A 283,842-nucleotide genomic window follows, 5' to 3' on the forward strand; every position below is an offset into this window, starting at 1 on the left:
GGTTTATGATTTACTTATAGATTGACAGACCTTTGTCATAAAACCTCATTCTCCAAATGCAATACTTCTTGACCATTGTATGAGCTTTTACAAGTAGAAAATGAGCCAAAATAAATAATTGTTCAGACAGCCACTGTGCGCAATATAGCTTCTTTGCAACAACTTTTCGTATGAACGAATGTTTGATGCCCAGATGGATCATAACATTAACCGCTCTTTAGTCATTACATTAGTTTGGGTCTACATTATATGTGACATCAGACATCTGGTGGAAACGTTAGCAAGTCAGATCATTGTGAGGGCGGTCGTGTTTGTCAGTGGTCCATTCAGTCCCTTACACACAGCAGCTGGGCGATATCATTCAACAGAGATATGTTGACAGCTTGTCTTGCAAGTTTATGAAAGGGCAGCTAAATGAGAAATAGGGACAAAGCACATACGCAAACAAACAAGCCTGCCACCTGCCAGTGTCCCACCCACCCAATCATCTTATCTTATTAATTACTGCTTGTGGTCAATGTGTGTGTTTGATGTACTGTCTGATTGTACTCAAAACACTCTTTTCCAGCTGCTATTTATTTATTTTTACAATTACGTTTGAGTTATCTAAGTTAAAGGTGCTTATATCATATCATATAATGGTACTGAGCAAAGTCACTGATGGTGTAGTGGTACACTCGCCTGACTTTGGTGCCGGCAGCGTGGGTTCAGTTCCCACCCAGTGACGGTGCGAATGTGAGTGCAAATGGTTGTCCATGTCTATATGTGCCCTGCGACTGACTGGCGACCAGTTCAGAGTGTAGTCCGCTTTTCGCCCGAAGTCAGCTGGGATAGGCTCCAGCGCCCTGTGACCCTAACCAGGATAAGCGGTGTTGAAAATGGATGGATGGATGGTACTGAGCAAGGCATTGCTGCCCTTTGTGCTGCTTGTAAACATAGTGGCACAAAGAAATAATTGGGTTTTGCAACTCTTCACAATGTGGTTGTACACTCCAGCTGCTTTTTGTTTATTTTAAAATTACATGTGAATATTATGAATACATATATATATGTTTGTAGTCATCTAGGTTAAAGGTGCTGATTATGCTGCAGAGTACATTGGGTACTGAGCAAGAAGGTATTGCTGGCCTCCCTTTTTTTATGCACTGCTTGTAAAAGTAGTACAAAAAAGATAATTGGGTTTTGCAACTCTTGGAGGCTCCCAATTGTTGGAAGTGTAATTTTTATTACCCAGAGAAAGTCCACACAAGCATGGGAAGAACATGCAAACGCCACACAGGCAGGCCTCTGAACTGTGAGGCAGATGTGCTAACCAGCTGACCACCGTGCTGCCCACGAACTGAATTTAATATGTAATGCATATGAGAACAAATCACACCTCTCTCTGTATTTGTTTGGCCATCGTTATTTTCAAAATCTTTTGGCCTTTGCATTTCTACCAAAAGGAAAATATTACATTAAAGTTGTCCTCTTTGCATGTCTGGTGGGGTTGTCCAACAAAATTGCAATTTTTAAAAAGCTAAACGTAAACTGACCATCTTACTATCTCTGGCTGTCTCTGGTGACAGTGTTTTACTCACCTGACTGCCATGCTGGCAATCTGCTGTCAGTGACATGTACACATAGACCCAAAGTGGTGCTCAAGCACTGGCCCTTTTGCCCTGAACAAAATAAGTGCCTTTTTTAAAGAAACCATTTTTAATTCATTCATCAACAAAAAAAAAAGAATAATAATAATAATCATAAAAATTACCCTCTCTGCTATCAATTCCACCCAAAGTGTTTTGATATTTGAGCTGCCATTTATTTGAGTCGTTGGGAGAATTGCAAATATGCTTCCACCTTAATTTATTTGGGGTTAATCAGAGGCACTTTAAATGATGGCAGGAGAGTCCTGACCCCAATTTAATATGAGTTTGAATGTAATTGCTTAATTATGAGAAAAATTGCAAGAGGGTGTGTTCACTTGTGCAACCATGTTATCTCAATTATTTTTACTTCCCCTCTCTATTTTTTTCATTTAGTTGTACAAATAGCAGTGGATTATTTATTTTATTTATTTCTTGGGATGATTTATTTTGGCCTCATTTTTGTACATCACAAGCACCTGCCATTTGAACAAGGGTGCATAGATCGTTTTACACTTAAGACTCCGTGAGTCTCGGGGTGCACATGTCATGGAAACAATGAGTCCCAGCCCTATCACGATTCTTGCTTCACGGTCCTGCTATATTGCAGATTTTTATTACAGTTGTTATTACCTTTTATACTGTTTGTACATTGTTGTGTTATCCATTTCTTTCTCTCTCTCGATACGTTGTGTTTAGGCCTTCCACGACAGCAAATATTTTAGAATATATATATTCCCCAAAACTTTCAAGATAAACCCACAGAGCCCCTAAAGGGACATGGGAGGGGGAAAAAAAAGAAACTTGTTTCTCATTCGAACGAGAAACTTTATCATTACAACGAGAAACTTTCTCGTTAGAATGAGAAACTTTTTTTTTCCTCCCATGTCCCTTTAGGGGCTCCGTTTACTTCCAACCAGAGAGGGGGGGGGGGGGGGGGGGGGGGGGAATAAAAAAAATTCTCGGTGTGCTTGCCACCTAGGCAACCAACATCTTGGTCAAACGGGAAAATCCTCACTTAGGGCGACTGGTTCTCCCTCATTTACCAGAGCTGCTCAATTAAAGATGAAATACAATTTAAATCAATCAAGGTAACAGGCCAATTTCATTCATTCCTCTCATGCGTTACTGCAAGCTACTCTGCCTCCTCAAGGCAAAAACACGTGATTAGCAATTACTCGACATCACGCCTTAAACGTCCCTGTGGAGGAGCCAAGTTAAATTAGGTTTAATTGCGTATGCCACAATTGGCTCTAGTAGTAGAAATTTTTTTTACTATAAGTTGACAATTTGAAAAGACTAGTCAATTGACTAGTCTGTACAACCCCTAATACACACACATGCACACAGAGGATGAGTTGAAATCAATAATGGACTTTAAAACTGAGGAAAACATAAGATTTATTCTAATTCCATATAACATGCACCAGAGAATACAAATACTTTCTGCTGAATGTTGTGAGCTTATTTCTTCCACCTGCATGTAATCAGACGATGTAATGTTATTATTTTACAATGTTTTACGTTATTTGGTCCCTCACTGTATCAGACATCTTGCTTTTGTTTTGCTGGCCTTGTGTGCGTCTTGTGGCCCAATGACTTGTCGTAGATCGGCGCTGAAACTTGGCCTGCGGGCCAGCGGGAACAGCACCCCGCAGGCATCATCATGTCCCATCAATTGGACTGGAAGGTGACCGGTGCGCATGGCCTGATATGAATGGAGGGACACTTTGCGGTGCTGTGACGGTCCAGTCTCGGTCGGAAGCCCACCGCACTTCGCCAAAGTCTCAAATACTTTCTCCAGATTGGTGCTGTCCTTTGCAGAGGTTTCGAAGTAGGCGCAATTATCACCGAGAGCGTGGAGCACCTCTGCCCGGGAGACTTCCCTCTCAGATTCCTGGAGATCAACTTTATTAGCACAGACCACCAAGGCGAGCTGCTGCTTTGCCAAACGGTGTGGCAATTTAGTCAGTTTGGATTTGGCTACCAAGATCTCCTGTCTGAGAGCGCACACCTCTTCGAAAGAGCTCCTGTCATCCAGACTGAAGACAAGCAAGAAAATGTCTCCTGCAGAAGCAAAAATATCCTTTTAAATTATCGCCCTCAATGAATTGTTTATTATTAATGTCAAAGGTGTCATGCAATCTTATGATTATTACACCTAAAAAAAAAAAAAGGCATTTGAGTTTACCTAATTCCGAACGTGTACATTGGTTGCACATGATTAAAATGTGTTAAACAAACACACAGGATATTATTTTATTATTTTTGAGGAAAAGAGGGGGAAATCCACACCAGTTTAGCACATTTTAATCATGTGCAACTGAAAATTAAGTACTTTTTTTGGTGCCCACACAGAACTTATGAGGTAAGGGACAAGAAGTGTAACGGCCTTTGTGCTCTCACCACACACCACGCGCATCAAAAGACAAAATGATTGATGTTGCAGTTCCCTAAAAGATTTAAGCTGCTGCATTTTAAATGTCATTAAAGCTTTGCGTGTTTACACAAATGCCAAGGAGTTAGTTTGGCATTTTCTTCCCTTGCTGTACAGAATCATTAAGGCAAAACCCAGGTACATACCCAACTGTGATTTTTGGCATACATTACATGTGGTTTCACCACCTATTTTGTCTGAAAATGAGTATTTTTAAGTACAAATGTATTTTGTTCATCTATCCCAGCAACGTATGGTGACAAGCGGAACATTTCTATGCTCTTCCACCTTTAAATCTACCTGTTGCCATTCATACAATAAGTCGTGGCTTCCTAACAGTACACAGTAGCTACAGTAGCGTTGTGTTCAATTAAATAGACCAAGATTTCACAAGTTTCTTTCTTTCTAAGTTCATTTGTGAGTAAATATTCAATAAACTTGGGTGAAATGCTTGTGCCTGAGACTTTGAATGTGAAATGATTGCCCTTGGCTGAATAAAGGTTGGGAAACACTGCCCTGTACGACATACAATAATAATAATAATAATAATAATAATAATACTAATAATAATGGGCACCTGTAAGGATAGACAATCGCCGCTTGGCTGGGAAGTCCCTCTCCCCAGATGCATCTAAAAGGTCAATTTGGTACGTTTCCCCGCGTATGCGGAAGAGCTTTCGGACAAAATCCTCGGACGTGGGCTGGTACTCCTCCACGAATTCATCTCTTAGGTACCGCCGCAGGATGGAGGTCTTGCCAACCCGCGGCGCGCCGAGAACGACGATGCGCTTACAGTTCTGTGGCTTGGTAGGGAAGTGCTCCTTTCGGGCTTCTTGACCTATTTGCAGTCGCCGCGTTTGGCTATGGAGAACCAGGACCGCCAGCTGGTCCAGCGGAGAACGCTTGCACACGTGATCACAGTTCGTCGGCTGCCTCGTGCCGGCTGCACCCGGTTGCGTCTTCTTGCCCTGCCGCCACTGAGACGCGGCCACTTTCAGTATCCCCAAACCTACTTTGATCCCCGACGAGTTAAGGCTCTGCGATGCGTTTTGGACGTTGGAGGACCCAGCTCTCTGTCGGCTGCCAAGGGGCTGGGGAACCTCCGAGGAGGAGCAGCAGGTAAGTTGATGTGGAATGGAGGACGCCTGCGCACCCGCGGATATGCGCCTAACTTCCATGGTTTCGTGCGGTTTTCTGTCCGCGTGTGACGACTGTTTGGTGCCGTGACGACTCCAACTGCGCATATATAGGCGACCCTCAATCACGTGATCCATCTCGCTGCGTCATGCTTTGTTCGAATCAGGCTATCGTCAAGACCTTCTCATTGATGTTCTGAATAATAAATAATAAACCGGTAACAAAAAATGCTTGCAATATCTCTGTTATTAAGTGAAGACAAATTGCAATTGTGTTCATTTAGCAAGAAACATGAAGTTGATGCGCATGATTTGCTTTCGTGGGCCACATAAAATGATGCTGCGGGTTGGATCTGGCCCCCGGGCCACGAGTTTCACAACTTGCTCCAGAGGATTACGTAGCACAGTTGTGTGCCGTTAAAATGTGTTTTGGTCTAGTATGTATGGTTTGTGTAATTGTAACGCGATAGTAGTGGTATTGAGTTGGGTTAAGTCAAGTAAGTCTCCATTGAAGGCTCAGTTACCAAATGCTTGGCCACCATGATAAAAACAAAACTTGAAAACATTTTTGTATTCGTGCAGGTATGGATACATTTGTGCACACCTTTCCATCAGAAAATTAGCTAAATAAACAGCGTGCACAATGACATATGTGTAATTAAAAACGATAACTTTACTTTAAAGTAAAAATAATAATAATACAAATTACTGTTTTTATTCGTTTCTCCTCTGACATTGGCTCCTAACAAACTGTTATTAATAAAATTGAGTAAATGTTAAACGAAAAATCTCGTCACACTCACTCTTGACGACGTGTGTGTTGTCAAATGCAGCTGCGCTGCAGCACTAAGCATTACGGTAAATACGTGTGCGCCGTTGCCATGTGATGACAACGGGACGTGCGTCCAACTGACGACGGCAAGTTTTGGGGTGAAGAGACCCAAGGAGTGTAACTTGTTCGTGAATTATGTTTTTATGAGTGACATCTTTTGCCGTCATTACATTCAATTGATGGCTTATTGGTTTTGTTAACCTTACCTTCCGGAGAAATGGTGGCATAACGTATCGGAAGAGATGTAAGGTGAGTGCGTGTTTGAGTTCGTTAAAACTTACTTTTCTTAAATAACCTTTGCGGCGGAAAAGCTACAACGTCCACACAGTACCCCCATAAATAGCCAAACAGTCTCAATTGCACAAAGACGTCATAGAAATGAGACCGTGGCAGTAAAGAAACCGAGCGCTTTGGAGCTTTGCTGAGAAACGTCAGCGCGCCCACCATATTGGCAGTGGCAGATCTTCCCTGCTTCAACAAATGCATGAAGGCCTGAACTTTTTAAAGCGCCTTCCCACAAAATGCACAAACAAAAACGTACTAAATTAGGCTTTTCCTGTATGTGTTTTTTTGTTTTGTTTGTTTTTTTGGATAAGAGAATTTTCCAACGCCAACGCCAGAAGCTCGTGGTTTGCAGGCTGGCACAAGACACAACACATTTGCCACAAATCGTTTATGGGTGCAACAACATCAAACAGTAACTGCTTTCAAATATAAGTAAAAAGTCATAAAAAAGACTAATACTTAAGTACAGATACCTGAAAACGTAATCTCAGCGCAGTAACAATGTATTTTGACTTCGTTACTGCCCCACACAGGCACCGAATACAACGCATGTCACTTTTAAACTGATGATTTTAAATGTTTATGTGTGAGATCTAGGTAAGCACCAAACCAACATATGTATTTCAAATGTTTCCCTGACTGTTTGCAGCTAACAATGAATGCAACACTTACTGTGATGATAAATATGTATATTAAATATCTAAACATTGATTTTTGTGTGTATAATAACCAGATCCTGAAATGTAGCTATGACACGTAGGTTTTCTGAATAAAGAGCACCAATGTTTACTATAACTGATTTTGATGAATCTTTTTTTATATCCAATGATTTATTGTAAAGTATATCAATTTAACTACAAACAGACTAGCTGAAATCCCTTCCCTTGTGATAGCTGTTTCCCCACTGCTTTTTTGGCCCTTTATCTTTGCATATGGTGAGAAAAGTTAGCTAAGCAACTAACAGCAATTAGAGTAGCGATATCTAATCAGGGTAGACTGAGTGAGCTCCAAGCGTTCCTCTGTGGAAAGAGCAGAACATTTTTGAAGGACAAACATCTCTGCAGCAATTCACCAATTAGGCCTGTATGGTAGAGTGGCCGACGGAAGCCAATCTGTGGCAGCCTGTCTGCAGTTTGCCCAAAGGCACCTGAAGGAATTTCATACCACGAGTGGCCAAATTATCTGGTATATTGAGACAAAGATGAAACAAATTCTGAATGCCAGACGTCATGTTTGCAGGAAAATAGTTACTGCTCATCACTTGGCCAATATGATCATTTCAGTAAAGCATGGTGGTGGCAGCATCGTACTGTGGGGATGTTTTTCACTGTATGAACTAGGGGAGTAGTCAAATTTGAAGGAAAGAAGAATGCAACAATGTACAGAGACATCCTGGATGATAACATGCTCCACAGCACTCTTGACTTCAGAATGGGGCCATGGTCCATCTTTCAGCAGGACAACAACTCTTCGCACCTAGTCATGATAATGAAGGAGTTACTTCGGATCTACTCTATGAAATGTCCTTGAGTGGTCTGGAACCGAACATCTCTGGAGTGATCTGAAAATGGCTGTGCACCGACAACTCAACCAACTGGTGCTGCAGAGAGGAATGGGCGAAACTGACAAAGATAGGTGTGCCAAACTTGTGGCGTCATACACAATGTGTCAGAAAACTTCCAGGACTGGTGTAAGGAAAGATATATTTCAAGATCAAACCACAAAGTTTTCCCCTTTTTAGTATATATTTGTTTTCATTTATTATACTTAGTATAATCCCCCAAAGGGAAATTCGACTAACACTCTCGCACTGTTTTGTTTTGCATATCGCCTGGGGAACCAGATCACACACATGCAGGCATGCAAGGGCAGATGTCAGTGCAAGAGGCATGCAAACGGTGCTGCACACCCTTAGCTGATGGGTGGGGCCCGTGCCTTGCTGAAGGGCACCTTGACAGTGGCCCGCAAGCAGACTAGTATCTCTCCAACAACGGTTGCCATGTTCACATTTTTGTCGGCAGCAGGACTTAAACCACTGACCCTTCGGGTCCGCAGCTGAAAAATCCACAAGTTGTCCTTCTAAAACTCTCGCCGCACAGGTTTTGATTGTCAAACGTGTGTCTGTGAGGAAATGAATGTTCCACTAACCAATGGCACTTGTCTAGCTCACTACTGTTTATGATTTCCATTGCAGATTCATATGACAGCCAGTTAAAAAGAACAGACAACAGTGGCTCATGGCTCATCCACTAAGAGCTCAGTCAGCTGATGTGAGCAAAAATGCTCATCCAGCAACTCGGCGCCTGGGATCTCAATCTCTGGTTCATTTGGGTGTGTTTTGTTGACAATGACCCAATTCTCAATGTGGCTATTGTATTTATCGAGAAATTGTGTCCATTCTGCTTAAGGCCTGTCTTTAGGATCTGAAGGGTTTCAATTTGACGACAGTGGGATGCTTCTTCCACACAGCATCCTGGGTAGCTTGGATGGCTTTAGAAAGTACCTGGAGACTAGAGGAGAGACAGAGGTGAATTCTTAAAAAGGATTTTCATGCTTGAATTTGTACATTTATGAAAACAATTCTTGACATGAACAATTCTAAAACTATCAATTAAATGTTTAAACCTTTGAAAAATCTTTTTATCCATCTTAAAGCGCCCTTTTCTTGCTTCCAGTTGGTTAGGCAAATACCCAATTTCAGACGAGACTGTCCATCCCAGGTCCTCGGGAAGCATCTTCATGAGGGAGTACAGAATCAGCGAGATGTTCCTTTTGGCCAAAGAAACATACAAGCAAATGCCCTGCAGCATTGGGATGAATATATAAAGCAACGCAGACGACAGCAGAACATCTTATCTGGTGAGATGATTACCAAGACGCGGTCTATTGTGAAATATTTTAAAAGCATAATAATATACAGCCACAGAAATGTCATTCAGATTGTTTATTTTGTCAATATTAAATGTGCATGCACAACAACAACTTGTTATTCAAGAACACTCAAATTAACACCTAAACACTAAATCTATTGGCGCCATAGCCTTCGGTGAATTCTGTTAGAAGTCGACTTTTGTGTTTCTCTGCATTTTGCTGGTTCCACCTGTATCAAGAACGGCTCCACAGACCAGTCGAGAACTTACTGATGAACCAAGATTACAGTTTTAAAGAACTACAGCAGCAGAGAGAACTTCTACGTCGAGTCTTGCCTCTCATCCAGTCAGGATATGTATGATCCGATTTCATGTTTTTTCATCTAAGTGTGTTGGATGTCACCTCTCTGTTATTACAATCTCAAGCTTTATTTCCGCTGTCTTGGTATGATCTTCAACCTCCTGTGTTTTTCCTTCAATGCCCTATAGGGGCACCGTGTGGGAAGTGAATTTTGGAGTCTCCCCCAGCACTATGGAAATGAATTAAGTGGTATCAGAGCCACTCTGACACAGACGGAACAAGGCAAACGGAAACCTGTCACAATTATCGGACAACCACACAGCATACTCCAGGAATCTGGTAGACTCTCACTCACTAACTAGCCCCCTGCACCTTTTGGTTTTGTTTGAACTTAAAACAAAGATAAGTAAAAGATTAACATTTCAGTTATGTTGAAAATTTGGAACCTTTAATCACTGCAGGAAAGTTAAGGGAGCTATTTAAGTTTTCATTTAACTTTACAAGACATGTTGCAGGGCCTGGGAGCTCCTTTCACTGTTTGTTAGAATTTTATAATAAAGGTTTAAAAAAAAGCACATCTGAAAATCTTTTTAGCATTTAAACGAAGTGTTAGAGTTTGTGTTATTCTAACTTTTGACACCGATATTTTCCCTTTCACTACCAATGAATATTGGCTCCAATTTTCGGTTATCGGCCTCCTTGACTAACAATCGGTGCTGAAAAAAAACAGGCTCCAGCACGCCCGCGACCCTAGTGAGGAGAAGCGGCTCAGAAAATGGATGGATGGATGGAGCTCCTTAACTACATGCGGGTGTATTTACTATTTCAGAAACATAATAATTCTGATAGTTGCTGTTAATTTTGGGCCACTGTGGCAGACCTGCCACATTCCAGTTCCAATGCTATACGTACTGCAGAGGGTTAGCATTAATAACACCAGCCAAAGGCTTATTTTATTTTATTTTATATTATTATTTTTCTGGGCAATGCTTAGGAATCACTTGTGCTGAGATGCTGCGTCCAGCGTCTCAGATTTTGGACCCAAATATGGGCATGCAGCAACGTGCACTTCAAGATGTCCAGCAGGGCTTGGAAATCAACAAGAAGGTAATGCAAATTAATTTTCACAATTTATCTCTGAATATGTTTACTTTATGTTTGATTTATCATAATTTACCAACGGTGATGCCAGTAATGCGTTACTCCAAAAATCCGCCATTTTGAGTAACGAGTAAACTAACGCGTTACTTTTCCCGAGAAAGCAATTAGACTTCAGTTACTTTTTCAATCCAACAATAGTTACTTTATGCATCATCAATGTCTCTCACCAAACAATCATTTGTAGCTGGTGATTGAAACAAATACCAGTGCAAGTGTGCAGTAGCATTTAACCAATACCGTTAAACTGTGATCACTCACCGGACACTTCATCAGGTACACCACACGAGATGAATTAGATGTAATATAAGAACTTAATCAAAGGGGCAATAATACAGTCACATCTCAGCTGTGATGTTCCACACCACTGCAAACTACAATCACATAATAAACATATTGTTAAGTCAATACCTCTGGCAATGTCAATCACAACTGAGCAGTAATATTTTTGATAGACTGGCTCTTCTTACATTTTGCATGTCTACCGATAATTGCACAACAATGAGTCTAAATCAACCTAAATATGTTTCACTTTATTTAATTTTTTTTGTAACCTGGAGCAGCTTCCTTATTGTGATGGGGCCATAATATCCATTGTAATTCTATGATTTTTATTATTAAACATTCACAACAGTGTTTCTGTTGTCTGTTCTCTAACAGTGCACAGGAACTTGCTCCAATATTTTGTTTATGCAGCCTTTATTTCAGCGCAAATGTAGTACTACTCCTCCAAGACTGCCCACCCTCTGAGTAGACAAGTAACACAAGTGCATGTACATAGATAATGCCACAAATGACATATATATATATATATATATATATATATATATATAAAATTGTCAGTATTATGTATGGTGTAATGAAGTGATACATAATGTCTATTACTCCTTTGAAGTGGACAGAGTGAAGACATTGATGTGATGCACAAAACCACACAAGCCTTCGTCTCTACACTATGGCCAAAAATATTGAGCCACACCTCACGATGTATTACAAGTATCTGAGTATCTCTGTCCTCAACCTGCCATGCATTTTTTTCCAAGAAAATGTTTGCATTGCATAAAGGTACACTCCCAACCGCAGTTTTATCCCTGGACTATTAGACTGAACAGTAGCGCCTAGGTGTTGTAACTGTTGTATTAGCAAGTTTTATTATTTGTTTTATTATTTTGTGATGTTTCATTATTTTTATTCTGAGTGAATGCGTGTGGTAAAAGGCATATCCTTGCAATGAATAAAGAGTGTACTTTCAAATGTACAGGGTGTTCCAAAAAAATTCAATCTTTTGAAGCATCAATACCTTACCTGTCCTAGGAAAACAAAATTAAATAGTTTTCATGTTGACAAATAAAACATATGTATATTGTCACTGTCGGGCGGAAACCTCCTGTGTCCAAAATTGGTAAATGTAAAATATTTTCACAAAATGATACTATATTTCAGTCCCCACAGCGGTCTGTTATTTTTACAAATTATTCACCGATCTAAAGTGTTCAAAATGTCTTACTCTCTTTGACAATGCAATGCTAATGGCTCAACAAATACACCGTTTTTTGTTTTCCTAAAAAGTTATGGTTCTGGCTACAAAAAGGGGGAACCAACTAGATGTTCTTCCATTTTTACTTCCTATGTGAGTTATGCCCAGGCATCCCAGTAATGTTGTCCTCATAGAGTAACTTAATCATTAGCTTGGTTAAGACCAAAGGGAATGTCCAAAATGTCAAAAGGTTTATATGTTGATTGGCCACATTAGACGGTCCACAGCTGAGATTCATGAGGTATCAGAACATTAAATGTTCTGCATTTTAATTAATATTTCAGAACGGGCAACCAGTTCCCAATTACTCAAAAGTGCCAGGTGCCGATTATGGGATAATTTATTCATATTCCACCCTTGTTGACATAAGTGGACAATTATACCAAGGTTTTTCTGTTGCGCTGTATGCGACTCATGTGTTTGGAGAACCTGTGGGGGAAAAAACAGACATTATCAGAACATGAAGAGAACACCGCTTCATCTGTGGTGAAAGATGAAAAATTATTGCACCTCAAGTGTGACCTGAGGCTAAAAACTGGGAGATTTCTGAACCGCATGAGGTGAAAAGAAAAGATTGGATTTGTAGCTATAGTAAGATTGTGTTTTCCCCACTATGAAGTCACCGTTGGTCCAGAGGCATTCAGGTAGACTGTTATTAAAACATACAATTACTTTACAGTGCATAAAACTACAGAGGAAATCAGAACGTTTCACTTGACTTCAAAGCAACATAAGTACAGTGAAGGTGAATCTGGATGAACACGTACTGTGACTACTGTTTCAGAAAACCTATTTGATCTCCTGTGCCAGTGCTGCAGGAAAATGACTAGGACACACACACTTTACGAAGGACGTGTGTGACTTATTAAAGATGTGGTGAAATAACTTTCAATAACCAGAATGTCTCACTGTAATTTTAGGATCTCAACAAACTGGTGGTGATTGGCTCGAGCAAACCTGTTGTTAAAGAGTGCCACAGTATTTTGTTGGAAGAGGGAGAGAGTATGAACAAGCAGTGTTCGGAGATAAAAAAGGAAAATGCGTGAGTAACGTGTTTCTTCTTGATTATGTAACTCCTAGACAATTCTGATGTACAGATAACACTTGAACGGAATAAGTTGGCATTTGTCCATTAGTGCTGACATACACTTAGGCAAAACTGTTGGTACCCTTGTATTAAAGAAAGAGAAGTCGCAATGGTCTCTGAAGTAACTGTTCAGCTTCTGTTCTGTGGTCCGAGCACCCCGAGAGGTCAGGAACCAGAGCCGGAACAAGAGCTTCCCTAGAGGTGGGCCGAGAGCTTCTCCTTTTAAACTTCTTGGGAAACAAACAAGAAGAACAGAGCTGAACCCACCCAATTTTAGGATGGGTGTAAAGGTTTCTTGGTTTGCTAATTTTCCTGACTAAACTTTCTCTTGTATTTCACGCTTCGCTGATCATTTTTATCTAGTCTTGAGGTACGGAAAATAACTGTCGTGCATTGTCGTTCATTTGAGTCTAAACATGAGTTATTGTGTCATTTTCAACTTATCATCTTCATCACCACCATAATCCCATTCTTCCGTATCTTTGTTCATAAAAATATATCAGGAATGCCCGGGAACAAAGAGCACATCTTAACAGACATCAGTAATAAAATCACATTTCGTCATCTGCAGTGTAAGAAAATACTCTAAAACACAAACTTAAGCTTTACATCAACAGTTTATCAGTCCCGAGATTCCCCTCTCGAGGGTGCTGTTGCTGTACTGTTCAGTAAAGGCCTCTTTATACTCCCGCGGTCGCGCGGCCGACAACGCCCGCATTGCATCACGTGACCGACGAATTGCCCCGCGTAGCATCTCTGCGTAGCTTGCCGCACACCCGACAAAAATAGTTGTTGCACGTCGAACACTTTTTATTTTTACTATGTTGTGAGTTGTACAACAGCCTATTTAAGCAGCAACTAGATGACTAATGGCACGGAGATTATCATATATATATATATATATATATATATATATATATATATATATATATATATATATATATATATAAATCAGGAGTTGGCTGTATTTCATTTTCTTCTCAGTGATCCACTGGCAAATAATAATGGTGGTGAGTCTAATACTCTCCTCATACCTACGCTGAGGTTTGCTGGTCAGCTTGCTTGCTGGACTGGAAACTCTTCTTGTCAGCAGGTACAGAATGCTTTTGTCATAATATGATAAGTACTGTAATTTCTCGTGTATAATGTGCATTTCTTCCCCCCCAAAAATTGTCAAAAGTCAATAGTGCGCTTGGGCATAGGGGAAAATAAAATTTAAAAAAATCACCTTTTATAAATGTATGCTGCCATCTAGAGGTTATGAAAAAGCTGTACACTTTCACTCCAATATGCCACCACCACCTAGAGGTTATGAGATAGGTGTACACTTTCAATCTATTATGCCACCGCCACCTAGAGGTTATGAAAAAGTTCCAATATTACAGGGGTATGTATGTCTGCATATATGTACAGTTGTACTCATGAGTTTACATACCCTGGCAGAATATGTGAAATATTGTTTTTTTTTTTAAATATGATGACTGAAGAACAACCATCATCAATTTCTTTATGGTTACGTTTTGTTTAATGAAAATGTTTTTTCTGAAAATTAAAATGTTTTTTTCTGAAATGCTTGACAGTTTAATTTGAATCCCATTAAAATAAGATGAAATGTGTTTCACCTGCCCCTTCATATTTTCTTTAAAGAATTGTACCCATCTTACAAATTCTGCCTGGGTAATCAAACATGAGCACAACTGTGTTTTCTCATTCACTAAATAAAAGTAGGGCTGTGAATTTCAAAATAACAGCAAGTAAATAAAAAGAAAGTATTACGTGTTCAAATAAAGTGCTAAAGTTCAGAATAATTATTTGAAAGAACTAACAAAATACAGAAAACACTTCACGTTTTGATCATATGGGTCGAAGCAAAATCATGCATTGTAAAAATGCATTATACATAGGTAGAAAGGTTTTCCACAATTTTGAGGCCAACTTTTGGCTGTGCATTATACATGGGCGTGTATTATACACGAGAAATTACGGTATATGGTATTTCTGTCAAATGTTTCCTGCTATTTTTCAAATACTGTATGTTTTGACCAGGGAAAGGTAGGAATTATCACTACAGTAATATTTGAGGCTCTTGTCGGAGAGCGGGTCTCGTCTCAGCTGGAAATAAGCAATGTGGGCAGCACAGCTCTCCTCTTCAGCTGGCAGCTGCTTCCCCTGCCACAAAACTTCTCAAACCTTCAGTCACAATCAAGCAGCCCACACTTCTACTTCAACACCTCCTCTGGTACGGACACCTACACACAGTTGCCACCAACCGCACATTTTTTTGATAAATATAAACTTTTATTTGCCTGACACCAGAGGCTGACATTAATTTACAGTACCTTTGATAGGGCTGTCTGTCTCTGTGTCCTGACTTCCACGTAAGACTTAAAAGACTTTACATTCCATCATTCTCTTCCTCCATTCAGGGGTCATCTATCCAGGTGAGACACAGCAAGTGGAGTTTATATTTAAGTCAGCAAGGCCAGGCATCCTAACTGAGCGGTGGCAGCTCAACACCCACCCTTTGCTGCTGCAAGGAGCCTCCATTCAGGTCACACTGAAGGGGGTGTCCCAGTTGCAGGACAAAACCGCAACACAGAGGCAATTCATAGAGGTATGATCCACTGTCAGGGGAAAAAAACTACATTGTACCTTTATGCATATCCAGTGGTGCTTTGAGTACAAGTTGAATTTGTTCCATGACCACACCCATAATTCGAAACATTTGTATCTCAAATCATCTTTCCCACTGAAATGAATGAAAATGGAATTAATCTGTTCAACCCTCCCAAAAAAACCAATAGAAATTTTAGTAGTGTTTTTTTTTCATAAGAAAAATAGCACTTGGTAATATTGTACCTTTAAAAAAAACTTACAGTAATGACGATTAAATAGAACGTAAAGAATAAAACCGTTTTGCCACATTTTTGCTTCATTTCAATGGACGTTGTGCTGGTCTGCACGCTTTCGCCACCTGGGGGCGGTACAATACAGGTAAACATGAAGATGGTCAGAACTCCTCAGTAACCAGCAGTAATGTTAGTGGTTCTTCACAGCAGATACAATATATATCCTGTGAGTATTGTTATATTATATGTCTACATGTGTTGCGCCACCGTTTGTGTTCAACTAGCCGTTGCTTAGAGCAGTCGTCCCCAACCACCGGTCCGTAGATAGGCCCTTTTCTGTCCGTAGATAGGCCCTTTTCACGTTATGAAATGACCTCCTTCTGCACATCAGAAAATCCCCCACACTGTCCATTTTTAAAACCAGTCTTAAACCCTATTTTTATTCTCTGGCTTTCAACCCGGCTTAAGACTCAGCCTCTTTTGATGTTTTTTAAATTGTTTTCCTGTTTTGTTTTGTTTTTTACTTACCTGTAATTGTATTTCTTAAAGTTAGATTTTTATCTGTGTACAGCACTTTGTTGTCAGCTGTGGTTGCATTTAAAGTGCACTATAGATATTTGAGTTGAGAGTTGTTTTATGATTAGGTTGATGGTAAACTTCAACTGGGAGTGTCAATAAACAGCTTGAAGCATCTTTTTTTGAACTATTGTTCACTAACAGCCAAACTGCTGCTGGTTGTGAAGTGAGTTCACTGCCACCATATAGCGTTCATTCCTCAAAATTTTGCTCGTAAGTCATAGCAAAATATCAGCATAGCAACGGCTCGTATCATGGAAAACTTGTGAGTCAGGTCACACGTATCTCAAGGCACGACTGTAATAGCTTGTTACCGGGGAGATGTACGGATTTTGTACCTCTGACACTTTTACAGCTTGGGATCATGCCTGTTCCAATCTGGCTTAGGTAAAAGGTGCCAACATTGGTGTCCAATAACCTTGATGACCAATTTCATTAATGTAGAGAGGAATTGACACGATTTACTGTATGTTTCAATGTGTTGAGAGTGTACAGATTTGTTTTGTTTTACACTTTGACCAACGACTGGTGTCGGAGTAGGAACAGAAAAAAAAAAAAAACCTGATTATTTTTTTGTTTGTGTGTCCACAGACGAAGCTGGAAGAGACAGCAAGACTGGAAATATGCCGAAAGATTGTGTATGAGGTGCTGCGAGGAATTCAGACTCCAGAGAGATGCAACTCTCCTGCAGAGCCATACACGGTATACAATCTGAACCTTCACTACAGTCATTCCATCTTATTATCTAATTTATGAGTGCATATCTGATCTTCTTGAACCAGTCACGATTGCCTCTTTAAGATATAAGGAGTTGTTGTTGCCATGTTACCTAACTGGGTCGATTAAGAGGTTGATTAAATTGTTCCAAGGAATATAGGACACAGTGTCACGTATGGGGAGTAGCTGGATCCAAGAGCAGGCGGAGCCAGATGTAAAATGAACAGTTTATTGAGGAAAGGAAATGGCGGTGGTTCTAGGTGGGTTGGCAGGCGGTGCCGTGCACAGGTGGCAGGCAGTGGTGAGGACAGGCGGCTGGCTTGGCGGCAGCAATGACGTGGCTCAGGAACATGGGGGAAAACACTGAGAACAAGGAGACACAGGAGTCAAAAAAGGGAACGATGAATAGCGTGACTTACGTGAGGTAAATGGGCCGTGGTACCGCTGGAAGTAACTGCAATACTTGGCCAGGATTTCCTGGAACAGGCAGGCTTATATACCGGTGGTGATGAGGCTGATTGGCGACAGGTGCTGAAAACAGAGATGGAGGACGCAAAGCGCCCTCACGGCTCCAATAATGGAACTGCAGGGCAGTATCTGACAGTACCCCCCTCTCAACGGACGCCTACCGGCGTCCTGCCAGGCTTCCCCGGGTGAGCCGCGTAGAAGTCCTCCAAAACAGTATGATCGACTATATATTTCCGGGAAATCCAAGACCGCTCCTCCGGCCCATAACCTTCCCAGTCAACCAGGTACTGGAACCCCCTCCCCCTAGGCCTCACGTCGAGGATGCGCGACACCGAGAAGGCCGGATGGTCATCAATAATCCGGGGGGGTTGAGGGGTTTAGAGCGCAGGTGGAGACAGGCTTGAGAAACAAGACGTGGAAGGTTGGGTGAATCTTTAAGGACTGTGGAAGCTTCAACTGGACGGAAGTGGGATTGATGATTTTGGTAATTGGAAAAGGGCCAATGAAATGGGGAGTGAGTTTACGAGATTCAGTATGAAGCGGGAGGTCGTGAGAAGAAAGCCAGACAGAAGGGCCCACCTTGTATTCGGGCGTCGGGGAGCGATGACGGTCCGCGAGCTGTTTATTGCGTGGGGCGGACGTCTTTCCACACTGCCTGGATTCCCCGGAGATGATCCCTGACTGCGGGGACTGCCATTGCCTGCTCCTGTTCTTTGAATAATGGCGGTTGGTAACCATAGCAAGCCATGAATGGGCACATACCGGTAGCGGAACTGGTGAGGGAGTTGTGGGCGTACTCAATCCACTGGAGGAATGAGCTCCAGGAGGAGCGGTTGCGTGTGGCAACACAACGGAGGGCTGATTCTAGGGATTGGTTTGCCCGCTCCGTCTGGCCGTTGGTCTGTGGATGATATCCTGACGACAAGGGGGTAGAGACATGGCCAGGTCTTTACGAAACACCTCAGAGATATCATGATATTCTTCAAGGACTCTGGAGAGGTCAACGGGCGTGGAAGAGGGTGGCGGTTTACCAGAGGGAGGGATAGCTGAGAGCAGGCAGTATGAGTGGCAGTGAGGGCTCCATTCGGTGATGGCTAAGTGTGTCCAGTCGATGGTGGGGTTGTGTTTTTGAGCCAGGGAATTCCAAGGACTAATGGGGTATCAGGGGAAGGGATAACAAAAAGAGAGATGTTCTCACGGTGATTTCCTGAAATATGCAAGGTGAATGGCACACTTTGGTGGGTAACGGGAGATGATTCGGCCATCCAGGGCTGTGACCTTCTTCGGGGACGGAAGTGGTTGGAGAAGGATTTGGAACTGGTGAATTATGGCTTCATGAATCAAATTGTCATCGGCACCGGAATCGAAAGCTAAAAGGTTGTTGAACATGCTTAATGAGCCACGGTACAAAATTCCATCATGGACATACTGTTGCTACTTCAGCAAAACATTAACACCAACACTTAACTAAGAGACAAAGACCAAAGTAGTGAAAGAGAGCATCGAGCAGGCATACTGTTGAGCAGTGGTTCTCAAATTCTTTACACCATGTACCATAAAAAAAACATAAAAATAAATAAATGCAAGTGTATTGTGCTTAAACGTTAAATACAACTGGACTTTAAAAATCTTCTTACAACGTTTAAGACACTATAACCTGATGCACAGTTTGAACCTTTAATTCAGTGATTCTTGCACGCCACTACAGTGAGCCCACGTACCACTACTGGTACTTGTACCACACTTTGAGAACCACTGCTGTAGAGTGTTTCACTCATGACAGATGATTGGATGTCACGACCTTCTCAGAGCTACGTAACCACTATGTCACACATCGTGACTAGTGAGTGGGTAGTAATAAATATAATTTGAACATTTGCGGAATATGTGTTTTGTGTTCAATTACAATACGATTTTTACGTCAGAAGTAGCAGGTAAACCTACTGTTAATCCAGCCTGAAGAGATGTTAGTTGCACTTTATTCAAATAAAGTGTGAATGCATTTGTCTTTATTATTATTTTCCATAATGGTGGGTTATCCATTTCCATTTTCTACACTGCTTATCGTCACTAGGCTCGCGGAAGTGAGAGGAAGACCAAAGAGAAGGTTGTTAGATGTAGTGAGGAAAGACATCAGAGCAGTTGGTGTTAGAGAGGAGGATACAGGAGATGTGCTGTGGCGACCCCTAACGGGACAAGCCCAAAATAAATGTAGACATATATACAGTATAACTATTAGACTTTACACTGATCTGATCGGCTTGATCTGTATCGGCCTATAATTAGCATTTTATGCTGATCGGCTGATCGATTTTAATGTCATAATTTGCCGATCTGATCAATGACGTCATTGATCAGCTCCGCAAAAGACATTTACTCCGTGTCGCCATTGTGTACAGTATATTTGAATCCAAAAGCTAGCCTTGTCGCGTGTCTTTTGACATAGTACTGTAAATATCTGAAAAAAAACAACATGTCAACGATGTGGGACAGACAACACGTAATGCCTGGCTGTCAGACTACTGCAATAAAATCTTGTATTCCGATACCACCGCATCCCGTCTTTTACGATCACTGGGCTTTATCCTGCGGCACGGTGGACGACTGGTTAGAGCGTCTGCCTCACAGTTCTGAGGAACAGGGTTCAATCCCCGGCCCCGCCTGTGTGGAGTTTGCATGTTCTCCCCGTGCCTGCGTGGGTTTTCTCCGGGCACGGCGGTTTCCTCCCACATCCCAAAAACATGCATGATAGGTTGATTGACAACTCTAAATTGCCCGTAGGTGTGAATGTGAGTACGAATGGTTGTTTGTTTGTCTGTGCCCTGCGATTGGCTGGCAACCAGTTCAGGGTGGACCCCGCCTCCTGCCCGATGACAGCTGGGATAGGCTCCAGCACGCCTGCGACCCGAGTGAGGATAAGCGGCTGAGAAAACGGATGGATGGATGTAATTTCCAAAATTTACACCCATGCGAGTGTGATTTTAAAAAAGAATTTGACACATCTCACTGGTGCACTCAGGCGCCAAGTTGGTGACCCATGCACCACATACTCAGGCTCCCTCCTCTTTACCTCGCTACCCGCCTCCTTGGCCTTCTCATCGAAGCACAAGTCAGGACTCAGCCAATACACAATAATTGCCTCACAGACAATCCGAAATTATAGTTCTCTTAACAAAACACATAACTGCAGAGTGGCTACAGTATTTTTTTCACTTTCAAATTCATCCAACAGGCTGGATTGAACACCTTATGTGCCATATGCTGATGTACTGTATTACTTTAATCCAGTGGTTGCCAACCAGGGTTCCGTGGCACACTGTTGTGTCGTGAGAGACCGGTAGGCGTGCTGGGCGAAATTATCCAATTTCATGTAATTTGTTTGAAAAGCATTATTTCATCATCATTACAAATATATCTTTGTTCATCTTTCTATGCAAGAGACGTATAATGACAGGGCGAACGTTTAAATGCTCTTCCATTAGACGGCAGAAGGCACAATATGCCAGTTTTTCCACCTGTAGCCATTCATCCAACAGAATAAATCATGGCTTCCTTTAAGTCTATCAGCTTTGTGTTCAGCTAAACTGGCCCAGATTTCTCTCTGAGTAAGTCAATTTGTGAGTAACATGAGACGAGAGAATCATTTTCTGAGTATCCATTCTTTTTCTGGCATTTTTGTTTGGTGGCGTGTCGTGAGATTTTTCAAATGTAAAATGAGTGCCTTGACTCAATAAAAGTTGGGAAACACTGGTATAGTCAATGTTTTATCCTTCTTTGTGTTTAGTTGCAGTACCTTGATCAGTCAGAGGAGGACCTAAATAAGCTTCTACAAGAAATGAATCCAGAACACATCTGGGACCTTTCTGACACATCTAGACAGGTAGAAACATTATGTGATGATGTGCTGCAATAACACATGTATACTTTTTTTATGGTTGCTGTGCTTTCTTTGCCTGTGAAAGCACTTGAGAAAATAATTTCTGAAGCATTATGAAGATGAGATCTTTCATTGTGGTGGCTTCTTACATAGTCACGTCATGAGCGGCTGTGTGAGTGTGTGTCATGGGTTTAATGGAACTATAAATGTCTGTCATGTGTACAGTGAGAAACATAGTCATGCTTGTGTGATACATATTCTGCTCAAGTGTTTTTCTCCTCTTTGTAACAGCTGAGTCACAGGTAAGCTATAACCTACTACTCGCAGGGGTAACAGAAGACTGTAAAGATGTGCATCTCTGCTGGTCAAAAGCATCTGAAATACACACAGCTTTACTATTGCCTCAAACAGCGCAGTTCCCAACATAAAATGCATCTAAGTGGACGTAATATAGTCACAATACTGGAATTCCCAGCAGTGATCAAATACATTTGAAATACAAACATAATACACAACACTGCACTACTTATAGATTTTAGGTTGAAAAGATGCATCATGTCAAGAAAATCCTAAATATTAGTATCAACACTTCACATTCAATATTTATGAAGTTATTAACCAGGAAAACTGCCAAATATGACATGTAATATCATTTCAAGTGTATTATTGTTGTGTTTCAATTGCTCTTTTTACTTTACCAGAGATCATTTCAGACTAGATAAATGGTTCTAAGACATAGCAGCCTCTGTGAACACTGATTTAATTTAGATGACTTGTTTTCAAAGTCCATTCACTTTAAAACTTCTCTAATTAGTGGACAGCATTTTTCATTCTTAAAGTAATACAGGGGTGTCCAAACTATAGCTAGGGGGCTATTCACGGTCCACCATTGTTATTTAGCAGCCAACGGCACATACTAAAATTAATAGTTGACACGTTGTACTACTTAATTTCTACACTTTGTTGAAAGGCATAAGTGAAGATGAAGAAATTTGTTCTCGTCTCACTTGTTTTCTATCATTCAGTAAGACTGAATACTGTGACTGTTCAGCGTACGTATTTTTGCGGTTCATATTGTCCTTTACGCCTTTGCGACATTAATACAAAAAATAAATAAATAAAAAGGGTGGATGCGGGAAGCTTAACTAGTATTAGTGTCGAAACCTTTCATCGAGTGCGATGCCCTTGACTACTGCTATTACTGCTGTGATACACCTACTAATACTACTACTACTAATAATAATAATAATAATAGTAATCCATGATTTTATAGTATAGTGCTTTTCTAGAGCTGCACGAACAACAACTAAAGAATAACAATATTCCTATTCATAACACCCCGATGAATAAAGATAATTCAGTTACCGATAAAGATAATGTCAGTGATTGTTTGCTCCACTTTCTGCTGTGTCAAGGTCACCTTGGCACAGATTGCTCTTCTTTTGGTTCTAAATGTCGAGATGGGATTCTGCAGCTGCTCAGTACATGGGCGGATTGATTCTCGTCCACCCAAAAAGCCTTGAATTGTTAAAAATCATTAATAGGCTGTTTTGTTTTGTTTTTTAGAAAATAAATATCTATAAAATCCATCATTGCTTTACCAACACTGATGGCTTGGTTTTAGTGTTTTACTGTAAATACATTAAAGGTAAATAATCCTCTGATTTTTCTCTATGTGGCCCTTGGAAGAAAAAGTTTGGACATCCCTCATTAGTAAATCATTATTTATATCAGCACAGACTCCAATAAAGCAAATGAAAGGATCAAGCCCAGGATTTATCAGGTCAACAGGAATTGTTTTTCCCTCAAAATATTGTTAGAAACTGGATTTTGTTTAACCCAAATTGTGTCCTGCTTTTGTCTATGGTTAAGGAACAATGAATATTTATTGATACTTTTGAAATAGTAAGCATAGTAAGAGGTATAATAAGTAGAGTTTACAACAGTTCTATAATGCAAGATTGATTCTTTAATTTTAAATGTTCTTGTGTAACTTAAGATCTCTACAATAAGAAGCAGTTCTGTATGCAGTCAATCTTTATGAATTTAAATATTTTTTAACAGGATCCTCTGGATGATGAAATGGACAGTCGGCGTACTTCAATGGATAAGTTCAATGATGATGAGCAAGATGCAAACTGTGATGACACACCAGACAATACAGATGAATGACTATATTCTCACTAGACACAAAATTATGTATATCAGAAAACTGTAAAAAGAAAGAAAAAAAGAGATATTTGATTAGACATAAGTACAGTGGATATAAAAGGTCTACACACCCCTGTTCAAATGTCATGTTTTTGTGATGTAAAAATATAAATTCAGAATAAACTTTTTTCAACATAGTGACATATGACCTGTACAACTCAATTGAAACAAAAAAAGATTGTTTTAAGGGGAAGTCAAAATAAAGAACTGAGATAATCTGGTTGCACAAGTATGTACACCCACACACCCGGGGATGTGGCTGTGTTCAGAATAACACCATTCAAAATCATGTTAAGTGGGAGTCAGCACGCACATACCACCATTTAAAATTCCTCTGATTAAACTAAAGTGTAGCTGTTCTAGTAGGCTTTGAGTGACTTTCTTTTTCTTTCTTTTTTTGCTTTCTAGCAGAAGCCATTTTTGTGCCAACTCTGACTGCTATTTGGAACTGTTCATAACTGCCTCCCCCTTGACTAAGGTCCCAGTTCCAGCTGAAGAAAAACTGTGTGAACGCATGATGATGCCACCACATGCTTCATTGTCGGTGTGGTTTTCTTTTGGTGATTAGCAGTATAGGATTTTCAAACTCCACACAGGCGGGGCCGGGATTTGACCCTGGTCCTCAGAACTGTGAGGCAGACGCTCTAACCAGTCGGCCACCGTGCCACCTATGTTATATTTTATACTTGGAAAACTCTTCTCCTGATACCTTTAAATGATGAGATCCGTTTGATGCCGTGTCATCTTTCTGTGGACCATGGCTTGTGCTGTAAGATGTAATGACAAAAATGTCAGGGAAAGCCTACTAGAACATCTGAACATTATTTGGGCTTAATCAAACAATTTAAAGGTGGCAGCTGTGTGCTGACTCCCATTTCTAATAGTTTGAACATGATTTGTTAATTCAGAACACAGCCAAAGTTGTAAGAGGCTGTGCACACTTGTGCAACCACATTACAGGTATTATAGGTCACAAGGAGGGATTTTTTTTTCATGATTTATCTGGCTCTTATTTTCTTACATCACAAAAAAATGGCATTTATACAGGGGTGTGTAAACGTTTTTATATTAACTGTATATTGTAATAACATTATTATTTGTAAAGCAACAAAAGCCTGAATGAAGAACTGAATGTGCACATCTATTCAATCTAATCACTATTGGTTGCAAAAAAAATTGTAATGTCTTATTAAGCATACACTGTGATTTTCATCACTATACTGAATTGCATCGTATCTAGGTTATAGGTTGTGAGATATTAACGTCTTTGGAACAATCATCCATATTACAGAAGTGCAATTTTTCGTTCAATTGTAAAGGTCTACCATATTCTGCATGATCACGTGTCACTTCAGCGAATCATAATCGCGTTGTGCACGAATAAAACTTTCAGTTCTTCCGGTGTTGATTCTGGTGAATCCTGACTCCTCCATTCCACGTAACAGTCACGACTCTGGGTGCACCGCTGACGCTGCAAAAATAAATAAACGCCCCCTGCGCGCTCCCCTTACTCCACGCGTGTGGGTGAGTGAGGTTGGGGGTGAGAAGCCGCGGTTGAGCTCCAGCACGTCCTCTGCGGATTTCATCATCGACTGCTCGCCCGGCTTCCTCGCACCACTGCCGTCCTTTTCGGATCTTCAACTGGGTCTGCGTGATATCATCGCTGCGTGGTGCACTGTGGTCACGCGGCAGGGAGGACATCATCTTGGAGCCACAAGGGGGGAGGCAGTGCGGCGAGGGATGAGCAATGGGAAAGGTAAATGGAATGACATTATAATTGAGCTGTGTTACGATGGTAATCTATTATTTTTTTTAAAAATAATAATCATCAACACATCTATTTTAAAACAAAATCCATCAACACATCATTCTATGTACATAACGCATAGTCACGCACATTTACGTTGCATGAGGGGGCGTGGGTGGGCGTCATGAACATGCTCACGCATGATGAAGACCCACTGGACGCCCTGCCCCATGCAGAAACATGCAGTGAAGATCTTTGCCACACTGCCGTGCAACGTGGTGACGTGTGAGCATGTGACCGGACCGCACCACATCAGTTCTGGACTACACTACATCTTACTGGCTCGTGGCAAGGAGGTTTGTATAGTCACACAAAGGTCATAGGATGAGGAAAAAAGTAGGAGTTAAGAAAAGCGGATGTTACCCCAGAAGACCAGATGACTTGCTTTGTTTAATGGCTTTGCTTGTGTTATTGCTGCAACTGTTTCTTGTAGATCAGCCTGTCCCCAACTTGTAGGCGTTTTCAGGATGAAGACAAGTTGTAGGGAAAGGACAAATATGTGAATGTTTCTTTTTCTGTAATATAATGTCTGCTCCGTTACCTGCCAGGCATGCTCTTCACTCGCTCTGACTCCCCCATCACCTGTCAACGTGACAACCTCAGCCCTGTGTAGGCAGTTGAAAAATGTGTGTGTGCATGGTTTGTCTATCTGAACCCTATGCAATTGGCTGGCAACCTGTCCAGGGTGTACCCCACCTCTTGCCCAAAGTCAGCTGGGATAGGCTCCGGTTACCTGTGACCCTATTGAGGACAAACCGCATAGAACATGTCATGGATGGATTGATTGTTTTGCTGTTTGCTGTGATGTAAAACTACACTGCATCATACTGAGAGCTTTTTCGAACAATTTGCTTACCTTATGAGAAGGCCAAATTATAAACATTGTTATCATAACATCATAGCGCTATGATGCCATGCAGTTTCTATCCAACACGGTACTGTAAGCATTACAGCTATCGGTGTCACTGGTGGGGTAGGGATTCCCTTGCCTGACTTCTGCACAGGCAGCGTGAGTTCAATTGAGTTCAATTGCCACTGAGTGAATGTGACAGAACGGTTGTCTGCCTGATGTCATGTGTCCTGTGATTGGTGATCAGTCCACGATGTAGTGTGCTTTTTGCTGGGATAGGCTCCAGCTCCCCGCAACACCAAACAGGATAAGTGCAGATTGATGGATGTCTGCTGTGTTCTATATCAGCAGTTTTTGTTGATGTTAATGGAATCCAAGATGTTTTCATGTAAGCCTGTGTGTTCCCAAGAGGAATCCAATTTCACATCCGGAAACCCAGTGGTGAACCAGTGGATGAGAATGTGGCCTCTGAAAAGAACAGCCCCCGGGTTTGATTCCCTCAACTGGCATATGATTCACATTTACGGTGGCCTCGAGCAAGGCATCTAATCTATCCCAGTTGCTATCCTGAGTGTTGCAAACCAAAACACTTTTCTACCTTGTCACTAATTGTCTGAGCACTGTTGACTACTGTCATGGGTTACTTGGTTTCAGTTTGTGTAAATTTAGCATGTAAATTATATAAGCAAGACCGATAGATTTTTTATTTTTTTTTAATATCGTTGTTGTGTGCATAGCAACTACACTGTTTGAACTGCATTCCCATTAATGACTGTCATTGGTGCCAAAGATGATTTTGCAGAAAGTTGATCTTTGCAGGCACCTAGGTAATCGTGCCCTTCGGTAGTTTCGGTTCATTCATAAGTAATAGTAAGACCACTAAGACTGTTCTCCAGAAGGGGACTGACTGAGTTAGGTTTAGGAGGTTAAATAGGCTCACATCTTTTTCACCGGAGCCCCTCATGATCTGGTCCCTTGTGTCCGCTTTGAACCATTTTAGTAGAAAAAAATTATGTTGTGCACTGACCTTAATAAGCTAAGCAATGAAGAAGCTTCATCAGACACCTGATTGCCAGTGCTTCTGACCTACTTCTTCCTGAGTGTGCACCAAATGTGAGCCACTCATTCAGTTGCTACCATCAACCATTGTTTCCATTGCGGGAATAACTTGTCCAATACTGTGTCCTGTAGTTTGAATGTTGTGTACAAACAAATTACGTATCTGCCTTTAAACATGTACTTAAATATATTGAATTAAATGTAATTCGAAGAATATAAAGCCTTTGTTCCCAACACACCAAGCATCACAGTTGATACATTTTCAACTTTGTTCCCATTATCAAAACTCAAATGTCTTTTTCAGTTGTGGTTCCCAACAAGCTACATTTTGAAAAAAAAAATAATTATTATTTTGTAAGATCATCTCATATGAGTTCCTGCAAGTAGCTTTTTTGTGCCAATGGCTTTGTGTGCAGCAGTATAAACTTACATTTGTGCCTGGAATCACAAACCTTGTTTACAACAGTTTTTCATTTGTTTAAAAAGTATTTATATAGTACTCCAATTATGCACACATCATCAAAAGGTTGATCTAAATATTGTATCTCTCGGCTGTTATTTGGTTGACATTTGGCTATCATTCCTTCCAAACAGGAGTGTGTAGCATCTTCTGACAGAAGAGGAGCATTCATTGCCCGAGTTGCTCCTTCTTCAGTCCATGTTCTTCTTTTCAGCTTCACCTGTTGAAGGCCTGCTCTTCACTCACTATCACTCTGACTCCTCCATCCCCTGTCAACATGACAACCTCAGCCCTGCGTAGGCAGGTGAAGAACATAGTGCACAACTATTCCGAAGCAGAGATTAAGGTACTCTGTCTTTGTGTGTCAGTGATGGGTGATAGAGGATGAACAAAAAAAGTGAATGTTAAAGAGGAAAGTGTGCGAAGCCATTGTTTTTCTGTTGCCGGTGGTCTGAAGGTCCGCGAGGCCACCTCAAATGATCCATGGGGCCCGTCATCGTCTCTCATGTCAGAAATCGCTGATTTGACGTTCAACGTGGTGGCTTTTGCTGAAGTCATGGGCATGGTGTGGAAGCGCCTCAATGACAGCGGCAAGAACTGGAGGCATGTCTACAAGGTAAAATAAACACACAGCTCATTTTCATGTCTAGTGTAGAACTGCATTACAGTTTACTCAGAGGTGTTGCTAATATTTTGGTTACCCAGCTAGCCACACGAGGACAGTGAAACACTGTACAACCCTCAAAACTGAGTATCAGTAACTTTGGAAAAGCTGAATTTTGGATTTAGTTCGCAAAGTGGATCCAGTTAGATTATGTAGGTGAAAAGCGTGATCATAGTTTTCCCACAAATTTTCTAGTTAGCGTCTATATCAATGTATCAAAGGCGTAATGATATTGAACAGTGCATTTCAATTTCAGTCCCTAACTCTATTGGACTACCTGCTGAAGACGGGATCAGAAAGAGTGGCTCAACAGTGTCGAGAGAATGCCTTCACTATTCAGGTACTTCACAGTAACTACAGAAATAGTTCAGCAATATGAGGATACACATTGTTGTTTTATTATCACTCACTTTCTACCCTGCTAAATGGCCTGACAAAAATCTTTCAAACAACATGTGCAAAAAGGTAAAAACAACACAACTTATTTTACTTTTGTAAAGTTTTCTATATGATTTGAGTCAAAAATAGATTATATTTTGGTGCCGAATGAAGGGGTTTCATTCCGTAAAGTAGCAGTAACCGCATGATATATGTATGAACATATCAATAACACAACTAACAATACACCTGGGCTACACATAGTTTGAAATCATGTACAGTATTGTGCAGAAATGTCTTTTTCTTGGTTCAGACGCTGCGTGATTTTCAATATGTTGACCGCGATGGCAGAGACCAAGGAGCCAATGTCAGAGAAAAAGCACGCCAACTGGTGTGTCTTCTCCGGGATGAAGACCGTCTTCGCCAAGAGAGGAGTCAAGCTCTGAAGACCAAGGAGCGAATGGCTGGGGGAGGTAGCGGAGGTGGAGGTGGAGGTGGAGGAGGAGGAGGAGGTGGAGGGGGCGTGTATGGAGGAATACCCCCATCCTATCACCCAGGCAGACGGACAAGCCAGCCCAGCATGGCTGTACTCTATGGCGAGGAGTTAAGCCGCTCCAGAGGTTCTCCATCGTCCTTTAACTGTGAGTGTTGAGTCGAGTCTTAATACTGCACTGGCTTCGCTGTCCCCAAGCTTCTGATATTGCACACCTACTATACATCAACCTGACACACGCACACGTAACTATGCACACATGCATGCATACATACTGTATCACCATTCCACCCTCCTCATTGTCCCTCAGCAGCCTCGTCTTCATCTCCTCGAGATGCCTCAGACCTGGAACAGGCTCGACCTCAAACCAGCGGGGAAGAGGAGCTGCAGATCCAGCTGGCTTTAGCCATGAGCAGGGAGGAGAATCAGAAGGTAAAACAGCAGTACACCTACTGGACTCTGAACATCGGTATGAGATCCATTCTTTGTTTTCTTTATTTCTCCACCAAATAAGTTTGCTAGTACAGTATTTTACTTTGTTGGAGGGAGTTGGAAAGAATCCATAACATTTTTTTTGTTGTTCAAGGGAGATGTCTTTCTCTTTGTTCAGCCTTGGTCGAGGTCTATGCTCCACACAGCGGTTGTGGTTTGCAGTTGTGGTTTGCGGTGGAGAGCTGCATTGCATCACACTGGAAGGTGTTTCAGATTGTAACTAAGTAACTAAATTTTGATGCACCAGTGCAGTGGCAATAAAAAGTGAGCAATGTTATAAAGACCGAATTTTTTTGATACAGCCCCTGTATTGATCTCATTTGATTGTTCAGCTGTACTGTACCTAATGGATCACAGTGACTTTATCTTTACCAACAAATATAAGTGTTTACCTAAAAAATGAATTGTACTGTATTGAATTGTGTTCCATTTCCAATAGAATCTCATCAACATACATTTACAAAACACAACAAATCATTTCATGTCTACAATTTTGATTCTATCGTAAATCAGCATAATGTCAAGAAGAATAATTGCTGTCAGTTGACTGAGTTAATAAGTTCAAGCGTCTTTTACAAAGACGTTGTGTTGTGTTCACTGATGATGTCAACCTTTGCAGGAACAGCGCTGTCGCCATGGAGATGAGTCTCTCGTACAAAAGGTCCTGGATGAGAGCAGGAGAACAAGCCAGACTGGGACAGAGGTGAGTGTGAAAACAGTGCATGCTGTCCATGTGGGTGTACGTATTCTCTATGAGTGTGCGTTAGCATGTTTGTTCACTTGTGTGGCGCTCACTGTGGACTTGTGTGCAGAGGTGGGTAGTAACGTGCTACATTTACTCGAGTAGTATTTTTGATAAATTGTACTGCGACCCTAGTGAGGAGAAGCGGTACGGAAAATGGATGGATGGATGGTGGGTGTACTTGTCAAAACAGTTTTAACACATTATACTTTTTACTTTTACTCGAGTATTTATGTTAAGAAGAAACGTTACTTTTACTCTATTACAATAATCTACATGCCGCTCGCTACTTTCATTTATCAATAATTGCGTGCACGATCTATTTTTAGACTTTTGTTTTGGACTTCTGTATGCATGGCGGACAACTGGTTATCACATCTGCCTCACAGTTCTGAGGAACCGGGTTCAAATCCCAGCCTCGACTCTGTGGAGTTTGCATGTTCTCCACGTGCCTGCGTGGGTTTTCTCTGGGTACTCCGGTTTCCTCCCACATCCCAAAAACATGCATGGTAGGTTAACTGAGGACTCTAAATTGCCCGTAGGTGTGAATGTTGCCCTGCAATTGGCTGGCAACCAGTTCAGGGTGTACCCCGCCTCTCGCCCGAAGATAGCCGGGATAGGCTCCAGCATTCCCGCGACCCTCGTGAGGATAAACGGAAGATGAATGAATGAATGACATTCATACTCTGATTTAAAAATAAAGCAGAAGTTACTAGTTACTCAGTACTTGAGTAGTTTTTTTTCACTGAGTACTTTCTTACTCAAGTAATTATTTGGAGGCCTACTTTTTACTTTTACTAGAGTCATAGTATTCAAAAGTAACAGTACTCTTACTTGAGTAGAAGATTTGGCTACTCTACCCACCTCTACTTGTGTGGTAGAGAGAGTGATATGAGGCAAAAAGACAGATCAGCATAATGAGAGCGAAAGGTGGGAGAGGAGAAAGAGGTGCCTGCTGAATGATAACACGTTTGTCTTGTCTAACCTTGAGCTCAAGTGACATTTCTCTCAACACGATCTCCTTATCTGGTTGCACAGAAGCCCCTATTCTCATTGGCCAGTTGACAAGCCAATCAAGAGTAACCTGATGTACATATTGGTTTAGGTGCATCCTTCTGTCAAACATAAAATAATATAGTAAGTAATATAACGTTTTAATAGCGCAGTAAGTGCAAAATGATGATCATTTGTTTTGAAATTGCAGAAATACAACATGTATGTTTGTATTTTCGTAAACTCCACTTCACTCTATCATAATTGATGCCCAACAGAGAGAGATTTATTTTGCTTGAAAGTGGCAGCAAGAATATGGTGAATAAATGACGATATACTGGAATCACTGCGTGAGGCAACACCCACACAGAGGTTTGAAGCTTGGATACTGTTGCCACATGCCTTAAATTACAATATCCTGTTGGGCAGAAATGTGGGGTTGCAATAGAGGTGTTTGTTGTAACGCAGCACTTTCTAAGTCTGTTAATGAACTGAGTGAGGAATGTGCCACTCCTTTGTCCTTCGGTCTGTAGCTGCTGCAAGCAAACATCTTTACACTGCAGAGCCTCTTCTTCAGGGAGAGCCCAATTTTCTGTATTAAAAATCAATTGTTTTGGGCTCCAAGCGGCAAAGTCACCTTTCTGTGCTCAGCTGCTTCCTCCCTGCAGATGCATCTGTTTCCATTTGGCTGCTCCACTACAGAAATTATGGTTTTAATAACAGGGCTGAAGCCAGTTGGTACCAGATGGTACAGATGATTCAAACTCAGTTTCTCATAATGTATAAGACTGCCCACACGTCTGGATGACATCTATGACCAATTTGTGATGAATTTAGACAACAGAATGATATTGATTTCAAGCCAAGCTATGTATTTTAACAACACGCTTAGACAAACGCCAATTTCAATGAAGTTGGGAGGTTGTATAAAACATAAATACAAACTGAATACAATGATTTGCAAGTCCTTTTCAACCTACAATATATTCAAGTGAATACACTGCAACAACAAGAATGATAAAACACAGGACTTGATGTTAACTCTCCGTTGTGGCAATGGATGGTAGTCACATAAGGTTAACCTCACGTTGAGAGTGGCATGGGAGCTGTAGTTCAGACAAGGGAGGATGTAAATTTCGGGACACATCATCAGTAGTGTACCTTTCAATCATAGGGTGTTTCGGCCGTTCATCACTAGACACCCTCATCAACGGCGGCCAGCTACATGGTTGGGGAATGACTGCTGACAGTCTGGGCTCTGGAGTCCTTCAGAGTCATTTAGAGTCTCACTGTGGAGCGCTTGTACTCTTCGGTGAGGATCGTGAAAGTTACAGTAGCTCCAGGACACCTTTGCCATAGAGGCTGATGCTGATCAGACAGCATGGGACACCAAGTTATTTCTTCACGTATGTTTATCAGTTTATTTTTGAAAGGGGACAATGCAATTTCATAAAACACATGAAGTACACATGGTTAAAAAAGCCAGAATTAGCCAGAAGGCTAGTTTTCATCTGTAGTCCCCTGGCCATGATGTAAAAAAGCAGTAAAATACATTACAAGACAATATAATACAGGATACATAATCAAACTATACTATTAAGAGAGAATAAAACCATATATTTTTTGATCATAACAAAAAAACAACACAACATACTTGTCTTTTAGTGTTGGCAGCTATAGGTGTTAACTAGCCACTAGCTATGAAGTCAAGATTTGCTCCATCTTCTCTACAGTTGTTATTGGGACCTCTTAGATGATTAGTGGCCAAATTACCCAGCGAAGAAGTCATGTTCATGTTTTTAAGCTCTCCCTTGACCATTGAGATGCTGCGTGACTTGTTCGGCTTGATTTTGATGTTCTCCAGAGGTTTTCCAAGTAGCCCGCCTGCATGCTGCAGTAGTGGTCAGAGCGGTCATGTCACCCATGTACGCTCGAATAGGATGAAAGCGGATCCCGTTCTTTATCCGCTCACCTTCCACCACCCATTCCGAGGCCCTGATGATGACCGCTATTGCGATTGTGAAGGCCAGGGGTGAGCTCATACAGCCTGCCATGATGCCTACATCAACACGCTGCGAAGATGTCATGATGTCGGCTGTTGTGAAGCACTGTTGAAGGTCTTTGAAGTAGGCTTTTACCAGATGGATGGATAATGGAACGTGGAAGAATTTGAAGGATACCCCAGAGGAAGTTGTGGGTTAGGGTTAGAATTGTGTTCTTGTGTGTTCCTGGCATTTGATGTCCCCCTGCAGTAGCATGAGCCTTTGTCTCTCTTCATCATAGGCCTTTCCTCCACTGTTTTGTCAGCTGTCTTGTCTGTTTAACCAGTCTTTCAATTTCTTTGTGATTCCTGGATTTGACTAGTGTAGGTGTTGCTTTGTTGCTTCTCCTTATGTTCACTCCAAAGCGCTCTTCTCCATAGTTGTTCACAAGCAAGGATGAGATGAGGTTCACCACATTGTGAACAACTGCTTGAGCAAATAGTTTAAGAACAACATTCCTCAATGTAAAATTTCAAGTAATTCAGGTACTTCATCATCTATGGTCTATATTATCAACAAAAGATTTTGAGAATCTGGAGAAATCTCTGCACGTAAGTAACAAGGCCGAAAAACAACATACCTCTGGCGGCCGTGCATTAAAAATCGGCATCATTGTGTAAAGGATAGTGCCACGGGGACTCAGGAACACACAACCAACAATCATTGTCAGTTTGCACAGTTCGTTGTCCATCCATCCATCCATCCATCCATTTTCTGAGCCGCTTCTCCTCACTCGGATCGCGGGCGTGCTGGAGTCTATCCCAACTATCATCGGGCAAGAGGCGGGGTACACCCTGAACTGGTTGCCAGCCAATCGCAGGGCACATACAAACAAACAACCATTCACACTCACATTCACACCTACGGGCAATTTAGAGTTGTCAATTAACCTACCATGCATGTTTTTGGGATGTGGGAGGAAACCGGAGTGCCCGGAGAAAACCCACACAGGCATGGGGAGAACATGCAAACTCCACACAGGCGGGGCCGGGGATTGAACCCCGGTCCTCAGAACTGTGAGGCAGACGCTCTAACCAGTCGTTCACCGTGCCGCCAGTTCGTTGTTACATCTACAAATACAAGTTAAAACGCTACCATGCAAAGCGAAAGCCGTATATCGACACCCAGAAACGTCGCCGACTTCTTTAGGCCCGAGCTCATCTGAGATGGACTGATGCAAAGTGGCTGTGGTCTGAGTCCACATTTCAAAATTCAAATTTTGTCCTCCAGGCCAGAGACGAAAAGGGCCATCCGGATTGTTATGAGCGCAAGTTCAAAAGCCAGCATCTGTGATGGTATGGAGGTTTGTTAGTAGCATTAATGGTGAAAGGTACATACAGGTTTTGGAGCAACATATGCTGCCATCCAAGCAACGTCTTTTCCAGGGACGTCCCTGCTTATTTCAGCAAGACAATGCCACATTCTGCACGTGTTACAACAGCATGACTTCGTAGTAAAAGAATGTTACTACTAGACTGGCTTGCCAGCAGTCCAGACCTGTCTAACATTGAAAATGTGTGACGCATTATGAAGCTCAAAATACTACCACGGAGACCCCGGACCGCTGTTGAGCTGAAGTTATACATCAAGCAAGAATGGGAACGCATTCTACCTACAAAACTTCAAAACAATTAGTGTCCTCTGTACCCAAATGCTTATCGAGTGTTGTTAAAAGGAAAGATGATGGAACAGTGATAAACTTGCCCCTCTCCCAGCTTTTTGGGAGTGTGTTGCAGAAATTCAAATTCAAAATGAGTGAATATTTGCACAAAAAAAAAGTTTATGTTTGAACAATAAATATCTTGTTTTTGTCATGCATTCAATTAAATATAGTTTGAAAACAATTTGCAAATCATTGTATTCTGTTTTTAATTTACATTTTACATAATGTCCTAACTGTGTTCCATGGTCTATGCCTTTTTCCTATTGATGCCTCCAGTGCTGTGGAAGCTCTCTGTGGTCCATGGCTTTTGCTTTAAGACGTGACGACAAGAATGTCAGGAAAAGGCCTACTAGAAAAATTGACTTTTATTTGGGGTTAATCAGAGACACTTTAAATTGTGGCAGGTCTGCGATGACCTCTATGTATCATGAGCTTGAATCCACATTTGTGCATCCACATTATCTCAGTTCTTTATTTTTACTTCCCCTCACTCAGTGATTGTGTAAATGTGAGTGTGAGTGGTTGCCTATCTTTATATGTGCCCTGTGATTGGTCGGTGTAGTCCGCCTTTTGCTTAGTCGGCTAAGATGGGATCCAGGTTCCCTGAACTGGATAAATGGTAAAATGGATGGATGGATGGATATATTGTTTACTGTTCATTAATTAATCCTTCTAATAGTTTGAGTTTAGTTAAAGCTCTGCTGTCTGAGTTCAGCAGATGTTTTTACTTTCTTTTTCTTGTCGTTGATACACTGACTATTTCTTAAATTTCTAAAATTTGAATTTTCTTTAATTTGACAGTGACTATTTCTTAAATTTGAATTTTCTTGAATTAGATTTTTTATTTTTTCATTTGAAATTCTTAAATTTCTTAATAATTCTGTCACGGATGGTGATCGTATGATGTTTGACTGGACCCAAAAGCAGACGGAGGCGGAGGAAGTAGATGAGTGGTTTATTTGACAGTAGTTCAGGGTAAGTATCTCCAAGGCGTGGTGGTGGACCGTCAGGACAAGGAACATGCAGGAAGTGGTGGTGAGAGCAGGTGGACGAGCTCGGCGGCATGGGTGGAGCGGACAGCAAGGTGGGGTGCATGGAAGGAGCACACAAATGAACGTTAATACTCTGGCGCCGACTTCCTGGATCTGGTAGACTTAAATTCAGGCAGTGTAGAGTGCTGATTGGGAACAGATGCGCAGGCAGTGATGAGTGCTGATTGCAGGGGAGAGAGAGAGGAAGGGAAAGGCGAGGCACAAAGCGCCACCCAAGTTCCATAAAAGGAACTGCAGGGACAGACCATGACAATTTCTCAGTGTGAGAAATTGAAGTGGAATTAGGTTGAGTTGTGAAGCTTGGGAAGAGGTACATAATGGACATAATTTGAGAACCCATCAATGATAGTAAGAATGATGGTGTTACCTTCAGAGGGGGGTAGGCCGGTAACAAAGTCCAGGGAAATGTGGGACCAAGGGCGACTAAGAATGGGTAATGGGTGCAGCAGACCAGCTGAGGGCTGATGTGAAGCTTTACCTCAGGCACAGATGGAGCAGGCTAGGATGAACTCTCGGGTGTCTTTAGCTAGGCTTGGCCACCAGAAGTGCAGCTGGATGAAGTGGATGGTGCGGGTGATTCCAGGATGACAGATGAGCTCGAAGTCGTAATTCCTTTCAGATGGGGAAAGGCGATTGGAAAAGAAGGCACAAGGATTCAACTTATGGGATTTCTGGTCATGCTGGGAGAGGACGGCTCACGTCCCAGTGTCGGAGGTGTCAACTTCCACAACAAACTGCCGGGAAGGGTCGGGGTGTCTAAAGGCTGAGAGTCACTGCGGCTGTCCCACGTGTAGTTTGCCTTTATACTTGAGCGCAACCCACGCGCGCTGTTTTGAAAGTGTACTGCAGTTTACCTCCAAGTCGGAGGTGTCGCTACGGCTGGTATTGGATAGGACACCACAGGGTGGAGTTTCCTCTGCATTTTTTTTTGGGCCATTTTAACTTTCCTTTCAATAACAAGGAACAAAGCAACAACAATGGCGACCGCGACAGAACAAATGGACCTAGATGACCAGATGATACGTTTAATTAAGCTGCAAAATCGATCGAGAAGGCGGCGACGTAGATTGTATGTAGAACCAATGGGCACGCTGGTATGTCATCACAGCATGTGACTAAAATGGACCAATCACGAGAGGTGATCTCTGCGGCATTCGACGCGCAGCAACGTCTAGGAAACGTTGTAGCTATTTGCAGGTGGAGGGAATTGGCCAGTTGACGACTGCTAGGATCTATGCTGGGTCTGGTTGTAACTGTCCTTTGGGGATGATGTATCCCAGGAAGTGTACAGAGGAGAGATAGAATTCACATTTTTCCAGTTTCACAAAGACTCGGAGGACTTGGAGGACTCGGCTGACATGTTGTTTGTGTTCCTCGGGAGAGGGGGAGAAGACTAGTATATCGTCTAAGTAGATGGAGACAAACCGGTTGAGCATGTCAAGGAGGACGTCATTAATGAAGGTTTGGAAAACGGCGGGAGCATTGGTTAATCCAAACGGCATAACCAGGTATTCAAAATGTCCGAGAGGGGTATTGAAAGCAGTTTTCCATTTGTCCCCTTCTCTAATGCAGATGAGATGGTATGCATTGTGTAGATCCAATTTGGTGAATATCTGTGCGTCGCAGAGGGGTTCAAAAGAGGGGTCAATAAGGGGCAGTGGGGATTTATTTTTTATGGTGATGTCATTGAGTCCATGGAAATCGATGCAGGGGCAGAGAGTGGTATGTTGCTTCTCAACAAAGAAGAAGCCAGGCCCCACGGTAAGATGAGGGTCAGATAAGTCCAGAATCCAGGGAGTCATGGATAAAGTGCTCTATAGCCTTTTTCTCATGGTGGGAAAGGTTGAAGAGACGGCTGGAGGGAAGAGGGGTTCCCGGCAGCAGCTCGATAGCGCAGTCATAAGGGCGGTGAGGGGGTCGTGAGATGGCAAGATCTTTACTGAAGACAAGAGAGAGGTTGTGGTATTCGTGCGGCACACGGGAGAGGTCGACAGGTGTGGCGGGTGGCTGAGTTTTGCTGGAGGGCAGAAAGCCAGAAAGAAGACAATGTGAATGGCAGAAAGGACTCCACCCTGTGATCAATAGGTGAGTCCAGTCGATGGCGGTGTTGTGCTTCACGAGCCAGTGGATTCCGAGGACTAATGGAGTCACAGGGGAGGGAATGACAAAAAGCTGGATGGTTTCACTGAGATGAGGAGACTAAACGGAAATGTGTGGTGGGTAACAGGGGAGATGATTTGCCCATCCAGGGCTGTAACCTTTTTTGGAGAAGGGAGGGGTTCGAGAGGAAGCTGGAGTTAACGTGTAAACCCTCATGAATAGTTCGGTTCGGGCATGCATATAAACTAAAACGCATCAAACTTTGCACAAATATTTACTAAATGTTTGGTTATTGCTTCTATAGTCGACCATGTTGGACCTAGTAGACATCTTTGGCGCATCCTCTGAGAGGCCACCTCCACCTGGTGACCCCTGGGACTCTGTCCAGCCTTCCTGTAACGTCACTTCTGACCCCTGGCATTCTGTAGGTGAGTGTCCTGTCATGGCCACACACAAAAGTGAAAGGGTAACGTGTTCATGTTTCAAAGATCCCTGATAGAATGTGCTGCATAACAAAACTTGTTTTATCTGTCTTCCCAGACCCACCCCCATCCTTGAATACTGCTAATCCTTGGGCTTCATGTACCAAACCACACAAAGCGCTATGGGAGGCGGCATCCACCTACAGCCCTGCAGTCGATCACACGTGGGACAGAACGTCCGAGCGCGGTATCTTCCAGAATCACTGGCTCCTTTACTTAACCACCCTTTTATTTGTTCTAAAATAAAAGTACACCGGCTGTATTACTTCATCAATGAAATGTGATTCTGCAGAGAGTGATGGGACATATCCAGTCAGTGCACATGAAGAGGAGAAGTTTCAGCAAGAGGTTCCTCAACTGCCTTCTCCCTCAGCTAGTCCCACAGGTAAAACAAGTGACAAGCAAAATCTTGGGCTGTGGGATTTTGGTTTTATACAAGTTATACAAGTACTGTTGTAAGTTTTAAACTACATATTGCATTAGCCGCTCACATATTGCATGATTACAAAGTCGTATGCTCGCCTATCCATTTACAGGTAAATCTCAAGAAATTAGAATACAGTGAACCCCCGCATATCTGTGGTTTGGCATTTGTGAATGCACCTATTCTGCTATTTTGTGGGGTAACCTATCCCCCGTTCGTCATGAAAACACCCGCTTATTTGCATTTTTTATTCACCCGATCCCCTACATATTCATAGTTGTTTTTACCTGATCCCACTTGCTTTTTTTCAGATTTAAAATATATATATATTTTTTTTTTGACATGGTGAATTTTGGGTTTTCCTTAGCTACAAGCTATCATCAAAATTATTTGTAAAAAAAATCATGGAATATTTTACTATGTTTCGTGAATCAATATCCATCCATTCATTTTCTGAGCCGCTTCTCCTCACTCGGGTCGCGGGTGTGAATCAATATGAGTTTCATATTTTGAACTACTGAAATAAACAGAGTTTTCCGTGGTATTGTAATTTTGAATAGACACACGAGTACCTTCTTACTTTCTATTGTTCTTCCACAATGACTATCCTCTTTGCAGTTTCTGAGCTACGTGGGTCAGCAGACATGTTCTCTGGAGCAGATTCCAGCACTGATCCATTCAGGAATGAAGCTCTGCTGAAGCTCCAGGTAAATGGACAGGACTCAGGCAGTCCAGAGATGTTTGCTCTGTCTCGCCTTGTGCCCCCTGTAAGCACTACGACGCGTGTGTGTCGGACCCCTGAGGCCTTCCTCGGACCAACGGGGGCCTCATTGGTCAATTTGGACGCACTGATACCACCTACCCCACCAAGCAAAACGCACAACAACCCATTCCTCTCAGGTAAAAGCTATTACAGTACTTGTGACAACAGCATACACAATGTAAGTTTTAGGTTTCTAACCAGCAACCTGCCCCCACCCATAGGTCTGAGCGCTCCATCTCCCACCAACCCTTTCCACTGTGACCAGTCTCGCCTTACCCTCAACCAAATGCGTCCATCCTCGACATCTCCACTGCCCCCGCACATGCTCTCCTACAGTCCGTCACTTCCACTCCCTCTCCCTCACAGGGGGGCAGTCCTTCCCTCCTCGCACACCCAGCCTCCCACCAGACTTATGGATCTTCCCTCCAACCTCCCCCAACCCCTGCTCCCCCTCTCTCCTCAGCCAGTGGCTCGCATTCAATCCCAAGCACTAATACACAGCCACAACCCGTTCCTCTGAGACTGGAATTGCTTTTCCTATTTGCACACTCGAGACTACCAGGAGCCTGAACCAGAGTGAAGATCTTGTTTATTGTCTGTGCACACACGAAATGGATCAAACATGAACTGGATGTACTTGTGTCTGTCAAAAGACACATCAGCTGCTGCAGTATATGTAACCCAACCTGAATTCTTGAAGGAATGCATTCACACTGATCCATCACAACATTAATACCGCTGACAAGTTTGATATTAAGTGCACAGCCCTGCAATAAATTCCCTCATGAGAATCATTTCATCATCTGATCTGTTTTTTAATGAAAGGTGTTTCTAATGTATTGTCACTCAAATGGATATGAGTGGCTGGACTAGGATGTGACATTCAAGAGCACTGAAAATTAAAGATTAATCAGAATCCTGATGAAGGGAGGATTTATTGCCAGAGTGCTGTGTTAAACAATGTCAAATGAACTAAAGTGTGGTGAAGTTAACCGTGCGGATTATACATTATTATATTGTAAAAGTGTGCACATTCTCAGCAAGCACATTTCCACACATTATCTACAGCTGACAACCTGAGCATCGTTTGTCAATTTTCCAGTTTAATAACTGGAACAGTTACACTTTTATCTATTGTTGCTTCTTCACCGACAAAAGAATGCATCCCTACCCCCATAGAGACACCACCACCTGCAACACCTTTTTCACGTCGCTCATATCATGAGTTTAATTGAAGTTGATGGTTTCTTGGCCCAGATACAAAATTCCTCCCAACACTGTCAAAGAACCTTCACAAATATGTACTGAATGATGTATTTTTTAGGCCCCTGACTTGGTCATCTATCAATAGCGCAATTACTTTCCTTCAAAAAGTCTTGAGTTGCTTTTGCAGAATGCTTGGGTCACTATCAGTCTGCGCTGCGTTATGACTGTGAAACCATATAAATGTTTCATTGCCTCATCATAGTATTACAGATAGAAACCAAATTAATTAATATCTAGTTTGGAATCAGAAGTCAAGGATAATTAAGCCATTCTTCACATTACTGTAAATAGGAGTTTGGTAACAGTATCTCAACATCAAATGACAATTTGAAATTTCACTATAGATTCTAGCAAAAATGCAAGTTGAGGCAAATGATTTGCTTTCATGGACCACATAAAATGATGTGGCAAACGGGATGTGGTCACCAAGCCTTGAGTTTGACACCTGTGCCATAGTGTCATAAAACTTAGAATTAAAGATAAAAGAGTGAAATCTTTTGTGTTATGCAAAGAATATAGGGGAAAAAATGTACAATTGCATCTCAATAAATTTGAATATTGTAGAAAAGTTTTTTTTTTTCAAAAAGTGAAACTCCTCACACACCTGACTTTGATGCAGGCAGCGTGGGGTCAGTTCCCACTCAGTGACGTGTGAATGTGAGTGTGAATGGTCGTCTGTCTCTATATGTGCCCTGAGATTTACTGGCAGCCAATCCAAGGTGTGAGCCGCCTTTCGCCTGAAGTCAGCTGGGATAGGCTGCAGCTCACCTGTGACCCTGAACAGGATATGCGGTATAGAAAAAGGATGGATGGAGAGACTCATTACACTATTGTATATTGAGTCACTAAGAGAAAAATGCTTTTCAGAGAGCCAATTCCTACCTCAATGTTATATTACAAAAATATGTTCATTGTTTCCTATGTAATGTAATGAAAGGTACCATCTACAGATTATGTGTCAGCTTCTTTCACATATGTCCAATAGTATTTATACCACAACTCTTCAGCATAGTCTGATGTTTTGTTCTCAGTCATGCTTTTGATAGCAGTGTGTTTGTGCCTTTGTCCTGTTGGAAGACCCACGACCTCCCACTGCAACCAACAGTGGCACTGTGACACTGCAGCACATTTCGCTCCAAAATGCCTTAACGGACTTGAGATTTCTATGCACCTATCACAAGTTCAAGACACCCTGTGCCGGATAAAGCAAAGCAGCCCAAGAACATAACTGAGCCGGATGTTTGTTTCACAGTAGGTGCAGTGTTCTTTTCTTTGTACACATGCACAGGAAAATTTGTTGGTACCCTTTTGTTAAAGAATGAAATAGCCACTATCATCACTGAAATGACTTGAAACTGCTGAGACTGGAATTTGCTTTAAAATGCATATTGACAACTGACAAGCCACATTGCTTCTTGGACAATGTTCTTGTGACAATTGTGTTTTTGTGTTATCTGTTATATTGATACTTCCTCGGTGGCCTTCACGATCACAGTAGCATTAGTGTGTACAGGACTACAATATTTGTAGAGCTACAGATACAGCGGCAGCTTGCGAGCCTTAGGTTGCCATGCACGAGGTGACCACTAGATGGCAGAACTGACCCTGTTAATTGTTTCCGAGCTGTGCTGCGGCTGGGGACCAGTTCAAGGAGTACCCCACCTCGCACCAGCTTGTCAGCTGGGATAGTTCCGACCAGCTCATCCGCGACACCAGTGAGGACAAGTGGTACAGAAAATGGATGGATAAACTGTAAATCTAACACAAACTATCCTACTTTAATTACTTTATCATAATTTCTAACTCATATTACAACATACTGTAACCCTTAAAAGTAAATGGCCAACAGATTATTTGATTTCCGATAAAAGCACCCGAAGTGCGAGCTAGTGTCCGTCCTGTACATCCACATGAAGTAAAGACTCTTTAACTTCCCTTAACAACCCAGGCTTAACACCCCAGTGACCCATGGTACAAAGTGTGTCTCTCTATCATGATGTATCACTTCGACATACAAACAGTACTTCACCGTAGACGCCAACTCCTAATTAGACAGGGTTTTGGTGCCATCTTAGGGCGATTCAGAAAGTACACGCACACACACGTACACACACACACAAAAGACAACTTGGTGATATGTTCCAAAGGGGGGGGGGGGGGGGGGGGGGGGTGACCTAAAAGGGGAATTTGTGAATAGTGAACTGGAAATATGAAGGGGATTATTCTATTGCACAGGATAGTTCCAAAAGCTGTGAGTTTAATCACTTCACTGTTTTGAAGCTCAGTCCAGTTGTTTGGTTTTAAATGAAATTCACAGTAAATTGTGTTGCAATTTTATTTAGCTGAATGATACATCTCTGCACAGCAACAGGCCCAAGAAACAGAGTTCCAGGAAACACTGGAAGCAGCCTGATGTCCTCCTTCTTTCACATTTGTAGTTTTTGTTTTGTTTTGTTTTTTAAAGGTCTATAGTAGACCAAGTTGCTTTTTATCTCCTTTTTCCACATACAGTACATTCAACCACCAATTTCAACTTGCTAAGTGCTGTCTGAACCCAGACCTGAACAGCTGCAGTCTCGACCTTCAGATAGTCCGAGTTAAATTGCATGCAGCAGTACTATATCAATATCAATGTTGGTTTTATGTAAAGAGTGAAGTGAACAAACAGCAAGGAATGACTGTGAGAACACTTGCAAGAGTTGACGTCGAATATTGTGAAATTTTATAAAGTTACTATACACGCCTCATAGATCAGTGAGCAGTATAAGTGTCACAATCATAATTAGATTCAGAACATCAAACGGAGCTCATGAGACTAAGATATGAATTGCATTATATTGAATGCAACAGTATTGTAGCTCTTATTCCATATTTGCCTTCTACAGTCCATCTCCATTAGTCCAAATTAGTTTGGTTCTCTTGTCGAGGGCTAAATTCTAATGGTTTGTCTGGATTTCTTGCTGCGTTTCGAAGGCTAAGCTGTAGTCCAACTGAGCCAAAAGTTCTCATGATTACACTTATCATGCACTGAAGCATGACAGTATATTTCCTAAGATTGGCTTTAGTCCTTTGTCCCCTGGAGCTGTTGTTCCTGGCCTGCAATAAGATGTCCCATCAAGTTTAAAGAAGCAATCTGATAAAGGTCAGTGTGATCGATGTGGAAAAAATGTGTCTGCGCACAGACTAATGCAATACAGTAAATGTACATATACAGCTTCTTTAGTCAAGTCCACTTTAAAACTGTATCCTGTTTTAAGTAGTGCCCGGATTAGAGTGGATTCACTATCTGTGCACATGTGAAGTAAAATGTGAATGCATCACAGTAGAGAGGCAGGAAGCAGTAGAGAGGGGTATACTGCATGTTTCTAAAATGCAGTCAGCCTGCTGTGTTCCATGGGGCCTTTAAATTGCACTCAATGCGTTCTGATTTTTCTTGGGACAGCACTGTGTCCTAGTGTCCGCCTCACAGTTCTGAGGTTCAGCCTTCCTGTGTAGAGTTTGCATGTTCTCCCCATGTTCAAGTGGGTTTCCTCCCGGAATGCTGACCTACTTCCGCATCGCCTTTTACGTGAATTAAAGACTCTAAATTGCCTATTGGAGTGAAAGTGAGTGTGGATGATTCTTAGTTTACATAGGCCCTGGGATTATCTGGCAACCAGTCCTGGATGTACCCCACCTCTCACCGAAAATCAGATGGGATATGCTATCGCTCAGATAGAAGATGGATGGATGGCTGGATGTTTAATTTCATTTTGCAGCTGTTGGCAAACATTTTATTTCAGAGTGCAGAGACCAGTTAAATGATGAATAAAGCTTTCACATTGTGATATAATACACTGGAATTTGAAAGACCCAATCAGTCCAGATAAACCCTTTTTTGGTCATTTACAGAGCCCTCAATGGTCAGGCCGCTACATACTTGGTGGAGTTGGTGTCACTGATATTACATTGTCTTGTTAGGTCACTCTAGTCTGCTTCCTACCTTTTACCTAATGTCAATCACTTGAAATCATGTAATCGAGTCCCCTAATTGTAGAATGCACTTCATTTTCAGCTACATATTCAGTGGCCATTTTTTAAAAAGCAGTTAAAAACACCATTTGTTCAGACCGGCATTCCATAAAGACTAGATGATTTTGGATGATTTTATTTATTTTTATTTGTTTAAGTTGCGTTTTTCAAAGTGTAAAACGTAAAATGTTATTATTCTGCTATCTTAATAGCGTATTTGCTTGAGTCATATTTAAACGTTTTTTTTTTGTTTTTTTTTATTACAGTATCATGATAAGGATAAGACTATATGTGACGCACTATGTAAAGTCTTCTTGGTGAAAAGTGCTACATTAAAAAAAATATATTTTTATTTCATTATATTTATTTCTTGACGTACACTTGGGTAATTACTGTGACGTTTACCAAACGCTATGATTGACAATAGTAATAACGAATCCGGTGTCGCCCTTTGTCTACGATTAGCCAATCAGAGAATGAGGTTGATTGTTTACGGAAATCATTGCAGTTTGCTTACAGTGAACATGTGAACGCGCTGCTCTTGTAAAAAATGCCACATTGGCTGTAACTATTCAAAATAAACATAAATAATAATAAACATAAAATAGTTCGGTGAATGATAGTTTTAAAGTTTAAGCCAGTGACGCTTCTAACCTGTTCGTAGTAGCCCGTTTACTCGTCGAGATAAAGCATGGACTGTCCAGACGAGGAGTTCGAGGTGAACATGAAGCCGTCGAAGCGACTTCGCATCGTACAAAATGGAGCAGAAAAAAGCCTTACTGCACCTAAAAGACAGGAGCAGCGGCAGTGTGCAGTGGACGTGGTGGGTGTGAACGTTCGTTATGACTGTTGCTCTGTCTAAACTTATACTGTGCCATAAATGATGTCAACCTGTGTTTTAACAACCAGGGTTAGTTGTTATTAACTATAAAAAGAATTTGTACTTCAGATCAGAAACAGCTTTTGCATAGTGTGACTGCTGAACAGGGGCGTGCAGAGATGGGGTGGGGGCTAGATGCCCAAGGTGCCCCTTTTGTCAACCTTTGTTTTTTATTTTATTTTTTTAACGTGTGGATGAATGTGTGTAAGTCTGTTTCGGGCCTATAAAATCGAATGTATCCATGTTGGAAAAAAAATAGGTATCAAGTTATAATTTATTAAGGAATTAATAAAGTAATGTGCTTGACTAGAGTGAGTATGTAAGAGGGGAGGGAAGTCTCTCCGCATGCCCACGTGAGTGAGCAGTCTCGACCTTCAGATAGTCCGAGTTAAATTGCATGCAGCAGTACTATATCAATATCAATGTTGGTTTTATGCAAAGAGTGAAGTGAACAAACAGCAAGGAATGACTGTGAGAACACTTGCAAGAGTTGACGTTGAATATTGTGAAATTTTATAAAGTTACTATACACGCCTCATAGATCAGTGAGCAGTATAAGTGCCACAATCATAACTAGATTCAGAACCTAAAACGGAGTTCATGAGACTAAGATATGAATTGGTGGCCGACTGGTTAGAGCGTCAGCTTCACAGTTCTGAGGACCCGGGTTCAATCCCCGGCCCCGCCTGTGTGGAGTTTGCATGTTCTCCCCGTGCCTGCGTGGGTTTTCTCCGGGCACTCCGGTTTCCTCCCACATCCCAAAAACATGCATTAATTGGAGACTCTAAATTGCCCGTAGGCATGACTGTGAGTGCGAATGGTTGTTTGTTTCTATGTGCCCTGCGATTGGCTGGCAACCAGTTCAGGGTGAACCCCGCCTCCTGCCCGATGACAGCTGGGATAGGCTCCAGCACGCCCGCGACCCTAGTGAGGAGAAATGGCTCAGAAAATGGATGGATGGATGGATGAATGCAACAGTACAGTAGCTCTTATTCCATATTTGCCTTCTTCTGTCCATCTCCATTAGTCCAAATTAGTTTGGTTCTCTTGTCGAGGGCCAAATTCTAATGGTTTGTCTGGATTTCTTGTTGCGTTTCGAAGGCTAAGCTGTAGTCCAACTGAGCCAAAAGTTCTCATGATTACACTTATCATGCACTGAAGCATGACAGTATATTTCCTAAGATTGGCTTTAGTCCTTTGTCCCCTGGAGCTGTTGTTCCTGGCCTGCAATAAGATGTCCCATCGAGTTTAAAGAAGCAATCTGATAGAGGTCAGTGTGATCAATGTGGAAAAAATGTGTCTGCGCACAGCCTCTCACCAAAAATCAGATGGGATATGCTATACCTCAGATGGAAGATGGATGGATGGATGTTTAATAAAATTTTCCAGCTGTTAGCAAACATTTTATTTCAGAGTGCAGAGATCAGTTAAATGATGAACTTCATTGTATTTTAACTCGATTGAAGTTTTGCAATTTTCATTAATGCCTTTTCCTTTTATGATAATAGTTTGATAAATTCAGTCGCAATCGGAAGTGTTATGAATGTATTGTTGAGATTTTATTTACTGTCCTGCAGAAGGTACTTAATTAATGTGTCTAATGTTACACTGTGCGGCACGGTGGACGACTGGTTAGAGCGTCTGCCTCACAGTTCTGAGGACTGGGGTTCAATCCCCGGCCCCGCCTGTGTGGAGTTTGCATGTTCTCCCCGTGCCTCTGTGGGTTTTCTCCGGGCACTCCGGTTTCCTCCCACATCCCACATCCCAAAAACATGGTAGGTTAATTGAATCATTAGCTGAATGAGGAAGCACTTGAATGATTTTGTGAAAAAGAACTGAACAATTCGGTGAACAATTTTTTTTTTTTAATGAACTGATTCGAATGGCGGCACGGTGGCCGACTGGTTAGAGCGTCAGCCTCACAGTTCTGAGGACCCGGGTTCAATCCCCGGCCCCGCCTGTGTGGAGTTTGCATGTTCTCCCCGTGCCTGCGTGGGTTTTCTCCGGGCACTCCGGTTTCCTCCCACATCCCAAAAACATGCATTAATTGGAGACTCTAAATTGCCCGTCGGCATGACTGTGAGTGCGAATGGTTGTTTGTTTGTATGTGCCCTGCGATTGGCTGGCAACCAGTTCAGGGTGTACCCCGCCTCCTGCCCGATGACAGCTGGGATAGGCTCCAGCACGCCCGCGACCCTAGTGAGGAGAAGCGGCTCGGAAAATGGATTGATGGATGATTCGAATGATTCAGTACAGTCAAAAGAACTGCCGTGCCCATCACTAGCTCCCACACTGTCGCGCACACACACAGAACCCTCATCCCTCACGCCACACTGAAAGGTATTTTCGAACTTTTCGGGAGTCATTGGCTGATTGTCGGCTTTTTGTGTATTATCCTTTAAGACACCCGATGAGCGCTGTTGTGTATGTTTTTTTTTTGTTTTTTTTTAAGTGTAAGTGTTTTAACTGGTACCGTGCTATTTTTTACTTAAAAATACTACTACTAAGTGCAACACTATGGTACACACACAATCTTCGCTCCTCCAGCCACTGTGACGTTTCCCACTCACCATGGATACAAAATTAATACATGTTTAATGCGCTTAAGTTATCAAAAGGAACATGTTTCCTGAAAGAATAAATGACTTTGTGGCCATTTCTACGAACAGTCTCACTTCAGACAACCAGCACACAACACGAAGCAGATACAGATTTGATTTGAGAGGGCACAGCATTTGTTTGAGGGAGTCGTGCTCCCTCTTGCCCCAGCATGCAGCCCGGTCCTGTTGGGAACTATGTTCCATATTCATATACAATAATTCCCACGTTCCCAAAATTCCACGTTTTCCAATAAAATTCACCTATTAAGATATTTTAAATATTTAACTCCTTCCACATTTTGTAACTAATTTAAACCATTTCAAATTCAAAATATTCAACTCATTCAGGACTTTTTGGGAACTATTTATGAAATTCCCAAATTTTTGCCATAACGTTCCCAAATTAAGAGCTATTTTACATATTTGCTTCCTCCTTCTACAATTCTTGACCAGTTCAAACAATTCAAACTTCAAAATATTCAGCTCATTCAGGATATGTTGGAATCTTCACTCCCCAAATTTCAACATTTTCCCGATAAAATTCCCAAATTAAGAGATACTTTACATTCATTATTTACCTCCCTTTATATTTCTTGACTGAATCAAACCATTACTACTTGAAATTGCACAGCTCATTCAAGACATATGAAGCTCTACGATCCAAAAATTCCCAAATTTTCACAATTGAATTCCCAAATTCAGAGGTGTTTTACACATTTATCTTCTCCTTCTGAATTGAAACGATTCCAACTTGAAAATATTCAGCTCATTCAGAACATTTTGGGAAGTATTTTGTCACATTGCCAGACCACATTTTAGAATATACATTCCCAAATTAAGAATGTAAGATTTTACATACCAACCTCCTTCACAATTTGTGGCTTTTCTTATGGAGTTGATGTAAGAAGTCAATAAATCTATTTTTTTTTAAATGAAAAATGTTGACAAAAATAAGTAGTAGACCGTAATTAGACAATTGAATGGATTCTATCGCAACTTATTGATGCATAAATGAGAGAATATCTTTTGTGTCTCAGAGTATCATCATGCCCGTGTACAACGCCTCCTGTTGGCTAGATGAGTGTCTGCAAGCAATATTTGCCCAAGACTTCACTGGAATTATGGAACTATCCGTTTTTGATGACGCCAGCACTGTATGTTTGATTTGTTTACATTTGCACATATGTGCTTTGTCTTGAAATATTTATAGAATCCCAGCATGCATCCGTCTTCTTTTTAAAAAAAATAAAAATAAATAAAATTTTCCTCACTGGATTACAGTGCATCTTTCTATCTATCTGTACAGTATCTATCTAGTTATCTATCTAGCTATCTCTGTATCTCTTTGTTTGGCCTTTAGGATGATTCCAGAAAAGTAGTGGACGCTTGGAGGGAGAAGTTCGAGGGAAGGGGGATCTCGGTGGTGATCAGTGGCCACAACTCGGACCAACCAAGAGGAGGTCTGTTGTGTTGTGAAGAGTGATAAGTCATCATCGTAGATACAATTGTTTTGCACAAAGATGTGTGGCATAATAAAATTTGTTTTTCTATTTAAGCAATTTTTGTCCCCCCCCCCCACAGCTTTTGTACACAGCTTGTATAAACTTCCACATTGATGTAGCAACACACCATCTAATTTGGAAGCTGTTGAGCATTTGCACACATGCAAATACAATTTGGAGTCCCAGCTTCCTTAAGGATGGCAGCAATTAGCAAATTATGCATAGATGGTTCCCTAAGATGTACTGTAGATGTGGCTGATAAAAAAATTATAATTGAAGGCTGCATTTTGTACTGCACAGGCATGCATTTTTGAGTAATGGACATTGTCTATTAGAAAAATGCATATAAATTCTTTACATTTACTGTTATACCATTTGTTCTAATCAGTGTCGCACATGCAGGTTAAATGAAAAAGAAGACATGTAAATCTAAAAAAAACCTTGACTGATTGATTTTTCTTTCAGTGGGATATGCAAAGAATAAGGCAGTAGCACAGAGCTGTGGAAAATACTTGTGCTTTCAGGATGCGGTAAGTGTGTGTGCAGACTTGCGTTAGCTCTATTAAAATGTCAGTTGTCTTCTGAGATCCGACTTGAAAAACTTGTAATGGAAAGGCCATCTGGAGCCTTCTGTCACTAATCAAATTAAGTTGACCTCATCGCTCCTTAGTTTTGCTTTTTAACTGCACGTAAAGCCTTTTCTTACTTCCAGAGGAGAGTGTCCATCAAAAAGAGAGTGCCTGATTCTCATAGAAGACCTTTCTCGATTAGCTTGCTTGTACATGTCTGCTCGACACAGTTCAAGTCCTTCTGCAAAGTCCGGAAGTAGATGAAGTAGAAGTATTTCTTGTAGACTTTGTCTGGCACATGTTAAATGTTGTCACAAGTATGATCTTTTCTCCCATATGCATGATTACATACATTCAGAGAAAATCAGTTCCAGATGAGGTCTGCCCAGATTCCTTCATGTTGGGTTGTTGTCCTTAAGTTCAATATGATTTATAATAATCATTCTCTGGGGGGGCAGCCTTAAAAAAGCCTCCATAGTCATAAACAGAAGTCTATGTACATTTGCATCCTGACTCAAATTTGACAAGTATTGTGAATTACTCTTACTGTGTGTGCTGCAGGATGACATCATGTTACCCCAAAGAGTTCGGCTGCAGTTTGAGGCGTCTGTACTCCACTCAAGCTCTGTAAGTTTTTCTACAAGTGTTTTGTCTCTAACGTCTTTCCCTTTTCCTCGCCCCATCCCTTTTTTTTCCACTGTCTTGTCACTTTGTGTCATCTGTCCTTAACACCGCTCCCCTAGCCATACGGCGCCATCATTTGTTTGCATTCTGCTTTAATGTGTTTTGCAGACTCGTGTGCTATAAGTGAATCAAATCCAATCCTTGATATAATATATTAGCACAATGTGAGCGACTGTGTTGGCATGCAGAACAGTGTGAGTATCCTGTGTTGATGCTTTCTGTGGCCCTCTGGGTCAGGGGTTGGGGGTCATGTGTGTGAGGGAAGTGAGGCAGACTGCACAGAGACAGCAGGCCTGCTGCCCTGCACAAACAGCCTGTCCCTTTCTGTTACGCCTGTCATTTTTTCCCCTTGACACCTCTGAATCGAAATGCAAAACATATTTCCGTTTTTATTTTGACAAGAGCCTCAGCCGAATGCCGTATTTTCAAAACGACTTGGACTGCTAAATATTTATTTACTGAATTCCAAGGTAAAGCCGTGTGCTAAGTTTGTGGCGCACGTAGATGTGTTCAACGACTGTAATCTGAATTGCTACTACGTCACTAACACGAGTAAAAATACGAGGATTAGATTGATGGAGAGCAGGCAACGGAGTCAAAGGCTTTGGTACCCATTTTGCAAACAAGGCAGGGACTTCAAAAAACTTTGCACATCCCGAGAAGTAGCTATCAAGACAAGTTACTGGTACGTTACATATCACAAAATCGCCAAAACAAGTAAATTGTTTTGTCGACGGAGAGTTTATTGCTCTGTAACAAGGAGGCTCGAAGACATCGCAGGAAGTATTGAGCCTAGATGTTCAGCCAGATTTTAAGGCACATTGTCTCTTGTGGTAATGCAGAATTCCAGTGTTGGGGGTAACAGAAGGTACATACTGTAGCTTAAATACTTTTATCACTGTAAACATCCATCCATCCATCAATTTTCTGAGCCGCTTCTTCTCACTAGGGTCGCGGGCGTGCTGGAGCCTATCCCAGCTATCATCGGGCAGGAGGCGGGGTACACCCTGAACTGGTTGCACTGTAAACAATATTTCTTAATGTTAAAAAAAATAGGGTGCAAAATCATCGTCACTGTATTTAAATCTTTTTAGAGTAAGTATTGTCCTTTTTTTCATTACATCACTACACCAACATGCGGAGGTCCTGGTTTGTGTTCAATGTACCAATGAATGTAATTCTGTTTCAGTAATTTTTTCAAAGGTTATTTGAAAATAAATCATGTTGACCTTCTCATAAATGTGTGTTTTCATTATAGTTGATAGGCTGTAGAGTTCGGAGGCTTCCAGAGGGATCCACGGAACGCTACACCCGCTGGATCAACACAATCACTCAAGATCAACTCCTTACACAAGTAAACACTGAGCTCGCTACAGTATGTTTGTGTTTGCCTTTCTAAGGGGTCGTGTGGCAGGCTGCGAGCAGGTCTGTCTAAAACAGGATACATACCTGCCCCTTGTCGTTTCCAAGCAAATGTGTCGGTGGACTGGACGTAAGCTACAGGATCACTGGTGACCTTTCTGTTACTCACAGTCCCACCGGAGGAAGTGGGTCACGCTGCCAACTGTCAAAGTTGGAAAGTGTTGGTGGTGGAATTGTTAGTTTTGCAAACAAAACTGCACTGTGAGTTTAGTGAACAGACAGATTGTCTTCCATCTGCAGCGGACATCTGGGTATGCTTATAGTGCGGCAATAGCACGTGACCCTCACATTCAGAGTGCCAAAATATTAAAGTTTAATCCAGATGGGGTGTATTTCTCTTTGACGAGCCAATTACACCAAAACTGTAGAAGCCAACCTATCCCTTCACTGATTACAAGTGAGGTATTTCAGTAAGAAAACCGCTTCTTAGGTTTGGATGTCATCCAGCATCATCCAAAAATAAATAGGTGTTCCAAGATAATATGGGTCATTAATAGTTTTAGTGGTTCAAAGGGTTGGCTTTTGTTTGTGGGCGGGGCGTATATTTTCAAGCACGAGTTCCCTCCCCCACTATATAAGTACAAATTGGCGTAATTTCGTTTGGTTATGCTGCTCAGTTGTGAGTTAGCTGTGCTTTGCTTCCATAACAAGGCCCATTTACCACTCCTGCTTGCAATTATCAAGCTAACGATGGCTACAACCCGAAAATGCATCTTTGCTGGATGCCTCAATTTACAGAACCGCTCAGTGACGATTTTTAAGCTCCCTAAAAACGAGGTAATAAAAAAAGCGATGGATTGACTTTTTAAAGACACAGGCACATGGTGAGCTGAACATCAACAACACCACCCGACTGCAGTGCGCATTTTACGAGTTTAGTTTTGTAAACTTCCACCAGAGACAACATGGCTTCGTGGGTAACTTGATACTAATGAATGGGGCAGTGCCGACTGTCGAACTACCTGGGCTTCCTCCTACCGCCCCGCTGTCATCAGGTGCCGTGTTCGGCTGTGACATTATGTCACCGACAATGAGGGTAAATTGACTTGTGTGCTTAATTTATGATTATAGTCCACAATAACCATTCAGTTTTATAGTTGAGCCTCCTAACGTGATTTTACATCATATAAGCTATCACCCCCTCAGTATGTTTGATTCCTTTTGTCGCATCCATTCGACACGCCGTCAGCGTCTGAGAGCTGAGAGGTGGTCCTTATTATTCAAGTTTTAAAACCTGATTTTATATACTTGGCGATTTTTATTTATTTTTTAATTCGTTCAAATTTGGCAGGCTTGGTAACATTACTCTTCTCTGTGGCGCGTCAAATTTACATGTGATTCTTGGGACCTGCTTAGTGCCACTTTAATAATCGCTGTAGCGGCTGCCTCGACTTCAACTTTTCGGCTGGCCTGACCGCAGTAATAAAACGCCGGTAAGTAAATCGAGAGGGAAATCACAACCGTCGAGTTCTTTGCCGTTTCTGACCGTGCACGACGGACCCACGGCCCAACAGAGACGTATACCCGTCCTTTACAATTCACTATATTGATGGGGATTTTCAAATGAAAAGTCGGTGCTTCCAGCCTAATGTTATTGTGTTTTATGCATTAACTGTATTTGCTTCCGTTAAGTTGCAATTTGTCATTGTACTTTGTAATAGCATATTTATTCAATTAGCCCTTGATAAAGTCGAGTTTTTTAAATTTTTTATTATTATCTCTCCTTTATTGTTATTTAAAGCTTCATTTTGCACTGAAAACTGTTCCATATTTTTTGCTGAAAAGTAGTGCAATAAAAATAAAGATTTTTCCCTACAAGAGAAATAATAATCGTGATTACAATATTGAGCAAAATAACTCTAATTGTTAGTTTGCCCATAATCGTGCAGCCCTACCCGCTATGTTTTTTTTTTTTTTTTAAATAGTTTCTGGGTATACACTATATATGTGGGTTTTTACAACTCCCACCATTCAGAAAATTTGTATGGACTGTAGCTCTGTATAGTTATCAAATATTTACAAAGCAGAAAACCTAACAACTGACAAATACATTTAGCTGGGATAAACATTGAGTATACTGTATTTCAATTTATGTAGTAGTGGAATGTAGTATTGGAACTATTGTTGCTGTCTGAACAAAACACCCCGTCACCAAGGCGACGGGTGTCTCTTGGTCTCACACACACACATACACGCACACACACGCGGTCTACATAATGCCTTGCCAGGCATTCAAGGAAATTTATACGATGGTACATTTCATGAGAATGTTATCATTCCTCCATTCTGTTGCTTTAAAACAGCTTATTTCCATGCACTTCTCTTTCTCTACATTCTGTATCGTTACCCACACTTGCTGGGTCCAGAAGCAGAGCCTTGGTAGACGTAAACCAGAGATTTACTCAGGGTGGTGCTTGGTTGACTTGATCCAGAGCAGGACTCTTGAGTGCTCATCTGCAGGACATTAGGTATGGTTATCAATAACCTTCCCAACCCTGCTTACTAGTCACATCCACGGACTTTCTCATGCTTTCCCACATTCTTATTGATTCGATTCATGCATTTGGCCTTAGCGTACATCTGCAAATTGTTGAAATATTGCAACAGAGGAGCCACATGTACGTAGGTGGATGCACATAAACACACACATGCTCATATTTAGCAGATTCCGTCCTGCTGACTCTGTGAGGTTTATGCAATGTTTTTCATCTGTGATCATTTGAGCTGTGCAATTGTGTGCACATAAAGGTTAAGTGCACACATTCACACATCACTTGAAATATGGTGAGGCAACTGAGGAAAGACGAGATTAACCTGAAATGACACCCACACGCTAAAGACGACAACTGTTACAGGACACCCACAAAATGGAAAGATGGAAAGAAGAATAAGGAGAGGTTGTAGAGCACTGAGGTGGGGGCCTGCGAAGATATAAATATGAAACTCATAATGGGGTCCTGGTGTGTGTAGAAGATGCAGCCAAAGACAAGAAGAGGCCAAAACAAAGGCATTAGTCTGTTTTCCTTGTGCATGACAGGAAGCGCACACCTCTCTGCATTTTGCTTGGGAGCACACTTTTAGCAAAGTTGAAAATCAAATGACATTACTGATTGGACTTTTTGAAGGCACCTCCTGCTCAATTTATCGCTTGTTTTGTTTATATGTTTATTGCTTTAACCGTGACTTACATTTAACAAACTTATGTAATAAATGCACCCTATATTACCTGCTTTAGCCCTAAAATTTTGGTAACCCATCCTTGTTATGTCTCATGTTGTAGTATTGCTTGTGTTGCTGAAATTACCTTTCTGGTTGAGCACAGCACTGCACTCTAATTTGATCTGCTTATTTTAAACCATTATCTGTTTAGTATTCTGTGTCCACTATCAAGCAAACTTCACCACAGTCAGTTGATGGTGAACGTTTTAGCGGTCACTTGAATGTAAACTACGCACCATAACTATACAGTAGAGAATGGATTTTCATTTACAATTCGGAGGGGTCCAGTTGCAAAGATTTTCCCAGGGCAAAGTTCTGACCATCAAAGTATTTCGTTTTGTGTAGCTGACCTGTCAAAAAAAAATGAAAATGGCACATTACCTTTTCCTTTTCACACCATTTGGGGTGGCAGTAGCTTTGTCTGTTAGGACTTGGACTTTGGAGTCGACGAATATAGGTTCAAGTTCCACTACGGACAAAAACGTAAAAATTGCAACTAGTTGTTGGAGAGACACTAGTCTGCCTGCTGGGTATTGTTGTTGCAAATCCACGCTTTGCTCTTTGTTGGGCTATCAGTCATGTAGCTCTACTGTACTGGACTCTCGGTTTGCTTATGTTGCGTGTTCTGCCTCTGACTTAAGTGAACGTATGGTCGAAGGATCTGTGCCGCTGAACCTTCACGCTTTTTATAAAAGCCACGGTCTCATAACATATGGGACAACAATTTTGCACTTGCTCCCGGAAGAATAAAAATGTACTGATTCTTCCATTCATTTTTAAAATGTTTTGTGAGTCATCTTTCCGAGAACGTCAACTGTGTCATCAATCCGGCAAATCACTTCCGATAAACAAACTGTTTGATTGGCTCATTATGATCACGTGATCAAAACAAGGTCTAACGTAATACTGAATATAGGTGCGTACACAGTCTGTGACCTTGACTCAGTCCAGACCCGGACCGCAGTCTGCCATCTGAAGATATCCGCTATAGAGGGAGGCGTAGATCCAAACAAGTACAGAATTCCTTCCTCCTGAATGATCTTCAATTAGTTGACTTTAGTCACTCATGTAGTGTTTTATTCTCCAGACTGTCAGCAGGTGGAGTAGGTTCAGTTCCCACTCATTTCTAAAGTTAGATCTCTGAAAAACTGACATTTCCTTTTATGTCCTGTCCAGTATGTAGTATGAAAACCTCTGAATGAAAATCGTATACTCTATGTCTCTGTGTTTGATGTTACTTATAGGTCTATACATCACATGGACCAACAGTCATCATGCCGACATGGTTCTGCTCAAGAGACTGGTTCTCAACTGTTGGATGGTTCAGCGAGGAGAGCAAGGTAATGCACCCCTTCTTCTTCACTCCAGATTGTCGGCAAACACGAGTGTCACAGGTACTGTTTGAATTGCCTGCGTTGGGTTCTTTTGTCAGTTACATTGGTTTCCTTCAAACCCTGAATACACAAAATCATTCTCCACAAACCAGAAAGTAGCCTGCTGGTTAATACAGGAAAACAAAAGAAAATATTTGTTGCTGCATGACTCACTATGGACACCTTCCCCCCACCCTAGAATCCAAAGTGGGACAGTCCCATCACCTTAAATCGTCTTTTCTGTACCACGAGTCATGATTTGTTGTTGTTGTTGTGTTATCTTTGTGCCGTCTTCTGTACTGTTTTAATGACAAGATCTGTAGCACCAGGAATTAACTGGTTGTTATTTTGTACTTGACTTTCACCTGTCTCTGTCTCCAGGGAGTCCCCGAGGACTTGATCTTCTTTTACCAGAGTCTTCGTCAAGGAGGTCTTGTGACCAGAGTTGACCACTGCTTGGTGGTGTACCGTTATCACGAGAAGGCCACCACACACTCCGTGAAAGAGTCAGTTTCACCGTGCACCCCTCCTCCACTGAGCTACTCGTGCTCAAGCACATGCACTTGGACACGGTGTTGATCCTCCACCTACTCACAGCTGCCGACTGGCATCCCAGATTCCCTCAGCTCAACACACACATGCAATCTATCACTTTCCCAGGATGTATTCAGGAATGTCAAACTTCTCTGCATCTCTTTTTTTCACTTTTGTCCTTTTCTTCCCGTGCTGCTCTCGATATCAGTATATGTATACAGTGCTTCAGCAGTCATCCTCCTCCTGTCATCATCTATTATCCGTCTTATTTCTGGAAGCCTATTTCAAGCTCGCCTTGCCTACTTTCCACCCCACCCCAACTCCTTGACACCCCCTCCCCGTCCACTACTTCCTTTGACAAATGAAACCATCATCTACCACAGTCTCGCACACATAAAGTAATTATAGACCATGTTTGTGAGGTGAGAAGTGCTTTCTAAAAAAATTAAGGTGGTGCCAAAGACGTTTGAGATGATTGTCTAACACATGAAGACGTGTGAATTTATGAACGTGATTGTGTTTGTTATGTGAACTATGTGTGTGTGTTGATGAGCCAGATTTAAAGGACACAGATGTAGATTCTTAGATTGACACTGTCCCTCTTTTTGCCTCCTCCCTTGTCAGGGAAACCATTTGGAACCTGCGAGTTGGATTCCTTCAGGAGAGAGTCATTTGCCAATGGGAGAGCTTCACCATATGGAATGCTGGGAAACAGGGCCGCAAGCTGTACCGATGCCTTAACGCCACTAATCAGAAGAAAGTATGCAATCATTTTGTGCCGTATTATAAGAATAGTTACGAACTATTGGGGGTTGTAGATGAATTCATGGACACCACCAATACTGTATTAATGGCTGTGATGTCTTTTTTTTTTAAGGTCAAAGCTTTCTGTGATGTGGACAAGAACAAGATTAATAAGGGCTTTTACACATATGAGGACTCCAAGGTGAGGTTAACTCAACACTTACTATCTGTCCGTCTGTGGCAACTAACAATCTTTCTTTCTTTTGATGCCCTCCTTTTAGGAACGACCAAAGCCAAAAATCCCTGTCCTGCACTACAAAGATGTGTCGCCTCCTTTTATCATCTGTGTCAAACTGGTGAGCTGAAAGTGTTTTCATGTTTGCTGTTTCTGACCCTCAGATCTGCAATCTGAGTTAACGACATAATGAGCGAGGGCGTGTGCCCGGCACAGGACATAACACACAGGAGGCCTGCAGGAAATGGGTAGAGACAGCAGCCTGATCTTTGATCAAATGCTGCTTGTATAAACATCAACAGTTGTGGCAAAATCTACTTTGTCAAATCTTGAAACCATGTCTTCAAATTTTTGTTTTAAATGTCTTCAGCAATGACAAATTGTGTCCTTATCGCACAGATTCAGACATCAAATCTACACTGACCCCATCAGCACACCAAACTAATTGCTCAATTATGGAAATTAGATGTGGGGTCAGTGTAATTTTCCCTGAGAAACACCTGGACTCAATCTCACATTTGTCAGCCAAATGCCACATTGCTCAAAGCAACAATAGGATGTCTTTGAACTGCACTCACAGGCCAAGGTTGAACCTGATTTTTAGAATTCCAAAGATTTTTGTTGTCTGTGTAAATTTGTGTGGAAATTTTTTACTGTCTTTCTCTCATGCACTCTGTTTTTCCACTCTTACGCAATGTTTTTGATATGTTTAGGACATGACAGGTGGCGTTCTAGAGGAAAACCTCAACTCGTTACAGATGAAAGAAGGAATAGACTTCTTCCATTTCAACTGACTGCTCGGAGGAACGTCATAGACAGAAGCTAGTATGTTACTGTTTGACAAAATTCATCGCAGGATCATATTTTAAACACACGTACATCCTTCCATCCATTTTTTTGTGGCCAAATCGTATTCAGAGGTCAGAGAAGCTGAAGTCTATCTGAGCTGAATTAGCCTAAGAAGTGGTATACACAAGGCTGCACAAACAGACAGCCATTCACACTCACATTCAAACCTGTGGCCAATTTAGAGTCTTCAATGACCCTAAAATACTTGTTGCTTTTTACTAGAATGTTATTATTGATAATTTGTAAGACTGGCCGATTAATTGATTGATTCATTTGAGTTTATTTGTCAGGACAATTTTCTTGTAATCAATATTTTCTTAGCACAAGTGTAGTTCAAAGAAAGTTCGCTGCTTGCACAAACAACATGGATGCGGGGAACAGTGAGGAGCTAGTATACAAAGCACAGTCAGTGCCAACTTAGCGATTTGGTCACAATATTTAGTGACTTCGGACCACTCTCGTGACCATAAAAAAAAAAAAAAAAACTAGCGAGTTTATTCACTCTAAGAAACAGACAAAATGAGGGGAACCATTTTCACATTGTTTTCCAAAGGTCAAGAAAGAAGCCTGGTGGAAAGGAACCGTGGAGTCAATTGCTCTGAACATCGCCCATTTATATGTTGCAAAAGCAGTGACTTGGAAAATTGCAAATATTTTGCTTTACCTGAGAAAAGGAGTGTGAAAGAGTTGGTGTGATGTTACTCTTACATACCATATGCACCAGCCGAGCCATGCGGTATGATGACTCATTCATTGTATGTTTAAGTGTTGAACATTAGAAATGTTAGTTTATTAAGGATTCTGTTTATGTGCAGCACATGTTAACAAAAAGGATATTTTCCAAGAAAAAAAATTATGTATTTCGATTGTTTCTGCATGGCACGGTGATCGACTGATTTGCACGTCTGGCTCGCAGTTCTGAGGACACGGGTTCAAATCCGGCCTTCCTGTGTGGAGTATGCATGCATATGCGTGGGTTTTCTCTGGATACTCCGGTTTCCTCACACATCCCAAAACCATGCAGGTTAGGTTAATGGCCAGCACGCCAGCGACCCTAGCGAGGATAAGCGGTACGGACAATGGATTGATGGATGGATCTGTTGTTTCTGTGGCGGTCAATGCAAGTTAGTGCTTGAGGAGGGGATAAAGGCCATATATTGCCCCGCCCCTTAGGAACATCTATCTATCTGTCAGCCTAGGTAATGATATGCTTATGTTAGCACTAAGACTGAAAATGTCTTTGTACGAACCGACTGGAAACAGTGCAATGCAATTTCATGATCCATCCATCCATCCATTTTGCTCCGCTTAACCGAGGTCGGGTCGCGGGGGCATTAGTCTCAGCAGGGAAGCCCAGACTTTTCTTTCCCCAGTTGGAGATCACCGCTTGATAAAGCCAACAGAACCACATCATCTGCAAAAAGCAGAGATGCAATACTGAGGCCACCTCCTCTATGCCTCGGCTGCGTCTAGAAATTCTGACCATAAAAGTTATGAACAGAATCGGTGACAAAGGGCAGCCTTGGCGGAGTCCAACCCTCACCGGAAACGAGTCCGACTTACTGCCGGCAATGCAGACCAAACTCTGACACCGGTCGTACAGGGACCGAACAGCCCGTATCAGGGGGTTCGGTACCACATACTCCCGAACCTTTACATGGTTTATGTGAATAATGATATCTTTCTGGAGTATCCGTTTCTTGCAAATTTGCAGTGATGAGACCAGTTTTGTGCAAATGTGCATGCAAATTGGTTTACTTTTGGACAGAAGCCTGTCACCTTTTTGCAGTCTTTGCATTAAACGACTCACTCCTGCTGCCTGACTATCTATGGTGGTTTTCTTAATGGCAAACAGACAGAAATTACTCTTTTTCAAGGGTGACCCTCCAAAGTCATTCCTTCATATTTAGCTTATTGGAGTACAACCATTTTCTTAAAAGATGACATGATGATTACAGCTGTTGTTAATATTGAAGGAATCAAAGGTCTGACCTGTACACTTGAACTTATTAATTTTGAAAGATGTGAGGCAATGAGTGTACTATCAGAACATTGAACTTACAATGGGTGTGGCCTCCATTTCTGATGCAACCAAAAGGACACATCTGCTCTAAACATGGACACAGCCTGTGCTTGTTTAGCATTCTGCAAGACTCCTATAAAACAATATTCTCTCCAAGAGAGCACAGCTCTGATGCGTAAACATCACAAAAGTTTATTTTACCTCACGGAGCGTGAAGATTTTCTGCCTGGAGCCAAACAGACCTTTCACCACAAATCTCCTTCAGTGTTCCTGTCTTTCTTTAAATCTGCACTCTGCAACTTGGAGGGAGGCAGCATCGCCAAACTACAGTACAGCATTGTATTCGATGAAAGGGCACAACTGTTTGGACCCGATAGTGCTATTAGTTTACTGCAAGATAGTCACGTTTGCTGAACACCCACAGCAACTAAGCATTTACAGTTAGGTAAATAAAACAATATGTGATTATGGGTGCGTGAAGGCCCGGTTTAGCATCACCGGGGAGGTAACTCACAATATGGTGATGTTCAGGCAGTCATCAACTGCAATGGATTGTCATCCAAGTGTTAAAAATGGTGCTTATCTACAATGGTGTCACTTTGTCCGAATACTGTACATTTGAGCGCATGAAAATGAATTATAATGTGCACAAAAGGGCAAATGCATCAAGATTGTCCAAATACTTCTGGACCTAACTGTATGTGTTTTCTACACATACTGTACCATCATGCCTTTGTAATATGCCTGCAACTAAAGATTAGCATCACCATAGTTTATCTTACCCTTATTTTTTCAGGTAATTGATTCATTGTTTGGTCTCATCAAAATAGTAAAACGATGACTTTAGAATAAAGAAAATCAAAAGATGTTTACAACCAATAGTTTGGAACAAATGTTGCGTCCTTTGATTCGCAGTCACTCACCCCGTTCACATATTTGATCGAGTATGATGCATTTTGGCGGCACGGTGACCGACAGGTTAGAGCGTCAGCCTCACAGTTCTGAGGACCCGGGTTCAATCCCCGGCCCCGCCTGTGTGGAGTTTGCATGTTCTCCCCGTTCCTGCGTGGGTTTTCTCCGGGCACTCCGGTTTCCTCCCACATCCCAAAAACATGCATTAATTGGAGACTCTAAATCGCCCGTAGGTGTGACTGTGACTGTGAGTGCGAATGGTTGTTTGTTTGAATGTGCCCTGCGATTGGCTGGGAACCAGTTCAGGGTGTACCCCGCCTCCTGCCCGATGACAGCTGGGATAGGCTCCAGCACGCCCGCGACCCTAGTGAGGAGAAGCGGCTCAGAAAATGGATGGATGGACAACGTCCTAACGTCATTGGAATTCGGGTTGTACTTCACCCACACCGAAATTTTCGAGCACAGGTGTCAAACTCAAGGCCCCAGGGCCAAATCTGACCCGCCAAGTCATTTTATGTGGCCTGCGAAAGCAAATCATCTGCGTCAACTTCCATGATTATTGCTCAAATTCTCATAAAATAATAATAAATAGTAGTGTTGAGACATTGCAAGCATGTTCTGTTTATGGTAACTTGAACAATAGTTGAACAAACTATTATCCTTGACTTCTGATTTCAAAACTAGGTATCCATCAATTTGTAGAAATAATTAAGTGACTAAACATTTATATGGTTTCACAGTCAACGGCCCTCTGAGGGAAACCGTGACTACAATGTATTCCGCGACAAAAATGAGTTTGACACACCTGCTTTAGAGCATGATTCGACAGAACGGCAGCATGTTTACACACAACCTTAGGCCACATAACGTTTTGTTGTCTGCTTGCGAGCCGTATCGTGTTAAATGTACGTGAACATACCTCAAGCAAACCTTAAACGAACGTTCTCTCCTGAGAACGTTCTTATAATACAGTCGCCGCGATCCACTCTTGTTGTCGTCCCCACGGTAGTGTATCCAGTCACATTTAAGTTGACAAAACAAAGCCCAATGATCGTAAAAAACGGGATGTGGTGGAATCGGAATACAAGATTTTATTGGAGTAGTCTGACATAGTGCAATCGTGAAAGAGCAAACGTGTCTTGTAGTCATTACGTGTTGTCTGTCCCACACCGCCGACATATTTTTTTATTTTTTTTAATACCTTAATTGGCTGTCAGATATTTACAGTACTATGTCAAAAGGCTAAAGGCTAGAAATAAACTAGCTTTTGGATTCAAATATACTGTGCACGATAGCGACGCGGAGTAAATGTCTTTTGTGGAGCCGATCGGATCGGCAAATTATGACATTAAAGCCGATCAGCATAAAATGCTAAATATCGGCCAATACCGATCAGGCCGATCAGATCGGTGTAAAGTCTAATCGCTACAGAATGTTTGTAGAGGCTCCATGTTTTTGGCTGAGCTCACTTGTCTTAGCTAGCACCAGTATCAGAGACCTGTCTATCGTTCTAAACATCCAGGTCCACTCTTTAGTTGCAGTCGAATGGCATGCCTATTTGCTTGGCCACACTATGTTCAATGGTGGGAATACTATTAAAGTCAAACATTCTGCCGCAAATAATGCAAAATGTTTTAAGAGCACCTGATAGCCGCACCCTTTCTCAACTGATTGAAGTCAATCAAAGAACGTAATTTGGTGTCCACTTGGAGCACGTGTGTTTTTCCCAGCCTAAACGTTTATTGGTCCCATAATTAACAACTATTTGCACAATAAACTCATGGAAAGAAAAGCAAGGGTGTGGCAAGAATAAGACACACTAACAAATAACAATGGAGGAGAAAGAGGGTCTGGTATGTTTACTTCTCGACATGGGGCTGTTTGCTATGGTGAGAAGACGAATTTTCATAGAGGAGACTGATGGGCAGCAAGAAAAAGAAAAAAAAAACGAGGCTGGGGTACAGTAATACTGAAGCAAACGGCTAAGGCACAGAGACTGGAAGATAATGTTTCTGTGTTTATTTGTTTTCATTTTTGTGACATGTATCCTCAAATGTTACAGCGTTGGGGCGATGAGAGGCTTATGTCACGCATGCGGGATCAGCCTGGCAGACCTGCAACCCTGGTTAACCAAGTACTAGAACTCGTACCTGCTCCTGCTATGGTTTTGTCAGTGGAATGTCACGTTTCCCTGTGAGACATGTCGGTATCTGTAGCTGCACTACAAACGTATAACATAAAATTGACTTGGTCTCATCTATTCAGTACATAAATCTGCCAGTGACACTATATATTTTAGAGTAACAAAGCAATGCCACTTGTTTGAGTAAGACCTTGCTCTGTCTAAGTCCCCTCTACCCTCCGTCATGATAAAGCACTTGGTTGATGATCACAATGAACCCTAATGGAGAATCTATGAAAAAGAGCCAAGTCGAGAGAAAACATAGCTTTACTCTGTGTTTACACTCCATCTCTCTGCAGACATTAGTCCTGATAACACACACACACACAGACACAATAATTGACACTGACCCCAGAGGCCTCTGGCCAAATAAACCTGCACCAAGCAGGGCAACAGATAAGAGTTGGGTGTGTTTGGGTGAAGAGCGCTTGTAGAGGTCAGACACTGAAGGCCTTTTAACACATTCCTTTGTTTCCCAGTCTGTTCTTTTCCTCACGCTATGCTAACCTGCAAGGCCAAAGCACACAAGCACATGGTCTGATGACATCTGCCTTTCTGATGTTTCAACATGAATCTTCGTATTGGGCCGACAATAACTACAAAAAGAAAAGAATCGTGATCTATTGTTGAAATTCTTCTGTGACACGTTAGAAACTCCCTACAGAGGACACAAGGTTTTGTGTTGCACATTAGTGGTTCGGTCATTAATAATTAGCTTAGTAGTGATTGTGTTGATTATCCAAGCGACAAAGTCAGAAGGTGAAGACGAAAAATCAATGAAAGTAAATGTCGAACACTGAGAAAAGTTGTCTGTGACAAATTAGTGAACAGAACACAAAAGTATTGCCACGTAGTGGAAAAATATGTGTAACACTTTTACTAATATGTAAAAGGAATATCCCTGAACTGTTTTGAATGCAAGTCTGCTATTTTTGTTGAGTTTCTTACTATTTTGGTATCCATTTATGTCCATCTTCCGCATAAGTGTATTAAGTTACTACAACTACAATAAAGGTGCCCTTGAGCCGGGTACTCAAGCTACATGTGGACCACTAAAACTCAGATGCCCCCTCTGGGAATTGTTTCTTTTTCTTTTTTAATCAGGAAAGGGGAGTGTGGTGTGTGTGTGTGAGCATTGAGGAAGTTGGAGCCATGAAGGTTGAAATCAGAGACTGTGGAATGTGTGTGTGTGTGTGTGTGTGTGTATACAGACAGAGCGTTTTCCCCTCATCGGGCTGCTTGAGATGGGCCAGGTGGAACATGGGAGTGGGTCAGAGAATCTGCTCTTGAAATGCTTGCTATACTACGGTGAAGGCGCAAATGAGGTCAAAGCACACGTCAGTGGCTTCCTCAGGCAGGATGACACTCCCTCTCTCCGCCTCCACATCTCAGCATCAGTGATCAAAGTCTATCACTCTGCATCATTTATTTATTTATTTCAAATGTTTATCCCTCTGAGGGAAATTATATCACTGTGTGTACACATATACAATTCTGTATATAATGAAATATAATAAAATAAATAATAAAATGAAAACAAACAATTTAAAAGAAAAAAAATGTAAGAATATTGTGTTTTTAACAAACCTTCCAAAGATAATCATATATTTTTATTATTATTATTTTTAAGAATAACAATTTAAATGAACTGTTCCAAATTATCACCCACAACAGATTCAAGGCATTTTATAGGTTTTAAAGAACTGAAACTAGTCATTTTGAATTTGCAGCATAAGGAGGTCATATTTACTGAAATCAAAAGCTATTTCAATCAAAAACATAAGTCACAGTAACCTCTTATTTGATAGCAGCTTCAAAATTATTACATCAATTAAAGTGTGACTTTTTGGAGAGTTTGTGCTTGAGTTTCTTTGACATGGTGCATTGTCATGCTTGAAGATGATTTTGTTGATGAAATCACAGTGTGGAAGAAAGTGGTCTCTCGGAAAGTCCAGAGATCATTTTCACTCCTTTAGGGACCCTAAAGCGACCGACAAGCTCTTTCCCCGGCATCTTTCTGGCTAAATACAGTTTGTATAGACCCTTTCCAAAAAAATTAATATGGAAAAGTTTATTTATTTCCATAATTGCATTCAGAAAGTTAAACTTTCATAGATCATAGAATCAGGGCCCACAATTTAAATTATTTTAAGTATTTATGTGTTTATTTTTACATAATTTGGGCTTCCAGATCATAAAACCCATGAAATCAGGAATTCAAAAAATTAGAATACCGTAAAGAACTCATTTACTTCTCAGTTTTTGTTGGAAAAAAAAAAATATTTGGGGTCACATTAAATCAATCAAAATATGGTACTTTCAAAACGATATGCTAATCTTCAATACTTGCTTGGGAATCCCTTTGCTTGAATTACTGCCTCGATGCGCCGTGGCATTGCCCGGGAGATATGGAAGCCCAGATTTCCTTGATGCTTGCTGTCAGTTCTTTGTTTTTGGGTCTGGTGCCCCCCATTTTCCTCTTGATAATACCCCATAGATTCTCAATAGGGTTTAGATCCTGAGAATCAGCACCTCCAAATCTGAGACCATGGTCCTCAGTCGGAAAAGGGTGGCGTGCCCTCTCCAGGTCGGGGATGAGATCCTGCCCCAAGTGGAGGAGTTCAAGTATCTTGGGGTCTTGTTCACGAGTGAGGGAAGAATGGAACGGGAGATCGACAGGCGGATCGGTGCAGCGTCTGCAGTGATGCAGACTTTGTATCGATCCGTTGTGGTAAAGAAGGACCTAAGCCAAAAGGCGAAGCTCTCGATTTACCGGTCGATCTACGTTCCTACCCTCACCTATGGTCACGAGCTGTGGGTCGTGACCGAAAGAACGAGATACCGGATACAAGCGGCCGAAATGAGTTTCCTCCGCAGGGTGTCCGGGCTCTCCCTTAGAGATAGGGTGAGAAGCTCGGTTATCCGGGAGGATCTCAGAGTAGAGCCGTTGCTCCTTTACATCGAGAGGAGCCAGATGAGGTGGCTGGGGCATCTGATTCGGATGCCTCCCGGACGCCTCCCCGGTGAGGTGTTCCGGGCACGTCCCACCGGGAGGAGACCCCGGGGACGACGCAGGACACGCTGGAGAGACTACGTCTCTCGGCTGGCCTGGGAACGCCTCGGGATCCCCCCGGAAGAGATGGATGAAGTGGCTGGGGAAAGGAAAGTCTGGGCGTCCCTGCTAAAGCTACTGCCCCCGCGACCCGACCTCGGATAAGCGGTAGAAGATGGATGGATGGTTTAGATCCGGCGATTCGGCTGGCCAGTCAAGCACCGTGATGGCATGGGCATCAAAACAGATTTTGGTGCTTCTGGTGGTATGGGCAGGTGCCAGGTCCTGCTGGAAGATGAAATCTGCATCTCCATACAGATCCTCAGCAGAAGGAATCATGAAGTCCTCTAAAACATTCTGGTACACTGTTAAACTCTGCTTTCTTGGATTTAAGAAAGCAGAGTTTACCAACACCTGCACTGGACATTGCACCCCAAATCATGACTGACTGTGGATATTTCACACTGGACCTCAAGCTGCTTGAGTTCTGTTCTTCACCAGTCTTCCTCCAAACTGTTGGACCTTGATTCCGATTTTCATCGGAAAAGAGGACCTTGGACCACTCGGCAATAGTTGAGACGCTTCCTACGTTGGCTCAGGCTCAGAAGCGGCTTGACCCGAGGAACCCGACAGTTGTAGCCCATCTCCCGGATGTGTCTGAATGTGGTGGTTTTTGAAGCTGTGACTCCTGCCTCATTCCACTCTTTCTGGATCTCTGCTAGATTCTTGAATCTTCTTTGTTTGATAAACCGCTGAAGCCCACGGTCATCTCTTTTGCTGGTGCATCTTCTCCTGCCACATTTTGTCCTTCCACTAGACTTTCCATTGATATGGTAGGGGCACAGCACACTGTGAACAGCCAGCCTCCTTAGCTATGAACTTTTGTGGCTTACCCATCCTAGGGTATCAATGATGGTCTTCTGGCCAGTTGTCAAGTCTGCAGTGTTCCCCATATTGAACCCAAGTGAGAGAATTCAACCAAACTGAAGCAATTTAATGACACCTGGGGAAACCTGTGCAGGTGTTTGAGTTTAGTCGATGATTAGTGTGTGTTTGTGTGTGTGTGTGTGTGTGTGTGTGTGTTTGACACTCTGTTTAAAACATTTATGGCCTGCAAAATTTTGGCTGAATTCTTCACAGTATTCTCCATCCATCCATCCATCCATTTTCTGAGCCGCTTCTCCTCAGTAGGGTCGCGGGCGTGCTGGAGCCTATCCCAGCTGTCATCGGGCAGGAGGCGGGGTACACCCTGAACTGGCTGCCAGCCAATTGCAGGGCACATAGAAACAAACAACCATCCGTACTCACATTCACACCTACGGGCAATTTAGAGTCTCCAATTAATGCATGTTTTTGGGATGTGTTGTTTTCTTTTTAAAATGTTTATACTTGATACAGAGCAGTGGAGTCACTGACTTGACTCTGACGCTGACTTCAGGGTAGGCAGCATGGGCTCAGGTCCAACTCAAAGGCAGTGTGAGTGTGAATGGTCGTCTCTCTGTATGTGCCCTGAGATTGACTGCCGACCATCTAAGGTGTATTCCGATTTTTGCCCGAAGTTAGCTGGGATGGGTTCTGACTGACCCTCAACCCTGAATAAGCGGCATAGAAAATGGAAACAGTTGGCTGGACAGAGCAGCGATTTCATTATGAAAGGAATGTCTATACTCATCTCCTAATCTGAGCCACTATTGCACAATCAGTATAGCGTCCAAACAACCGGGAGGGTGTGACTGCCATGTGCCAATTTTCTCATTGATCTATGGGGCAGTTACTATCGAGCCCTATGAATCCTGCCTGGTGTCTTGTCTGAAGGGAATAATAGTAAGTAATGCTGTTGATCTACGTGTATGCTAGATAGTTAAAACTTATTTTGGTTTTACTTTTATATCCACCCATTCATTTCCTATACTGATTGTCCTCATTAGAGTCGCTGGTGAGCTGGCTCCTGTCCCAGCTGACTTTGCGCAACAGGCAGAGTACACTCTGGAATGGTCGCCAGTAGTTTTAGAATGAATTTGTTATTTGTGGATTATTGCAGTTGTAAAACCATTTTGAATTTAAAAGCATAGATATGGTTTTCCTGTTTGATCTAAGTGCTTGATGACCATTTTATTTGTCTTCAAACATTTAGCCCATAATGAATTCAACACGCAACAAAAACATTACAGTTTTGGAAGGACGATTTCCATTTTCACTGTTAGAACTCCAAGAAGGGTTGCAAAAAAAGAGGCTGTGTTGGGATCTCATACAAGTTTTGGCAATACAAAAAAAAATGTGTATCTTTGCAGAGTGAAAAGCTCTTTATGGAGAGTTCTCCATGTCCTTTGACTACTGCAGTACTTGGAAGTAACAAATTACAAATGCTTCGTTACAGTACTTAAGGAGCTTGATCAGGTATCCGTACTCTGTCATAGGTAGAGGTGTATGTGCGTGCGTGTGTCGAGGGGAGTGCAGTGGTCTTTAGGTATTTCTCGAAATACACTTCATTGCTGTGGCACTCAGTGGGAATGTGACAAGGGGGAAACATGCTTGCCGTTCCGACTGTTTTCTCACGGGAAAGCCCAAGAGGCGTTTAGAGCACACGTGTGACTTTTCCTTGTGTGTGTGTGTGTGTGTGTGTGTGTGTGTGTGTGTGTGTGTGTGCCCCACCACCACACACACACACACACACACACTTTATCGTGTTGATGGTATCTGTAATTCCTTTACTGCTGTATACAGTTTGGGAGCACCAATACTTTTATTAACAATCATTAATTTATGTTCCCATCCTGCTGCATGTTACTTTGTCACTTTGACATAGTCAGCGGGATTACGTAGTAATGCAAAACCACATGATCTTGTTGCAGTTTACTCCCAATTTTACTTAGTAAGAAATCTGGGCCTGTTTCGTTGGACACAAAGCTGATACACACGCAGGAAGCCATGACTTCTTCTGTTGTACTATGAATGGCAACAGGTGGACACACAGGTTAATTGTACCTTCTCCCATTTAATGCAAGAGTGTTTACAGTATTTTTTTTCTGCCTGTCACGAGATGTCGCTGGCATAGATAGATGAACAAAGATGCATTTAAAATTCTCTACTGTGAAATTGGACAATTCCACACAGCACACCTGATGATGATCTCTGATGATGCACAGGGTTTAGGAATCACATTGTTGTCGTTAATAATGACATTAGAACAAACACATTTCTGGTATCTCATCAGTGAAAGTAAAACATTTAATCTTGGGTTGAAACCAGAGGTGGCAAAAATACTCACACTCTATACCTAAGCAGGAGAACAGATATAATTGAAGTACAAAAGTAATTTTTAAATTTTTTATTTTTTGCTGGCAATTAAATACCCATTTTGATAACTTGGCCCAATGAAAAAGAAACAAAAAAAACTTCTGCACACAAAATATTTTCCTTCTTTTATTCCAATTCATTGTGCTAAAGGTGGATGCCCGTGGCCAACGCAGAACAACACTACAACCCCCCCCCCCCCCCACACACACACACACACACACCACCAACCCTTTTCACACCCCTCCCAGAGACAGATGATTTTCCAAAAGATCATTTTAATAATATTCTACTGTCAGATCCTACAGTTTTAACATGTGTGACAAGAATTGTTGTTGCTTTTGAAGCTGCACACCCCACCTTTTAACCACGTATTTGTACTTTGTTACCTCCCAACCACTGGTTGAAACAAAAACCCTGCGTTAACTCTTCATTTATGTTCAAACTAAATAGAGTACAGTATTTTGGGTCAACAGGGGGCTGGTGCTGAGTCGTTTAGACCAGTGATTTCCAACCAGTGGGCCGGGGCACATTAGTGTGCCGTGAGCGTTCTTCAGGTGTGCCGTGGGAAATGATCAAATGTTACTTAATTGCTCAGAAATTGTTTTACATCCAAGAAATAATGTATCTTTATTCATCTGTTTATGCCAGTGAGGCATAGTTAGAGACAGAACAAATAAGTGCTCTTCTATTAGATGGCAGGAAGTACATAAAGTAATGAATGTATCCACTTTATGTGACATTTTTGTTTGTTGGTGTGCCTTGAGATGTTTCACTTGTAAAATATGTGCCTTGGCTCCATAAAGGCTGGAAATCACTGGTTTAGACTTTGCTCACTTTCAAACTGCACGCACGCACACGTTGGCGCGGTGCACGCGCACCGCTGTCACGGGCGGCTGCGGGGCGTGGCTCGGAGCGAGTGCTCGCGTGTCCAGCCAACTTCTGGCACGCGCCCGCCGTGCACGTGCAGGAAAACTTATTTAAACACATGCAGGCACACTCTGCACGGTAGACAACAGTTGTCCACAGATTTCTGCATCACCCCGCAAACGTTTGGAACCTATAAACCGGTATGTAGTTGACGCGGGTCGTTACAGCGTCCGTGGACAGTCCGGTTCTTGCGCTTCGGGGCGGAGAGGCCAGCAGGATGACCCGGCTGTGGGCTGTACTGCACTGGGTCACGGTGGTGCTTGGATACCGGGCCGTGGCGCAGTACTCCAGCGACCAGTGTAGCTGGCGAGGAAGGTTAGGATGGAGCCGAGCAAACACACCGAACAGTAGATAAGAGCGCAAATTCTACTTTTGCCTTCTCACAGCATTATTTATTTATGTCTTTTTAAAAAAATGTGTTTTCTTTTTTGGGAGGCGGGCTAAGGGTATCGCATGGTTTTGTTCGGCTGGGCTTTTCATTTAAACGCGTAGGCTACTTTGAATCGTTCTTGGCGGGGAGTGGTTCACGACTATTATTGAGTCGAGCCACGTTTTATATGGGAAGAAGAAAAAAAAGTCAAACCACTTGGTTATTATGTAGCATCAGTCAAGTGAAAGATTGAATTGTTCTGCTCATATTTGTTTCCATGGCACACTGATTGTGAATCCCTGGGCTGGAGCAACATTGTGGAATATATATATATATATATATATATATATATATGTGTAGATATAACGTGGCTCAAATTAGTTTTGGGTTTGTTTTTTTTCTTCCACTCTGTGTTTGTATATTGTTTACAACAAAATGTCCTTATAGGCATTATGTACCTCAGAGTTATGACTTTGCATATCATGCTTGTTTAGATCTGACTAATAGATCACATAAATCATTTTGGAGGACCTGCATCTTAATAAACCCTGCCTTATCTTCTCCTAACTGTTTGTTGTTGGGGTTTTTTTTGTGTGTGTGTTTACCTAACATGTCAATTTAAAATGTGGAAATGTAATCCGCAGTGCCCAGCATAGGAATGTCGAACCTCCAGTTCCTATCTGAAGTAAATACAACCACATGGAGCCTTTGATCATGCACTTCCTAAAGTTTTCAAGAATGAGAGGCATGACTTCACATGTGGCGCAGTAAACTTTACCTGACTTCTTGCGATTGAAGCGACCCGCTGTCATTTGGGGGTGTTGAGGATGCTCGTGCACACTGGCCGCATCAGTAGAAGAGACAAATTGCATCGTTATCTTCATGCCCCATGAACTTACCGGTGAATCGTTTTTTTTTTGTTTGTTTGTTTTTCCTCTTAGTGGTCTGAGCCACGAGTGGCATCGCAGAGATGTGGAGCAGGTCTACTTACGCTGCTCCCAGGGCTCGCTGGAGTGGCTCTACCCGACCGGCGCCATCATCGTCAACCTGCGCCCAAACACGGAGCCCACATCGGCAAACTTGGCAGACCTCCACGTGTGCATCAAACCGCGGCTCCACTCGCAGGTACTGTCTTCGTTTTAGAAGACAGTGGTGCCTTGACCTGCGAGTTTAATTCGTGCAAAGACCATGCGTGGAACTCAAAGCACTTTCCCCTTTAGTATAGTACATATTCTCGATCAAGAGCTCGTCTTGCTTTGCCAAGTCAACTACACGCACACCTTGCGTATGCTTTTCTGTGATTGGAAGCATTAATTCAACAAACATCCGCTTCTTCTCATCATTTATTTTCAAATGACTCTTGGTTAAAAAAAAAAAAAAAAGACATTTTGCAGAATACTTGCAAGCAAATTGCAAGCACAAAACACAACTGATACCGTTCAGTGGTATGGTGGTGGTGGCCGAATGTTGTGATGTGTCTGCCGCCATCTAGTGGCATAGTGTGTGACGCTCACTCATCAGTCACCTTTTTTTTCCCCCCCCCCTCAAAACGTAGTGCAAAAAAGCGACCAAGTGACGGCTCGTAAGTTGGGGCAGTCGTGAGTCAAGGCACCAGTGTGCAAAGCGTGTCCATTTGGGTGCAGGTGCACTACTAACGTTGGCGTGTCGTCCTAAAGGGTTCGCACTTGTATTTGGAGCATACTGGTGATCTGAGGCTGCTGATGCCCGAGAGCGAACATCATCAGGGAAAAATACGTTGTTTCAGCCTCACCGATGGAGCTCTGTTTGTCGAGGCCGTCCCCCAGGCAGACATCAGCCGGAGGATAACCGCTTTCCAGTACGAGCTGGTGTCCAGCCGAGGTCCCGGAGCGCACTTGTACCCGCACCTTCACCCTGGTTTGGGTAAGAGAATTCCACCTTGTTGTGTACAGTTTATCACAGGCGATACGTTCAAGACCCACCCACACACAATAGGTGAAAATCTGCAATATAAAGAGACCATATAAAGGACTTTTTAAAAAACAAAAACCTCCTACATGCTTTAAACACATTTAAACTTATGAAACCACTCTTCGACTGATTGAAATGCATTTTTTTAAATCATCCTAAACTGAAGCTAAGAAAGTTGTCACTTTGTTGCGCACACAGTTCTCCACATGAAAAAAAAACGAGCTTGCTTCAAGCTTAAGGAGCTGTTTTAAATTGTGAGGAAAATGCATATATTTAATACTGCCTTTAAAATAACTAAGACGATTATGATCATAGTGATGATGCAACAGATTTGAAGTGTTGCGGTGACTTTTTCCTGCATTTTCCATCCGTCCATTTATTTTCTTTAGCGATATAGTCCTCATGTTGGTCATGAGGTGAGCTGGAGGCTCTCCCAGCTGACCTCGGGCAAGAGGCGGTGTACACTCATAAACAAGCATCCATTCACACCTATGTATAATTTAGAGTCTTCAATGAACCTAATATGCATGTTTTGGAAATGTGTGTGTATTTAGAATAGCCAGACCCTTTCTAAGTTCTGGTTCTGTTATTATCATTACACTTTTCCTCTTTGCCGTCACTGATACGGTTTTGTGGTGGGACGAATAAAAAATACAAAAAAGATTTTCCACAAAATTGTGGTTGACTTTGAAGGTTGCACTAAATTTCAAAACCAGTACATGTCTGAGTTAAATAAGAGTATGATTTAAAAAAAAAAAAAATGATACTGAAACAGATATATAAATATAAAAACTAAAATACTTTGTACTCAGTTTCACCTCAGTGCTTCCCGGCATGTTCCACTTTTCTTTAGTTGCATCCATCCATCCATTTTCTTAACCGTTTATCCTCACTAGAGGACTGCTGGACCCAATCCCAGTTTTCACTGTTAAATAAAAAAAAAAATACTGAAAATGCATTGTAAACACTAAAAAGCAGCTGTCACAAGTCAAATCATGTTAGTTTTCACATAATACCTTATTCTTTAATTGTCCTCAATTTGTAGGTGACGGTTGCTAATGTGATGTTAATCTGCTCAGCACAGGCCTGTCTAGTCAGTGATGTGAGTGAAGGTGACAGGATCAAATTGTACGGGTTTGTGTGCAAAAGGCCACATTGCCCGTTGCAGCCATCTCACTAAGCATCAATGACTCCCCTCCCCCTGCCGTCTTGTCTCAGCCAGACTTATGAAAACAAACAGGCCAATCAAAAGGTCACGTCGGGGTGAAACAAGAGTCAGCCAATCGTCCCTCAGCTGTCAATCAAGAACAGATGCCCCTCAGGTGGAGGCATTCTAAGTAGGCCACCCATATGAGTGAAGCAGCAAGTGTGCTGTTGGTCTTCCATATATCCATCCATTTAGCATCAGTTCAAAGAACTTATGTTGACGTTGGACATACTGTGATGCTAATATAAGTTTCTTTTTTTGTTTTTTTTCCATTTTCTACTACAGTCAAATGTGAACCATGTTCAGATGAAGAAGTCCTCATGGCTGTCTGCACCAGTGACTTTGGTAAATAGAAACACCAAATGCACACAAACCATAAGGCTGTGGACATGTCCAAGGGTATTTTTAATATTACACGTTTGGGGCTGGGGGTGGGGTCTGAAATGATACAATGAAAAAGGCACAGTTTTCCCAATCCATACACACAGTCCTAATTTTGTCCGGCGTTTAAAAAAAAAAAAGAAAGGTGTTTCCAACATACACTGCATGTGGGTTTGTGTGCACATGGACTGTTTGTATACGGTGGTACATTGACTTACGAGTGCCCCTCTAAAACAAATTGGCGCAATTAAGGAATATAATGCTCCCGCATGTGGACAAGGAGGGCCACATTCGCTGAAGCACTTTGAAGGGACAAACAGTCAAACAAAAAATTACAAAATGAGAACAATCGTAAGGAGCAGACGCTCACACCAAATTAATGGGCCAACCCAATTGACTCCAGCTCCCGACATCACTCACTCGGCCACGCCCCTTGAAAGCATACATCTAACACACAAATACAACAGTACATATAGTAATAACACTATGAACAGGGTTTAGTTCTTGATATTCTCCTTTATTTTTTGTTTTGTTTTTAACCAATACAGTGCTATTTGTTTGTCAAAAACATAATGTTGGTGGATTTGCGGAGCAGGAAAGAATTATTGCCATTTCTTGTGTTGTGAGCTTGGTCACAGAATGAATTAAACTCATAAGCCAAAGTACCACTGTATATGAAAGACACCGCACACACCAGTCAACATTCAAATCTGTGTGTGTTGCCTCTGTAGCGGGCGGCGGCATCTTTCAAGGCGTGCTGTCGATCACTGACGAGCACTCCCAGGCTGCGCTGACTCTGAGTCGGCTCTTCCACCAGAAGAACGGGCTGTTTGCTGGTGGCGGGGCCAGAGTGCGCCGCTGGACGGGGCGTGTCAACGTTCCTACAAAGTGTGACGTTCCCCACGGAGGAGATGAGTACCTTTTGACCGGCTCGGTCCATTTTGGAGAGGCGTGGCTTGGATGCGCACCTCGTTACAAGGACTTCCTGAGGCTTTACGGCACAGCACACAGAGCAGGAACCAACCCTTGTCACATTGACACTAACTGAGGGAATGGAAAGTGTAACAGCCTGAAAGAGAATGGAGGTCATTTTCAGTTTATGACAGAGATGAGCCAAAGAGCACCAGTGCGGGATCTTCAACTTTGTATTGTTGCTGTGCAGCAAAACTGTAAACAATGGACCTCTGCCAATGCTTTGTCACCTGCAAAATGAGTGACAAGGTGGCAAAGTGAAGTTTCGATCTTAAATGATGCCCAATTTGGCAAGATTGCTAACAAGATAGCATTGGTGTGTCTTGTCACGAACTGTCCCTTGGTACGTGCAGTAAATTGAGTTATAGTGTGAGGACTCATTTTGCCCTTCAAATAGTAACGGCAGGCTACAGCTCACAGTAAGGTCCTCCTCGTTGGCTGATCTATGCTGACTGCTCCTTGATTTACTGAAGCATTGAAGAGACGCCTGCTGTTATCACCGCTACCAATCTAATAGATTTATATGCACTCTGTGTAATATAGTGCTGTCTGTCATCCAGTGATTGTACCAAGATGAGTGTTGGTAAATCTTAAAATGTCAGAACGTGAGATATGAAGAACTAACTTGTTTGGAACACCTACAAACCTTTTATGGATTTTCCTCAAGGTGATACATTGTTTTTGATCATTCTTGAAATGAATGTTTGCTTTGTAAAAAGCTCTGTTAAAAAAAAAAAAAAAAAAAAAAAAAGTATCTTCTTTCAGAAGTGTACAAAATGCAGCTCTGTGAGTCTCTATATAGCGTATGTGTTGTGCTAATTTGCAATTGTGTTTCGCAAAGTGTCTATATTTACAGAAAATAAAGTTTCTTAATTGATCTGTTGATTTTTTGGACCATTTTAAAATGAATTTATACGCCTCTTATAAATGTGCAAAATGTGATATTTGCAAACAAAGGGATATCATTTGTCAAAGTACTACAATGCACAAAAATACATTTTAGGGGGGCTGAAGCAAGCAATTATTTGGTAGGATGGGTATATGCCAAAGTTATATCGTCTTAGCCCCCTTAGCCCTTGTTCAGCCCCCCTGAAATAAATTTCAGTTTCCCAAAAATGAAAAAATTAAGCCTTAAGTAAAGTAAAATGAAGTAAAGGATTATTATTCAGGAATTTGAGGTGGCTCATGGCCCCCATGTATCATTTGAATAGAGCCACCCCTGCACAGTGGACAAATCACGCCTCCACATTCAGAGCTAAAACAAGAGTCATCTGTAGGCAACTGACAATCTTTAAAGCAGTTCCTTAAGGATCTTGAATGTGATATGTTCACAAATCAGTTCTTGACATGCAGCAGAAAGTGGAGCAAACCATTTTTGCTTCTGAAACTAATCTTGATTCACTGGGGTTTTATGAAGTTAGCATTTTAGTTGTGAATTGACTCTTTGTGTCTACATATCTAGAAAAGTTCTTGATAAAACCAAGTCAGAGATGTCTCACCAATGGGGGATGTGGGTTAGGCACCCTGACCCCAAAATTCGACACCCACACTTTTCACAGCTCCCCTCCACTGCCATTTTTTAAAATAGCGTTGAGGGATGTGTCAAATCTAATGTTTAGTACATATGCCACAGGCTGCTAAAAAAAATGGACAGCATGTGACACTGAAGAGGATCAAAACTATTTAAAAAAAATTGTGTTGGTCAACTGTACAGCAAAATAGAACAGTATGCGCAATAGTTGACTGGTCTCAACATACAGTAGATGCATGCGTATAAACACATTTAATATTGAATTTGTTACAGTGAAATTATTCCAATTACCAATACTTCTTAGACGGTTGGTAAACATTCTAAGGTAGTATGTTTTTCCAGTCATCAAGTAAATGTAACAAGATGTGGAGACAAGTGAAAGGAAGCGACCAAGAATAGACGCAACACAAGTCTGAAGGTTGCAGGAAGGCCCTGAAGACTTGAGGGTCATATATCATTATAAATATCACTCCTCCTTCCACGCACTACTCGTTCAGCTTCATGTTTGGGTGTGGGTGTATGTTAGTGTTGGCTTGTTCTTTAAGAAGACTTTGGGGCACACGTGTCTTGTTTGTTGCTCACATGTCAGCAGCAGAAAGCCAAGCACCACCTGGCCTGCACCCACCCTTGGAAACTTCCCCTCTGGCAACAAGCCCAATTCCCCTTGGCATCCTCACTAATTCGGGACACACACGTCTCTGCTCAGGGTTCCTACGGCTAACCATTGCATGTGTGAGGTATGGAAACAGTTTGACTTGCAGTATGCAAGAGGCACAGCTGTGTGGTTAGCTGGAGTCCAGGGAATGGTTGAGCTTAGGTAAAATATCAGGGCACGCTCAGTGTATCGCCACCAAGTTAGTTCATGTAGACAGCCCATTATATTGTTAAAGGCTATTGCAAGTGTGTCGAAGGTGGGATGGGCCAGTGTAATCATTTTTGCTAGAGGTCAGATCACTTACGATAAAAGACTTTATAAAGTGGATTTTTTTTTCTTTTAAGTCTACACACCCTTGTTCAAATGCGCATAACAAAATCCCCCACACACATGTTGGAAAATGCGTTACGGTCCAATGAAACCAAAGTTGAACTTTTTGGCCACTTACTGCTCATCACCAAAAGAACGCCACACCTACGGTGACGCATGGTGGTGGCAGCATCATGCGTTGGGGCTGTTTTTCTTCTGCTTCAACTTGGGCCTTAAGAGAATTATGAACAGTCGCAAATACAGTATACCAACATACGATAGTTCGAAGTTACGAATGGTGGGCAATGAATGAATTCATCGGCACAAGAAGTCATGCACACTTACCACTGTACTGCTCTACATTTGATTGTTTTAGATTTATGGCATAAAGGTCATTTTCATACAACTATTTAAAGTAATTGTGACTTCACAACTAGGTTAATGATAGACTTTGGCACCTATGTAGGCATTTGTTTACGTCCCCGTCGTAGGAACGGAACTCGTCGTAAATGAAGGACCCCCTGTACTGTATTATGCATTGTGCAAAGAACAGTGTTAGATTTGGGGATGTCGTCAATCATTGTCAACTGTGGGCCTGTGAAGACTCTTTGTGATTAAGGTCTATACAAATAAACTTGACTTGGCGAGTAGTAGTCGTAGGCCGAGTGTTGAGGAAGAACAGAGTAACATAAAAAAGTTACATTTGGATTAATGTAGTTTTTTTATTATTATTATTTTCTTTTTAACGCTTTTGCACATTTTTAATTAAGGACTAATTTTTCAACTTTTTTTTTTTAAACCATTTGTGTGACTGTTTCAAACACCTCTTTTCTGTTACATCAGTGAATATTAGCATGACATTTTCTTTAGTACCGTTAGGTACATTTTGAGTTATTTTTATATCTCTAAGTGATTGTATTTGTTATTGCACTTTATTGTTGTTCTTGCTTTTTTTCTGTTTTTGAAACCAAAATTAATAAACGAGATAGCTTACCAGTAAATGCATAGCTACTTGTTTATTTTTGTTACTTTTAGTAGGTTGACATGATCATCCTAAGCTTTATTACTAGGAATGTCGAGTGAGTGAATTCCAGTGATTGAGGTCCACTTTTTCAACATTGAGGCTAAATCCTCTCTTGTAGTGTAACACCGCTGCATATAATCTTGTAGTAGGTTGACGATTTATGAATCATATTACTGGCAGAAATAAACGCCCAAGGCCCCCAAATTCCTGTTAAAATGACCAACATGTCCAGCACAGTGTACTGTGCGTGTATGTAGCTCAACGGCGCCCTCTAGCGGCAACACACTATCATTTACCACAAAATGTGGAAACAGTACTGCACATTGAACGTTTCCTCGGTGACGAGTCAAAATGGTGGCGCGATGTGCTTCGAGGAAGTCTGCCTGGATGACGGGATGAGCTAAGATGGTGGCCCACGCCTAAATAAACGACTTTCCATAAGGGCTCTGTTACAAAGCGTCGTAGCCCGCGAGGAGGTGGAAACGGTCGTCAGATAGTGAATACCACTGAGAGAACTGACGGGGTTTATTTGTTTGTTTTGTTGAGGGTTTTTTTTGCGCCACACGTTTTGACCATATTTCTAGCCTACATTGTGTCAAGTGCAAGTGAGCCGACTTCATGACTGAACCACTCGCTATGGCTTCCTCCACACCAAACGAAATCATGTGCAGGTCAGAAAATGGCGTCTTTTTGCGATATAAGGGACATCTTAAAAACACGTGAAGAGTTTAGAAAGCTACACGCATACTGTGAATTGGTTTCATGAACTACTCAAGTTACCGGGGTTGCTTGTTGTATCCGGGCAACCCGTCAACAAACACTCCATATTCTGTGCGAATGTCACCACATTATCTCGCTGCTCACTTCTGCTCTTACTGTATTTGAATTGTTTTAGTCGATGTAAGAAAATGAGATCGGAGGTGTTAGTGTCGAAGCCGCACTATGATGGCGGAGCGGTGGCTCGGGGGCTCCAGCAGGAGCAAGGGGCCCCTTTCGAGCCGTCCGCGGGCTTAGCTACCGCGGGCTTCCGCTCCGCTAAATACACCCCGGCCGAGTGGTTCTCCGGCTACGGCAGCCTCCTCCAGCAGGCCGGCGCCGACCAGCTCGCGGCCCACACCGTCCAGGAAGAGTCCAGGCTCCTGCGCAAGGACACCGAGGCCACCGCTGAGCAAACCCAGACCGACGGGACCCGCCTGCTGGGAGAGAGGCTGCAGGACATCCACCGCTGGAAGTCGGAGCTGCAGGAGCACATCGGCCGGCTGCTGTCCGACACGACAGCCCTGCAGGCGCTCAAGATGAGGCTGGAGAGGGCGCTGGACGCCACGGAGACTCCCTTCGCCATCGCCGTCGATAACCTGACCTGCAGGAGCCGACGACTGGGGCCAGACCTGGTCCGGGACTGTGTGGAGGAGGAGCTGCTCAAGGTCATCGCGATGCGCTTAGCTACAACAATCCATTCGTCCATCCGTTTTTCATACAGCTTATCCTCAATAGGGTCGCGGCGAGAGGCGGGGTACAACCTGAACTGGTCGCCGGCCAATCGCAGGGCACATAAATAACACATCAAAAAATAAAATAAATAAATGACAGCCCCACCAAACGATGCAGGGGCGTCACTAGGGTTTATGAACGGGGAAGGGGGGCTCAGCCACCACCAAATGCACAGGATGTGATCGAGGGAACATAGAACGTGACCACAGTTTAAAAAAAAAAAAAAGCTAAATAATAGACTGAGAAACAACGTGTTTTTTTTTCAGATTTAACAAAGATACAATACTGTGTAAAAATTTACTTTTATAGTGTTATTTCAGTCTGGTTTTAATACAGTACACAAACACAGGAAGTATGTTATCGTTAATGGTTCATGTTCCTCCATGTCGCTGCTGTCCCCGTTTTTACCACCTCAAAGATGCGAACAAACTAAGCCAACGTGGCCGACTGCCGCGTCAGCTGAAAAGTTTGCTTGTCGGGCAGGTTACAGTGACGCAGACACCCAACGACTACGTACCTTTTGCATGCATGAGAAGTAATACCTCTTAAGAAACAGTCCCATTGCTCATATAGTTTCCTTAACATCGGCCGATACTACTGATTCCGATTGCCCCGGTCAGATTAGAATGACATGGCCGCACAAGGTTTATGTGTCATTCACAGTTGTGTGTTCAAATAGGAAGTGGACTTGATCAGGAGTGTACAGGGCCTTCTGAAGAGAACCATTGCCCAGGTTGCTACTCAGATCAAGTGAGTAATAGCACTAACTTGCAAAATTTTTAGCAGCAATAGCGTAAAACTGTGTGGGTGTGTGATGGGAATTTGGACAGGAGGTTGGAAAAATGAGAAAGCAGATGTACCTGAAAAGTATCACTTAAGGTTATGGTATTAAAAAATATTAGTGCTGGTTGTTTTCTCTAAAAAAACAAATTGTTGTAGTCTGTTTAAATCATTATTTTGCTGTTTGATAACTTGAAAAAGCAACATTTAATAGAGGAGAATGATGACCACAAAAAATCTGAAGTGACTTTCATCCTTTGGGTTTTGTGTGTCAGGTTGAACAGCGATGCCAAGCAGTCGTTGGAGTTTGACTGGTCAGATAAGTACGAGGCCTATGCCTTGGACCTCCAATGTGGTAGATTCACTAACAAGAGTACAGATACACAGCACCACGCCATTTCAGCCGCCATGGTGGAGCAGTGAGTAATGCAGCACATAGAATTAACCAGAATTGACCATCGCCATTAATGTTCCTTTGGCCTTATAGGATGTCGAATGTCCCTTCATGGATAAAGTTCACACAAGACAACCTCTACAGGGCCTTCCGGGAGGAACAGGCCACTAAGGATCTCAGGCTAGAGCATTGTTTGGATCAGACTATTTGGGGCCACAACAAACAGCATCCCGGGGTTACTAACTGTTGTGTGTGTGTGTGTGTGTGTGTTTGTGCGTCAGTGAGTTGGGGCAGCAGGTGCTACTGGACACCACTAAGGACCTGAGAGTCCAATGCTCCAATGTGGACCAAGCCTTCCTACAACGCTGTGCAGAACAGATGGATGCCAAGATCCAGCTAGAGATGCAGTTCAAGCAGGTCAACGTGCACACACACACACACACACTGACAGAGAAGAGCCCACAGAGACGTTTTGGCAGTATATGGGCAGTCTGGGCCAGCATGGACTTCTCTGCCAGCTTAAACACTTGTCAGGACTGATTTACATTTAAATTCCAATATTTGTTTCATTAAATTGTTTTGTTTTGGTATTGTTTTAGTGCGGGTTGATATAATTTAAATTAGCAATGGGACTGTTTCTTTAACCAATCAGATTTCCAACTCGCTTCAGAAGTGTCAGCTGGCTGGCTGTCGATGACGTCAGCATTTCCCCTCTAATTGGTCGGTCAGAGCAAAACCTGTTACAGCCAGCTTCGACTAGCAAAACACATCTGTGGCAGTCTGTACACTTTCATACATTTAATAATCAACATCTTTGGTGAGCAGTGTTGCCACAGTTACCTTGAAAAAGTAACTTTGTTACTTGACTGATTACTTGAGCTTAAATGAACCAATACTGTCCTTGAGTCAAATTGGCAACCACGAATCGTGATACGAATCGAATTGTTGCTAAAACGAATTGTGATACCACGTAGGGGGGTACAGTTCATGCTGTTGTATTTTGTTTTTCCGTAGTATTGATGGTTTCTATAATTGCGACATGATGTGGTGATATTAAGGGGTGGATTTAAGTCCCTACCCTACTGAAGGCCCAGCTACTAAATGCACGGCTCAACACTGCGTTTCGGATTTTTATTGTGTGTGTTGCGTCCGTGTGCAGACCTTGGCGCAGATTGGAGCTCAGGAGAGAAACATTGTGGCTCTGCAGAAGGCCATCGACGATAAAGATGCCCCGCAGAGAGTGGCTGAGTCCAGGCTATACCGCCACTATCTGAGACCCAACATGGAGCTCTGCAGGGATGAACCCCAGATGAGGTACTCGCACATACACAAATTTACACAAACACACACAACCTTTATATGCTGTCCCACATATCCGGTTTCCTGCCTGAGTACAGCTTGGAAGGGGAGGTGAGGGAGATTGATGCCACCCTGGCATCTCTGCAGCAACAACTGAGCGATGCCCGCAGCTCACTGTCCCACCTGGAGGAGACCCGCATGGCGCTCGAGAAGGACATTATGTGTAAATCCCACTCACTATTCATCGAAAGAGAGAAATGCATGAATCAACGCAAATTGTATCCAACAATCTCTACACTCTCTGGGTACTGAACAAATCATGTTTGCTTTGATGTGGCTCTTTTAAAAGAGTCGTGGATTGTATGTAGTGGGTTTATTTTCCATTTGCAGTGTTAGGAACCGCAACCACATACTCATTACCGAAGATGGGCCGATGTACACTGCACTGCCTTTAAAAAGTCACTAATATTTATTTGTTGGACCGCCTTAAGCCTAATGATAGAATTCATTAATCCTGAGATCATTTCAACAAGCATATGAAGGTCCGAACTTTTATTTCCAAACAGAACTACATTTCAGCACATAGGGCTTAAGGTGTGAACTCTGGGTGGTCACTCATGTGTTTCGAAATGAAAGTATGTTTCATGCTCCCACTCTCTGAACCCGGAACCCCTCTTCACTCTTTGAGTATGAATATGTCTCTGGGGTCAGGAAAGAAAGAGTTCAGTTTTCATCATTGTTAAACCCCAATAGCAAGCCCTACACTACACCCTACACCATCAGTGACTATATATATATTTAAATATGCCCCACAGATGCTCTAGACATAGCCAGTCCACATTCATTGCTCGCTCAATTAACTGTAGCTGCTGGCAGTATTTGTGCAGCCCCACACCATTACGCTTCAAACAACATGCATGACAAAAGGCCCCTGGTTGCTGCCACACACGCTTGACACATCTCAACCAAATGAATTTATCAAACCCCAGGACAAGGTACCAGTGATCTTCATCCCATAGTCTGCTTGTTTTCAGCAAACTGTTTGCAGACCTTCCTGTGCTTCATCTTTTGAAAAGGACAACCCAAAGACAACCTTTGGCTCGGACCTTCCCTGGTCGACCATGGCGAGGCTTGTTCTGAGTAAAACCTGTCCTGTCAAACCTCTGTATGTTGTTGACCACTGTGCTACACCAGAGTCTTATAGCCTAGGCCACCCTTTTGAAGAGCTATAATTTGTAATAATATATAATCTTTTTTAAGGTCCTTTGACAGTTTTTTGCCATGAGGCACCATATTAAAATACCAGTGACGAGTGTAAGAGTGTGAGAGTTTAATACACTTGCTCCTCATTCACAACTGAGAACTTGCAACACTATCGAACCACATGATATCAGGGAGGAAAAATGGAAAATTGGGCCTGATTTTGATGTTTTCACTTTGGGGGTGTAACTTTATTTTATTTTTATTTTTTTGCCAGCGGTTTAGAGAATGGCTGTATGACTTATTTTGAGGGCAAAGTACATTTTCACTGACATACAAGTTGTATCCTGACTTCATCATAGCAAAGGATCAATTACTCCAGTGTTGTCCAGTCAAAAGCTATCATAACATATTTACAAAAATATGAGGGGTGCACTCAGTTTTGTGAGGTACTATAACAATATTAGTAGTGTTTATTGTTGCAGGCTTTTAATTGGACACTTGTGAAGTTATGCCATGTCTCTTAAGGAATGAGAAGGATGAGTGCAGTTATTGCATAAATTTGTGTTATCTGTATCGGTTTTAGTAATCTGTTACAAAGGATTATTTGTTACTCAAATGGTACCCTGTGGACAATAAGCAGCAACCTGTTTTTTATAGATGAAGATGTCATATATTTTTACAATACGCTACAGCAGTATTTTGGTCTTCATAAATATCAATCTTTTCGATTATCATGTGCAGGAAGAACTAAGTGGGTAAGAGTCAGAGCTTTCCATGAAATGTGAATTATGTGTTATCAAAAACAATTAAGTCCTGTAGGCGAAACAAGAGTAGTGCTTATCTGTGTGTTTTTTCTCTGCTAGTGTTGTTTTTTTGTTTTGTTTTCTGGTTGATATTAATGTCATTTGAATTCTTTCAATAATTACCACATAATCAAGTCTTGTCTTTTTTTTTGCGGTGGTTAAATGGAGCAGCCTTTAACAAAATAAAGCCAATTTGCCATCGAATGAAAGCAGTTTTGAGGCTGATTTATAGTGGGGCTTATTTACTACACTAGAGGGAGCGCTTGAGTCTCATTTCCCTGGGATTCATGACAGGGATTCATCCCAATTGCATGTTCATTGACTAGCGAAGTGTCAAATATGCATTGAAATAGCAAAATGTTGTACGTATTATTTGCACAATTTACTAAGACATTTAAAAAATCATTAAAAAATTGACATTAAGTACATCTGAAATTCTATACAGGAAAGTATCAACCATTCTGCCTTTCCAGAGATAATAAGTTAATGCTGTTTTAGTTGACACTACCAGTGAGATTCATATCTGTTATGCCACCGTCCGTGTTTGCTGCAGTGGTGACGAACTGCAACTGTTTTAAGCTGAATAATTTCCAACTTTGCCTATTATTCAAATACAGCGCAACTCAAGGCCCCGGGGAACAGGTCCGGCTTGCTGCATTATTTTATGTGGCCTGCGAAAGCATATCGTGTAAAATTGTCTTGGAATGAATATTTACATTCTATTTTGCAAGCATTTTTTTGTTACCAAACCCCGTTTTTACAGTCAAGTAAACAACAGTTGAACATATTATCAGAACTACTATACATATGATTTCTGATTTCAAAACTAGTTGATCAGGAATTAGTTGTGTATATGTAATATTATGAGGCGGTGATTAAACATTTACCGGTATCTGGTTCCACAGTCATAACGGCCATCTGAGGGAAGACGTAACTACAATGTGACCTGTGACACCCCTAGCCTACAGTATTACAAACACAGTGGTACACTGCATGTCTTATAAAGTTTAATGTGTACAAATACTTGTTTGACTTGAAGAGTCACTGTATTTTACACAAGATTTGGTGAAATTTTTCCCCATCACGGCTTTCAATAGGAGACCGTCCAGCTGTATTTTTAGGGTTTACATCATGACTAAGGAGCTTATGAAACTGAATTTCATTCAAAGAAAAAAAACAAAATCAGTTACTGGCGAGCACATCAGACTCGGCTCTTGATGACAACTCTCTCCTCCGCTAGTGTCATTGTAGTGTGCCAAGACCCCTGGGGTGATAGTGTGTCTGTTAACATTGTGTATCGTGGCGTGTACCTTGTGTGTTTTTTTTTATCATTGTGTGAGGTAAACACATACCCGGGAAGTTAAGTAGCATTTACATTTTCACCTGTGTGATTTAGAGACTATGATTGAAGACTGCAGGACATGATAGGGGCACATATGGGAGTACATGGAAATTGTCAAAAATATGGACTTGTATAAGTTAACACACTCACGTGTCCTCCAGGCCATGTGACCATTCTGAAAGGAGGGGAGGGACCTTGAACTTCCTGCAGTCAAATGCATTAATATGCACATAAAATTTTAAGAGGTACCGATAGCCACACAACTGAAAAAAAAATACAAATACATAATATTTTAATGTTTCACTGTGGCAGACTTTTTGCAAGTAAAACAAGTTGAACACGTGCGAATAAATTTAATGAGGATAATGGGAGGGATGGATAAAATGGTCCATCTGAGGGAGTGACAAAAGAGGAAAGAGGGAGGGAAATGTGGAGACGAGAGGGACAGAAGGAGCAAAAGTCATTGCTTTTTTCATGCAGTGCTCCCTCACTCCTTTCGTCCCAGCGACTCCAAGTGAGAACAACAGATAAGGTGAGTTCCTCTTCATCAATTTCTGCTCTTGAAAAGATTTTATCAGGTGAGTTCCTCTTAATCCTATCTGTTCTTGAATAGATTTTTCCTGATAGTTCTTTTGCAGCAGCACTTGTTTCAGCTCTTAGCGAACTTGAGACAAACGTTTGTTGAATGATGCTTTTTCTACAGCAAACGAAATGATGGTGCAGGACAGCATACATGCAGGTTATCCCCAAGTGTAATAGAAGTATATTATAGAATCTGAACCCACCTCAGTATCACCCTTCCTATCTATAAGAGGAAACAACTTTCAGGGTGATTTATAATTGCTTATAGACCCGATTTCTTCTAGAGATACATACCTGATGTTGACAACATTTAGACGATGGTGTTTGTTTGCTTTTGTGTCTGCTGGCTGAATCCATGCGGCCAAACTTGAGGGTTTGCGGAAAACCAAACATTTTCTTTGGCTGGATGGACGGGCTACTTTTAGCTCTGTTAACCCTCTTACGCCGATTGGTTCAGACTATGAACCATTTCTCAACATTCTCACTGTCGTTCAGATCACTTTAAGTATCAATTAAAAAAGCTAAATAAAACCACCCATAAACTCTGAATGCCACATTAGGGAAAGAAGAGCAATTTCTAATTATATGCTTTGTCAAAGGAAGGAATGTCAATAGGGCTTTGCATGATTTAAAGGAATTTTGTGGTGTGTTTTTTATTCTGGAGTTGCTCCTTCACATTCCATAACTCTTCACCTAATATGACCCTTCTTCTCTTTTCATAACCATCCTTTTCCCTCCTCTAGGATGCTGTTCTTCAGCTCCCTATCCACCATCTTCCTGCTGCTGCTTCTCTACCCCTCTGAGGTGCCTGCACAGGAGGTGAAACTGCGGCTTGCAGGTACAGGCCGCCGCGACGCCAACGAAGGGCGTCTGGAGGTGTTCTACAATGGCGTTTGGGGCACAGTGTGTGACGACCAGGTGGATCTGAACCTGGCTAATGTGGTGTGCAGACAGCTAGGCTTTCAACACAGTTTAACCTGGGCGCACAGTACCAAGTTTGGTCAGGGACAAGGTATGTCCTACCCAGTACTGAGATATTTTTCCAATACAGTTCGTGTGTAACTGTCTCCCCACGCTGTCTGTTGTCTAGGTCAGATCTGGTTGGACAATGTCAACTGCAGAGGCACTGAGCGCTCTATTGCAGAATGCGCCTCCAATGGCTGGGGAGTCCATGACTGTACCCATGCTGAGGACCTGGGGATCATTTGTAGCCCCTTAAGGAGCAATGGTGCTTCAGCAGGGGAGGCCCCTTCCTCCTCCAGACATGAGCAGGGACAACCAAGACAGAGAACCCCGCAACGAGCAGCTCCGCCACCAGTCTCATCTTACACCCCCTCTTCTCTCAGTCGAGGCCACGAGATCGCCCTCAACCGCAACACGCCATCTTCGCGCCGCAACAGGATCTCGCCGCAGGAGAACGGCCATGAGATACAGATCCCACGAAGGTATAGAGGGCAAACACATCCACATGGGCAGCAGGTATCGTCACAGCCGGCAAGCAGTACCAGCCAAAGGCGGGAGGAGGAGACGCCGAGAAGAGGACCACCTGCATCGAGGCGCCAGACTGAGAGACAGTCGAACAGGCAGACATATTCCCCGACCCAGTCTGAGAGGTATCAGCCAGATAGCGGGAACCATATTGAACCAGACCCTGTTTATCCAGATATGGGACTGGAGATGGATACACAGTACATCCAGGTAAAACATACATACTAACATATACTCTCAGAAAAATGGCACATTTAGAGTACAGCAGCCTGCCATTAGGGTCAAGATACTGTTTCGGGGCCCTTGACATTTGTACACCTTTTGGCCGAATTGTCCACTAATTCAACCCATGGGATCCATTAGTGTAGATTGTACTTGAGGGACAGAAATGGATTACTACTGTATGCCGATTTCGGACAATCTAGAATCAAAAAGCACTGAACATATCAAAGTATTCCACTTAAAGCTCATGTATGATCTGATACATGCATGCATACGTCTTTGAGGCCAATTAGCATCTAATTAGAGACAATTATGAAATCATTTAGACTTGAGAGACAATACGTTCATCATTTGTGTTTAGCTTCTTTCAAATCCATCGTCCTGTTTTAGGTTGACATAAAAGCCTTTGTTGAGGATTAAAAACAAAAAAACTATAGATCCTCAGTCAATCTTTACAAATGTTTCCAGAGTTCTGACAGTGTTCAGCTGGCTGAGGCCCGACTACGGGCTGTGCTATCCGGCAGCCGCGGCGGTCTGGTGACCGAGGGAGTGCTGGAAGTGAAGCATGCTGGGAAATGGCGTCATGTGTGCAGTCACGGCTGGGACCTCAGCAGCAGCCGCGTCGCCTGTGGCATGTTGGGATTCCCTTCTGCCGAGGCGTTTGATCAAAACGCCTACAGGTGAGTGACTCAGTGTGTGCGTGTATGTGTGTCTGTCTGTGCGTGTGTCTCTATGTGTGTGAGAGCATGCACGTGCGCAGACACACACACACACACAGAGACAGGCTATGAAAGGGATGGAAAAGTGTGGTCGTAGACACTTCCTTTTGCGGACTCGTAGCTCCCGTGCCTGAATCGCTGTTCCATCCTTCTCTGGGATGGTAACCACAACTGCTACCGTTAGTACGACCACACTTGGCATGACTCGTCCACTGCGGCATTAGCCAAAGCCAACTGTCCACCAGGACTGTCTGGCCCATTGGCTGACTGGGCCTCAATGCAGGCCTTAATAATCATCTAAGGGAGTGTGCTATCAATGTCTGACCCAGAATAATAAAAAAAAAAAAAAAAACATTCTCACGATGTGTAGCTTACTATATGTTTGTTAACTCATTTAATTAAGACATTTTCAACTTTGGAGCAAATGTAACACGATAAGCTGTTAAGCTCCGGAACCCCTACTACGCCTACAAAGAAGTTTTAGCCTCTTATTGGGAAAACACCTGCATTTGGTAACTTATATTTAAGTCAGAATGTCCACCATAACTTGAAACAGCGCTGCCCTAATGTGACATTATTATTATCATAAATGTGAATGTACAGAATGATGTTTATTATTTGAAAGTAAAAGTAACTTTTGTAATGCCCTACAAGGAAAATTCTGCTGTTAAAATTGATGAGCCGCCTATAAAAGGATAACACCGTGCAGTTGGAACCCTTTGATTTGTTGTGTTTTACAAATTGCATTTGTAATTTACAGAAAAGCTGTAGTGGTTTACAAAACTAAATGACAAAATTCAGACACATTTAGCTTCAAGTATTGACAGAATGAAAACCAAAAGGTCTTATTTGCAAACACGGTCTCATCCATAAGTGAATTTGATCCCCATGAATGCAACTCTTCTATCTAACTTCAAACTCACTTTAGACTTCCTAACCCAAACCCCAACACACAAATGCTAATAGCCCCCCCCCCCCCACCACAGAAAAGCATCTTACAAGGCTTTACGTAAACCAAATGCACACAAATACATGTGCCAACGTGAACATGCAAACAGTCCCCTGTGTGGCTGCCCACAGAGGTCTTTTTCTAGCCTGGCTAGCAGCACAACCAGACTGACCGCTGGTCTGCACTGTGCCATGTGTCTCCAATAATTACCCCTTGTCCTTGTCCTGCTCAGCGACTTGCCAGCAGGACACGTCTAGCACCAATAGCCACACATACCAATGACCGACTTCCGTCAAAAGCAGTATAGAAAATGGATGGACGGAAGAACGTCTTCACAGCTGATCTAGCACGATGACGAGGTTTTACAAACTGTTCTACGCTCTTTTACGAAAGGTCTGCTCAATTTCCTTTTCTGTAATACAGATCAATATGTCATCAATTTAATGTTTAAAGCATGGAAATAAATGTGGAAAAATACACTGAAAAATGTCAGCCGGAAGGACTGATGGTTCTCCACTGCGTGCTGTGCGTCCGATACCTGGGCCTTCAACGGGGGGACTTACCCAGCTCGCCTCTTAAAAGCACCACTATCACCTCGCAATTATAGAAATCTACAATCAGGAATCCCAGACCTCCGCTATTTAGAAGAATTCGACTACTTATAATTTGTTTTTATTTTTTCAAATCTGCCTGAACAAAAGTAGCGGATCAGTGAGACGGGGCCTGAGAAACTCCGTGCCCTCAAAGTCACATGCAGGGCCTCCGCATCTAGTCGAATAGTTTTGGATCGGGAAACTTTGGTCGCAATCGCCCCACAGTCCGCCACGCCGAGCCCCGTCGGGAAAATGCCCCCCACACCCTTACTCCCGTCTACAAATAGTTTCCTCTATTTTTTTTCTTCCGTGCTCGGATCTCTGTACAATACTATACAAAAATGGGATGTAACAACACACGACTGAATCATCGGAAGCAGTTCAGAATCAATATTGATCTGAACATAACAAAACCAGAAAACATTTCAATAAAATGCATCATACTCACCAGAGATGCTGATTATCAAATGTATTAAAGTGTGCTGATTGCTACAGATGTGTTTTGTTGTCTTGTTGGCTGTAACGCATTTTGCACTGACCAACCAATCAGGGGGGAAATGCTGACGTCACTGACAGCCAGCCCTAGGATGAATTTGAAATCGGATTCGTGAACGAAGCGGTCCCATTGCTAATATAATTTAAGTTACATCAGTCAGCACGACTGATTCTGAAGGCCCTGGACAGATCAGACTGACATGGCAGCACAGACAGGCTGAAATCTGACTGGGCAAAATAATCTAACATCCATATACTTGTACTGGAAGCAGCCCAGCCAAGAGAAACTCTACGAAATGAAGAAAATAGTCTGTTGGGAATACATGATTGCAATTTCATGAAACTAATTTCAGCATTTAGGGTGTTAATGTAGCTCAGTGCTTCTGATAGTGTTTAGACCAGCCGAGTTTTTGCAAGCTGTCAGGTCAACCGGTTGTAAACAGATGAAGTAAGACTTTCTTGTTGCGCTAACTTTGTTTTGGGCCAAAAAGCACAAAATGAGTCTTCTGGTGGCATCTGGTTAACTTGTTGGTCAAGTTATTTGAGATCAATATTTTTTTGAGGTTTTAAACTTTGATGTGATTTACCGTCACACTGACACTCCCAATTTTGAGGGCTTGCGACTTACTGTATTTGACTTTGAGTTCTTCGAAGTATTCAAATGGCTTATTCCACAGTTGTGACACCTTAGGGCTGACTGACCGAATGGGTTGTTGTGAAATTTGAGGGAATTAAAACAAACACCCATGATTGTCACCTTGTCAGGATGAACAGCGATCCTGTAAGTTTTCCTTTAATGCTACCTTCAAACAAGAGTGTGTGATTGTACATCACTACCTTCTCTTATGTGGGATTTATATTATATTGTCCATTTGAGGAGCTATAATTAAAGACTAAGAGTTCCTTAGTCAATCCAGACAATTCTAAATGAACAACCTGGCTGTTGGCTCAGTGTTAGGTGGTTGTTGTTTTTCTCTCTTTTTTGGGGTGTATTTACTCTTATTTGCTAACAACCCCCCCCCCACCCAGTCTTGCAATGCTTACAAAAAGTGGAATGCCAGACAATTGAGTTCACACTTTCTTTTATCACATCCATAATCTTTTTTTAGTTCCCCTCTCATCTTGCTTTCTCCTTTTACGTGAATCATGCTAAATTTAACATTCTGTAAAAAGGACCTAATTAAGACCTTTGTGAGTTTGCTGTCTCTGGTGCGTGCGTGCGTGCGTGCATGGAGTCAATCAGACCTGCCACCACTTGACACAGCCAATTGTTCCTTTCAGGCAGCTTCATGCTAGCACAACATAATAACAGGTTAGTGCTTCTCTTTTGACAGCTTCTCTTTCCAATCTTGCTTTTGGGATTGTGTGGTCAGGGTTGCACATAAGAATACTGCATCCAGCCTTCTTCCAGTTCAAAAATAAGAAACACTTCATTGCTGATGCTGTCATTCTCGTCCTTTTCTCCAAATCTCCTACAGGACAACGACCTCCACACGGAATATATTGAGACTTGAGCCCAAAATAGCGCGCTTTTTCTGAGGTTGGGCAAATCCTATTAAAAGTTTAGAGAGAGACTTACATCACCAGCCTCTTGTTTCCAGGCATGCAGTCATGACGCTGGGTAATCATGTCACTTTGAGCTTTTAAGGCTTTTTAAAAGAGGCGGCGACAGAGGGAAAGTTGATATGTATGTGCATATTTCCACGTCTGCTGTGTGAACCAACATGCTACTGCTCGAGTCAACCGCACAGCAGACACTGCCAAGCACAGCAGGCAATTATACGGGTGACTCTCACCTCCTCCTCCCCACTAACCTCACCCATCAGAACCCCGTGAACTAACTCCCCCTTACTGTCTTGTTGCTTCACTGAGTTGTGAAACGTCTTCAACAGCCAGCGCTCATAGGCTGACGCCACAAAAAGTACTTTCTGTAATTAGTATGTAACAAAAGTAAAGTCATTACAGTATGCTGTACTTTGCAAAAGCTTTGGGCCACTGCTAACCTTGTTGTTTTAATTAACCTTTCAGAAGAGTCATATAGTTAGCACCAAAAATACAAAACCAATTTCCATGCAAATTTCGAGAGGGTTGGTACAGTATGGACACATGGACCAAGGGGGGACCCATTTGGTGAAGATCTGGCTACAGGAGTTTATCATCACTATTTAAGTCACAATGATATCAATGGAATCGCCCACCCCGCAAAACATCATGGCATTACAGTTCATCATCCTCCAATCAGTAATACAAACACATCCATCAATCCATTTTTGATATTGATTTGCTTGTCCTTATTAGGGTTAGGATGACCTGGAGCCTATCCCAGCAGACTTTAGGCGACAGGTGGGGTAAAACCTGGACTGGTTGCCAGCCAATCGCAGGACACGTATAGAGAAACAATCATTTACACTCACATTCACACCTATGGACAATTTCAAGTCTTCAATTAACTAACATGCATGTTTTTTTTGCAATGGGGGTCCAGAGGGCCCAAAGAAAATCCATACAAGCACAGGGAGAACCTCACACACTCATACACAAGGCCAGAGCCGAGATTCAAACAAATACAATCCCCTGCAATGATTTTAGTTTTTTCTATTTTTGCTGGGACTGTCTAGTTATATCTGCTCATTGCTAAAACAACAAATCTTTTGCACAGTACTTTACAGAACAGGTCTCAAGGTGTCAGCGCCATCATAGCATCAAAAGAGTTTGTCAGCATCGGAATTCCGGATTTAGTAACAGGCACGATCCATCTCCCGCTTTAGTTTGCCCAATATTTACATTTGCATCACTGGTCTGGTGGTGCAGGTAAGCAACTCTCCGTCTGAAGTATACACTTGTGTCTGTACTCGGTGTTCTGACTCACTGAATTCACAAAGGATGTCCGTGAGGCTGCACCTGCTTGTGGTCACACTGGTTGGGGCAAGTGGTCAGCTTTGGTGTGAGTGTGCGTGACAAAATGACACCTTCCAGGCTCTCTCTGGCTTGTGAAACTTTATGTATCTCGATCGTTCCCTTTTTCAACCCTTGTCAGTTTTAGCTCAGCGTGCATGTTCGAGGACACAAACGTTGGACCTAATTTTCCCAAATATGCATTTAAATAGATGAATATATTGGCTAGTGTGTGTACACTTTTGTCCTCTACTGTATAACTCATGTTCACACATCTTTTTACATTTTAAAATCCCACATGGATGTCCCAAACAATCCTCCATGTACATTAATAAATGCATGACAGGAAACATTTGGAAAATAAATATTGTAGTTCATCCACAAATGCAGACAATTGCAAAAGTGTCTCGTAAGGATGATTGAGAATTGTAGTGCGGGCTCCAGGGAGGAGCTCAGACAGTGTTTTGTTCTGTCTACTGGATATCAAACTAAATAGTTCAAGAGCATCCAGTTGCTTACTTCTTTGTAGTATCATTCTAAAGTTTCATTAGAATACATTAACTAGATGCTGTTTTCTTTCAGGAAACTGTGGGACTCCAAACTAGCAGATCCATCATCCAGGTAAACTCAGTTCTTATACAAGCGCAACATTCACACATGCCTGCACTTTACAACCAACCTTCCTTCTCAGACTGGGAACACAGATCACCAAGAAGGCCTACTGGGTGGAGAGGGTGCAGTGTCAGGGAGTGGAGGTCTCCTTGTCACAGTGCCAGGCTCAGCTGTCCCTCCGCAGGAGAGACGGTCCGTGCGCGGGCGGCATGCACGCTGTCGTCCGCTGTGTCCCTGGAGCACAGTTTGCACGCAATGGCCGACGATATGCATCCCCCATGTCGGTCAGTTCGGGATCTTAATCTCTTTATTAGAAGCAGTGAAATAATTGTAATTGATGGAAATACTGTATATACGAAGTTACAAATTACACTACACACCTCATGAGTTGCAATGCAATACAACACTTTGACATTTTTACTTTTGAATGATGCTGTCAGAGAAATAATATTTAACAGTGTTTATTATTGTAGTTTTTTGCATTTCATCATTCCAAAATAAAAAAATATATATTTGTATTTATTTCATTCGCAAGTGGCAGAGTGTCCAAGTATTACAAAGCTCTCAATGTGACGCAGTGCCGTTCCTTGCCACTGTAAACTGGTACAGTACTACTGAGTGCCTTTAATGTGTGTATAGTGCATTTGTTTGGCGCTTGCATTTGAAAAGTACAACATCCTTGCTGAAGGGCCCCTCTATTGAGTAAAATGTTTTTTTTTGTCTTCAGTTTAGCTTTGGGTTAAACCACAAAGAGGGTTTGCACATGCAAACAAACATAAAAAAATAAGTGAACTAAAGAATGACCATAGAAATGGAAAACTCAACATTCTAAAATAAAAAAAGGATCCAAACATGCTTCAAAACAGCAAATGTTTACTCACTCTGCCCTTCCTACCAGAGTAATGTGCGTCTAAAGGCGGGGGCCCGCCTTGGCGAGGGTCGCGTGGAGGTTCTGAAAGAGGGCAAATGGGGCACTGTGGCAGACCACCTGTGGGATATCACCGATGCAAGCGTTGTCTGCAGAGAGCTGGGCTTCGGAACGGCCAAGGAGGCCCTGACCAGGGCCCAGCTGGGAGAGGGTGAGACAACACATACAACATGTACAGAGCGTAACACTCACAGTATGTGTATAAGCATCTTTATTACAAAGGTTTGTACCATATAGTCTTCTGCTTTGTAAGAGGGGCAGCCAAAAAGTAATGAGCCCAGTTGAATTCAATCGATTAACAATCGAATTTCTGGGGAAGATTTTCACGGCTTTTAGTTTAAATACTTCCATCCATCCATATTATTTTTTTTAAGTTTAATTTAAACCTGTCCTCTTCCTGTTAGCTATTTTGGAAATGACGTCATTGTTGGACGCCCGTCAGAAGTAGAAAGCAGTGATTTAATTTCTTGCTTTGGAAGGGGAACCACCATTTAACATTTTCAAAAAGTTGCAAAATACATTTAGGGAAGATGCAAAAAGTTACAGCACCATCAAAAAGTGGCTGTCCAGGATCAAAGGTGAAGACCAACTAAACTTGTGAAGTCATCCCTTCCTTTGGCTGGTCAGCCATAACCCACCCTGCATACTCACCTGATCTGACACCATCAGATTATCACCTTTTTGAACCTTTAAAAGAAGAAGTTAGGGGTCGGCACTTCTGTGATGATGAACAATTTAAGCAAGCTGTAAAAAACTGGTTAAAAGTGGAGACCTTAATAATTTTACAAGGCCAGCGTACATGTCCTTGTTCATCGATAGACAGTCGGTGTTGAGAAAAATGGAGATTATATTGAAAAGTCGTGATGAAATCCCCAGTTATTGGGCTTTATTGCCTTTCTATTGCAATAAATAAAGTTCGAGGAAAATTGGGCTCATTATATTTTGGCTGGCCCTGGTTCATAGCCTTCATCGATTTTCTAGGTTGCTCATTCGACAGGATTAGAAGGAAGCAGGAGTCAATCCCAGCTGATTCAGACAACCATTCTCACTCACGTTCACACCTATAAGAAAATTAAAGGCTACAATAAACCCAGCATGCATGTTTTTGGACTGTGGGTGGAAAGAACTGAGCAAAACCAAGATTCAACAATATTCCTTCTTTGATGCTGGAGTGCTAATTTGTGTGCTGTGCGACTTTCTTTCTAAAACCATGAAACCAGGCTTTCCGAAGTTATTTGCAATTATATTTTTGACAAGCAACATACAGTACAGTATATATTTAAAAAAAATCATTTCTGTGTAAAGCACTATATTAAGGTAATACTAACAATTATAGCATGGTGAACGTCACTGTGTCTGCATGGCACACATGCTCTGCTGTTGACACTACATTTGCCCATAATTTTAGAGTGGTTATGGTTAGGGCGTTAGGGTTAGGGCATATTATTATCATTCATTAATTTCAAGAAAAAGATTTAAGCAATCCCAAAATATTTAGTTTTTCGAAGAATTACAGTTCATTACTTCTGTCTGAATTCCCATGAGAACGGGGTCAGAATAAAAAGCAATGAGTCTAAATGTGAGCTTCTAAATAGTCTGATGCCAAATTCCAAGTACTCTGGACCCAAGTAGACAAATAAACTCTGACAAAATGTTTACAGCTAGACTGCCGCTTGTATCTGACAAGCTGATGGTTGACTACATCTACCCATGACCAGTTGTTTGACCAGCGGAACACCTGGAGCTCACAATGGCGTACAGTACATACACATTATCTTGGTATTGCTTCTGTTGTGGCCCTGCAATTGTCGAACAAAAACAATTTCAAACATTTTCCAAGCAAATGGGCCTCACTTCCACAAGCTGAGATACTGTCCATTTTTCTCACCCTACTTCTGCTGCGATTAAGTTAATTTCCTGCCATTATCTTTCTGCCCCAATGAGAACATAGCATGACCTGTAAGGGTGGCTGCATTTGCCTCTCTCCACTTGCATTAATGAAGTAATTCATGGAAACCTTTTAGGGTTCTTAAAGTAGGTGCTGTGCTTGTGTTATGTCTAAATAATGACTATGGTAAATGTCACAGCAGAGCGTTGCCGGTTTAAATGTTTCTAGACAAGGCTCAGGCCAATTCAGCCATGTTGCACAAACACAGGAGAGTGGTCTGGGCTGGAGTTCTGGGAGGGCTCGTGGGTGGTGCAGTTTGAGAAGAGTGACCTGACTCAAGGCTTGGTGACATCAGTGGCTATTTGAGTGAAAAAATAAAGAGCTTAATAAAACTTTGCTCTCACACACCTTCACAGACTTCAGCAAGTTCAAAGATGTTTGGCTGTGGTGAGCAGGATGGAGTGCGCAGTAATTTGGACAAAAGCCGCTCTCTCATACAGGCCACATCAGAGGTCTAAGCATGCTGTCGGGACTTTTAATCGCATTACATAGCCGTACAGCTGTGATACAGTTGACATTTGACAGTGTATTAAGTTATGTGTTATAAACTAACCAGCAGTTTTGCACATTCTCATGAAAAAGTTCCAACGTTGACAATTCCCGGACTTTTGCCATCCTAGGTTCCGGTCCCATCCACATGAACAGTGTACAGTGCACAGGCATGGAGAGGTCCCTAACAGAATGCACATCCAAACCGGTGCCGCTCTACACCATCAAGCACAGCCAGGATGTGGCGGTGCGCTGCAATGTCCCCTACACTGGCACACAGACCACGGTGAGACACACGTCCGCAAGTTACACGGGCCAATCTACGGCAGTGTTCAGTCATGCAAAGCGTATTCTTTGCCTTCAGGTGAGACTGGCAGGAGGCAGAGACAAATCCGAGGGCCGCGTGGAGGTGTGGATGGAGGTCGGAGGAGTGAAGCGCTGGGGCTCTGTCTGCAGCGAGAACTGGGGCATCAACGAGGCCATGGTGGTGTGCCGACAGCTTGGCTTGGGTTTCGCCTCCAGAGCTCACCAGGTGATCAGCTCTATCAATATACATAATATCTTCTATCACCCTTTGCGTCACTCCCTTTTTTGGCCTTTATCCTGCTTACTCCCACATTTCCCTTTCCTCTGGGCTGCTGTTTGTGTGTCTGTGCTGTGTTATTACCGAGGCCTGAGGTAATTATAGGCTTCTCGAAGGTCCACTTCCAGCACTCTGAAAATAAAAGGGGGAAAGTTAGGCAAAGAGAAATCGACAGAAATTCTCAGAGAAAACAAGCTGAAAATAGGGCTGCGCATGGAAAGGGCAGAGTGGTTGTGTTGTGTTGGGGCATTAAATGGCAGATTTAAACTATGAAAAAGAGTGTAAAATGTGATAATATGTACTGATAGATTCTATTAAAAAGAGGGCTTGAAGTCTTAAAGCAAAACACAACCTCGATGAGAGACACCATTCTTGGGTTTTGAAGCATGCAAAAACGTTCTCCTCCCCGTGTGTGTCCAGGAGACTTGGTACTGGGCGGGCTCCAGTGATGCCCGTGATGTGGTTCTGAGTGGAAGTCACTGTGGGGGCTCTGAGCTGTCCATCCAGCAATGTCGTAAAAACACAAATGTCTACTGTCCCAGAGGTGGCGACGGCAGAGCCGCTGGAGTCACCTGCGTGGACAGTGAGCGAAAAACACACTTCATATGAATATACGTATATACAGTGTGAATATATATATATATATAGAGAGAGAGAGAGAGAGAGAGATTTGTTGTGCAATGACCTTGAACTCCCCCTTGTATACCCTGTCAGCGGCTCCTGACCTGATCGTAGATGCCCAGCTGCTCCAGGAGTCATCTTACCTGGAGGACAGACCCCTTCACCTGCTCTCCTGTGCCAACGAAGAGAACTGCCTCTCCTCTTCTGCTGCCAGGATGAACTGGCCTTACGGACATCGCCGACTGCTGAGATTTTCCTCCCGTATCATGAATACTGGCCGTGCTGATTTCCAACCTCGGGCCTCCAGAGAGAACTGGATTTGGCATCAGTGTCACAGGTACGCTGTCAGTAATAGGGCTCAAATAAGAGTCCGTTTCTGTCCTTCGAGCTACACGCCATAACAATGTAACCCAATGGCCACTGGGCTGCAACTGTAAAAGACACACATCAACGGTACAAAAACAGAACCTTTGAGGATACCACCCCTGAGAAGAGACATTGTACCCCCAAAGGTGCAATGATGAACTTCAGTATAAGACTTGAAGGAAAATATTAACCTCCCTTAATATCTTTAAATATCACAAGCTGGGAATCATCACAAGATGGTACTGCAAGATTGGGAAAAAGAAAAATCTCCTGAAGAGAAACTGTTGACAAACATTTGATGAGAGAGGTGGTGTCACATGCTTTAATACAATGCAGTGCTATTTGTTGTTAGATTTGTACTATAAATAACATACAAATAAGTTGATTTACACGAAAAACACAATGTAAGATCTGCCAAATTGATGAGCCAGCCTCCTCATTGATTGTTAAGACTGACCTCAGAGCAGCCGGACTTCTTTACTCAGCTGCTGAGGTTTTGTGTGCTAAAACAAAAGAGGCAGATCTCAGAGTTTCTTCCAGCCTCAATCACTACCTCCCCAACCAGCCAGCACATTGGTTTGGTTTCCCACTTTTGCCGGTGCCTCTTGCGGGAATGGTTCTATAACGAGAGACACAGGGACACCAAACAGATAAATGTCCCATTGTGTGACGCCTTTGTAACTGCACAACAGGATTTATTCTCACTTATTTAGAATTAGAAATTCCACTGCCCCTCCCCCCCAAAAAAACATTTATGTACATGTTCAGAAATTAATGTGTTGCTCCATACAAAAGAAAAGCACATCATAAATTGTGTAATAAAAGACTAGTTATGAAAGCGCAGAGTAGAAACACACACCATGTAAATATGCAGTATGCCATCAGAGCTGAACAAGCACAAAAAGGCAATTACTTTTTTTGTCCATAGTCTTATTTTGTATCTTTTGGGAAAAAAAAAAAAATCAAACAATTCAGAACAAGTGCATTTTCTTGCCGAAAATCGTCAGCAGCTCGCCCATCCCGAGCTATGTGTTATCGGATTGAGCTCTTCAAAGAAAATTGGATTGAATTTCGGAATTCTTTCAGCATTCAAACTATTCTAGCTCTCTTCATGAATGAAATACCAGCCTCTCCTATTTCTTAGGCACTACCACAGCATTGAGGTGTTTACCCACTACGATCTGCTGACCCTCAATGGAACCAGGGTGGCTGAGGGTCACAAAGCCAGCTTCTGTCTGGAGGACACCTTCTGCCCCGATGGTCAGACAATCAATTTCAAATTTCGAACCAAAATACATTTGATTAATAATCACATCAAAACGATCCAACCATGTTGGCCGTAGAGGGCCTCCACTATAATCTTCATAATCCCCTTTTGACTCCCAGGCCTCCAGAAGCGGTATTCCTGCTACAACATGGGTCAGCAAGGCATCTCAGTCGGCTGCTGGGATACTTACCGCCACGACATTGACTGCCAGTGGATCGATATCACAGACGTGCGACCTGGCGAATATGTCTTCCAGGTGAGGACGCTTTTTTGTTCTTATAGAAAAATACCTTCCAGGAAAGTGCCACTTCGTCTGTAGGTTTCCATGTAAGCAAGCGCTATTCACTTGGGCTTCGGTGCGTGCATGTTCTCCCTCTGCTTTGTGTGGGTTCCCTGCAGATCCTCCTACATCCTCCCACATTCTAAAACATTCTTCACCACTGTATTAGTTATTAGTAGTTCATGGTTTGCGTTGTTTTTTTTTTTTTAAACAATCGGTTGTCACAGAATACTTAATTACTGTAATGCCATTGCATGTGGGAAAGGAGAGCCACTGTCGCCGATGCGCTTTTCATCCATTTATTGAAACACAATGCGCACACGCATGCAGGAGCTGCTGTTGGCTACAGCTCACGACCAGACACTCACACTCGCTGATGTCACACGACACTGGACCAGGCCCCGCCTCTTAAAGGCACATATTGTATCTAAAAGAAAGACACTACAATACATACAGCATTTTCTATTTTTATTATTGAATTTGTTTTCTTTTGGAGTTGAAATATGTTTACAATGTACAACATTTAACGCATGTGTTTAAAGTGTGCGCGAGGACTTTTTTGTCTCTACATCACGTATTCTCACCCATTGCACGCGGGTCTGGAACATGAAACCAGCGATAAATGGGGGCTCACTGTATTAGGTTAGCTGAACACTCTAGTTGTGATTGTGAATATTGTCTGTCTACTGTATATGTGGTTGTCCTGTGATTAAGTAATCACCATGAGTCCAGTTGGTTATAAACTCCAGCTTCCCTGTGAACTTAAACAATACAAACGGTATAGAAAACACATGGGTAAAAGTTCAGCCATCTGGCAAATACGCCGAAAATGAATGCCAAGTTGCATGCAAATGTGTTGAAAAAGGGAAAATGCAGAAGTTTAAAATCTGCAAGCCCATGTGGGATAAAAGCGATAACCGACTATAATTGTAGCGAAGTGGCTCTTGGCTAAGCATTCAGCCATTCAGGTATGCTGTATGCATGTTGTTTCAGGGTGTGTGTGTATTTAAGGACAGTACATTTAATGTGGCTTTATATAGAAAGTAGACCTGCTATTAGTGAGAGACTGGAGCTTATTGGCCAGCTGACAAACTCTCAGCACTTCACATTATTTATTTTTATGTTGAGGTTGGTTGGTCTTGTCTGTTCTTAAACGTCCAATCCACTGTGCTGACCTACTCATCTGTTCTCCCGCTCTGTCATTTGTTCTATTTTGACTCGAAACTAAGTGGCACCACATAGATGATGCTTCTGGTTTCTAATTAGTTTGTAAGTTTTTACATTATCAGTGATGCTTTCCTCAGCCGTGCATGCGTCCTTCTGCATGGCACATATGTGGCAACAAGGCCTTGATTAGACATCAAACCATGCACGGACATTAAAAGTGTAGATTGTGACTACATGAACGGGCAGCTCTCCATAAATTTCATAAGTGAGAGATGGAGATCACAAATGCTCGCTCAGCTTTCCTCCACCAGCTGGGTGTGGCCTGAACAAAAATGGCGGCCATTTTTAGGACCATATGTTTGAAGCGATGGGTCACGTGGACCCCAGCTTGATGGCTCCTTATCACAGCTAATGTCCAATCTATATAGTCTATACCTATATTGACAAGCTCTACTGATATCCAAAATAAGCCCGTTTTACATTAGAATGAAAAATACTTCATAGAACTATAAAGTGTGCCAAAATCCCTGGGCGCCTTCAATATGACTAATTTTGTCTGTAAACTAAATCAAAAGAATAATACTTATGGCCAGTTTAATTAGGTTATGTATGTAGGTTATGTAACCATAAACTTCAGAACAGTAGTAAAAGTAGATTTCGACATACCCCAATTCCAATGCAGTTGGGGCATTGTGTAAAACATAAATAAAAACAGAATACAATGATTTGCAAATCCTTTTCAATCCATCCATCCATTTTCAATACCGCTTATCCTGGTTAGGGTGGCGGGGCCTATCCCAGCTGACTGCGGGGCGAAAGGGGGACTACACCCTGAACTGGTCGCCAGTCAGTCGCAGGGCACAAAATCCTTTTCAATCTATATTCAATTGAACACATTACAAAGACAAGATGGCAGCATATGTTGGTCCAAAACCTGTATGTACCTTTCAGCACTAATGGTGCCTTTTCCTTCTTGGCCCGGAGGACACGACATCCATGATTTCCCAAAACAATTTGAAATGTGGACCTGTCAGACCGCAGCATACTTTTCCACTTTTCCCCAGTTCATCTCAGATGAGCTCAGGCCCAGAAAAGTCGGCGGCGTTTCTCTGTGTTATCGATATACGGCTTTCGCTTTGCATGGTAGAGTTTTAACTTGTTTTTGTAGATACAGCGACGAAATGTGTTAAGGCTTCTTTATACTCGCGCGAGCAGCGACCACGCTGACTTAACTGCGGCTACGTTTGCCTTTATACTCGAGCGCAACCCACGCGCGCTGTTTTGAAAATGTGCTGCAGTTCTCCTCCAAGTCGGGGGTGTTGCTACGGCTGGTATTGGCTCGGACGCCACAGGGTGGAGTTTCCTCTGCATTTTATGACCATTTTCGGTAGCCGTTTTTACTTTCCTTTCCGGAACAAGGAACAAAGCAACAACAATGGAACAGTGTCTGCGAGAACAAATGGACCTATATGACCATATGATAGGTTTAATTATGCTGCAAAATCGATCAAGAAGGCGGCGGCGGTGGTATGTGGACCCAAGGGGAAAGCTAAGTATGTCATCACAGCATGTGACTAAAACAGACCAATCACGATAGATGATCTCCGCGGCATTCTTTGCACTCGACAATTTGTGCTGTGTGCGCGTCATTTGCCGCATAGGGGTTGCACAGCCCAATGCGTCGGTCACGTGATGCAATGCGATCGTTGTCGGCCGCGCGAGCGCGGGAGTATAAAGAAGCCTATTGCCCATGCTTTTCTGAACTGTTCTTGAACCTACGTGACAATATCCTTTACACAATGATGCCGGTTTTTAATGCAGTGCCACCTAAGGGATTGAAGGTAATGGGTATTCAAGGTTGGTTTTCGGCCTTGCTGCTTATCTGCATAGATTTCCCCAGATTCTCTGAAACTGTTGACGATATTATGGACCATAAATGATGAAATCCCTAAATTCCTTGCAACTGTACGTTGAGAAATAATATTCTTAAACTGTTGGACTATTTGCTCACGCAGTTGTTTACAATGTGGTGCACCTCCCCCATCCTTGCCTGAGTCTTTCGGGAATGCTCCTTTTATCCCCAGTCATGACACTCACCTGTTTCCAATTAAGCTGTTCACCTGTGGAGTGTTTCAAACAGGTGTTTATTGAACATTCTTCAACTTTCCCAGTCATTTGTTGCCCCAGTCCCAGCTTTTTTGGAATGTGTTGCTGGCGTAAACTACAAAATGAGAGAATATTTGCAAAAAAACTATAATGTTAATCAGTTTTAACATTAAATATCTTGTCTTTGTAGTGTATAGATTGAAAAGGATTTGCAAATCATAGTATTGTGTCTTTATTTACATTTTACACAACGTCCCAAATTCATTGGAATTGGGGATTCTATAATATGGTCACATGATTTGTTTGATGTGGAAAATGGGAAAATTAATTTACAGTATACGCTTTGCTCATATTGCAGCAGGCAGCACAGACAGGGTGGAAACCAAGTCGTGGCAACCAAGCATCGCTACAGTCTAATGACAGGCTGCAACTTGAATCTAAACCAAAACTGTCATCTGCATCCCTCGGCTGTTTTTGTATACGGCACAGAGATAACAGTGGAAAGTGATGTCATTCTTCTCTTTAACCCACAATTTGAGCTATTGAGAAAAAGAGAGAACAATAATCCTGCGGCTCCTCAGTCGCCCCCATGGAAGGTCGCCTGTTTCCCAACCGTCAAAAGTTCTCATTTCTACTGTTACGTTATTAAAAAGATCCTTCGGCTTTGTCTAGACCCAACGGCACTTTAGGGTGCCAATGCTGCAGGGGGAAACAAAATCAGCATCAGCTTAATAGGGCTGGACTAGGAAAATAATTATTGTAAATAAAGCGGAATCAAAGGAGATTAAAAGACACACCCAATGTATGTCCACAAATATTCTTGGATGTATTCTCATGGGAATTCAGTTACACTCACCAGAGGATTCGTTGGGGTTATACAGTAAGTTAGTCCTGTACATGAAATACTTAAAACTGTGTGATAGAACATGTGTACCTCCTTTTACAGGTGGAGGTCAACCCATCTTTGGATATGGCTGAGTCCGATTTCAAGAACAATGTGATCCGCTGCAGGTGTAAATATGATGGAGTGCGCGTTTACATGTTCGGATGCCATGCAGGTAGAGTTTAAAGACAAGAGGTGAAATGTTAATGAGATGCCCGCGGTGGGACGAAATTTAATGGGATGGGGTGATGGGGTAGGATGAGATGGATATGCCCGATGAAATGAACTGGATAAGGATGAGATGAGATGAGGACTAAAGTGGGGGGAGATGAGTAAATCTGAGGAAATAAAATGAGATGGAAGGGCATGTGAGATGAGATGGGATGAGCAAGAATAAGGTGGCAACATGGGAGGGGATGAGATGATGAGCTAGATAAGATGTCCCGAACTGGGGGAAAATGGTGGATGAGAAGCGATTGAAGGTAATGAGAGGGGGTAATGACATGAGATGGGGTAAGATCATCTGGAGTGGCAAGGATGGGAGATGATGAGATGAGATTTGATTGAGATTGCGATGGGATGAGATGATAAATTAGGATGGGAGGACATGAGATGAAAAGACATGCCATAACATAAATTTCTCTCCATTTGCTGCTGTGTAATCCATTTCTTGTGTTTGATCAGGTGACGCTTACAGCGCTGATATCGAGGACTTGTTTGACCACCAGCGTCAGATCACCAACAATTTCCTGTGAATGGATGATCACACAGATACAGGGACAGAAGAACCATTTAACTCCTCAGCACACCTCAACATCACAAGACAGAAGAGGTCGAGAGACAGAATAAATGACAGGGCGAGTGGGATTTTGGAGGGAAAGGAAGAATTTTGGTACCCGGTGACTGTCTATCAGTGGCAGTTCAAGTCAAATGATTGAAGGAGAAATGTTGAGAAATAGAAAAAAAGGAAAGCACGCATCAAACAAAACATTGACTAATTTACATTTTATAACCATTTGAAATGATTTGGATTTCTTTTTTTCAATATATAAAAATTAAAACATGACCACAGTACATAAAGACATGAAGGCACCACATTGACACAGGTAACAACTGTCTGCTTGCATTCACTTTCCAATTGCAAATGCATTTTTTTACTGTTACACCTGTGTGCTTTTTGGTTTTGAATGAGAATCCACATTTATTTTTTTTAACTCCATGGTGCTATTTTGCCTTCTTTTAATAAATATTGTAAAGTATTGCACATGTATTGTCATGTACAGTTTTATATTACCTCTCTGGAATAATGTTAGGTCTCTAATTTATGCAGATTTTATTGTACTTTTGAGTTGGCATTGTCCGTGCGTGGCTGTGTTTTGTATTGTTAATTTTATTATGAGAGATCATTTACTTGTTTGTTCTTCACCTGTTCAACAATGGTAACATCAGATGAGACCTGGATGCGCCACAGTAGTGCGCCTTAAACATTACTTAAATTGTAGAGCAAGAATAAACATCAGAATGACAAACATGTTTATTTAAGGAATGGTTATTTTTCCTGCAGATTTTGTACAATAAAGATAAAGATTAATGTTAGGATTAAGCTGAATCTGCTCAGTCAACTCTATCCTTTAAAATGGACACAAATAGTGTATTAAATTGCGTTTGTTTACAATGCATTGTGCAGTCAGATTGCCACAGTGCTCAGACTCCATTGATGCCTTTGGCAGTTAAAAAAACATCGGAAAAAGAGCGACTGCCGTTGCCAACCTCTCCCAGGGATCCTCAGCTAACCTGTGTTTTCTGGATCTTTCCAACCACCTCTACTTACACACATGCATTACACCCTGTGAAATCTCCCATGACTGTGAGTTTAAGACACATGGGTCCTTTTCAACTATAAGACAACAATCACCTAACACATGCTGTTCGGTTTTTTTTTTTTTTTTTTTTTAAATACACCTTTGAAGGTTTTCTTATAGTAAACACCCTCATTATTAGTTATCTGTTTACTAAAAAGTTGTTGTGTGGCTCTGTTTTTCCTTAATTGGCTCAATTTTCGGTATTAACGCTGATCTTAAACAAGGACTTTAACAAGCCCATAGAGTGAAATAAGAGTGGAAGTTTACACTACTGTTTGCTTACACGTCACAAAGATTCGTTTATGGGAGGAAACTTCTTTGTTTCCTTTATACTGTGTCCCATGTTTTATTTGCTACATAATGTAAAAATTCATGTGCAACACTGAGGACCAAGCCAGTCCTCTGGAACATCCATCATTTCCTGAGTGATGTTTGTGACTGCTTTTGAAGCATCCAGCTGGCTGCTCTGTGGTGTATGTAAAGAACCAGATTACGACTAAGGGTTTGGATTGCACACGATGATGATTCAGCTGCAGGAGAAACCTCTATTTGGCCAATTTATGAAATTTGGTCGATATATGCTTTAATTCCACAGAGCAAGTACAGTATATATTCACAGAGGCCTGGTCGCAACATGTTAAGAATAAAGTTAACCACCTGAAACAAAAACATGTTGGTGAATGGTATATGGGCAAGAACGTTTCATATATTTTATGATTAAGTTTAGAATAATGACAGACCTTAATATTATAGGAAGCCACCTTATTTCAGACTAGGTTTTACCTAAATTTACATAGTTAAAATACATGCCAGGAAACACCATCATTTTCACAACTGGTCGTTTTCAACATTGAAGTTATACTATGACCTATTGCATAAGATTTGTGCATGCTTGTGCCCAAACCAGTGGAACAATGCACTCCAGAAAATTGAGTCATGTCACAAATCCATCGTGGACATGCAGGACTGAAATCATTTCATGTAGGTTGGAGCTGGACATGTTATTTTCATGAAAGTCTTTTTTGGGAAAATGGCATCACCATTATTAAAGAGCAGGTGGCCGGAGAATGTCTATTATTACTTTATCAATATCCCTACTGCTGTTCCAGTTCATCAGTTAAAAGTTTGCTCGTCTTCCTCGACTTTTTGCTATTTGTGCTTTGATTTCTTACAAGCAGTATACAGTAGACATGTATGTATAACTTCTACATTAATTTCCCTTGCTAATGGATTAAAAAAAATTCTATTCAAAACTCTTATTTTTCCTCCATTCAGTCCATAACAGATCAACTGAAAAAAAGGCAACATGCCATGTGTCAAGTCTTAATATATAGCTATTGTGCAGTCTCATCCAGCAGACTATACTTAGGTTAAATAAAATGTTTTTCTCCTTCGCTTTGGGAAAAACAGAGTGCTAAGAAGACAAAAAGTAAATGTGCGTTCAGTTGATGTACGATGAGCAATGTGGTGTACATACAGTGTCATATTCACTCTGCGGGACAGCATAAAATGCATTCAATTGTAAGCGTGTGAAGCACCATAAACTCCAGATTCTTTACTTTTAATGAACAAACACCACCCCAAGCTCAACCTTGCGCAATGGTTGCGAAATCAGTGATTCACATTTCATGAAATACCAACAGAACTCACTTTTCATTCCCCTCAATATATTTACACAAGTCTGTCAGATACAGAGTCCTCAGTTCGTATAATCATGTTGCAGAAAACATTCACTTCAAGTGACGCCCAAGAGTCAATGTGAGGTTCCAGACACAAGAGATTATGTACAGTCCATTTTACAAGCCCAATTCCAATGAAGTTGGGACGTTGTGTTAAACAAACAAAACCAGAAGACAATGTTTTGCAAATCATGTTCAACCTATATTTAATTCAATACACTACAAAGACAAGATATTTAATGTTCAAACTTCTAAACTTGATTGTTTTTAGCAAATAATCATTAATTAATCATTAATTTTATGGCTGCAACACGTTCCCAAAAGCTGGGACAGGTGGCAAAAAAGACTGAGAAAGTTGAGGAATGCTCATCAAACACCTGTTTGGAACATCCCGCAGGTGAACAGGCTACAGGAAGTCCTCGAGTTACGACGTACTCGACCTATGACGTTTCGACTTTACGACACCCGTGCCTTGTCCGCCATTTTGTCCCCAGCACCATAGTGGCCAGTAGAACCTGCACATGCTTCCTCAGCAATAGCTCTCACAGCCTCCCCTCCTTCTTCTCCATCCACCTCTCAGCAGTAAATGGTAAGTACAGCATCTTATTTTGTTTATTTTAATGTATTTTAGTTTCTTTATATGAAGTATTTCGACATAAATTTCGACTTTAACGGTGAAATCCGACTTACACGGCAATCCGGGTTACGTCGCCAGCGTAGCAACGGAACTCGTTCGTAAATCGAGGACTTCCTGTAATTGGGAACAGGTCGGTGCCATGATTGGGTATAAAAGGAGCTTCCCTGAATTGCTCAGTCATTCACAAGCAAAGATGGGGCGACGTTCACCTCTTTGTGAACAAGTGCGTGAGAAAATAGTCAAACAGTTTAAGGACAATGTTCCTCAACGGACAATTGCAAAGAATTTAGGGATTTCATCATCCACGGTCCATAATATCATCAAAAGGTTCGGAGAATCTGTAGAAATCACTGCATGTAAGCGGCAAGGCCGAAAACCAACATTGAATGCCCGTGACCTTCGATCCCTCAGGTGGCACTGCATCAAAAACCGACATCAATGTGTAAAGGATATCACCACACGGGATCAGGAACACTTTAGAAAACCAACGTCAGTAAATACGGTTTGGCGTAAGTGCAACTTGAAACTCTACTATGCGAAGCAAAAGCCATTTATCAACAGCACGCAGAAACGCCGCCGGCTTCTCTGGGCCCGAGCTCATCTAAGATGGACTGATGAAAAGTGGAAAAGTGTTCTGTGGTCCGACGAGTCCACATTTCAAATTGTTTTTGGAAATTGCGGACGTCGTGTCCTCCGGGCCAAAGAGGAAAAGAAACATCCGGACTGTTATGGACACGAAGTTCAAAAGCCAGCATCTGTGATGGTATGGGGCTGTGTTAGTGCCAATGGCATGGGTAACTTACACATCTCTGAAGGCACCATTAATACCGAAAGGTACATACAGGTTTTGGAGAAACATATGCTGCCATCCAAGCAACGTCTTTTTCATGGACGCCCCTGCTTATTTCAGAAAGACAATGCCAAACCACATTCTGCACGTGCTACAACAGCATGGCTTCGTAGTAAAAGAGTGCGGGTACTAGACTGGCCTGCCTGCAGTCCAGACCTGTCTCCCATTGAAAATGTGTGGCGCATTATGAAGCGTAAAATATGACAACATAGACCCCGGACTGTTGAACAGCTGAAGCTGTACATGAAGTAAGAATGGGAAAGAATTCCACCTACAAAGCTTCAACAATTAAGTGTCCTCAGTTCCCAAACGCTTATTGAATGTTAAAAGAAAAGGTGATATAACAGAGTGGTAAACATGACCCTGTCACAGCTTTTTTGGAACGTGTTGCAGCCATAAAATTCTAAGTTAATGATTATTTGCTCAAAACAATCAAGTTTAGCAGTTCGAACATTAAATATCTTGTCTTTGTAGTGTATTCAATTAAATATAGGTTGAACATGATTTGCAAATCATTGTATTCTGTTTTTATTTATGTTTAACACAACGTCCCAACTTCATTGGAATTGGGGATATACCATTGCTCCCTCATTTTCAGCTAAAAATATGCTATATAGCATTTAAACCACAGGGTAGCCAAGCCTAGAGAGAAGAGACACAATTCAGTATCTACACTACTGGACAACACCAGCATCTACCCTGATGTGGACCACTTGTATGTATGCACACATGAAATCTGATATACATTTGAAAAGTAACAGTACAACTTACTTTGCAAATACAGTAAAATGCTCAGAAATGTTCAATATCGACATTTTAAAAATGTATTAGTCTGGCTTGACAAAAAATTGTTATGTACCTGTGTGCAACATCTGAATTGCAAAATTGTGACATAACATTTAATCTTGACTGAAAAGCATTAAATGGATGGTTGAGACATATTGTTCCTTAGAATGCTCAGCGAATTAATGATTTTTTTAAAAAGCTAGATTACCAAAAGAGTTTAGTACAAGCGAATGTTGAGGTCATCTCAAGGGTGTATCTGTCCCTGCATGAAAAAAAATCCCATGAATAGTCTACAAACTTCAGAGATGTAACACTGCACACTTGGATAAGGGTGGGACTCTATGTCTCCGGGTGTGGCCTGAAAGGAGTCAAGCGAATCAAAGCGGAAGAGTTTTCTCTCCAATCACCTTCCCTCCCAAGCATCTTCCCTCTGTTTGGCTGCCAGACGCTTTTGTTCTGAGGAAAAATCACAAAGGCAGTTAGGCTTACCTAAAAACAAAATACATTGCACTGGCATGATTTGTGACACCAAATCTGCATGGCTGCTTGTGCCACGCATAGATTCGAGCGAGACCATAAATATGACTTTGAACACAATGAGACGTGGCAGAAGTCTGGGGACAAAATGTTCAGGACATGATGCACTTCTACACTGGCTGCTAAAAAACACAGCAGGACATGCATACTAAGAACAAAGGAGCTTTTTTGCCTTCCAGGCTGGCAGTTCAGTGGACAGCCACTTGTGGTTTATTGTGCCTATATACTTACATTCCCTCTGCGAAGGGAAAGGCTGTTGCACTGATTATAGACTTGCTTTGAGCCACACAACAGTGGACAAAGAGCAACTTCATTTTGCCCCAAGTTGCAACGCCACTTTACACTTGATTTGCTAAGTGGGAGAAGAGCTCCCACTTGTGGTGAAAGCATGCAGATGCATGACGCAAGCGCTTGGTCAAAGCTTTTTTGCCTTGACATTAGTTATGGAATTTGTCGCCCTCTGGTGGGCTACTTACAGCAGTACAGTGCTCCCCTGCCAAAGCATGGTTTTCATTATTGATCGTTTTTTTTATGACTTTTTACATTGCAGACCTACGACCACTTCCATGTTAGTTTTAAAAAAGTTGAATACATCCACAAATTCGAATTTAGAGTTCCTTGCCTTCAGTGTAGTACCACTATGTCGCAAAATGTCAACTGGAACAAACGCAGCACGATGACGCTCCTTCAGTGCAGTACAGTACCACGTTTTGCCATTTTATATGTTGTTCCCACAGATCAGAAAGAATATATGCGTGATGGTATTGTTGTATGCGATTTATATAGGTTGCTGCTCCGTGTGTGCTGAAGTAGCAGTTGTTTGAAAGTTTTTCAGTATTTACCTTAATTTCTCTATTTGGGGAGCACTGTATGAACAAGACAGTGCTCAGTGTTTAAGTATATGTTTCTTAATAAGTTGAAAACAAGTGGGTCTCTCTAGATTCATCAGGTCTCACAGATTTTCACCTATTTCGGGTGTATTTGGAACACATTCTCGTGATAAACAGTGGTCCACCACTGTAGTATGGTACATAAAGTGATGCTGATGGTATCACGAAGAATGCTTACTTCTGCTATTAGAAATGCAATGGAAAAGACAGCACTACAGTAAAATGTATGCACACGAAGCACTGCATGTCCGCTAATGTTACTCTGTTAAAAAAAAAAATTTTACCTGTTAAGAGATAGTCAATAGGGTAAAAATTTCTGTAGTGTCAAAGTAAGGTAACTTGATTATTATTTTTTATAACTTTTGAATGATTCTGACACCAAATGCTGCTAAATACAAAATGCACACACGCACGCGCGCGCACATACACACACAATTTACTTATTTATTTTTGTCTGGTCTTTTCTGCCTTATATTATGTTTAATTAAACCATGTAGCCAACAAGATGCGTTCTACCGACGGGAGGTTTGGCCATTTTCAGAGAAGCATTTTCTCTTCTGGCTCAGCTCCCAAAGAAGAGATGCTTACCTGCCTAATTTTATGTGTTCGTTCTATCACAAAAAAATATATAATTTTAGCCAACTCTTCCTGCTCAAAAGACCAGTGTTTATTAAACTGGAAGTGACAAAAAGATGTACAATCTGGACTGCTGTAAAAATCGCCGGTACCCCCCCCCTTACTGACCCTTGAGGACTTGCACGCTGCCAGAACTAAGACAAGAGCATGCAAAATCCTCTTAGACACTCCACATGCTGGTCACCACCTCTTCCGGCTCCTTCACTCAGGTAGGCGCTACCGATCAATGCAAACTAAAACAAGCAGACAGTCCTACAGCTTCTTTCCTCTTGCCATTAAATTGCTAGTCTAAGGGTCTCTCCATAGTGTGTTTTTATGTCTCAACAGTATTTTTGGTCAAAATGGCTGATGATTGGCGCACTAGAGCGGCTCCTATTACCGGAGACAAATTCCCTGTGTGTTTTTAACATACTTGGCAAATAAAGCCAATGTACATGGAGCTGTGTACTGTACTCAGTTTTTGATCTACCTTTGGCCTCCTGCAGCTTCCTCTTCTCTGCCTCCCGCTGCTCCTTTGTCACGTTGCTCTTCACACCGAGGGCGCCGATCACAAGCCTGCGAGCCAGAGATGCGCTGGTTTGAGGTCTCTCCTTCACAGGCAGGGCAGATTCTGAAGATGGGAGAAAGATACGCATCTTCCATGACAGAAGAAAACCAATATAAATCAGAGTATCGTATATCTACCAGAGCAGCTACGAGCTGCGGCCTTCGTCTCTGAAGTTGATTTGGAGAGGGGTCGCATCTTCATCAGTGGATGCTTGGATCTTAATGCCTCACGGGCTACAATAAAAGACAAGAGTAAAAGCAACCATATGGAGCAATTTTACCTTTAAATGACACGTTTTGTTTACACTGCCTGGTAACAAGGCGAATAGCATCTCTTGTTGTCATGGTGACCTGACAGGAAGAGGAACTGATCACCTACTCTAGTGGCGTATCATTTTCCTGGAGATTCCCCGGACACAGTTCATGTTAAGATACCTGAGCACATAGTATATGAGATGGCCTTTTCAAATATTTGAAGAGAACACAACATGACAGACTCAGGGAATAACTTTAAGAACTTGAATACGGGTGTATAAAGTTGATCAATGATCAGTCTTTATTTCATTTTTATAATTTCATTTCACTTGCCTCAGCCTAGATCAGCTTGTCAAAAAAAAAAACGTGTTTGTTGTTGTTGAACTCTATTTTACGCTATTCAATCTTCATAACGGTGGAGGGAACCCATGTTCATAAGAAAATAGAATTAAATACTTCCTTAACATTGACTCAATAAGAACTGCAGTTTTGTGCAGTTACTGTATGGCTACAATGGCAATATAACAGGAGATGTTACTGTGTTCATAATTAACCACTCACATTAAAACTCATGTTAAATGGGAGTCAGCAGACACTCGCCACCATTTAAAGTGCATCTGATTATCTCAAAATAAAGTTCAGCTGTTCTAGTAGGCTTTTGCTTACATTTTTCTAGTTGCAGCTTACAGCACAAGCCATGATCCGCAGCGCTCCGACAGTGTCAGATGGATCTTATTGTTCAAAGGTATCAGCCAGAAGAAGGCGACACAAGAATTTCAAAGGCATTAAACATACCAAGGAACACAGTGCCGAAAGGCGTCATCAAGTGGGGAAAAAGTGACATTACAAAGACCTGGACCTCCATTCAAACTGGTTAGAGTGTCAGCCTCACAGTTCTGAGGACCCGGGTTCAATCCCCGGCCCCGCCTGTGTGGAGTTTGCATGTTCTCCCCGTGCCTGCGTGGGTTTTCTCCGGGCACTCCGGTTTCCTCCCACATCCCAAAAACATGCATTAATTGGAGACTCTAAATTGCCCGTAGGCATGACTGTGAGTGTGAATGGTTGTTTGTTTCTATGTGCCCTGAGATTGGCTAGCAACCAGTTCAGGGTGTACCCCGCCTCCTGCCCGATGACAGCTGGGATAGGCTCCAGCACGCCCGCGACCCTAGTAAGGAGAAGCGGCTCAGAAAATGGATGGATGGAGTTGTACAGGTTATAGGTCACATTAATGGTGATAATTTTTTGGAAATCATTTATCTAGGTCTCTTTGTTTTAGTCAAGAAAAATACTGGCATTTAAACAGAAGTGCATACTTTGTATGTCCTCTGTAAGTGGTTTCCTCTGAACCACTTGCGCTTGACTTACCTGCAGTTGGGCTTGCAAAAAGACCTAGAGCGTGTGCATCGTCAATCCACTTGATATCAAAGTCTCTCTGTCTGAAAAGACAATGAAGAAAAGTGTGTAAAGAAAAAAGCAAACAAAAAAAACATACTTGCAGTCAATGGCTGACCCATAGCACTGCTGATCAGCATTTAGCAAGTCAGAAAATAATTGCGATATTGCATTATTCTCCAGCTTGTTTGAGCTTCACTGGACACCAAGTACTAAAATAATGTTCAGCATTTATACACACTGTCACATAAGTTTCGTGCATATGTTTATTATTGTCAGAATAACTTACAGAGGAGAAGCCACAGCAGTGAGAAGTGTTTTTCATGTTTTGTGGTTGTCTTACTGAGCGAGAGAGGGGTAAAAGCTCTCAGTTTGATTCATTTCAAACTACAATAATAATTATTACCTTAAATTATTACCTCACTGACAGTGCTCTCTGTTTATTAATAACACATTCACTGCCATTGACAGCTTTAGAAGTCAAACATCTATGTTAACTGGGAAGGCTGGTAGTGAATGAGTTGAGGAAGAATGTTTGATACAGCTCTTGTACTGGCGTTTATCATGCAAGTGTACCTAATGTTGTGTGGACAGCGAGCGTAAATATTGTGAAATTTACGTACTGGTATCCTTGAAATAACTTGACAAGATCCTCTGTTTTAAACTCAGGAGGAATATCGTAGATCTCAATGATGTGAGAGAGGTCTTCCTCACACTGGTCCATGTCGTCATCAAATTGCTCCATGTTGTAATAATCAAATCTGGCCTCCTGGATTGACTTCTTTCGACCTTCACTCAAAGACAGCTGTTGAAAAAAGGAAATTACAGCAGATGGATAAAGGAATCCAAACGCGACAGTGACAACTATTTTAATTTCCTTTTTATGGCCTAGTGATCCTTAATTATTTGAGTAAAACATAAGTGTTGCTCTTGTCTAGGTGCTTATAAAACAATGAAATAGTGTAGCAATAGCAATAGTTACAGTAGAGGTTCTATTTGAAGATTAGCCGAAGTAAAACAGAATATATGTGCATGAATGAGAGGGGTAGTGGGGGAAGAGTGAGGCTACAGGGAGAAGAGACAGCAAGGGTGGAGGACTTTAAATACTTGGGGTCAACCGTCCAGAGCAATGGTGAGTGTGGTCAGGAAGTGAAGTAACGGGTCCAAGCACGTTGGAACGGGTGGAGGAAGGTGTCAGGTGTGTTATGTGACAGAAGAGTCTCTGCTAGGATGAAGGGCAAAGTTTATAAAACAGTGTTGAGGCCAGCCATGATGTACGGATTAGAGACAGTGGCACTGAAGAGACAACAGGAAGCAGAGTTGGAGGTGGCGGAAATGAAGATGTTGAGGTTCTAACGGGACAAGACGAAAGGAAAAGAAGAAGAAGACAGTAGAGGTTCTATTGAGGTTCATTGTTGATGCCCTTGCTAAATCGTGGATTTTTAAACAATCGCTTATGTGATTTTACCGGCATGTCTCAATTTAGAGTTGAGCGCCTTAAGTGTGGTACCATGTTTTGCCACAACATGCCGGGCAGCACTGCGATCTACTGGAAGAGATGCAGCATAATAAGAAGCAAGAAGAAGCATAGAATGTCCCCAAACCCCCAAGTTTCAGTAATATGTATCGTTCTCACAGAGCAGAGAATACATGCATGTGAGTATTGTTGTATACTCAGTGTGTTAAAGTAACAGTTGTTTGAAGTGTTATGATTCCCCAAATATCTATGCAAATTTACCCTGTCTACGGCATTACACAATATATGTTAGCATTAAGCCAGTGGACTTTGATTAGACAAACTTATATAGTTCAGTGTTTAAACATCCAGTGTAAAAATTCTCTTTTGTTTTGTGTGTCAGTTTTACAGTAAAGTTCAACTGGGAGTGACAAATAAACAGCTTAAAGCAAGCATGCTCAGCCTCTTATTTGGAGAACTGTGTGAGAAGTGAAAATAGGCACTAAGGAATACCTGCAAACAAGGGTCAGCAGCATGGTGCCCGCGGTCATCAGGTTGCCCTCAAGGACCGCCTATTCTAACAATAACTTAACAGTGAAATTAAATTCCAGATAAAATGATTAAATCCATCCATCCATCCATTTTCTGAGCCGCTTCTCCTCACTAGGGTCGCGGGCGTGCTGGAGCCTATCCCAGCTGTCATCGGGCAGGAGGCGGGGTACACCCTGAACTGGTTGCCAGCCAATCGCAGGGTACATACAAACAAACAACCATTCGCACTCACAGTCACGCCTACGGGCAATTAAGAGTCTTCAATTAATGCATCTTTTTGGGATGTGGGAGGAAACCGGAGTGCCCGGAGAAAACCCACGCAGGCACGGGGAGAACATGCAAACTCCACACAGGCGGGGCCGGGGATTGAACCCGGGTCCTCAGAACTGTGAGGCTGACGCCCTAACCAGTCTCCACCGTGCCGCCCAATGATTAAATCATTAACATACGCTGTTCATGTTAATGATTTCACATCTTCACAATTTGTAGTTTGAATTATGTATCAAACCTTCACACAAAAATGTTGGCGAGACCTGCTTTCAAAAGTATGTTTAAATAAGTTAAAGTGAGTTTAAAATATATGAGAGGACTAAAACTATTTTTGGGAAATTTTTTAATATGGTCGCTATTCGCCTATTACAGGTGGCTGGAACATGTTCTTCCTGATAAACAGGAGTTCACTGTAAAATAATTTCACAGCACCGCAGTTGAGTTGACTGTCTTTTATAGGGAACATTTTACCCCAACCACAATGTGTTCTAACTGCATTTGTTTTAGTTAAATACCTACCTCTTCAAGCTGCCGTTGAATGAGACAATCTCCATCGTCATTAAATAAGGTGTCCCAACTGTCCTCTTGTGCTTTTTCGTCATGACAGGATGCATCGGTAACATCTGCCGAGTCGAGCTGTCCATTGTTCTTCAACTCTGGACCCTGTCCATTCTGCATCTCGTCTCCATCCACTGCTCCAGGAGCCAGCTCAGCTCCTGCTCCTACTCCTACTGTTCTGTCCTTGTTTTTGGCATTCTTTCGAGCCTTGTCCGTGTAGCGAGGCCTGGGTCTTGGTTTTACCGCTCCTTCAATGTGGGGTTTGTCTTTCGGTGTGTTGAGTCGTTTCTTTTGCACGTAAAGCGCCTGGTTTGGCTTCTTGGACTGAGATGTGGTCGGTGTGTCTGAAGCACTCTCGTTCTTTGGTTGTTCCGTTTCCATTGTAATTTTATCAATGTATCTAGAACAAAGCGGCACGGGGCGGGGGGTTAAAATACCATAATTAATATACAATATTGATTAATTTGTCCAGTGAAAACCTCTGACCATGGCTAAGACGTAAAAACGTGATACATCTTGCTATGTGCAAGTTAGGCTAGCTAGCAGAATTACTGTAAACGTTATGAGGATTCCCACATAATTTCTGAGCCGGACACGCCCTACTCCAACATGATTGGCTCCTGCTTGGCGGAAGGGCAGGCAGATGACCGTCCCAAATATGTATCACATTTGTACGAAATAAAAACAAAGAAGTGTGTTATGGTTAGGTTGGGGCTTAAGGTGGTTTAGGATGGGTTAAGGTTAGGATTGGGGTGGGTTAGGGTTAGTGTGAAACATTAACGCAGCCACACTTAAGTCACAGTTGTTTCGCGTCTAGAAGCAGTAGGGCACGTTCTACAGGGATACGACAACCAATCATAGTGCAGCGCCGCGTGTCCTGGAGCCAATAACATTGGAGCAGGGCGTGTCCTGCCTAGAAACTAAGTGGGAATTAAATGACGCCACTGGTACGACTAGCTAAACCTAGCAAGGTAACTTTTCATTCATCGAGGTTGCAATGAAAAGGACACGAGTGAGAAAAAAAATCACTACTGTAATCCTCAGTTCTATTCTTCCCTTTTCAATCAAAGTATAAGGCTGGAAAGTGTTACTTAAAAACCTACCCGTGTTTTGATGAGAATCAGATTTTGACGCAGGACAAACGCACCAGTTAGCTTCGAAACGCAAAGCATTGTGGGAAGTGGAGTTCCTCTAACCTGTTATGAAACATGGAGAGGCTTGGTAGATGATGTGATCTCATATCTCAATTTTGTTGAATACATTTTCTAATAAAACATCTCTTGTGCCGAAAGTCATCAGCGTGATGTCGAATAGTAACAAATCATTATTTTCTAAGCGTTTACATTATCTATGTGACTTGCACTCGTCAGCCATTGGATAATATCCTGAAAGCTGATTGGCTAACACGTTCCACATGTTCCACTGTTTCCTAAAGCTTTTGTAATACTGTCGAATCGCTCACAGCATCGTCGCTGCAGTTTTCAATTATCGGCTTCATCTCCATTCACTGATAGAACTGCCAGGTAAGGCAGTAGTACCACATGTGTCAGGTGTTTTTTTTTTTTTGCTTTTATTAAATGCATGACTGTTCCTTGGGCAAAAATGAAGATTCTTTATGCATGCACATGTAATTTGCTCTCACTAAAGCATAGGTGGGTAGTAGCCAAAAAATTGTACTTAAGAGAACACCACTACTTTTGAAAAATATGACTCAGGTAAAAAGTATTCCTCCACAGAGTAGATAAGTACTCAGTGAAAATAAATACTCACGGAGCAAACATATTAAAGCAAGCTAACCAACTAAATTATTCCCTTTTCGTTTTTCTTCCTCAAGGTGCTTTGTTAAAGTTTTTGTTCAAATCACAGAATTGAAAATGTATGTAAAGTTAAAAGGATCTCTAGATAACAAGTTCTTTTATAAAAGATACATACAGTATATAGATCCACTGTGCAATCTTGTGTGTATGTGGATGCAGATTCACCATGGTTTATGGGTCCCTGATCGTTTTTGTGCGACTAGGAAGCGGGACGCACATCAAACGAGATCCCTGTTCAACTCTCTTCCCCCTTATTTAATACGAGCTAATGATCACGTACAATATATCGTCATAAAACATACCTTCTCTTTGTATCTCCAGGATTCCGAGATGATGAGAGTTACAGGATTGTTGGTCCTCCTGATCGGACTCTGGAAACAATCCCACTCCCAGAGAAGTAAACCAGTGTTCCAGGAAGTTACACAGACCCTCCTTCCTCCTGACAGGATGCACAATCCAACACAGCTCAACTATGGAATGGCAGTAACAGATGTAGATGGTGATGGCGATCTCGAAGTAGTGGTGGCCGGGTAAGTGAAAGGGGTTTGAAACTGAAAGGCCGAATGCTGAATACAGGAAGTCCTCGAGTTACGACGCACTCGACCTACGACGTTTCGACTATACGACGCCCGTGCCTCGTCCGCCATTTTGTCCCCAGCACCATAGTGTTTCTGCTTAGCTAGTGCATAGTGCTTGTCTGTATTTGTGCGCCGGGAGTATCTTTGCCTTTTTCGCACTCCCTTTTTCACACTCTCAGCAGTAATGGTAAGTACAGCATCTTATTTTTTTATTTTAAAAAGGTTTATACAAAGTGTTAACCTTTCAGACGCAGGGGAGAAGCCTTCTCCAGGGCCGAGGTTGTCCTCCTCGGGGTTAACTCCCTTCTCTCGTTGCACAGCTGAGCTGGGTGGCGGCAAGAATAAAGGCACGAAGCACCGATTTGCTGCTTTAATGGCTTTATTAGCTCCTCTGCACAGTCAACGTCAACGGGTCCTCCGCTAATCGCTACTCTTCCCCGGTCGCCGTCACTACACTTGCCACTGTACACACTCGCACCTGCGCGCACTCCTTCCTCCTTCACAGTCCCGTCTCACTCACACATCGACGCACACGCCCACACACACTGAGCTTGCTGTCACAATCACGTGGGACAATACCCATAACAGAAGTATTTCGACGTACATTTCGACTTTAACGGTGTAATCCGACTTAACGCGGAAATTCGGGTTACGTCGCCAGCGTAGGAACGGAACTCGTTCGTAAATCGAGGACTTCCTGTAATGACAAGGTATCTGTGTCTGGATTCTTCACGTTTGTCATTCTATCTACAGATACAACGGGCCTAACCTGGTGTTGAAATATGACCGCACACAGAATAAACTGGTAAACGTTGCTGTGGATGACAGTACCTCGCCATATTACGCTCTAAGGGATGTAGCTGGGAACGCTATTGGTGTCACAGCCTGTGATGTGGATGGAGATGGACGGGAGGAAATCTACTTCCTCAACACAAATAATGCCTACTCTGGTAATTATTAATCATCCATTTTCTATCGGGCTTGTCCTCATTAGGGTCGTGGGTGAGCTGTGGCCTATTACATCTGACTTTTGGGTGAAAGGCGGGGTACACCCCGGACTGTTCGCCAGCCAATAGCACGACACATCCACAACCATTCACACTTATGGACAATATAGTGCTCAAGGGCCACATTTTAAAAATTAACAGATGGGTCAGTTCATTTGTAGATCAGGTACAAAAAAAAGTAAAAATTTGTATGTAATATATTTAAAATAGTTTATTTTAATAAAATCATTCATGCTTTCTATTATACTATTTATAACTAATTTGTTTTTATTTGTTAAAAATATTTAATAAAATAAATGTAAAGAAAAGATTAATTGTACAATATATGACTTTTTTACTACTATTTGTGATTTGTTTCCAATAAATAAATATATAAATACATTGTTTAATTAGATAAATGAATGAAAAATAGATAAAATAAATAAATACATAATAATTAACCAATTTTTGGGAAATACCCCCTTCTACCTCGAAGAGCTACTCACATCCCATTCCTCCTCCTCCGCTTTAGACAGGCCAACCTTCTCCAGCCTCTGAAGACCAGGTTTTGTTCAGTGGGTGACCGAGGCTTCTGCTCTGCCGCTTCCTGTCTGTGGAATGCTCATCTAAGGCAGGAGTGTCAGTCATTTTTTGTCACGGGCCACATTGTTGGTACAGTTTCCCTCAGAGGGCCGTTATGACCGTGAAACCATATAAATGTTTCATCGCCTGGTCATCGTATTTTATATATATACACACCAAAATGATGGATATCTAGTTTTCAAATCAGAAGTCAAGGATAATAATTGGTATTACTGTAAAAAGGTGTTTGGTAACAAAAAAAAGCTTGCAATATTTCAACGTTATTATTTATTACAATGTGAAATTTTGCTCCAGATTTTAGCAAGAATCATGGAAGTTGACGTACGTGATTTGCTTTCGCCGGCCGCATGAAATAATGTGGCGGGCCGATGTGGCCCCCGGGCTGCGAGATTGACATGCCTGATATTTGGTTTTATCATATCCACTTGATACTCTTTGCATCTGAGAGGCATTGCTTGAGGATTAATTTGTTTCTGTTTGACTCCAAATTGATTCCATTAGCCAGACGAAATCACTGCGTGGGCCACTTCCGGTCCGCGGGTTGGAGATTGACATGTCTGATCTAAGAGCACCACAGACTGTGAATGCTTTTACTAAAGACTTGAAAACGGACCTTTGTTGTTCTTTGTTTTTATGTGAAGTCACTGATGGTGTAGTGGTGCACTCGCCTGACTTTGGTGCGGGCAGCGTGGGATCAGTTCCCACTCAGTGACGGTGTGAATGTGAGTGTGAATGGTTGTCCGTGTCTATATGTTCCCTGTGACTGATTGGCGACCAGTTCAGGGTGTAGTCCGCCTTTCGCCCGAAGTCAGCTGGGATAGGCTCCAGCGCCCCGCGACCCTAACCAGGATAAGTGGTGTTGAAAATGGATGGATGGATGGATGTTTTTATGTGGCCATTGTTTCTGGTATTATTATTTTTTTATATATTTCCTTGCATTATTTAGATGTACCATAGTTCCAAGTATTATCTCTTTTAATGTTGCACTGTAGCACTTTGAGATCCTTTGTTTGATACAAAGTGTGTTATAAACCGAATTGATGATGATGATGATGATTGTTAAGAATTAAAAAAATATATATTACAGCACACTTTGTAATGTAAATACTCGGTATGCTAGATTAAAGAACGGAGCAGGCCGTATGTGGCCCGTTCACAATATTTTTTCCACTTGGATTTTGAGGCTTCAATGAACCTAACATAATGTGTCTTTGGAATGCGGGAGAAGCCAGAGTACCTGTGCGCATGCACAGGGAAAATCCACAAAAAAAACATCCAATCCTAATTTTAGTGCAGAACCTCACATCTTTGAGGTAGATGTGTTGATCACTAGACCGTGTGACATTTATAATTATTCATATGTGTTGGTATTATTATGATTTCAGTATGCAAAAAATGATGTTAAATGACATTGCAGGACGGGCCACTTACTTCGACAAGCTCTTCAAGTTTCGTAATGGTCGCTTTGAGGATCTGCTCAGTGATGAGCTCAACGTGCGCCGTGCCGTCGCTAACCGCATGGCGGGACGATCTGTGGCATGCATTGACAGAAAGGTTCGTGACGCTCCACATCCCACCTTTTCTCCTGATCTTTAAGGACTTACTTTCAAAGCATCCCTGGCTCTCACGTTTCTTTAGGGAACAGGCCGCTACTCAGTCTACGTGGCAAACTACGCCAGCGGCAACATCGGACCCCACGCTCTCTTAGAGATGGACGTGGCTGCCAGTGATGTGGCAAATGGCATTATCGCGCTGTCTGATGTTGCTGCCACAGCTGGAGTAAACAAGCTCACAGGTCGAATGAATGTGTGCTCTTTTACAATTGGGAGTGTGAGAAAATTTTTACTCACAGTTTCCTTTTGATGCAGGTGGACGCGGGGTTGCGGTTGGACCCATCGTCAGTGATACGAGGTCCGATGTTTTCTGTGACAATGAAAGAGGACCCAACTTCCTGTTCATGAACAATGGAGATGGAACTTTTGTTGACATCGCCAGGCGGGCAGGTGAGAAAAACAGAAAGGAAGGTTGCCTTTGAGTGCAACTTAATTACATCTTAATAGTGACACCTCCATAAGCAGCAGGGTAACCTGTGGGGAGTTTGCATGTTCGCCCATGCTTGCTTGGGTTTTCTCAAGGTAAAAGGTCTTCCTCCCACATTCCAAAAACATGCATGTTAGTTAATGAGTGTGAATGGTTGTTTTGTCTAAATGTGGCCTGCGAGTGGCTGGCGACCAGTCCAGGGTGTACCCCTCCTCTCACCCATTCAGCTGAGATAGGCACCAGCTCACCCACAATCGAAATGAGGACAAGTGGTATTGAAAATTGATGGATGCTTGCATGGATGGATAAATAACACCTCCGAGGATTAAGACCAATGTTGTCTTGGCAAGAAATTTGATGAATGTATTATAGCTAAACTCTGTGTTTACCCGTAAAGGTGTGGAGGACCAATACCAACATGGTAGAGGAGTAGCACTGGCTGATTTCAACGGCGATGGAAAGACAGACATTGTCTACGGCAACTGGAACGGCCCCCACAGGCTTTACCTACAGGGTAGCAACTCTAATTTCAGGGTGAGTAAGGAGCATAGCACAGTGGGGTTAGATCAAAAGTCTAAAAAGTGCTGAGCCTGGCAAATGTCCTCTTTGCAGAATATTGCGACTACAGGATTTGCAACCCCCTCCCCGATTCGCACAGTTATTGCAGCTGATTTTGACAATGACAGGCAACTTGAGGTGTTTTTCAACAATATTGCCTACAGAGGCAATGCTCCCAACAGGCTCTTCAGGTGAGTACAAGTATTCAAGAAAAGGGGTATGCAACATTTAGCAATTAACTATACAAAACTGCCTCACAGTTCTGAAGACCGGGGTTCAAATCCCGGCCCCGCCTGTGTGGAGTTTGCATGTTCTCCCAATGCCTGCGTGTGTTTTCTCCGGTTTCCTCCCACATCCCTAAAACATGCATGGTAGGTTGATTAAAGAATCTAAATTGTCCGTAAGAGTGAATGGGAGTGCGAATGGTTGTTTGTTTCTATGTGCCCTGCGATTGGGTGGCGACCAGTTCAGGGTGTACCCCGCCTCTCGCCCGAAGAAAGCTGGGATAGGCACCAGCATGCCCGAAACCCTCGTGAGGACAAGCAGTACAGAAAATGAATGAGAAAGAATACAGAACAGGGCAAAGAGACATTAAAAAGTTAAAAAATGTCAGATTATCAGCAACATTGTCAATAGTTTTTGCAGGTGAATCAGTTCTATTCAGTAGGCGGTAACAATACAATTTAATGCCATATCAATATTGTTCCACCCCTGCTGTGTGTGTTTGCAGGGTGTCGAGAAGAGCTAATGCTGACCCTTTAATCCAGGAGCTTAATGTGGGAGACGCTGCAGAGCCTCAAGGCAGAGGAACGGGTCAGAACACAATATTACCAGGCCACATATTGTATTTTTGCCATATTGGTGCTAGTAGCTTGCTGTCTGGTTAGATGAGATTTTCAGTGCATGAGCTGCTCATCACAAACACAGGGAGGTTGTTGTCTGGGTCAGCGCAGTGAAAGGTCTTTGCCTTTTTTCAACAGGCGGCACTGTGACTGATGTGGATGGAGACGGGCAGTTGGACCTTCTGCTGGCACACGGAGAGAGTGCAGCGCAACCAATCTCTGTCTTCAAAGTCACACAGGTGTGCGAGTGTTTGGCTTATGATAGACTCACTCGGTCCGTCATGATACTGACCTATCACCACGGTTGTCAGGGCTCAACAAATAAGTGGCTTCGAGTCATTCCTCGCACCCAGTTTGGCTCGTATGCGCGAGGTGCTAAGGTAACAGTGTTCACCAAGACGAGTGGAGCTCATATGCGCATCATTGACGGAGGATCTGGGTACCTGTGTGAGATGGAACCTGTTGCCCACTTTGGATTAGGTAACTATGCAGTAACGTTTTACAACAAAGGTGTCAAACTCAAGGCCCAGGGACCAGATCTGGCCCACCACGTAATTTAATATGGCCCATGAAAATAAATCACGTGCATCGACTTGATGTTTATTGCTAAATACCAAAATTTCAACTTGCCTGAACCTTAAATAATGTTGAGCATTGCAAGCCTTTTTTGTCCCCATTCCTTTTAAAATAAATCGAATTATAGTTGAACAGTTTGTATTGTGATTTGATTTCAAAACTAGTTATCCACCAATTTGTTGTGTATTTGCAGTAGTTTGAGGTTTACAGTAGGGCTGCAACTAATGATTCATTGATGAATCGGATACATTTTTGAATTTCCCTACCTTTATTAAATCACAGAACATATATTTTAAATGACTGCAAAAAATGAACAAACAAAAAACTGATTATGATTCAGTTCCTGCTTTGGTCCATCAAAGAATGAGCAAAAAAGTTCATAGTTGTTTTCCAAAGTAAAAGGCGATGTTTGCAAATGTCTTATTTTGACTGGAGTATAGAAGTCTGAGAATAGTTACTGTTGAGAGGCTGAAATTCCAAGGATTTGGACAATTTTTATTTAAACAAGATCTTTAAACGATTAATCAAGTATTGAAATAGTTGTCATTTAATTTGACAATCGATTAATTGATTAATTGTTGCATCTCTAATTTACAGTATATGATTTAATATATAATTTCACAGTCATAACGGCCCTCTAAGGGAAACCATAACTACGATGTGGCCCGCAACAAAAATGAATTTGACAATAATGCAGATTCAACAAAGACCATTTTAATTCTGTTTACTGAACCATAAAAGCGATTCAGCGTAAAGTTGTAAAACAGATGAATTTATAATACAACAGTAAAAGGACCAAAAAAAGGCAGTTTTTACGGCAATATGTGAAAAATACAATAGACAATAAAATAAACTACAAATTATGCAGGTAAAACGGAACTTTAAATAAACGATGTACAGTGTATATTAGTTTAACGTAGCTTAGTATAGCATGGCTTAGCAACTCAACCGGAAGCATAGTTGAATTTCATTTCTAGAGTTCACTTAAAAATCTGTTTCGTACAAAAAGAAAACATAATGAAATAATGAATCCACAAATACTCTTAATCATTTGACTTTTTAGTACAGTAGTTGCAAGCACTGTAAGAGAAACATTATCTTTAAGCTCACCCAGCCTTAGAATCAGCATTTATCCGAATGCATAACAAAAAAATCTCATCTAAAAATGTGTCTAAGATTACTTGGGAGGTTGTGTGCTAGTCTCATCGTGTCAAAATACTCCTAAATGCCAAACGTTCCTTATTATTTACAAAATAGAAACGAAAAACCCTTTAAAATTATAAATGAATGGGATCTTGTGGAGTTAATGGCCTCTTTGCAATAGTGCATACAAACAAACAAGGTGTAATTGATCTGTTTTGCTCTCCTCAAAAAAAGCTGTAAATGTTTTTAGATTAAAGTTCCCTGTATTTTGACATGTATTATACATTAATTGGTTAATATTTTTGTGTTTGACATTGTGGTGATGATTTTTTTTAGGAAACGATGATGTTTCTGTGCTGGAGGTCTCTTGGCCTGCTGGTAACTTCATCACCCGTATCCTTCAGCCTGGCGAAATGAAATCAGTGGTGGAAGTACCATTTCCCAGGGAGAGAGAAATGTCCATGCTTGACAGTGACACAGAGGTATGCATTACAGTTTGCGATTCACTGTGTCTTTCTTTAAAATGTAAATAAATCTATCTTTTGTTTTCCAGTGTGGTAAAGGCTTTACTGTGATGAACGGCCGCTGCACAGGTAAGCCTTTATTTCAAAGGTAAATTAAGGTATTAAGATAAGTTTTTCTTTACTTTTCTTTTATGTTAATGTTTCTACAGGCATCTGAGGACATGTTCGTCTAATCCAACTTCGAAAAAAAGCGATTATTTTTCAAACGTTGCTTTGCTGAGCCTTGTTTTATTGCCTGACTCTGAGTGTGATGAGTAATCTTTTTGTTTAGTTTTTTTTTTATTATTATTCTATTGCAGTTAAAACTCCCATAGTTCACTAAAAATGCTTATTAATGCCTTTCTTCCATTCTGTCGTTACAATCTCCTGAAATAAAATGTTTACAATCAACCTACTGGATGATTGTCATTTCATGATTGAATGCCTTATTACAGTTAGTGATAAGTGAGACAACTTGTGTTGACCTTACCTGATGTTTACCTCCTCCCATGCTTTCTTGCTACCCTCCATCTCATTGTAGCAAAGTGAACTTGGCGTGTCAAAGTTCTACCATCCTGAACAAGCTACATAAAGGCAAGACTCATGTACGCAAATGCCTTGTTAATTTGGTTCCATGATTACTCAAATGTTAATTATAACAGTAATTCTTGGCATAAAAGGAGTACCGATAGCACACACAAAAATAGTTCTTCATAGATGTATCAGGGAGAGTAGTGTCAAATGTATTTTTTTAATTTGTCCAACATAATGTGAAATATTTCATTTCTTATTCATTTTGCTCTCCACCAACTTCAGAGGAAATAATGGCTGATTCCTCTTCTCAAAGTTCCAGTCTAAAAGTCACTGTTATTGTCAGACATGTTCCATTTAGAATTCAGTCAATATATCAAACTTATAATTGAGTGCTAATGGAACAAGTAAAACAGTTAAGTCACATGTTTTGAGATCCTAGAATAGTCAAACACACTTAAAAATGTAAGGAAAATGTCAGTCATTAAACTGCAGAAAAGAGCAGCTTCCGGGGGACCAATGAGATTTTAGCCTGTGACAAAAAATGCTCTGGTCCTTCACTAATGGTTTGTATCTGCTGTATTCACCACTGTGTTGGCAAATATGTAAAAATATGTTCAATGATGATTAAATAAGTCCATATATGTGCTTTTTTTTTAAATTTCGTTTTATATAAACTGAATGGTTTGTTAGATTGAAAGAACAACAATAAAGGCATTGAGATGCATCTGTGATTAAATTATTATTTTATTGGACAGCAGGTGTAACACTTCATCACCATGTGTAACAAACAAAAAGCTGCACCAAGGTTTGTGCTTGCACAAAATTAGACATTCACATTAATGAACCTCTTTTTGGCAAATATTTGTCTTTGGAGGTTTGGTCAGATAACTATTATGCCTTCAGTATTGGTAATTCAATACATGACAGTGAAGATTCAGGAAGACGATTTGACTAGTACTTTGTCTAACATGCTCATCTTTGCTACGTCCTTGCATAAATCAAATTTTGGAAGAGTTGATCTCGATCAGAAAAAATTTGTTTTTAAACGTCTGTGAATTTAGTAAAATATACGCTTTGTGTGTGGAAAATGGAAGACGTGCTACATTACGTATACATGGATGAATCACATTCACCTGCTACGAAACAATATGATATGGTGTCTTGATCTGCACTTGATTTTGATCTATAGTGTCGAGATCTGGACAAAGGTCGGTGACTCATGCCCTTGTAATATTTATACTAACACCTATATCATTTGACAATGTCAAAGCTACATATAAACTATTTCAAAGCTAGTGTTAGTGTGCCTGGTTAGTTATAATGAGTGTAGCCCTACTTCCTGGTAGGTTCAATTTGGTTGAGGTACAAGGATTGTGGTTTGAATACATCCACTCGAATGCATCCCACCTACCAGATGACACATCACTTAAAAAATACAGGAAACTAATGGTGCAATCACACCAAGAATTACCAGCAAAATGTTTTTGTTCGTCAGGTGCATTGCAACAAATTACTAAAGTGCATATTTTACGTGTTCACAATGCCTGATAAATAATGTAATACAGCTGAGGACTAACAGGTCTTTCTTAGGTAACATCTTGTGGATCTTTTTATGAGAGCCATGAAGACAGGGGTCAGAGCGGTTCAAATGTCCGAAGTTGTTCTCTAGGGTTCTGAGTGGTCAGGGGGACGTTGTCTTGTCAGGAGTAGCCAGTCATCGAGCTGTGCTGCTGGACACAGAGCTGCTCCCTGAGCTGCAGCCGCTGGAGCCCCTGTCTTCATAGATGGAAATCTCTATCTGGGGAAAGCGTTAGGGACTGAGAGCGTGTCACAAGGGTATGCTTATATTAACTAGTAATCGTTCCAGTTTTTGTATACATGAACATAGACGAACACTGAGGAAGGATACAACGCGCATTCCCCTCTCTACGGGATCAGTAATGAGCAGCCCCCTGGGAGCATAGATCTTTTCATTCTGCTCCTGAATGTACTTGGCAATCTTCTTCAACACCTGACACACAAAGCAGAGCACAAATTAGTACAACTACTACACAGAAAGGAGGATCACATAAGATGTTGGTCAGCAAACCATTTTGAGTTTGTAGTGGATTGTTCCATTCATGCCAAAATGACCCAAATGGTGGAAGAAAAAAAATCCTTGCTTTTCACCAAAATATAATCAGCTCTTCTTTGGCCCCTTTAGACGCCTTTAATTGATGCCTTTTTCCCCTCAGGAAAAAAAAATAACAGGTGGTGCCCCAAGGTGGTTTTAATTTCTGGTCATTCCAAATTCCTCACACACTTTTCTTGCTACTGTACATATGTACATTTTAGTTGAAAACTCCATAAAATATTTTTTGAAAAGATGGACAATCTGAGAGACAGACTTTTGCCAAGGCTAAAACATTCAAGAAGCTGATGATGACACAATTTAAATTTCTGCAGGAAGTAATTTCCTTTGATATTAAAGACTCTGACACTGCGTACACACGGTATTCTGTTGAAAGTGGAGAAGAGATGGCAGACATTGCCATTTACAGAACACCTGTCTACACCTTGGCGGAGGTCACTGAGTGACTCGACTGACTGCAGTAAATGAAAGTATGGATGAGCCCACTTCCTGTCAGACAGCTGCATTTTCAACGTTCACCTTCTCATAGCGTGTCTCCATGCAGAGGAAGATAAGATATGCTGTAACACACGCCAGACAGCCTTCCAGGTAAGACTGGCCTCCAATCTTTTCTGCTTCTGCATAGTAGTTATTGAGGGTCTTCACAGTGTCCTCAAATAGAGTTCGCTCAATCTGCACACACAAATTGATCAATGAATTGCAGGACTGGCTAAACACTAAATATTGTCCAATGCAAAACTAAATGGACAACGTAACATGTAACGTGCAGAAAGACTTCCCATGCTCTCACCCTGCTCTCCAGCTCAGAGGGGTACTTTGTCTGGAACTTGCAGGTGGTTCCCTCATTGTAGTCTCTCTGGATGAAGACTTTATTGGCCAGGGATGCACTGTGCCTCAACTCCTGCAGGTTGTGGAACTAGGGGAAAAAATAACATGCCCATGACAAGGGTTAGTACTGTTTTAGACACTTGGAAGTAACAGCTCAGCTCATAAGATTCGAAACTTTGGCAACAATAAAATGTTTATGCCTGGGATAGTGAGTTATGATTTGATTTATTCAGTAACTAATGAACTACAAATACTACTACTATATTTTTGTGATTTTGCTTTCATACACCAACACTGGCTTTAAATAAACAAAATCAACATGTAATTGAAGTGGACTTTGGACTCAATTTAAGAAGTTTCACAAAAATATGGAATTTTCCATTGAGACATCACAGCCATTGTATTAAAATCTTCTTATCATGTTACTTCTGTTAGCAGTCACATCATCAATAAACATCTAGGAGTCTGTTCCATCAGCAACGTAACATGCCAATGCCGTAACACAGCCTTCACCATGTTTGACGTGACGTTTTATCGTATGCTTTGGATAGGGCAATTCAAGTGTGGTGCCAGCACTACTTCCATTTAAATAGCCTCTCCTGGGTTCGTCAGGTAGCAAATGTCATCATTAGTTTTTATAGCATAATCTTTCAGACTGATCAAACTGTTACTATTGCACTTGTCTACATAGTTCATTTCCTAAAAAGAACACAAACTATTGACACTTTCCTCAAAAGAAAAGGTCAGTACTGAGAGACATTTTGATATTTAATGTTACCATTTTTATACATGCAGTTATCATGATCATGCTCAATTTCTTAATGTGCTCTGAGTTGCCCCTTGAACATGTAAGCGTGGTGTAGTTACGGATAAAAATATATTATAGAGAGGCTATTTTTGAACAATACATTTTCTTTATTGTTCTTCACTTCTATAAAAGTGGGTGGCGACGTTGCAACAATGGGAAATTGTGGGTGTTCAGGGGACAACAGTTGAGAACCACTGATCGAAGAGAACTGTGTCAATTTTTTTTGTCAGCTTGTACCAACTTCTTTTAGTTAAATGATAATATTGATGATTATATTTAAAGGAAAGGTGTATTATTTTGGGCTAATTATATTTAAAATATAATATAAGGTAGACCAGAGCCCAGGTGTGAACCCACAACCTTTGAACTGTGAGGCAGATGTGCTAACCACTTCTTCACCATGCCACCAGATCAGACAGTTAACATATGTATTTCTAGACGCATGTGCCATGAACCTTCCCCTTGAGGGACGCAGTGTTGTTCTTCGACATGATCTTTCAAACAGGTCCCTGGAGAAAGATGCCTCTACTTCTCTCTTGTTTCACCAGTTCAGTAGTACTGTGTGCAAATAGTAGCCGTTGTTTTGGTCTTGTAACATGTAGTAGGATGTTATAGGAGAGGCAGGCAGAGAGTGATCATCCATTTGTGCTCTGCAAGCTGCTGGAGAGAAGCCCAGCATTCGAAACACTATCCTCTACCACAAACTTCCAGTGTCTCTCTCTCTTTCCCTCTCTTTCTGTCTGTCTGTTGGGAAGAAAGGCTCAAAGCATATAATGGCATATTGTGAAGCCAGTGAGGTTATGCAAAATGTGCTGTTTCGCTAAGTAGTTGTTTAAATGTTGTTGTTACACTGATGTTCTATATCACTGATTCTCAACCTGTGTGTTGTGGGAGATCATCAGGTGTGTCACGGGAAATGATCCAATTTCACTTAATTGGTCCGAAAATTATTTATTCAACTAAAAATATTCAATACTTGGCTATGCAAGCGATGTAGCAACAGGCAGACCTCTTTGACGCTGTGAACATTGGCACTTATTGCATAGCCAAGGTTAAAAACATCTGCAGAAAAATAATTACGCCCCCCCAAAAAAAAGAGTCAGTTGCAATTTTAGGCTTATTTTCTGAGATATTTGATTTTCAGCCAGATTTTGGCTCCCGCCTACATTTAGGTCGAAACCTGCATGAGCCTGCTGATGTCGTTGTTAAACTAGTACAGTAGGCGTTTTGTGGCTTAACTTTCACCTATATAGATATGTAGACAATAACGAATGAAAGGAGTGAGTTTAGATACATTTGAGTAGGCTTGTTTTGTTCAAATTAATCACCTTGTTGCAGAGGGAAGGCAGTCACATGAGGTAAGGGCGTGCAGATTCGTTTTCCAGCTACATACACGGGATTTGTCAGCTCATTGTGGTAAATTTTTGATTTTTTTTCAGCATATTAAATTAGCGATTGAACATAATTTTGGGGTGGTATATTATAGCAATATCATACCAACTTGAAAAAAAACCAGTGTTTGAAAAATTAAAACTCAAGCAAGATGTCCTTTGTTTTGGGGGGGTTTCTGAAAATTGTCATTTTGAAGGTGGGGGGATTCCAGCCGACAGCGACAACATATAAAATATGAGTAAATGCTGCCACTTGATAGTTTCGTACATGAGTTTGTCAACACCGGCAATGCAGCAAATTTGGTCACCACTTCTGTCGCTGATGTCACACCAAAACATGGCGGCATCGATGAAAAAGAAGCGTTCCCAGGGCAATTAGTTATTTAGCGATTGCTCCAAAACATATTGATATTATAGGAAATGACTGCCAGTTTCATTTTCTTGAGCAAAAAAACAAAGAGAACTTGTTAGCAAAATATAGACCATCTTTACGCTATAGGTCCTTGAAATATTCTTCCAATAGATGGCAAAAGGTACACGATTAATGTGTGCATCCACTTTTTCCCGTGATATTTTTTTCTTATGCAAAATATATATGTGCCTTAACTCAAAAGGTTGGTAAACACTGTTCTGTGTTTATTATTATTGATCTCAGTGGCGCTGTCCTGGCCTCTGTCCGTGGTGCTGAACGCCTCGGACTGATGTGTGCGTCGATCTACTCTTGGGACGAAGTCAGTGGATTCTTAGGACGTTCAAACCCATAAATGGCCAACTGCACGAGGCGAGGGCTGCGTGTTTGTTAATACGACGTGCAATGCCCGCGTCTATTCAGCACATGTGAGTAACGTGCCTGTTTTACACTGAATGTTTGGAAGGAGAAAAAAACCATCAACATTTGGGCGAAACGAGCTAAGAAGATGCCCTCGCGTGTCCTGATTCCACTGACGCCGTGCAGCCGCTGCTTTCAACCGTGTCTAGTCTAGATACCACCAGACCACCTTTTTTGTACGCAAATACTAGTGTCAGTGGCTATGCTGAGTCAAATAAAGAGAGCATTGTGCCCGTCTTACCTCAGTCGCCATGTTGCTGTGCGAGTCCCCGCGTGCGCTGATGATTGACACGGGACAGATTAAGTGAGGGGGGAGGGGCTAGCCTGGAGGATGACAGGATTTAGCTCTACTGTATATGCTTTAAATTATCGAGACAATCATTGAATCCCAGTGACGTTCGGCAAATACAGCGTTTCGTTTTGAACAGCTCAGTTGTCATTGTTAAGGTGGTCATATATAAATATTGAGATGACAATAATAATAATAATAATAATAATAATAATTACAGGTGGGCGAGTAACGATATCAGGCCGATACCGGTCCTTTTTCAAGGTTTCAGGTACTCGTGAAGGCTACCGATATCGCCCAAGGATCCATTCATCCATTCATTCTCGTAACTGCTTATCCTCTTATAAACAACCATTCACGCTCACATTCACACCTACGGGCAATTTAGAGTTTTCAATCAACCTACCATGCATGTTTTTTGGGATGTGGGAGGAAACCGGAGTGCCCGGGGAAAACCCACGCAGGCATGGGGAAAATATTCAAACTCCACACGGGTCCTCAGAACGGTGAGGCCAGAAGTCAGCTGGGACAGGGACATTGAAGGCTCTAAATTGTCCATACTGTAGGTTTAAATGTGAGAATAGACAACTATATGTGCATTGTGATTGGCTGTCCAGGGTGTACCTCGCTTCTCGCCCAATGCAACCTGGGATATGTTCCAACTCACCTGTGACCTCAGTGAGGATGAGCTTCTATGGCGGGTGGATGGATAATAATAAATAAGCCGCCACTGAGTGTGAACTAAACAGGCATGTGTCCCACTCAGTGGCGAACATTCAGAGCCAGCAAGGCCTCTGCTGGCCTAAATATTATCAGAAGCACTGCAAGATAAGATAAGAGACAGATAAACAATATAAGATAAACAACTAAATATTGGTCGCCTCACGTGGGAAGAATACTTGCAGACTGAAGCAATAATATTCCAGGACCCAGACAATTTAAAATAAATAATCAAATCAAATCAAAACGAGGACACGGGAGCAGGTGACTAAAAATGTCAAACAGCAGCTCCTACAACAACAACAACAACAAAAACATTTCCAACATAAATTTGATATTAAATACACAGTGGATGGATTTTAAAATGTGTATTTGTAAATTGCCTCATTCCTTGTAGTTCCGTTTTTTTCTTTATAGTTCTGTTTTTTGTTTGACTGTGGTTCTGCAGGTTCTCTTTAAGGGTAGCTGGACAGTCTGCCCCTTTGGTGCCAAGGAAGGCCCTCCCCCCCAAAAAATAAAATAAAATAAATAAACGAATAGCAATAGCACAATGTCGCCAGTAGGAGGCAACACCTGATCAAAACGTTTCTCAGTCTGCCAGAAAAGACTGAGAGTGCAGAAGTTGAGGGAGAAGAAGACGAGGAAGAAGAAAACATTGCTACATCAGCTAGCCATCGAGATAAAATTGTGTTTGTGGAGTTTTATCATGAATAACGTAGACCTTTTGTTGTCCGTGCGGTTTAGTAAATTGCCGTTGGAAGAACAGTTGGAAATAAAACGTTTAGGGCCGCACAGACCAGAAGACTTTGTCCTGCTTCAGCATGGCGATATGGTGACCCGCACCTTCAAAAAAGACTGGTTTGAAAAAAAGAAATGGCTAACCGCTAGCACGACCAAACGTGCGCTCTTCTGTTTCCCCTGTCTTCTTTTCGGTGGTTTAGACTCCGTTTGGGCATCGGTCGGCTTTAAAGACATTAAACATCTGTCTGAAAGAACGGCGAAGCACGAAAGCTCCTCGTCTCACCTGAGATGTGCCATGAAGTTGGGTTTACTTGGGCTGCCCCCCGTGCAGACACACATGGATGTTGCCGATCGGCTTGCCGTCCAGGAGCACAACAGACTAACTGAGGAGAATCGCTATGTTCTGGACAGACTGATTACTTGCGTTAAACTTTGTGGCAAGTGCGAAATGGATTTGCACGGTCACGACGACACACTAAACGCAGCTCTCTTTAGCTGCATATTTGAGACTATGTGCGAGGGAGACACCCGGCTCAAAAGACACTATAACGCGCAGCCTTTCTTTAAATTGGCTTTAAGCACCATTCAGGACGAGCTCCTGGATTGCATGTATGAGGTCTACAGGGAGGAAGTGGACAAACAGTTGCAACAGACCCACTTTGTTGGTGTCCAGGTACATGAAATTACTCATATGTCGCGCAGTTCTCAAATGGCCATCGTGTTGAGATATGTGCTTGACAACACTCTTACTGAGCGATTCCTCGAGTTAGTCGAAGTCACGGATAAAACTGCCTTCGGCCTTTCCGACGCCGTCCAACAAGTTCTCGAGCCCTTGCGGCTGACTGAGAAACTCGTCGCACAAACCTATGATGGAGCTGCCATGTTGAGTGATGGCGAAGGTAGCGTGCAAACTCTGATGAGTTTAAGATACCCAAACGCAGTGTTTGTGCATTGCTACTCCCACCAGTTAAATGTTGTCCTGCAGCAAGTATGCGCGTCTAGAATCCGTGAGCTAAAGGTGTTTTTTGCTGATTTGACTGGCTTCGCAACTTTCTTCACCTCGCCCACGAGAGCAGCGGCCCTGGTGCAGGTATCATACAACAACATCCAGCGACCACGGTGGAACTTTCAAAGCAGGACCATTAATGCTGTATGGGACAGTCAGGATGCCATACTGGAGTGTTTGGATAGTATTCGCACTCAGCCAGGATGGGACAGTGTGAGCATCAGCGAGGCATACGGCCTGTCCATGCACTTGAGAGACCCCAAGTTTCTCCAGCTACTGCATTTCTTCGCAGAAGTCATGCCCGAAGTGGATGTTCTACAGAACATTCTGCAGAACCGAGAGATTGACGGCTCAGTGGTGAGATGCGCCGTGGAGAACTTCATCGCCAACGTGAAGGAGGTGAGAGAGAGGACTGACGTGATTGCCGACCAAGATGGCGAGGGCGAAGTTAAGCGCAGGAAAACCAACACGGCTGAAGTTATGAAGGAGGCCTGTGACAACATGATTGCACAAGTAGAGGACAGGTTCTCCAACAGTGACTATCTCATTGCAGCGCAGCTAGTGGATTGCTCACTTTTCCCAAAATTTGCAGCATCATTCCCAGCTGCCCAGCTCAGCTGTGCTATCAAGCTATGGCCTTCAGCTCTTAAAAACAAGGAAAAGTTACAAAGTGAACTGAATATTCTCTACCAACACAATCAGCTGTATGCAGGGAAATCTGCGCTTTCTCTACTCCAGACTATTAGCGAGACCGGGCTGCAAGAGATCTTGTCTGAAACATGCACTCTGTTAAACATCTTCCTCGCAACTCCTATGGCGTTCCCGGAGTCTAACAGGAACCTTTCCACAATGGAAAGGATCAACACATTTGCAAGAAACACACTAGGAAAAGAGCGATTTAATGCTCTTTGTATGCTTTCCAATGAAAACCAATTTATCCAGGGACTGGTGGATTTCAACAGGAAAGTCATGGACAAGTTCGCACGTGCAAACAACCACCACGTTTCATTCCTATTCAAGTGATTGATATAACTGTTTTGTTTTATTTTTAATCTGTGAATAACAGTTGGGATGAATGCACAGTAAACGATTTAGCCTACTGTAAATGTTTTAGATATGTACATGAGTTGTGGGAATGTTAGTCACTTTCAGAAACATGGACAAGGCTTACGCTCACCATTTTAAATCTTTTATGATGCTCTGCTTCTGTTTATTTAAAATGGGTACTTTTTTATCTTAATTACACTTGTTCAGATTTATAGTTTAGAATGCATGGGTTGTTGAAGTTGATAGCTGTAAAATGTACACTGGCCTGGCTGTCTCCTATCAATGTAAAAATCACAATTAAATCAAGTTAAGGCCCAGCACAGGAAACATCCTGTTTTACTGTTCCAATAACGTTGACCAAATAGTGTTAAATTGTCTAGTTCTGCAATGATATTGTAACAGCAATGCAAAGTGTCAATTTCCTGTTGAAACTGGCAAATGCTCTAAATTGGAACATGACTGTTCACATTGGTCTGGAGCTCCATAACTGCATCATCATCTTGTTTCTACACTGCTGGCTAGTCCTCAATTTTATGATTGTTGGCTGGCAACCAGTCCAGGTTGTACCCACCTCTCACCAAAGTCAGCAGGAATAGGCTCCAGCACACCCATGATCCTAGTGAGCATAAGCTATACAGAGGATGAATGTTTTAATGTGTATTATGTTGTCCTAGGTACACTAACATATTTGGAGCACCTTGTGACTCCATCAATGAAAACTGCTATGTCTAGTTTTTTATTCATTCTTAAACACAAATATAGCTAAGCTGTTTGATAATGTTCACATCACCAGGTAAGAGTACGTTTCTTGTAAGGCGCTTAAGTTAAAGCCCCCCGCCCCCAAATGTAAAACTCATTTTGTATTGAAGTCAAATATAAAAGTTCAATAGTTCCACAGTCATTTGTATTATTCAGCAGGTGGTTCCTTGTGATTTGGTGTTGGAGGTTGCGTCGGCTCTACTAAGGCACATCGTCATCGTCATACAGCCATGTGGGATTGCCTAGTTTATTTCAACAATGAAATAGTTCACCCATAAAATATGTAGCAATATATACACATGACAAAAAAAATATCAAATAACTTGCATTTTCAGGCATTTTAAATTAAATATATTAGCTCTAGAAGAAGGGATGTGTCTGGTTACAATACAAGCTAAGCAAACAATTACAATCATCAGTGCCTGCATAAATTTTAAAACAACATTGCATCTTGGGTCAGTCACATGTTAGAATTAGACCAGATACATTCTTAAGTCCTGCTTGCAAGAGTGTGAGGGAGCTGACTATTTGACCCAGCTGCCCTGTTCAATTAAAAGACTCCAGTTAGCTGAATTTTTATGCAGTGAGGTGTAAAATGTGATTCCATGAAGCTCCACCAGCGCAAGGAAAAGCATGCTAGTCCAATTTATTTTTGCCAGTGCATTGCCACACCTTGTTAAGCATATCACTCATTGCACATATTTTTTAAATTATTTTAAACAGTAATCCACAAGAGTTTTAGTCACCAAAGCGGGACTGAAATCAAATTTCAAAGTTTACTCTATCACAGGGTGGCATTTTGAAGACATTCAAATTTGATCATGTTGGTGGTCAGCCAGAACATTTTAAAACCATTGATCTTGTAAGCGACACCTGACAGCACCTGATTTTCATGCATGCTCATACATCCCTTTGGTCAACAAAGGGACAAACAAGGGTCCTTAACGTCAACATCCAGTGACAAGGATGGGCATAATATAGAAAAGGAAAGGGCAATCTCAAAGGATGCATGTGCCAGAGGTTGAAAACCAAGGCATGTGTCGAGGGTTTAGTAACTTGACGGTGTGACGAGTGGAGGAGGAAACGGTGACGAACATCCCACCAGGTCACACGGCCAACGTCATGTCATTGTAACTTGATGAGTGAGGAATTACAGGTAGCACAAACAAACACAGTCTCTCTCTGGGCCTCTGGAGCTGGAAAAAAAAAGTGACAGGTGATCAACAGGACACACTGGGGTGCCTTAAAACAATACAATCGAATCTCAAAATTTTAACACCCTAAATGTACACTTTGTACTTCAATGTAAATGCATGACGTCACATTAGGTGACATGCAGTCAGCATGTAAAGCAGGGGTGTCAAAACGTATCGCATGCCACATCATAGTTATGGTTGCCCTCAAGGGTCGGGTAAAATTGCGAAATCACCTAAATGTATAATCACTAGGATTGTAATGCTACCGCAAAAATCCCGGTTCGGTACATATATTGCTTTTAAGTCCATGATTCAGCTCACATTGGTTACACCAAGTACTGTAATATTTCCATTCCCACTCAACTTAACCATCTATGGAACACCATGCCTTAGGCCAGTGGATCTCAAACTTTTTACACGAAGCACCTACCACCTAAAAAAAATAATTCTTTGCTCTCCAAGCCCCACCATCATGACTGACATTAAAATACAGTACCTTTGTAGGCCTCAGTTCTAATCAAAAACATTTTTGATATTGTAAGCCACTGTAAAGCCAATCGCACAGCACATCTAAACAACCATTCACACACTCATTCACACCTACGGGTAATTTAGAGTCTTTCATTAACCTGCCATGCATGTTTTTGGGATGTGGGAGGAAACTGGAGTACCTGGAGAAAACCCACACAGGCATGAGGAGAACATGCAAACTCCACACTGGCAAGGCCAGATTTCAACCCAGGTCCTCAGAACTGTGAGGCAGATGTGCTAACCAGTCTGCCTCATTACAATTAAAGGTCATTTAATTGTGTATTAAAATAGTAACCCTTCCTGTTGATCAGTACCCAAGAAGTACATTTCAAAAAGGTTACTGCTATACAGTATTTTTTAGTCATTTAATGCTTGCAAAAAACATGTTCAAATAGGTTTATGTTTAAAGGGTGTGTTTTAATGAGTTTAAATGTGTGTAAAGTGTTTTTTTAAATGATCTATCGCAGATTTTCTTTTTCCAGTGGCACTGGAACATATCCCACAAAATAAACAGGGGTTCACTCACTGTACACAATTTATTTTAATTACTTGACAGCTGTGAATGTTTGAATTCAAAGTGTGATGCATGAAGTCCATTTGCCTTCAATAAGCTTCACTCTCCACTTCCTTGAACGCTATGTCGCAGTCACGCGTTATCAAGGGGCAAGTAGTTGTATATAGTTTTAGAATACAACAGTAAATGTTTTTCTATGCTGTTAATAATGTTCACATTACCTTACTATGCTTTTAAAGTTAATCAAGGTTTTGGTTGGCAACACAGATTTCAATTTCCATTATTATGGGAAAATAAAATCGGAGGTCGACCAGCATTTCAGAATATATACAGGGTACCCGCAAAAACAATCCCTGAATTCATGATGTTATGATATCCCAAACAATGTAAATGCATTGTTGATGTAGATAGATTAGCTAGATTAAGACCGATTCCCTATCTGCAGAGAAATTGCCAATGGTGGGGAGTACCAGTTTCAGCAAGATGGCACACTGTCACACTGGCATCTAGCTGTTATGTGCAGGATGAGACGATTGCGTGTTTTGCAAGTGGCCTACAACTTCACCGGACCTAATTGCTTCTGACTCACTTTACAGAGCAAGGTTTATGAACCCCCATCTCTTACAGCCCTGAATAAGATGGGGAGGGGAAAAAATTGACCACTGAACCAGTATGCATGAATAGTCCAGATATGCTGCAGACAGTTAACAGAGCTGGACTATTGCACCGATGTTTGCAGAGTAACCGGAGGGTGCACAATCATCGAGTGTTTGTAATGCTTCCTTATTCTGTATACGACATGAAACCGTATGAAATCCGAATCTGTAGCCACAAAGTGGGAAAGAATATTACAATACAGCTAAAATACAGCAGTTTAAAATTAGGGAGGGATTTGGCAGACACCCTATTTTTATTTTCAACTTTAAAAGATCTGATGAATTTGATTCTTTTCTTAGCTTACCAGTGGCCCCCATGCAAGACCTCAGCACTTTGAAAGAACAGCATCGTGAACAGAAGCTGTTGCCACAGTTACTGCAGTTCTTCTAGAACAGGAAGAGGACAGATGTGCTGAGACTTTGTATTTAATATAATACAATGTGCACAGTTCGAATATCAGTTCTCTAAGTCTCACCCTTTTCTTCAGAACTGAGAAGACAGCATTGCAGCTAGCACAGTTGCCTTTGGAGAGAGGAAAACAGACACCTATTGTGAGCATTATTGTCACAGCTACTTGGAAACCATTTGTCACAGCACTCTGACCTGCGCTGGTAGTGGGATAGCGTTTGCGCAGTTTCTCTGTCAGCTTAGACACTTTGCTGCGTATGGGTTCATTACGACTCAGGAGGCCATTTTCAGAGATGGCGTCAAACTCAGGAGCTCCAAGTGGACCATCATCATCCTCCTAAAAAGGGAGGAAGGGGAAAAACAAGAGAAGACCCACAATGTTAACGAAATATAGCATGTAACTATTACTAGTCAGAAGGTTAAATGCATGAAAATGAAAAGTTCACCTTTACAATGGCAACTTCAACTTAACCGCCCACAATATTGTACTTGGAATACTAACCACATTGTTTTAGGAATAATTGCTTAAAAAGCCACCCAAAAAAGTTTTCATTACACTTTAGAATCGTACTTCAATTGTTGCATGTACCTTTAATAAAAGTTTTATGATGGCAAGTGCTTGGCAATGGAATTATTTTAATTTGTATTACTTTCTATGTGAAATGTTTGGAAATAGTACACACAAATTGGAGATCGACCAGTGTGAGAGCGGATGGCCGGCCACCTTAGAGTTCTAATCATGTTTAGCAAATTAAATAATGGACTGTACAACAAAGACAGTGATGAACCAAGTTACAGCCACAAAAAAATACATGCACATGCACGATAAAATGATCTGCCACACCTAAGGACCTACTTTCTGGAATGCAAGGCATAGGCTCACTGTGTAAAACAAACAACGGCATTTACTATGTTTAAGAACATGTACGGCTCAAACACTGATGTTACTAATATAACAATCGAAGACCAGTAATAAAGAAAGCCCCTAATGCAGACAGCATGAAAGCAACAAGCCCTTTATACACATACATCATCACTGTTGGATGCATGAATGGAAGGTACTGGAAAATATACTCACCACTAACACCAAAGGGGTTTCCTTTGTGGGATGTAGGATTACAGAGTACAACTTTACACACAAGCATCCACATTACTACAAAAGAAACATGCTACAGACTTCTAAATACAATACACAACTCGGTCAGTTCACACAATTGTGTGACAGGTACATTAGGAAAAAAACATTACCAAGTGTCAGAGGACTTGGGGCAAGACTCACCTGCAGGGAAATTGAACTTTCCTGATTTCAGAGCCAAGCAGGAGATAAACAGGAATGACATTATTAATACGTTTGTTCCACCCAGGGATGAGGAAATTGAAACCATTTGTTTGCTGTGGAAATTAACAATTATGATTAATGTTGTTTTAATGATTATGCAGACTATTACTTTACAACTAGCTACAAAAAGGTACAGCCTCTCACAATGGGTTGGCCTTAAAACCAGCTAATAGCTAAATATGGTCAAACAGAAAGACTAAGGTCAACAAACAGATGGTTTCAATTCAAATGACATTTAAATGTATTAATTTAAAATTAAGGAGACTAAATGACATGCTAACAAAACCAGTGAAATATACTGCCTGGGGTGAATAATTTATACAGTACAGCTAGAGCATGAACAAGGTTGGCTTTGCATCAAAACAAAGATACAAAACACATTTGATAACACGGCACCAAATATAAAAAGATCTGACGATGTGATGGTCACAAATATGTTTTAATATTTTGTCATTTTATGCTAACCAATTATAAATACGCGAGTATCAACTCATTGAGTTAAAAATCAGTTCTGCCTTTACGAGTTTTGTATCTGGGTTAGCGTTAGGATAATTCAGACCCACAGAGATGACCATCCAAGTTCCAACTATTGAATCATTAATTATTAACGAGTCTTGATTTGAAATATCTCTCAGTAATCCAGACCATGTGTAATTCCACCAATTTTAAATACAGTACACTTTTGCTGAGTGGTGTGTAAATGCGTACTGAAAAGGTTCAATACACATGTAAAGCAGTAATACCTCAATTGCATCTTTAAATTCATCATCAGGCTCAGCTTCTTCCGCTTCTTCTACACTGCCAGGTGATATGTCCTGCAAGGAAATACATTACAAAAAAAAAAAATCTATTGTCATGACTTGAACCTTTCCACAAAAGCAAAACACAGGAGGACCAGTTTAACATAAAGTCCAAGCCTCTGCTAGAGAACTAAGACAGAAGAAATAAGTTGCTCTTTGAAATGGTTAAAAGGACTCAGAGCAGATATCGGTGTTTTGTTTTTAAATACATTAAATATGTTTGAAGATAAGTGCTGAAAACATATGCAAAGACTTAACAATATAGTGCTGGATTGTTGAGCTACAACTTAAGCACCTTTTTCACCGTTTTAATTTTCCTGATTTTGTAGACGGGAGTAAAACACAGCCCCGTGGGGTTATACTTTCAAGTGAGAGTTCCCTCTCCCACTATATAAGAAGAAAGGGACGTCATTTCTTTTGGCTGCTCAGTTGAGTGTTAGCGGTCCTTCACTTTAATAACAAGGCCCATTTACCACTCCAGTGCAGTTAGCAAGCTAACGATGGCTACACCCCAAAAACGCATCTTCGGTGGATGCCTCAATTTACAGAACAGCTCGGTGACGTTTTGTTAAGCTCTCAAAAAAAAAAGAGGGAAAAAAAAAAAGTGATTTATTGACTTTTCAAATACACATGCAGATCATCAACACCACCAGCTGACTCTGCAGTGCGCATTTTACGACGGCTAGTTTTGTAAACTTTCACCAGAGACAACATGGTTTCTTGGGTAACTTGATACTCGTGAAAGGGACAGTGGAGACTGTCCAACTACCAGGCTTCCTCCTACCGCCCCGCTGTCATCAGGTGCCGTGTTTGGCTGTAACATTATGTCACCAACAACGAGGGTAAGTTGACTTGTGTACTTATTTTTGATGATTATAGTCCACAATAACCATTCACTTTTGAAGTTGAGCCTCCTAACGTGATTTTACACCATATAAAGGTATCACCCTCCTCAGTATGTTGGATTCCTTTTGGCGCACCCATTTGACATGCCCACAGCGTCTGAGAGTAGAGAGGTCGCTCTTTTTATTCAAGTTTTGAAACCTGATTTTATATACTTGGCAATTATGTTCACTCATTCAAATTTGGCAGGCTTGTTAACATTACTCGTTTCTGTGGTGTGTCGAATTTACATGTTTTTTTAACCTTGGCTCAAATTCTTCAGAACTTTAATTTTGACCATGATAGCTATGCAGATGACACAGTTATATCTAGCAGTGTCTCCAGATGACTACAGTTCAACAGATAACTGGATGAGCCAAAATTTTCTTCAATTAAACCACAACATGCGGCACGGTACCCAACGGGTTAGAGCATCTGCCTCACATTTCCGGAGGACAGGGGTTCGTGGGATTTCTCCGGACACTCCGGTTTCCTCCCACATCCCAAAAACATGCATGGTAGGTTAATTGAAGATTAAATTGCTCGTAGGTGTGAATGTGTGTGCAAATGGTTGTTTGTTTAAGTGTGCCCTGCGATTGGTTGGCAACCAGTTCAGGGTGTACCCCGCCTCCTGTCCGTAGATAGCTGGGATAGGCTCCAGCACTCTCGTGACCCTTGTGAGGATAAGTGGCTCAGAAAATGGATGGATGGATGGATGGATAAACCACAACAAAACATGACATGACTTTCAACAGTCATATCAAATAAATTACTAAAACTGCTTTCTACCATCTGAAGTACATATCCAGTGTGAAGGCTTGTATGTGCCAAGCAGACCAGGAGAAGCTTATCCATGCTTTTATCTCAAGTACACTTGACTATTGTAATGGTCTTCTGACTGGACTCCCCAAAAGAGCATTAAGCAGCTGCAGCTCAGGCTCTGACCAGAACAAAGAGGTCAGAGCATATTACTCCAATTCTAAAGTCTTTACACTGGCTCTCAGTCAGCTTTTGAATAAAGTAATTTTAAAGTTCTGCTACTGCTCTATAAATCACTAAATGGTTTAGGTCCTGAATACATGAAAGAAATGGTAATGGGATATAAACCCAGTAGGGCTCTGAGATCGACAGACGCAGGTCAAATAGTGGAGCAGAGTCCAACGCAAACATGGTGAAGCAGCATTTAGCTATTACGCTGCACACAAATGGAATAAGTTGCCAACAGAAGTGACGTCAGCCCCAAGTGTACATGTTTTTAAGTCCAGATTTATATATATATATATATATATATATATATATATATATATATATATATAAATAATAAAAAAATAAGTGCTTTTTAGAGCATTTCCACTTAAATATTTCTTACACTGTAAGCTGTTTTAATTGTATTTGTTTTTTTCCCTTCGTTTTAAATGTTTATAAGCTGTTTTTTTTAAACATGTAAACATTTTTTTAAAAGTAAACATTTTTAAACATGTAAACCACATTGAGTTAGCTTATGTATGAAATGCGTTATAAATGCACTTGTTTTGCTTTGTTGTGAAATCAACTATTCAAGTGTGTGTGTGTGTTCATTTCAGTTTTTGTTTTAAACTTCATTGTGCTCATTTAAAACATATGCATGGTATACATGTTTTGTAGGTGACAAATAGAAGTTGTCGTGTCATGGGAATTAACACTAAAATGTTATTTTTTTGTTTGTTTGTATTTTCTGATTACTCTAAAAAAGAGAAACAGTCATTATAGCAGTGCCAAAACAATTTTAAAGTGACATTCACTTGGAGTCCGGATACATTGGAGTGAACATTTCCTGGTCCGGGAGTCTCAGTCTCCAAAAGTCTCGAACACCACCACCAAATGTCGCTAGATTTGTTGGTCATCATAGTAATAATAATCACTGGAGGGGTCGGAGAACTCGCTAAATTCGCAAAGTTGGCAACGCTGACTAGCCGCTCATTTTGTTGCATGCCCTAGTTCCAATCCCAGTCATCATGACAACTAAGGCCATACTCTGCATTTGTATGAGGATTTGTGATTTGGAACTCCAGTTACAAGTGCCTATTAAGTGTTGTGTAATTCTTTATTCTTTGTGTAGTCTTTTGATTTAAGAATGTCAGAGACTTTTTATTAAGACACCTGGGAATGGTTTTAAATTGTTACAATAAAAGTGCATAATATTCCTCCTTAAGTTCCGATGACTTTTACACTATACTGTACATCACAGCTACTCAACTTAGTTTTCTCTATCGGAGTGTCACTCACCTCCAGACTGGTTGGTGTGGGTGTCCTGTCCACTACATTGCTGTGCTCCTGTTCTTCACACGCTACCTCTGAAGTGGGGGTCTGCCCAATATGGAGCAGCTTCTTCAGGTCCAACAAAACTGGAACACAAGTTAACAAGACAAACGAATTTTCTGTTGAAAATAATTTAGATACATTCTCTTGCCAATCTGTTTATAAGACCTCTGTGGAAGTCTCTATTCCAAAGGAAGATGGCGCTGTTCAACCCAGCAATCACCCAGCCCACAGGAGCGAGGTAGAGAAGACACACCACTGTAAACAATCCTACATAAAACCTGGAGAGAAATGATGAGATGTAAATGATGACTGATGAGCCAGTATTTTCAACCAGTTTTATTCATGTATAAAGTGGTCTCTAATAAGTCTGGAGCTAAAGATGCCATAACTATTTTAGAGAAATTATTGTGTAACTTGTTCAAAATCCCAATTAAGTACCAATTTTAAAAAAAAAATGCACTTTTCACTACAACAAAAATAAAATCTGAACATGGACAAAAATCATTTTGATGGTACACTGGCATGAAACAGAACAGTTTCCATCATCGCCATGGCAACACTGGCCCATCAATGGTGAAATGAAAACACCACCAAGTTAGCAATAGTCCCAGTTTTCCTGTTTTAAATTCTGGTCTGACTACTACCAAGGAAAAAATGGCTAAGTAGATGACCTAATCACAAAGACTTCAAATAATTTCCAGTACCATTCAACAACATTTTTATGATTAATATACACCTATAATTAAGTACACTTTGGCATTCACACAAGGTAATATTTGTGTGTAAAATTGGCCACAAGAACACCCAATGGTTGTGCATTTACATGTGCGTGTCAGACCTTGATGATGTGGTGTGATTGTCCCAGTACAGGACCTTGTAAAGTGTCTCTGCTGATTGACAGGCCGAAGACAGCATGTCATCCAGATGCTTCAACCTGGAGACAGAAAAGATCAGCCCATGATGAGAAACTGACATTCTTCTTCCACATAAGCATGTCAGAATATTTCCTTGTGCAAGAACAGACCATATAACAATACTCACACTCAAGCATATTTTCTTTATCACATGTGAAGATAGACTAATATTACTGCCACACTGAGAAACCGGGAGATAAGCTGAGCCTCCAGTACAAGTCTGTCTTGTGGTTGGGTACAGACATGAACGTGAGCTTCTGCTAATGGCACACTCAATTGCTCAGCAAAGTTGGTAAGGGGGTCATGAGTCGTACTTGATATGGGCCCAACTACTCCCAAAAACATCGTAATTTCAACCAGTGTCATAAGTGTCTAGTAATCCTTTATGATCCTTTGTGTATTTTGTTTGAGGAATGTGGGAGGCCTTTTATTTAGACAAAGAAACCTGGGAACTGTGGAAAAAATTGTGGAAACAAAGGGATAGGTCGGGAAGACACCTAGGAATTGTTTTACTGGTAATTGGTAGAACAAAATCCAGTCTCCTTTCAGGTATACATCCATGACGAAAAAGAATTTCACTTCTATTTAGGTCTTCGACTTTCTTCCATGCAAAAAAAGTAAACCCTTTACAGTGTAGTACTGTATAAATAAAGACCCACCCGACTACAATGTGCATTCATAACATTGCTTTTGACCCGAGGGCCCTATGCAGTAGGGTGATAACAATAGGTAATAAAAGCATCACCGAAGCAAGGATGACTAAAAATGAATATCTAAAAAATATTCAAATTCTGAGCTACACTACCTCAGTGGAATTTGTATTCAGAGGTTCTATTGTATGATTACAACTACGATCAAAACCAAAAGGGGCTGTGTTTAATTTTCTCTGCTCAAGTTTTCTGTGGGTTAATACATACCTTTTAATTTGTCAAATTGACAGTTTGTCTTGAGATTTTTCCACTAACATTAAAAGTAACCAATCAGTCAGTGAAATGCAGTATTTCTTACAGGTCTTTGACTTCCAGCATGGCCTCCTGTTTACTGAGATGCACAGTCTGCAAATCTCGGCGGTGTACAGTGTGATAGTGCCTCCGCTGGAGTTCTGCCTCTGAGGCTCTGCCCCAGCACCTGTCCTGCAGGTATCCCAGGGCAGCAGGCACAGTGACTGCCACCAAACATACTGCCAGCCAACCCACTGATTGAGGAGAAGAGGGCAGTTAGTAGTAGCCACCGCCGCCAGATGAAGCCTCAGCTTACCTTCATTAATAGTGCAGAAGAAGACATTGAGGAATATACAAATGAGCAGCGAGCACAGGGGCATCCTCCACCTGAAAAATAAATTTAAAAAATAAATAAAAATCATACTTTTAACAAGATGTCTCTACTTGCTCATGTTTTCAATAGCAGACTAACTGGTTCTCAGGTAGAGTGGAACCTCTAAATTTTAAATCATACTGAAATTTTACGAGTCTGCTTTAACCAAAACTTTCTGGAAAAATTATACAAGCGCACAAAACTTCAGAGGCCGAAATGCTACTGTGCATAACATAACAAAAGGCTTTATCTTGTGAGATTGCAGCTCAGTGAGCATCTATCGAGAGCAGGGGTGTCAAACTCATTTTTGTCAAGGGCCATATCGTAGTTATGACTTCCCTCGGAGGGCCGCTACAACTGTGAACCCATATAAATGAAAGATTTCTTCATATACTGTAATTACATACAGTATACACAACACATTGATGAATAGCCAGTTTTTAAAATCAGAAGCGTATAAAAACATGTTTTTAAACTATTATATTTCTTTTCAAATGGGGATTGGTAACAAAAAAAATGCTTGCACATATCTCAATGGTATTACACCAGAACACAATGAGTAATTTTGATTTGGTTTCACGGGCCAGATAAAATTATGTGACGGGCCGGATCTGGCCCCTGGGCCACCAGTTTGACACACGTGATCTAAAGGATTAAATTCACAATTGATTTTTGTCAATACTTTTTCTTTTACTTATGATGCTACATACAACAAGGGTACCAGTGATAAAAAAGTTCTGACGATGAACATAACTAAAACGAGAACTTACCACGAGGTAGGAACTACAACAATCTGTCCTGGGTGCAACATCAATAATAATAAATGTACAGATTGCACCATAACCGTCTTTTTACAATTATATGACTATTACGAATGTTAAATGTGCGCTGCATGAAGTCAACTTGTATAAATGTTTGCAATGTTAAAATCTATTTCAATCACTGCCTGAACAGTTAAACATTTTGTGAAGGTGACAGTTTGATCCAGAAACACACGAACTACAATTTCCTGTGGGAAAAGTTGTTTCAAAATTTTAACAAATTGGAAGTCAACCAGCATCCCTGAACAGTCCAGATTGCGTTCAACTGTGTTCCAAAGACACACCCTAGAAGGAAGCGGGCCAGCTCCATGGCATCTGTAACTGGTTCCAGAAAGAGTGCCATTCTCTTATAAGACTCAACCATGTTGAGGAGGTCAAAATTCAGTGTAGATCTCGGGCTTCCCAGTTCAGAAACATCTGGAGACGCCAGAGTGTCCTTGGATATAGTGTGCACCAGCTCCCCCCTTTCCCCTGCACCCTGGTAAGGGTCCTGTGATGCCGCTGCATTGTGGATCATCATTCCTGTACAGTATAAGGAAAGCAAAAAGATTAAACTGATGGTAATGGTGTCACTCCTCTTCCTGACTTGCCAGTGACTGAGCTTTAGAATCCTGTAACACCAGCTTTATTGGGACAGTAGCAGCATATGACAATATGTCATATCATTTAGTGCACTTGCTATCATCCTACATGGTGTGTAGGCTACTCAAAGATCAATGCTTTAAACCCTGGGAATAGGTACGTGATCCTGTTATGATAAAAATGCAACTGCTACATGTGCCACTCATTTGGGACATGAATTGACACTTGGTGCAGAAAAACGCACGTGTTTATATTACTGTATTCTTTATCAATGTTGGAATACATTATCTCATTCACAAATATTTAAAACTTACAATGATCTCGATGATTTGCGTAATGGATACCTAAAGCTACTGCAGATTTGCAAGGGTTCTATTTTCTGCCAAGGCCTTAATACAGGGGTGTCCAAACGTTTTGCAAAGAGGTCCAGATTTGGTCAGATGAAAATGTATGGGGGCCGACCATTCGGCCTGACATTCCTCGAACCATTACCATTGTAAATGAACATGTAAATATGTAACTTTATATCACTTTGCTGTCTGCAACTAGGTCGATATTCCAAATGAGAATCTGTTTACAATTGCATTACCAGGATAGTTAAAGGTTAAAATAATAATAAATTAACTACAAATGAACTAGTTGATTAAAGTTGACTGAACTTTTTTAGAAACATGTATTTATTGATTTTGTTTTAACAAATCACATCCCAGTGCATTTTGACAAAGAATAGTGTAGTGACTATACTATTCTGTCATCTGATTTGACTATACTATAGTCAAATCAGATGACAGAAATTTGACCATACTGTGGTTTGATCATCACAAAAAAACAATTCACTGAGACTCGTAGCTCGCCTTTGTAGAATTTTCATTTGAGTCACGTGCTCTTGTGAAAAAGCGCTGCTGTGCTATCAATACAGCTTCCAGTGGCTTCAGTTTGTTCGCTGTTAGCATGTTTGGTATGGTAGTCCCTCTTAATATTAAATTCTCTGAAAACAGCCACAGTCTCTTGGCAAATTAGGCAGACACAGTTGTTTCGTATGTCAGTGAAAAAATCCACTTGTCCTGGACACGGCGGCCCTTGTTGTCAACTTTCCTCTTTTTAGTTTCAGTTGCCATTTTAGAAATGGGCTAAAAACATACCACAGGGGTAAAAGTTCACACAGGGGTCACGCGACGAGAGTGCGGCCACAGATCTACTGCCACCCTCTGGTGAAATATAAAATGGCTTTTTTTTTGGGGGGGGGGGGTTGTGTATTGTTTACTGTAGTAAACTGTGCTGGCGGGCCACATATTGATTTTATGATATGATGCTCCGGGCCGGAGGAAATTTGGACACGGGCCGGATTTGGCCCGCGGGCCGGACATTGGGTATTTATTCTACCTTAATACAACTATACCATCTGTTAGCATCGCCAACACGAGGCGTGACGCGGTAGAAACGTTCAATCGCAATTATTCTTAAAGATGTATTTGGAGGGAGATTTATTTATTTGAGTCATCTTTTTTTTTTTTACTTTGCTGTTTCCTAATCAGTCCGGTGACTGAGAGCAATGGGATCAAGCATTTGAGCCCCAAATTACCAACGTTTTTAAATATTCAACACGAAATTATGTAGCCTGTAAGATGCGGATGAACTGTAAAGTTTAGGCCAAAAAGACCTAAATTATGTTATGACTTGAATCTAGTTCGTAGATGAGATAACTTACCCGACCTACGTGTCCAAACACAGCAAAGCTGAGGAGAAAGGCAGCAGCTGCCAGTGCAGCTCAGGCGACGCTAGCAAGTCACGCCGACATCATAATCCTGGAGGAAGAAAAACCTCCAATTTCATCGACCCAGGCAACATGACAACAGCCTACTGCATGAGCACCGATCTGTGCTCACGATTTAGTACAATGTCTGCCCTTTTGACGAGATATAATGCCTGCGGCTGGCTACTGCTTCCGGCTAGCTCTCTGTCGTAAGAGGATCTGCTTCCGGTTCTTCCAGGCAGACCAATCAATCGTCGAAAAGTCACATAACCAACCGTTGATACGAAGACTAGCTACGACAGCTCACTGAAGCAGCCTGAGTTACTGACGTGGCTAAGTGGCGGCCATGTTGGGGAGGTCGACGTTCTCATTAAGGCAATCCATGGACATTGAAATTAAGTCCTAACTTGCTCATTTCCGAACCGATTTTCAACAGAAATAGTTTAACCTGTGAAAGGTTACAGTTCCCTTATCGTAATGTACGGCGTTGTACGCAAACGTACGCAGCACAATGATCCACACACATAGAATGCGCTGACGACTTTGACCCTCCCATTTTAGCGTCGCCATAGGCGCACAGCTCAAAAGGGGCGTGTCGTGTCGACCTATTCATAACTATTGTGGTATACGCTTTACCGATATCAAAGGTGGAAAACGCAAACAGAACTGTATATTCCATCCATACATTTTCTGTACCACTTATCCTCACTCGGGTCGGGGAACAAGTGTATATTATGATATTATACTAAAAATTTTATCAGGAAAAAAGTACCAACTGCTCAGTCTTTAGAAAATGTAAAGCAACGTTGACAATTTATTTCCACGTTTCACAGCAATAAAGATTCCACATTTCCTCTTTATGAACAATATTGAGTCACCAAATACGATAAACATTTAATGTAGTGATCACACCATACCACATTGCCAATCATTTGTTTGTGCCTCCGCAGACTATGACATCCAAATTACTTTTTGAGTGTAACTCTGATCAGGACACTCCTTGTGAGGTTATATAAGACGCAGTGTTCTTTGAGACAGACAGGAGTATTTGCAGCCTCAAAAGCAAAGAGTTGTGTAACAGTCACAAGAGCTGTGTTTTGTCAAAGCCAGTAATGTTTAAGACTGCTGTACTGCAGCTATACAAGGTGTCAGAAAAGTTCCAAGACCGGTGTCACAAAAGATATATTTCGAACCCAGACTATAAACTATGAGTTTTCCCCTTCGATGTGTCCCAGACGTTTAACCAACACGTCCACAACGAGATCCTATACAGCTTTTGCTTCGTTCTCTGCTTGAGAAGAGGCAACAGCTGTGGCACTTCGCTGCTTCCCCATGACAACGTGCCTGCTCACAATGCCCTGAGCATCCGACTGTTCCTGGTAGAGAAGAATATCGCCATGCTGGAGCAACCTCCCTACTCGCCCCGTGTGATTTTTTTCCTACCCTGATGCGTTTAGCTGTTGTGCGAGCGCTGGTGAACTTTGAGCCCCCCACCATTTCTGAAGGACTTCCCACACTGTCCACAGATATACGGTTTCTCACCAGAGTGGATACGGAAGTGCCTGGTGAGTGCCCCGGAGTGACGGAAACACTTCGAGCAGACCGAACAGGTGTAAGGCCTCTCCCCTGTGTGGATGCGAAGGTGGGTCTTGAGGTCCTCCTTGCGGTTGAACTCGCGCTTGCACACTGGGCAGTGGAAAGGGCTGCATCCAGGTGGGTAAAGATGCAGTTTAGTCCTTTTCCTGCCTGCCGATACCTGCTGGAGCGTCTGTTGGCAATGGGCAGAGTGGAGTTGCAGCTCACTGGGTAGCTGGAAAGACTGATTGCATGATTTGCAAGTGCAGCTACTGGTGTTGTCCTCCTGGCTATTGGCACTGATGCCACAATCATGTTGAGAGGCCTCCCGGTTTGGTAGGTAATCTAGAAAAATCACATCTTTGTTCAATTCATGTACTTCACATTTAACTAGTACACTGGATTTGGCTTTTTCAATTCCATTTTTTTCCCCCAAATATTTAGATTTTTCCATGCAAAACTCTCGATTATAAATTCGGTACTATACTATAAGTCGGAGAGTTCCCTCTTTTACATTTAGTTCTTTATCATTGACTCTTTCAGAAACAATCTGTCGTCAAGTCACACAAATGTATTCATTCATCTTCCGTACCACTTATCCTCAGTAGAGTCGCAGGCGTGCTGAAGCCTATGCCAGCTATCTTCAGACGAGAGGCGGTGTACACCCTGAACTGGTCGCCAGCCAATCGCAGGGCACATATAAACAAACAACCATTCACACTCACACCTACGGGCAATTTAGAGTCCTCAATTAACCTAGCATGCCTGGATTTGAACCCCGGTCCTCAGAACTGTGAGGCAGATGTGCCAACCAATTGCTCCACCGTTCCACCCATACAAATGTATATTAAAGACAAATATGCAAACTATCTACACAAGTTCATCCATTCTCTGAGCTGCTTCTCCTCACTAGGGTCGCGGGCGTGCTGGAGCCTATCCCAGCTGTCATCGGGCAGGAGGCGGGGTACACCCTGAACTGGTTGCCAGCCAATCGCAGGGCACATCGAAACAAACAACCATTTGCACTCACAGTCATGCCTTCGGGCAATTTAGAGTCTCCAATTAATGCATGTTTTTGGGATGTGGGAGGAAACCGGAGTGCCCGGAGAAAACCCACGCAGGCACGGGGAGAACATGCAAACTCCACACAGGCGGGGACGGGGATTGAACCCCGCACCTCAGAACTGTGAGGCTGACGCTCTAACCAGTCGGCCACCGTGCCGCCATCTACACAAGTTGCTATTCTGAATAACAATTGACATTGTTAGGGTTGGCAGTAGCTCAGCCAAGATATGTAAAATACATAGTAAGATTCTAGAGTCTAAAATAAAATGTCTTCTCAGCTTACCTTCTTCATCTTGATCGTGAATATCCTCCACTCGTGGATTCCACTCGTCCAGCAGTGTTGACTGGATGGCAGACATGCACTCTGGGCTTAAATCTTCCACTTTCATCGAATCCCATGAACAGGCAGGCGCATTTGACTCAACTTCTCGGTCCTCCTCCTTTAAGATCATCTGCGTTACTGTGAGCTTGTCATCAAAACAAGGAGGAGTGGGTGTTTGCTGGTGTCGGTGGTCCTGACAGGGTTGGTCAATGCTTTCAATCTTCACCACACATACAGGTACGCGAGACTGTTCTTCCGTCCATCCATTTTCTAGAGCACACGTCCTTATTTGTGTTGTGGGTGGGCTGCAGCTTATCTTTTTAAGAATAGGACATTCACTTCCAACCGTGCAGTTGTGCTCACTGCCATGTTTAAGAGATGGGGGGATTTCGTCGCGCTGTGAAGCCTTATCTACGAAGTCGGCTGCTTGTGGGAGCTTCGGAGCATCGGGGTTTAGGATTTGCTCCTCGGTAGGATTCGGTACCGTCCCAATTTGCCGTAGACTTCGTTTTAAAGACTCGTTCTCTCGTCGTAGATCCTCGTAGATGCCGCACGTTGCCTTGCCGACGAGCCCCATCACATCTCGAACTGCGATCTCCAGCGCCACAGCAAACGCTCCGTGGATCGCCGCAATAAGCTCCCGCTGCAGAGCCACAACATGTTGCTCTGCTTCCCCGGCGTGAGTCGGACTCGGTACCGACAGTCGTTGAGCGCCACTCGGCTGTTGGTTCATTACGAATATAGAACGGTTGAGACGGCAGTTTAGCAGACCGCCGTCCAGCTCAAACGGAGTAAAGTTGGACTCACCGTGCACACTCGTGGAGGTTTCACTTCCGCAAACAGTTTAGGACACCAAGTGGAGGAGATGGTTAACTGCAGACCCAAGTCCCAAACAGCAAACGAGGGTCCATTTCAACAGTGGCTACAAGTAAGAGGTATCCAGACCTTCTATGGCCTAAACACTTTCAGGACCCCTGACCTATCTGTTCCATAAAATTGCAGATGCTCCCAATAGTCCATCATCTTCATTTTGCAGCATTTCTCGCTCTCCGGCTGTTTTATTCCTTGTTTTTTTTCTGATCAGATTTTAACCTCACTGCGTTGACATGTCGATCACCCCAGGGGGTCTTCAGTAGTATTGGTCAACTTGAACTATATTGGCAATGAAACGTCTGAAGCCAATCAGATTTCAAATTATTTTTTTCACAGGGTCAGAGCATTGGCCCTTGACTTCGACTAGCGAAACATGTTTTGCAATCTGCACAAATTGATACATTTAATAATCAGCATCTCTGTGAGTACATTAGGTGGATTTTATGTTTTTCTATTAGGTAAATATTGATTCTGAACTGCTCCAGATGATGTACATGGTGCAGGTGCATACGTTTGTATTGCATTTTTATTGATGGTTTATATTGGTATGTGATATGGTGGCATTAAGTCAGGTAAATCCTCACTGAAGGCCCAGGTACCAAATGCTCATCCCCACCACTGCATTTAACAATATGGATTTATTGGGTTCAAAAAAAAACATTGAGTCATATCAAAACACTTTGATTTGACCTTGTAAATTATCTTTGCAGCAACAGCATTAGCTTTGTGTCAGTCACGGCTTTTATAATTGTCAAGGTGGGCAAGTATCCATCCTGAAGGTCCGAGGTTGGCCAAAGTCATTGAAGAGAATACAAACACTGTTTCCTGACATAAAAAAAAAAAAAAAAAAAAAAAGAATATTTTAAATGGCCAAGAGACCTTTTTCATTTTAGGTTGCAACGCTAGCAGGAAAATACGATGATGTGTTTGAACTTAACAACATCCTGAGTTTATGTTGAGGAGGTTTGCTTTGGATTAAGATAGCTCGCTGATGAATCATCATCTTTGCACAGGGAACCAAGCGTCGAGGAATCCTCAACATTCCAAACATGTCCGAAGGACAAATAAATTGGTATGTCACTGTTCTACAGAGATGGGATAGAATACGAAATGATTTGATGTCATATAAGACAGCAAAGATACACTACACACACACACCTGGTTAATGACCTGTGTTTAATTGTGGCGCATTCAAGTGCTGTAGGAGCAACCTATTATTAGTGATATGTGTATTGGCATCTGTTTTATGTGTTATTTGCATAAACAAGCAATGATTGGTTGGTTGACTGCTTTACTGAGAATTCATTCATTGATTTTCCATGCCGCTTTATCCTCACTAGGGTCGCAGGCGTGCTGGAGCCTATCGCAGCTATCTTCAGGCGAGAGGCGGGGTACACCCTGAACTGGTCGCCAGCCAATTGCAGGGCACATATAAACAAACAACCATTCACACTCACATTCATACCTATAGACACTTTAGAGTCCTCAATTAACCACCAACTACCATGCATGTTTTTGGATGTGGGAGGAAACCGGAGTACCCGGAAAAAAACCCACGCAAGCACGGGGAGAACATGCCGGATTTGAACCCAGGTCCTCAGAACTGTGAGGCATATGTGCTAACCAGTCGTCCACCTTGCCGCCCACATATAAACAGAAAAATATAAATATCAAATAATATGACTAAAATAGCTAAAGAAAAAAAAACTTTGATTTAATTCAATTCATGGTCCACTCATTTCCCAAGCCAAAAGACTCAATATCATAACGGCCGGACAATAATTTGAGTCTGCCGCTCAAAAGACTGATCGCTCTCATGCCTTCATCAATTCAATAGGCGATAAGGAAAGCAATGCAAATACGTTTGTGAAACTTTTAACAGAATGGAACATGGCTAAGCCTGCCTTGGAGCTAGTAATTTGAATGTGAAGGAAAATGTTGATGCGCTCTCATAGCACTGTGAGATGCTCAGAGGGGAGAGAGCCTTTTTGGTTGCTGGTCCCCACTTAGGCATGGCCTCCCTCTGCACCTTAGGCAAGCCCGCTCACCTTTTAAAACTCGTCTTTAAACCCATAATAACAACACAGGTTAGTTATTGCAGGTCCACACTCGGCATGAGACTGCGTTTGTTTTAAGGTTTTACTATTTTTATGGTATTTATTGTATGTATATGTACAGTATGTACTTGTTTTAGCTGTGGTTGTTTAAAGTGCTCATTAGAATTGAGATGAGTTGGGTTGGGTAAACGAATGATGTGTGCTGAAAATAGTCGTCTGTTATTCATAAGACTTATAATGTTAAGATTTGTAGTTGCTTCTGTAACCGTGAACAAGACCAGCATTGACATAAAATGCAAATCATAAAAATGACAGTCTCGTAGTACTGATATTTTGGTGGTGCATTTATGGCCGTCGTCGATAGTAGACACGCCCCTGACGTGAGCCTCTCAAAACGGCATGAAAATAAAACAGTTGATCGTGAAGAGTCACTAATTAGGCCTCTTCCAGATGATTGTAATGACGAAAGCCTGCTACGTCGTATTTAGACGGCAGTGTCTTGAGGGACATCTTTTTCGGACACTCTTGAACGTCGAAGGGCGTAGCTGGTGCTTGTCTCGCTTCCTGGTTCCCGAGGAGCAGCGAGTACGTCGCTCACAAGTTTACTCGACACCAGGAGAGGTTCGTTTTTGGGGGGGCACCAAACACCTCCGTGGAGGGGGACCTGGACTCACATGTCCCCAGTAGAGATTTTGTGTTTTTTTGTGTCAAGTGAGTCGAGGTCCTCTGTAGCGTGCCATACAAGTAAGTGAGCGAGTGATTGGCCTCATCGATTTTAATAGTCATCAAAGGCGGATATAGTTACACATGCTTTACAATTTTGGAGCCTGCTGTTATTCTTTTTATATGGTGAAATGCCCGTTAAAGGCCTTTGTAGTAGAATCTCAGTTATGTTTTTTTTTAATGCTCTAAATCTCAATTTGTGTATATAGTAATGATAGATTTTAACACATTAAAGACAGTCAGCAAAGGCGACTGTAGTGAGAAACTAATAAGGCATTCTGTAACATGAGCATACCTACATGTAGGCTGTATTCAACATGTAATGGCATATCTGTGTTGATTAAATCAATTAGTAATTAGTAGCTTTGCTTTTATTTCAGATCCCCGATCACAGATTGTTCTTAGATGATAAATTTTTAACACCCTCTTTATATCTCGGACCCCTAGGCTGGACGTCACCGATTGACTGTTGTAACAGTATACCTGGTACGGTGTGAATCCATTTCTGTTTCTCAAGGCACTGCACGATAGTGCAGATTAGACTAGTTGTCAATTATTGGAGACTACAGTACAGTAGGCCGCACATTGAAATATGCATCTTAGGTAATTTTTTATTATTATTATGTTTTAATTTCCCTGATGGGACTCTAAGCTATCCGATAGCTGTGAATGTAAGTATGAATCAGTCACCACATGCGGTCAGTTTCATGGCTCATGAGCCACTAATATCAGTTAGATTTACAAATGTATGAGTCAAACAGAGTGCCATATTTACCATTAAATTAGCAGCCAGACAATATATATATATATATATAGAGAGAGAGAGAGAGAGAGAGAGAGAGAGAGAGAGAGAGAGAATATTCTTTATGACATATTTGGCCATGGAGAATGGGTGGTTCTGGCAGTTTAGAGGGGTACTAGCCATTGTAATTTTTTACATAAAATGCTTTTCATCAAATTGCTAAATGTTGTGCAGAAAAAAAATTGCCCTATATAAGAAATATTATGTTCATATTTGAAACTTTATTTTCCATAAAGCTCATATATTTTAAATGCAGACTGTTCAACAAAAAAAAGAAAAACATATTTAAGATCAAAATGTATTTTTTTTAATTTGAATTTTGGATAATTTGTGTCACGAACGGATGGAGACTGGACCCAAGAGCTGAGAGGTTCTGATGAACAGTTTATTGAAAAAGGAAATGTAGATGGTCCGAGGACAGTCGGTTGGCTTGGCGGCGTGGTGGCAGTAATCCATTTGGCGAGGGGCACGGAGGGAACACTGAGGACAAGGGAAAAACACAGAGGTCAGAATGATGACGAGGATTTGCGTAGCTTATGTGGATACTGGGGAGCCGTTGTGCCGCTGGGGAAGCTTCAGTACTCTGGTGAGCGTTTTCGGGCTCTGGTCAGGCTTTTATGCATGTGGTAACGAAGGCTCATTGGTGACAGGTGCGCGGCCGAGGAAGGTGCTGGAAAGAGAGAGAGGGGAGGGGAGAGAGAGAGGGCCCAATGCGCCACCCAGGCTCCAACTGTAGTACTGCAGGATGGCTCATGACAATTTGTTTCGTAGTCTCATCTCAGTTTAGGTGAAATTTAAAACTTTTTATTGTCTTACCTTTATTTTACTTGTAGATGAAGTCTCCCCAGAACAAAAATATCTGTTGCTTTCCTCTAAAAATTGTCTTCTTTGAATTTCAAATCTCCATCCAACCATTTTCTATAGCATTTTCTATTACTTAGAAAGTAATTGAAATAGTTCCACTATTATTACATTTTCAACAGAGTAACTCGTAATTGTTAACAATTATATTTCCAAAGTAATCTACTTAACACTGGGTAGAGTTGAGGCTAAAGATAATGTAGTTTAATGACTACTACGTGGACATTATTGGATTAAAAAAGAAAATCAATATGAATCACATACTAGAGAACTAAAATGGGAAAAAAATGTTTTTAATCATTTTTAAATATAATTTATTATTTTTACTCTGCACAGATGAGGCTCTGCCTCCCCTGATTGCATGACCCTAGATGGTTGTTTGTCCTGCCCGCAGTTGACTGACGACCAGTCCAACCTGTATGTCGCTTCTTGCCCAAATTCAACTGGGATAGGTTCCAGTTACCTGTGACCCTAATGAGGGTAAGCGCGATAGAATGTCCCCTGTAAACATCAAGGCCCGGGACTCGAGTCAGCACCAAATTTAGGGCTTGGGACTTGCTTTGCTAAAACCTATAAAAGACTTGATTTGACAGTTTGGTGTCAATGAGATTCGACTTGACATGAGTTGACAAGTCTTTGCTGTTTACAGTTAAAAATCATAATTTTCAACATATTGTGCCCTTTTTTATTTCATTTTTTTTACAACATAGAACTTCATTGTCTATTCAATTGAATTCTCCATTAGCCAGGTTAGTTACACATCCAATTATATTTGACAAGTAGAAAAAAGTGCATACATTTTGTAATACACATCAGTATTGATCTGTGATCTGTCTGTTCTTCATACTGTTTCCCTATATAGACTTGTGACTATCATGCTGTTAGGATTAATCCAATATATGTTGTGACTGAGCAAAATTGTATGGCTTGACTTGTGACCTGCTTAACCCAAGTGATGACATTGCTTGCTTGAAATTTAGTGGGGAACTCATTTGACTTGCTTTATCCTTTCCACAGTAACTTGAGATTTGCTTGAAACTTGAAGATTAAAGGCCTCAATATACCAAACCAACGCTCATATAAGATTGCCGACTGCTGCGTGGGCCTAAACGTCGGCATATTGGGCCATAAGACTTATGACTTGCACATCTGTAAGCAGAACCTCTGAAGGTACCACTCCAGTGAAAAGGCATTGTACCCTTATTGTGCACGACTTTTTTTCTGAGTGTGAATAGTGAACCTTCATAGATACTGTATGTATTGTATGTATGCAAGTATTGGTCCAGGTCGGGCTCCGGTGAGTAAGTTGATCCATTACATTCTACCCAGCTGACTGGACCTTGCCATGGCTCCTGCAAGGACTTGGCTCCCCTGGGCCAATTGCCAGGACAAAACGTCCTCTGGTCCAGACGAGGAGAGGGAGAAATACTGGGGGGAGCTGTTTGATCAGCTGGATCTCAACAAAGATGGATGCATTGACATACATGAACTACGTAGAGGGCTGGCGGGTCAAGGACTGTCCAGAGCTTCACTGGAAAGGGTAAGACCTTTCACCTTCACTCAAAAAAGAAAATTATTCGCTTGTGAGAATGAATCTGATATTTAGCGGTGGTCATGATGCACCAGTGATAACCCATACATAAACTCAGACATCGATTCTGGCCAGTAAACAACTAATAATGTTATATAGTGCCCCTTGAATGATTACTTCAGGTATTTAAATGTTTAATAGTAACAACATAAACAGCCCAACTTTGTGTACACATTATCTGTCTGTCCTGTCCGTATTCCTCCATTTGTTTTGGCCAAAACATGTGGGTCACACAGCTAGCTGGCTGTCACTTCCCAGTGTGTGCATTTGTGTGCAACATGTCTATTTATGTTGCATGGAGCAAGACTTTGTAAGATGAGAATGGCAAACTACCAAGGTGCAAACCACCAGTGGTTGCCAGGGCTCCACTGTCCTTGACCACAAAAATAATACCGTCAATAAATTCGGAATTGTCAAACATTTGTGTGTTGGGACAATGGTTCACACCAATAGTGTGTGTTTCATGGATTACATCATCTGCACAAAATGTACTTTTTTCAGTTAGCTCATTCACAGGCGAGAAATGAATCTATGTAGTTGTTGACTTTAGCCAAGTGCTGTTTTAAAATAGGAACTAATCTGAGGTTGGAGTTGGCATTAGAAAAAAATTAAGTAAAAGCTTTAAGGTCAAACGCAATTTCTTTCCAGTTTTCAACCTCTGATTTATTTGCATTTTGAAAAAATGTTTACTATTGGAAATACTACAAATGGTTATAATGACTTCCAGGTTTAAACCGTTCCCAAAGCATTCTCTTAATGGTCATACAATTGGACAAATATTTGGAAATACGGTATGTGTGACTAGAGAATAATGTGAAGGTTAATCTCATCACAGCCGCGACTCATGCATCTCACTTCAACATTCTCACGTCATCCATCCATCTATTTTCTGTACCGCTTATCCTCACGAGGGTCGCGGGCGTGCTGGAGCCTATCCCAGCTATCTTCGGGCCAGAGGCGGGGTACACCCTGAACTGGTCGCCAGCCAATCGCAGGGCACATATAAACAAACAACCATTCGCACTCACATTTTGTTTGCATGTTCTCCCTGTGCCTGCGTGGGTTTTCTCCGAGTACTCCGATTTCCTCCCACATGCCAAAAACATGCGTGGTAGGTTAATTGAAGACTCACATGTCATACAAGTGTTAACCACTGTTGATAGTAAAAACTAAACACACAACACAGAAAACTCTCTACCTTTGATAACAAGTGACAAGGCATACAGTATCTCACAAGATGTCATGCATAATGGCAACTCTAACCTTTTGGATGACTTCATGGCACATATTTTCCCCCTGACTTTTTAAATGCCATATTGTATAACCTCAGGGATGTGCCACTTAAGATGTTCCACTGTTCCCCTTTATTTTCCAATTTTTAGACTCAAGTGTCTTTGTTTTCAGATTGTAGAGGCAGGGGACACCAATGAGGACGGAGTGCTTGACTTTGAAGAGTTCACGCAATACCTACGTACCCATGAAAAGCAGCTCAAACTCATGTTTCGCACACTGGACAAAAACAATGATGGTTTGTGGCAGCCCACTGAATACATTTTAATAATCATAACAGGCCCCATAGCTTTAAAATTCATTTATGGTATGTCTCTTACTTTATGTATCTGGATGGCTACATCCAGGTGAGATAGATGCAGCAGAGATCCAGCAATCTCTACATGCTGTTGGCTTAGACATCAGTCTCAAGGCTGCCACCAGGATTTTAAAAAGGTTTGTGATCTATGTGTCACTATTACATCATCATTAGCATGGATTATTCTTTGAATGGTAGCAAACATCAATACTGAGGATTTTAATCTGCACTGCTTTCACTTGGTGTAAGTATACACATACTTAATAGCATGTTTTAATTAACGTTTTGTTCTCAGTTGGTTTGTACAGTAGTTTTACTTTTCTTTTGTATTTGTATGTATAAATCATGTAATGTGTCTGCTAAAGCACATTTACTTTTACTTAATTGTGGTTTAAGTTTCCTGAACTTCAAAGATTTTTTATTTTATTTATTTTTTTTAAGGCTTTTTAATTTAAATATACAATTTCTGGTTTTGTGTCTCAAAATTTACTATTTTTTATCTTGCTCTGTTGGTTTAGAATATGTTCATGTTGACATTGTGCTGGTAAAGCCAACGCCATTTACTTAAAATCTCCCTCTTTCACTAGCCTTGTTTATGTTTATTTGTGTGTCATCCAGTATAGACAAGGATGGGACCATGACCATTGACTGGATTGAGTGGCGGGACTACTTCCTGTTTAACCCTCTCACAAACATGGAGGAAGTGGCACGCTACTGGAAACGTTCAATGGCAAGGCTACACACGTGGAAATACATACTATAAAAAAAGTTACTTTTAATAACCAGCCAGACTTGATGTATTTGAAAGCATCCAGGGCAACACACATTCCTTATACATAATAATGACAATTAAATTGTTCTTCACATTGTTTGGAAACCGCAAATATATAAAACTGTAATCGTTGCCTTCATTAGATGTTGGACTTAGGTGAGCAGCTGACAGTTCCAGATGAGTTTTCAGAAGAGGAGAAAAAGTCTGGCTATGTGTGGCGGCAGCTGATGGCAGGAGCCTTGGCTGGATCCATATCACGGAGCGGGACAGCCCCCTTAGATCGTCTTAAAGTCTTCCGGCAGGTCAGTCAGTAGCGTTTGTGATCAGAACCAAATCACCATTAAAGGGCAACTTCCATTTTCTGTTTATTGCCAATCAACGTCACGTATGGACACATCTTCATTATATGCTTTGGCAGGTTCATGGGTCCTCTCTGTTTAGTGGGAATGTATTGAGTGGTTTTCAGTACATGGTAAAAGAGGGAGGACTGCAGTCCTTTTGGAGGGGCAATGGAATCAATGTTCTTAAAATTGCCCCAGAGACTGCAATCAAATTTACAGCTTATGAAAAGGTGAATAACACTTGCTTCCTTTTTCTTTTTGGTATCGTTGTCTTTTGTGTTTGTGTGTAGGACTTCACAATAAGTCCCATCCAGTTCCTTGTTCTTGTCAGAATATACACTGATGCTCCCCACAATATGATTGGACAAAAAAAAAAACATGGCAGATTTGTTTCCCCTCCTTGCACAATAGTTCAAACTTTGACAGAGGTCTGTGCTCTACTGAAAGTTCTCATAGTTTTAATGATAGACTCACTCCTTGATCGTTCCATCTTTACCTTGAAAGTTACATTGTATCAACGGTCCTCCTTTCCTTTCCTTTAAATTTTGGTTTACTACCTTTTTTCTAGATCAAGCATATAATGTATGGCAGAAAGGACACAAAAAATCTCAGGGCTCATGAGCGATTTTTTGCTGGCTCGTTGGCTGGTGCGACCGCTCAGACAGCCATCTACCCACTGGAGGTGATTTCAAGTCATAACACACATCCTCAAGACCGTAATCGACAATACGTGCAGTATTCCTCTACATTATCTTTCTGTGCTTCCATCCATCCATCTTCCATCTTTTTTCTTGACAGGTGATGAAGACCCGACTCACGCTTAGAAAAACAGGCCAGTTCTCAGGAATGTTTGACTATGCCAAGCAGATCCTGCAGAGGGAAGGAGTTGCAGCCTTTTACAAGGGTTATGTGCCTAATTTGTTGAGTATTGTGCCTTATGCAGGCATTGACCTGGCAGTCTATGAGGTCAGGTGGACATGATGGTAGCATGTATCTATATCTACATCTTGTTTATGTCTTCTAACTTGGCATCTATTCCTCAGACACTAAAGTTTGCATGGCTAAATAGGAACAGAGGCGTGGCGGACCCAGGGGTCACGGTATTGGTTGGCTGTGGTGCAGTCTCCAGCACCTGTGGGCAGCTGGCAAGTTACCCTCTTGCACTGATCCGCACCAGAATGCAAGCTCAAGGTTAGGAAAAGGGAGTGCAGCAAATGTTATGTCTACCTAGGAATGTTTAGATAGTTAAATATATTCCATCCACCATTAGGTCTGTATACTGTGTGGTGGGATTGATTATGTAAATTATAAAAGTCTGTAGAATGAGAATATGAGTGAGGGGATACACAAGCAGTTCGCATATTCATGAGATATTTGTCGCAATAAGTGAGTGGCCCCACACCCAGTGAAAGAGTCCCAGCGGTGTGTGCCTGCGGACACATGCAAGTGAATTGACACTGTTTTACATGCACAAAGACTGACAGAAGTGTCCTGAATTGCTGTGCCTGCACTGCGGAGGTTGAGGACCCCACCCAATCAATCAAGGGGCGGGATTGGGCCCAGGGGTCCACTGAGAGCAGCCTGGTGGACAGGACACGTCCCACACCGAGGGACCCAGGGTGGTCCGCCGGCCCCACCGAGGTTCCCCGACAACTGGCCACCCAATGCCACCGCCCCACTAAAATTTTCACTCTTTGTTATATTGTAAAATAATTTAAATCCATTTTTTCCTCATTAATGTACACACAACACCCCATATTGACAGAACAAAACGTAATTGTTGAAATGTTTGCTGATTTATTAAAACAGAAAAACTGAAATATCACACAGCCGTAAGTATTCAGACCCTTTGCTGTGACACTCATATATTTAACTCTGGTGCTGTCCATTTCTTCTGATCATCCTTAAAATGGTTCTACACCTTCATTGGAGTCTAGCTGTGTTTGATTATACTGATTGGACTTGATTAGGAAAGCCACACACCTGTCTATATAAGACCTTAAAGCTCACAGTGCATGTCAGAGCAAATGAGAATCATGAGGCCAAAGGAACTTCCTGAAGAGCTCAGAGACAAAATTGTGGCAAGGCACAGATCTGGCCAATGTTACCAAAAAAATTCTGCTGCATTTAAAGTTCCTAAGAGCACAGTGGCCTCCATAATCCTGAAATGGAAGACGTTTGGGACGATCTAAACTGAGCAATTGGGGGAGAAGAGCCTTGGTGAGAGAGGGAAAGAAGAACCGAAAGATCACTGTGGCTGAGCTCCAAAGATGCAGTCGGGAGATGTGAGAAAGTTGTAGAAAGTCAACCATCACTGCAGCCCTCCACCTGTCAGGGCTTTATGACAGAGTAGCTCGACGGAAGCCTCTCCTCAGTGCAAGACACATGAAAGCCCGCATGGAGAAAAAACACCTGAAGGACTCCAAGATGGTGAGAAATAAGATTATCTGGTCTGGTGAGACCAAGATAGAAATTGTTGGCCTTAATTCTAAGTGGCATGTGTGGCGAAAACCAGGCACTGCTCATCGCCTGTCCAGTACAGTCCCAACAGTGAAGCATGGTGGTGGCAGCATCATGCTGTGGGGGTGTTTTTCAGCTGGAGGGACAGAGAGACTGGTTGCAATTGAAGAAATGATGAATGCGGCCAAGTACAGGGATATCCTGGACGAAAACATCCAGAGTGCTCAGAACCTCAGCTTGGGCCAAAGCTTCACCTTCAACAAAGACAATAACAATAAGCACACAGGTAAAATGCCGAAGGAGTGGCTTCGGAACAACTCTGTGTCTGTTTTTGAATGGCCCAGCCAGAGCCTTGACTTCAACCCAATTGAGCATCTCTGGAGAGACCTGAAAATGGCTGTCCACCAACGTTTACCATTCAACCTGACAGAACTGGAGAGGATCTGCAAGGAGGAATGGCAAAGGATCCCCAAATCCAGATGTGAAAAACCTTGTTGCATCATTCCCAAAAAGACTCATGGCTGTATTAGCTCAAAAGGCTGCTTCTACTAAATACTGAGCAAAGGGTCTGAATACTTATGGCTGTGTGATATTTCAGTATAATAAATCTGCAAAAATTTCAACAATTCAGTTTTTTTTCTGTCAATATGGGATGCTGTGTGTAGATTAATGTGGGGTAAAATTAGTTTAAATGCTGTTAGCAAATGGCTGCAATATAAAAAAAGAGTGAAAAATTTAAGGGTGTCTGAAAACTTTCCATACCCACTGTATATGTGCCCAGATGTGATTAGTGAGAAAAATAAATACAATGAGTGGTGTGAGGACAACCACTAACGAAGAGACCCTACCCAGACCTGCTGCACCGACCCCGGGACCCCGCCCCCACATTCCCAGCCGACGCAAGGAACGGAGAGGAGGAAGCAGGCCCGAGGTCCGACACCGATACCGGCCACAAAGAACCCCGAGCCAAATGCCCACCACAGTCCACGCTGCGGGACGCCGAGAAAACGGACAACCACAACCCGGACACGCCTCCATCCAAACCACACAAACTTCCCCAACACCAAAACGTCTTCACTGGTCAAGTTTTATGATAATATAGGACCCCTTATTTGACAGCATGCTATCTGCAGCGTCACAATTCTTGCATCCATTCAACTTGTAAGGTTTTTGGGCCGGGCCACACGTTTGGGAAATTCCTCCATGAGCCTTACAACTTTACTGGTAGTTAACAAGTCGCAATCTGTCATACAGTTGTGATACATTATATTCCTCACCTTAACATATATTCTTTATTAGAAAATAATGCATTATAATTACACAAAAATACCTTTTAAGCATTTGTTTACATTTCCGCCCTACTTTGCTTGTACTTACAGACACGTCACCTGTATAACCTGCAACTAGACTGTTTGCTACAAGAATGCATAACTGAAATGATGATTGCAGGTTATATTTGAGAGGGGATAAATAATGGTTCTGCAGCTACCCTTAGGATAAAATAATTGGTTGAGGCCACAGACATTTTATTTCTTCCAGTCTCCAGCACCAGATTTGAGTATGTTCACAACTTATTACTAATGTGACTAGAAATATAACTCGACATGACCATTAAAGTTATGCCTTGCATACATGCTGCACCATTGGAAGGCACAAAACATCTTTTGTAGTGTCCTAAGTAGTAAGTGAGGTTGTTGATTGAGTTTTTTTTCCCCCCTCTCTCCTTTAGCCTCAGTGAAAGGCTCCACTAAGCCATCAATGTCTGCCTTGATTCACACCATTGTGACCCAAGAAGGTGTGGCCGGCCTATATCGAGGAATTTCCCCCAATTTGCTGAAAGTCATCCCTGCTGTCAGCGTGTCCTATGTTGCATACGAGTACACAAGAATGGCCCTGGGAGTGGACGTTGAGGGTAGGCGGGGAGGTAAAGGGAAGGTGTAAAACTGAGTGGATGGTTTGTTGTGACTTGCATCTGCAAGAAAATACAGATCTGTTAATCCTGCATGAAGAAGGGGACTTTGACAGTGGCTGAATTCAGAGTCCTGTGATTGCAAGTCTTGATGGAAAAGTAGTAAATGAGAAAGCACTGCCCTGCCTTTGGATGACCTCAGATGACATGGATGCAATGAGCAATTTTATGTGTGAGTTGCATTGCACTGTTTGAACTAGCATCTGCATTCATATTTACAAATGATGCATGAATTTATCTGCGAAGTAACAGGTGCTCCATTAAGAGGTTCTGTGTTTTCCAAATAACTGCAAGAGGATTTTTCAGCCTTTTCTTCTCTCTCAGGTGTAATGTAGAGAAGATAGATGGCGGACAAGAGCGTGGTTCCAGTGTTCGAAGGTCACTGCAAAAGTGTTTTACAGTTTGTGGGCTAACATGTCTCAAGCAATTGGAGTAAACACTGAAGCACAGAAGGGCTCATCAAACAATGGCTATCAGCACAACTCGAAAGCAGCCGTCATTCAAATAGTAAATCTAGAATAAGTAGAATAAGCTAATGTTGAATAGTGGTTTTACAAGCAAACCTCCAAAAGACTGTACATTTGAACAGGTCAGATGATGTCTCACAGCTCTTCTTGAATGTTGATTTGCCTGTAGAAGAGTTTGGGTTAGCTTTTAAAAAAAAAACAATACAGTCAATTGTCTTATGGCCTTTACAGTACACCAACAATGTTAGAAAGATTAAAAATAACCCATATTTAATGATGGATTTTTTTTATATTTCCAATGAATAGCCGTACCTGTATTTATTTTTTAAATTGTATTTCTAAATAAATGCAAATGTGGATTTTAGTCTTTTTAATTTACTGTATTACAAATGTCATGATACATGTCATGTGTTGGCCCAATTACTGGTTGATTTCATATATAAACTTAGCATGAAGCTCCGTTCCAATGGTGGCAACAGCCTGAATTTGTATTATTCGATCACTTACCTGCGCTTCTGCAGTATGGTCGTGAAACATAAACATTTGTATGAAAACATCTCTGGGCCATAATTATATAAAATCTCTGAACTTTTGAATGCACATGTCCAATTGCAATGTTCCAATACCTTTTGCACAACTGACTTGTCTAACGGTGAGCTGAACTGCAAAATTCACAACAGGTGTTTGATCCATGAATGGAACAATACATTTCCTGGTTCGGTTGTATGTAAACAGCCCTCTTCATCATGCTGTTTACATTTTGACATCACGAGACCAAGACGACACCTAACAATTGATCAACAATACCTCGCCATTGCGATACTTCAAACAGGATGTTCTCGGGGGGAAGTGGCCAGTGAGCTTTGAGTGTCACAGGGTGTCGTCGGCACGTTGCAACAGAGACTGGAAGAGTCACAGAAAGGCACAGAAATGGACGTTGTTTGAAATGTAATTGGTCGAAACACCTGCTGTATATTTTACCGTCCAGCTACTTGTTAGAGAACAACAAGCAAGCAAAAAGTACTCACATTGAACACTGGGACATGTTCATTCAAGTTTATAGAAGTTTACATTTAGTTCCCTTGTAAAGGTTATAATGCATTTTACGTTCATTCAGAAATTTCACCCGATGGCTGAATATTCCAACTTTTTGTGAGTAATATATACAATATGAAGTATATGAATTAACTTACTTTGGCATAAGAATAGTCACGTGACACGAGAAGGCACACTCAGTCGTCACAGTGCTTAACGTTTTCCATTTGATTGTTTTATACATATATATATGGCCTAAAAATATTTTCATACTATTGTGACTTCTACGGTATTATAACTGTCCGAATGACGGAGTAAATGATGAAGACATGAACACAAAAATTAGACTCACAATTTGTTTACATTTACAATTACACGTGGCGCTGCTGGAAATTGTTTAATTCCACTTAATTTGTCAGAAAATTATTATTTATTCTTTACAAATGTAACTTCATCTATCTATTATTTTCATTTTTATTTGAGTATTCATAATGTCGTAAAAACATTTTTGGGTGGTGTGCCGTAAGATTTTTCTAACATAAAATAGGTGCAATGGCTGAATAAAGGTTGGGAAACTCGTTCAGTGGTATTAGAGCAGTATTGGTGGGATCTGTTGATTCCACTCCAGTCCAGGAGGTGACGCAGTTTTATTGGCGTTAACATCAGATCTCAAAGAATAGGTAAGGCAGAGAAAATGCCTGAGAAAAAGGCCGGACTGGGGAGGGCCGAGAGCAGCGTACATTGATTGGTTATTTTAAGCAGGGAACTTTGCCGGCGTGGTAAGCGAGCTCCCTCACATCGGCGTTCTTGTATCGCTCAACACCAGCTTTGGCCTTCCCGCTTGTGCGCAGCCCGACCCGGCCAAAGCCACCCGGCCTGCCCCCCCCTTGCGTCCTTTCTCTTCCTTGTGATCACCATGTCTGAATTCGGCTCCTTGCCGACTAACGGCGTCGGCGCCGCAACGAAGAAAGATACTTTTGCGGACGCCATGGAAAGAGCCAGACAGGTAAATCGAAGTGTTGGCACACTGAAGAATGCAACTGGCGAAAGATTTAGCTTTAGGAGTAGCAGCTAGCTCGATTATCCTTGTCGTTAGCTTCAATTGACTAGCTAGCTTGTAGTGGTATGCTACCGGCGGCAAGGGAATCTCGTTGTAAGGCATTGTCGCTATTGTGAGTTTAGCTGAGTCGAGATTACAATTTGGGCTATCGTTTTTTGAGTAGAACCGTTGTGAACGCCAGAATCCCAACATTGCCGCTTTATGCTTCATCCAGTTTACGAATAATTTGGTTTTATGGGCTAAAGTCTAATGAAAAATATTATTCCGCTTTAAGCACTAAATGAAGTGACGCTAACCGTTAGTCTGATTGCTATTTGCGATTGGACCGTGACAATCTAACTTTATATCTACCCGTCTTAATTCGAAATAACCACTGACTGCAGTGTTCACTCAATTGTACAGTATTTCCCTTTTGCAACTGTTTAAATATGTCGTGTTCACAGTTACAAAACCCAGACGGTTTTCTTGATTTTCCGATGAGAAGTTAAAAATCAGGATTAACCAAGTTTATCACAGAAAACAAAATGTCAATCGAAGGAATTAGGCCATATAATTGTGTCTCAAATATATTTGGGGGGGGGGGGGGGGGGGGAATTCAGTAAGTCAGGTAAGTGTTCCTGTAATTTTAACATTCAGAAATTGATACAATTTTGGAGCTAGTCCAAATGCAAACATTGAACAGACAGTTATGCCATTGTCCATAGTACTTCCCAAATGAGATAGTAAATCTTCCCATTCATCCAGGTCATTGTATTCTCAGGGCATTGACTCAATTGCATCTGGACTGTTCAGGTTGTTTTAGGCCTGGTACATACCTAAGGATTTTTAAAAATCTTAAAAGATAGAAAATAAAGAAAAAATCAGGCATTTAACAGTTTTAGTCATATTGTGTGTGGTGTGCTCTGATAATCTCAACACATAACACCACACACAAAGATTCTGTTCCACCACTGATCTAGAAAAAAGTCCTCCAAGGCAGAAATCTTGCATGATCACACGTGATCTCACAAAAACGAAGAAGAGCAGACCCTTCCGGGTAAGTTCCAACGTTTGCTCCGTGTTTCCGAAGGTTGCTTGAGGCAGGAGTATTGTAGAAAGGTGGGGATGTCAACGAAAAGACTTTCTTTTGAAAATACTTCTTGCCACCTGAGGAGCCCACTTTTATACAAAAAATGACATCACGTAGGACATGTTTGTTTTATTTAAGCCAGTTTCCTTTTTACTCCGGTTGCTTTTTGAATGGCTACAATCGGTTACACGTCACAATTCACGGGGTCATGATGGGAATAGTCGACTTTTCCCAAACAAACGCAGATTTTTGGTTGTAAATATTGAGCACGTTCAATATTTAAGATTTTTTAAGATTGTTGGTCCTGACCCGTTTGGGATTTTTATTATCAAAACAAATCCACTCTCAACACACCTCAAACCAAAGGATAATCTTATAAAGCACACAATAGTCTGACCTTCAACGTCCTTGGTCGGTAAGGGGCAAAATCGGGACAAAAATTGCCCATGTCTTTGTGTGTATCGGGCCTGAGAAGACACCAAAGTTTATCTGTCCATCTGTCTGTTTTCTATACCGCTTAACCTCATTAGGGTCACGGCTCACAGGTATGTTGAAGTCTATCCCAGCTGACCTCAGGTGAGAGGCGTAGTACACGCCAGACTGGATGCCACCCAATCGCAGGGCACAGACATAAAAGCATTCATACTCACATTCACACTTAAGAGCAATTTAGTTTTTTAAATTAACTTACCGTGCGTGTTTTTGGAATGTGGGACGAAACCGGAGTACCTGGGTAAAATCAATGCAATAAAAGGGAGAAAATTCAAACTCCAGCCGGGTAGGCCGGAGCCTGGATATGAACCCATGACTTCTAAGGGTTGATAACGAGTCGGTAACCGTGCTGCCTTCAACTAAATTGATTCTGTTAAATATTGTATTGCAGAGTACAAGCAGCCTTCACCAGTTCCTGCTCAAAGGCTAGATAGGCTAGAGATGTTCTATTGAGCCTTTGGGCATTTAGTGATAAAGCCTGCTCGGAATTTGAGGCGAAATGTCCTATTAGACAACCATTCTTACACTCATCTAAATGCAGATTGTTTTTTTTTATAGTCTACAAAAAAACAATCTCTTGAATTTTCAAGTCTTTCCATCTTCCTAGATCGCAGCTAAAATCAGTGGTGAGACCGGTCACATGGCGAGCAACAATGGAGGAGCTGAGAGTTATCCATTCACTGCACAGAAACGATCCCTCGAAGAACCAGGTTGACAATCAGATCAAAACTTCCTTTTGTTGTCTGATCATGTTATAATTGTTAGAGGCTTACCATTTCCTTTTATTTAGATGAACCAGATGCCAAGAAGGTAGCATCACAGAATGAAAGAGATTCTTCGTTGTGTACGTTGAATATGCACATTGATTCATCACAACTGCTGGATCCGCTCACTTTCCAGCCACTCAAATATTTCTCCTTCTCTTGCAGCCATTGGAGCTCAACTGGCTGCCCTGGCTCAACAGAGGTATGAGTTTATTTTTCCGGAGCTCTGTGATGTAATGCATAATGTACAGTATATAATTCCCTGTGTTACTGCCTACAGTGTCAGACCCTCTACAATGACAATAACAGAGGAGTGTAAAGTGCCTGATAGCATGGTTGGTCTTAGTAAGTGCATTCATTTTAACCTCCAAGGTCATGTAAAAGGTATACAGCTGTTATGTCCTACAAATGTGCAAACCAAAATTTAATTGTCCTTTTCCCTTTAGTCATCGGCAGAGGAGGTGAACACATAAACAAAATACAACGGGACTCTGGCTGCAAGGTCCAGATTGCACACGGTGAGCATCACAAGTACCAAGTTAACGTTGTGAATTTCTCCGTATATATTTTTTTAAAATTTATTTCCATACATTTCTGTATTATTCCAGACAGTGCTGGTCTTTCGGAAAGAAGTGTTTCTTTGACAGGTCCACCAGAGGCCATACAGTAAGTTCAGCTTCATATTTCAACTTTTTTTTCTCCCCAAATGTTAAGCCATTCTAAACAACCCTCAGTTTAATCTACAAGCGGTTTTCATTTACTGTAATTTCTCATAGATAATGCGCATTTTATTCCCCCCCCAAAAATGTCAAGTCAATGGTGTGCATTATACATGGGTATAGGGGAAAATGAAAAAAAACGTTTCCATTTTATGAATGTATGCTGCCATCTAGTGGTTATGAAAAAAACTACTTTCATTCCAATATGCCACCGCCACCTAAAGGTTATGAGAGAGGTGTACACGTTCATTCTAATATACCACTGCCACCTAGAGTTTATGAAAAAGGTGTAGCCTACACTTTCATTCCAACATGACGGGTACGGATGACTGCATATATGTGCAGTTTACGTACCCTGGCAGAATTTGTGATATTTTTTTTAAATACGACTGATGCCTGAACAACAACCAGCGTTAATTTCTTTATGGTTATGTTTTGTTTGATGATAATTTACTGAAATGCTTGACAGTTTAATTTGAATCCCATTAAAATGCAGTTAAATGTGTTTTGCCTGGCCCTTCATGTTTTCTTTAAAGAATTGTACCCATCTTACAAATTCTGCCTGGGTAATCAAACATATGAGCACAACTGTTTACTCATTTACTAAATAAAAGTAGGTTATGAATTTCAAAATAAGAGCAAGTAAACAAAAAGAAAGCATTACGTGTTCAATAAAGTGCTTAACTTCAGAATAATTATTTGAAAAAACGAACAAAATACAGATACTTTGTTTTGATCATATGGGTTGAAGCAAAATCGTCCATTGTAAAAATGCATTATACATGAGTAGAAGGATTTTCCAGAATTTTGATGTCAACTTTGGGGGTGCGTATTATACATAGGTACGTATTATACACGAAAAAAATATGGGTGTGTGTTATCTGATATTTAAACCTTAGTTTCTACACATGATAGTTTTGACATGGAGAAAACACAATCTCATGCCCTTCTAAAGGTCAGAAGACAAAGATCTTTAAAAAAATTATTTAACTCTAGAGCCCCTTTACACACCACTTGTGCCTTTTCGAAGTAATTATATAGTAGATATACAGCAACCAATCGATAAATATGATTCAGAATGCATCGTCAGCTTTTTGCATCCAGCGCATTCCGGTCTTCGTCTCTTTCTGGCGCTGTGACGTCAAATGAGCCAAACAGCCTGTTCATTCGGCGTTGTGTGCTATTCTTCCATGCTGTTGTTCCCATCCTTTATTTGTTGTCGTATGATTTAGCAATGTCACTATGGTTTGTGTGGCATTTGGTTGTACAAATGGTTCAGGTAGTGGTAAGAGGTTTTCTTTGGCTTTCCAAGTGAATAAGGAATACGTGACCAGTGGATGGGGAAAGTCAATCGACGGGGGAAGTGTGGTTAGCTATGGGTGCATAGCAAGCATTCCACACTCTGCTAATCACTTCGAACTGGCGTGTTTTGAGAAAGACTTAGCAGAAAGCATTGGATGCAGAGGCTGAAATCAGCTGCGGTGCCAACTATTTTTCCTACGGCCATCGGGACCTCAACCGCCAGCAAGAGAACTAAATCTTGCAGCCGTCAAGAGGTGAGGATTTCCTTGTATATACCTACGACTCGTGGCACGGTGGACGACTGGTTACAGCGCCTGCCTCACAGTTCTGAGGACCGGGGTTCAATCCCCAGCCCCGCCTGTGTGGAGTTTGCATGTTCTCCCCGTGCCTGCATGTGTTTTCTCCGGGCACTCCGGTTTCCTCCCACATCCCAAAAACATGCATGGTAGGTTAATTGAAGACTCTAAATTGCCCGTAGGTGTGAATGTGAGGGCGAATGGTTTGTATGTGCCCTGCGATTGGCTGGCAACCAGTTCAGGGTGTACCCCGCCTCCTGCCCGATGATAGCTGGGATAAGCTCCAGCACGCCCGCGATCCGAGTGAGAAGCGGTTCAGAAAATGGATGGATGGATGGATGGATACCTACGACTCTATTATGGTTACTATGCACTGGGGAGTAGGAAAAAAAGACCCATGCAGTACTTTTTGCTGGACTTTTGCCTATATGACAAGCCAACAGACACACGGCAAAGACTTTCTGCGCAGCGTGTTATAAGGCAACACAATATATAGGAATACTGCATCCTATGTAAAAGCTTGTGCCGTGTCACTGAAACATGTATGAATATATAATGCATATAGTGGTGCTAAAAAATATTGGCACCCCTGTTGTACAGCTGCTACTTGGCTGCTCGTTGTCATCACTGTCAGGTTCCGACCACCTGATCGGCTCAAACATGTACGGTTTGACGATGCTCAGTTGGGTGCTCCTGTACGTCGAAATCCTCCTCCGCCGCATATTCAAACACGATGCTCGCTATTGCGTATAGAGTTTAGCGTGCTGTGTTTTTCAATTGCAAAGTCACTTCTGGTAGCCCTTGTGGTGGATAGAGTAACCACAAACTGGTGTATTGAGCTTCGGGTATATTCGGGGAGGACTCGATGTGCGTCATAAACTAATTTTTAGCTAAACAATGGTTGAAAACATGCTGGAAGTTACGTGCATGTATTACATAACATATAAACAATGCAAATGTGAATTTTAACTGACCCCATAACGTCTTTGTCATCTGACCTTTAAGTCTGCTCTGGCTGTGTGACATGTTGCCCATTGCTGAAATGAGTAAAGTATTGGGATTTGGTTAAAGAAGATGATTGAAGGTGCATCAGTGTAACAAAGATGTTAACAGACTCCTCCCTCTTGACTCTAAGACAGATAGAACTAGCAGATTGTTCTCCAGCAAAGTATACATTTACTACATTGCTGTTGTGTGCCATGGATATGCATTACTTGCATACATCTAATTCTAAACCCACAAATACTCACTGCGGAAAGGCAATTCTAAGGCGCGAATTTTCCAAACGCTGATCTTTACGTTTTCCCACTGAGCTGCACTTGGTGGACAAGGAAGCAGGCTGGACAAATTCTGTGCTCGCCGCAGCAGGTGGCGAAGTCCGCCCCTTGGAGGTTCGCCGCAGAGCCCATGACGGCCTGGGAGGTCCGCCACCGCTGGCCGACTCGGTCCCACCAACGAACAGAGGTCCAAGCCAAAGCGGGCATGTGCGTCTTCCTTCGGCTGGGCCAGAGGACATGAACACCGACCGGCATGAGGCTGGAGGGAACAAAAACAAAAAACCTACCATTCACAAATAAATACAAATACATTGTTTTTTTTCATGCAAACACATTTACAGATACCAAATACTTCACACTTTTGTATTTAAAAACTGGCTAAGAGATATCCATGAGGTTGTATTTTTTTATTTATTGAACCTTATCCAGGTAAGGTATTTGCAATGCCAACCTGGCTGAAGACCGCAGAGTACAACAAAGGAAAATGGAACCAAATGCATATATAAACAAACTGTTCAATGTGATATTGTAACAAGTTAAATATTGCATTACATCATAGCACATGGTGAATAGAAGGTTCTCTAAAGTGAGGATAAGCAGTATGGAAAATGGATGGATATAAAATAAGACATTGACAGCTTGAAACACCAGCATTTTTTTCAATCTACTAGGTGTCAGTAATGAGCAACATCAGCCTCATTTGCTTAAGGTACCCTGAACTAATTAGTGTGATGGAAACACAAACCACACGAGGCCAGAGGAATCTTTTGTTCCTGGGCTGGTTGGTAGAAAAGCCCCTTATGTGACCAAATACTGGCCTGGTATGCATATTAAAGCATTTTACTTTTTTTTTTTTTTTTTTTTTTTTTGTGATTATAGGTCATTTTGTCTGTGCATGAAACCTTTGCAAAAGTACTTTACTTTTTATCAGGTCATATATGTGCGCTTCATTTGTTTCAGGAAAGCGAAGATGCTCATAGATGAAATCCTATCAAGGGGACACGATTCCCCCAATGGACAAACGGGTTCCATGCAGGAGATGGTCATCCCTGCGGGCAAGGCTGGCCTTATTATAGGCAAAGGAGGAGAGACCATTAAGCAGCTACAGGTTTGTAAAATGGCCAGAAAGCACTAATCTCATTTCAAGTGGGGAGTATAAAAATTCACTCGATTATGAAGATGTTTTGGAACTTCCAAGGTCCAACATGATACGCATGTCGCTGGTATAGGACCCAAAACTGTTCAAATTCAGTTTCTTAATTTTTCACAAATTAATACTATTGTCCCCACGTGGGTCTGTTATTAGCAATATCACAAGTGGCAGGAACCCAACAAACGCAACTGAGACCAAGAAGGCTTATGTGGAAGTTATATTTTAAAACGCACAAAGACCTGAAATGATGAGCTACACTAAAAATATTGATCATTATAATAACTGAGTCAAGAAACCAGTAGATACAAATTGGGAAGATGCCCCCGTCACATGAAAGCCAGTCTAAAAAAAAGTGTTTTAGGAAGTGATTTAAAAGACTGCACAGATTTTGCCACTTTTACAAGTCCATGTTAGAGAGTCATTCTAAGGAGCTCCATCCATCAATCAATTTTCTGTACCGCTCATCCTCACTAGGGCCGTGGGAGTTCTGGAGCCTATCCCAGCTATCTTCGGGCGAGAGGCGGGGTACACCCTAACTGGTCGCCAGCCAATCGCGGGGCACATAAGAAGAAGAATTACCTTTTATTGTCATGAACATGCATGCATGCACACAAAATTTGTTCTCTGCATTTAACCCATCACAGTGAACACACACACGTTAGTGGAACACACTGGGGCAGCTGAAGCGCCCGGGGAGCATTTCGGGGTATCAGTGTCTTGCTCAAGGACACCACAGCCGTGAGTCCGGGGGATGTTGGCGGATGGTCCCCCACGGTGGCAGGCGATGATCTTAACCATTGGGCCACGTCTGCATAAACAACCACTCACATTCACACCTACGGGGAATTTAGTCTTCAATCAACCTACCACGCATGTTTTTTGGATGTAGGAGGAAACCGGAGTACCCGGAGAAAACCCACACAGGCATGGGAGAACATGCTAATACCACACAGGCGGGGCTGTGATTTGAACCCCGGTCCTCAGAACTCTATGGAGGTCTAAATAGGCAAAATATGAGACCTTTAATTCTCCAGAACCCATTATCTGATTTAGAATTTTTTTGGGGTGCGTTGTACCTGGGTTGAAGTGGCCATTCCAACCAAACGTAGCATTTTGACAGACCATATTATTTGGGAAATCTTGTCACGTTGCTACTGTTATTTTTACAAATTGGCTAATCTAAAGGGTTGAAAATGGCTTACTGTCTTTGTAATGTTAGTGGCTCAACAAACATGAGTTTTGTTTCCTGAAAAGTGATGGTTTTGGAGATACAAGGATTCCGCCCGACCCAGCGATATATTTGTTATATATGTATGACACAAGTGTAAATTAAGCTAACCATTGTAAAAATAATAAAATGCACATCTTTCCTAACAAGTCACAAAATTTATAGCAGCTAGCCATTCACCCTGTGGCAAGAGCTTGTAGATATTTGCATTAATCAACTCTTTTGCCTGGACCTACTAAGGGCTACCTACTGGCTCATCATTACATTGTCTCTGGCAGGAATGGTATTGAAATATTTAGTCTCTCAGCTATTCAGTCATAATTCCACTCCTAGTGCATCTGCGTCGATTTTGAGACAGACTGTGGAGACATCCTACAACTGTCACCGTCATAAAACTATTAAATGTGTTCTGTTTGCGCATGCTCTGTCTTGAAAAACTGTACAGGGATGTCATTTATGCACTTAAAAATATTGTGGCTTCCAAATAGCACACAGACCTGGTCAGTGACGGAGAGTACAAACGCTCAACAGCTTGAGATTCTCTGGCATCGTGCAGTATTTGTGCCACTTTACAGGCATATAGGAAGCCTTTTGTCGATTTACAAATTGTATGACATTAGGGGAATTCAAATTTCCGAAGTTCCACTCAATTATTCAGCTGTGCATCTAACATTCTTTTGCAACTTTGAAGGAACGAGCTGGAGTTAAAATGATCCTTATTCAAGATGCATCACAGCCGCCAAATGTAGATAAACCACTACGCATCATTGGAGACCCATTCAAAGTGCAGGTACTTCAAAGTCCTAGAAGATCATAGAAACATGCTTTGTTTCTTGAGTTTTTGCATGCCGTTTATTTGGTTGGCTGCTGTTTTGCAGCAAGCCAAGGAGATGGTCAATGAGATTCTACGAGATCGTGATCACACTGGTTTTGGTGACCGGAATGAATATGGCTCAAGAATGGGAGGTGGTGGTGGTGGTGGTGGTGGTGGCGGCGGCGGCGGCGGCGGCGGCGGCATTGATGTAAGTGTGATTTGACTTGAAATTTGGATGAAGTTCTTGAAACTGAATCTAATTATCTCGCAACAAATAGTTTAAATGAAAAGCACCTGTTCCTCAACGCACTTGTATTATTTTTCACTGTCATATTTTTCTTTTATTGTAACAAATTAAAGTTGATTACATTGGAATCATTTTGAGTAAGTATACATGTTTGACTAATTTACAACAGCTGTTAGTCAAAAGGCTCAAATTGATCTTGAAATGTGCTGGAAATTTCTGAGACACTTGTGGCATTTTTACAGATTGCTGTTCCTCGCCATGCAGTGGGGGTCATAATTGGACGAAGTGGGGAGATGATTAAGAAGATCCAGAGTGATGCTGGAGTGAAGATACAGTTTAAACCAGGTGAGTGCGCTTCAAAACACGTGTTGCATATTTTCATGCAAATTTCGTATACTTGGTGTTTTTCTTCCAAAGTCTACTTTTTTTTTTTCCTGCTCTCACTGTTTGCTTTTTAAGCACTTTTATTTTGTATTTTACTAAATGTTTATACACTCACCTTTTAGATGATGGCACTGGTCCTGAAAAAATAGCTCACATTACGGGTCCTCCTGACCAGTGTCAACATGCTGCCTCCATCATCACAGACTTGCTCCAGAGTATCCGTACCAGAGATGATGGTGGTCAGGGGGTAAGTATGCAGTAAGCTTAGAGAACCTTTTTTCAGACTGAGACATTTAAATTGCGTTGTGTTCTACGTTACATTTAACGGAATGTGTGGCAAGACTGTTTGGTGGGAATGTCAGTAATGACAAGTTGTTACTCAAGTGTTTTTTTTGAGTGAAACTTATGCCATGTTCAAGAAAAGTGTTTGACCAATATTTGGTAAAAACAAATTTTCATCAAAATTGCAAGAAATGCCATTATCAAGTATCTGTACTGGGTATTGCAAGTACTCAAATGTAAGTACTTTTTGAGTGATGGCACTCAAAAGAAGTTGTATCATTGAACCCCTTTTTGAATCAGGTTTTTGGTCCTGAGCAGTTTAACTTAGTTTTTGTTCCACAGGGCCCCCCTGGTGCAGGGATGCCACCTGGAGGACGGGGACGGGGTAGAGGCCAGGGGAACTGGGGTCCTCCGGGAGGAGAGATGACCTTCTCTGTTCCTGCTCACAAATGTGGACTTGTGATTGGCAGAGGAGGGGAAAATGTCAAAGCCATTAACCAACAGACTGGTGCATTTGTGGAGATGTCACGTCAGCCGCTACCAGACGGGGACCCAAATTTCAAAATGTTCATAATCAGAGGTTCCCCGCAACAGATAGACTATGCAAAGCAGCTTATAGAAGAAAAGATTGAGGTACATTAAAGTGTTATTTGGATTTCTAATGACTAGATGGGCTCACATTGAAGGATGTACTGATAAAGGAAGCGTCTTGTTTATCCAGGCCCCATTATGTCCCGTGGGTGGTGGTCCAGGTCCAGGAGGCCCTGGTGGTTCCCTGAACCCCTATAACCCCAACCCTTATAATGCTGGACCTCCTGGTGGTGCACCCCAGTATGTAAACCCTTGAATGTGGGAATCTTTTAACGTTTTAGCCCTGGATTAAACAATCAGGTGAATTTTAACCACTCAAGTTATCGTATCTGTCTTTACAGTGGTGGTACACCAGGTGGTCCCCAGTACTGTGCTCAGAGTTGGGGGAACAACTACCAGCAATGGCAGACCCCAGGGCAACATGACCCCAGTGAGTACCCAAAATTTCATTCATCCATACTTGTTTTGTCCAACTCAGGGATCCCCAACCACTGGGTCTGCACAGAGAGACTGAAAATATTTCGTTGATCATCAGAATATGAAAGGAATTTTATTTTGAAAATCTGGTGTATCTGCCTGCCATGTGTCAAATCGCCTGTGATACGGGATAAAAGTAAGCCCATAAACTAGCAAAATGAATACAAAACAAACGTGTTAAGAACTTCTTTGAAAAGGCCAAATATTGAGACAGAAGAGCCTAAAATTTCAAAGAAAAAAAAATCTATTTAAGAGACAATGTCGGCTGTCTTAAAATATGAGTTTGTCACTAATGAGTCGCACGCACCGAACCCACTCTGCCTAGTGTGTGGTGACAGGATCTCAACTGAAGCAATGAAGCTATCAAAACTGCTTTGACACATGGAGAACTGGTACAAGCATTAAAATACAAACCTTTTTTTTTAGTTTTTGAAAGTAAAAGATGTAGTTAAAGAACTACTCAAGCAATTACTGAAGGCCACCACATCAACAAATGTGAGTGCACTGAGAGCATCATACTTGGTGGCTAACTGCATTGCCAATGGTCAGTGAAGAATAACAAGCACAGGGCTCCCACTAATTACAGCTATTACATCCAGCATGTGATGGTGAGTTGTATTTTTCTTTTGTGTGTGTGTGTCTATGCCTGTCTGTCAAAATATTGCATCATCTAAAATAGGGCGCCACGACTAGTCGACTACGACGTTGACAATCAAAATCTTTGATAATAAATTTCTTTTTTTTAAGCTTTGTTTTTTTCCCCGATCCTCCCGCTTACTCGTGCTTCTTTGTGAGCCTCTAATGGCCGGTATCCTTTACGTACAGGGCGTTTCTTTGAAAATTCAGCTGGATGAATATATGGACACTTTTCACATCCACTATCAGTTTCTGTGAACAGTTGTGTGTACCAACAGTCATTTCGCACGTTCAATAACAACAAACCGAAGTTCACTCCCAAACTTAAAACAACTTTGCCAGGCTAAAGAGGATGCATATCAAAGTGGGGATAGGGCCCTGTATAATCGCGCTAGAAACCAGCTGACTAAAGAAATTAACATTGCAAAGAGAAACTATGCAGTAAAGTTAGAAAAAGACTCTAAATCAGTCTGGCATGCATTACAATCGCTAACCAATTACAAGCGACCAAACCCCAAGCTGAGAACAATAAAAGATGAGCCGACGACTTGAACAACTTCTACTGCAGATTTGAAAAGGTCGCTTTCATACCCCACACCCACCCAAGCCGCACCACCGACCACCATCACACCTCTGACTTCTGCATTGACCATCCACGAACAGAATGTGAGACGCATCTTCAAACAACAAAAGATTAACAAAGTGGCAGGCCCAGACCTTGTCCCCATCCTGCCTCAAAGTCTGCACGGACCAGCTCACTCCAGTCTTCACACAGATCGTCAATAGCTCTCTGGGACTGTGCGAAGTCCCGTCCTGTTTCAAATGCTCCACCGTCATCTCAGTCCCCAAGAAACCTGCAATTTCTGGTCTGAATGACTACAGGCCTGTCGACCTTGACATCTGTGGTCATAAAGTCCTTTTGAATGCTCGTGCTGGACCACCTCAAGAGCGTCACAGGTCCCCTGCTGGAACCCCTGCAGTTTGCCTACCCAGCAAACAGGTCTTCGGATGATGCAGTCAACATGCGACTACACTTCATCATAGAACACCTCGATGCCACGAGGACCTACGCGAGGATCCTGTTCGTGGACTTCAGCTCTGCGTTCAACACCATCATCCCTGAACTCCTCCAAGCTTCTCCAGCTCAGCGTCTCGCCTGCCATTTTGCCAGTGGATTTACAGCTTCCTGACGGGCAGGACACAACAGGTGAGGCTGGGGGAGGCCACCTCATCTACACGCACCACCAGCACCGGGGTGCCCCAAGGTTGTGTCCTCTCTCCGCTGGTCTTCTCTCTCTACACGGACTGCACATCAACGCACCAGGCTGTCAAACTCCTGAAGTTTACAGACGACAACACAGTCATCGGCCTCATCAAAGACTGTGACGAGTCTGCGTATCGACGGGAAGTGGAGCGGCTGGAGCTGTGGTGCAGCCGACACAACCTGGAGATGAACACGCTCAAGATTGTGGACTTCAGGAGGCATCCTTCGCCACAGCTGCCCCTCCCGTTATCCAACTGCCCTTCCTGAGAATTAAAGTCTCGCAGGACCTGAAGTGGGAGCTCAACATCAACTCCATCCTCAAAAAGGCCCAGCAGAGGATGTACTTCATGTGGCTTCTGAGGAAGCATGGCCTGCCACAGGAGCTGTTGAGGCAGTTCTACACAGTGGTCATCGAATCAGTCCTGTGTTCTTCCATCACAGTCTGGTTTGGTGCTGCTACAAAAAAGGACAAACTCTGACTGCAACGGACAATCAAAACTGCTGAAAAGATTCTCGGTACCCCACTACCCACCCTTGAAGACTTGCACACTGCCAGAACTAAGACAAGAGCATGCAAAATCCTCTTGGACCCTCCACATCCTGGTCACCACCTCTTCCAGCTCCTTCCCCCAGGTAGGCGCTACCGAACAATGCAGACATTCCAACAGCTTCTTCCCTCTTGCCATTAACTTCTTAAACAGTTAACTTCCAATTCCATTGCAACATGCTGCCAATTTTTTGTTTGTTTGTTGTCACATTTCTGTTGGGCCAATTATACAGTACACAGTGCAGTGTGGCGAGACAACTACAGTGCACTCACTGTAGTTGTCTCGCCACACTGCACTATTTGCATATCTGTTGACCAATACTGGCCACTCATGTGCCTGAGTAGCATCCGCAACATTTGCACAATCGACATTGTCCCAGATTATCGCAACTAGTCACTTTAAACTGCATACATTTCTTGAAGTCTCGGCGCCCTTTGCACGATGGTCATTGCAATGGACTATTGGTCTATTATTCATTTCAAACTGCTCTAATTGCTCGAGGACTGCATATTTTTGCACAATTGCTTAAAAAAAATTGTACTGGCATCACCATATTACTAGCAACCTTTTATTACTCAGTGACTTTTTTTTTTTTTTTTCTTCTCTCAATGTCTTTGCCTCAAAAATATTCTCTGTCAATTGATTGACTGTTGTCGTACTAGAGTGGCTCCAACTACCAGAGACAAATTTCTTGTCCCATTCCCATACTTGGCAAATAAAGATGGTTCTGAATACTTTGTTATATACCGTTTGTTGGCAATGACAGAGGTCAAATGTTTTCTATAAGTCTTCACAAGGTTTTCACACACTGTTGCTGGTGTTTTGGCCCATTCCTCCATGCAGATCTCCTCTAGAGCAGTGATGTTTTGGGGTTGTCGCTGCGCGACAGACTTTCATCTCCCTCCAAAGATTTTCTCTGGGGTTGAGGTCTGGAGACTGGCTAGGCCACTCCAGGACCTTGAAATGCTTACGAAGCCACTCCTTCGTTGCCCGGGCGGTGTGTTTGGGATCATTGTAATGCTGAAAGACCCAGCCATGTTTCATCTTCAATGCCCTTGCTGATGGAAGAAGGTTTTCACTCAAAATATTACGACACATGGCCCCATTCATTCTTTCCTTTACACCACGGGTGTCAAACTCAAGCCCCGGGGGCCAGATCAGGCCCGCCAAATCATTTAACATGGCCCGCGAGAGCAAATCATGTGTGGTCTTTGTGTCTTGCTAAATTACCGAAACTGCAAATTGTCTTCACTTTTAATAACATTAAGATATTGCAAGCATTTTTGTTACCAATCCCCCTTTTAAAATAAATTGATTAATAATAGAACAAGCAATGTTTTGCTAGCTTCTGATTTCAAAACAAGTTATCCATCAATTTGTACTGTATGTGTAATATAAGGCCACCATATATATATATATATATATATATATATATGGGTTCACAGACGTAAAGGCCCGCCGAGGGAAACTATAACTACAATGTGGCCTTTGACAAAAATTAGTTTGACACTGCTGCTTTACACAGCTCAGTCGTCCTACTCCCTTTGCAGAAAAACAGCCCGAAGGCATGATGTTTCCACCCCCATGCTTTACAGTGCGTATGGTGTTCTTTGGATGCAACTCGGCAGTCTTTCTCCTCCTAACACGACAAGTTGAGTTTTTATCAAAAAGTACTATTTTGGTTTCATCTGACCGTATGACATTCTCCCAATCCCCTTCTGGATTATCCAAATGCTCTCTAGCAAACGTCAGATGGGCCTGAACATGTACTGGCTTAAGCAGAGGACACATCTGGCACTGCAGGATAGTGTGTCACTGATGGTAGCCTTCGTTACTTTGGTCCCAGCTCTCTGCAGATCATTCACTAGGTTGCCCCGTGTGCTTGTGTTTGTTTTGCTCACCACTCTTGTGATCATTTTGACCCCACGGGGTGAGATCTTGCATAGAGCCCCAGATCGAGGGAGATTATCAGTGGTCTTGTATGTCTTCCATTTTCTAATAATTGCTCCCACAGTTGATTTCTTCATACCAAGCTGCTTACCTATTGCAGACTCAGTCTTCCCAGCCTGATGCAGGTCTACAATTTTGTTTCTGGTGTCCTTTGACAGATCTTTTGTCTTGGCCATAGTGGTCCATATATATTCTCCCAAAGGTTTTGGGAATAATTCAGATGTTTTTTTGCAAAAGTGAGATGAGACGTTGTTCTTTTTGGTCAGCAGTGGTTCTCTCCTTGAAACTCTGCCATGGATGCCATTTTTCCCCAATCTGTTCCTTATTGTTGTGACATGAACACTGACCTTAACTGAGGCAAGAGAGGCCTGCAGTTCTTTAGAAGTCGTCTTGAGTTCCTTTGTGGCCTCCTGGATGAGTCCTTGCTGTTCTCTTGGTGTAATCTTTGTAGGCCGGCCACTCCAAGCAAGGTTCACCACTGTTCCGTGTTTTCTCCATTTGAGGACAATGGCTCTCCCTATGGTTTGCTGGAATCCTAAAGCATTAAATGGCTTTTCTAACCCTTTCCAGACTGATAGATGTCAATTACTTTATTTCTCTGCTGTTCTGGAATTTCTTTTGATCATGTCGTATTATTGCAGCCTTTTTTTTTTTTTTTTTTTGTCTGTGTTGCTTTTATCGGAACAAATTCTGTTTGTGTTTTCTTGATTGAACAGGTCTTGGGTAATCAGGCTTGGGTGTGATGGAAATTAACAAAAAATCGCTATTAGCCACAATTCATGATTTAACAAGGGTGGCAATTACTTTTTCACACAGGATCAGGTAACTTTAGTTCTGTTGCCCGTTACTAAATTAAATCACCATTTGGGAAAACAGCATTTTAAGATTCACTTGGGTTTTATTTGTCTTATCTACATTTGTTTGACGATCTTAAAGTGGGGAAATTATGCAAAAATATAAGAATTTGAGAAGGGGGCCAATACTTTTTCACAGTGCTGTATATATCTATCTAGTTATCTATATATATGTGAGAGTGTGTGTGTGTCTGTCTGGGATCCGATTGAGTTGACTATTTTGATAGTTGATTAGTCACCAATTATTTAATCATATTTGGAAGCCCTAGTGTGGATCCGGTCTGTGGTGCAAAAAGGTTTGGGGGACCTGGTCTGGTTACCAAACAAAATTATCCTTCACAATGTATAGAACTGATTATCCAATCCCTCCTTCCATCAGATAAGGCAGCAGCAGACCCTAATGCAGCATGGGCAGCCTACTATGCACAGTACTACGGTCAGCAGCCAGGGGGCTCTATGCCAGCACAGACTCCAGCAGATCCTGGAGCAGCGGGTGATCAGAACCAAGCAGCACATACCGCTGGCGGTCAGCCAGACTATACTAAGGCTTGGGAGGAGTACTACAAGAAGATGGGCATGGGTAAGTGTATGAAGGGACCTTTAGTAACAAGTCTTTCTTTGTCATCTTGCATCAGGATGACTGGTATTTTCCCAAATGAAATATTTCAATTATGTGCATTGTGTCGTCATTCTTTTTCAGTCCAGCCTGCAGGAGGGCCAGTGGCTGCTCCGGGAACTGCGTCAGCACCAGCTGGAGGAGCAGCACCTGGAGGCCAGCCAGATTACAGTGCAGCCTGGGCAGAGTATTATAGACAGCAAGCCGCCTACTATGGGCAGGGAGGGCAGGCCCCTGGACAAGCAGCTCCGCCACAGCAGGGACAGCAGGTACCTTCTGGCACTCCTACGAATGCGCCAACGATGAGGGTTTCTTAAAGATCCCTTTCCATCAGAACTAGGGTTGGGAATCTCTGGCATGAGGCCCATTTGATACTTTTCTCGATACACAGGTAGCAATTCAATTAAAAAACCAATACCTTAACTGGCGGAATGATTCGATACTGTTCGATTCAGTATGGGAGCGATACGATTCTCGATTCAGTGCAGATAAAATGTGATGGTTAACATTTTCACATGTAGATTATCATGTATCATAAAGCCTCAAGCAACTGATTCCTGGCCTTGTGATATCCGGTCTACAGCCCTACAACCAATGTATCCAAGGATTCCTTGCGCATTATATATCGATAACGGGGTCTGCTACTAATAGTCGTATTCCTCGCCTTTACAAACGGATAGCTGGTCGCATTGGTTTATCGTTCCCAACCCTAATCAGAACTTTTTTTTTTTTTTTTTTTTTAATAAACTTTTTTATGCATAGCGTAGGTCAAATGTGACCTGTTTTAAGTATGACTGCACAGCAGTTTTTCAATTGAATCCAAAAGATGATGATGATTGATATGCGTTTGTTCATCTCAGGAAAAACGGGTGATTGACAACGTGGCTGCGTTCTTGTGCAAAGCTTTGCATCACCTGCCAAACTCTGAGGAGTTGAGGAATAAATGGCTTCAATATATTTTGGGAGACATTCCTAAGCATTTTGGAACCAGTATTGTGCTGTGTTCTTTGTAAACATAAGCTTTCACACACTGCTGGAAGTGCATTTCCGGGTTTGGAGCGAGCAATCCAGCTTTCTGGGCAGCCGCCACAAGCCATACAAATACAATATCTAAAAGCATGTTGTGTTTTACACTAATACTTAAATATGAAAAAGAGCCATGATTGAGCCCTAAAAAGTAAAGGCTTTTTACATTTGTTATCCCACTGAATGCCTGGATCTGGAAATTTTTTTCAACTTCTGTTTCATGACCATTTAACCTTTCCAGTTCCCCATTCTTCTGTTTACAAGAATACTTAACTATATTTATAATGGTGATGTACCGAATTGAAGGCAAGGCTGAAGACCGAAAAGCCGAAACACCGATCAAACTGAATTTGCAAGTGCTTTTCATACAAAATAAATGCAACACAAAGCGGTTTACTTTAATTGAAATATAAAAATAAACCCACCAATTATTAATTATAAATCTATCCAATCATTAGTAAAATTGCATTATGGCTATGACTGCAGAGCTGCCAACCTATAGAAATTGACTTCCAGAACAATTTGTTTGAATTTCCTTTTTAAAATATATTTCAAGAACATTACCATGGGACGGTTATTGCAGTATGTTATGGAGTAGGATAAAAATAATTCTGCATACTATTAAGTTTCACAGCATAATCATTACTTTATAATTGTAGTAGTTAATGATTTATGGTTTCAATATTTATTTTACTGTACTTATTGCATCATCTTGTAATGGTGGATGCATTTGCAGCCAAATGTCTTCTTGAATGCTTTGTATTTCCTATATCCATTATTGCTACTGAAATGATGCAAATTCCCCATTGAGGGACTATTTATCTTATACAGTGTACTATATACACACACACACTGTAAAGTACTTTTAAACGTACAGGCCCATTTTCTAAAGTGACTTAGCAGCACTCGGGTGTTATTTAATTTCCAGTTTCTGCTCCCCGTGTTTATGTAGCTCTCTAGCATTATCGTATATTTCAGTATTTCCTCTATAAACGCGTATTAATTTGCCTGCTATTTTGCTCAATAAAGTTGGCTAATCTCCGTTATAACGTGGTTCCAGCCAGACCAGTATGTGACAAGTGTACTGTACCACACAATCACTTATTTTGGTGTTTTGCAACTTCACGATAGCTTAGCGACTCGCTTTTCCCGCCATCTCTCTCCAGTCTTATACTCCCTCAGTCCTTAGTGATAATGATAATTGTCAAAATGTAGTTTTATTTGCTGTAATGAAGGTGATGATTCATGACTTGCGCTGCGTTGACAATGGACATGATGCGCACGTTCTTTCACCTCCGCGGCTTGGCATCGTATTTAGTTGCATTAGCGGTAGCTCATAGATGGCTGGGGCGGCACAAATACGTAGCATCCAACAAGCATTCCGAAAGCAGCAAGGTTGTGCGACCATAGGGAAGCTGCAGTTTGAACTAGCCGCTGGCTAGCATAATGACGGTAAAGCGACGTGGTTCCCACAATTCATTGCGACATGCAAATATGAATGTAACTGCGGTCATAGTAAAATGTGCACAAGTTGGGCGTAATTTGGGCAAAAAATTTCTGCCGCTTCACTAATTAATAATGTTGAATGTGACTGCGCTCACTGTAAAATGTGCACAAGAGATTAATGCCACGAGCCAGCCATTGGTTTTATTGATTGAAAGGATTTGCTTCTAAAAATATTTATTTTACTTCACCTGCATGACACGTCCCCTCCGCTGTAGAGCTGTGAGTAGTGGGTGAACAATCTGATGGTGAATTGTGCTTCATGATGATAGCCCCCCCCCCTTACACACACACACCCATTGAATTAAATGAACGCGGGGTCGCTATGAATGCCAGTCGCCGATAATGCCATTTCCCAACGGCCAATCAGAGCAAGGCTGTTTTCCATATTTACTTGGAAAAAATGAGCAATCAGACCAAAGCTTTATTTACATTTCGCATAATAATGAGAAATCCGGCTATCTCGAGCAACTACAATGGCTTGGGGAGAAAAGAAAAAAAACATTTTCAAACCAAATGATCTTGCAAACCCTATATATGTACATCAAATTTTATATTAAAAAAATTGATTGAAAGGGACTTTTAATTGAATAAATGTAGTACAGTAATCCCTTATTATATCACAGTTCACATATGGGATTTTATGTTTAATTTTGTTTAATTGAGCAGTGTAGTGCCTTTCCACTCCTGCACATCTTTGGTACAGTTAGTATTGCTGGCTATTTGAATATATTGTGGCAGCAATGACTTGCATGAGGACAATTGGCGTCTTCTACTTTGTAAAAGAGCCCCAAAAAAACAAAAAAAACCTTACCAAGCAATTTCAACTCACCAACTTGGTAAGTCACAAAGTTGCTTAGTAATGCAGTGTACATGACTGGAATGCCACTATTTAACACACAAGCCAGAGTGAGAGTTTCCTGAAATAAATTCACAAATACCAACCTAGCCTAACGTACAGAATATCTCATTCACACAAGCATAAAAATATGAAACAAATGCAATTAAAGAGCAATGTTTAGCTTTATTTTCTCTAACCTGTAGTTAAAAAGAGCAGCACAAAGAATTCTAGGAAGCAGCAGCAAGCACCATGATGCTTTTTCTTTGCCTACAATGTCAAGACCGTCACTGTGATGGTTTAGCCAGCTAATTGCCTGTCTTTCACACATCCGCACTTTCATGCCACTCAAGGACAGCACAGCCGCCTTTTAAAGGCCTTTGCTTGTGTAGTGTGTGTGTGGATGGCGACCTCGAATGGACAAATAGAATAACAGCACCTCTCTAAGGTATATTGACATTGAATTGCATATTAGAAACTTTTAAATGTATATAAACAAGACCGTAAATCATTGGTTGCTACTTTGCGGGTTTCGTCTGTTGCGGGGAAGTTCTGGAAATTAGCCCCTGCAATAAACAAGGGATTACTGTAATTCTATTTACTGTACTGCTTGATCGAGCACTCCAGTACTTTCCTATCACATGAACTTGCATATCCATTTCTCATTCCAGGCGCAGTAATGAAGTTTTGTGCCGGTGGATGGTTTTGTTGGCTCTTGGGACTTCTGCTGATAGAGATTTCCATTTTTGGCTTCAACAATTCAAGACCATGACCGCACCATCTCCTCCTATTTTAAAATCACAATTGCTAGTTGACTGACTTGTCCCCCCCCAAATGGAATAAGGGAAAAAGTTTTGCTCATGCATTGAAACAACGCACTAATTAACTTGATAAGAATTTGTTTGCTCCTCACTTCAACCACACCTTGTAATGTCTGTTTTCAAAACTATGTGCTGTACATTAAGAGTATCTTGACTGCAGAAGCTCAACAATAATCACATTCAGGTTAATGAGTTTCACTTTGCAGTAGCCTATGTTTTATCTTGAAATTCTGTTTAGATTAAAAAAAATTTTTGGTACTTTTTAAATCTCATTTAAACAATGTCTGTGTTGAAATTGCAGTTGTAATTTACTCTGCTATTCTTATTTTTAATTTTATTCACTGTATTTTTCTTTCGCAAGGGGATTGTGTGTCTGTGTGTGCAGGTTAGCTGTAAAATGGCACTAGCTCGTGTTGGCTGGCTGTGTGTGCATGTGTGGCTGTGTCTTCCTTGCTACTTCTACAAGTTGATCAATGGATGATTTTTTTTTTTTCCCGTTCCAATAGACTCATTGTATTATTTTTTACAGCTTGTTTTTAAATACTTAAAAATAAAACATTCAGATCTACATCTCCATATTAAGTCAAATTAATGAATTTTGCATATCTCGGTTGATCTATTTAGATTAGGGGGTGTCAAATTTGTTTTCATCAGAAACCATCTCTGTTTGATATTGCCCTCAGGCTGCTGGTTATAACAGTGAAGCCACGTAATTCTATAGTTGCTAGGAGTATGACGGTATTCCAAAAAATGTGGTTGGATATGTACCTTGGTTTTAAGGATTGGTGCAGATGGTGACTGCAAGCCTTAACATTTAACAGAATGGGTGTGTTGCAGATACTTTTTGTTTTGTTTTGCCATGTCAAAAAGAACATTTCAGATATCTGTGACTACATTCTTATCCACAATTGGCATTTCACATATGTGCAACGACATTTTGTCTAGGACAAGGGATGTCACTGGCCATTCTGTATGGGGTTTGTCATTGCATATATCTACAAATCATTTTCAGGTATCTGTGACGGAACTGTAGATATCTCTAACTCTAGTTTGGAATGTCTACAAGTTGACTCTGACTAGTCATTCCAATTCAAGATATCTTTAGTTCACCTCAATTCAAGATATCTCGACATTTCCTTTTTCAGATATTTTGAATCAAGTTTTAGCTAAGCGAAATGTAGATATCTAATTGGAATTATGACTAGTTCGAATCAAATCGTAGCTGGCTCACATTGGCGTTAGACATCTACAATTCTGTCGCAGGTATCTGCAGTTCAATAGCAGATATGGGCGGTTGAATACTAGGTATTTGTAATAAGAAACCCCATACACATGAATCGCAAAAGTGAGGTTGCAGATACAGTATGCTAACAGTTTTGACTATGCAAAATTGAAATAGGAATATCGCTGTTATTTCGACCAGTCATAGTCTTAGAGATTTTGAATGACAATTCAAACTATTTGCAATGTCATGACAACTAGTCAGACCTAGATCTACAATGTTAATTCCGGATAGTCAAACTTACTTTTAAGGCTTGTTGCCATAGATTCAGATCCTACCCCCCACCTCTCCTTTTTTATTTTTTTTACATAATTTGGTTACATTTCATTTGAAATGGAGCTAAATCAACCCTCCATACTTTATATCAGCAATTACACACCACCACAGAATTGTTTTGATTTTTTTTATTAATTTCAATTGTGCGCACTGATTTCAACTGTTAAGTAATTACAGGGGACTTGAATGTGCATGTGAGTGTAGCTAATGATAAGTGTGCTAAAGAACTCACTACTTGTTTTGAAATGTTCGGTCTAACTCACCATGTGACTGAGCCCACCCACCGCAAAGGGTATACTCTTGATGTGCTCATTACTAAGGCTATTAGTATTTCAGATGTGAATGTCATCGATGTCTCTTTATCTGATAATTTTTTTTCTTTGATCTGTCTGTTACGCCCAAACCAGCAGTTGGTCTGCACTTGTCTAAGGAAGACTCAGAAATGACAGCAAATTGACGCTGTTTATGGAAATGATTATAGGTTAGAAGATACCCAGTGTTCTGTCAATGATCTGTTGTACTCATACAGTGCCTTGCAAAAGTATTCCCCCTTGGCTTTTTACCCCTATTGTTACATCACAATCCCTAATTTAAACTGAACTGAACTGAACTTTATTTGATACATCTGCACAAAACTATCCAAGTTTTGAAGTGTATATGTACAGTGGGGCAAAAAAGTATTGTCAGCCACCAATTGTGCAAGTTCTCCCACTTAAAAAGATGAGAGGCCTGTAATTTTCATCACAGGTATGAGAGACAAAATGAGAAAAAATAATCCAGAAAATCATAGTCTGATTTTTAAAGAATTTGCTCGCAAATTGTGGTGGAAAATAAGTATTTGGTCACCTAGAAAACAAGCAAGATTTCTGGCTCTCACAGACCTGTAACAACTTCTTTAAGAGGGTCCTCTGTCCTCCACTCACCTGTATTAATGGCACCTGTTTGAACTCATCAGTATAAAAGACACCTGTCTACAACCTCCAACAGTCAGACTCCAAACTCCACTATGGTCAAGACCAAAGGTCAAAGGACACCAGAAACAAAATTGTAGACCTACACCAGGCTGGGAAGACTGAATCTGCAATAGGTAAGCATCTTGGTGTGAAGACAACTGTGGGACCAATTATTAGAAAATGGAAGACATACAAGACTACTGATGATCTCCCTTGATCTGGGGCTCCACACAAGATCTCACCCCGTGGGGTCAAAATGATCACAAGAACAGTGACCAAAAATCCCAGAACCACATGGGGGGACCTAGTGAATGACCTACAGAGAGCTGGGACCAAAGTAACAGAGGCTACCATCAGTAACACACTATGCCGCGAGGGACTCAAATCCCGTAGTGCCAGACGTGTCCCCCCTGCTTAAGCCAGTACATGTCCAGGCCCATTTTAAATTTGCTAGAGAACATTTGGACGATTCAGAAGAGGATGTCAGATGAAACCAAAATAAAACATTTCGGTAAAAACTCATTTTGGTAAAAACTCAACTTGTGTTTGGAGGAGAAAGAATGCAGAGTTTCATCCTAAGAACACCATACGCACTGTGAAGCATGGGGGTGGAAACATCATGTTTTGGGGAGGTTTTTCTGCAAAGCGACCAGGACAACTGATCCGTGTAAAGGAAATAATTAATGGGGCCATGTATCGTGAGATCTTGAGTGAAAACCCCCTTCCATCAGCAAGGGCATTGAAGATGAAACATGGCTGGGTCTTTCAGCATGACAATGATCCCAAACACACCGCCCGGGCAACGAAGCAGTGGCTTCGTAAGAAGCATTTCAAGGTGCTGGAGTTACCTAGCCAGTCTCCAGATCTTAACCCCATTGAAAAATCTTTGGAGAGATTTGAACGTCTGTGTTGCCGAGCGACAGCCCCAAAACATCACTGCTCGAGAGGAGATCTGCATGGAGGAATGGGCCAAAACACCAGTGTGTGAAAACCTTGTGAAGACTTACAGAAAACGTTTGACCTCTGTCATTGCCAACAAAGGGTATATAACAAAGTATTGAGATGAACTTTTGTTATTTTACTTACTTTCCACCATAATTTGCTAATAAATTGTTTAAAAATCAGACAATGTAATTATCTAATTTTGTCTCTCATAGGTGAGGTATACCTATGAAAATTACAGGCCTCTTACATCTTTTAAAGTGGGAGAACTTGCACAATTGGTGGCATTTTGAAAGGGTTAGTCGGGCGGCACGGTGGACGACTGGTTAGCACACCGGCCTCACAGTTCTGAGGACCGGGGTTCAAATCCCGGCCCCGCCTGTGTGGAGTTTGCAGGTTCTCCCTGTGCCTGCGTAGGTTTTCTCTGGGCACTCCGGTTTCCTACCACATCCCAAAAACATGCATGGTAGGTTGATTGAAGACTCTAAATTGCCCGTAGGTGTGAATGTGAGTGTGAATGGTTGTTTGTTTCTATGTGCCCTGCGATTGGTTGGGGACCAGTTCAGGGTGTACCCCGCCTTTTGCCCGAAGATAGCTGGGATAGGCTTCAGCACACCCGCGACCTCAGTGAGGATAAGCGGAACGGAAGATTAATGAATGAACTTGCACAATTGGTGGCTAACTAAATACTTTTTTGCCCCACTGTATTATGCATGTATGTATCTATATAATATATATGTGTATATAATATATATACATATATATTTTTATATACTGTATATATGTGTGTGTGTGTGTATATGTATATATTTATGTATGTGTGTGTGTAAAATGAGAAATATACAAAAATTTTAAGATAAAACTATTCAATCCCTAAAGTCAGTACTTTATGAAAGAGAAGAGTAAAAGAGTTAAACAATTTAAGTTTCAGGAAATATGGTTTGAAAGATTATCTTGGAAAATAGTATAATAGGATAATAGATAATTGTAAGAAAGTATTATCATGAGATTTTCAATTGGGGTCAGATAGAGGCACTAAAGAGAATAGTGGTTTAATTAGATCAACCATGGATTATGGATGTGTAGTATATAGGTCAGCAGCAAAACCAATTCTAACTAGTTGTAATACAGAATCAGACTGAGAATATTTCTGTATATAGGCATTTAGACCACCAAGAAGATTAGATTAGATAAAAATGGGATATATGCCGTTAGAAGGAAACAAGTGTCAATTAACTATTTGGCCAACATACAAGGACAAAATCATGATCACCCTGTCATAAATGTTTTGAAACCGTGTTGGGAGAAGGACAAAAAAAAGAGAAAATGAGAAGCTTTGAATAGACAGCATTTCAGGAAAATAATTGGAATTTGAACAATTGAGTATTAGCCTGAGAGTACCAATATCAATAACACCACCATGGATACTTCAGAAGGAAATGTAGATTTTACTTAACTGAAAAACAGAGAGGAAAATCAATGAATGTTGTGGTAAATAATATAGAGTATTATATTAACAATTATTGGAATTACATTAAAATGTAGACTGATGCATCAAAAGACACACAAAGCAGAGTGGGAGTAGCAGTTGTCATTACCGATTTCAAAATCCATTAGGGAGAAGGATCAATGGAGATCGAGGTTTCAGAGTTTACAGGGGAGATGATAGCAGTAGTGTTGGCAGTCCATAGGGTTGAGGAAATCAGACCATTACAAACACTAATATGCTCAAACTAAAAAGTATACAATACAGTCAGTTGGAGATTAGACCAGATATAATACTAGAAATTCAGCAGATCTTATCTAAATATTATGAATGATGGGTTTGATAGTTGTGTTACCTTGAGTACGCTCATCAAGGGAAATGAGAGGGCAGATAGAATAGCAAAGATGGCAACAGAATTTTCAGCAACAGATGCAAGTGATGGTGTCAGTCGGACAGAAATACACACAATGAGATGGGCAGGAAGCGACGGAAAACAAGAAGCAGTTTTTCAAAAAATTTGGCTTGAACATACTTGGTTTTGACAGCACACTTCAAATTAGGAAAGCATGATTCAGGAAAATGTCATAGTGTATGGGGGGGAGATATGTCTCAAAATTATTTGCACCTGTCTCTCAAATATATATCAGCGATTCACGCGTGTTTTTCAAATTCACAAATTATTTGCACGTTTTTCAGATCCACAAATATGTCCGCGATTTACATGTTATTTTTTTATGTTGTGTGTGCCTTTATCATTTGTAAATATTTTGTGAATTGTTGAAGGTGCGTTTTATATATATATATATATATATATATATATATATATATATATATATATATATATATATATATATATATATATATATGTGTGTGTGTGTGTGTGTGTGTGTGCTGGTTTTTGTATCTTGCTGACAGATGAGCAAGGTGATTTCTTTATATTTTACTTTCTAATAAATGGGCTGCTGGTTGTCCACCTTGTTGAGCCAAGGTAAGTTTACTGGGAATTTCAGCAGCGTCGGACGTCATCAACGGAGACGGCAACACTGCCACCAAGCGGATGGAGGGAGGTCCTTCCCACACTTGTGATTATTTATTTGTTTTTCAACTTGACGCTGCGTTGTTTGTCTAAAAAATAAATCCGCGTGCCCGCTGATCTACAAACGCACCTTCAACAAGTCACAAGCAACATTAAATATTTACAAATGATAAGTCATGATAAATACACACAACAAAAAACGGGTAAATCACGGATATATTTGTGGATCTGAAAAACGTGCAATTAATATGTGGATTTGAAAAACGTGTGAATCGCTGATATAGTTGTGGATTTGAAAAACACAAATAATTTTGAGACATATCTCTCCCCATAATCGTGGAATTAGGGAAACAATACAACATGTAAATGTACATTGTCAAAAATATGCCATGGAGGGAAGACATATTATTAGTATAAATATTAAATATTAAAAATAGAGAGTTGTAGAATAGTAGTAGTAGAATATGAGGAAATGTATTATTAAAAGGACGTATAGTGTTTCTAATTTATAGATTTTTTTTTTTTTTAGGGGACGCTGGAGCCAATCATGTTGCAGTGGGGCGTGTCCTGCCTAGAAACCACGTGGGAATCCTAATAACGCGGACCAGCAACTGACTCAGTCTGGGCCAATCAGCGGCGTCCAGAGCTCAGCACGGACAACCGTTCTGTCAGAGATGGCGCCCAGCTCGAAATCAGAAAAGAATGATAGCAAACACAAAACACAAAGAAGACACAAAGACCATATCGTAAAGCTTCTCGTGAGAGGGAAGGTATGCTCTTTTATTTAGTAAACACCTTACTGGAAGTACGACAACAATGTTTGGACTCTGATGCGAGCCTCCTTGTTTTCCTTAGCGTCTGAGGCTAACTTGGAGCTGCGACCTAGCTCACTGGCTAACTAACGCGAATCGTCAGAAGACAATTATTGATAGCTAGCAGCACCGTTTCCCTTCTTTCGCTTGTGGGTTCAACTTTGTTATCTTGCACAAATATGTGGAACTTGTTTGCTAGCCAGTGTATGTACCCTTAACAGTGTGTAATGTAACGTTGAAGTTAAATGAGATTCGACTTTATTGTGAGTCATGTCACAAGTGCAAGGCAACGAAAATGAGGTTCAGCTTTAGCTAGTTATTTTGACAGTTCAAAGCAGAGTTGTTTGCAAAGGCAGCACGACAACTTAACGTTTTCTTGACTCGTCAAGGTACTACTGTCGACCTACGCATTGCTTTGCATCGTGTCGCCTTTTCCCCAGTCAATAAAGACGCTATCTAACATCTGTTTTCGTTGTATTTGATACATTCTGCAGCTTTCAGGACAGTTCTCGCAGCATCTGTTCAGGAAGCTCCCTCCTCGAGTGTGTGTTCCATTAAAGAACATTGTCAGTGAGGAGTACTTGAGAGCAGGGTAAGTGTTGATGACACCAATTCCCAAGTTGCCGTTTGTAACATTTATTTTACACTATGAACAAACTAGTGTTGATCAACACAATCCAGTGGTACAGTGATCAGTCATTGCCTGTTTGGTTCCAGGCATATCTTTCTTGGCTTCACCAAGTGTGGGCGCTACGTTCTGTCCTACACCAGGGACTGTGGAGAAGATGATGATTTCTCTTTCTATACCTACCATCTCTATTGGTGGGAGTTTAATCTTCACAGTAGACTCAAACAGGTAAAACAATTCTTATACGGTAATAGCTTAGTCTTGATAGTGTAGATAAAGTGCTATATAAATGTAGTCCATTTAGTAGTGATGGCGAGATGAAGCTTCATGAAGCATTGGAACACTTCAGCCATTGGTTCTCGTAATGGTTCATTTCTTGATGCTTCATTGCACATGAAACCACCTGATGGCCATGTGCAAATCACAGGCAGCTGTATCTTTACCACATACAGTATGTGCTGCGTTGCATTTTTGCGTCTTTTTAACTCATGAATGACTGTATTACAGAACAATGTTTGACCATGTAATTTCCCAACATAAAGTGTAAAATAGATTATTTTTGAACGTATTCTGCTTAAAATGTTCATCATCACTGGTATGGGAGGTTGTATAATGTTTTTCTGTCACTTTGTCACGGGAAACATGAGTTCACATTGTCCATGCATTCCTGCACTCCAGACGTTTTTCTGTCCTACCTAGCACTGTCAACATAACAAACAAGTGTGCTCTCACACCTGGGTCTTCTGCACGGAGGCAACCAATAAAAAAAAAAGGGGCGGTCTTAGCCAAATATGGACAAAGCGGATGCAAAACTGGGGCAAACAGAAGTAGCTGTCAGAGGGCCCTTTTCTGCACACTCGTATGACGAAACCAATGTGTTTTTTGAAATGTAATTGAAACTTTTATAATAAGTCAATGTTAGAAAGTCACTCTATGGAGGTCTAAATAGCCAAAGTATCGGACCTTTAAGACCTCTGCATAGTACTGAAAAGTGAAACAGCTCACACTTTTTTTTTTCCTATTGTATGTATTGTGATTCTAGGTCCAATATGTGCGACTGTTTGCAGGCGAGGAAATCTACAATGACCTTTACCTCACTGTGTGTGGGTGGCCAAATGACCAGTCTAAAATTGTCATCTTTGGTTTTAAGTAAGACCTTATTCACATCACTCAGCAGCCACACACGGCTGCTTTAGTTTAATCTACCATTATTCTATAGTAATCACGTTTGCCTATGTGACTCAATTTGTCAGTTCTCTCCTAATGAACCTGATGAGCGCTGAGAACTACAGAGACATCTACATCACCATCGTTTCAATGCCTCCCCCTCAGCCTTGCCTTGAGTGCTGCACACTTCCCTCGAACACATCCATCCGCAATGGTAAACACACACTCAAATTCACTCCTTTCTGCTGACCTTGCTTCGTCAGCCTGTCCCCTAATTATAATGTGGGTCTCTGTAGGAAGCGGTGAGTGTCTGGAGCATGGCTACGTCCTCAACAGCAGGTATCAGGTGGTGTACCCCTTTCCCACTTTCCAGCCAGCTTTCCAGTTGAAAAAGGACCAGGTCATCCTGTTAAATACGAGCTACTCTCTGGTGGCTTGTGGCATCTCTCTCTGCCAAGGTAATAATTAAAATTTACTGATAAATCTCAACTAGCCATGTCCATCAGATACGGTATATCCCATGTCCATTAAGGGGCTATCAATAAAATAACACAAAATTAGATCATTTTCAAAAGGAAGATTTGCTAACAACAGTCTGTTGTGCTACTTAAGCCTGCCGCACCCAGAGCAAAGCAGCCGAAACAGACTTCACTGTTGAGCACTGTACAGGGTTGGGCAACTAGTTTTCATGAGTGGCCGACAGTTGAGCAGCTACAAGAGTGCCAACATCGAGCAGTGACAAACATGAAATTAAACATGAATAAAAATTAAGAAATTTACTAGGGATCTAACAATATTCACAATATCGCGAAATTAAAAGTGCCTCGATGTTGTCGTGGTCTTGTCTCGGTATAAAATATTGATGCTTAAAATTTAGTTTTGGGCGAGCTATACGCAGCCACACTGCTTAGCCAGGCTGTTATAGCTGAGTTAGAGCACTCCACTTTCTCATTTAGAGTATAAACACACCCGATGGGACACGTAAAACATGTGACTATGTGGGTACGTCACAAAAAATACTGATTGGCTGACTGGCCCACGTAACCGTAAGGCTGTGGTGGGAGAGGGAGTTGCCAGGGGACCTCTGCTTCCCTTCCTGCAATACTGTGAGTCTTAATGCAATACCGCATGCTTTCCCACGATATTGCAATAATTATGGTATCGTGAGATTAATACTATGATAAAACCGAACCGTGAGCTATAGATATCGTTACATCCCTAAAATATACCGTTTAGTTGGCCTGGACTTGTTTAAATCCAGTAAACCTTACTCCACTGGCTACCCTCGGGAATCCTTTAAAGATCCCGTATTTTGGCTATTTAGACCAAAATCGAGTGACTCTCTAACATGGACTTAGTATAAAAGTGTCAATTTCATTAAAAAAAAAAAAACACACCTTTGTCATACTAGTGTCCAGAAAAGGCCCCTCTGACCGCTACTTCTGTTTGACCCAGTTTTGTATCCGCTTTGTCCATATTTGGCAAAGACCGTCCCCTTTCCTCTATTTCGTTGCCTCTGTGTAGAAGACCCACTTGTGAGAGCACACGTGTTTACATTGACCAGCCCTGGCTCTGGAGCAGAGAGGTAGGCGGAGATCTTCGCTACTGACTTAAGGCCTCTTTATACTCCCGCTGTTGCGCGGCTGACAACCGTAGCTTGACGCGCACACGGCAAAAATTGTTGCTGCGTGTCGAACACCGCGGAGATCATCTCTCAGGAATGGTCCGTTTTAGTCATATGCTGTGATGACGTACTCGGCGTGCCCCTTGGTTCTACATACTATCTACGCCGCTGCCTTCTCGATCGGTTTTGCAGCATAATTAAACGTATCATCTGGTCATCTAGGTCCGTCTGTTCTAGTAGACACTGTTCCACGGTCACCATTGTTGTTGCTTTGTTCCTTGTTATGGAAAGGAAAGTAAAAACGGCTACCGGAAATAGCCCAAAAAATGCAGAGGAAACTCCACCCTGTGGCGTCCTAGCCAATACCAGCCGTAGCGACACCCCCGACTTGGAGGTGAACTGCAGTACATTTTCAAAACTGCGCGCGTGGGTTGCGCTTGAGTATAAAGGCAAACTATGCGCGGGACAGCCGCAGTGGCGTCAGTAAGGTCGCCATCCGTGCGAGTATAAAGAAGCTTTTCAGGAGGAATTCTAATGACCTGATTTCAGGCCTCTCTGCAAAAAAAATTATGGAACTCAGGAATGCGTGGACAATTTTAATTCATATTTCACGTTTACCGAGGCACCATAGAGACAATGTTACATGCCAAATAGTACAAAAAGTTGGTTTGGCAAAATACGGGACCTTTAATCAGTTTGATGGTCTGTGCATGCTTTTGCTCTAGTTTTTATTTACCATGTCTGCTTTTTTTACTCAACATGCGTGTGTATACTGAGGGTTCAGTTGGCATATTTCAATGATGTCAGGCGCATACTGGCAGGTTATATGCAATATGTTCATTTACACTGCAGTCGCGGTGACAGATATCGCATTCATATTAGATTTTTATCCACATTTGGAAGATTCTTGTTTCTGATCTGGGGATCTCAGAATCAAGGCAGTTTAAAAGCATCCCTGCTATTGATGGTGGACCCTGCCTCTCACATATAGTCAGCTGGGGTAGGCTCCAGTAGAGCTGGGCGATAAATTTCCCGTCAATCTCGATCATCAACTGTTTGCGCATTTGCGGAAAGTGCGTTACAACAGCCAATCAGAGTCGCCCTTTTACTGCTTCACTTCTGGTTGCCAGTTGTGAGCGTAAACAGAAAGCGTACCTCCTCGGCGAGCGAAATCGAAACTCTGGGTCCAACTCAGCCATCGTCACACAGAGCACGCCGCGTCCTCTGCAGCCATTCTTCGCCCATGCACCGGACCGGTGATGGAGGCGAGGCGGCCTGCCGGTCCACGAGTTTCTATCGCCGGTGGTGTGGTGGCGTCTCCAAAGCGACATGGAGCAATGCTATTAGCTAGCTGATGTGCAAGGTATGTCGGCACCCTCAAAAACAGGAAACACTGTGTTTGTTCATGTGAAGAAGTACCACCATCACCCAAGTGATTATGTGGAAAGCATAAAAATGTGAGCGCACTCTGTACTGCCAGTCACTCACTGCACAGCATACGCAGCATTAGCAGTTAACCCAGGGGTGGGCAAACGTTTTGGCTCAGGGGCCACATTGACTTAAAATTTGACAGGTGGGCCAAGCCAGGACCACATGCTTACATATAAAAAATGAACAAAACAAAAGGCATTGTAGTGTTTATACTTAGATTTTCTTTTAATGGGAACAGTGTTGTTTTGTTAATCACCTTTTTTTTTTTTTTGCCAGTGCATCAAAGTCTGGTGTTAGTTTTGTTGTGGGAATTCTCAGAACACATTTGAGGTGTTCATCACTCAGCTGGGATCTGTAGGATGCTTTGTTGGAGTTCATCACACTAAAAGTCTGGTCACACACAGATGTAGAGTCCTAAACCACCAGCATGCTCTGTGCCATCTTCCCCATTGTTGGAAATTTGTCTGTGCTTAATGAAGCACAAAACTCATCCAGTTGGAGAGTTGAACTTCTCTTTTAAGACAGTATCACATTGGAGATCAATTAGTACCATCTGCAGCTCCCGTGGTGCTGTTTTAGGGTCAGGTGTGACTGAATCTTGAATGGCAGTTTGTCAGATAAATGTGTTTTGCTGAGCCTGCAAGGTTGATTTTTTTTAACCGCTGAGCCGTAGTCATCAGTTAATGCGTTGATTGCCTGTTAGAATAATCAGCATGCTTGGGAGAAAAGTGACTGCTGATGTTATATTCCTCTAAAACCGCAATGGTTTCTTAACAAATTAGACATACAGCCTTTGACCGGACTTAAGTGAAAAAGTATTTAGTAGTCCATTCTATATTAAACGTTTCTTTTCTTTGGCCCACTCATGGTTGAAGAATGGTTTAGAGCAGTAGCAGAGTAAAAACAGAACAGCCAAAGTCAAGTCAATCTATTACTGTACCTACTGCGCTACATGGTGGAACCACTGGGCATTACAGGACAAGGTCAAATGAATGCAGTCATGAATTTGATATGATTTGGGCAATTCGGGGCCAATCATAGGCGGGCCGGATTGAACGATCAACGAGCCGGATGTGGCCCGCGGGCTGGAATTTTGCCCTGAGTAACCACCGCTAGCGGTGAGGCCACCAGACGAAAGAAACAGTCAATCGTGTCATCATTGTTCAGGCGAGTAAAATGGCAAAACTAGTTAATCTTTATTATTGTTAAAGATGATGCACATTTGAAAGTAGCAATAACAGAACCAATAATAACAATATGATCATAACTGGACAATGATGTTTACAATCCAAGGTATCTTCATTATCCCACAGGGGGCAGTTTGTTTATTTTGTATCTTGTACCTCCAAAAATACTCAGGACTTCAAACTAGTGCACAGTTGTTATATTTTTCTATATTTGTTGCACCGTTGAGTGAAAATTGTTTTGCCTTATTGGATTAGTATGCCAATATCATGTTGGGGTTACTGTAAATATTGACTATGAGGTGTGTTGTTAAAAGGTGTGAATAAATGTTGAACTACCCTCTAGCTTCTTTAGTTTTCAGTGCAGATGCTTTAAACCTGGCTATTTAAAAAAGTTAAAATTATAAAATAATCGTGGTAAGATGGGATGTTATGAAAAAAATAATTGTGCTTTTTTAATTTATTTATTTTTCTGCCATTCTATCTGTTTCACCCTTTGATTACTTTTTTAGAAACAGTTCCGTGTGACAATAGCGCACTTCTTTTCAGTCTTCATTCATAATGTCACATCTGATTGACTGAATGTGCTTATAGGCGAAACTTCCGCCGAGCAAACGCCTAAGTAGAGTGCTATTTCAACATGATTATGCCAACATTAACTTCGTAGTTTTAATTAGAGACACTACAATTCAACAAATAACATACATACTGTAAATAGTATTTTTTTTATTGAAAATAAAATGATTTCTCGACTTTTTTTTTTTTTTTTTACCATGTTAATCACAAACACTATTAGATTAATGATTGGATGATCGAGGATGTTCCACCTAGAACAGATTTCCGCCTTATGCCGTGGAGCAGACAACTAGTTTTCATCTTGCATCCAATCGTTATGCAGTCTATGATCGTCACGCAGCGCGCATAGAAGCACAACATAGATCCTTCCGTTCGTCCATTCCAAGACCGTTCGCAAACAGAAAATAATTTGTAAGTAGAGGTAATCTTTCCACGAAAATTTTGTACGTAACCCCAATTGTTTGTAAAAAGAGTAGTTCGTAACCCGAGGTTCCAGTGTAATTATTTTTGTTTAGTTTTACAGTAAACTCCAGCTGGTGTGTCAATAAAGAGCTTAAAGCGCACACAAGGAGGGAAGAATAGCGTTCATCACACGCTTGCTGTAAGCAACACAGGTGCATTCAGGGTATTTTCACGACACAGGAACTTGCATACCACGTCGTTCGGCACGTTAATCCTTTTTATTAGTTTATAATGTTTTTATGATTGTGAGAAGCCAAAGTCTTAACGGCGTGGTTATGGGTCACTGCTCGTGTGGTTGACCAGTGGTGCAGATAGTAGTTTAAACGAAGCTGCTGTCATGCCCTTTTAAATTGTCCCTTGGGGACATATAAAGTCATTTGAATTGAAATGAGTTGAAATCATGATTAAATTTCGATTAATCGCCCAACCCTACCCAGTATGATGTTGTGGTGTTACGCCCCACTTATCAGACCATATTTAACTGCAGGTAACTGGCTTTCTTTGTTTCAGACAAGCCTGGTCCGTCATCTCAGATTCTCTACACAAAGAGAGCGGCTTTGTCACGTCATGCGTCCACATCGTCCTCTCCCACCACCTCAGCTTCCTCACTGCCTCAGGGATCTCCTGATAGGCAATCAACACAGAGCAGGTTAACTCCTGTCCCCCCTTCTCCCAGCCAATCACAAGCTGCGATGCGAGCCCGAGAATTTGCAGCTGACCTCTTCCGACGGGCCCAAGGTGGAGCTGGTGGAGGTGAAAAAGAGGGAGCACAGAAACCATCAGAGCCGTTGGTGGTAAACGCTCAGCAGGAAGAGCAGGATTGTCTTAAGACGATGCAAAAAGAAACACAGACTTGTTTGCCACAAATGTTGACATCCGGCCATAATTTAACACAGTCATCAAAACAAATTATGTCTCCGGCGTCCTCTTCATCATCACCTTCATCCCCTCCTACACCATCTGCATCTCATGAGCTTGAGCCCAGTGAACCTGGATATGTCAACTACTCATGTCTGCACTACTGTCTCCAGCCGGGCTCACTGGAGCAGAATACAGGAGGCGTTACAGGTGAGAGAACAACATATACACACACCTACCACAACATTATGACCACTTGCACAATTGAATGAGTTCCAGTACAACAACTTTGTTGTGTATAACATTCTCCCTTTTCAGTTTTGATTATCACTCTCAGAGAGCCATTAATTTGATGCAGGACGTTTTGACACAGCTGAAAACTACAGCCACAATAATGAACATGTTGCTTAATCAATACCTCATTCAAAGTCAAAGCTTCTTTGAAAAGGCAGAATTTTTGATGGGCAGGTCTTGTATTGGCGCTCATAAATCAGGGTTGTCGATCGTGTTTTAATGGTGGTAGTTTTGGTTCCCCATGAATGTATAACAGAGCTGCCAAATGTTACGGAACACAATAGAAATTTGCATCGTTTCAGCAGAAACTGTGGATATAGGAAATAAATGTAATATACATAGCATGCATTTTCTGGACCACTTATTCTCACTAGGGTCGTGGGGGTGCTGGAGCATATCCCAGCTAACTCAGGGCGAGAAGCGGGGTACAGTCTGAACTGGTCGCCAGCCAATTGCAGGGCACATATAGACAAACAATCATTCACACTCACATTTACACTTATGTGCAATTCAGTCTTCAATTAACCTACCGTGCATGTTTTTGGAATGTAGGAGGAAACCAGGGTACCCGGGGAAATCCCACGCAGGCACGAGGGAGAACATGCAAACTCCACACAGGCGAGGCCGGATTTGAACCCTGCGTCTCAGAGCTGTGAGGCAGATTTGTTAACCAATCTTCCACCGTGTCGCTGAATTAATCCGTAGACTGATATTATTGATGATTGCATGTCGAAATCTCATATACAGGTACTTTGATTCAGGCTGCAACTGCGTCCGACATTACAAAGTTGATGTAATAAAAACATTAAAATGAGAAATATTGAAACCATCATTTATTAATGATTATGACTGTGACTGTCCCACGGTAATGGTCTTGACACATTTTTGAAAATATGGAAATTCAGACAAATTGTTCTGGAAGCTAATTTTTATAGGTTGGCAGCTCTGTAGTCTAATCATTAGGCATGTAACGGAACGCCAAAATTGATGGTTCTGTACGGACCTCGATTTCAAGGTCTTGGCTCGGTTCACATTCGGTGCAATAAAGGAACAAAGACTGCTTATCTTTTAGGTAAACCACAACACATTTAATGACATTGAAAATGAAACATCTTAAATCTTTTTTTTTTTTATTTTATTTTATTTTATTTTTTTGGGGGAAACTGCAACATCAATCATTTATTTTTTTTAAATATGCGCTTGTAACGCAGTTTCATGCTGCAATGTATGTTGCTAGCCATGATGTCCGCTAGCCTGAAGCTGAGCTGCGCTGTACTTGTATACCGATTAGGCTTGTGGATAGAGCGCAAGGCAGTCGCATTTTTTGTCCCTTAACTATTCCATCATATTCCATAATTGTCCTGCATTTGGTTATTAGCATTTTTTTGAAGAATAACTATTTTTGAACAGAAGTTAGGGAAGAATTCTAGCAAGCTTTCGCGGGCTCCATAAAGTGATGTGTCGGGCCGCATCTGGCCTGTGGGCCTTGAGTTTGTCACCTGTGTCTTAAGTGGTCGTAATGTTGTGGCCAGTTGGTTTATGTGATGTTTGCTAATGACAAAGCCCAAGTAGTATGTAAGGCTTAGCTGCATTCTAAGATCAGTGGTTACTTGTTACTGCTGGTAACTGCACACTAAAGGTTGCAACGAATATGTTTTCAGTTGTGTTGTGAAGCTGAACACCTTAAATGTTTTGTCTTTGACGTGCTATTTTTTTGCCTCAAGGTTACGAAGACGATAAAGTACAGCTGGCGTTCACGGTCACTGATCTTAAAGGCCGGAGCCTGCAGCTAGTCTGCGAGCCACACGATGGACAGGTCAGTGACACGCTGGATATATCAGAAGCGTGGGTTTGGGAGACCATAAACAGACAGACTTTAGACTCACCACAGCACCACATGTAAATATGTTACTGACAATATTAGTTTGCCACCAAAAGTGAGACCTGAGAGAGCACTGTTTGTGTCAGAAACTCACTATAAAGGGACACTGGCCAAATGTATGGCTTGATTTAATAGTAATTAGTTAAGATGGGAAAAGAGCTTAAAAGATAAAAACAAATTCACCTCTATATTAATTTATTGCACTTTTGTGGTCAACCTTTTGATCAAAAAGGTGCCTTCATCGTTGCTAACCACGGAAGTAATGTCACATGTGCCTTAGCTCGCCAGTTTGTGAATAGACTGTGCACGTTTGACAATGAAGAGACAAAAAACAAAGAATGCCGAACAATATAGCAAGATTTTGTTAGGTTTCGGGCGAAAATAGCCCACGAAATATAGTAGTAGTTTGCCACGAAAAGTATATTTACACAGCCCTAAGGGCAAGGACAAGCAAGCCTGTATACATAGTGACACACAAGGATTACGACATTGATACAGTTTGAGATGCAGCAGGCCATGCGGTTGAGATTAGAATCCAACGCAGTGTTCTTAACGATCCAGAGGGTATTTGGTCGTTTTGGTACAAAACAATTGGGCCTTATCCTTTCAGTATTAATGCTAGAAGTGTTTGCATAGGCGTTATCACTACTTGTGATGTCATGTCCACAGATTGAGCACATGTGATGTCCCGGTCAATATAGTTTTTGATTTCATTATAGTTTGTATTTCGTTTTGACTGGTTTTCAAATTCAGTTTGAATTAGTTTTTAGAGTGGGTTTTTTGTTTTTTATAATGTTTAGTTTTTATTAGTTTTAGTTCGTTTCACAACGAGAGGATAGTTACGTTAATTCGGTCACCAGCAGAGGGTGATATTGCCCAACATGGCAACCCCCTGAAACTGATGGAGATTGTGTAGTTATTCTGTTAAATTCTTATTCAACGAACACAATATTAATCGGAGTACCGTGTTTTGATTAGTGGTGGAACATAAAATGTATTCTTGAAAAAAAAGTTTTTTGGGTTTAGTTCTGCTTCAGTTATGTTGTTACTCTGTTTTTCGAAAATAAAATATTATAGTGCCGTTGTCCTTAATAATTGTATTTATTTATTTTTCTAATAGCATTTGCTCTCCACATAACCTGCAAACACAAAGAATGCGAGCTCAAAACAGGACTATACCTAATGTATTGTCCTTCTTTCTTCTGTGGGGTCTTTTGGAAGTTGGGAAACCAGTTTATGGCAAATTACTGCCACCAACGGATATTGGCCTTCCACTGCAAGGAAACCAATGTGATTTGATGGCGTCTGGTTGTTCTGAAGTGTGCTGCCACCATCTAGCAGTGGGTGTATGAAACACGTTTAAACTAGACTGAGTGCTCGCATCTTGAAAAACTCCGGTGAAGGCAGTCGTATCTCAAGCCACCACTGTATATAGATTAGGGCTGCAGCTAATGATGATTATAATAATAAATTAATCGGTCGATTATTTTTTTCAATCCATCGATAAATGTGACAGAAACATTTTTTTTTTATTTTCATTCCTTCATTCAAAAATGTCAGATTTTACATTGGCATTGTATAAAAATGCACAAATGGGTTGCTGCAGGAAAATCCTAGAGCTCTTCAATCACAATCAATCAATCTGACATAACACTTTATTTATCCACAAGGGGCAATTGAAAAGGCATGAGGAGCAGCATCATTAATAAAGGACGGACGAAACATAACAACATATACGAAGTGCAAAATCTGTAATCAATTATTAACATTGGATATTTATGAAACTGGATGTGTGAGAGGCATCATTATACAATCTGGTTTCAATTGACCCATCTCACCAACTGCGTCGCTAAATTCTCCTGTCTCCTAAATGTGCACACGCATGTGTCAAGAGTTTCAGCAGAAGTGTGCAATTTTCTCCCATCAAGGTAATTTTGATAGGTCACGTACTTTGCACCTTGCGTATGCATCTTTCAAGCCCTGTTTCATGGATATGTAACATTGATAAGTGAGGCCCAGTGTTGGGAAGATTACTCTGACAATGTAGTTAGTTACAATTTCAAGTTACCCTGGTGTGTGTGTGTGTGTGTGTGTGTGTGTGTGTCTGTCACACCATGTGCATGTGCGTACGTGTTCTTTTACAGAGTGTACGTGTAGAGCAGCTGACTCTGGACTTTGAGTATCTAATTAATGAGGTGATCAGGAGAGACGCTGCATGGGCGCCACAGTTCTGCTCTTTCAGTGACTATGATGTGGTCATTTTAGAGGTGAAAACACACAAGCTGATTGGGATTTGCAGTGCACATTTGAATAGAAGTGATCATAGTTTCTATGTGTGTCAGGTGTGTCCAGAGACCAACACTGTCATGATTAGCATCGGCCTCCTGTTACTGGCCTTCTCCCCCTTGGAACATTGCAGGTGCTTGTCGTCTCTTGCGACTTCTTTAGTAAATATTTTGAGCTCCTTTAACATTCATGTTTTGCCTTTTCTCAGGCCCAACACATACCATTCAAAACTGCAGGTCAGTTGGGACCTTAACACAGGTGTGTGTTGCACTGTGGGTGTCGGTGACCTCTCAGAGGTCAAGGGTCAGACCAGGTAAGCAAACATATTGGCCTTGCCTCTTCTTGCTGAGTCAGCGGTGTTAGGTTGGGTTAGGTCAGGGCTAGGCAAGGTATGGCCCGCGGACCACATATGTCCCGCCTGATTCTTTAATCGGGCGCACCAAACATTTACATTGAGTCCTATGATATTTATTTCATTAATGCAGTCGTTTCACCCCTAAAATTCCTGAATCAAATCTATTCATTTTGTATTTATTTTTAATTCATTTATCCTGTGAAATAATTGGCTGAATGATTTATTTTAAATAAAACAATATTTGTAAAATAAACAAATGTATATACATTTATTAGTTTTGTATGTTTTTTTCTTACACGGACTATTTTGGATGAAATGTTCGCTATCTGCTAAACAGGGGAGCAGAATAGTAATATCAGGTTGGTAAAGTGCTATCATGTCATAATATTGAAGCATTTTTATGAGTACAAGTACAGATGCCAAGCTCTGAATGGCTGAAGATTCAGATGAGGTAAGAACAATGTACAAGGCCAATTAATGTGTTTAGAGATATAAATATAAAATAATACATGTCCACACAGGACGCTGCGCCTCAACTGGAAATTAATTAGTACAGCACTGCACACACCACTTTGGAACGCATGCAGGTTAAAAGTATATTATTATTGTTAATAAATATTTGTAATATAAGATAAGATAACCTTTATTGATTGCACAATGGGGAAATTTGCATCGTTTCAGCAGTAATTGTGGATGTCGGAAGTATAAATGTTATATCAATAGCATGCAAAAGAACACATGTACAAGAAGTGCAGTGTACAAAATAGAAACCAAAACTATTGTCCATACATAGACTATCAAATTCAATCTATCAACAATGTTTGTTTGCAAAATAGAGTGCTGAGTTTTAATGTTGATTTTTGAGATCTGATTAATCTGTTTTAATAGATTTTAATATTTTTTGTTTGTTTGTTTGTTTTGTTACCAGGGTTGAAAACAGAATTGGCAAAATGCTGATTAATCCTGGGACACAGATATTTTTGATGATTGAATGTCGAAATACTTTGATTCAGGCTGCAACTGTCTGCTATTAGAAGCTTGATGTAATAAAAACATTAAAATAACTATTGAAGACATAATTTATTAACGATTATGATTATGACTGTCGCAAGGTAATGTTCTTGACAAAATCTTTAAAACATGGAAATTCAGACAAATTTGGACAAATTGTTCTGGAGGTGAATTTTGATAGGGTGGCAGCGAATGGTACTACTGGCTAAGACGTTGTTCGTTATACAGTGGTGTGAAAAAGTGTTTGCCTCCTTCCTGATTTATTTTTTTTGTCACACTTAAATGTTTCCCATCATCAAATAAATTTAAATATTCGTCAAAGACAACACAACTAAACACAAAATGCAGTTTTTAAATGTTTTTTTGTTTTTAAGGGAGAAAAAAAAATCCGAACCTACATGGCCCTGGGTGAAAAGGTGATTGCCCCCCTGTTAAAACATAATTGTGGTTTATAATACCCGAGTTCAATTTCTCTAGCCACCCCCAGGCCTGATACTGCCACACCTGTTCTCAATCGAGAAATCACTTAAATAGGACTGTCTGACAAAGTGAAGTAGACCACAAGATCCTCGAAAGCTTGACATCATGCCGAGGTCTAAAGAAATTCAGGAACAAATGAAAAAGGAATTGAGATCTGTCACTGTGGAAAAGGTTATAAAGCCATTTCTAAAGCTTGGGGACTCCAGCGAACCACAGTAAGAGCCATTATACACAAAGGGCAAAACATAGAACAGTGATGAACCTTGCCAGGAGTGGCTGTCCGACCAAAATTACCCCAAGAGTGCACCGACGACTCCTCCAAGAGGTCACAAAAGACCCCGCTAGAGCATCCAAAGAACTCTGCAGTCTTCACTTGCCTCAGTTAAGGTCAGTGTTCATGACTCCACCAGAAAGAAGTGATTGGGCAAAAATGGCCTACATGGCAGAGTTCCAAGACAAAAACCACTACTGAGCAAAAAGAACATTAAGGCTTATCTCAATTTTGCCAGAAGACATCTTGATGATCACCAAGACTTTTGGGGGAAAAAACAAAAACTGTGGTCTGACGAGACAAAACTTTAACTTTTTGGCAGGTGTGTGTCCCGTTACATCTGATGTAAAAATAACACCGCATTTCAGAAAAGGAACATCATACCATCTGTAAAATATGGCAGTGGTAGTGTGAGGGTCTGGGGCTGTTTTTCTTGGAAGACTTGCTGTTGGAACCGTGAATTCTGCTGTCTATCAAAAAATCCTTAAGGAGAATGTCCGGCCATCTGATCGTGACCTCAAGCTGAAACAAACTTGGGTTCTGCTGTAGGACAGTGATCCAAAACATACCAGCAAGCCAAGCTCTGAATGGCTGAAGAAAAGCAAAATGAAGACTAGTCAAAGTCCTGACCTGAATCCTATTGAGATGCTGTTGCATGACCTTAAAAAGGCAGTCTGTGTTCGAAAACCCTCCAATGTGGCTAGATGACAACAATTGTGCAAAGATGAGTGGGCCACAATTCCTCCACAGAGCTGTTAGAGACTTACTGCAAGTTATCACAAACGCTTGATTGCAGTTGTTGCTGCTCAGGGTGGCCCAACCAGTTATTAGGTTTAGGGGGCAATCCATTTTTCACACAGGGCCATGTAGGTTTCGATTTATATCTCCGTTAATAACCATTTAAAAACTGCATTTTGTGTTTACTTGTGTTGTAAAAAATCAGGAAGGGGTTAAACACTTTCACACGACTGTAAATGGCATTTCTCGGACCCTAACTGCCTAATCATGGGTGCAGAATATCTGTGTTATGTATATTGCACTTTACAGCTTGATTACATTTTATTTATTATTTATTTTAAGACTTTATTTACAATACAGGGCTATTTGTCATTATTACCAACATGGAATGTTTTTTTGTGGGGGGGGGGGCTGGAAGGGATTATTGGCATTCCAATCATTTCAAAGGGCAATATTGATTTGCTAGACAGTAAACCCCCGCATGTTTGCTGTTTGGAACCCGTGGATTCACCTATTCGCAGATTTTTTTTCAAATAATTTTCTGTAGTTTTTTCTTTTTTGGTGGGGGATCAACCCCCGAAAACATCCCTACTTTTTCAAGAATAGGTTTTAAAAAATGCAGTTATAATGGCCGTCAATTATCCTCGGGTTTTCGCTATTCGCGGTCCAGCCGTGTCCTTATCCCCTGCAAATAGCGAGGGTCCACTGTTCTGGTAAATTGAGTTACGAGCTTGGCCCTGGAACAAATTAAACTTTTAAGTCAAGGTACCACTGTACTAAAGCTTTAGAGTACTTGGTTGTTTTTAATTTCACGTTTGGTGGGCTAGCCACCCAACTAATGTATTTGAATACAAACAAAAGTCAATGATGTCCCCTTTACACGTAATTGAAAAGTAAAAAGATCGGCATGATGTGCAATGTAGTTATGTGACCTTAAGCTGCAAATGTATGAATGTATGCATGCGGTAATGTATGTGTATGTTTTGCCAGCGGGCGTGTGTGGAGCTCTTACAGAAAGTCCTGCGTGAACACACTGATGAAATGGCTCATTCCTGAAAGCAGCTCACGCTACATCAATCGCATGACCAATGAAGGACTCCACAAAGGTCAGTTGTAGCTGCACATCTCAAGTACACTTCAGAACGGTAGCAAGTTTGCCTGAGGCTTTTGTCCGTTTTATTGTTTAAGCCATACTTATATTTTAGGCATAGCTGCTTCAAACTCTTGTTTTTGAAGGTTGAAAGGTACTTGGAGTTTTCAATAAAATGTGCTTAAGAACTATTGAGTTAATTAAATGGTTCCCCCTCTGCCATGTAGGATCATCTCTCCAGGTGTTGGCTGATAGCGACAGGTGCACCTGGATTGTTCTGTGACGCGTCACAAATCGATGGGTATGGAATCAAAAGGAGCACCGCATTAGTAAAACGGGCTCAACTGCACTGTGATAACATGTACACAAAAACTGTGCTCGGGGTCATACACTTGTATTTATATATATATATATATATATTTTTTTTTTACAATTACATATTTGTTTTTACGTAATGTATACTTTGTAAGTACAAAAAGCAAACGCTGGACTGGGCAAAGGTTCTGACAACCATTCTAAGAGTTCTTTTCTTATACAGTACATGAATATACCTGAAGTGTTTTGTGTCTGCAAGTGAGTATGTATGTTGACCTGGACCTGTGAGATAAATTTATTTGTATTGTATTTGTCTAATGGGACTGATTATTGCTGCTTGTGACTACCTTGTTCCCTCATGTGGCTGAAACTGGCCTGGACTCACAAGGCTGCATTTTTTTCTCATATAAGAAAAAAACCTATGTTACTCTAAATATCTATGAATGAGTTCTAGTATTTGATTACTTGTCACTTTTTTCAAGTCTCATACATGTTTCACAGGTTAATCTCATGCGGTATATTCTTGGCAAGGAAGTAAGAATCTTATGAGATTTTGTCAAAATAAAAAATTAAAACAATTTGTTGCACGTGTGTAAACTACGCGATTTGTGTATTTCAATTTGAGTAACTTTTACATGAAAAAATTTGCCTTTGATGGAGAAGAGTCCAATGTTTCCCAACTTTTGAACCAAGGCCCCTAATTTTACATTAGAAAAATCCCATGGCACACCACCAAACAAAAATGTCACAAAATGTATGAATACTGAAACTGATCTTGTATCAATTCATTCACTAATTGACCAGGGTGCAGTCTGGGCCTGTTTAATTAAGCACAAAGCTAAAATATACTTGCAGGAAGCCATGACTTATTCCTTCTGCCATCTAATGGAAGAGCATTTAATTGCACTGGTCACTGTATGTCACTGGCATAGATGAATGAAAATACAATTGTAATAATTTTTACACAAATTAATGAATTAGGATAGTTACCTTTATCTCTCACGTAACACACATGCTACGGCCCGCTGGTTGGGAATCACTGCAGTCAAATCAATATGCACACATTTGAGAAAGCAATCACAACCTTTTAGTCAATGAGAATAAAGCTACAAAGATCACAGATTGTACAAAGGTCTTAGGAGAGACATCAAGAGGGCCTCTTGATGAAAGGTACAGCAGCATAAGCTTGAAGGTAGAATCCACATTACAGTATATGAACAAGAACACGCTTACCTTTGCTAAACCTCATCTGAAAATGTTTTGCTGTGGATTTCTACCCAGACACAACAAACGCACAAAACCTATTAAGCGGTCTCTGAAAATAATTGAAAGTGAAATCCTGATAAAATAACCAATCCTGATATAACTTGTACATTGTGCTCTTTGTAAAGGGTCGTCTCAAAGGTCAGCACGTCTCCAGGCCTGATCCAACATCACATTAAAAATAGAGGCTTAGTATAACTCGGCAAACCACAACATATATCCTAAGGCAGTTATGGTCAAACAACATACAATTTGTATATATGACACGAGGATAAAAAAAATAAAGTTTACCACAAAAAGCTGTACATCTTAAGTTGGTACATCAAGTTAGTACACAGGTAAGTATGGATAGTGGAGTAAGTGCTTCTGGTAAGGTCAGGCTTACTCAAGATTCCTTTTATCTTGTATGACAGTTTGTCTTGAGTTTTGTTTGCGTGATTATGTTTGATCTGGTGAAGGAAATGGATAGGATGGGCAAAGGTGAGATGACAAATGGCAGACCATTTATGTGGCTCACATTCTTTTAATAGCTACAAAGGTTCAGGACAAGGCTACTTCACAGAAACCCCATAAATGCAACAATACAGAAGATATAATATATAAGCTCATTGAAGCCAGCAATCTCTCAAAGGCACAGCGTATCAGTTAGTTGGCCAAATTGCAAAACGTACAGAATGTAAATCAAATATGGCATCTGCAACCAGTTGCCCATTAGTGAGACTACAACATCAAATGTTCCTGATTATCAAACACCCTGCATAGACATTGCTGAAAAGGCAATGTGAGTGATTTTTGTAGAAATCACAAAACGTTTCTCCACATCATCTGGTCAGTGGTTAAGGCGGGGCAAGGGACATTCATGAATATATCATGAATGTGTAGTATATCAGGTGACATTTGGGCAGGGCTGGTCACTGAATGTTCTGGGAAGGCACGGGGATTGTACATGGATAGACAACTAAAGAAACAAAATGGCAGCATGAAAAGCAAAGAATATATCATTGGCATAAAGAACACGCCTATTTTCTTATACTTGCTCACACTGGACAAACACACCCAACACCAAAGTATGTTTTAGCAATTCAGAAGAGCACACACGACAGGTGCAGGATGGGATGACGACGATGATGTTAAAGCAAAGTGTGTGTGTCTTCCTCTTAAGCCGGTGTGTTATGTGTGTCTGTCAGACTGTGCAGGCCTAAAGCGGTCCTGGGCTGCTTGGCAGGTGGCTCCAATAGTTCCTTGTCTTCCAACATGCTCAGAGAGCTGGACTGCAAGACCAGATCTGCACTCTCCTCCTCGCTCTCCTCCTCCTCATCCTCCTCTTCCTCATCTGATGGAGATAGACAATGAGGCATCAGAGGACTGAAAGAAGAAGAAGTTATGGTGTGCTGACGTTACCTTTCTCAAGGTCTGGAGTGGATCGGCTCTTGACAGTGCAGGCAAACTACAACACACAAGAGGAATAACACAAATCAGACAAGGTATGGACAACTCTCAAAAAAGAAATTGGGATATTCGACTTTTCGGGTGAAAATTCACAATGGACCTAAAATGCGCTATAACCTTCACAGGTGAACATCATTTTTAACATCGCTATACTTTTAAATGCAACTGTTCCATGTTTTAGTACTTTTGCACAACTTGCTGTTCTTTAACAAGAAGCTGAAGAGCAAAAATCACAACAGGTTTTTTTTTTTTTCTCTCTCCAAGGACATCCACTTATATGCCTTCCTGTGACTCGTCCAGTCTTTCGAGAGATCTGTTGCAACCTACTGATGATACTTTGTAACTTTATAAACTCAGTGGGGGTGGGGAGGTACTGTTGATCTATTGTGAGGTGCCATCGGAGTCTCATGATGTCAAAATGTGAACAGTAAAGTTGAGCAAAAAGTACTGAAACACTAAACAGGTGGACTTGTCCCTTTAAAAGTTTAGAGAAGGTCAAATTAAGTTGAATGATCGGCCATCAATAAAAACAGTTGCCAAACCACGGACACTGCTTGACAGCAGTCGGTTCAGCAGCGTCGCTCGGTGCGCAACAGCCTTTAGCAGAGTGTTCCTTTAATCTTGTGATTGAAATTAAGATCGGACTACATTTGACCACTTTATGCGCAAATGTAAGAAAAGGGTTCACATCCTCCCACTTTATGCAAGGGTATTATCTTCCCACATTTTCAGACACTCACTTCTCCCATGACTGCAACTGGGGTCTCTCCTTTAGCTTGAGCCACTCGGTGCTCAATCAGGTAGTACATGTACTCGTCGTACAGCAAGCGGATCAGGTGAAAGGATCCGAAGCTGGCAGCGCTGCGCAAGGTCAGGTCTCGAATGACCATCGAACTGGAGGTTGCGAAGAGAGGTTTTTAGACTTGAACACAGTGTACCGCACAGCACATCTCCCCAGGTGCCTCTCACCTGTAGAAGGACCAGTTGAGCAAGAAGACCTTGGCAGCCTTTGGCAGGGCGACGGGGTTGGCCTCGTAAGGTTTGAGCACCTGCGAGACGACGCCGTCCAGCCAGGAGGCCCACTGCTCCAAGGAGTTCTGCTGCTGCAGGGTCATCTTAAAGTCTTGCTCGAGCTGCTGGACAATGCGGTCCTCACACTGACACACCCATGATGCTTGTTCCTGATGGGGGCAGGGTGGGGAGACAGGTGGATTATATTGTTACGTTGCCGAGCGCAACGCCGCCAGCAGACCTGAACGTTGGTGAAATCAACACGGTTGAGGTCAGAGAGCATCTGGTTGATCTGGGCTGAGTTCTGGAGGACGGCACGGGCTGCCTGGGCCAGGTGGTTCAGGCTGGTATAGCGACGCAGCGTTTGGGAAAAAGAGCCCACGCACACTACCTAAAGGAAAGGCATAATTTGTTTGACACAGAACTTTCATTTAAGTGGGGACAAATGCATCTCTGGTTTGAACAGAGATGGCCACAAAAGAGGGCAGCATTGGTGACAAGTGGTTGACACGTCTCCCTCCCAGTTTTGAGGTTCTCAGGTCCGTTTCTATGTTCTGCCGTGCTTGTGTGGGTTTCTGCAGGTACTGCAGCTCTCCTCCCACATTCCAAAAACACATTCTGAGCCGCTTCTCCTCACAAGGGCCGCGAGCGTGTTGGAGCCTATCCCAGCTATCATCGGGCAGGAGGTGCGATACACCCTGAACTGGTTGCCAGCCAATCACAGGGCACATACAAACAAACAACCATTCACACTCACATTCACACCTACAGGCAATTTAGAGTTGTCAATTAACCTACCATGCATGTTTTGGGGCTGTGGGAGGAAACCGGAGTGCCCGGAGAAAACCCACGCAGGCACGGGGAGAACATGCAAACGCCACACAGGCGGGGCCGGGGATTGAACCCCGGTCCTCAGAACTGTGAGGCAGACGCTCTAACCAGTTTACACCGTGCCGCCCACAATTAATTCATGATTTAAAAACGGGGGTAATTACTTTTTCCACACAGGGCTAGGTAACTTTAAATAGTTATTTTTTTTTTGCTTAATAAATGAAATCACCATTTAAAAACAGCATTTTAAGTTCACGGGTTATATTTGTCTGATATTTACATTTGTTGGATGATCTTAAACATTAAAGTGGTGAAACTATGCAAAAGAGTTGGAGAAGGGGTTCAATACTTTTTCACGGCACTAAATCGTCCACAGACCTGAATGCGAACATAAATGATTGTCAAAGTGTGCCGTGTGATTGAATGGCAACCAGTCCAAGGTGTTCCCACCTCTCGCCAAAAGTCCGCTGGGATCGGCCCCAGCACACCCGCAACCCTAATGAGGAAAAGTGCTATAGAAATTGGCAGTGGTGGTAGATTTTCAGACATCTGTACTTTACGTGACTTAGCTTTTTTCTTTTAACAATTATTTAACTTGTACTCCTTACATTTGACAGGTATCTACTGTCTACTGACATTTTTCAACCAGTGTAGATGACAACAACATAAATAACACAAAAATAGAGAGAGCTAAATAAAGTCAACTGCCGTTGAGATCTTGATTGACTAAAGTCTTGGGGATTTATGAGGCGGAAAAAACAGATGAAAGCAACATGGAGGAATGTGAACCAGGAACAAAGATGACAATAGATTCAGAGAATCAAGATATTCCCCACCCATGGCCTTAAATATTCATTATCAGCTACAAGTATTATTTCTGGCAAATGCATTGTCTTTTGCCATCCTAAAAACTACCAGCTTCTGACATTCAAAAATTCTCCATCTAATCTGAAAAAAAAAAAAAAAAAAACACATGCATGGTGTATTTTTTCAGTTATCATTTTTTTGTTACTCCTTTTACAATATTAGTATGATGGGATCGTGTTTTGAAAGTATGAAAGTTGAGCCAACGCAAGTTTTTTTTTTTTTTTTAATTACAATGTAATTTATTTTCTTTTCAGTATGAGCAACATCAAAGAGAGAAAAGCTTTTTTGTTGTTGTGCCAATGTATCAAAACGGGATACAGAAAAAAGTAAAAGGGTAAAAAAAAAAAGAAAAGGTATTATATGTAATTATTGACAGAAAAAAAATATTTTTACTTTTGTACAGATCAGCATCTGTACTTTTTTACTTTTACTAAAGGGGTTGAATCAGTATTTTGACCAATGAAGGAATCTGTACAAATGAATGAATCTGTACCGCAACTTAAGTACACACTGCGAGTACTTTTTCCACTACTGGAAAATGGATGTCCACAAAACAGTAGGATACAAACCTTAACGCGGACCATCTCTTCTGGGATATTCATCATTGCGCCAGACAGCCAGTTCTCCAGACTCTTGGCAAAATTACGGATGGCCTGAGTTAAGGCACCTAAGGGGCACAGCGTACATGTTGAAAAAGCCCTCGACTTTGTGCGCCCTTTTCCATGCCCCACATACTTACTGGGGATGGGTCGCAACACATCGGGGATGAGGATCTCCACCAGCGTCTGATAGAGCAGATTGTCACACGCCCTCGTCCAGTGTAGGACAGGCTCGAACTTACACAGCAGCACCAGGCACGATTTTGGAAGACGTTTCTCCGACTCTTGATGACTGGAACAGCACACGGTTATGTAGCAGCAGGGATGGTGGCTCAGGTGTTTTACTTTTGACACTCACAGGTTGAGAGTTTCTGAGTTGCTGCCTTGGCTGAACCTCCAGAAGGACTTCCAAAGTGTCTCCACAAGAGTGAACTGAAGGTTCACCATCACATCCAGAACGGCCTGTTGGCAAGACAAAATATGTAAGATGGAAGGAGTTCAACAGAAAATACTATCAAACTAAATAATGCAATTTCTGTAGTAATTGAATGTTGAAGAGCTGGTGGTGAACTGAAATGCTGAAAATTTTATTGGCATGTACAATTTAAGTAAAATGATGAATTATAGAACAACAATTGCCAAGATAGTAACATGCTGTTTGCTGCGCTAACAGAGAAAATAACGTACACTATAGATCAGTGATTCCCAACCAGTGTGCTGTGGCACATCAGTGTGCCTTGAGCAATCTTCAGGTGTGCCGTGGGAAATGATCGAATTTTACTTAACTGCTCAAAAAATAAATAATTCATTTAAAAGAAATACTGTATCTTTGTTCCTCTATTTATGCCAGTGAGGCATAGTGACAGACAGAACAAATAAATGCTCTTCTATTAGATGGAAGGAAGTACATACAGTAATGACTGTGTATCTACTTTTTGTGACATTTATGTTTGTTGGTGTGCTGTGAGATTTTCCGATTGTAAAATATGTGCCATCGCTCCATAAAGGTTGGAAATCACTGCTGTGTGTGTGTGTGTGTGTGTGTGTATATATATATATATATATATATATATATATATATATGTGTGCTTCTCAGTTGCCTACCTCACAGTGTTCCCTGTAGAGACTCTGAAAGGCCTTGAGGTGTTCAGGCAGGATCCCATCAGGCAGGCTGCGCGCTTGTAGATTCATGTCAACAAAATCAGGCAACGGACGTGATGCTTCTACACAAGATGAAGGACACTATTGTCACCATTGCACAGTATTCTGTTTTTCAATCTGTTGTGTCTATCGCTATTTGCTGCAATAGCCACTTTGATTGTCATACAGTCACCAAGCACTTTATTAGGTACATTAAAGTTTACAGTAATCTAATGAGGTCCGATACAAGAGTTGCCTTTCAAAGGATAACAGTCATTTGGCACTGTCAGTAAGGTATGACAGTATATACTGTATACAGTGATGCGAAATTAAAGTTAACCAAACTATTACAAAACCCTCTCAGTATGATACACTGCAGTTCTACACCATAGAACACCAAATATAACCAGACCCTTCTGCCAAGCACAGACTACACAAATGTAGCCCGATTTGGACCTGACAGAAACGTCGCAGACAAACGTTCACTGTCGTGGCCGATAATTGACTTGACTTATGAGTCCCCGATCAAGCGTCGTTACCCCGTATAGTGTGACATCATCAACAATTGCCAATCTGGTGTTTAGGATGCCTCATGACCACGACTCAGAAAGTCTGGCTTGTCAGAATTTTTGGTGGGGCTTTCCGCATGGTGTAACACATCCTACGTGGGCCTACAATTGTTCCTAGACAATAACATTGACCAATATTGTGACGAAGCCCTTTTAAACCATTACCATTAGGTACTGGGTGTTTTTTAAAAATAGATCATTATCATAAGATAAGAGCGGTAGTAGCTCATCTGTAACAATTTGGACTTTGGAACCGGATCGTAACAGTGTTTTTTAAAAATAGATAATTATCATAAGATAAGAGCGGTAGTAGCTCATCTGTAACAATTTGGACTTTGGAACCGGATCGTAACAGTTTGAGTCCCGCTACGGACAAAATGTAAACTAACAACTAGTTATCGGAAAGATGCTAGCCTGCTTCCTGACTACTGTTGAGGTGTGTTCTGGTTCTGGTGTGATGTGCAACACAAATATATACAGCAGAGTGTGAGTTGGATTTCCTCTTGAGGGATTATATTCAGTACATTTTCATTACCTTTCTTTTAGAAATATAATATGAGGAACACCAAAGGACACATTCAACTAAATGCACCAGTTACTCACCCAAGAACTGCTGGTACTGCTGCACTTGAGCTGAAATATCACAAACTACTCCTGCCTGCTGCAGGGACGCCCCCCCTGATGTCCCATTTGTGATCCCCTCCGTTTTCTGAACTGCCTTTATCCTATTGGAAAGAACACACCCTGGTCAGAGCAATCACGCAGGGTCAGGAGGCTTGGAGAGCCTCTTTGTATAAAAGCCCGCAAGGATACCTGTTTTTTTGTGTGAAAGGTTGCTGCCGCATTGCCATGTGCTGCTGTTCATCCATCAGTCTTAGCAGAGGGGACCCGGATTTGATCCTGAGTCCATAGTAGTGGTACTTTGAGTTCCCCCTGAAATAAGCATGCGAAGGCTTACAACAAGGTGGTGCAGAAGTGAATTACAACAATAAGCATTGTGTACATACCGGGTCCCAAGCCTTCGAGTGCGGAGGCCCATGAAGACAGACCTGATGAGTTTGCCAAAGGAGGCAGCGTTGACCGGCTCCAGCTTCTGCTCCTGGCAGTGTAACAGGTAGTGGTAGTACAAGGTGCAGCGAGGTAAACTCACCCCCTCCGCACCTTCGTAGTTGTCACACAGCCACTGCACCTGAAGAATACAGCCAAGTCTTGCGATAACCACTGACATGCAGTACATCTGGAAAGTATTCACAGCGCTTCACCATTTCCCCAGTTTGTTGATACAGCATCATTCCAAAATTTTATAAATGCATTCCTATGCCTCAAAGCACTAAACATGACACCCCATAATAAAAACATGAAATAGAAACTTGGTAAATGTTTGCAAGCCATTCATGAATTCACATTAAGCTGGAGTACTCACAGTGGCCGGAGGGGCACGTGAATTTGGGCTGGAGTAGCTCTGTCCTCCTCCTGTTCCTGCCCCTCCTCCTAACAAATAAGCCCCCTGAATGACATAACCCGCACCACTCGCAGATGTGCCCCCGCCCGTGGCACCTGCTGCTCCCACAGAGGAGGAGAGAGTCTGCGAGGTCACAGAGCCGCTGATGTCGGACTCCGAGCTAGATGTGGTCTCATAGAAGTTGGAGGAGGAGGTGGGAGGAGTCTGAGAGTAGAGGGGTGAGTCGGAGAAAGAGTAGCTGCCCGGGCGGCTGAAGGGAGAGACGCAAAGTACTGTAACTTGACGGCTGAAAGATGAAACATGCAAACATGCAAATGTCTTTGTCTCTCACATAGCGGATGTGGTGAAAGCATTGTCAGTGCCTCCGCCGTCCACATACTGCACCTGGCCAGAATACACCTGCTCCACCTTGAAACAAAACAAGGAAAGAGGAGCTTTGACCTGACCTGCTAATTTCTAAACAACAAGAAAGCTTGCCATCAATTAAGACATAATGTCTGCATTTGGGATCACTCCCAACTCCCTACACTATTTAGTGTCCTAATTGTGAGTACACCAGTTTGTAGTGCTGTTTGAATGCGTAGTGAGTATAGGTTATCCCCGAAATAGTGCCCACATGAATCCCACAATGGATCTTGAGAAAGTAGTGAACAACCAATGGCCACTAGAAAAGCAATCTATCCCATGATGCATTGCGCCGTTTCAGCGGTATTGTTGGATTTTCACCTATCCATCCATTTTCAACACCGCTTATCCTGGTTAGGGTCGCGGGGCGCTGGAGCCTATCCTTGCTGACTTCGGGCGAAAGGCGGACTACATCCTGAACTGGTCGCCAGTCAGTCGCAGGGCACATATAGACACGACCAACCATTCACACTCACATTCACAGCATCACTGAGTGGGAACTGAACCCACACTGCCTGCACCAAAGTCAGGCGAGTGTACCACCACACCATCAGTGACTGTTGGATTTTCAGCACAAGACAAATTCATGAGTTGTGGTTTGAAATATCTTGATAAAAGTAAAGCAACAAATCACAACACAGATGGACATGAAGTACTTTTTTGTACAATTAGGTAAAATACACTAAGCTTTAAACAGTATCATGTTATTATAATTTATTTTTTTGTTCAATACTGACAGAAGGTAAACCAGCTGATGTTGATTCAGTAAGTTGTACAATAATTATGTGACACACATGACATAATTAACCGCGCGCCCAAGTAGTGCCCAGTAACTTTCATTTGACTGATGAGTGAATTACATAGTTCACCATATACTGTAAAAATCCCTATAATAGTGACCTTTTAGCTACTCCAGAGACAAATGCAGCATAACTCGACTGTCTGAGAGCAGAGCTAAAAACTGTGACTATTAGATTCACAAGTTTTTCAACAGATATACTGTTGACAGAAACAACCAACAGGATCAACTCAGTGATCAGAGATCAGTGGATGAGGCTCTTTATTTTCTCTGATGGTAACGCTGCCCGTTCTTCTTGGCAAAAGGCCTCCAGTTCCTGTAAATTCTTGGGCTGTCTTGTATGAACTGCACGCTTGAGATCTCCCCAGAGTGGCTCAGTGATATTGAGGTCAGGAGACTGAGATGGTCACTCCAGAACCTTCACTTTATTCTGCTGTTGCCAATGACAGGTCGACTTGGCTTTGTGTTTTGGATCATTATCATGTTGGAATATCCAAGTACGTCCCATGCGCAACTTCCGGGCTGATGAGTGCAAATTTTCCACTAGTAATTTTTGATAGCATGCGGCATTCGTCTTCATTTTGACCAAGTTTCCCATGCCTTTGTAGCTCACACATCCCCAAAACATCAGTGATCCACCTCCATGTTTCACAGTAGGAATGGTGTATCTCTCATCATAGGCCTTGTTGACTCCTCTCCAAATGTAACGTTTATGGTTGTGGCCAAAAATGTTGGTCTCATCACTCCAAATGATTTTGTTCAAGACGTTTTGAGGCTTGTCTCTGTGCTGTTTGGCATATTGTAAGTGTATTTTTTTTTTGTGTGTGTGGCATTGGCGTAGTAATGGCTTTCTTCTGGTGACTCGACCATGCAGCCCATTTTTCTTCCTTATTGTGCATCTTAAAACATCCACACCAGACCCCTTAATTTTTTCAGTCTTTGATATAATGCAGCCATTTTCTAAAATCATTTAAGTTCATTTTTCCCCCTCATTAATGTACGCACAGCACCCCATGTTGACATTAGATGTTTTTGTGCTTACCTCCTGGTTGATGTGCACAGACTGGAGGTTGTTGACGTGTCCTGGCTGAATCCTCTTGCCAGCCTGTGACACCGTTTGCAACACTGACCTCTGTTGGTGAACAAAGTCACAACGTCAACCTAAAACTACCGTGGACTTCATTAACCAGCTCCGTTACAGTACGATTTCATACCTGAGTGGTGGTCTGCACTGGCTGGACCACCTGTGTAGGCACGCCTGGGGCAGGTGAGCTGGAGTCTGACAGACTGTCATTGGAGTGAGCAGAACCCTCTGGGCACCAAACAAGGAGAGAGAGAGAAAGAGACTTAAGATGAGCAACAAAAAGGTCCCTCACGCGCAATGGGACTACTCACGACATGTGGCTTGCAAATTGTAATAAAAGCCACTGTAGAACATCCTACGTGTGATTTTTGGTTTGGCCGAGGAGAAACTGACACAAATATACTCCTCTCTGCCTTATATCTTGCGGGGAGAACGACAGCCTCGGACAGCTAATCTCCCCAGATGGAGAGAAATCCCTCCATCTTGTAAACATGCATATCAGATGCGAGAGGAAAACGAGACATATGAGGGACGTTGGCAACAAGATGGTGAAGGACCACAAACACTTGTTTTCAACCCCTTTCGCTAATTTCCAAAATGTTTTTTATTATAACGTGACACTTGTACTAAAAAAGGCAACCCTTCACTCGTTTTGAAGGTCAAATACAAACTGCTCATGAACATTTAGAAAACTGTTGTCTTCACCTTAACCAAAGTTCTAAATGTTACCCCTAGGTCTCCCGCCGAGACGCTGAGCTGAGCTGAGCTGCATCTTGTGACTTGTGGAACAAACCTTGATGACTTTCCTGTGAGGACAGTGATTGTATCACCCAATGGACTCGCTTTCTCTCTCTCTCTTTCTGCTAATACTCCTCTCAGTTAGTGGCTGATAGATGTGATAGACGTTCTGCTGCTTCTAACTTGTCAATACATCTGAAATTAAAGCACAGCTGTACACAGATCATGAAATACGAAATGATGGGAGGGATTTTGAATGGGCCACATTGAAGTCCCCATGTGATTATTGTCTAACACCACAAACAGTAACCTTGAGATAAGCCCTATTGGGAATTTGACTCTATGAAATACATACAGTGGTGGGAAAAAGTGTTTGGCCCCTTCCTACTTTCTTATTTTTTGCATGTTTGTCACACTTTGTTTCCAATCAAATTAATTTTAATATTAGTCAAAGACAACACAAAATGCAGAATCACAAAATCCAAACCTATATGGCCCAATGCAAAAAAACTGATTGCCCCCTAAACCTAATAACTGGTTGGACTGCAATGAAGCGTCTGCGATAACTTGCAATGAGTCGATCGATGAGATCATTGATCGGATCGGCGAATTATGACATAAAAGCCGATTAGCCGATCAGCATAAAATGCCAATTATCGGCCGATACCGATCAGATGAGCGTAAAGTCTAATATAAACCCAGTAGGGCTCTGACATCGACAGACTCAGATCAAATAGTGGAGCACAAAGTCCAAAGCAAATATGGTGAGGCACCATTTAGCTATTATGCTGCATACAAATGGAATAAGTTGCCAACAGGAGTGACATCAGCCCCAAGTGTGAATGTTTTTAAATCCAGGTTAAAAACTCTTTTTTCCTCATGCTTTTTAGACCATTTCCACTTTAAATTATATTTCTCACAATGTACGTTGTTTTCAATTGTACTTGGATTGTTTTCCTCTTTGTTTTAAATGTTTATAAGATGTTTTTTTTTCTTTGATTTTAAATGCTTTTAATCATGTAAAGCACATTGAGTTACCTTGTGTATGAAATGCGCTATATAAATAAATGTGCTTTGCTTTACTTCACTTTGTCAGGTAGGTCCTATTCAAATGGTTTCTTGATTGAGAACAGGTGTGGCAGAATCAGGCCTGGGTCTGGCTAGAGAAATTGAACTTAGGTATAATAAACCAAAGTTACAGTATCTTTTAACAGGGAGCACAATCACTTTTTCCACACAGGGCCATGTAGGTTTCTCCCTATATAATAAAAACCTTCATTTAAAAACTGCATTTTGTGTTTACTTGTGTTGTCTTTGACTAATTAAATTTGTTTGATGACGGGAAACCAATTTAAAAAAAAATAAGAAATCAGGAAGTGGGCAAAACTTTTTTACACCACTCTACTTAACTCCAGATAGGACATTACATCAAAATAAATCTTCACTTTTAACGCTCTCATGCATGTACGTTTATACTCCAGCCAGTGTAGCCTGGCATTCTATCACAAATGAAAACAGATTGACAGAAGTATAGCTGTGCAAATGATACCTTCTACTGTAAATGACTGCAGTCAGTTTGCTACATTTATTGGCTGTAATGTGATGTTCCACTTCAATTTAATATCCACAGTTATCAAAATTAAGAGGCAGACAAGCCCCATGCCGCGCCCGCCCGCCCCAAAGTGACTTTGTGTGTGAGAGTATACGGTGTTACTTGACACGAGCAGGCAAAAAATATCCACTAACAGACAGACCTAAAATAAACATCCAGGAAAAGAACTAGCCTAAGGCCATATTCTTTCATTCTCTTCTTGTTAAGAGCAGATTTTCAAAATGCCAAATATTTTCTTTGACAGTTTGTATTATTTTTCACTTAAAGACGGAACAGACTACATTAATTTGGACCTCATAGCAGGATAACACTTAACTGCCACATTAAATGCCAACTTCAGTTGCCATGGATACAGATTTCTTTGAAGCAGTTTCAGAATGGCTGTTAGCTATTTCACAAGCTTCGTGATTATACCACTAACTCTCCAGCATAATCAAAAAAGAAGCTGCATTCAATCCCTCACATTTGTTACAATGTAACCTAGCAACCACATGTATCACATTATATTGTTGTGGTCTGCTCTTCCGCACGCACAATCTTACTTGTGCTGCCGATGGTAATAACGACTTCACACTGCGGTGACTAAACCTCATGACGACAAATTAAAATGGATAGACAATGGCAAGAAAATAATTGTTCAAACCTTTTCCTTTTGGCATTTAATGTGTTTTTGTGCTAGCAATTATCATGTCCCATAATCTTTATTTACAGCACTGACTGATTTGCTAGGAAGATAAAAGAGAATAATTACATCATTAAAATTGACTGAAAAAGTGGTGACACTAAACATTCAGAATAATTGAATCACATTTTCTTTAGAACAAGAAAAAGCAGGACATCCCATGAGATGAGAGCAATGGCTGTATTCTGCCCTCTTATTATTGGGCCCATACTTTCAATTATTATTCAATTAATTTGTTTTTGCTTCACAATTTACCAGAACTGTTGGTCCCAAACACTTAGTATAGACCACGGGTCACCAACAGGTTGCCCGCAGGCTCCACATAAGCCCCCAAAGACCACATGAATAGCCTGCGAGCCTGTTCTAAAAGTAGCTAACCAATGATGAGTCATTGTGATGTCCGAGAAATGTTGAAGTGACAATTTGAAAATGTTAAAACTTCCTGTGATTTATAGAAATAAAGTGTTCCATATTGGTATCTACTGTATCCATTTCCGACCTTGGTAAATCATTGTTGATAGTTATTATGCAAAACCACTGACCAGATCAGTGGTTCACATAGAAGAATATCATTAATTATTAATAATAACATAATTAAAGGTAATTTGAGCAAATTTGTTGTTTCAGAAGTGTGTGTTTCAAACTGGTAGCCCTTCTTATAGCTAGTTGCCCTTCTCTACCATTCGACAACTCAGACTTTAAGAGTGTTGGGGCTTGATAAATACAAAGATTTCCAAAACACCTTTCTAATCCTAACATCAGTTACCTTACACAGCACAAACCGGCTATGATCGAGCCTTCATCTTACACTCAGACATTCGCATGAGATTTGACTGCCGACGCTGATCAAGAAGTCCTCCTAGTGATTGTCCAAGCTACACAAAGAGTACAATATTTGTTAAGTATTCAATAGTTTTTCACATGTTGCTCACCTGTAACCGTCACTATGATGTACTGGGGTGACGTGTTCTGACCATTACTCTTCTGGGTCACTGTGTGCTGGATTTCAGGGCTTATGTAGTGCTGTGAGGGAGCAGCTAGAACCGCTGCCTTCTGGCTCTGAGCCTGGGTAGGTGGGGCTTGGGTAGAAAGTGCATCCTGTCCAGTTTTGGCTGATTGGTTGGCTGATGCAATGCTTCCAGAGGTTAGTGGTAGTCCGGCCAGGAAGTGTGCTGCTGTTTTGGCGGATGAGGGTGTGGTGGAAGCCGGCGTTGCTACGGTTACCGTGTTGGTCTGCTGAGGCTGGAGGTCTTCCGAGTATCCAGAAGTTGCCATGGCAACCAATGCTTTGAGGCGCTAATTCTGTTGATTAAAAAAGGGACACGGACCTGAATAGTGAATACCCTATAAGCATGTCTTTGACGTCATTACCCACTTGTATGTTATTGCTACACAGACACGGGCGTGTGTACGTGTGTCTGAAGAGGAAGTGGGGTTTTATCTCTAAAGCTAAGCAATATTTTTGACTTTCCAGCTTCAGTCCACGACAAAGGTATAAAATAAAGCAACAAGTCATTTTTTTAAGAGTAATAATGTAAGCAATGGCTATTTTTTGGACAAAAGGGAACATACAGTAACTCCTAATTCCAGTGTGAGATTAATATCTGATATCTGTTGCTAAGACTAGATTCACATCCACAGTTACTGGACCCAGCCATTCAGGACTTCAGACCGTCCCAACATAAGATAAACCACTCCTGTGAGCAACCACACGGTAAAAACGACGCGAAAATGATCACCAAGCACATCGTGTCCACTGGAATGAGTTCAATGTCACGCCAAAAACTTTCCTTAAGTCGTTTCACGGAATACGTAACACACAACTCCCAAATACGCAAGTTTACAACAGATTACCCGATTCAAGAAAGTGGGTAACATGTGTGGGGTTGTAACTTGTGACAAAGCCCGCTTGCTTGAAGGTGTTTTGAGTTAGCGATAGTGATAGCTTCTCCAGCTAGCAGCTCATGACAGATGAGAGTGAGTTTCATGTGAGCTATCAAGCTGTTGTTGGCGACAAACCACTGCTAGCGTGCCTGTAATTCTTCGGCCAAGACATAAACACGACTCGGAGCTAGCTGTGTTCGAAGTTAAATGTGACAGTCCACATAAAGTGACTACGATAGTCGAAGGAAAGGTTGGAACGCACCCGCCATCTTGTGCTCCGATCAGAGATCTGACATCGCCATAACAACCGCCTGCGCACACAAAAAAAAGCTAGCAACCACTTCCATCACCGACATGCAGCTCGACCACGACCACCAAACACAGACGAATGCACTAACAAAAACAGGCATGCAACTTTAGAGAGCATAACATATCTCATTTTGATTAGTTCACCTCAGTTTTTTTTTTTTTAATATTTTTTGCCCGGTATTGTCCTTTTTAGTCCTAAGTTTTGCCCTTACATTCGGGTTGTTGTTGACTCCCGTTGCTTGGGTCTTGTCGCCAGGACTACCGTGACTATGGCGCCTCGCCTTCACCGGGGCAACTGTTGCTACCCTCTCGCCTAAGCCCCGCCTACCACCACATGCTGATTGGACCGCTTGGGAGGTGGTCCGTGCGTCATTAAAAATACTCTTCTCTTAGTGGACAATCGCTACTGTCACTCTCGCCGGGGCCAGGAGTCTCATGACCACTTCCAGCTTCAATGTAGAATCACCAGTTGGCGTCAAGAATCCCTCGGAGGTAGAATAAAAGTCAAGTCGTACTCATAGACATTAGCATGAGTGCCTTTAGTTGCTTTCTTTCTTTTATACCAATTGAAAAGCAGCATCACAAATAATTTAATGGATTTTACTGAAATAGTAGTAACACTGAGCAAAACAAACAAACAAATAGGACCTTATGGAACCCTGTTTAATGTCCTGCTATTTTCAGAAACAAATTATGAATTAAATAATAATAATAAATGCATACATAAAAAACAAATACAAATGATAACTGTCACAATACAATGGTATCATTTTTAACTGGACCCAGAAGCAAGCATAGGCTGAAGAAGTTTGTGGAGAATGGTTTATTGAAAAGGAATTTTGAGTTGGACCTTTGAGGCGTAATGGCGGGTCGTCGAGACAGGGACCGTGCGGGAGGTGGTGGCGTGGTTGAAGAGGTCAGCAAGGAACACAGAAGGAGCACTGAGAACGAGGTGTACCGTTCGTGCAAGTGCAGAGCCGGTGTACTACAGGTGAACATTAATACTCTGGCAGAGGAGTCCTGGATCTGGCAGGCTTAAATGCAGGTGATGATGAAGGCTGATTGATAACAGGTGCGCGGCCAGGGTGGTGCTCATTACTGGGAAGGGAGAGAGAGAGAGGTGCAAAGCGCCACCCAAGCTCCAACACAGGAACTACAGGGCATAGCTCATGACAGATAACAATACAGCATGGTGATGCATGTTGTTAGTGCATCTGTCTCATATTCAAGTATCAGGGTTTTGAATCTCAGCTCAGGCCTTTCTGTTTGCATTAGACGAGAGATTAACGGAGGCATGGTGGACGACTGGTTAGCACATCTGCCAAAGAGTTCTGAGGACCCGGGTTCAAATCTGGCCTCGGCTGTGTGGAGTTTGTTGGTTGTTTGTTTATCTGTGCCCTGCGATTGGCTGACGACCAATTCAGGGTGTACCCTGCCTCTCGCTCAGAGTCAACTGGGATAGGCTCCAGCATGCCCGCGACCCTAGTGAGGATAAGCAGTACAGAAAATGGATGGATGGATGGAGATTAACAGATCAACTTTAATTTCAAGGAACTGTGAGCATCTCATACACAATTTAAAAGAGGTAAGCAAAAGTATTGAAAGAGGTAAACCCATATAATGTGTGAATAAGACTTGCAGTAGATGCATCAAACCTGTGACACTGACATCATCGACCCTTGGCATTTTTGTTTTGTGATGATGTTTTTAATGCTTGACTTGGTCAATCTAAAACCTTACAGTTCTTTTCCGCGATCATTTATTTATCTATTTTTCCAGGTGCTCCAGCCAAAAAGAAAAAAGGGCACCCATCACTAACATTTTTCATCCAATTAAACAAAACAGTAGTTTGTATATAACTATTTCTGTTACCAAAGTCTACAAAGTAAATAATGCATCTATTAACAAAGTAGGTGAAGGGAGGCTACAGTGGATATAAAAAGTCAGCACACCGCCGTTCAAATGAAAGATTTTTGAAAGGACAAGGAGGGAGGCTAGGAGCAAGACAGGATCATACTGTACTTGAAATCCTCCCCAGGATTCAAATAAATGCCTCTCAGATTTCAAAACACCTTGAAAAGAATTGATGACAGCGAAGGTAAGGGTTTTTAAAATATTGATGAATGAAGAAAAAAATTTGAATGAAGAAACAAATTGCAGCAAAAAGGGCACTTGTGGTTCAGGGCAAGAGGGCAGGTGCTTCAGCACTACTTAGCGGCTATGTGTGTAAGTGCATGCATGCATGCATGCATGCATGCATGCATCCATCCATCCATCCATCCATCCATCCATCTATCTATCTATCTATCTATCTATCTATCCATCCATCCATTTTCTGAGCCGTTTTCTCCTCACTAGGGTCGCGGGCGTGCTGGAGCCTATCCCAGCTGTCATCGGGCAGGAGGCGGGGTACACCCTGAACTGGTTGCCAGCCAATCGCAGGGCACATAGAAACTAACAACCATTCGCACTCACAGTCATGCCTACGGTCAATTTAGAGTCTCCAATTCATGCATGTTTTTGGGATGTGGGAGGAAACCGGAGTGCCCGGAGAAAACCCACGCAGGCACGGGGAGAACATGCAAACTCCACACAGGCGGGGACGGGGATTGAACCCCGCACCTCAGAACTGTGAGGCTGACGCTCTAACCAGTCGGCCACCGTGCCGCCTATCTATCTATCTATCTATCTATCTATCTATCTATCTATCTATCTATCTATCTATCTATCTATCTATCTATCTATCTATCTATCTATCTATCTATCCGTCCAATGCAGGGGTGTCAAACTCATTTTTGTCTTGGGCCGCATTAGAACAGTGAAACCATATAAATGTTTCATCACCATAACATATTAATACCATTACACAACAAATTGAGGGATAACTACTTTTGAAATCAGAAGATAAGGATAATAGTTTATTCAAGTATTGTTTAAGTTACTGTAGAAGAGGGGTTTGGTAACAGAAAATGCAATATCTCAACATTATTGTTTATTATTATGCCAATTTGGAATTTGGGTACAGATTTTAGCAAAAATCACGGAGGTTGACGAGCATGATTTGCTTTCGCGGGCCACATAAGTTGATGTGGCAGGCCGCATCTGGCCCCTGGGCCTTGAGTTTGACACCTATGGTCTAATGAGTGGTTTGCATCTTGTAGCATGTAACTGTACATTTTGTTCACAAAGCAGCCATATTATATATATTTTTTTCTTTTTATAATTTAAAACATTTCCCATATGTCTTAATAAAAGGTCTCTGACATGGTTTGGTCAAAATGAACCAAGAATAACAGTACACTTCCACCTTTAACACCCCAGTTGAAATCGTTTGGTTTTCTCATGTAAGTGAGCCACTGCTCACTCTACCTCCCTGTACTATGAGGTGAGCCAACATGAGAATGGCTTTTGTTACCATGGGGACAAGGGACAGCGCTAGAGGTTATTGTTGGGTTGTACTAAAATGAGACTACGAACTGCTAAGAGCACGTAAGACAATGAAAGCATTTCACCTGTCAAGTCAGCACTACATAGCCACAAAAGTACACTTTCCAGATCTGTGCATGTGGCACATGCAGCGGACACATTGCTCAATACAAATACCCCGACCACCATGTTGACAACTCCACGAAACAGTCAAGTATATGCAACTTGTCAGAAGGTAGAGCTGACAACGCTGTCAGCTAACGCTAATCTGTGCGTTCAGCACTGCAGCTCTGCTTAGCTTCTTGGCTTCGTCTGGCCATTGCTTGAAAGTGGCTGATCTTCACCCAGCTTGGTTACCAAGTCATGGGCAGAGAAACTTGGTGTGGGAAGGTATTATGTGAATCGTCCAAATTGTGACATCTCAATTTGGCAAAATTCAGAACTGCTTGCTTATAAACACATTTTTGGAAATAGGCAGCTAACAAAACCATTACTTTGTTGCATAATTTCACACCCAATTTGATGGGTGGGCATGTACTCCCGAGACTCAACTATTTTGAGAAAAAAAAAAAAAGTAACATAATATTGTCTATTATATTTTAATGACATTTTCAGTGCGGGATGATACATCTTTAGACCATCCAACACCGCAGAATATGTGTGTGGCATTCATGTGTGTGCACAAGAGACAGACCAAAAACAAGAATTAGCAGAGATGTAGCGCAGCCTAAATCGATGAGGCACATGGAGAGTGATCTCTATTCTATTCTCTATTCTGTTGAGAAGATAACATGACCGAGATATTGTTGTGTGTCACACAAAGCACAACAATTAACAGTAAAGGCAGAAAGGGTAAATAAAAGGTCACAGGTGATTAGATTGCAGAGCGCTCTGTTGACATCACCTGTGGCATCATTTGCTATGTCATGACAACTTTCTGTTACTGGATGTGCATTGTTGCCCATAAAGGTCTCAATTCTTATCTGTGGACATGACAAAGACTGGAGATGCTACTCTGAGAAACTGAGACTTATATAAGACGCGCAAAATGAAACATAAACCACACCACTGACAACAAGGAGGCACATCACTTGGGTTTGTCGAGCCCCTTTCAGCACAGTGAGACAACTACAGCAGATCTTTGAACACCATGTGGAAGGCAGCACTCTTAACCCTGTGTCTCTTGGTGGCATTGGTAGACAGGGTGCAGCCAAATGAAGGCCATTCCTCTTTCTACGGAATGAAGCTGTGTGGAAGAGAATTTATACGTGCTGTCATTTTTACCTGTGGGGGTTCTCGCTGGAGGAGAAGCATTGGAGACTCAGGTAAGACTATCTGTAAAGTGAAGTCACTCATCTATAACAATTTTAATTCTTAAAGAAGTTGTCATTTCTCTTCATATCAGCTCTTATTGGAGACGAGGCTTTTGACCAATGGAATGTAAATCATTTCCCTCACATGGCCAGTGAGCAGGATCCTGCGCAATCCAACGTATGGAAGGATCAGTCATTTGATGTTGCATCTGTGGCTGCTGGATTCAGCCGCTCGGCTCGCTCACCAATCTCGGAGGAGGTCCTGGAGGCTCTTCGAAGTGCAGATAGGAAAGGACGGGATGTAGTGCTGGGACTGTCCAATGCCTGCTGCAAGTGGGGCTGCAGCAAGAGTGAAATAAGCTCCTTGTGCTAAACATTGTCCACTCCCTCATGCAGCACTCTACTTTTTTACATCAAGGTCATAAATTGTGAGACTATATGTTTTTTCGACAAAGGTGAGCTAGACTAATTTCCTGTATATGTTCAATAAAGTTGTAATGTTATTGGTAATTCCTCTTCTTCCTTAAGATATTTCTTCCTCAGGAAATGTCTATGTCACTGCAATCTTTATTCAGAACTGAGCATCTGGAAAGAATTACCCAACAACGATTGGAAGTACTGTAGTTTGATTAGTGCTCAGGGGTGTCAAGCTTGTTTACATCCTGAGACACATCGTAGTTATGCTTGCCTTATAACTGGCAAGCATAACTACGATGTGGCCTGCAGTGAAACCACATAAATGTATAATGGTAAGGGGTGTAAGGGAACGCCCAAATGGATGGATAGATAATAGAAAAAGTTGGTTTGGCACAATATGTCCCCTTTAAGTTTATGAGCTGGTTCACATGGGGGTCAGTCATTAAACAAAAGGAAAAGCTTATGCTTATGTTTTGTATAAATGGGAAAAGATTAAATTACATTTGAAATGGAAAAGCAACAGCTTTTTTTTCCTTTTTTTTTTTTTTTAGGAAAGCGCCATTTCAATAGTTTTTCTTTGGAAATGATATATGCAACAGTAACATTTTCAATTGGGTGAATGATTTTGATATAAAAACACTAAACATGGCTTTTGTTATCGCTTTGGCTCCATCTGAAGAGCCCGGAAGGTAGACTGTGTTTGTACCACTACATTATTATTTATTTGACTGGTAGCCAGAAGCTGAACTGCACTGTCACAAGGACATTGTGCGGCTAAAGCGTGAGGTAGGTTGACTTTTTGTTATTTTTTTTATTTTTTTACATAATACAAGGAAAAGTTAAGGAAAATTTGTGTCAAAGCTTTCACGGGCCACATATAATGACGTGGCGAGCCGAACTTGGCCTCCGGGCCTTAAATTGAACAAAGATGTGCTAAAGGGATTATTAACAGGGTAGACAAGACCATCCATTCATTTTCTGTACTGCTTATCTTCATTAGCGTCGTGGGTGAGCTGGAGCCTATCCCAGCTGACTTTGAGGACGAGCCAGGCTACATGCTGAATTGGTCGCCAGCCAATTGCAGAGCTCATGTAGACAAACAACCATTCACATTACTATACTACTACGATAGGGACAATTTGGAGTTTTCAATTAACCCAAGAAACATGTTTTCGGAACATGGGAGCTGGCGCAAGCCTGAGTAACCGAAGAAAACCCACAGAGAACCACCAACCTAAGATTATATACTGGGGAACAGAATTTTTGTTGAGTTAGTTCTGACAGCTGTTGTTAACAAATTTTTGGGTGTGGAATCCAACACTGACCTCAGTCTTTCTCTATCTCGTCAAGTTTTTGAACAATAGGATCCCTGTTTTCTTAAAAAATATGAAAAATATATGTATCTGTGTAAATAAAACACTAAGATGGAATAGTTACAAGCTTTGAAAACTAAAAAAAACAAAAACAGCATAAAACAAAATAGAATTTACAACGGTATGCCCATGGTTAGAAGGTTTAGAGAAAAGTCAGCACAAATCCTCTTAATTCCTACTAGCTTTCTGTATGCAGATATTGATACGACCGACCTTTTGGGAGCTGCACACACCTCTCACCACACTGTCTCAATTGTGACTGCACAAACAATTTGCCACGTAGCTGTAGATGAGTCCAATCCTAATCAACTGGCAATTCTTACTACAGCTAATCAGTGGAACTTTGCATTTCTGGAGGGTATGTGGAGGGTAAACTTGATGTGCTAGAAAAAAAAAACTGACTGCAATTTTGGAATCAGCATGCCAATTTCAGTTTTAATTAGCATAAAAATGTAACTTAACAGAATTTTTTATTTTTTTTAAATAGCTCCCCAGTGTTATGAGGCGGCTGTGCTAACCACTCGTCCGCCATGCGGCCAAGACAACTATGACGATGGGAAATTGTTAAATATTATTTAATGCAGAGGTTATGAATACATGTATATCTTGGGGGCAGATGAGCACAACGCATACAATAAATGTGAATAAAGTTAGTACAAAACCACAAATATTTAAATGACAGACAAATAGGCTATGTAACTCGCACGCCGAAATTAAAAGTTCCAGTATTTTGGTTGTCATGTCAAATCACACAGACTTTACATGACGATCCGCCCGGTACGGAAGCCGAGTGTGTTCATGCTGATCACCGGCTTGATTGCAAGGCATGCGATCTCTGTCACATACCAGCTAGCAGCATAGCACTCACACAAATCTCCTGAGAGCTGAAGTTCGTTTTCAGTTAAGCATATCCTAGTTATAAGACGTTAATCTTAGTTTTGCCGTAGTGTAGCCAGAGGATTGCCTACAGAAACGTACGTTTGATACATCGGAGTGACCAGGTAATATTTTCGCGGCACATTTGAGCAGACGCTAGCTAGCCGTGATATTTACTTACTAGCCGCGGTAGGGTTTGATTCGCGACGGTTCTGTCATAAATACTAATACGCATCATTTGCACTGTCGTTGTAACTGTGATTTCAGCCCAAACCCCCGATGTTGTAAAGGTGCTGCAGCCGTAGTTAACGTAGGACTGTCTTCGACTGTATTCTATTCTGCAGTTTACGTATTAACGATTATATGAACGCTTAGCTAAGCTAGTTCGCTAGACATTTGTGCCCGTCTAGTGTGGGCCTCCTGTTATAAGATTAGTCGGATCATAATTCCCTCCTTATAGGCTAGTTAAAACGGCCATTTGGCAAAGAATGCCTACGGGGGAAAAAAAAAAAAAAAAAAAAAAAACCATAAACCGCTAATAAATGTAATCTAACATGGCGATCCTCGTTGCGTCACAATGGCACATTCGCAATGTTTTGTATTCGGTGTATGTTTATATTAATGTGATTCCTTATTAGCTGGTTGGTTAGGTTTAATTGAAGATTATAAATTGTCCATAGGTGTGAGCGTGAATGGTTTGTCTATATGCGCCCTGCGATTGGCTGGCGTCCAGGGTGTACCCCGCTTCCTGCTCGAGGTCAGCTGGGATAAGTGCAAGCACACCCGCGACCCTAAAGTCAAGAGGATAAGCGGTATAGGTATTGGATGCGGAGGCACGGTGACCGACTGGTTAGCACATCTGTCTCAGAGTTCTGAGGACTCTGGTTCAAATCCAGCCTCACCTGTGTGGAGTTTGCATGTTCTCCCTGTGCCTGTGTTCTTTTTCTCCGGTTTCCTCCCACATCCCAAAAACATGCATGGTAGGTTAATTGAAGACTTGCCAGTAGGTGTGAATGTGAGTAGTGCAAATTGTTGGTTGTCTATATGTGCCCAGCGATTGGCTGGTTACCAGTTCAGGGTGTACCCCTTCTCTCGCCTGAAGAAAGCTGGGATAGGCTCCAGCACGCCTGCAACCCTAGTGAGGATAAGCGCCCTGGAAAAATGGATGGATGTTGGATGCATGGGTACTATAGTTATAGCTTTATAGTAAGAGAAGCCTGACCATGCTTCTTGCTATCTTAACTGGCTGCAGTTAGGTTAGTTAGGCAGTTGGTACACCCTGTCGTTCAATCACCGAAGGTTTGGCAGTACGAATCGCTGTCAAAGTGCCCTTGGGCAAGACACTCAACCCTAAATTGCTCCCAGTGGGCCTGGCAACACCTTGCATGGCAGCAGCCGCCCATTAGTCTATGATTGTGTGTGTGTGAATGGGTGAATGTGGGCCTCTGTAAAAGCGCTTTGGCCACCGTGATGGTGTAAAATAAAGCACTATTAGTGCACTCCATTTTAGTTGGGGTAACGCTGTTTCTGTCTGCTTTACAAATGCATACAGTACTATATATATATATATATATATATATTTTTTTTTTTTGTGTGTGCTGCAGGATGGAGTGGCAACCAGATGAACAAAGTCTCCAACAAGTGCTCCAACTTCTCAAGGACTCTCAGTCTCCAGACACAGCAACACAAAGAGCAGTGCAAGAAGTATCCTTATGTCTGTTTCCATGCTTGAAAAAGAATACCGGTAGAGAATAAGCTTATTTGTATTTTACTACCACTGTTAAAGAGTCAACCATTTAAGGTGTGTGAGGGTGTGTGAGCTTTTGGAACGTGCGCATGGCTGGTTGAACTTCTTAACACAGCCTGCAGAAACTGGAGCAACTTAACCAGTTTCCAGATTTCAACAACTATCTCATCTTTGTCCTCACAAGCCTAAAGTCAGAGGGTGATTATTTTCATCATTTCATTAAAATATCACAGAAACTTCCTATCATTCATAGTATTGCAGTTCTACTGTATCATTTAATCAGTTTGTTGGCTTCCTTCTCTAGATGAGCCCACTCGCTCGCTCAGTGGCCTGATACTGAAGAACAATGTTAAAGCTCACTACCAGAACTTCCCCCCCAATGTGGCTGACTTTATCAAACGGGAATGTCTCAACAACATTGGAGACCCTTCACCGCTTATCAGAGCTACAATTGGTGGGTGCTGTGAGAGATTGAACGTAATAAAGCTAGTTTAACTTTTATATTGCAGCCAGTGTCCGTCAGACTGCTATGTAGGTGGATTGAGTTCTGCAGCTAATGTGGCTGTGGTAGTTTAACTTGTTTTCAATATTCTTAGAATTCTATTTGTTATATTTGTGGGTAACATTTATTTATTTATTTCATCAAGGTATCCTGATCACAACCATAGCCTCCAAAGGGGAGCTGCAAACATGGCCGGAACTTTTGCCGCAGCTTTGCAATTTACTGAATTCGGAGGACTACAACACCTGTGAGGTCAGACTGGCATGGCAGCCCATACGAAGAATACAGCTTTTGTTAAACTAAGTAGGCCTACTCATTGGAATTGTGTGGTTTTCTTTAATCAATCTTTCAGGGTTCTTTTGGAGCATTGCAAAAGATCTGCGAAGACTCTTCTGAGTTGTTGGATAGCGATGCATTGAACAGACCACTCAACATCATGATTCCCAAGTTCCTGCAGTTTTTCAAACACTGCAGCCCGAAGATCAGGTCAGTTGGAATTATTTTAACAGGGTCTCCACAGGTGGCAACAGTGCTGAACCTTCTCCATTTACTGTATAGACAGTTTATCTAACCATGGACTGATGAACATCAAGGCTTTTGGAGATACTTTTGTTACTTTTGTGATTTTATTCAAGTCAACAATTAATCACAGAGAGCTCTTTAGAGCAAGGCACGGTACACATCAGACAATGCTTGAAGAGGGTTCTAAACTGATGTCTTATATTAGCTAGAACAGCTTTATGCCACACCTTAAATCTTTTCTCATTGATTGGAATCCAGGTTGGCTTACACCTGACTCTGATTAGTGCTTGGAGAATCCATAGTCTAGAGGTTAACTTACATTTTCCTCCCTATTCTGTGAATGTTGACGTTATTTTCATTAAAAATATGAAAATGTAATTGTGTGTTTTTAGTTCAATCAGACTCTGTTTATACTAGATTTAGATGAATATTTCATGACCAATATATGCAAAATTTTTAATTCCAAAGCGTTTTCCTCCCACTCTAATTTATCGTGGCTGTAAGATGCTGGAAAAGGCATGACTTGGACCTTGGAAAAGATTAGGCCGCTATTAATCCTGCCAGCTTCCGTTTGCTTGTTTTCCCCTCAGGTCCCACGCTATAGCATGTGTGAACCAGTTCATCATTGGTCGAGCTCAGGCTCTGATGGATAATATTGATACATTTATTGAGGTGAGTGCTTTTTGTCTTTTTTCAACCTCCCATTGTCTGACTCCTGTAATCATGTAAACTCGGCAAATCATGTAAATGCTATAATCAATAGGCTTTACACGATCAGGATTTTTGGGGCCGATCACCAATCAGCAAGTTTAAAAAAAAAACGATAATCGATCACCGATCCGTTCACGAGATGGAGCAATGTGTTTATCTAAATGACCTGTTCATTTACTGTATATACCTGTGTACTTAATTGCTCAAAACATTGTTTACAATAATTTATCTTTGTTCCTCTATTTATGCCAGTAAGGCATAGTGACAGACAGAACAAATGAATGGTCTTCTATTAGATGGCAGAAAGTACATACAGTAATTAATGTATCCACTTTTTGTGACATTTTTGTTTGTTGGTGTACCGTGACATTTTTTAAATTGTAATCTATGTTCCTTGGCTCCATAAAGGTTGGAAATCACTGGTCTTGTCAGATCGTGTATTCTCATCAGTCAGGTCAAACCAACATTACAACATGACAGAAATAATGGGTGATAACTTACTGTAATTAAATTACTTCACCCAAACCGAAACTTTAGAGCATGATTCGACAGAACGGTGGCATGTTTATGTACAACCGTTAGTGCTAGCACTAGCTTGCTACATAACGTTTTGTTGCCTGCTTCCGAGACGTATTGTATTAAAAGTATGTGAACATACCTCAAGCAAGCCTTAAATGAACGTAATCACCCGAGCACAGGTGACCACCAGCACACGTTTCCCCCCCCCATTTTGTTCTTATAAACACATGGCGCGAGCCATTATTAGTGTCGTTGCCATGGTAACGTGTGTATCCGGTTGCGTTTGAGTTGACAAGATGAAGCCCAGTGATCGTAAAAAACGGGATGCGGTGGTTTCTGAATACAAGATTTTATTGCAGTAGTCTGACATAGTGCATTCGTGTAAGACCAAATTTGTCTGGTAGTCTGATCGGGCATTACCGTGTTGTCTGTCCCACATCGCCGATGTTTTTTATAAATAAAATTACTTTATTGGTGGTCGGATATTTACAGTACTATGTCAAAAGACACGCGACAAGGCTAAAAATAAACTAACTTTAGGATTCAAATATACTTTACACAACGGCGACGTGGACAGCGAATTATGACATTAAAACCGACCCATTATTTCATATTTCATGTGTGTACAGCTGTGCTTTCATTTCCGATGTATTGACAAGTTAAAAACAGCAGAACGTCTATCACATCTATCAGCCACTAACTGTGAGGAGTATTAGCAGAGAAGAGTGAATGAGTGAGCGAGTGAGAGTGAGCAAGTTAATTGGGTGATACAATCAAGGTTTGTTCTACAAGATGGAGCTCAGCGAGGTGTCTCAGCGGGAGACCTATGGGTAACATTTAGAACATTGGTGAAGACAATAGTTCTCTAAATGTTCATTAGCAATTTGTATTTTACCTTCAAAACGAGTGAAGGTTTGCTTTCTTTATTTTATTTATATTTTTAATTTAATTATTTTTTGTCACGTTCCAGTACGAAAAATTTGGAAATTCATTAGTGAAACGTGTTGAAAGGAAGTGCGTGATCCTTCACCATCCTGTTGCCAACATCCCTCATGAGGGATTTCTCTCCATCTGGGGTGATTAGCTGTCCGAGGCTGTTGTTCTCTGCGCAAGATATAGGGCATAGAGGAGTGTATTTGTGTCAGTTTCTCTTCAGCCAAACCAAAAAACACACACAGGATGTTCTGCACTGGCTTTTATTACAATTTGCAAGCCACGTCGTGAGTAGTCCTATTGTGCGTACGTAACCTTTTTGTTGCTCAACTTATTCAAGTCTCTCTCGCTCTCTCTCTGTGTTTCCCTCTGTCTCGTCTCTTTCCTATCCAGAGTCTGTTTGCGCTGGCAGGTGACGAGGACAGCGAAGTGCGGAAAAACGTATGCAGGGCTCTGGTCATGCTGCTGGAAGTCCGCATTGATCGCCTCATCCCACATATGCACAGCATCATCCAGGTGAGTGCTTCAGTCATGCCGCCATAAATAAAAAAGCTACTCTTCCGATGCTCTTTGTTCATCACCAACATTCCCTGGCTGTTCCCCCCCAGTACATGCTGCAGCGGACCCAAGACCCAGATGAGAACGTGGCTTTGGAGGCCTGTGAATTCTGGTTGACTCTGGCTGAGCAGCCCATCTGTAAAGAGGCCCTGTCTGGCCACTTGGTCCAGTAAGTGCCCATATGCCAGCCGTTCAATGGACTGAATTCATCTCATAACAAAGAAGTAAAAAATATCTTATATGCAAAACAAAATGTAAGAAATGAGTTTGTCTGTCTGCTTTATCTTTTCAGGCTCATCCCAATCTTGGTGAATGGGATGAAGTACTCTGAAATTGATATTATTCTTCTAAAGGCAAGGCCATTCCTCCCAGCCTGGCATGGAACTACCCTCAACTGCTTAATTCTGTTTTTGTCTCTGACCTCTGTCACTTCTCTCCTTGTTCATCTGCCATTTTCTTGTTCTGCAGGGTGATGTGGAGGAAGATGAGGCAATTCCAGACAGTGAACAAGACATCAAGCCTCGTTTCCACAAGTCCCGCACTGTCACTCTGCAGCATGAAGGAGGAGAGGGTGAGGAAGGGGAAGACATTGATGATGATGAGGATGATGATGATGATACGCTGTCTGATTGGAACCTACGTAAGTAAAGTATTAAATAGTTAGTAAAGTTACTCCACAACCTTTTTTGTTAGTTTTTTTTTGTTTTTTTGTTAGTTTTTTTCCCATCCAGTGCTTTAAAACCTTTTGGTATATTTAATATGATCAGTTTATAACTGATTTAACTAATACGATATAAGATATTCTCATTACATAACATTTCGAAGCTTAGTATCTGCTGGTTTCCTCTTTAAGGGAAATGTTCTGCTGCGGCCCTGGATGTTCTGGCCAATGTGTTCCGAGAGGAGCTGCTTCCTCATCTCCTGCCCCTGCTTAAAGGTCTGCTCTTCCACCCCGACTGGGTCATCAAAGAGTCTGGCATCCTTGTCCTCGGTGCCATTGCTGAAGGTGAGACCTGCTGTAAACTTGCAGTTTAATGTTGGGCTGAACCTCTTGGGTGTAAAGCAGTGCTATACCACCATGCTGCCCTCAATTATTCATCCCACCAAATTTAGTATAGTTTCCTCATTACACCTCACCTAACCATTGTGTTGAAGCAGTGAAGACCATCGTCAGTCTTGGAACTCTTGTGTATTTCTAACAAAACTGTCCTGCATTTGCTTGTTCAGTTGTTTACAAATAGTCCCATTAAATGGCCATACTGATTGTAATGTTTGAGACCTGTAATGTTTTCTTTCTCCAGGATGCATGCAGGGTATGGTACCTTACTTGCCTGAACTTATCCCCCACCTCAACCAGTGTCTGTGTGACAAGAAGGCCCTGGTTCGTTCTATCGCATGCTGGACCCTCAGTCGTTATGCGCACTGGGTGGTCAGCCAGCCCCCTGACGCTCACCTCAAACCTCTCATGACTGAGCTCCTCAAACGCATCCTGGATGGCAATAAGAGGGTGCAAGAGGCAGCCTGCAGGTACAGATCCGGCCTATATTACTTCTTCAGCCTCATGTACTGCTCCTAATTCCTCACCCTCCTCATTTTTCTGAAGCGCGTTTGCCACCCTGGAGGAGGAGGCGTGCACAGAGCTAGTGCCTTACCTCAGCTTCATCTTGGACACGCTGGTGTTTGCTTTTGGAAAGTACCAGCATAAGAACCTACTCATCCTTTATGATGCCATAGGAACCCTGGCAGACTCTGTGGGACACCATCTGAACCAGCCTGTAAGCTGAAAATCCCTCACATATACATTAACCGATAAAGCCACATTATGACCAGTTGCACAATAGAAGGATAGCAAATTTATTTATATAGTGCATTTCATACACAAGGTAAGTCAATGTGCTTTAGATGATTAAAATCATTTAAAAACAAAGAAAACAGCTTATAAACATTTAAAACAAAGGGGGGGGGGGAAATAAAAATACAATTAAAACAGCGTACAGTGCAAGAAATAGCATTTAAAAGTGGAAATGCTCTAAAAAGCATGAGGAAAAAGAGTTTTTAACCTGGACTTTAAAACTTTCACACTTGGTGCTGACGTCACTTCTGTTGGCAACTTATTCCATTATTGTGCAGCATAATAGCTAAATGCTGCTTCACCATGTTTGCTTTGGACTGTGTGCTCCACTATTTTCAATCTCAGAGCCCTACTGGGTTTATATTCCATTAGTATTTATTCCATGTATTCACGACCTAAACCATTTAGTGATTTCTAGACCAGTAGCAGAACTTTAAAATCTGTTCTAAAGCTAACTGGGAGCCAGTGTAAAGACTTTCGAATTGGAGTGATATGCTCTGACGTCTTTGTTCTGGTCAGAACGCGAGCTGCACCATTCTGAATGAGCTGCAGCTGTTTAATGTTCTTTTTGGGGAGTCCAGTCAGAAGACCATTACAATAGTCAAGTCTACTTGAGATAAAAGCATGGATGAGCCTCTCCTGATCTGCTTGGCACATGCAAGCCTTCACTCTGGATATGTTCTTCAGATGGTAGAAGACAGTTTTAGTAATTGATTTGATATGTCTGTTGTAAGTCAGGTCGGAATCTATCAGAACACCAAGGTGTCGGACTTGGTCTTTGGTTTTTAAAGAGAGTGACTCCAGGTATTCATTAACAGCAATCCTCTTTTCTTTATTGCCAGAAACAATTATCTCAGTTTTGTTGTGGTTTAATTGAAGAAAAATTTGCCTCATCCAGTTATCTGTTTCAGACAGTGACACAACACTTCAGTTGAACTGTAGTCATCTGGAGACAATGTTAGATATAACTGTGTGTCATCTGCATAGTTATGATAGTCAAAATTAAAAGTTTTGAGGAATTTGACACAACGGTAGCATATACAGGCTGAACAGGAGGGGTCCAAGAACTAACCCTTGAGGGAGCCCATAGGCCATTGCCATTCGATGAGATTGAACACTTCCAATGGTTACAGAATAACTCCTTTCCTCCAGGTAGGGCATGAATCATTTAAGGACTGTTCCATTTAGTTCTACCCATGTTTCCAACCTGTTCAGCAGTATATTATGATCTACCGTATAAAAAAGCCGCAATGAGATCCAACAAGACCAGAATTGACACCTTTCTTGAGTCAGTATTCAACTTTATATCATTTAGCACTTTGATAAGAGCAGATTCTGTACTGTGATGAGTTTGGGAAACTGATTGAAATTTGCCAAAAAGTCCATTTACTTCCAAGAAATTGCTGAGTTGATTAAAAAATAACTTTCTCAACAATCTTCGCTATGAAAGGGAGATTTGAGATGGGTCTATAGCTTGCTAACATGGAAGCGTGCAGCGTTCTATTTTTTAGAATTGGCTTAATGGCAGCTACTTTAAGAGCTTTAGGAAACTCGCCTGACTGAAGTAAAAAAATAAATTATTTTTTATATATATTTATTATAACAAGACAGCTTGTTGATCGTTTCAGCTGCTGAACTGTTTTCTCTACAGTTTTTTGGTCAACTGTATCAAATTCTGACATGGTAATAGAGTTTTTCCTGGGTGGCTTCAGATTTAGTATCATTTTATCATTTTGCTGATATTTAACCTGATGGATTGTATTTTTCCGCTAAAATAACAAGCAAATTAATTATATTTAACTGCTGTTAGGCATTCTGGCGCAATCCAATTCGGGGGATTGTGAGCTTGTCAAACACAGCAAACAGAGTGCGAGTATTGTTGAAGTTCAATGGAAGCCCATGGGCTGGAAATGATTAATGGCATTTCCATTCATTTCAGTGGGGAAAGGTGATTTGAGATACGAGTGTTCTTAAAATAAAACCTCTCTGACAGTGTCAATCAAAACTGAACATTGTATGTGATATAGATCTTGTATTAGATATCATTTGGTTGTGCAAGTGATATGATCAGTCTTTAAAGTCCTGTGTAGTTATACATCTTGTAATGAACTAAATCACAATCTAAAAAAAAAATCTTCTGTTTTTAGGAGTACATACAAAAGCTGATGCCTCCCCTGATCTCTAAGTGGAATGAATTGAAGGATGAAGATAAAGATCTCTTCCCCCTGCTCGAGTGTCTGTCATCTGTTGCCACAGCTCTGCAGAGTGGCTTCCTACCCTATTGTGAGCCTGTCTATCAGCGTTGTGTCACCCTTGTCCAGAAGACCCTGGCACAAGCCATGGTGAACCACATACATGGAATTTATAAGTTATGTTGTGAGTCTCCTGATAGTCAGGGAGTTTCTCACCTTTGTGTGTGTGTGTGTGTGTGTGTGTGTGTGTGTGTTTCTTAGATGTATAGTCAGCAGCCAGATCAGTATGAAGCACCTGACAAGGACTTCATGATTGTGGCTCTGGATCTTCTCAGCGGCCTGGCTGAGGGACTGGGTGGTCATGTGGACACACTTGTGGCCCGCAGCAACATTATGACTCTGCTCTTCCAGTGCATGCAGGTGTGGCTTGTACACTTATGATTCAGTGAAGTTCTATTTAACTGAAAACAACAGCCACTGAGTATTAAATAATAAATGGTTATAACACAAATCCTTCTTTAATAGTGGTCCCCAAAATCTACAGTAACGTAAAAAATAAAACAAATGTGTGTTCTTGGGGCAAGTTTTTTTTTTATTTTTATTATTTTTTTCTTTCTTTCCCTTTTTTGGGTGTGTTTATGTTTCTTTGTCTCTCACTATGTTCTCCCAGGATACAATGCCTGAAGTAAGACAAAGTTCATTTGCTCTACTGGGGGACTTGACCAAGGCTTGCTTTCCTCATGTCAAACCTTGCATTGGTAAATCACTTCCGTCAGTACAAATGTAAAGCACCTCATTAACTTTTCTGTTTCTTGTCCGATAATCTCCTTTTATATTTCTGTGTTTCCTCAGCTGAATTCATGCCAATCCTCGGAACCAACTTGAACCCGGAGTTCATCTCCGTCTGCAACAATGCTACCTGGGCCATCGGAGAGATATGCATGCAGATGGGTGTGGAGATGCAGCCGTACATTCCAATGGTTCTGAGCCAGTTGGTTGAAATCATCAATCGACCAAACACTCCCAAGACCCTACTGGAGAACACTGGTATATAAAGCAAACACTTTTTTTTTTATAAAGAAAACACTTTTTTTTAACCACTTTTTTCTTTTTTTTAATTAGTTTATTTTTGCTGTTGAAAGTTCGTAATGGACATTTAAAGAAATATTATACAGAACACAATAAAACATTCTTAATTGTTCCAGAAACCACTAAAGAATGTGATGTTAATTATATTTCCTCAAATATGTTAAGATTAAACCTTAATTGCCTTGTTTAAACCAAAAAGGTTAAGACAGCAGTCTGAGGCTCAAGCTTATCTTGGATAAACACACACAAAAAAAGTAAATCCAGCAGACTTGTAAATATGTAACAGTGGCGTATTATCAGTTGAGCAGCTCAATACATTCCAGAGTCGCAAAGATGCTAACTCATTAGACATGACTTTTACACTGATCATCTAAGGCCTGGTACTCACATAAAGATTTTTCCACTCTTAAAAAGATTTTTTTATCTGACAGACCCCAGACATAAAGATAAAAAATCTGGCATTTAACAGTTTTGGTCGTATTGTGTGTGTGTTGTGTGCTCCGAAAATATCAACACATCATCACACACGTAAAGATTCTGTTCAAACGCCAAACTCAAAATCTAACCTGATCACACATGATCTCACAAAACCGAAGAAGAAGAAACACTTCCAGCTTTGCGCCGATGTTTGCACAAGCCGGGAGCCTTAACAAAATGGCGTTGTCCTCAAAAAACGACTTGGTTTGGAAAATACTTATTGCCGTCTGGGGAGCCCACTTTTATACAAAAAAACTACATTGGGTAAGAGATGCTTATTTTTTACAGTCGTTTAATTTTCTTGAGTCAGGGTGCTTCTTGATTGGCTTTATTCCGTTCCACGTCACAATTCATCGCTGATGTCATAGGCTGTTTCGTACTCCTTGAAAGCTGGCAGCAAGATCCATTCCACACATCCACCATCCACACAAAGATGTAATTTCTGAACATTACTCCGCAGCGGACTAATATGCGAGCACATCGGCCTGAGGGTTCCGCCTGTGCGCTAGGGACCTGCTTTGGATAAGTCACAGGAGTTGACGAGACCTGAAAAAAACGCTTCTGCTGTTTAGAAGTAACGGTAATTTTACTATCTAAATGTCGCTTGCTACTTTTATTGATCAATTATTGCTATTTTGTGTGCGAGACTACGACTTCCGCATTGGGCGCTGATTGCTCCAATCCAATTTCAGCACCAGTGACGTTTAAGTCTAGTTCACCAATCAAACAACGCAAGTCACAACCTCATACATCTTCTATTGGGTTTCCTGGGCATAGGTATTAACACTAGATAAGCCAGCCCGGCTGATCGACATGGCTACGTGGCCACCATGTTGGGAAGGTTGTCGTTACCATGAAGGCAACGGCGCGCTACTCGTGTTTACATTTAGACAAACAAAAAAAACAGCTTTCATGTATTGTAGTATTTGTCTGGCACTGTCTGCCCAAATGTGGATTTCAGCCCACTTATAACTTGAGAAAACACCTTGCAGTAAATTGCAGATCTTGTAGTTTTGGCTGTGCACACACAGTAATATCAGAATTTGCACATTCACATTTTATTTTAATTTTATTGATGTTCATTCCGCGGTAAAAAAAATCTGAAAATACTCGCTATTTACTCAGTACTTGAGTAATTATTTGACTGTGTACTTTGTACTCTTTGTACTTTGTACTCTCTAATTTTTTGGAGGACTACTTTTTACTTGAGGACATTATTGTCAAGTAACAGTACTCTTACTTGAGTACAATATTTGGCTACTCTACCCACCTCTGGAGCGAACATCCTCTATTGCTACTCCTATGTTTAAGAAACATTTTTGCTCATCAGATCAGCCAGTGCCGTATTTGTTGCACTAGTGTTTTGTATTTTTGTGTTTGAGGTGCTGCGGGTCGTGGCTCTGGTTGCGGTCCCAGCGGAACCGCGAAGCACACGTAACATCGGCGACAAGAGCTGATCCGCTAGTACATCTTGTATTAATTAGGAAATGTACCTACAATTATCTAATTAGTTTACGGATGTTAATGTTAAATGTATTAAGCGATGGAGCGATGTTATGGATTATATCACAACACAGAATGAACCAACTTCAAATTCAGAAATGGCCAATAAAAACAGAAAAATACTGTACTTAATATTTTCCTGGAGGATGCATTTGGGATTAGCCTTTGAAGTTGGTAATAATGAAACATGCAGTGAAACAATGACTTTAGTCAATTCTTTTCCAGAATGAGAGTGCTTAAAGAGGAGGATGCTATTCATGTGTCACAGCTTGAAGCAGGCATCAGGTGCAGGTGGAGATGGGACTGGCTCAACTTGGAGGCCATAACAAAAAAGCAAAGACATGAGGCAAATTTAATCAAATCAATATGTACTTGAGTATGTTTTGTGTGTGAAGAATTTTTTTAAAATTTTGCCTTATTGTACTCTTCAGAGTCTTCCAGATTGCTTAATTTATTTAAAATACAAAAAATCTCTACGGGGGCCCGGGGGATCCTCGTAGACCCTCCTGCATTTTTTTGTTTTTTTTTGTCACCTTTTTAATGCCTTTGGTGTTTGCATGTCTGATTATAATGAGAAATTTTGAAGGAATTACAACAATTCTGCAAAGACGAGTGGCCCAAAATTCCTCCACAGCGCTGTAAGAGACTCATTGCAATTTATCGCAAACGCTTGAGTACAGTTGTTGCTAAGGGTGGTCCAACCAGTTATTAGATTTAGGGAGCAATCACTTTTTCATAGAGGGCCATGTAGGTTTAGAATTTTTCTTTTTCCTCCCTTAATAATAAAAACCTTTAAAAACTGCATTTTGTGTTTACTTGTGTTGTCTTTGACAAATAATTACATTTGCTTGATGATGGGAAAGATTTAAGTGTGACAAACATGCAAAAAAATAAGAAATCAGGAAGGGCCCAAACACTTTTTCACACCACTGTATAACCTTCAAAGGGAATATTTGGCAAGCCCATCCCTAATTAAATTGAAAGTTGGTTTAACAATGTGGCACTGCGACTCATTTTACTCTCTTTCAGCAATCACCATCGGACGACTGGGCTATGTGTGTCCCCAGGAAGTTGCACCCATGCTGCCGCAGTTTATTCGACCATGGTGAGAATCTGTTGTAACTTTTGAGTCTCACTTCATTTGGCATGCTTTACACATGCAGTCAGCAGCGAGGTCTTTTGTGCGCTCACCACATCACTTGGGTTCCCTTGCCTCTTCTGTCGTTCCATTCTGCTCACAATCCCGTGAGGTCAGTCACTAGCATATGCACGACCCAAGGTTTGGTAGTTTTCCTTCCCCATCCGGAAATGCTCAAGAATTGGTTGTTTTCTGCTATTTTCTTTTCCACTTTATATCTACATGACCTCATCTCACCAGTGTACAGTATTGGGAGTAACTAATTACATGTAATGAAATTGTCATTTAATTACTAAATTTATGTAATTGTAATTCATTATATTACTGGGAAAAAAATGTGTAATTAAGTTAGTTTACTTTATCACAGCTTCTGGAAATTTCTATGATTACAATTTTAGTTTCATTTGAAAAATAGCCACTTCCTCCTCAAGCCGACGCTTGTGATTGACGCCCTCTGGTCGTGCAGTTAAGTAGTCTCAAACTAGGCTTTACACGATCAGGATTTTTGGGGCCGATCAGCAAGTTTAAAAAAACGATCATCGATCCGATCACAAAATGGAGGAATGTAAATGACCTGTTCATTTACTGTATATACGTGTGTACTTAATTGCTCAAAACATTATATTTACAATAAATAATGTATCTTTGTTCCTCTATTTATGCCAGTGAGGCATAGTGACAGACAGAACAAATGAATGGTTCTTCTATTAGATGGCAAGAAGTAAATGCAGTAATTAATGTATCCACTTTTTGTGACATTTTTCTTTGTTGATGTGCCGTGAGATTTTTTTAATTGTAAAATATGTTCCTTCGCTCCATAAAGGTTGGAAATCACTGCTCTAGTCAGATCGTGTATTCTAATCAGTCATGTCAAACCAACATTAAAACATGACATAAAGAATGGGTGCTAACTTACTGTAATTAAATTACTTCTTCCACACCGAAACTTTCGAACATGATTTGACAGAACAGCGGCACGTTTACATACAACCGTTAGCGCTAGCACTAGCTTGCTAGGCTACACAACGTTTGTTGCCTGCTTGCGAGCCGTATCGTATTAAAAGTATGGGAACATTCCTCAAGCAAGCCTTAAACGAAAGTCCTCTCCTGTCCTGAGCACCGGTGACCACCAACACACCTTTTTCCCCATTTTGTCCTTATAATACAGTTGGTGCGATCCACTCTTGTTGTCGTCGCCACGGTCACAAGTGTATCCGGTTGCATTTGAGTTGACAAGACAAAGCCCAATGATCGTAAAAAACGGGATGCGGTGGTATCTGAATACAAGATTTTATTGCAGAAGTCTGACATAGTGCAATCGTGAAAGAGAAAATGTGTCTTGTAGTCTGCTCCGGCATGATGTGTTGTCTGTCCCACATAGCTGACGTTTTTTATTTTTATTTATTTTTTATTTTTGAAATGTATTTTTTTTTTAAAAATAACTTAATTGGCCGTCAGATATTTACAGTACTACTACGTCAAAAGACGCACGACAAGGCTAAAAATAAACTAGCTTTTGGATTCAAATATACTGTGCACGATGGCGATGTGGAGTAAATGTCTTTTGCGGAGCTGATCAATGACGTCATAGATCGGATCGGCGAATTATGACATTAAAGCCGATCAGCATAAAATGCTAATTATTGGCCGATACCGATTAGGCCGATAAAATTGGTGTAAAGTCTATCGCAAACATGACATATATTTCCAAATATGACCTCCAAGACTACCTTGTGGTGCAATCTATTAGCCTGTCTGAGAGTTTGAAAAGTTAGACCCATCGTTACACTTTTGAACACATGAAACATTGACTTTTGAACAGTTTCATCTTTAGAATTGTTTTCATATTACTTTGAGAAATTAATTGCAATAATTACACTAATATTACATTTTCAGTAGGGTTGGCACTGGGTCATGAAATCTCTTGGACGATGTGGCTAAGCCATCACTTGTGCTTATGTGGGCCCAATCAAAACGACGTACATAGTCATCAAATAGGGCTAGTGCTGAACGGTTTGGAAAAATTGCGAGGTTGTTTTCATTTATTTTTGAAACAAATTGCGATTTCGATGTAGCATGCATGAAGTTTATCTTCAGCATGATTCCCTAAACACAAGAAATACATCAACATTTCAAACGGACGTTAATTTGGCGCCAAGCGGCATCAGGTCTTATCTTCCCCGACGCGCCGCTCCCAGTAGCCGGGAAACCCTGTGAGCCTGTCTGCTTCGTGAGGAGCGGCTGGACGGCGGCTCTCCCAAGTCCGCACTTGGTGACGAATTGAAGCATTTTACGAAGCAGAGGGAAAAATTAAGACACTAACACCGTTAACACACAGCAGAATGAGAGCGCTCAACTTTTATCAGGAAGGGCTTTTGACGCAGGCGATTTTGATTCCCCAGCGTGGCTAACGTGGGCAATGTTCGCTTTGCCGCATCCTGTTTCAGTTAGACATTGGAGAGGTGGCGAATTGGCCGAGCGAACACTGGGGCAACTTGTAATTGTAACCAACTACATTTCCAAAGTAATCTCCCAAACACCGCCAGTGCACAATCACATCCTTATGAGGATGACTGTTTTAATAGATAATAGTCTGTTGTCCAGACCTGTTAGATCAACTTTGCGTGTCCTCACTTTGGTTGTAATTGACTTTTGTGTGTAGGCCTGTCATAATAATTACTATATCGACTTATCCTTCGATGAATGAAATGGACACGATAGTTTTTCCGGTCTCAATAAATTGTCATTGTTGTGGTGAGCCGGCGCACGTATCACACAGTGAGCCAACAGAGTTGGACGGCTGTGTCAATCGCCACTTGTGGGCTCATGGAATGGCGTTTTTGGCTCCATCCAATACTCCATAGCCTTGCTCCATTTGCAGCGCCTGTATTCACACAAGAGAGACATTTAAGGGAACGTTAACTATTTATTGTGTTCGCTAGCCTGCGAGCTAATGAGCTAGTGAGCTAAACAGCTCGCTCCACTTCGACAAAGTTGTTTAAAAAGTCAGCGCCTCTCTGAGTTGTTGTGTGTGTGTGTGTTACTCCCCAATTAACACAAACTTGGGAAAGTTAACTGTTTATTAAGCATAACCTCAGTGGCACACGCTATTCAGCCAGTAGTTGACTTCAGCAAACGTCAACATGTATTTGATTGACAGATGAAGGGCTCGTCTTCAGCAGACGGACAACAGAGTCATGCAGCTTTTTATTATTTCAGGTGTACATCACTCCGCAACATTCGAGATAATGAAGAGAAAGACTCTGCTTTCCGTGGAATTTGCATGATGATTGGAGTGAACCCAGGGGGTGTGGTGCAGGTGAGACTTTTTCACATTTTGTACATGGAATCCATTGTCTTTTCCTCGAAACCTTGTGAACTCTCCCTTCTATTGTTTTTTTCAGGACTTTATCTTCTTCTGCGATGCAGTCGCCTCCTGGGTAAACCCTAAAGATGATCTGAGAGATATGTTCTATAAGGTGAGGGACTGGTATTGTTGGAGAGAGCAGTAATTCTCACATTACCGTGTGTGTGTTTGCTGCTTGTGTTGCACCTGTTTGGCAAGCTGGTTAACACAGTTTAGTATTTATCCGCAATAAAGGGAGGTTGAAAACTTGCTAGCTGCGGAATGCGTTACGAGGCAACTGGTTTGGAGTATTGTGTAGTAATCTCTTCAAGTCCCTGTGTTGTGACTCATTGATGGTTGACTGTTCCGATAGATACATAGTGTAAACTACAATATTTGAGCTGTTATTGAGAGACGGTAGCTCCAAACTTGCTTATTATGCTATAATAATACAGTGACCCTAGCCTTGGTGCAGTGGCTGTAATTGGCACGTGAGAAGTGCGTGACCGCACACGGCGACAGTGGTAGTGTAAGGGGGCGTTGGGGGTTCGGCAACCCACAGTGGCGATGTTAGCTTTTGGGTCCAGACCCACCAGTTGAGAATTACTGCCTTAATCTTTATCTTATACTCAAAAACTGTGCTGATCTCCAATCCACAGTCTTCAGCACCACCATCTACAGGGATCTGTTTGTCGTTAGTTCTTTTACAACCTTGATATTGACATACAGAAAAAAATTGGAATATCATGAAAAAGTTGATTTCCATAATTCCATTCAAAACGTTAAACTTTCATAGTTTATAGATTCAAGGCCCACAATTTAAACAATTTCAAGTATTTGTTTATTTTTACATAATTTGGGCTTCCAGCTAATAAAACCCACACAATCAGGAATTTTAAAAAAATTCAATACTGTGAAGAAATCATCCCAAATTTTGGAGGCCATAAATGTTTTAAACGGCGTTTGAGACACGAATCATCTTCTAAACTCAAAGCACCTGCACAGGTTTCCCCAGGTGTCATTAAATTGCTTCAGTTTGGTTCAATTGTCTCAGTTGGGTTCAATATGGGGAACACTGCAGACTTGACAACTGGCCAGAATACCATGATTGATACCCTCCATAAGATGGGTAAGCCACAAATGTTCATAACTAAGGAGGCTGGCTGTTCACTGAGTGCTGTGTCCAAGCATATCAATGGAAAGTCTCGCGGAAGGACAAAATGTGACAGGAGAAGATGAAACAGCAAAAGAGATGACCGTGGGCTTCAGCGGATTATCAAACAGAAGATTCAAGATCTAGCAGAGATCCAGAAAGACTGGAATGAGGCGGCAGTCACAGCTTAAAAAAACACCACATTCCGACGCATCCAGGAGATAGGCTACAATTGTCGGGTTCCTCGGGTGAGCCTGAGCCAACGTAGGAAGCGTCTCAACTGGGCCAAGGAGAAGAAGGATTGGACTGTTGGCCAGTGGTCCAAGGTCTTCTTTTCTGATAAAAGTAAAGTGTGCCTTTCATTCGGGAATCAAGGTCCAAGGGTTTGGAGGAAGACGGGTGAAGAATAGAACCCAAGCTGCTTGAGGTCCAGTGTGAAACAGTCAACAGTCAGTCATGATTTGGGGTGCAATGTCCAGTGCAGGTGTTGGTAAACTCTGCTTTGTTAAATCCAAGTCACCGCAACAGTCTACCAGAATGTTTTAGAGGACTTCAGGATTCCTTCTGCTGAGGATCTGCATGGAGATGCGGATTTCATCTTCCAGCAGGACCTGGCCCCTGCCCATACCGCCACAGGCACCAAAACCTGGTTTGATGCCCATGCCATGACAGTGCTTGACTGGCCAGCCAACTCACCGGATCTAAACCTCATTGAGAATCGAAGGAAATGAGGAGCACGAGACCCAAAAACAAAGAACTGACAGCAAGCATTACAGAAATCTGGGCTTCCATAACTCCCAGGCAATGCCACAGGCCGATTGCCTCAATGCCACGGCGCATCCAGGCAGTGATTCAAGTAAAGGGATTCCTAACCAAGTATTGATGATTAACATATCGTTTTGAAAGTACCATATTTTGATTAATTTAATGTGACCCTAATTTCTTTATTTTTCTTCTACAAAAATTGAGAAGTAAATGATGATTTCTTCACAGTATTCAAATGTTTTAAATTCCTGATTTTGTGGGTTTTATGAGCTGGAAGCCCAAATTATGTAAAAATGAACAAATACTTGAAATTGTTTTAGTTGTGGTCCCTGAATCTATAATCTATGAAAGTTTCACTTTCTGAATGGAATTATGGAAATAAATCAACTTTGTCATGACATTCAAATTTTTTGGAAAGTGTCTGTACAAGCTATGTGGGACCATCCTCAACGCCTACCCTTTGGAAAAACATACTTCACTTCCATAGACGATGGCAGTGAACGGTTGGATTCCATTTGATGACGAGACATTGCGCCAGAGAGAGTTAAATGCATTCATAGGTGCAGATCGCTTAAGTCCTGTTTTGATAGTTGAAGTTGGGCGCAACAAGTTTTGCTTGCACAAACAAGTCAGAGGATGGAAAATGCTGATGTCATTGAGGGCTAGCGCTTGCCCTTGTTAAAAAAGTTATCGGTTTGCTCGATTGACATGGCGGCACATACAGGCTGAAATCTGATAGGACAAAAAAAATAAAATGAATCTAAAATCCACATTATTTACTGAAAGTAGTGTAGTCAAGAGAAATGCTGCGAAATGAAGAAAATAGACTGTTGGGAATAGATAAATACAATTTAATAGAACAAATATTAGAATTTAGTTTATAAATGTAGGTCAGTGCTTTTGATAGTGTTTAGGTGAGCAGGGAAGCCCTCGCTGGCCCTTAATGCTCACCACTGGAACGTGCTCATGCCTAGCTGAAAGAGTGTTGTTTGAATAATCAATTGCTAACTTTGTCTCCCGCACCCCCACTCCAATAGATCCTGCATGGTTTTAAGGAGCAGGTTGGGGAGGAGAACTGGCAGCAGTTTTCAGAGCAGTTCCCCCCTCTGCTGAAGGACCGACTGGCGGCCTGCTACGGTGTATAAAGCCTCCACACCCATCCAGGAGGTGACCTAACAAATGGCATCATTTCATGTCGACACGAGTACAAAACAATACCATCCATCCATCCATCCATCCCTCCATCCATTTTCCGTACCGCTTATCCTCACTAGGGTCGCAGGCATGCTGGAGCCTATCCAGCATGCCTTATCTTTGGGCGAGAGGCGGGGTACACCCTGAACTGGTTGCCAGACAACCATTCGCACTCACATTCACAACTATGGGCAATGTAGAGTCTTCAATTAACCTACCATGCATGTTTTTGGGATGTGGGAGGAAACCGGAGTACCTGGAGAAACCGCATGCAGGCACGGGGAGAACATGCAAACTCCACACAGGCAAGGCTGGATTTGAACCCGGGTCCTCAGAACTGTGAGGCAGATGTGCTAACCGGTCATCCAGTCGTCCACCGTGGTACCCCTGAACAATACAAATATGACGATAATACGCAGGATGTTAAATGAATAACTAAAAGGAGGTACCGTTAAATTCAGATTTTCTTCTGGATCAGAGGGAATAAAATATAGAATGATATTTAGGCATGGAAATTGTAAATTAGATTTTCAAATGTGTAATGTGCATCACATTCATATAAGACGTGATGAATTTCATTACAATTGGATACGTTTTTTTTGGCTTTTCTAAAAGTTTCTTATATTTACGATCTAATTTTTACAATCTCAAGCAAATGTAATAGAACAACCATGGAATAATACCTAACCGTAATATCAAATCTATGATTCACTACAGTGTTTCCCAACCTTTATTGAGCCAAGGCACATATTTTGCATTAGGAAAACTCTCACAGCAAACCGCCAAACTAACATGCACAGGTTATTTGCCATCTAATGGAAAAGCTAATTGTCTAATAGTTTTTGCCTGTCACTCTACATTGCTGGCATTGATAGATGAACAAAGATGCAGTATTTGTAGTCATACTCAAACTCAGGCTTCGGGGGCCAAATTTGGTCCACGTTGTAATTATATTTGGCCCGCAAGACCATATCAAATGTGTATTAGAGCTGGTCCGCCAGTATATCACACATGTGCCACTAATATTACGAATCCCACAATGCTTTGCTAGTGTGTTGGCCCATCAGTCTAGACCGGCGAGCGCCTCTTCCCTTTCTGTTGCAGTCGTTAGCAATTATGCTACCAGTCTCCTCGAGCAACTTTACACTTCCCCTTCCCAAAAATGGCCAAACGAAAGATGGAAAACGGTTAACTTCCAAGACCGGTGGGTGGCAAATTGTCTGGCAGACCTGTTTGTCGTGTGCGGAGCAAGGTGGCTGCAACAAAGAATATAACATAATTGAATTAATGTTATTTTAATGCCCTTTATCAACTCCTAGGCAGGGACTGTTAATAGTTTGAAATTTGGATTTTTATTGAAGGACATTCTTATTTTTCTGGGTTGTTTTGATTTACATCAAAAAGAGGTATTTGGAGATAGATAAAAAGAAGATGGAGAGACAGAAGAATTTGTTATCTATTTAAATAAAAAACAACAAACAAATACCACCGATATCTTTTTATCGCAAATTTTATTTCTCGTGTTTATAATAAAGTTTGTTTTTCCAGATTCAGTGTTGAAGCAAAATTTAAGTTTGTTGTCATATGATAAACTTTCACGCTACATTTCTGGAGAGAAGGGAAACATGCACATTGCAGTGATTTTTCATTAAATATTGAGTTTGTCCCAATTTTTAATTTTGTCCCACCGTGAATTTGAGTTTGACACCCCTGATTTAGACTAATTAGGTGAAATTGGGCAATTTCTCACAGCACACTGTTCGGGAATAACTGAAAAGTGGAGGTTGCGCTCAAACATTTACTTAATAATGCGCTCTTTTCATCCATCCATCCATTTTCTGAGCCGCTTCTCCTCACTAGGGTCGCGGGCGTGCTGGAGCCTACCCCAGCTGTCATCGGGCAGGAGGCGGGGTACACCCTGAACTGGTTGCCAGCCAATCGCAGGGCACATACAAACAAACAACCATTCACACTCACAGTCACAGTCACACCTACGGGTGATTTAGAGTCTCCAATTAATGCATGTTTTTGGGATGTGGGAGGAAACCGGAGTGCCCGGAGAAAACCCACGCAGGCACGGGGAGAACATGCAAACTCCACACAGGCGGGGCTGGGGATTGAACTGTGAGGCAGACGCTCTAACCAGTCGCCACACCGTGCCGCGCGCTCATTTCACTTTCACGTTATTAATTTTGGAAACAACTTTTCTTTAAAAAAATAAATAAAGTGACATCTTGTCCTCTTCCTTGTCTGTGCAGGTGAGCCAGCAGGAGGAGGGTGAATGGGAAACTCATCCATCTGTGTATTGCACTGCCCTGATCTGGGGGGAGGGAGAGGGACGCTTATGGCCGCTCCCCCTGAAGGACGGCCCACATGCCCTTATGTGTTTGTCCATAGACGGAGGGTGGGTGGGCGGGTGGGTAATGGGAGGGGTGGGGGGGGACACACCTCTAGATTAACTAGGCAGGGACCCGACACAGAAGAACTAACTGGTAGGGACAGAGAGGGGGACCGAGAGATGAGTTGGAAGGATGGAAACATTGCGCGTATGAGGGAGGCAGGGACAGAGACTGGCATAGAGAAAGTTCAGGGAATGAGAGGGAGGGACTTCATTAATAAGGCAGGGATTATAAGCCACGGACGTGTCTGTTACCGGGCTGGGAGGACAGGAACAGTGCGATTTTTATCAGGGTTCTTAATCGCAAGAGTAGCTTGACCAATAGACAGACAAGACAGACTGACGTTTATCGACATATACACTTGCACATTATGCTGCATATGCAGTACTTGGAATTGACTGTGGGTGGCACGATTTTACGGACTTCTTACAACCTATTGCATGCAGTTAGAGACAGACTGGTGTCTTAACTCTGTTCACTGTCAGGGTGATAGCATACTTTCCAGGGGAATAGGATTCAATACTATGACTTCATTTGTTATCTCCGAATTCCACATCGCTGTAAAATAACCTCACTATCCGCATCAATGTTTTCTTACCTTCATTTTGACCACAGTGCTGCTTCACACAACTATCCATTCTAGACATTTATTGTCACATTTTCTACCTGATCTGGAGAGAGAGAAATACCCTCTATTGTCTCTCTTGTGGCTTCAAAGACACCACTCCTCCACGAAGGGAGGATTAGGGCTAACACATTTTGTTTTCTCGTCAAAGGGGAGGAAATCATTGCGAACGAATCACATCCTTGGTTGTGTTCATGAGTTAATTGTGTGTGTATATAAATCTACGTGCGTGCATGTGAAGTTTGTAAACCCTTCGTCATTCTGTGTCAAATAGTAAATTGTGCTTTGTTTTTGACATGGTACTGAGCTTAAACTTGACGCCCACCGCAATGTCCTTGGCACCCTTTAACTGTGACTGTGTGTGTGTGTGTGTGTGTGTACACACGTGTTCAGTTCTACATTTGTATTGATATTCATTTGCTGCCATATTGATAGTTTAAGCAAATATCTTTGTTTTACATCTAGTCGACTTTTTTTTTTTTTTTTTATTTGCTACTACTTTTTTTTTTTTTTTTATTTGCTACTACCTATGTCTTGTTAATAAGAAATTACATAATAACAAATGCTCATTTTCAGTTAGTGTTGTTTTTGCACTTTTTATTTTACCTTTTTTGTACAGACTTTTTTTTTTTTTTTTAAAACCCTACCCATATGTGTTTATCCTAATGTCAGTGTTTTGTCATTCTGCACTGTGAACTGAAGTGTCTTTGACTTGCAGAAAAAGAAACTATCCCAATACTAAATGGCAAATAAAATCAACTTTGTGAAACTGCGACTAATCCGCACTTTTACAATGACTAACCTTGCCATATTGCTTCTTTTGAGTGTGTATGTGTGTGCGCCAATTCGAGAGATACTGCATGAGAAGTAATTTGCCTTTAAGCATGATTTAGATAAATTGAAGGCGTTTGTATAATGGGTGAAAATGAACTTTAATTCTAGGGATGGATAGCTTGACCCGGCCTACTCTGTGAGCATGCTCCCTGCCTGTGTTTTCGCTACATGTCTGCATAAGTGGATGCTTGACATGTATTTTACAGTGGATTCCATACAACTGGCATTTACCCACCAGGGCAGAGTTTATTTATTGGGGGGGAACAAAAAAAAAAAAAAGCTAGGACATGAAGAGAAACACAATCTATTGTAGAGTGAGTAGTAGTGAATTTCAACATTTTTCTTATGGTAAGGGATTTTTGACATCTTGCAGGGGTTTGCCACCATCTATTGTCCGACGCTGTCATTCTATTTGACCTTAACTGTGACGTTGAGTCAAATTTTTTTATTAAAATATAAGACAATCCAAATCCCAGTTTGCGCTTATTCATGCAATCAAATTAGTTTAACGCTTGTACAAAATGATGTATTTTACATTTTAGTGGATTATTGTGAATGTTTTCCAAATTGGTGCCATAAAGATGGGAACAAATGAATAAACAAGTGAGATGTTGAGAGGATGTTTTTTTTTTTTTTTTAATTAATATTTTTAAATATATATTGAATAAAGAGCATGATGTTTGACGGAAAGACTAACACATTTTTGTTGTTGATGACTTAATCAGCCATTTTCCCCCGTGGTGTGGGAATGGAAGTGCTTCGTTTAAAAATACCTTTTGTGTGCTTAAATCTAGAACGTGAACCAAAGCAGGAGTTTTGTAATAAAAATGTTGCAACAATTCTCCAGCCCAGCCTTCTGTGTTTTGGGGCTGAAAAAAACAAATCTGGGCTTTGAACATTAAAAGGAGAATGTCTCAATTTACAGACATTTCCCAGTTGTGCATCCCAAAAAATTATTCTGCTACTCATTCTGTGATGTCCACGCTTGACATTACATGGCAGCGAACAGATCAAAGTCTTAATTTAGTCACAATCAAAATACATTGGGATGGTTAATTGTTGTGTGGTACTTATAGTACGTACAGCCTCTTTCTGTTTTGAAACTTGACAGCCAAAGCTACCGAAGGTTAAAGGATTAGTTAAATTTCTTACTTTCACTGGTAAGTGACATCCCTTGAACGCTTACTGGATCTGTTTTGGCTACACACGTGGTCCTTAGGGCCAATCTTGTGCCTGTGAGCACCATGTTGGTAACCCCTGGTATACAGTATTCTTGGCATTGAGCAGGCTTTTCCTATTGATTGATTTAATGTGACCCTAATTTGTTTATTATTATTTTTTTAACAATAACTGAAGTACAGACCCTTTCCAAAAAAATAGAATATCATGGAAAAGTTTATTTCTATAATTCCATTCAAAAAGTGAAACTTTCATAGATTATAGATTGAGGTCCCACAATTTATAGCATCCCTATTTGGCCTTTTATTAACACACCATCAGAACCTTGAATCTATAATCTATGAAAGTTTCACTTTTTGAATAGAATTTTGTTAATTAATATACTTTTGTATGATATTACATTTTTTGGGGAAAGGTTAGCAATAGCTTTTTTTTTTTTTTGTAAAACTGTGAAATGACATTGGTATTAAGGGGTGGATTAGGTCACTTAGTACCCACTGAAGGCCGAGGTCTGAAATGCACTGCCCGTCACTGATATACTGTATATATTATTATGCATGTAACATTTAGGATTTAAGTTAAAACTTTTTCAGTTTTGTTTTCTGGGGAAGTTTTTGCATGTGGAGTTTCTAACTGACCATTGTTACAGTGCATTCCACAGTAAAATAATTGTCAGGCAAGACATTTCATCCTGCACTGCAGAACATGCCATTGAAGCAAACAGCAACTCTGTGAGGCAATTCTTGCATCCTCAAATGAGATAGAGGGAGAAATCGAAATGTAGTACAGTGTATATTCCTTGGTCCAGAATATCACTATTGTCTGTTAGTGTCTGGTGATTGCTTTCACTCCTTTGTCCTCGTTCATGCAATAGCAAGAACTGTACAGTACAATCAACATTTATGTCACAAATCATGCTTGTATTTTGTGTTCCTCCTGCTCTGGGACATTAGAAGTTGCTGAAGATCTCTTGTTTCTTGGTCCAGTCCATAGGGGGCGCCGTCTTTTTGTCGCGTCGAGCAAGAGCCTTTTGTTTCGCCTCAGCTGCTGTAGGACTCAAACGCAGGCCACTGTCCATGAAAGGATCCAAAACTCTCCTGTCATCCTCATCGGGGACCTCCGACACACACGCACACGTTTACATGTTTCATATACCGTACATACTGTAACTTGTCATCATTTGGAGTCCACACATACACAAACGCAGGTATTTCTTACCTGGAAACTAATGTCAGAGCTACTGATCTCTGAATGAGTTGTAGAGCTGGTTGAGGATTGGGACGCACAACTCCCATTGGCCCTCTGTTTGGAGGACATGTTTGTGATCGAGGAGTCTGTCAGTGTCACGTGTATGATTGGCACTTCAGCGGAGGTGGGAGAAGGGGCAGACGAGGCAGCTTCTACAGCTGGCTCGTCCACGTAGACCTGCGAGTAATAGAAAATAGAAAAACAAATCTGAAAGAAGCTAGTGAGCTGGCTAATGGAGTGATTCCACACATTTTAGTGTCGAATGAGATTATCAGGTGTTTCTCAAGAGTGTTCAATTTCACTTTAATTGGTCTGAAAATGATTTACTGTATTTGCTGCAAATAATGTATCTTTGCTCATCTATAGTATCTATGCCAGTGATGTATAGTGACAGGGAGAACAAATTTCCTTTCTCCATGAGATGGCAGAAAGTACAATGAACCTGTGTACCCAGCTGATGCCATGCATACAACAGAATAAGCGTTGTGTTCAATTGAACAGGCCCAAATTTCACACTAAGTAAATTGGTGAGTAAATTCAGATGAGATAATCATTATTTCAGTATATACACTTTTTGTGACATTTTTGTTTGAGGTATACCGTGAGATTTTTCTTAACTCAAATATGTGCCCTTGCTATAAAAGTTGGGAAAACACCGGTCTATGTCCATATATACAGATGCCGTATTTGAAAATATGTATTTTTGTAAATTGTGGTAGAGAAAAAAACAATTGTCCACACATATTGATACTTTGAAAAAGAAAACACTACGCAAATGCATTTGTAGGCTTCAGTGCATGCCCAAGCATGTAACCATAAAGCCATTTGAGCTCAATAACAGCAGCAGGGGAATTGGTGTGATATTAGGGATGGGTATTTACGCCTACGGACAATTTAGTCTTTAATTAACATAACATGCATGTTTTTGGAATGTGGAAAGGAAGCTGGAGTACAAGGTAAACATACAAAGTCCACACACTCACATTTCAGACTAGTTTAGAGTCTTCGCTTACTCTATGAATCAAATTTTTGGATTGTGGGAGGAAGTCAGAGTACTAAGAGCAAACTCATGAAGCTCAGGGAGAAGAAGCAAACTCCATATAGAAAGGCCCCAACCTGGATTTTTTTTCAATAACTATTATTTCAATTTTTTCAAAGAAACGTGACTCTCCGAATGTTCTAAACTACCACTTGCATGCAAATGTTGTATTAAACAAGAGAATGGCAATTTTTTCCCCAAAATTTGAAAAAAAAGGGTTCCAATGTCAATGGTTTCGATACTATACTCAAGTGGATTTTTCAGGTATTTGTACATTACTTGAGTATTTATTTTCTGACAATGTTTCACTTTTATTCCCTACATTTGTAAACATCTGTACTTTCTACTCCTTACTTTGTCACAATAGGCTAGTTACCTTCCAACACGACGTAAAAAGACGTAAATAGAGAGTTAAAGTCAATCGCGGTCCAGATCTTGAGGCCTTATAAGGTGGAAAAAACAGGAACAGTGACATGAAGGAATTTGAAGCAGGTAGAGTAGGGCTGTCACTATCGAATAGTCTACGAATAGATTATCGGATACAACATTTTTCATTAGTTTTTCTGCAAAATATACATTTTTTCCAAATACTGTTTAGTAAGTCACTGATAGTGTAGTGGTTCACTCGCCTGACTTTGGAGCGGGGAGCGTGTGTTGACTTCCCACTCAGTGACCGTGTGAAATTGAGTGCGAATGGTTGTCTGTGTCTATACGTGCTCTGCGACTGACTGGCGACCAGTTCAGGGTATAGTTGGGCCTTTTGCCCCAAGTCAGCTGGGATAGGCACCAGCGCCCTGCGACCCTGACCAGGATAAGTGGCGTTGAGAATGGATGGATGGATGCTGTTTATTAACATTTCCATTAACAATACATTAACACGACTGTTTTTGTCTATTTGGTATTGATTGTTTAATGATATAACAAATACAAAGCAATTAAGCAATATCACATGAGAGGGAGCATTGGAGTTGAATGAGTACATCTACTTTCACCTTTTATTTTCTTACACAAGTATCTGTACTTCTGCTTCAGTACAAAGTCTGAGTCCTTTTTTGATACCTCTTGTCTGTATGCATGAATGTGGTTGAAAGGCAAAAAAAAACAACAACAACAACAACATGGAAATAAATATACAATACATGTCGTGCTGTGGGCGTCATTCCCAATCTGTGGAAGAGCTCGTCTGTCTCCTGGTCGACGACTAGGAGGCGTACTTCTCGCTCTCCTGCTTTAATGAATGCCACCACCTCTGAGTGTCTCATGCACTCAATGTTCACTCCATTTACCTGACCGACAGAAGACATGGAAAAGGAAACCGTGAGGACAACGGGAAGTCGGATAGAGTGACGCTAATGAGAAAGAGCAGAGATTTGGAGGAAGTAGCCATTACACAACATGACCAGCGGGAGGGATCTCTGGCCTCACAGAACACAGATTGAAACTTGAAATTTGAGTAGAGGCAGATTGAGTTGCATGACGCAATTTTCTCTACACATCACAAATAGAGCTAACATCTTGCTGCTTGTGACATACAGTTCAATGTAGCTGTCCTCCATTTCCTTATAAAGTTATCCAACATCAAATCTCCGGCCTTTCACCCTGTAAACACCGTCTCGCTCACTTCCAGTCTAAACACTAATTCCGGTTTATCTGCTTTAATCCAATTACATAGCAAATCAGTGCACAGACTTGATTCATCAGGAAAGTGGTGGTTCTGATTTCCCTATGAGTCCACACTTGACATGTGGGTCATTTTGGTAAGGAAAAGCCAGGGAGACCCATGTGCGTGTGTGCGTACCTCCACCAGTCGGTCTCCTGGACGCACATCCGCTCTCTCTGCAGGTGATTGGGCATCCACCGAGCGTACAAATTGTCCACATTTTGCCTTATTACTGTGCAGATTGAAACCATAGCCCTTTTGCCCCTTCAGCAGGTGACACAGGCGGGGAAGGCGCTCAGTCGACGGCTCTGGAGAGGGCTCCATCTGTAGCGAGGTAAAATAAAATTTCAAATGAGGACAATGTTACTAAATTGTAAATGAAAAGCTCCTTTCAACCACGACTTCTGTAAATTCCTCCATCCATCCATTCCTACTGCGTTTTGTCCTCATTAGGGTACTGATACCACACTGGTATTGTACACTGACCAGCCACAACATTATGATCACTTGCACAGTATAATGGTTTCCAATGCAAGAGCTTTACAAAGGTGGTAATGGGAAATTTTGATTGATAATACAGTTCTGGTATAAAATACCATTATAATGTATTAAGTGGTCACAGTGGTCCCTATAAATGCTTGTATAGTATGTATGCTATATTGTCTGTGTGGGTGATGTTCATCTAATTAACACATTTTCCATGATATTTTGTGTCCTGGACTGGTCGCCATTCTGACAATGACGGGGAATCGGTGAATGGTGGAAATTGACCCCAGACCAGCTCCACAATAGTTATTACCACCACACCTATCTTTTTGTCATTTATCCCAAATCACATTCAGTATAGTATGTATATCATTTCCTAACCTTGCAGCCTGATTTGCGTCATCTTATCTGATAGTCAATAAAATGTGTGTCTTTCAGGCACATGCTACCGAAGTAATAGTCCCACCAAGTCCCCATTAGCAGGGACAGAGTGGACTCCACTAAATGGATCTGTCTGAGCAACCCTGAGCCTAATGACCGCCGACATGTTTGGGCACGTTACATGACTCACCGGCCTGACGTGATGCCGGCTGGGAGTATTCTGTGCCAGGTTCATGCATTAGTCGATGTCGCTAGGGTAATTTGGGATAGTGACCGTCCAGTGCCTGCACCTTCATATGTTATATTGCCAAAAGTATGTGGTACTCAAGTAGTTTATGGTTACATAAGGGAATGTGTGCATGCTTGGTGCTCGTGTTTACTGTTGATGGATCAGAAAGGACAGCGACTATTGTTAACACTCGTGGCTTACCTACATTATATTGCCAAAAGTATTCACTCACCTGCCTTGACTGTAATATGAACTTAAAAGATCAAATTTTTTATTTATATGTATGATGTTGGTCCACTCCTTGCAACTATAACAGCTTCAAGTCTTTTTGGGAAGGCTTTTCACAAGGTTTAGGAGTGTCTTTCTGGGATTTTTTTTTTGGATGATTCTTCCAGAACTCCATTTGTGAGATCACACACTAATGAGAAGCCCTGGCTCTTAAGTCTAGCTTCTAATTCATCACAAAGGTGTTCTGTTGGGTTCAGGTCCAGTCAAGTTCCTCCACACCAAACTCTTTCTCATCCATGTCTTTATAGACCTTCCTTTATGTCCCGGTGCACAGTCATGTTGCAACAAACGGGGTCATCCCCAAACTAGTTCCCACAAAGTTGGGAGCAGATAATTGTCCAAAATATTGACCTCTTAGTTCCAGTGAAAGGAACTGAATGAAAGGAACTGAACGTCTCAGCATACCAAGAGATTTTGGAGATACGTCACATCTCGTGTGAACACTTTGGGCTACTGTATATCGTGTAGATAAACCAACATGAGGGCTTTGTGACAACTTGTCACTGTCCTTTCTGATCCATCAACAATAAACACATGTACGTACGCACGCACACATTCACTTATGTAACCATTAACTACTTCTTGCATAACCCTCAGTAAATATGAGGTTGTGTAGGTTGTTGAAATTGCAACCCATACACACTGATAAGACAAGGTTGATAATGTGGGACGGTTGGAACACTGTGGCAGTAGATTACGATGGCATGACAGGCCCAGATGTTGCTCTTACATGATTTATATGCAATTGGCCTGATTGCTATTTTTGTCACATTGGCTCAACCCAGCTGGGACACATGCTGCACACCACTTTGACCTGTACAGATATCCACAATGATCTCTTGGTACATATTTCCTGTAGAATTTAGCATGAAGAGAGGACCAAAAAATCCATTCAGATTATAATTCACAATTTTTCTTACACAAGATTTAATGGATCTCTTTTTTCTTTTTAAACACTTTTTATACAAAAGCAATTGTGCAGACACACTGTGTTACAAAAGATATACTTCAACCCCACACTACAAATAAGGGTTTCCCCGTTCAATTCAATCACCTTGGAGTACAGTCGTAACTGTGACCTCAGATCTCTGCAGCCATTGAACTTTTGCTGTATATACAGTACATATCCTTTGCGTCAGGTCATCAATGAGCACAGTGAGTGATGATGAGATGAATGAGACCAGACTTGCTGAGGAGAGTCATCACCGGTGATAAGTCACGGATCTTCGAGTACGACTGAAGAGACCAAATGCCAGAGCCTTCGGTGTCCAACGGAGTCCAGCCTTGTAAAGGCTGAAGAAAGCAAGACAGACGAAGTCCAAAGTCAAAGTCATGTGGATCCCATTCTTCGACGTCAGGGCATCGTCCATTGCGGGATCTTGCCGCAGGACCAACGATCAACCAGCACGTCTACAAAGAAATCCTGCTGCTTTTGCATCGTTCAGTGCGCGAGGAGAGGAGAGAGTTGTGGCAGGATAACTCGTGGATGCTTCAACATCATAACACCCCTGATTGCAATGCCCTCAGCATGTGACAGCTCCTCGCCGAGAAGAACATTGCCGTGCTGGAGCAACCTTTTTACTTCTTACTACTCCCTTTGCCGAACATTTATTGATGTTCCTTTCTTTTCTTCCAATTTTTTATTATTATAAATATCTCTGTTATGTGTTTACATGTTCAATAAAAAGCAATCAAGGAAAAAAGATGAGGCCGACATCAAGATAGGCGTTATGATGAAGCTGTGGAGGATCCCTGAAGAATCCTACCAGGAGTACATGAAGGCATGGCAGAGAAGGTTGGGAAAGTTTTTTTTGATGCCAAGGGGGATTACTTTGAAGGGAAAAACTTGAAATCTATCTTTTGTGACACCAGTCCAAGACCTGTTCTGACACACCTGATACACACACATAAAGTATATGTTGTTATGTTTTACTCGCTCATGTAATCCTACTCTATGGTCTGGATGAAAGCCAACGACTAACATGATAACACCATGTGATTCTAGAATTAACATTCTTTTCATTTAGGAGAAGATAAACACTGATATATGTGCACAAGTGAAAAAGTGGAAATAATACACGACGAATGGCAATAGAAAGGGAAAATGTGGTTGGAGGCTGTTAAGTAGAGATATGGTTTATTTGCTATAGTTTCAAGAAATGATTTGAATAAAACTAATGCTGTGGCGGCACGGTGGACGACTGGTTAGAGCGTCAGCCTCACAGTTCTGAGGATTCGGGTTCAATCCCCGGTCCCACCTGTGTGGAGTTTGCATGTTCTCCGTGTGTCTGCGTGGGTTTTCTGCAGGGACTCCGGTTTCCTCCCACATCCCAAAAACATGCATTAATTGGAGACTCTTAAATTGCCCGTAGGTGTGACTGTGAGTGCGACTGGTTGTTTGTTTGTATGTGCCCTGCGATTGGCTGGCAACCAGTTCAGGGTGTACCCTGCCTCCTGCCCGATGACAGCTGGGATAGGCTCCAGCACGCCTGCGACCCTAGTGAGGAGAAGCGGCTCAGAAAATGGACGGATATTTAAAGCTGTATGTGTATTGCATGTCTATGTGACCTACCTAGCCAAACTGTGGCGACATAGGCCTTTATTTGGGTGTCTGCAACAATTGTCATGCAACAATGAAATCTTGTCTGTGTTTACGGGTTTGGCAAATGTCAACCATTAAGCAACACGGTTAAGAAAATAAATCCTACTGGCGGAATTAGCGAAAACAGTTATTGTCTGTAGCGTTGAAAATATATTGTGACGGATGTTGCCATTTTTTATTTAGATTGTGTCATCAGGAAAAGCTACAACATTCTAGTTAAAATTCCACCAGACACATACAGTCAAAATAGAAAGGGTTCTTCAGTTATTCAGTTTTACACACATGCATGCATAATAATAACTGTTTGGCAAAGACTGCTTGTTTATGTAATAGAAGATGTGTGTGATCTGTGTGTTTATACTTTGGTCATTTTAACCAAGAATATGAAAGAGAAGTGTAACCACCAGCCAAGGGGCCGTCACTGTTTACCCTGCCTTCGGCTAAACACGATGACAGTTTGATTTGAGCCGCGGTCCTGATGATCGAGCTCCACTTTGTTTGGAGCCCAAACACAGCTCTGACAGAGTGTTCTGAAGTCAGCTAAAATCAAGACGTCACTCGAAGATCAGGGCATGGAAACATTCAACTGTGTGGCCAATACATTCATTCGAAACACTGCAGATGTAGTGCAGTTCTACACCAAACTATAACCACACCTAATAAAAATGTCGGCTGTTACTTCTGTGATAATAAAGAGTGTTCAGGCGCAACAAAAGGGAGTATGCAAAATAGCATTAATGCAATTCATGTATGCATTTTTCAAATCTGATCTTGGCCATGATTATGGCGCCATGCCTGGGCACAGAACCTAAATTGAAGGAATGGCCCATACTAGGCCATAATATCAAGTACTAATACTTATATTATGATGAAAATGTGTTTTATTTTAATTAAATATTGTCCACAAACATTTCTTGAACATGACATACGTTTCACTCAAATACAACACTTTTTGGAGGAACACATTCTGCCCCTCAATAAATGTTTGATAATATTAGCTTTGTTCCAACAATACCCTAATCCAGTGGTTATCAGACTTTTTCACACCAAGTACCATGTAAAAATACTTAGCTCTCCAAGTACCCTTCTAATGATCAACATAATAAATGAGATAAATAAATGAAACAGTAGTGTAGTAGGCCTAAGTGTTCATCACAAACAAGGTTTTATTCATAAAATGTCTATCTAAAATTGTGAGACACTGAAAAGCAGGGGTGTCAAAGTCATTTTTGTCGCGGGCCACACTGTAGTTACGGTTTCCCTCAGCGGGCCGTTATGACTGTGAAACCATAGCGATCTTTAATTGCCTCGTCATATTTACAGACGAAATGTATGAACTAGTTTTGGGAATCAGAAATCAAGGCTAATGGGTTTTTCAACTATTATTAATGTTTGGTCACACAAAAATGCTTACAATATCTCAACGTTATCATTTATGATATATGACAATTTGAAATTTTGTCCGTAGGTGTGAATGTGAGTGTGAATGGTTGTTTGTTTATGTGTGCCCTGCGATTGGCTGGCAACCAGTTCAGGGTGTACCCCGCCTCCTGCCCGTTGATAGCTGGAATAGGCTCCAGCACTCCTGCAACCCTTGTGAGGAGAAGCGGCTCAGAAAATGGATGGATCGATGCATTTAGAATGGGATATCATTTAAAATGTGAGTCAATGCAAATGAGTGAATACTTTTGGCAATATAGGGTACAGTTTGAAAAGTTGGATAGTGTCTGTTATCATGTCATACATTTTGGTTTTTATTCTTTTTTTCGAATCCTTATCTTTCTGTTAGTGACTTAGCTGACAGATTTTCACATACAGTAGATTAAAAAATATCTAAAGTTTGGCACAAAAAGACTACATACACTGCAGGGTGCGGGGGGACAGTAATTGCTCGCAAATGCACCCCCTAGACGGCGACACTGTATGATAATGGGAGGATCAAGCAGGTAGCTTTCGGGGATCTGCGGGGCGAAAGAGGGATGAACAGGCGAGGGAACACGGCGGCAGACGTGCCCGGCCTGGCCTGCTTCTCTGCGGCTTTGTCATTGGAGTGCGGCTGGCTCAACCGGAGCCGAGCAGCGAGGTGCAGAGCGTGCGACGGGTCTCGAACAAACTCACAGCCACGCGCAAAGCGGCCGTCGCCACCTAAACTGAGTTTGTCGTCCATTTTGCAAAGCAAAATTGGCAGTCGGTTAAAAGTGTTGTCATCTGTGTTTATCGTAAAGTATCTCTACCCGGCTGACATGGCTCTTACCGGGAATGTACTATATGTCAGGCTGGTGAAGTGGTATCAAGGTCGTAGTGTCAGAAAATCTTTACAAGTCAAGTACGAAAACAGACGCACAGTATCGGTATTGATGCAACCCTAGTCCATATTACACAAAGCTAAAAAAAAACCCACCCGATTAGCATAATCAGTGTGACAGCAGTAAATATACTACAGTATATGGACACCACTAAATCAATCAATTCATAATCCGGGCTTGAAATAGTTCCCGTAAATGACCCTTGAATCTTAGTTCTTCATCTCACCAAGACATTTTGGACAATTGTATGCTTTTTAACTTTGTGTGAACAGTTCGGGGAAGACCTTTTTTTTCTATTATGAGATGACTGTAACCCAGTGTATAGAGCAAGCATGGATGAGTTTGGACCTCAAGCACATTAAAAGCAGAACAAAATAATTTGTTGCAGAGATGCCACAAAATCCCTGTATTAGAGCCAAATGTCCAATAGTCTTGCGTACGTTTGTATCGAGTGTTTAAAATTGAAACAATATTTCAACAGTGGACTGAAATACACAAACTTAACCTTTGCTGGTTCCTCTCTCACGGGGAAAAACGGTTATACACATGAGTATCTCTTCACACTTACGCGTCTTGAGTTAATTTGACTGATTGTTTTTGCGAGAAATTTGGCTGAGTTCAATACAGTAGTCAGGTGTGAACAAAATGTGTATGGTGTTAACACAGTATGCAGAAAGAGAGCTGTCTGACAAAGTTGAAATGACCACACCTCAGCGAACTGCATTGTAAACAAATATTACACTGACTCGAGAGTTTTTGACGGACACAGTGTTACAAGGCAAAAATAAAAGTTGCATTGTGTGACAAAAAATGCGCAAGCATGTTTTCCTTCTCTTCTCAAGTGTTTTTTCCTTGTTGACGGTCATCACCTTTAGAGAGAAGCTCCCAGACACCCTGGCACTGTTTTTGGATGAAATCCAGACGGCACATCAGCTACAGTAAGTGCTCAAATCCACATTATTGCTCGGCACCCGTCAGGTTCAAGGGTGTGTAATCAATGACACACAGGGTTGTTACACCATAGCATGCATGGTGGCTGTCGAGCAACCAATAATCGAACCATATTAAACTTGACTCATTAATACGCAGGTTTTTGTTTTGTTTTTTCACACAAAAAATATTGGGGTAAATTTTTGTCCTTCGATGGTTGTTAATGTACTCCATACAATAAGACATCACATTTACCTTTTTCCAGGTAAATTCAATGTGGGTCACGTGGGAAGCTAAAGTCTATGTGAGTTGAGTAGGGTCCCAGGCACGGTCACGGTACACGCTATCTGGTCACCAGGCAATCACAGGACTGACAACAACTATAGGTAATTTTATTTGGGTGTCAAAGTAATTTTTGTTGTTTTTATATAAATTCTCGACAACAAATTGTATTTGAAATCAAATGTCATGGAAAATGGTGACAACCAAATAAGTATACAACTATTGTTCCATTTATATTAAGAAGGGAGTTGGTTAATAAAAGCTGAAATGAAATGAAATGAAAGACAAGTTGAAAATTTGGACATATTCTATGCCAGGATGAGAGGAACAAATCAATTTCGCAAGCATCAACAAGTATTACTTTTAGCCTTTGTGGGCCACATAAAATGATGTGGTGGATCAGATCCGGCCCCCGGGCCTCGAGTTCGACACCTGTGATATTTGTGTCTTTCATGAACCTAACATACTCCATCCACAATGCACACAAAACGTCCAGTATGAGACATTTGTGCTAGCCAGTTAACTGCTGTGCCTCCTCCCTAAGGCTACCATAATGGACTTTGGACTGTTTTAGTGCCACAGACCATATAAAAAAGATGCTTACCTCTGCGTCTGTCACGGTACTTGACGTGATTGAGGACCTCTTCAGCTTGCCTCGTGAGATCAAGAGAGTGGGTGAGTTTGCGGCAAGAAGTGTGCGGTCAGATAGAGGGGACTTGGGCAAAGTCTCCCGAGGTAATGGAGAAGTTCCTAATGTGACTCTCGATGAGGAACGTGGAGAGAGGGTCCCCATCTCGATGGCTAAATCCTCTGTGCAAGCCAGACCACAGCTGTGAAGGTAGTCATCCGTGTTTCGGTCCACTACCAGTAGTCTGGTGCGGTGAGGTACTTCTCTGATCCGCTCCACCACCTGGACACAGTAGATATACGTCGTTCATGTAGTTTTAAGTAATTTGCTTGCATTTGTACGTTGCTTCTTATAAGCACAAATCAAAAAGGTTCTGTAAGAATTTGCTGTGTGTACCGTACTTATAAATTATGGCAACAAAGTGAACACATTTCCCATACAATATTGCTTTACCACAGATTTGAATGAAATTTGGTGCATTGTTTTAGTATGACCAAGGATAATTTGATTCACTTTTGATTTCGGGACATTGGTCAGTTTTTGAACATAACTCAAATGATTAATGGAATTTATTTAGTCTCGCTATATCTTAAGGAAACAAAAAAAAAAAACAATCATTGTCAAATAAAAAAAATATATATTAAATGTGTGTCGATGACATGTGCATCATTTTGGTACCAAGGTGATAACTAAAACAATTGCGAGCAGATTCAATTAGGTGGGGGTTGTCAATGGATTTGGATGACATTTGGAGTGTAGTTGTGATACAAGTCAAGGACAATTGATGCATTAGCATAGCAATATACCTGGCATAGCAATATACCACTGCAGAGTACAGACAAAGAAACTTGAAGAATTCAAGGCTTGTCGATGGGGGGTGGTTTATGATTGCACATGAATGTTTTAATGTGATGTTAATAACATCCTTTCAACATGACACCCAGGGATCCCCGGGGTTTACACAAGGCTCACACTGGCCCAGTTATTGAATTGGGGGGGTACTCCTCCTCCTCCTCAGGCGACGCAAAAAGTGGTCCAACAGGTAGGTCGCAGTATTGTTTGTTCCTCTCAGAGGTTTTGTCGCTCTACCACGCAAAAAAAAAAAAAAAAAAAAAAAGGGCCAACACCTCCACTTGCGAGTTGGAACAACGCCGGCGTGGAACTCACCCGCTGATGGCTGTCGTTCTCCGCGTTCTCGCCGTTCACCTCCACCACTCGGTCGCCGGGTCGCAGGCCGGCCAGGTCAGCCGAGGAGCCCGGCTCCACTTTTCGGATAAACTGCCCGCCTTTGAGCTTCTCGCCGTGCAAGTGGAACCCATAACCGCGTTCTGTTTTGACCAGGTAGCACACCCTGGGCCTCAGCTCGCTCTCCATTCCGGCGGGTCAAAAGCGCCCAACAAGTTCGGGGAATCAACGCCTCCTGCGCGTGCTCTTGTCAGGTGCTCACGCACCTTTAATCCAACACGAGTGAGCGAGCGCTCCTGTGCCCAAAAGATCATCATCACTACGCATCATGTGACTGCAATCGTCCGAAGTGCAGGGGGGGAAAAAACCCAAAACAAAACAAAAAAAAACTAGGCTAAAACTAATGAATACTTAACCCCACGTGCAAACAAAATAGAAGGCGCGCGCATTAGGGCGCAAAATGAGTGCGGAGGGAGAAAAAGCGCGGTGTCAAAAAATCAGAGACAAGGGTTAATCCCAGCCACTAGTCACAGGGGATTAGCAGAGATCAGAGATTAGAAAGATGCTTCTCACGCGTAATTCTTAATTCTTAATGGTTCTTGTCAGAGCGGCGTTCCCTGCTGTCTGAGACACACAGGAGGAGGAGAGAAAGGAAAAGGAGAGACAGAGGAGAACCAACAACAGAGGGGCACAAAAATGCCAGGTTGGAGCCAGTCAACTACTGTATTCCTGAAACCGAATTCATTCCCCTGTGAGCATAAAGACATCTCGAGTCTTTGTCATATGGAGGTACGCGCAATTAAAGTCATCAAAGGAGCGCTGGAAATTCTGACGCGCATGCAAGCACACACACAGACACACACGCTATAACAAAGATCTCACACTCACCCAAAAAGCTCGAACCCACACCAGAAAAACATACCTCTCACTCACACACCCCTCAAAAAAAATCTCTCATGTACCTCAAAAAGTTCTTATTCACCAAAAACCCTTATAGAGAAAAAATATATATATATAATTTTCTGTCACACCTTTATTTTCTGAGTAAAAAAATGTGTTTGTGTGAATAAATGTGTGTAAACAGGAGCTCAAAAACAAACCGTCACCGCCACCAAATAATCTCCAATGTTGAATGCTGATGGGCTCTGCCATGCAATAAATCCCTATCTCAGTCTGTTGACGGTGGACAAGAGGTTAAAGGTCACTTGTTGTGTGAGAGTTGTTTTATGAAGAAGAAGAATCCACCACATCAGTTACGATTTCCCTTGGAGGGCTGTTATTACTGTGAACCCATATAAATGTATGATAGTGTGATGCTATATTACAAACCTGTATACATAAATCACAATCACCCAGTGATTTACTGGCGTGCTACACCTTGGATTGGGGCCCCCCTTGTCAATTGCATACATGTTGTGACAGCCTTCCATTTGGCTGACATACTCTCCTGGTTTTCTTTGGTTTCAATGGTGAACAGGCACAATTAAATTGTGTTGATAGTAAAACATTGCCCTCATTTGTTTTTATAATTGAGATGAGAATCTGCATTGATTGTGACACTGAGCTTTGACTCTCCTTACCCAAGTATAAACCTTAAGGGCCATCCCAAGGTTTTTAGTGTATGATATATGGAAAAAAGGCTTCTTGTTTTTAACAACTTTTCAATTTTCAAACCACAATTTAGATGCCCCGGGAGAAGGAAACCTGTTTTTTTTTTTTTTTTTTAAGTCATTTGAGTATGTCATTCAAAATGGAGATAAAACCATCAGCAGAGGACACACTCTCAATGTGCTCATTAGCAAAGCTATTATTATT

The 283,842-nt window shown here is 41.5% G+C and overlaps 19 protein-coding genes and 2 long non-coding RNA genes across 49 annotated transcripts; 13 read left to right on the plus strand and 8 right to left on the minus strand.

Annotated features, from left to right (window-relative positions):
- Positions 1-3,097: 3,097 nt before the first annotated feature.
- Positions 3,098-5,274, minus strand: rasd2b (RASD family member 2b). The gene is made up of 2 exons (XM_061769549.1): positions 4,643-5,274; positions 3,098-3,695 (listed from the first exon to the last, which is right to left on the minus strand). The coding sequence occupies exons 1-2, from the start codon at positions 5,241-5,243 to the stop codon at positions 3,166-3,168; spliced, it is 1,131 nt and encodes a 376-aa protein (XP_061625533.1). The 5' UTR covers positions 5,244-5,274; the 3' UTR covers positions 3,098-3,165.
- mycbpap (mycbp associated protein) lies at positions 5,046-25,377 on the plus strand. 2 transcript variants are annotated; one of them, XM_061769548.1, is made up of 14 exons: positions 5,046-5,184; positions 8,513-8,649; positions 8,727-8,845; positions 8,994-9,177; positions 9,429-9,544; positions 9,678-9,828; positions 10,484-10,596; positions 13,105-13,226; positions 14,256-14,364; positions 15,318-15,510; positions 15,698-15,885; positions 17,288-17,398; positions 21,666-21,761; positions 23,823-25,377. In XM_061769548.1, the coding sequence occupies exons 2-14, from the start codon at positions 8,556-8,558 to the stop codon at positions 23,928-23,930; spliced, it is 1,704 nt and encodes a 567-aa protein (XP_061625532.1). In that variant the 5' UTR covers positions 5,046-5,184; positions 8,513-8,555; the 3' UTR covers positions 23,931-25,377. The 2 variants fall into 2 exon arrangements, with proteins under 2 accessions (XP_061625532.1, XP_061625531.1); XM_061769547.1 differs by lacking the exon at positions 5,046-5,184 and adding an exon at positions 6,079-6,282.
- A 134-nt stretch (positions 25,378-25,511) lies between these two features.
- Positions 25,512-41,232, plus strand: epn3b (epsin 3b). 3 transcript variants are annotated; one of them, XM_061769543.1, is made up of 13 exons: positions 25,512-25,725; positions 25,953-26,072; positions 28,360-28,491; positions 28,603-28,761; positions 29,066-29,149; positions 29,501-29,828; positions 29,991-30,112; positions 30,792-30,875; positions 39,069-39,192; positions 39,305-39,433; positions 39,539-39,631; positions 40,289-40,570; positions 40,655-41,232. In XM_061769543.1, the coding sequence occupies exons 1-13, from the start codon at positions 25,717-25,719 to the stop codon at positions 40,951-40,953; spliced, it is 1,965 nt and encodes a 654-aa protein (XP_061625527.1). In that variant the 5' UTR covers positions 25,512-25,716; the 3' UTR covers positions 40,954-41,232. The 3 variants fall into 3 exon arrangements, with proteins under 3 accessions (XP_061625527.1, XP_061625529.1, XP_061625530.1); XM_061769545.1 differs by having other exon boundaries at positions 29,994-30,112; XM_061769546.1 differs by lacking the exon at positions 25,953-26,072.
- A 4,991-nt stretch (positions 41,233-46,223) lies between these two features.
- b3gntl1 (UDP-GlcNAc:betaGal beta-1,3-N-acetylglucosaminyltransferase-like 1) lies at positions 46,224-71,871 on the plus strand. 5 transcript variants are annotated; one of them, XM_061769563.1, is made up of 13 exons: positions 46,224-46,533; positions 50,228-50,344; positions 50,551-50,650; positions 51,158-51,222; positions 51,823-51,888; positions 53,204-53,299; positions 57,831-57,926; positions 58,341-58,465; positions 59,118-59,253; positions 59,371-59,439; positions 59,519-59,593; positions 60,186-60,297; positions 66,650-71,871. In XM_061769563.1, exons 1-12 carry the CDS (start codon positions 46,402-46,404, stop codon positions 60,264-60,266), a joined length of 1,158 nt encoding a protein of 385 aa, XP_061625547.1. In that variant the 5' UTR covers positions 46,224-46,401; the 3' UTR covers positions 60,267-60,297; positions 66,650-71,871. The 5 variants fall into 5 exon arrangements, with proteins under 5 accessions (XP_061625547.1, XP_061625546.1, XP_061625545.1 ...); XM_061769562.1 differs by lacking the exon at positions 66,650-71,871 and adding an exon at positions 60,875-66,517; XM_061769561.1 differs by lacking the exon at positions 66,650-71,871 and having other exon boundaries at positions 60,186-66,517.
- An 892-nt stretch (positions 71,872-72,763) lies between these two features.
- Positions 72,764-78,471, plus strand: metrnlb (meteorin like, glial cell differentiation regulator b). 2 transcript variants are annotated; one of them, XM_061769569.1, is made up of 5 exons: positions 72,769-73,029; positions 74,026-74,209; positions 74,761-74,986; positions 76,527-76,586; positions 77,354-78,471. In XM_061769569.1, the coding sequence occupies exons 1-5, from the start codon at positions 72,932-72,934 to the stop codon at positions 77,668-77,670; spliced, it is 885 nt and encodes a 294-aa protein (XP_061625553.1). In that variant the 5' UTR covers positions 72,769-72,931; the 3' UTR covers positions 77,671-78,471. The 2 variants fall into 2 exon arrangements, with proteins under 2 accessions (XP_061625554.1, XP_061625553.1); XM_061769570.1 differs by lacking the exon at positions 76,527-76,586 and having other exon boundaries at positions 72,764-73,029.
- LOC133476338 (uncharacterized) lies at positions 74,928-77,489 on the minus strand. The gene is made up of 3 exons (XR_009788030.1): positions 77,317-77,489; positions 75,853-75,959; positions 74,928-75,066 (listed from the first exon to the last, which is right to left on the minus strand). It is a non-coding gene; the product is annotated as an uncharacterized LOC133476338 (long non-coding RNA).
- A 2,954-nt stretch (positions 78,472-81,425) lies between the features above and the next one.
- On the plus strand, positions 81,426-87,217 carry tekt4 (tektin 4). The gene is made up of 8 exons (XM_061769557.1): positions 81,426-81,784; positions 82,009-82,537; positions 83,284-83,354; positions 83,660-83,803; positions 83,872-83,958; positions 84,060-84,195; positions 84,938-85,092; positions 85,176-87,217. Exons 1-8 carry the CDS (start codon positions 81,732-81,734, stop codon positions 85,387-85,389), a joined length of 1,389 nt encoding a protein of 462 aa, XP_061625541.1. The 5' UTR covers positions 81,426-81,731; the 3' UTR covers positions 85,390-87,217.
- Positions 87,218-88,803: 1,586 nt separating this feature from the next.
- LOC133476325 (lysyl oxidase homolog 4-like) lies at positions 88,804-109,149 on the plus strand. Of its 2 annotated transcripts, XM_061769551.1 has the most exons (15): positions 88,805-88,957; positions 89,751-90,019; positions 90,098-90,705; positions 91,186-91,397; positions 96,951-96,989; positions 97,060-97,264; positions 97,879-98,059; positions 100,477-100,631; positions 100,710-100,877; positions 101,349-101,511; positions 101,643-101,886; positions 103,060-103,175; positions 103,302-103,438; positions 107,682-107,793; positions 108,303-109,149. In XM_061769551.1, exons 2-15 carry the CDS (start codon positions 89,752-89,754, stop codon positions 108,371-108,373), a joined length of 2,679 nt encoding a protein of 892 aa, XP_061625535.1. In that variant the 5' UTR covers positions 88,805-88,957; position 89,751; the 3' UTR covers positions 108,374-109,149. The 2 variants fall into 2 exon arrangements, with proteins under 2 accessions (XP_061625534.1, XP_061625535.1); XM_061769550.1 differs by having other exon boundaries at positions 88,804-88,957; positions 100,477-100,877.
- A 1,871-nt stretch (positions 109,150-111,020) lies between these two features.
- r3hcc1l (R3H domain and coiled-coil containing 1-like) lies at positions 111,021-122,775 on the minus strand. Of its 2 annotated transcripts, XM_061769566.1 has the most exons (8): positions 122,644-122,775; positions 121,628-121,720; positions 120,486-120,924; positions 118,312-118,493; positions 117,662-117,732; positions 116,180-116,275; positions 115,965-116,105; positions 111,021-113,888 (listed from the first exon to the last, which is right to left on the minus strand). In XM_061769566.1, the coding sequence occupies exons 3-8, from the start codon at positions 120,903-120,905 to the stop codon at positions 113,836-113,838; spliced, it is 963 nt and encodes a 320-aa protein (XP_061625550.1). In that variant the 5' UTR covers positions 120,906-120,924; positions 121,628-121,720; positions 122,644-122,775; the 3' UTR covers positions 111,021-113,835. The 2 variants fall into 2 exon arrangements, with proteins under 2 accessions (XP_061625550.1, XP_061625552.1); XM_061769568.1 differs by lacking the exon at positions 121,628-121,720 and having other exon boundaries at positions 122,644-122,733.
- Positions 121,918-130,581, plus strand: crtac1a (cartilage acidic protein 1a). Of its 2 annotated transcripts, none has more exons than XM_061769552.1 (14): positions 121,918-122,047; positions 122,663-122,871; positions 123,673-123,869; positions 125,926-126,062; positions 126,147-126,303; positions 126,377-126,511; positions 126,946-127,082; positions 127,161-127,297; positions 127,837-127,919; positions 128,087-128,187; positions 128,260-128,428; positions 130,004-130,149; positions 130,221-130,260; positions 130,341-130,581. In XM_061769552.1, the coding sequence occupies exons 2-14, from the start codon at positions 122,672-122,674 to the stop codon at positions 130,346-130,348; spliced, it is 1,647 nt and encodes a 548-aa protein (XP_061625536.1). In that variant the 5' UTR covers positions 121,918-122,047; positions 122,663-122,671; the 3' UTR covers positions 130,349-130,581. The 2 variants fall into 2 exon arrangements, with proteins under 2 accessions (XP_061625536.1, XP_061625537.1); XM_061769553.1 differs by having other exon boundaries at positions 122,042-122,176.
- An 849-nt stretch (positions 130,582-131,430) lies between these two features.
- On the minus strand, positions 131,431-138,850 carry golga7ba (golgin A7 family, member Ba). 2 transcript variants are annotated; one of them, XM_061769573.1, is made up of 7 exons: positions 138,725-138,850; positions 137,648-137,801; positions 136,933-136,969; positions 133,626-133,751; positions 133,355-133,507; positions 132,614-132,715; positions 131,431-132,502 (listed from the first exon to the last, which is right to left on the minus strand). In XM_061769573.1, exons 3-7 carry the CDS (start codon positions 136,942-136,944, stop codon positions 132,419-132,421), a joined length of 477 nt encoding a protein of 158 aa, XP_061625557.1. In that variant the 5' UTR covers positions 136,945-136,969; positions 137,648-137,801; positions 138,725-138,850; the 3' UTR covers positions 131,431-132,418. The 2 variants fall into 2 exon arrangements, with proteins under 2 accessions (XP_061625557.1, XP_061625556.1); XM_061769572.1 differs by having other exon boundaries at positions 136,933-137,015.
- A 2,636-nt stretch (positions 138,851-141,486) lies between these two features.
- zfyve27 (zinc finger, FYVE domain containing 27) lies at positions 141,487-155,754 on the minus strand. 3 transcript variants are annotated; one of them, XM_061769558.1, is made up of 14 exons: positions 155,221-155,753; positions 153,215-153,452; positions 152,053-152,123; positions 151,804-151,990; positions 150,720-150,815; positions 150,047-150,159; positions 149,846-149,964; positions 146,642-146,713; positions 145,839-145,859; positions 145,638-145,658; positions 144,755-144,896; positions 144,627-144,673; positions 144,456-144,537; positions 141,487-142,449 (listed from the first exon to the last, which is right to left on the minus strand). In XM_061769558.1, the coding sequence occupies exons 2-14, from the start codon at positions 153,448-153,450 to the stop codon at positions 142,379-142,381; spliced, it is 1,278 nt and encodes a 425-aa protein (XP_061625542.1). In that variant the 5' UTR covers positions 153,451-153,452; positions 155,221-155,753; the 3' UTR covers positions 141,487-142,378. The 3 variants fall into 3 exon arrangements, with proteins under 3 accessions (XP_061625542.1, XP_061625543.1, XP_061625544.1); XM_061769559.1 differs by lacking the exon at positions 145,638-145,658 and having other exon boundaries at positions 155,221-155,754; XM_061769560.1 differs by lacking the exons at positions 145,638-145,658; positions 145,839-145,859 and having other exon boundaries at positions 155,221-155,744.
- Positions 155,755-156,056: 302 nt separating this feature from the next.
- LOC133476336 (zinc finger protein 271-like) lies at positions 156,057-159,115 on the minus strand. The gene is made up of 3 exons (XM_061769571.1): positions 159,035-159,115; positions 158,189-158,948; positions 156,057-157,185 (listed from the first exon to the last, which is right to left on the minus strand). The coding sequence occupies exons 2-3, from the start codon at positions 158,802-158,804 to the stop codon at positions 156,719-156,721; spliced, it is 1,083 nt and encodes a 360-aa protein (XP_061625555.1). The 5' UTR covers positions 158,805-158,948; positions 159,035-159,115; the 3' UTR covers positions 156,057-156,718.
- Positions 158,445-172,933, plus strand: slc25a23a (solute carrier family 25 member 23a). Of its 11 annotated transcripts, none has more exons than XR_009788024.1 (15): positions 161,542-161,901; positions 162,261-162,366; positions 163,880-164,023; positions 164,561-164,713; positions 164,873-165,083; positions 166,539-166,662; positions 166,772-166,859; positions 167,341-167,452; positions 167,638-167,796; positions 167,913-168,065; positions 168,404-168,517; positions 168,634-168,801; positions 168,879-169,026; positions 172,025-172,436; positions 172,589-172,933. XR_009788024.1 is itself a non-coding variant. In XM_061769556.1 (13 exons), exons 4-13 carry the CDS (start codon positions 164,889-164,891, stop codon positions 172,597-172,599), a joined length of 1,272 nt encoding a protein of 423 aa, XP_061625540.1. In that variant the 5' UTR covers positions 161,541-161,901; positions 163,880-164,023; positions 164,561-164,713; positions 164,873-164,888; the 3' UTR covers positions 172,600-172,933. The 11 variants fall into 11 exon arrangements, 2 of the variants coding, with proteins under 2 accessions (XP_061625540.1, XP_061625538.1); XR_009788023.1 differs by having other exon boundaries at positions 162,328-162,366; XR_009788027.1 differs by lacking the exon at positions 163,880-164,023.
- Positions 172,934-174,429: 1,496 nt separating this feature from the next.
- khsrp (KH-type splicing regulatory protein) lies at positions 174,430-195,968 on the plus strand. 3 transcript variants are annotated; one of them, XM_061769574.1, is made up of 18 exons: positions 174,430-174,772; positions 176,995-177,097; positions 177,178-177,231; positions 177,317-177,353; positions 177,432-177,496; positions 177,598-177,669; positions 177,760-177,817; positions 181,706-181,853; positions 183,818-183,916; positions 184,005-184,148; positions 184,430-184,532; positions 184,694-184,818; positions 185,196-185,486; positions 185,575-185,684; positions 185,786-185,874; positions 191,553-191,753; positions 191,874-192,058; positions 195,828-195,968. In XM_061769574.1, exons 1-18 carry the CDS (start codon positions 174,683-174,685, stop codon positions 195,834-195,836), a joined length of 1,983 nt encoding a protein of 660 aa, XP_061625558.1. In that variant the 5' UTR covers positions 174,430-174,682; the 3' UTR covers positions 195,837-195,968. The 3 variants fall into 3 exon arrangements, with proteins under 3 accessions (XP_061625558.1, XP_061625560.1, XP_061625561.1); XM_061769576.1 differs by lacking the exon at positions 177,178-177,231; XM_061769577.1 differs by lacking the exon at positions 184,005-184,148 and having other exon boundaries at positions 174,431-174,772.
- A 6,578-nt stretch (positions 195,969-202,546) lies between these two features.
- dcaf15 (DDB1 and CUL4 associated factor 15) lies at positions 202,547-220,071 on the plus strand. The gene is made up of 13 exons (XM_061769579.1): positions 202,547-202,722; positions 203,259-203,356; positions 203,482-203,620; positions 204,435-204,541; positions 204,646-204,773; positions 204,856-205,017; positions 210,347-210,904; positions 212,713-212,804; positions 215,015-215,137; positions 215,213-215,289; positions 215,365-215,469; positions 219,002-219,117; positions 219,329-220,071. Exons 1-13 carry the CDS (start codon positions 202,627-202,629, stop codon positions 219,382-219,384), a joined length of 1,857 nt encoding a protein of 618 aa, XP_061625563.1. The 5' UTR covers positions 202,547-202,626; the 3' UTR covers positions 219,385-220,071.
- A 409-nt stretch (positions 220,072-220,480) lies between these two features.
- On the minus strand, positions 220,481-236,202 carry rfx1b (regulatory factor X, 1b (influences HLA class II expression)). Its single transcript, XM_061769578.1, has 18 exons — positions 236,074-236,202; positions 234,860-235,229; positions 231,026-231,123; positions 230,854-230,943; positions 228,939-229,015; positions 228,569-228,857; positions 228,153-228,334; positions 227,959-228,078; positions 227,749-227,870; positions 226,541-226,659; positions 225,795-225,898; positions 225,577-225,728; positions 225,407-225,504; positions 223,381-223,530; positions 223,098-223,309; positions 222,869-223,022; positions 222,081-222,126; positions 220,481-222,012 (listed from the first exon to the last, which is right to left on the minus strand). The coding sequence occupies exons 2-18, from the start codon at positions 235,200-235,202 to the stop codon at positions 221,837-221,839; spliced, it is 2,532 nt and encodes an 843-aa protein (XP_061625562.1). The 5' UTR covers positions 235,203-235,229; positions 236,074-236,202; the 3' UTR covers positions 220,481-221,836.
- Positions 236,203-240,624: 4,422 nt separating this feature from the next.
- Positions 240,625-241,313, plus strand: rln3b (relaxin 3b). Its single transcript, XM_061771945.1, has 2 exons — positions 240,625-240,871; positions 240,952-241,313. Exons 1-2 carry the CDS (start codon positions 240,697-240,699, stop codon positions 241,230-241,232), a joined length of 456 nt encoding a protein of 151 aa, XP_061627929.1. The 5' UTR covers positions 240,625-240,696; the 3' UTR covers positions 241,233-241,313.
- Positions 241,314-243,421: 2,108 nt separating this feature from the next.
- tnpo2b (transportin 2b) lies at positions 243,422-266,124 on the plus strand. 3 transcript variants are annotated; one of them, XM_061769580.1, is made up of 23 exons: positions 243,425-243,650; positions 245,130-245,229; positions 245,395-245,470; positions 245,577-245,726; positions 245,920-246,026; positions 246,127-246,260; positions 246,887-246,968; positions 248,853-248,975; positions 249,068-249,186; positions 249,310-249,370; positions 249,486-249,657; positions 249,871-250,023; positions 250,319-250,544; positions 250,621-250,792; positions 253,017-253,211; positions 253,323-253,481; positions 253,732-253,819; positions 253,914-254,108; positions 257,160-257,235; positions 260,488-260,587; positions 260,673-260,747; positions 263,570-263,699; positions 265,985-266,124. In XM_061769580.1, the coding sequence occupies exons 2-22, from the start codon at positions 245,131-245,133 to the stop codon at positions 263,675-263,677; spliced, it is 2,670 nt and encodes an 889-aa protein (XP_061625564.1). In that variant the 5' UTR covers positions 243,425-243,650; position 245,130; the 3' UTR covers positions 263,678-263,699; positions 265,985-266,124. The 3 variants fall into 3 exon arrangements, with proteins under 3 accessions (XP_061625566.1, XP_061625564.1, XP_061625565.1); XM_061769581.1 differs by lacking the exon at positions 243,425-243,650 and adding an exon at positions 244,314-244,505; XM_061769582.1 differs by lacking the exons at positions 253,732-253,819; positions 253,914-254,108; positions 257,160-257,235; ... (2 more) ...; positions 263,570-263,699; positions 265,985-266,124 and having other exon boundaries at positions 243,422-243,650; positions 253,017-253,152; positions 253,323-253,454.
- Positions 266,125-267,801: 1,677 nt separating this feature from the next.
- On the minus strand, positions 267,802-282,685 carry LOC133476344 (Na(+)/H(+) exchange regulatory cofactor NHE-RF2). Its single transcript, XM_061769592.1, has 6 exons — positions 282,010-282,685; positions 280,819-281,124; positions 272,849-273,034; positions 272,190-272,336; positions 269,982-270,188; positions 267,802-269,880 (listed from the first exon to the last, which is right to left on the minus strand). The coding sequence occupies exons 1-6, from the start codon at positions 282,214-282,216 to the stop codon at positions 269,713-269,715; spliced, it is 1,221 nt and encodes a 406-aa protein (XP_061625576.1). The 5' UTR covers positions 282,217-282,685; the 3' UTR covers positions 267,802-269,712.
- LOC133476346 (uncharacterized) lies at positions 279,809-280,883 on the plus strand. The gene is made up of 3 exons (XR_009788033.1): positions 279,809-279,940; positions 280,198-280,318; positions 280,759-280,883. It is a non-coding gene; the product is annotated as an uncharacterized LOC133476346 (long non-coding RNA).
- Positions 282,686-283,842: the final 1,157 nt, after the last annotated feature.

This window comes from Phyllopteryx taeniolatus, chromosome 4, assembly GCF_024500385.1.
Source record: "Phyllopteryx taeniolatus isolate TA_2022b chromosome 4, UOR_Ptae_1.2, whole genome shotgun sequence".
NCBI classification, from domain to species: domain Eukaryota; kingdom Metazoa; phylum Chordata; class Actinopteri; order Syngnathiformes; family Syngnathidae; genus Phyllopteryx; species Phyllopteryx taeniolatus.

Bases quoted from the DNA above. Each gene is read 5' to 3' on its own strand.
- LOC133476336 (XM_061769571.1), bottom strand. From the start codon at position 158,804: ATGGGGCTCGTCGGCAAGGCAACGTGCGGCATCTACGAGGATCTACGA. The intron at 157,186-158,188 runs GTAAGCTGAGAA...TGATTTTTCTAG, and splicing joins TCACGATCAAGATGAAGAAG to ATTACCTACCAAACCGGGAG.
- rfx1b (XM_061769578.1), bottom strand. From the start codon at position 235,202: ATGGCAACTTCTGGATACTCGGAAGACCTCCAGCCTCAGCAGACCAAC. The intron at 230,944-231,025 runs GTATGAAATCGT...GTTCACCAACAG, and splicing joins CAGTGCAGACCACCACTCAG to AGGTCAGTGTTGCAAACGGT. The intron at 228,858-228,938 runs GTGAGAGACAAA...CTCTCCCTTCAG, and splicing joins GCTTTCACCACATCCGCTAT to CCGCCCGGGCAGCTACTCTT.
- slc25a23a (XM_061769554.1), top strand. From the start codon at position 164,889: ATGGCTCCTGCAAGGACTTGGCTCCCCTGGGCCAATTGCCAGGACAAA. The intron at 167,453-167,637 runs GCAAGGCTACAC...TGCCTTCATTAG, and splicing joins GCTACTGGAAACGTTCAATG to ATGTTGGACTTAGGTGAGCA. The intron at 168,802-168,878 runs GTCAGGTGGACA...TCTATTCCTCAG, and splicing joins TTGACCTGGCAGTCTATGAG to ACACTAAAGTTTGCATGGCT.
- rasd2b (XM_061769549.1), bottom strand. From the start codon at position 5,243: ATGGAAGTTAGGCGCATATCCGCGGGTGCGCAGGCGTCCTCCATTCCA. The intron at 3,696-4,642 runs GTGCCCATTATT...TTGCTTCTGCAG, and splicing joins GCGATTGTCTATCCTTACAG to GAGACATTTTCTTGCTTGTC.
- tekt4 (XM_061769557.1), top strand. From the start codon at position 81,732: ATGACTGAACCACTCGCTATGGCTTCCTCCACACCAAACGAAATCATG. The intron at 83,355-83,659 runs GTGAGTAATAGC...TTTGTGTGTCAG, and splicing joins CAGGTTGCTACTCAGATCAA to GTTGAACAGCGATGCCAAGC. The intron at 84,196-84,937 runs GTCAACGTGCAC...GTCCGTGTGCAG, and splicing joins TAGAGATGCAGTTCAAGCAG to ACCTTGGCGCAGATTGGAGC.
- zfyve27 (XM_061769558.1), bottom strand. From the start codon at position 153,450: ATGATGATCCACAATGCAGCGGCATCACAGGACCCTTACCAGGGTGCA. The intron at 150,816-151,803 runs GTAAGAAATACT...TTCTGTCTCCAG, and splicing joins ATGCTGGAAGTCAAAGACCT to GTTGAAGCATCTGGATGACA. The intron at 144,538-144,626 runs GTGAGACTTAGA...TTCCTGTTCTAG, and splicing joins TCTCAGTTCTGAAGAAAAGG to AAGAACTGCAGTAACTGTGG.
- r3hcc1l (XM_061769566.1), bottom strand. From the start codon at position 120,905: ATGGAAACGGAACAACCAAAGAACGAGAGTGCTTCAGACACACCGACC. The intron at 117,733-118,311 runs GTACGTAAATTT...TTGTCTTTTCAG, and splicing joins AAGTTATTTCAAGGATACCA to ACAGAGAGACTTTGATATCA. The intron at 113,889-115,964 runs GTAGATCAAAAA...ATTTTTCCTCAG, and splicing joins GAAGCTGCAGGAGGCCAAAG to AACAAAAGCGTCTGGCAGCC.
- khsrp (XM_061769574.1), top strand. From the start codon at position 174,683: ATGTCTGAATTCGGCTCCTTGCCGACTAACGGCGTCGGCGCCGCAACG. The intron at 177,818-181,705 runs GTAAGTTCAGCT...CATTTGTTTCAG, and splicing joins GGTCCACCAGAGGCCATACA to GAAAGCGAAGATGCTCATAG. The intron at 185,875-191,552 runs GTGAGTACCCAA...TCCTTCCATCAG, and splicing joins CCCAGGGCAACATGACCCCA to ATAAGGCAGCAGCAGACCCT.
- LOC133476325 (XM_061769550.1), top strand. From the start codon at position 89,752: ATGCTGTTCTTCAGCTCCCTATCCACCATCTTCCTGCTGCTGCTTCTC. The intron at 97,265-97,878 runs GTCAGTTCGGGA...CCTTCCTACCAG, and splicing joins GATATGCATCCCCCATGTCG to AGTAATGTGCGTCTAAAGGC. The intron at 100,878-101,348 runs GTGATCAGCTCT...GTGTGTGTCCAG, and splicing joins TCGCCTCCAGAGCTCACCAG to GAGACTTGGTACTGGGCGGG.
- metrnlb (XM_061769569.1), top strand. From the start codon at position 72,932: ATGACCCGGCTGTGGGCTGTACTGCACTGGGTCACGGTGGTGCTTGGA. The intron at 73,030-74,025 runs GTTAGGATGGAG...TTTTCCTCTTAG, and splicing joins CAGTGTAGCTGGCGAGGAAG to TGGTCTGAGCCACGAGTGGC. The intron at 74,987-76,526 runs GTAAGAGAATTC...TTTCTACTACAG, and splicing joins GCACCTTCACCCTGGTTTGG to TCAAATGTGAACCATGTTCA.
- b3gntl1 (XM_061769563.1), top strand. From the start codon at position 46,402: ATGGACTGTCCAGACGAGGAGTTCGAGGTGAACATGAAGCCGTCGAAG. The intron at 46,534-50,227 runs GTGGGTGTGAAC...TTTGTGTCTCAG, and splicing joins GGCAGTGTGCAGTGGACGTG to AGTATCATCATGCCCGTGTA. The intron at 59,440-59,518 runs GTGAGGTTAACT...CCCTCCTTTTAG, and splicing joins ACACATATGAGGACTCCAAG to GAACGACCAAAGCCAAAAAT.
- LOC133476344 (XM_061769592.1), bottom strand. From the start codon at position 282,216: ATGGAGAGCGAGCTGAGGCCCAGGGTGTGCTACCTGGTCAAAACAGAA. The intron at 273,035-280,818 runs GTAAGCATCTTT...ACCTCGCTACAG, and splicing joins GTACCGTGACAGACGCAGAG to ATGGAGCCCTCTCCAGAGCC. The intron at 270,189-272,189 runs GTATTGTATATT...TATTACTCGCAG, and splicing joins TGACGCCCACAGCACGACAT to GTCTACGTGGACGAGCCAGC.
- dcaf15 (XM_061769579.1), top strand. From the start codon at position 202,627: ATGGCGCCCAGCTCGAAATCAGAAAAGAATGATAGCAAACACAAAACA. The intron at 202,723-203,258 runs GTATGCTCTTTT...TACATTCTGCAG, and splicing joins AGCTTCTCGTGAGAGGGAAG to CTTTCAGGACAGTTCTCGCA. The intron at 205,018-210,346 runs GTAATAATTAAA...TCTTTGTTTCAG, and splicing joins TGGCATCTCTCTCTGCCAAG to ACAAGCCTGGTCCGTCATCT.
- golga7ba (XM_061769573.1), bottom strand. The intron at 133,508-133,625 runs GTGAGAGCATGG...TTGTGTGTGCAG, and splicing joins CCTCTGAGCTGGAGAGCAGG to ATTGAGCGAACTCTATTTGA. The intron at 132,716-133,354 runs GTGAACGTTGAA...TTTGTGTGTCAG, and splicing joins TGGAGACACGCTATGAGAAG to GTGTTGAAGAAGATTGCCAA.
- tnpo2b (XM_061769580.1), top strand. From the start codon at position 245,131: ATGGAGTGGCAACCAGATGAACAAAGTCTCCAACAAGTGCTCCAACTT. The intron at 245,727-245,919 runs GTGGGTGCTGTG...TATTTCATCAAG, and splicing joins GCTTATCAGAGCTACAATTG to GTATCCTGATCACAACCATA. The intron at 246,027-246,126 runs GTCAGACTGGCA...TCAATCTTTCAG, and splicing joins AGGACTACAACACCTGTGAG to GGTTCTTTTGGAGCATTGCA.
- rln3b (XM_061771945.1), top strand. From the start codon at position 240,697: ATGTGGAAGGCAGCACTCTTAACCCTGTGTCTCTTGGTGGCATTGGTA. The intron at 240,872-240,951 runs GTAAGACTATCT...TCTTCATATCAG, and splicing joins GAGAAGCATTGGAGACTCAG to CTCTTATTGGAGACGAGGCT.
- mycbpap (XM_061769548.1), top strand. From the start codon at position 8,556: ATGGCTCATCCACTAAGAGCTCAGTCAGCTGATGTGAGCAAAAATGCT. The intron at 9,178-9,428 runs GTGAGATGATTA...ACCTGTATCAAG, and splicing joins ACAGCAGAACATCTTATCTG to AACGGCTCCACAGACCAGTC. The intron at 9,829-10,483 runs GTAGACTCTCAC...GGCAATGCTTAG, and splicing joins CAGCATACTCCAGGAATCTG to GAATCACTTGTGCTGAGATG.
- crtac1a (XM_061769552.1), top strand. From the start codon at position 122,672: ATGATGAGAGTTACAGGATTGTTGGTCCTCCTGATCGGACTCTGGAAA. The intron at 127,298-127,836 runs GTGAGTACAAGT...GTGTGTTTGCAG, and splicing joins GCTCCCAACAGGCTCTTCAG to GGTGTCGAGAAGAGCTAATG. The intron at 128,429-130,003 runs GTAACTATGCAG...GATTTTTTTTAG, and splicing joins TGTTGCCCACTTTGGATTAG to GAAACGATGATGTTTCTGTG.
- epn3b (XM_061769543.1), top strand. The intron at 29,150-29,500 runs GTACTTCACAGT...TTCTTGGTTCAG, and splicing joins AGAATGCCTTCACTATTCAG to ACGCTGCGTGATTTTCAATA. The intron at 39,193-39,304 runs GTGAGTGTCCTG...CTGTCTTCCCAG, and splicing joins TGACCCCTGGCATTCTGTAG to ACCCACCCCCATCCTTGAAT.